This window comes from Oncorhynchus clarkii, chromosome 9, assembly GCF_045791955.1.
Source record: "Oncorhynchus clarkii lewisi isolate Uvic-CL-2024 chromosome 9, UVic_Ocla_1.0, whole genome shotgun sequence".
Taxonomy (NCBI): Eukaryota; Metazoa; Chordata; class Actinopteri; order Salmoniformes; family Salmonidae; genus Oncorhynchus; species Oncorhynchus clarkii.
Window position 1 is genome coordinate 17,037,316 of NC_092155.1, and position 262,686 is coordinate 17,300,001.

At 41.0% G+C, this 262,686-nt stretch overlaps 6 protein-coding genes, 1 long non-coding RNA gene, 17 other non-coding genes and 1 pseudogene across 30 annotated transcripts in view; 19 read left to right on the forward strand and 6 right to left on the reverse strand.

Moving 5' to 3' along the window:
- Window positions 1-7,032: 7,032 nt before the first annotated feature.
- LOC139416004 (adipose-secreted signaling protein-like) lies at window positions 7,033-26,213 on the reverse strand. Of its 3 annotated transcripts, none has more exons than XM_071164231.1 (6): window positions 26,072-26,213; window positions 20,647-20,744; window positions 16,014-16,147; window positions 14,099-14,237; window positions 12,368-12,493; window positions 7,033-9,736 (listed from the first exon to the last, which is right to left on the reverse strand). In XM_071164231.1, exons 2-6 carry the CDS (start codon window positions 20,663-20,665, stop codon window positions 9,636-9,638), a joined length of 519 nt encoding a protein of 172 aa, XP_071020332.1. In that variant the 5' UTR covers window positions 20,666-20,744; window positions 26,072-26,213; the 3' UTR covers window positions 7,033-9,635. The 3 variants fall into 3 exon arrangements, with proteins under 3 accessions (XP_071020332.1, XP_071020331.1, XP_071020334.1); XM_071164230.1 differs by lacking the exon at window positions 26,072-26,213 and adding an exon at window positions 25,940-26,033; XM_071164233.1 differs by lacking the exon at window positions 26,072-26,213 and adding an exon at window positions 25,915-26,033.
- A 2,754-nt stretch (window positions 26,214-28,967) lies between these two features.
- On the forward strand, window positions 28,968-29,040 carry trnav-uac (transfer RNA valine (anticodon UAC)). Its single transcript has one exon. It is a non-coding gene; the product is annotated as a tRNA-Val (tRNA).
- A 9,000-nt stretch (window positions 29,041-38,040) lies between these two features.
- On the forward strand, window positions 38,041-38,113 carry trnav-uac (transfer RNA valine (anticodon UAC)). The gene has a single exon. It is a non-coding gene; the product is annotated as a tRNA-Val (tRNA).
- A 19,025-nt stretch (window positions 38,114-57,138) lies between these two features.
- Window positions 57,139-57,211, forward strand: trnav-uac (transfer RNA valine (anticodon UAC)). Its single transcript has one exon. It is a non-coding gene; the product is annotated as a tRNA-Val (tRNA).
- Window positions 57,212-60,920: 3,709 nt separating this feature from the next.
- Window positions 60,921-60,994, reverse strand: trnan-guu (transfer RNA asparagine (anticodon GUU)). The gene has a single exon. It is a non-coding gene; the product is annotated as a tRNA-Asn (tRNA).
- Window positions 60,995-63,956: 2,962 nt separating this feature from the next.
- Window positions 63,957-64,030, forward strand: trnan-guu (transfer RNA asparagine (anticodon GUU)). Its single transcript has one exon. It is a non-coding gene; the product is annotated as a tRNA-Asn (tRNA).
- A 568-nt stretch (window positions 64,031-64,598) lies between these two features.
- trnak-cuu (transfer RNA lysine (anticodon CUU)) lies at window positions 64,599-64,671 on the forward strand. Its single transcript has one exon. It is a non-coding gene; the product is annotated as a tRNA-Lys (tRNA).
- A 187-nt stretch (window positions 64,672-64,858) lies between these two features.
- trnak-cuu (transfer RNA lysine (anticodon CUU)) lies at window positions 64,859-64,931 on the reverse strand. Its single transcript has one exon. It is a non-coding gene; the product is annotated as a tRNA-Lys (tRNA).
- A 2,850-nt stretch (window positions 64,932-67,781) lies between these two features.
- trnan-guu (transfer RNA asparagine (anticodon GUU)) lies at window positions 67,782-67,855 on the forward strand. Its single transcript has one exon. It is a non-coding gene; the product is annotated as a tRNA-Asn (tRNA).
- A 3,676-nt stretch (window positions 67,856-71,531) lies between these two features.
- Window positions 71,532-71,603, forward strand: trnad-guc (transfer RNA aspartic acid (anticodon GUC)). Its single transcript has one exon. It is a non-coding gene; the product is annotated as a tRNA-Asp (tRNA).
- Window positions 71,604-72,958: 1,355 nt separating this feature from the next.
- trnan-guu (transfer RNA asparagine (anticodon GUU)) lies at window positions 72,959-73,032 on the forward strand. Its single transcript has one exon. It is a non-coding gene; the product is annotated as a tRNA-Asn (tRNA).
- Window positions 73,033-75,807: 2,775 nt separating this feature from the next.
- Window positions 75,808-75,881, forward strand: trnan-guu (transfer RNA asparagine (anticodon GUU)). The gene has a single exon. It is a non-coding gene; the product is annotated as a tRNA-Asn (tRNA).
- Window positions 75,882-78,831: 2,950 nt separating this feature from the next.
- Window positions 78,832-78,905, forward strand: trnan-guu (transfer RNA asparagine (anticodon GUU)). The gene has a single exon. It is a non-coding gene; the product is annotated as a tRNA-Asn (tRNA).
- A 10,142-nt stretch (window positions 78,906-89,047) lies between these two features.
- Window positions 89,048-89,119, forward strand: trnad-guc (transfer RNA aspartic acid (anticodon GUC)). Its single transcript has one exon. It is a non-coding gene; the product is annotated as a tRNA-Asp (tRNA).
- Window positions 89,120-90,474: 1,355 nt separating this feature from the next.
- Window positions 90,475-90,548, forward strand: trnan-guu (transfer RNA asparagine (anticodon GUU)). Its single transcript has one exon. It is a non-coding gene; the product is annotated as a tRNA-Asn (tRNA).
- A 3,712-nt stretch (window positions 90,549-94,260) lies between these two features.
- Window positions 94,261-94,332, forward strand: trnad-guc (transfer RNA aspartic acid (anticodon GUC)). Its single transcript has one exon. It is a non-coding gene; the product is annotated as a tRNA-Asp (tRNA).
- Window positions 94,333-95,687: 1,355 nt separating this feature from the next.
- trnan-guu (transfer RNA asparagine (anticodon GUU)) lies at window positions 95,688-95,761 on the forward strand. Its single transcript has one exon. It is a non-coding gene; the product is annotated as a tRNA-Asn (tRNA).
- Window positions 95,762-99,468: 3,707 nt separating this feature from the next.
- On the forward strand, window positions 99,469-99,540 carry trnad-guc (transfer RNA aspartic acid (anticodon GUC)). Its single transcript has one exon. It is a non-coding gene; the product is annotated as a tRNA-Asp (tRNA).
- A 5,199-nt stretch (window positions 99,541-104,739) lies between these two features.
- LOC139416005 (glucosidase, beta (bile acid) 2) lies at window positions 104,740-140,418 on the reverse strand. Of its 2 annotated transcripts, XM_071164234.1 has the most exons (19): window positions 140,219-140,418; window positions 139,641-140,024; window positions 138,911-139,200; window positions 130,426-130,517; window positions 130,182-130,297; window positions 129,558-129,776; window positions 128,898-129,137; window positions 128,617-128,719; window positions 127,666-127,819; window positions 122,905-123,030; window positions 121,279-121,463; window positions 115,774-115,878; window positions 115,553-115,660; window positions 110,259-110,410; window positions 110,061-110,167; window positions 109,580-109,722; window positions 108,947-109,062; window positions 108,362-108,553; window positions 104,740-105,964 (listed from the first exon to the last, which is right to left on the reverse strand). In XM_071164234.1, the coding sequence occupies exons 3-19, from the start codon at window positions 139,099-139,101 to the stop codon at window positions 105,656-105,658; spliced, it is 2,658 nt and encodes an 885-aa protein (XP_071020335.1). In that variant the 5' UTR covers window positions 139,102-139,200; window positions 139,641-140,024; window positions 140,219-140,418; the 3' UTR covers window positions 104,740-105,655. The 2 variants fall into 2 exon arrangements, with proteins under 2 accessions (XP_071020335.1, XP_071020336.1); XM_071164235.1 differs by lacking the exons at window positions 139,641-140,024; window positions 140,219-140,418 and adding an exon at window positions 139,354-139,435 and having other exon boundaries at window positions 104,745-105,964.
- A 14-nt stretch (window positions 140,419-140,432) lies between these two features.
- Window positions 140,433-155,227, forward strand: LOC139416006 (GP1 homolog, RAB6A GEF complex partner 1). 4 transcript variants are annotated; one of them, XM_071164237.1, is made up of 9 exons: window positions 140,433-140,558; window positions 141,347-141,462; window positions 141,613-141,746; window positions 142,108-142,191; window positions 142,466-142,615; window positions 153,184-153,327; window positions 153,659-153,786; window positions 153,876-154,053; window positions 154,659-155,227. In XM_071164237.1, the coding sequence occupies exons 2-9, from the start codon at window positions 141,347-141,349 to the stop codon at window positions 154,880-154,882; spliced, it is 1,158 nt and encodes a 385-aa protein (XP_071020338.1). In that variant the 5' UTR covers window positions 140,433-140,558; the 3' UTR covers window positions 154,883-155,227. The 4 variants fall into 4 exon arrangements, with proteins under 4 accessions (XP_071020338.1, XP_071020340.1, XP_071020337.1 ...); XM_071164239.1 differs by having other exon boundaries at window positions 140,449-140,558; window positions 141,342-141,462; XM_071164236.1 differs by lacking the exon at window positions 140,433-140,558 and adding an exon at window positions 140,658-140,844.
- A 42-nt stretch (window positions 155,228-155,269) lies between these two features.
- On the reverse strand, window positions 155,270-157,044 carry LOC139416007 (prostate-associated microseminoprotein-like). The gene is made up of 3 exons (XM_071164240.1): window positions 156,637-157,044; window positions 156,235-156,343; window positions 155,270-155,858 (listed from the first exon to the last, which is right to left on the reverse strand). The coding sequence occupies exons 1-3, from the start codon at window positions 156,752-156,754 to the stop codon at window positions 155,681-155,683; spliced, it is 405 nt and encodes a 134-aa protein (XP_071020341.1). The 5' UTR covers window positions 156,755-157,044; the 3' UTR covers window positions 155,270-155,680.
- A 3,898-nt stretch (window positions 157,045-160,942) lies between these two features.
- LOC139417477 (phosphatidylinositol 3-kinase catalytic subunit type 3-like) lies at window positions 160,943-191,846 on the forward strand (annotated as a pseudogene).
- A 49-nt stretch (window positions 191,847-191,895) lies between these two features.
- LOC139416008 (uncharacterized) lies at window positions 191,896-192,884 on the forward strand. The gene is made up of 3 exons (XR_011635044.1): window positions 191,896-191,982; window positions 192,141-192,261; window positions 192,530-192,884. It is a non-coding gene; the product is annotated as an uncharacterized lncRNA (long non-coding RNA).
- A 12,786-nt stretch (window positions 192,885-205,670) lies between these two features.
- LOC139416010 (dual specificity testis-specific protein kinase 2-like) lies at window positions 205,671-231,245 on the reverse strand. Its single transcript, XM_071164241.1, has 10 exons — window positions 231,058-231,245; window positions 229,142-229,865; window positions 217,052-217,173; window positions 216,850-216,898; window positions 216,493-216,639; window positions 216,057-216,139; window positions 213,721-213,895; window positions 212,940-213,026; window positions 208,385-208,520; window positions 205,671-207,646 (listed from the first exon to the last, which is right to left on the reverse strand). Exons 2-10 carry the CDS (start codon window positions 229,325-229,327, stop codon window positions 206,541-206,543), a joined length of 2,091 nt encoding a protein of 696 aa, XP_071020342.1. The 5' UTR covers window positions 229,328-229,865; window positions 231,058-231,245; the 3' UTR covers window positions 205,671-206,540.
- Window positions 231,246-261,512: 30,267 nt separating this feature from the next.
- The window catches only part of LOC139417479 (cytosolic phospholipase A2 gamma-like), a 21,444-nt gene continuing 20,270 nt past the window's right edge, over window positions 261,513-262,686 (forward strand). The window contains exons 1-3 of the mRNA XM_071166758.1: window positions 261,513-261,593; window positions 262,133-262,240; window positions 262,549-262,686. The exon at window positions 262,549-262,686 is cut by the window's right edge and continues 5 nt beyond it. Coding sequence (XP_071022859.1) covers window positions 261,567-261,593; window positions 262,133-262,240; window positions 262,549-262,686 — 273 coding nt within the window. The 5' untranslated portion in view covers window positions 261,513-261,566. The remainder of the gene's footprint in view (window positions 261,594-262,132; window positions 262,241-262,548) is intronic.

The window sequence follows — 262,686 nt, forward strand, 5'->3', positions numbered from 1 at the left end:
TCATATGGTTTTTCTCACTTCAATGCAAATATATTTTGACAACTAAACATCCAATATACAGTACATCACACTGACAATCAAAACAAACCAACGACAACTCATGGGGCCATAATTGTTTCAGTATTTTTATGTGGAATATGGCGTTTGATACTGCCAACTGACTCGCTTTCTTAGTTGCCCCTGAGGTGATAAATACATTTGTATTGAATTCAAATAAAATTGAACTGAATGCTTCAGTCTCTTGCCAGGCATCTAAACAGCCATATATCAATACGTCGTTTCCTCCATATGGTTACACATTTCACACATCTGTTGACGTTTCTACTTATAGCTCAGAGAACACCCCTCTTCACATACCATCCGTATCACTATAGAAAGAAAAGTTGTAGGCCTAAAGCAATACATTTTCCTTACCATGTTTTTCTGACACATAGCATTTAAGGTCCCAATCTTATTTGTCAGACAACACCAACAAATTGTATTTCTTTCACCAAACGGCACATATTTGGATAAATGTTGAATTCATATTGTATGACTACAGAATAGGCTACTGTTTTACAAAGTTTAGGCCTACAATGGATAGGCGTTTACCCCCCAAAAAGTAAGACGGCATACAAAAACGTTACAGGTAATGCGCGTCCATTTGAAATCTATATTTAACCGTTGCATAAATGTCATCTTACAGCCAAATGTGTCTCCGAATTGCAACGTGGTCTGTTTGTGTGTCTGATTCAACCCCTAGTGGATATGGATTTTATAGATCACTCCAGATTACTGTAATCCAACGGGTCAATGTTGGGGTACCAGGCCATGCAGAAATCACAGTCAACAGGCTTTTTACGCAGCCAAATCTACTAAAGAAGTTGTGTAGTTGCGTTGCGTTATAGGCTACCTGAGGCCTCAGCCTGGAGGCTGAAGGTATGTAACAGAGGTTCGCCTGGAACAGTTTAAATCAGAGGTAGACGCACATTAAATATAGCTGCTTCTGTTGCATTCTCAGATACTGGTCCCCTGCCTTGGGTTAAGTGTTTTTGAAACTAAAACATTGTTAACTATTACTTGTTATCTTGGTATTTAAAGTAGTTTCATGATTATCATTATTGTTATCAGTATAGCTGTCAATATATTTGTAAATTATTATCGAAATTAGTTCCTCCAGCATGCATTGTAGGTCATGACATTCGTTTTAGACTACATTTTTGGGGGGTTAAACGATGGGCAGCTATTTATTAGTTGTTTTCATACATCTTAATTGTCTTTAGTAAAATAAAAATGTTCTTAGGAAAAAATAAAGTTAGTTATCATGTACAGGTCCTTCAGAAAGTATATCCCTTGACTTATTCCACATTTTGTTGTGTTACAGCCCGAATTCAAAATGTATTAAATATATTTTCTCACCCATCTACACACAATACCCTATAATGACAAAGTGAAAACATGTTTAGACATAAAAAAAAAAAAAATGAAATAGAGAAATATCTAATTTACATAAGTATTCAACCCCTAAGTCAATACATGTTAGTCTTGGGTAAATCCAAAAGCTTTGCACACCTGGATTGTACAATATATGTTTTAAATTCTTCAAGCTGTCAAGTTGGTTGTTGATCAATGCTAGACAGTCATTTTCATGTCTTGCCATAGATTTTCAAGCCAATTTAAGTTAAAACTGTAACTAGGCCACTAAGGAACATTCAATGTTGTCTTGGTAAGCACCTCCAGAGTATATGTGGCCTTGTGTTTTAGGTTATTGTCCTGCTGAAAGTTGAATTTGTCTCCCAGCGTCTGTTGGAAAGCAGACTGAACCAGGTTTTCCTCTAGAATTTTGCCTGTGCTTAGCTCTATTCTGTTTCTTTTTATCCTAAAAAACTCCTCAGTCCTTGTCGATGACAAGCATACCCATAACATCATGCAGCCACCATGCATGACAATATGAAGACATTGAATATCCCTTTGAGCATTGTGAAGTTATTAATGACACTTAAGATGGTTTCAATACTCCCAGTCACTTCAAGGATACAGGCGTCCTTCCTGTATCCTTGAAGTGTTGTGTTGGATTTGCCCCAAACATTTGTATTCAGAACATAAAGTTAATTTCTTCGCCAAATGTTTTGCAGTTTTACTTTAGTGCCTTATTGCAAACAGGATGCATGTTTTGGAATATTTGTATTTTGTACAAGAGTCCTTATTTTCACTCTGCCAATAAGGTTAGTATTCTGGAGTAACTACAATGTTGTGGATCCATCCTCAGTTTTCTCCTATCACAGCCATCAATCTCTGTAACTGTTTTAATGTCACTATAGGCCTCATGGCGAAATAGTTGAGCGGTTTCCTTCCTCTCCAGCAATTGAGTTAGGAAGAACGCCTGTATCCTTGAAGTGACTGAGTGTATTGATACACCATCCAGTGTTATTAATGCACCATGCTCAAACGAATATTCAATGTCTGTTTTTTCTCAACCATCTACCAATAGGTTCCATTCTTTGCGATGCATTGGAAAACCTCCCAGGTCTTTGTGGTTGAATCTCTGTTTGAAATTCAATGCTCACCTGAGGTACAGAGAGGAGTTAGTCATTCAAAAATAATGTTAAACATTGTTATTGCACACAGAGGGAGTCCATGCAACTTGTGTGACTTAAGCACATTTGTACTCCTGAACTTATTTAGGCTTGTCATAACAAAGGGGTTGAATACTTATTGACTAAAGATATTAAATTTTTTCATAATTTATTAATTTGTAAAACATACTAAAAACAAAATTCAATTTTGACATTATGGGGTATTGTGTGTATGCCACGCAATCACAACGCAATCAATGTTAAATTCAGACTAACACAATAAAAACGTGAAAAAAGTAACGGGGTGTAAATACTTCAGAAGGCACTGTGTGTGTGCATGCCTATTCTCCACAAAACTTTCATGATTCTTGATTGGCATACCATTGATTGTCTCTGCAGTTCTTGTAACGTGTTTGAAACTAAAATGGGTATTTGAACAGAGGCGTTCTTAAGGGGAGGAGGGGGGGGGGGGGGGGGTGCACGGCAATTGGTAACAACAGGTGTTCATCGTCTGTATAGGCAGAGCCATATATACAGTACATGGCGCTGGGCATTGGCCTATGCACCAAGACCCGCAACAACACCAGTGTTCATTAACATATGCAAGCAACAAGTTCATTAACATATACATTGATTGATTTGTTATATTCTTGAGAATAACTGTTATACTGCACATTGCAGATAAAACTTTTTTTTGTAGCCAACCTCAGCTTGACAGTTTAACCAATTTTTTTAACAGATTCAAAGCACCAGATTATAGACGAACAATTCCGAGAGAGAGCGAGTGTGTAACACCCTAGATACAACCATACCGAAATACTAGGCCTTTCTCTCCCGGTGCAGTGAGACAATGCTCACGGGGCATAGTTCTATTCATTTCAGCAATATTAAAATTAATGAGAGAGAGAGACACAAAGGGTGACAGATGAACATAAAACATATCACCCCATGCTGTCAGGTGTCAAACTATTGGTTTGGGTGATTAGGCTTTAATACCGGCTGCATTAGTCCTGTTTCTGGGGGCAGTCTAGTCTGGTGTTCCAACTGCATGAACACCAACAGCGTCTGAATAGTGAAAATAATTGAGCCCAGCTATACCTTATTTAACCAACTGTTGAATTGTATACGCTATGAAAACCTTATTTAACCAACTGTTGAATTGTATACGCTATGAAAGTTTGCCCCATGGAACGGTAAGAACAATAATTTTGAAATTGTAATGAGAAATGAACTGAATATATATATTTTTGTATTAGATAACGGAATGAATTTTGTATTTCCTAAATTATGCTTGGACCTATTTGTTTTTACCTAGGCAACTTTATTTTCAACTCAATAAGGCCTATAGGCCTACACCTGCATGACAAAACTTTAATAAAGTAGAATTTTAAGTTTGGTCTCGACTAAAAAACGGTGAGATGTTGGAGCGGTTTCGTAATGAAAGGGGAAATGTTTGGAAAATGTTGAATACATTTTGTAGCCTATTTGATTTCGAAAGATGTATAGGCTAGGTCTACATAAGATTTATGTAAGGTAAGCCTAGATTTATTTATTTTATATCTGGTTCTGGTCACACATCTCTTAATGTTATATTCTATATAACTTTTACATTTGTAGCACAAGTCGCAACTTAGAAGTGAAAGTGGGCCTACGAATAAATAATTTAATATGCGTAAAATAACCACTATAGGCGTACCCAACTGTTTAAGTCTTGAAACATTTGCTAATTTGAGGCCGGATTTTGTGTGTAAATAATTTCACCAACAACTGCCCAGAAAACTAATGCGATATTTTTTGTTGTTGAGAGCTCTACACCCGTTGGCTTCATGTATCGAAATGGCGGTAGTCTTGTCTTGTGCATTAAAGGCGTATCCCAATAAAGATTACGGACAGAGTAACGCTAGTCAAAAACAACGCACAAGAAAAAGTAGTTATAAATTAGGCTGCATAGGCGCACATAGTAATGCTACCCAAAAAACTTTAATAATATTTAGATTCCAAAATGTAGATGGTTGTTAGTTCAATCTCAAATAGGCCTTTCCTTAAATGACTTTTAAAGACTTTGATTTAGAAACATGTTTTAATACCCAAATGATTCACGTATGTTCCACTCATCCAACGCAGGAGCCTAATCATCTGGTGAATAGGGGTTTATTTTTGACAAGGCGGATTGATACTTATTTAGGCTGTTTATGGCACCTCTCCTGAAAAAATATTTGAACGTCGCTTCAAATGTTAAAATGTCAACGATGAATGAAAACATTGTATGTACTCAATATTTAATCAATATTAATCAAAGCAATTGGCTACATATGTGGGTTTGTAGTCTTGAATGTCAATGTTTGCACTTATAGGTTAGAGCAGTGGATGCATTAAAGAGAGACGTAGGCTACGATCACTAAATCAAAAATCAAATCGTATTTGTCACGAGCCAAATACAACAGGTGTAGACTACTGTGAAATGCTTAGTTACTTTAGAGCTCTTGTCCCAACAATGCAGGGTTAAAAAGAACATGAGCTTATAAAAATAGAAAGACAAATATAACAATAACAAGGCCTATTGAATAGTAATGATAGACTAATCAGATGTAAAGAAGGCAAACGATGATTGGTTGACTGTTAAACAATCAAAAGTCTAATACAAATGTAATATGTTTGTGATAATCCCGATAACATTTCTACAACCTAAACACTTTCATTTACTTGAATGACAAATGCTTTGTTCCTAGGTCCTTCGTTTGATTTGCATATGTTATCACGAGAGTCCAGAGGTGGGTCCAGTTTTATTTCACCTTTATTTAACCAGGTTCTCATTCACAACTGTGACCTGGCCAAGATAAAGCAAAGCAGTGAGACAAAAACAACAGAGTTAACAAACAAACATACACTATGCAGCATATTTTTATTAATTATTTTGTTTTACCTTTATTTAACTAGGCAAGTCAGTTAAGAACACATTCTTATTTTCAATGACGGCCTAGGAACAGTGTGTTAACTGCCTGTTCAGGGGCAGAACGACAGATTTGTACCTTGTCAGCTCGGGGATTTGAACTTGAAACCTTTTGGTTACTAGTCCAACGCTCTAACCACTAGGCTACCCTGCCGCCCCAGGGGTGGGGGGGATAAAGATACCTACCGGAGGCCTATACCTTAGTTCAGCGATGTACTGCTGTTGAAGCAGTGACTCACATGGTTTTTGAAGCATACTGTCCTTTATGATCAGTAACAATGTGATATATCTATAGAGAGAAGGGTGAATGGTTTATAACCTACTATGTGTAATGCTATCATGTCTGTCGAGTGGCTCATTAGTACATTGTCAATCGTTTTGGCCAATTTATCATTTTTTAAAAGCACTCTTTAAAATGTTGAGAGCTAATGAATTGCTCAGTGCCCACTGACAACTAGTGCACACAACAGTGTGAGGGAGAGAAAGGTTCATCCCAATTCTCCACCCTCCTCACAAAGTGTACACCTGCACACTAGCCCTTGTGGATTTAAACACTTTTAAATTGGTGTAAGAATTGTTGAGGTAGTTTCCATCATTGTTAACTTACATCCATGATGGGAGTGTGCAAGTGCGCACTTTGGGAGAAGGGTGAAGAATCAGGACAAAGCTTCTAGAGATCTTTTGGTCCCCCCCCCAATGGGGGAAGTTACGAGTTCCGTCCTGGAATTCCGTCCTGGTTTCCTATCACACTGGTCTGTCTGTTCCACGGCGGCTGGGTGGGGAGATGGAACCGGAACAAGGAACTAGAACCGTTATAAAAAACAAACAGCGCACAGCCATGGGGACACAAACAATGGACTCTCTGTGGCCATGTCAACTAAGGGGACTGACTTAACTGTGTGTGTGTGTGTGCACACGTGCTAAGGGAACAGTAGCCCCATGTCACCTGAAGGTACATAGATCATGTTTTACAATCCCTTGTCCCATATGTTGTCCCATAATGCATTTAAAACATTTACCTCTGACATTGGAAGTCAAGTTGGTCATTCAACCATAACATAAAAGGAGACTGTCATCTCCAGGGGATGGAATCAGTTGCGTCTCGGGTCCAGCTGCTAGTTATGGTTGAGTCGGAAACAGAACATAAGCAGCCATGAAGCACTGGCCAGTCTTTTATAGTAGAGGAACAACGAGTTCTCTCTCTCTCACACACAGGCTTTTCATCTGTGGTTTCCAGCAGCAGTGCAGGTTGTGTTGTGATTAGGACTTAGCCAGGGACACAAGAAGAAACGGAGGTGAAAAAAAGAGATGAAGGGTCTAAGAGAAAGGGGCAGTCGGAATCGACTTAATTGGTTTCTGTTACAATATTACACACTATAGCATACCCACTATAGCCCATGTGAGACACCATAAACCACAGAGCATCGTTGTGTCCTGTAGTTCCATTCAACAGAACACAGCGATGTAACAGCAAGGACTGCCTTCTAGCAGAAAATCACCTGAGTTACGCAATGGTAAAACAAAAAGCACAATTAAACACAAACTTTATTAGTTCAGGTGGGCGTTCACACTTCAGCAGACAAAGGTGCTCAACAACAATAACAACAATTCATGAGAAGCGCTTAAACTTCCAAAAGGACTCATTTGAAGTCGAATGAAGTTGGAGCACTAAACAATTTTATTTTATTTTAAAATCTGACATTGATTTATTGTCAGCTTGACATCCACCTGTTCACATCGAATAGAATGGATTAAAGTGAGCTAAAATAAATACATCCCTGCTTTGTTGTTGTTGAGTGCTCCAACTTCTTTCTACCTCAAATCAGTCCTTTTGGAAGTTTTTCTTGATAAGCACTTAAAACAAAGTTTATGGCATAAGAAAAGAACAGAGACAATAGTAGCAAACACCAATGAAGGAACATGTATTGTATATCGACTGACAAAATGCCCCCCCCCCCCCCCCCCCCCCACCTAGTACCGTAACCCCTCAGTACAATTACCCAACAACCAGAGCTGGGATCAACTCCATTTGAATTCCAGTCAATTCAGAAAGGTCACTGACATTTCAATTCTGACAATTTGGATGTTGGTTTACTTTCTGAATTGACTGGAATTTAAATGGAATTGACCCCAAACCTGCTATGATGCCCATCACAATATGGGCTAAGGATATTATTTTGATAAGTCTGACTGCATGAACAATAGTGCCCTCTCTTTTCTATTCAAAAGGACAAGATCGCCTTGTATCCAAACTGAATCCACACTCGGTCTCACTAGCTTTTGAAGCATGGCAGGGTTCAGGACATTTCCATTCCAGTCAACTCAGAAAGTAAACAGAATTCCAATTCCACATTTTCCTAATGGAAAAGAACTGGAATTTCAAATGTACTTCCTGAATTGAAATGGAATTGACCCCTACCCTGGAGCATGGATTTAGTATGGACACCATAACAACAAGGTATAACTTTAAGACATTAGAGCCTATTATACAAACAAACGATATACAGGTTCTCCTCAATTAAGGCCGAACACAGTTAACACATGAAGATTGTCTGATATAAAACAATTATATTTAAAACAGGGCTTTGTCCGTTTAGCTATGTGAAATTAGGATATGTTTTATGCTAGATACTTGACATTCTTATTTGATTGGAATATACATTTACAATGACTAGCTATTGACAGTAAACAGTGACTACTAAACTATTAGGTTGCAATGAGAGTATGAGTGCTCAGCGAGGATGGTGAGGGCTTTGGGGGTAGATAAAGGGTAAGAGTTACTAGTTGTTGGCCGATTCATGGTGGGCTAACAACCAAAATGTTTGTCTTTTATTTCTTCTTGTTGCCTCAAATATATTAAAAGAGCAAAAAACAACTGGCAATCTAATTTGAGTGTGGATTTACTACCAATGGTACCAATCTTTAATATTTTATAAATATACTTGAAAATGTTTTGTAGATATAAAAATGATCTTGGAAGGCTGAGCTATCGTTGATCCACTAAAGTCCAAAATCTTTTAACTCCTGAAGGGGAGATACTTGATAGATAGGATAGTACTGGACAGAAGGCAGTTGTTGATGGTAAAAGCTGTACAGCACCGTAGGCACTTGCGACTGATTAATAGCGTATCATTCTTTCATTTAAAAAAGTCCTTTTGAATCCCTCTACACCTTTGGATTCAGATGAGAGGGATAATTTTAGTGTTTTTTGTCGCCCCCTATTGGTACAGTTGAATTTAGGCTGGGTGAAATGGTCTGGATTGATTACGTGAACTTTGTTGCCCCCTAAAGGTTTACTCAGAACACATTCTAAACAACATAGGGGCAGGCAGGCAGTGGAATGGCATGGGCAGTTGGATAGCGTGTTATCACAGTACTAACAACAGTACTTCGTACAGATGCATTTCAGATATGTTAACTATACTGAACAAAAATATAAACGCAACATTTAAAGTGCTGGTCCCATGATTCATGAGCTAAAATATAAAGATCCCAGAACTTTTCCAGATGCAAAAAAAGCATCTCTTACATTTTGTGCACAAACTTGTTTACATCCATTGTGAGCATTTCTCCTTTACCAAAATAATCCATCCACCTACAGGTGTGGCATAACAAGAAGCTGATTAAACCGCATGATCATTATCTTTTTATTTAAGGTATCTGTGACCAACATATCTGTATTTCTAGTCGTGAAATCCATAGATTAGGGCCTAATGAATTTATTTGATTTCCTTATATGAACTGTAACTGAAATTGTTAAATGTTACGTTTATATTTGTGTTCAGTATAGTTGAGGGAAGCTCAATAGTGATCGGATCACATTGGACTTGCTTTAAAAAAAAAGAAGGTTTTGATGCTTGTTTGTTTTACTTTTGAAGCAAGGTAAGATTTGATTTGTTTACTTGTATGCGTTGTGTGCTGCAATTCAGCTTTTAGCGGCCAAGTACAGCCTGAATGTAAAATTAAAAACCCAGACTACTACTTAAAATAACTTCTATCCATTTCCTAATTTAATCCTCCTTTAGGACCATAACATCTTGAAATGGTCAGGGATCATTTGAAGTACAGTGGATGTTGAATTTGAACACATGTGGCATGGTCTTTTGTGTGTCTGTGTCACATTGTCTGGTTTAGTCAAATCCTTGCCAGTCACTCTGTTCAGAGTCATACTCCAGCTCCACTCCCACACAACGCACTCCTTCCAACAACATGGGTGTACCATGGTGACGGTCTGGAAAACAGGGAGAGAGAAAGAAAGAGGAAGAGATAGCAACAGAAAATGAAAGAGAGAGCAAGAAAAAAAAAACCATTAGGCTGTCTCTCAGAAATGGTTTAGTCCACAACATCCAACCAGTGCCAGTGCGCTCTATTACAGTGTGGTAAAGTAGAGTGAGAGACTGTAAAGCCTTAGGGATTAAGCTGTAACCCTTTCATACAACTATATCCCCTCCAGTCCTCTGCCTGCCTACACATGTTCAAGTTCGGATCACCACTGTGGTTTTTGTCCCTAGTTGACACGAATGGCCTGTCTATCAGTACTTTTTTTGTTGCACTGTTCTAATTTAAAATACAGAAATGAAGGAAATCAGATAGATAAATATACAATCATTTTCTGTTGAAAGGAAATTAATTACAGGGTTTGTGTTAGGTTCCAAAGTGAATCATCATGACATAATTTATTCAAAGCTTCCAGACAGTGAATGCAGTCGGTGTCCAAGTACAGTGTGTTACAGACAGAAAATGGCTCCAACTCAAGAGCCAGGAAGAAAGAACGGGATGCAGTGATTATAATCAGTCAGCCATGTTCAATACAGTACAAGTATTTTACCAAATCATAAGCTCTCCACTAATGCGCGACTCATTCCGTTTTACTCAGGTGATCACAGCATCGCAGTGATCAGTGATGCTCTTAATTTAAACCATGCTGTTCACACTCACCAGCAGGTGGTAGCAGCACACTACTACATCTGTTCTCAACCAGTCTCCTATGTGCTAGACTGTTTGTTACTCAAGTGAACAACACTACAGCATTGCATTGTTGTGCTTTCAGAAGACAATGACAAGATGGCTACAATCGAACTAAACTGATACTTTAGAAATTCTATTAGAAGAGGCAGTTGGTTTTCAGTACCGTTGTGTATTAATAATGAGGGAACTGCATGTAACTGCCAAAATACCGTTAACACGAGTAAATGAGGGATACAAAGTGTATTGAAAGCAAGTGCTTCCACATAGGTGTGGTTCCTGAGTTAACTAAGCAATTAACATCCCATCATGCTTAGGACCATGTATAAAATGCTGGGCAGGCGATTATTTTGGCCATAACGACAATGGGACGACAATGGGGCACTAGTGGCCACTGAATTGTTTGTTGAGCATGAAAACGATGTAAATCATATGCCATGGCCGTCTCAGTCACCAACTGAACACTTATGGGAGATTCTGGAGCGGTGCCTGAGACAGCGTTTTCACCACCATCAACAAAACACCAAATTCTGGAATTTCTCGTGTAATAATGATGTCGCATCCCTCCAATAGAGTTCCAGACACTTGTAGAATCTATGCCAAGGCACATTGAAGCTGTTCCGTCTCGTGGTTGCCCAACACCCTATTAAGACAGTATGTTCCTGTTTCCTTTATCCTTTACCTCCACAGAGCATATACTGCATGATACCACAACACAATCTGTTTTGATCAGAAATATCAATTTTAGGAACGGTACATTGCATCACACTGGAAAGGAGGTTAAGTGATGCAATGGTTTCATATTGATCAATCTTATTTTTTATTTATTACCCTGTTTACTCCCCAATTTTGTGGTATCCAATTGGTAGTTGCAGTCTTGTCTCATCGCTGCAACTCCCATACGGACTCGGGAGAGGCGAATGTCAAACCGTGCGTCCTCCGAAACACGACCCAAACAAGCCGCACTGCTTCTTGACACAATGCCCATCCTACCAATCCTCGACTTTGGCGATGTCATTTACAAAATAGCCTCCAATACCCTACTCAACAAATTGGATGCAGTCTATCACAGTGCAATCCGTTTTGTCACCAAAGCCCCATATACTACCCACCATTGCGACCTGTACGCTCTCGTTGGCTGGCCCTCGCTTCATACTCGTCGCCAAACCCACTGGCTCCATGTCATCTACAAGACCCTGCTAGGTAAAGTCCCCCCTTATCTCAGCTCGCTGGTCACCATTGCATCTCCCACCTGTAGCACACGCTCCAGCAGGTATATCTCTCTAGTCACCCCCAAAACCAATTCTTTCTTTGGCCGCCTCTCCTTCCAGTTCTCTGCTGCCAATGACTGGAACGAACTACAAAAATCTCTGAAACTGGAAACACTTATCTCCCTCACTAGCTTTAAGCACCAACTGTCAGAGCAGCTCACAGATTACTGCACCTGTACATAGCCCACCTATAATTTAGCCCAAACAACTACCTCTTTCCCTACTGTATTTTATTTATTTATTTTGCTCCTTTGCACCCCATTATTTTTATTTCTACTTTGCACATTCTTCCACTGCAAATCTACCATTCCAGTGTTTTACTTGCTATATTGTATTTACTTTGCCACCATGGCCTTTTTGCCTTTACCTCCCTTATCTCACCTCATTTGCTCACATCGTATATAGACTTGTTTATACTGTATTATTGACTGTATGTTTGTTTTACTCCATGTGTAACTCTGTGTCGTTGTATGTGTCGAACTGCTTTGCTTTATCTTGGCCAGGTCGCAATTGTAAATGAGAACTTGTTCTCAACTTGCCTACCTGGTTAAATAAAGGTGAAATAAATAAAAAAATAAAATCATGCTCTTCCAGCGTTATGATGAGGCTGGCCTCTGTGGTCTTACCCATGACGCGGGCGTGCACCTTGACCCCCACGCAGACGTCCTCCTGGCTCTCACTGACCAGCATCACCTCCTCACACAGCACCCCCTCCTGGTGGGCCATGTACTCACATGTCACTCTCAGACCACCTAAGGAGAGGGAGGGGGGGTAAGAAGGGCAAAAAGGCAGAAGGATAGGGAACACGTATACAGAGAACACACACATACACGGGGGAGCAAAATGTCAACCAGAGTGGAAAAACTCTGGGGTCAAACACATTAACACAACTGGCAAACACTACAAATAACACACACACAGTCCAAGTGGTCACAGAAAAGTCACAGGGATGAAAGTAAAAGGTCATGGTTTTCCAGCAGATGGTGTAATGGAATGGAGCAACTCACTCAGCTCAACGCTAAAACAAACTACTGAAGTGTTGAAGTGAGTGGTAATAACCCTCATTACGAAATCCAGACACTTCCTGAGGGATGTTAGCAAAACGGTTCAACATTTCAACATTTCCTTATTCGGATTCTGTCATGGACCGACACACTTTCAGTCTCTCCTGCACATTTGAGATGTACAGCTACTATAAAACATGACTGACATGAAGGTCTGGCCAACCGGAGACTGGGCAAAGATCAGTGGAACTTAAAAAGGGTTAGGATTACACTACCGTTCAAATGTTTGGGATCACTTAGAAATGTCCTTGTTTTTGAAAAAGTAAAATAACATAACATTTATCAGAAATACAGTGTAGACATTGTTAAATGTTGTAAATTACTATTGTAGTTGGAAACGTCTGATTTGTTATGGAAAATCTACATAGGCCCATTATCAGCAACTATTACTCCTGTGTTCCAATGGAACGTTGTGTTACCTAATCCAAATTTATAGACTAATTGATCATTACAAAAACCTTGTGCAATTATGTTAGCACAGCTGAAAACTGTTGCCCTGATTAAAGAAGCAATAAAACCGGCCTTTGACTAGTTGAGTATCTGGCGCATCAGCATTTGTGGGTTTGATTACAGGCTCATAATGGCTAGAAACATAACTTTCTTGTGAAACTCGTCAGTATATTCTTGATCTGAGAAATTAAGGCTATTCTATGCGAGAGTTGCCAAGAAACTGAAGATCTCGTACAACGCTGTGTACTACTCCCTTCACAGAACAGCGCAAACTGGCTCTAACCAGAATAGAAAGAGGAGGAGTGGGAGGCCCCGGTGCACAACTGAGCAAGAGGACAAGTACATTAGAGTGTCTAGTTTGAGAAAAAAGTTGCCTCACAAGTCCTCAACTGGCAGCTTCATTAAATAGTACCCGCAAAACACCAGTCTCAACGTCAACAGTGAAAGGCGACTCCGGGATGCTGGCCTTCTAGGCAGAGTTGCAAAGAAAAAGCCATATCTTAGACTGGCCAATAAAAATAAAAGATTAAGATGGGCAAAAGAACAGACACTGGACAGAGGAACTCTGCCTAGAAGGCCAGCATCCCAGAGTCGTTATTTTAAATGGACAAAACATTTGCTTTCCTTTCAAAAACAAGGACATTTCTAAGTGACTCCAAACTTTTGAACGGTAGTGTAGGTCTGGGCATAAGGCAAAGGCTGTATCCGAGGACCTAGAACTGGGGCTGATGGCTATGGCAAGGCTGAACCATGGGCTGGGGTGAGGTAGCTGGGACTGAGGTTAGGTCAAAGGATAGGACAGAGAATAGGGCGGAGGCTGAGTTGAGCAAGACTCGGACATACCCTCTGGTACAGGAGTGATATCAGTGATGCGGATATGGGGGTTGGGTACTGGAGCTGGAGACGCGTCCTTCCCCAGTGATGGAAGCTCCGGGAGGGTGAAGACAATCTCATACTTGTGCTGGGTCTTCAGGAAACCAACCTGACAGATATATAAATAAAAGAGGGAGTGAATATGAAAAAGGGCATGATGGGGTGGGGTGGGGAGCAAGTGAAAAAGCTGCAAGAGAAGAGAGAGAGAAAGTAAGAGCGGGAGAGAGAGTGAGCTCAAGAAAAAGATTTAGAGAGAAAACGAGAGAGAGGGAGAGCGAGCGAAAGGGACCAAAGGATAACCCTATGGCCGTGTCAAACAAGCCTCACGTGACCCTCTGGCCGTGTCAAACAAGCCTCACATGACCCTCTGGCCGTGTCAAACAAAAAAACAAGTGAGGGAGAAAAGAGTGAAAGAAACACAAAAACCCAGTGCTTTGATTAAATAGCTCTGCAGCATACCGTCTGTCTCCAGCCATCCCACACACTGACTACATCCCACCACATCTGGTTTAAACAAGCCCGTTGGTTAGGTTACACCCCCTCCCCCCATCCGTTTCCATGGCAACCCAGTGGTTCCAAGGAGGCAGCAGAGAACTTCAGACACACGGCACATTCACCGCTGTCGTCTGTCTGGTGGACCTCACTTCCCACACCGGGGAAGCAGAATCAAAGGGCCGTCTGAACCGCAGCACAGTCACACTACACGCCCACGACTACAGTGCTATGCTGCAAAGAGTTCTCTGATCCACAGTCATCCTCGGTAAACAGGAGGGGAGAGGACTGGCATAGTTGGAACTGAATCTTCAGAACAGATAGAGAAGATTAGCAGAGATGAGAGAGAAACTCGCCTCCTCCCCTTTGTTGTCATACCGGTTTAGGGTTGCAAAATTCAGGAACTTTTAATAAATTCCCTGGTTATCCCGAAATTTGAGGAATAAGGAGAGAATAAGCAGGAAATCCAGAATCTCCTAACAAAGATTTCTGGTAAATCAGGGAATTTATTGAAAGTTGCTGGAATTTTGCAACCCTATAAAAAAGGTTCACCTCATAGTTGAAAATGGCAAGAAAAGAAGGATGGCTGGGAGACCACTGGAGATTGAGGGGAACATTTTTGGAAAATCCTAGCTCTCTGGGTGTGCCGTTTTGATAACTCTTACACGGAACCCAAACTGCGCGCATAAATGTATTTTGTCCCCCCACACCAAACACAATCACGACACGCAGGTTAAAATATCAAAACAAACTCTGAACCAATGACATTCATTTGGGGACAGGTCAAAAAGCATTAAACATTTATGGCAATTTAGCTAGCTAGCTTGAACTTGCTAGCTAATTGGTCCTATTTAGCTAGCCTGCTTGCTGTTGCTAGCTAATTTGTCCTGGGATATAAACATTGAGTTGTTATTTTCCCTGAAATGCACAAGGTCCTCTACTCCGACAATTAATCCACACATAAAACGGTCAACCGAATCGTTTCTAGTCATCTCTCTTCCAGGCCCTTTCTTCTATTGACTTTATATTGCGATTGGCAACTTTCATAAATTAGATGCATTATCGCCACTGAACTTGTTTGTCTATCATTCACCCACATGGGTATAACCAATGAGGAGATGGCACGTGGGTACCTGCTTCTATAAACCAATGAGGAGATGGGAGAGGTGGGACTTGCACCGCGTTCAGCGTCACAAATAGAACTGACTTCTATTTTAGCCCTTGGCAACGCAGACACTCGTTGGCGCGCGCGAGCAGTGTGGGTGCAATAGTTGAATAATATAGATTTCTAATTTTATTTTGCAGCACATGCGACGCAAGCGGTATAGTCAGGGTATTATGATAATTTTCACGTCAGACATGTTAAATGATTTAATCCAAAACCCAAACCCACCTTGACCATAAAGTTCCCGTCAGGCTGAGGGATCACCATGACGACAGAGTCGTGGAGCTTCTCATCAAAGTGGACATGGGACGGCGTGCCGGCGGCTGGCTCTTCTGAGAAACCAACAGCCTTTGCTGCGGAGCCTGAAGAGGGAGAGAGCAACTAACTTAATTGTTACACACACAAATGGTAAAGGACTCTGGTACAACAGTTTCCAATGGGAACAACATTCTTATGCCAGTGACACCCAGCAATGAGTGGCTATAAAAAAAAAAATTATGAGAAAATCACAAAAAATAAGCTGGAAAGAAATAAAAGGGAGAAGAACATGGCATCTTGAACTTTGAGTGTAAATCGACTTCATTTCAGTCGTTTGAATGCCTCTTCAAAATGTCTGTGATCACTCTTAAAAGCAATAGTAACTAAATATATTTGTAATCATGGAATGAAAACACATTATTCAGGAAGAAGATTGAGGATTTGATATGAGGTAAAGAGTAATAAAGAAAATATCTATCCCTTATCTAATACTGTAGAATGCCCTGCAGTCATAAGATAAACAACGTTATTGTCCATTAAACGTTCATAAAATGGACATTTAAAGGAAACCACCTGTCACAGCATTTGGAGAGGGAACAGACAAAATGGTATTATAGAAGATACTGATATAATAGATCTCTACCACTGTCTCTCGTGGCTCTGGTCAAAACTAGTGCACTATAAGGAATATTGTGCCATTTGGGACACAGACCAAGTTTGTTTGAAAGCCTTGTGGAACACATTAGATCACTGATCTTTTGAAATGCTGTACCTTGACGGTCCCTCTGGGATACATTGTCACAGTATCATCATATTCATCAACATTTGTATCTCCTTATTTCATTTCCCTTTAAAAAAAGAGAGTGATGTGTATCTACAGCATTTATTCCCATTGCCTTGCTTGGGTTAATCCTATCTGGGTCAAGAAGATAAGAGTTTAGGAGTTACAGGCACTGTGATTGTATTTCTTTAATAACACTGTGAGTCAGAATTTCATTAGGCAGCGGGTGGCTGTTTAGATTAAAATGATATAAAAAAAATAAAGATAAAGATATGAGGAGGAAATATAAACCTTGAACTTAATCAACTTTACAGTTGCATGGTTTCATACCAGTGCCTTCAGAAAATATTCACACCCCTTTTTTCCCCACACTTTGTTGTGTTACAAAGTGGGATTTAAATAGATTTAATTGCAATTCTGTCAACAATCTACACAAAATACTAATGTCAAAGTGGAAGAAAAATGTGAACTTTTTTAAAAATGGAAATGAAAATACTAATAGATCTTGATTAGATTAGTATTCAAACCCCTCAGTACATGTTAGAATCACTATTCGTAGCGATTACAGCTGTGAGTCTTTCTGGGTAAGTCTAAGTGCTCTGTAAACCGGGAGTGTACAATATTTGCCCATTACTCAAAAAAAAATTGAAGCTTTTTCGAGTTGGTTGTTGATCATTGCTAGACAGCCATTTTCAAGTCTTGCCATAGATTTTCAAGTCAGAATGTCTTCGCATTCTAGAAATCGCCGGAGGGGGAGGCAAATCCAGACTCATCGTGGAGATAAAAATTTGGTTGGCCTGAGCGATATGGATGGCTAGCCAGGCAATATTCTCAGTTTACTCAGACAACTAATGTACAGTATATAAAGTAAATTCATTTTGCCGACCCCACCGACACTGACTTTGAATACCAAAAGATCTGGCTCATATGGCGTCGGTAATATGGGTCAGAGCATTTGACCTGGTTGGTCTAGAAGCAAGCCGTTTTCATTGTAAATGGTGAAACCATGACACTAACACATCTGCACTCGCTTGTTTCACTAGGGCACTCGGAAACAACGGTAGAGCACCTAGGAGATGTTTTTTTTTTTTCATAGCCGCACACCGCTGCCAAAATAAAACTCCTTGTCGCACAGCAAAATATTTTTGTTGATTATGCAATCAATTTACACTTTAAAGCCTTGAGGTGAGTCAGAGTATATCTGTGTCCACTCCAGTCTGAAGACTACCTACTATGCTACACTAGTTGAAAGGATTTGTGGATTCAGACAATGCTGAGAGAGATCCACAGGCTTTCAAACAAGACCAGTCGTTAATCCACATTCTCTGGACACTAGCCCAGACAGTGAACTGGACTGGACACTGTGCTGGCTAGATACCAGGCTTGGGTTCAAATAGTATTGGTTTTCTTTCAAATACTTGGAAGCATTAGATTGAGCCTGTTTTTTTAGAGTCAGGTGGGCAGCGGTTTGTACTTTTGAGACCATTTCATTGATTCCATAGTGCCAGGCAAACTCAGTCAAGTGCGGCTGAAGTGTTTTGAAAAAAAATAAAACATTATACACACTATTTGAACCCAGGTCTCTTAGCTGCTGAACACCCAAGGCCTGTTACATCTACTACAGTGCAGTCTACAGTACAGGAGCTGGCTTCTCTGTCTGGTAGTCATAATATTGCTATCTTTTTCCCCTCACTCTCACTCTACATCTGTTGGTCTGGGTTTGGATCATCGTTTCTCTCCTAGCCTCTGTTGTAGATTAGATGACTGTGTGTCTACCTCGTCCTCTCCAACTTGTCCTTTCACTATCCCCTCCATCTTTGTCTCGTGTCTATTGTCTGCGTCTTATTCTCTGCATGTCCCGTCCCCCCCCAGGCGGGTCAGTGCTCGGCACAACACTTTAAACAAAGATCGATCACTAACTTTGTCTGATAACCATGGTAACAGACTCCATTGGGCTTGTATCTCCAAGTTCAGTTCCCTCTTCCACCCCTTGCTATTTCTTTCTCTCCAAGGACCAAATTACACACACACACACACACACACACACACACACACACACACACGCTTTCGCTCTCTCGCTCCCTGTGAAAGCAGCTACATCCCAGACACATGAAAAATACATTGAAGCGAAAACAAATAAGATGTAAATCTACACTCTCATTCAGCAGCCTAATTAAAGTGAGAACAAAGACCCAGGGAGAGGAGAGTGCTTTGTGTGCAGAAACAAAGCCTCCAATCTCCACTGGGGGGGGAAAGAGACGTATTAATGACAGTGAAAAAAGTGTTGCCACTTTTAGTCCGTCTCCTAGGTGCTGTTCTCTTGCTGTGTTTCTATGAGGCTCCCTGAACACTTCCTGCCTATCTGTCATGTGCAACATATTTGTTCACACTGAGTCACACACACTTCAGACAAGTCCACATTGTGTTTTTCCCCATGTTTCCCCTAAAAATGCATTCTTCCAAAGACTGTAAATTGATGCTTCTAGTTCAGGAGAATAAGCTGTAGTATGTGTGCATTGTAAACAAAGACATTTCATACATAAACATTGCCATGTCGGGGTTGGATTGCCAGGTCTTATTCTCATCTTGCTAGGGGGTTTCCTGTACCCTTCCCACCCATCTCTTCTTTAAATTACACACACTAAGTAAGCATTTGTATACTGTAGTGATGTTAAAACATAGTGAGGAGGGGGAGAAAGGTGGGGAAGAGAGAAAGAAAGAGTGGGGGAGAGAGAAAGGAGGCTTTTTGGAGGCTCCCTGTTTGATAGCGAACTTGAGAAGTGATACAAGTGTGAATTGGAAATTCAATTTTTTGCATATCCCAATCTCCCTGAAACACCCTCAGAGTGGGGTCCCAGCCCAGGGTCTGCCATTATCAACAGCAACCCTGGAGGAATTAGGGTCAAGTGCCTTGGACTTGGACAGATTTGACACCTTTCGGTTACTGGACCAACACTCTAACCGCTAGGCTACCTGCGTGTGAAAGTAGGAGGGAGAGGCTGGAGAGTTCTATGAAGACTGGTGGAAACCTGATCCAGACATCAACAATGTCTGCCAACCCTTGGGAGGCTATGGTACAGGGTTCATCAACTAGATTCAGCCGTGGAACGATTTTTTCTTGAGCGGATGGTCAGGGGGCCGAAACATAATTACAAATAATTTGTAGAATGCAAATGGACCGCAAGAAACCCAAACAGATATAATATTTCACTAAAACAGAATCATTTCAAACTTTGCTTACATTTGTATACCATTACGTGTCTCTCTATTACGCGTGGGAATAAAATCACTTGAAGCTGCTTTCCTGGTGTTAACAGTATTATGTCCAACAATGAAAATAAAATGTAAAAACCATCCACGGGACAAATTCGGGCAGCAGGCTTCCAGTTTGGGACCCTGCTATTGGAGTGGTTTCTGGACAGGGTTCATGTGGAGGAAGAAGAAGCTTAGGTAATAAAGCATGATATACTACAGTACCCATAATTCTCTGTAACCATATGTGTTTTTATCCACCTAAAGACATTGTCAAGAGTAGGCAACTAGATTCAGCAGCGGGACAATTTTTGGTCGGAGCGGATGGTCGGGGGGCCAGAACATAGTTATAAGAATCTGTCAACTGAAAAATTGGCCAGAACTATGCCCAAAAATAAATTGCATTTGAAAATAACTCATTTCATACCTTGAACACATTGAGACATAGAGCTGCACTGTGTTTTGAATTGAAAGACATTTTAGAAATACCCATTATTGCATTTAAAACCACATAACAGGGGAGAAGGGACAAGAGTCTATACAACAATATAATAGAAAAGGGGTACTTACTCTTCCTAGCAGTAGCCATGCCAGGGTTAGTCCACAGACAGAGAGAGAACCCAACCGTCACAGCCTGGTCATCTCTATGGCCCAGCCACAAAATGACCCTGAGACACGAGAGAGGGAGAGAAACAAGAGAGAATAAAGAAGAGGTTTCGATGATAAAGGATTAACAGAAGAAGGGGAGGGCAACTAGGAAAGAGCTTAAAGCTAAAGAAAGGAGAAAGTCACAACTGTAATGAAATCAGGAAATAAATACTTCTGAAAGACGAGCTGGTATTTGTCTTTAATAAATCCTAGCCCCAGGTTACTAACTCTGTTCAAACGACCCAGCTGTGTGTGCCAGACTATCACCAAGGGAGAGGGGAGGCTCACGACTGAGTTAAATTAAAGATAAACAAACATTCAAAAGAGGATTAAATTCAAACCAAGGTGTCAGATGTTTATTTTAAAAATTTTCAGAGAAACTCACAGGTTTCTGTGAAAGAAAGGACGAAATATAACCTTAACAAAAATCAAGGGAGGCATCTTAAAAAGGTTGTTGAAAGATGCAGCACTCCTAGTCAGGTGAGGGTCATACTAAGAAAAATGACAAGTTCCTCTGACTGACTGAAACCACTGGCCTGAAAAGAATGGACTGGTGACCAGTTGCAAGTTGGGTGTTTCACCATATTGCTATTGCCTGTAGTAGCTAAAGAGAGAGGCTGTTGGATTGTACCTTGGACGTTGCCACAATTGGAAGACTACCAAGCCAAGAGATGTGCTTATTTACGATTCACCTTCAAAAAAATACAAAATAACTGTGCCGGGGCCTCCCGAGTGGCGCATCAGTCTAAGGCACTGACTTGGCAACCAGAGTGCTGCTGCACTGTAAAAAAAAATAATCTGTCTGTAAATCACATAATAATAGTATTGTACATAACAGAACTGAATAGCATATTATAACATATAACAAGATAAAAAACACCACTGCATTGTTCTCTTATGTAGCCAAAAGCCAAATATACATAGGCTTTGCTGCAGTTTAATACCATCCACTCTAAAAAATCATTCACTGTTAGGAATGTAAAGATTAACCGATCATATCAGTCCCTGGTTCAAATGTTTAAGATGTGAGTGCATCTTGTGGCAGGAGACCAAACCAATCCAATAGCTTGCATCAGTCAGAAAATGTATTCAAATGTTCCGAAATGCCGGGTTCACAATTTTGTTGTTGCTCATATTCCTTTCTTGTTACCTTGTGAAAATACCTCATCTTTTGTCGAACTAAACATGTAGACCCCGGTCCGATCCCAGGCTGTATCACAACTGGCCGTGATCGGGAGTCCCATAGGGCGGCGCACAATTGGCCCTGCGTTGTCCGCATTAAGGGAGGGTTTGGCCGGGGGGGGCTTTACTTGGCTCATCGCGCTCTAGCAACCTTGTGGTGGGCTGGGGACCTGCAGGCTGTCCTTGCTCATCAGGTGAACGGTGTTTCCTCCGACACATTGTTGCGGCTGGCTTCCGGGATAAGCGGGCGGGTGTTAAGAAGCGTCGCTTGGCGGGTCATGCTTCGGAGGACGCATGACTCAACCTTCACTTCCCACGCTTATTGGGGAGTTGCAGCGATGAGACAAGATCGAAGTTGGGTAGAAGGGGGAAAAAATACATATCTTTTATACCATGCCTTCGGAAAGTATTCAGAACACTTGACTTTTTCCACATTGTTAGGTTCTAAAATTGATTCAATTGCCCCCCCCCCCCCCCCTTTTAAACCCAATACCACATAATGACAAAGCAAAAACAGATTTAGAAATGTTTGCTAATTTATTAAACATAAACTGAAATATCACATTTACATAATTATTCAGACCCTTTACTCAGTACTTTGTTGAAGCACCTTTGGCAACGATTACAGCCTCGAGTGTTCTTGGGGATGATGTTATAAGCTTGGCACACCTGTATTTGGGGAGTTTCTCCCATTCTTCTCGGCAGAACCTCTAAAGCTCTGTCAGGTTGGATGGGGAGCGTTGCTGCACAGCTATTTTCAGGTCTCTCCAGAAAAGTTAGATCGGGTTCAAGTCCGAGCTGTGGCTGGGCCACTCAAGAACATTCAGAAACTTGTCCCGAAGCCACTCCTGCCTTGTCTTGGCTGTGTGCTTCGTTGTCGTGTTGGAAGGTGAACCTTTGCCCCAGTCTGGGTTCCTGAGAGCTGGAGCAGGTTTTCATCAAGGATCTCTGTACTTTGCTCCGTTCATCTTTCCCTCGATCCTAACTAGTCTCCCAGTCTCTGCCCCTGAAAAACATCCCCACAGCGTGATGCTGGCACCACCATGCTTCACCGTAGGGATGGTGCCAGCTTTTGCTTGGCATTCAGGCCAATCTTATCTTGGTTTTATTAGACCAGAGGGGCCTTTTGGCAAACTCCAAGTGGGCTCTTGTGCCTTTTACTGAGGAGTGGCTTCCATCTGGCCACTCTACCATAAAGGCCTGATTGGTGGAGTGCTGCAGAGATGGTTGTCCTTCTGGAAGGTTCTCCCATCTACACAGAGGAACTCCGGAGCTCTGACCATTGGGATCTTGGTCACCTCCCTGACCAAGGCCCTTCTCCCCCGATTGCTCAGTTTGGCCGGGCAGCCAGCTCTAGGAAGGGTATTGGTGGTTCCAAACTTCTTCCATTTAAAAATGGAGGTCACTGTGCTTGGGGACCTTCAATGCTGCAGACATTTATTGGTACCCTTCCCCAGATCTGCGCCTCAACACAATACTGTCTCGGATCTCTACGGACAATTCTTCAACCATATGGCTTGGTTTTTGCTCTGAAATGCACTGTCAACTGTGGGACCTCATATACCACAGGTTAATTTCAAGTTGTAGAAACATCTCAAGGATAATCAATGGAAACAGGATGCACCGGAGCTTAATTGAGTCTCATAGCAAAGGGTCTGAATACTTACGTAAATAAGTATTATCAACATTTTCTAAAAACCTGTTTCTGCTTTGTCATTATGGGGTATTGTGTGTAGATTGCAGAGGACATTTTTACTTAATCCATTTTAGAACAATGCCATAGTGTAACAAAATGTGGAAAAAGTTAAAGGGTATGAATCATTTCTGAAGGCACTGTAAATAAGAATTGAATAATGGTAAGTGATCTACTACAGCAAACATTTTGTTTGCTATAGACAGACAGGCTTTTACCATGTCTTGTAGCCAAGTTATATTACCACAGCAACAGAGGCCTGATACATTCCAAGATGACTTCTGCTCCCTGACACATTTAAACATTTGGAACAGTGAGTAAGAACAACTCCCTCGCAGGAGATCAAGGACCCCTAGAACCGCTTTAGGTTTGAACCCAGTTGTCTATAGGTTCAAAAAGTCTGGGAAAGAAACACTACCTCCTTTTCTACTGCAAAGAAGGAAGAAGCATCCTAGAGGGAGGTGATAAAAAATATGACATGTCCATTAACAGAAACGCTTGCACACATAGATTGCCTTGTATCTTAACTCATGCCTGATTTGCACTATAGGGCTGAACCAAGCTATACTGGGCTGGCCTGGTTACGCATCCACCAAAAGAAGCGTGCAAGGAAAACAGAGCCAGCATGGTGAGGTTCAGGTCAGCTTAATAATTTTTTCTATATATATATATAAAATAAACCCAACATGTAACAAAGATTTTACAGTTCATAAAACGAAATCAGTCAATTGAAATGTATTCATTAGACCCTAATCAATGGATTTCACATGACTGGGTATACAGATACGTATCGGTTGGTCACAGATACCTTAAAACAAAACAAAATGTAGGGGCGTGGATCAGAAAACCAGTCAGTATGTGGTGTGACCAGCATTTTCATCATGCAGCGCAACACATCTTTGCATAGAGTTGATCAGGCTGTTGACTATGGCCAGTGGAATGTAAAGGAATGGGTTCAGATTGTCTGGGATATTGGTGTTGATGTGAGCCATGACCAGCCTTTCAAAGCATTTCATGGCTACAGATGTGCGTGCTATAGTCATTTAGACAGGTTACCTTGGCATTCTTGGGTACAGGGACTATGGTGGTCTGCTTGAAACATGTAGGTATTAGAGACTGAGTCAGGGAGAGGTTGAAAATGTCAGTGAAGACACTTGCCAGCTGGTCAGCTCATACTCTGAGGATGCATCCTGGTAATCTGTCTGGCGAATATTCACCTGTTTAAAGGTCTTACTGAAATCGGCTACGGATAGAGTCATCACACAGTCATCCGGAACATTTGGTGATCTCAGGCATGGTTCAGTGTTGCTTGACTCAAAGCAAGCATAGAAGGTATTTAGCTCGTCTGATAGGCTTGCGTCACTGGACAGCTCGTGAGTTTACAAGCCCCGCCATGTCCGCTGAGCAGCAGAGCCAGTGTAGTAGCATTCGATCTTGGTCCTGTAATGACGCTTTGTCTGTTTGATGGTTCGTCCGAGGGCTTAGCAGGATTTCTTATAAGCGTCCGGATTAGTACCTGCGGCACTCCAGGATGTCTACCTACCCCTGGGCTTGGCTGATGTAAAAGGTTTTGAGGAAAAAACAACACTTACACGGTAGCCTATAGATTTATGTAAAAATGTGAATGCGTTGTAGTTCATCCTATGAACTACTAATACTAATACTGTATTCTATTCAAACAACTATCACAATGAGAGAGATACAGTGCAAGCTGCTCTCAATATCACATTCTGCAGTGGACATAGCATGACGCCAAGAGTGCCATATGCCAACCGAGACAGCTTACTGTAGACCCCCTAGGATCAAGTAGATTTTTGGCCCTAGTACTACACAGCTGATTCAAATAACCAACTCATCATCACCTTGATTATTTGAATCAGCTGTGCAAAGGCAAAACATGCACTTGGAGCATCCCAGAACCGAGTTTGGGGAATCCTGCTCTGGGCTATAAACTGTCTCAGCTGGGGGCAGGAACAAATCACTCATGCTACCAGTGACTCTGCTGTGGATTCTATTAAGACTCTCTCACTTGAAATTAGCTCAGTCTAACGTTACTAGTTACCTTATCCATTTGGTAGATTTACGTTACTAAATTACGTTAAATGTAAATTGAGTTAAGTGCAACAGTAAAAACCTCGCATTTCTGCAAAGTTTAGCCTATAGTCTAATATTTTGAGAATATACGGCTACGTCCTGTAACGAATTTGAACCTGCTTGTCTCGACACTTGCTGCCTCGTTGCCCTCGCAGTACAATAACACAAAGTTAAAACTGTCCTCCGGCAACTGCAGCAAACAGCATGGAAATATTTCTCACCTTATTTCGCTCACCAAGAACTCACCTTTCTTGCAATTGAGGCTAAATGCACACGCTGCAACCAGGTAGTGTCCTATTTTCGGTTGTATCCAAATTAAGGATAGGCAAAGGAATATGGGTCCACAGAAAATGAATAAACAGTAGAATGAACACCCACCGTAGATACGCATCCACTCCCCCTTGGTCGTCACTAGTTAGCACAGCCACAAAGTCGTTACTCGCCTATTTCTAGAATTTATCTTCTTAAAATCAGATTTTGATTATAACCGTAACCTTAATCGCACTGCTAATTGTATGTCTAACTTTAAAATAAGACCAAAAATCGAATTTTTGTAACCAATTTTGAGTTTGTGGCTGAGGAATTCCCTTTGTGGCTGGGTTATTTAGTGGAAACCACTCCCCCTTTCGTTGGATTAATTTCTACCTCCAACTTCCGCATTGGTTACGTGATTTACTATCCAATTCTGGAGATATCTGGATCCAAATTACATCGTTTGGCAATGTTGTTTATGTTCGTGTAAACAATCAAATGTTAAACTCACATAAGGCATATCTACAGTAAGAAATGTCACAGACGGTTGGGTCGAGTACATTTCAGGGGTTTTTCTCCTTCCACTCAACACTAAAATACATTCATGTTATGATGTCGCCACATTGTGGCCACTTTAAGTGTAGCTGAAATGAGGAGGAGAATCAGCTACTTTTGGAGGACAGCGGAAGTTAATAATTATTATTGTTATTATTATAATATATTTTTTAACAACGCGTCTCTGCTCTTGGTCTTTAACAGATGTCAGAGATAGAAAAAAGGTTGAGGCTTTTATATATTTCAAAATGACATCCTATGGGCCCAGGGACCAATCACAATGAATAACCTACAAAATAAAACATGATGTGAATGGTTAAATCAGTTGCAGAAATCTGATCAATATTTGACATCGGCGGATCAGATTTAGGATTACGTGTAGTGTTAACTAATGGGATATGTAAACACAAGCTGTAGCTGCACTTACCTGACAGCCAGGTGTCATTTGGCTAAATAAATGTAACAGAACTTTCAATCATCATGAAAGAAAGCGCATTTAATTTCAAGTAGTAATAGGCTACATTTAGTCGGAAAAGGACAATTGTAATTTTAGGGTATGATAGGTTAAATAATAGTTTTATTGCGGATATTTACATGTAATGAATAGGACTTAATAGCCTAATCAAAATGCTACAATTTCCCACAAACTCATCTAGTAAAGGCTTTATTCGTGATAATTACATTAATACAAGAGCTACCTTATATCATAGAAACTGTGTAAATAAACTATTAGTGGTGTAAAGTACTTAAGTAAATCTACTTTAAACTTCTACTAAGTGTTTTTTGGGGGTATTTGTATTTAACTTTTCTACTTATATTTTTCACAACTTTTAATATTACTTTACTACATTCCTAAAGAAAATGTTGTACTTTTTACTCCATACATTTTCGGTGACACGTAATTACTCCATACATTTTCGGTGACACCCAGGACAGGAAAATTGTCCAATTAACGCCCTTATCAAGATAAGTTGGAGAGAAGTAATTGTTGAAGAGTAGGCCTCAGATCTACATAGAAGGTATGACAATTGGATGAAGTTGGCAAATATGGCAAAAGTAAATAAATAACCCAGACACATTTTGAACAAGAAACATAATTGTATTCGTGTTAACATGTGCTGGTCAAATAATATATATTTTGTGTCTTATGACGAACTTGAAATTTATGAGTAGGCCACAGGCTTTTCCATTCGCCATTTCAAAGTGTGGGCGGTAACATGAAGTTCAGAAGCAATTGTCAAAAATATTTAAATAGCAGACAAAAAAAAATTGAAATAGAAACAGTCAAACCATTGTATAGCATAATTGCATTAGTGTTTTAATGTGCTTTTTGTCACCGAAGTAAAGTTGGTTTTGTACTCACACATTCGGACATTCAAGAGACATTCAACAGACATTCAATCAACAGACAATCGCCAAAAGCCATTTAAAATGGTAAAATCCATAACTAATTCATCGATTGTCACAGAAACATAAAAATAGATATGGTTTATTCTATAAATGTCTAGCATACTTTTACTACCTTTGTTTGGAATAAAAAATCCAGTTTTGATTTGATGGAAATACATAAAATCTATAAGATGCCATTTAAAGAAGTATACATCAATAACTAATTCACCGTTTGTCACAGATTCATCAAACTAGGTATGATTTATTCTATAAATATCTAGTATACTTTTACAACCTTTGAGTAAACATTCCAGTTCTGATTTGATAGAAACGCATAACATCTATAAAATGCCATTTAAAGCTATATAAATCAATAACGTTTTCACTGATTATGACAGAATCATCAAGCTATGTATGATTTATTATATAAATGTCTAGCATACTTTTACAACCTTTTGTTTTGAGTAAACATTCCCGTTTTGATTTGATAGAAATACATCAAATCTATAAGTGGTATAAGTGGTATAAATCAATAACTAATTCACCCTTTGTCACAGAAACATCAAACTAGGTATTCTATAAATGTCTAGCATTTTCAACTTTTGTTTTTAGTAAAAATTCCGTTTTGATTTGATAGAGGGCATGTAGTGCATCTAGAGGGCGTGTGGTCAAAGTTCTAACGAGTCTGTTATACCGAATTCGAACGTCAACAGTGAAGAGGCGATTCCGGGATGCTGGCCGTAAAAACAAATTCAACTACATCTTGATTTACCCAGATAATCAATAGAGATTTACCATTCAAATAAATTATTATCATTATGTTGTTATGTAGTTAGATTGGTAAAACAAAGTCAAATTGAATGTATGTATAATGTGAATGTATAATTGACTCATTAATGCATACATGGCTGTCTTTAAAAAAAAAAAAAATGTAATGATAAGAAGCCCAACGATTGAACAGAGCAGTAGCTGAGTTGATCTGTCTGGATTAAGTGCCATTTTGTGACTTTGGTTAACATGCTTTCCTTTGTATGTGTGATATGATTCGATACTGAGCGTTGTGGTGATGTGTCTATGTGGTTCCATAGTGTAGTGGTTATCACGTCTGCTTTACACGCAGAAGGTCCTGGGTTCGAGCCCCAGTAGAACCATTCTTTTTGCGGCAGGCCGCCTAGCGGTTTGAGAGGTGAGCCAGCAACCGGAGGGTTGCCAGGTCATATCTCTCGTGTCTGACAGGAAAAATCTGTCTGGAAGTGAGCTGGCAACCGGAGTGCTGCTGCACTGTAAAAACAAATTCTGTCTGTAAATCACATAATAATAGTATTGTACATAACAGAACTGAATAGCATATTATAACATATAACAAGATAAAAAACATCACTGCATTGTTCTCTTATGTAGCCAAAAGCCAAATATACATAGGCTTTGCTGCAGTTTAATACCATCCGCTCAAAAAATCATTCACTGTTAGGAATGTAAAGATTAACCGATCATATCAGTCCCTGGTCCAAATGTTTAAGATGTGAGTGCATCTTGTGGCAGGAGACCAAACCAATCCAATAGCTTGCATCAGTCAGAAAATATATTCAAATGTTCCGAATTGCCGGGTTCACAATTTTGTTGTTGCTCATATTACTTTCTTGTTACCTTGTGAAAATACCTAATCTTTTGTCGAACTAAACATGTAACTGTAACAGTCATTGATCAACAAGCCATTTTTCATGCCAAACAACCCTGGCAATATCAGTAGCCTAGTCAAACCACTGCTTTGCGCGCCTGTCCAACAACAGGTAGGCTGCGTGTCACCTTTAGCATTCAAATGTTTGTAAAATAGCTTGCTCAATATCAGGCTTTATTAGTTAGGTTGTTAGGTTATTGTTTTTACTTTGTGGCAGGCTGACTACCTGTTATGCGAGTGCAGCAAGGAGCCAAGGTAAGTTGCTAGCTAGCATTAAACTTATCTTAGAAAAAATAATCAATCTTAACATAATCACTAGTTAACTACACATGGTTGATGATATTACTAGTTTATCTAGCTTGTCCTGCGTTGCATATAATCAATGCGGTGCCTGTTCATTAATTTATCATTGAATCACATCCTACTTTGCCAAACCGGCGATGATTTAACAAGCGCATTCGCGAAAAAAGCACTGTCGTTGCACCAATGTGTAACCATAAACATCAATGCCTTTCTTAAAATCAATACACAAGTATATATTTTTAAACCTGCATATTTAGTTAATATTGCCTGCTAACATGAATTTATTTTAACTAGGGAAATTGTGTCACTTCTCTTGCGTTCTGTGCAAGCAGAGTCAGGGTATATGCAGCAGCACCTGGCTCATTGCGAACTGTGTGAAGACCATTTCTTCCTAACAAAGACCGTAATTAATTTGCCAGAATTGTACATAATTATGACATAACATTGAAGGTTGTGCAATGTAACAGTAATATTTAGACTTAAGGATGCCACCCATTAGATAAAATATGGAACGGTTCCATATTTCACTGAAAGAATAAACTTTTGTTTTCGAATTGATAGTTTCTGGATTTGACCATATTAATGACCTAAGTCTCGTATTTCTGTGTTTATTATATTAAAATTAAGTCTATGATTTGATAGAGCAGTCTGACTGAGCGGTGGTAGGCAGCAGCAGGCTCGTAAGCATTCATTCAAACAGCACTTTCCTGCATTTGCCAGCAGCTCTTCGCTGTGCTTCAGGCATTGTGCTGTTTATGACTTCAAACCTATCAACTCCTGAGATTAGGCTGGCAATACTAAAGTACCTATTAGAACATCCAGTAGTCAAAGGTATATGAAATGCAAATGGTATAGAGAGAAATAGTCCTTTAATAACTACAACCTAAAACTTCTTACCTGGGAATATTGAAAACTCATGTTAAAAGGAACCACCAGCTTTCATATGTTCTGAGCAAGGAACTTAAAGTTAGTTTTTTTTACATTGCACATATTGCACTTTTACTCTCCAACACTTTGTTTTTGCATTATTTAAACCAAATTGAACATGTTTCATTATTTATCTGAGACTAAATTGATTTTATTTATGTATTATATTAAGTTAAAGTAAGTGTTCATTCAGTATTGTTGTAATTGTCATTATTACAAATATATATATACAAATCGGCTGATTAATGGTATCGGCTTTTTTTGGTCCTCCAATAATGGTATCGGCGTTGAAAAATCATAATCGGTCGACCTCTAGTTGTAAATGGTTTCACCAGTATAAAGAAGACTAAGCAACCGCCTGAGACACAACTCTCACGCTTTTTGCCTGCCACTCATCTCTCTCTCTCCCTCTGCTGGCCTGGCTGCTCTGTCTCTTTGCTAATGATTCAAGTGTGTGTTCAGTCTTCGGTCTGTTCAATCAATCAAAGTGATTTATAAAGCCTTTTTACATCAGCTGATGTCGCAAAGTGCTGTACAGAAACCCAGCCTAAAACCCCAAACAGCAAGCAATGCAGATGTAGAAGCGCAGTGGCTAGGAAAAACTCGCTAGAAAGGACTAACATCCATCACTCGGCAACCAGAACTGCCAATAAAATACTATTGAGTTGCTGCTCTGCGCAGCCTGCCTGCCCGTTGCCTGCGCGCATACCAATCTCTTAAAATACTTTAAAGTTTGTTAAAAACCATGACTTACCAAGACATTTAGTATAAATAAAACGCATCTATTTACCATACCATAAAAAAAGCATACAAATTAACACAGCGGCACATCATTCAGCGATTCCGTTTATTGTTGTCAGGGAAAAAGCATAATTCTACTGTCACTTTTTTTAATGGTCTGAAAAGTTACCAATTGTCGCTATTGACATGTTTCGGTAGCTGCGTTTCATGTCTGTAAAGGCTTGCGTAAGATATAATTTAACTGCCCGGCCCTAGCAGTCATACATGCGTAATAGGACAATTATTCTGCATTGTGAATTGATGTGGAATTGTAAGATTTTTTTCTTATCGTATTAATGAAAAAATTATACAAAACATGTCTGTTTATATCCATTTGTCACATCCCTGCTATATAGCCTACCTGCTGATCGTTCATATCGATTGTTCAGATTCCCCAGTAGCAATAATTTATGTAGTTTGCTTTAAACAATCGGTGTATATGCATATTTTTTTATATAGTCAAAGTGGGAGGAAAATAAAAGTTCACTCTGTAAAAACTTCCAAACTGTCTAAACCTTTCGATTTTGAAACAGGGTTGAAATCCAAAGTTGAGTTATATATTCATTGGCTATGTCATAACACATTTTTAAAGATAAATATTTATATATTACTCACTCAAACACTTTGAATTGCCCAAATTACTTAGTGGGTGATGGTGATTTCCGATCCAAAGTGTGCGGACAAAAAGCAAACGTTTCCCCCCTTATCTGATAGGGGGTGGTAGAATCCCAGTTTCCCTTGTGGCTCAGCTCAGGTGCCTACATACACCATAGACATATACACTGAGTATACCAAACATTAGGAACACCTAATAATGAGTTGCAACCCCCCCCCCCCCCCACCCTCCACCCCATTTTGCCTACGGAACAGCCTCAATTATTCAGGGCATGGACTCAACATTTTTAAAAGTGTATTTTTCCATATAGGGAGATACTTGGTCAGTTGTACAACTGAATGCATTCAACTGAAATGTGTCTTCCGCATTTAACCCAACCCCTCTGCATCAGAGAGGTGCAGGGGGCTGCCATAATCAACTTCCACATCGTCAGCACCCAGGGAACAGTGGGTTAACTGTCTTGCTCAGGGGCAGAGCAACAGATTTTTACCTTGTCAGCTCAGGGATTCAATCCATCAACCTTTCGGTTACTGGCCCAACGCTCTAACCACTAGATATAGACACACCCTATGTGTTTTCTTAAAATCATCTATATGCATTGAACTTGTTTGATGTTTAAAGCTTATATTTTGATGAAATAAGACAAATGCCTCAAGAGGGCGCCAGAGATCTAGATAACAGAAGAGAAAAAAAACTTCACCTGACCCAACTCCCGCTTTCGCTGATTCTGCCATTTCTCTCCTGAAATTTCCGGTAATAGGCTACACAAGGATTCGGCAACCTTGTATAGAATGCCAATTTATCTTACAATTTCTACCGCTCTACATACCAGTTATGTTTTTCATATGCACATTTTTGTGAAACCGTTTAATATAATTCATATTTTAAAAAATTGTAATGTGGTTAATCAAAATTCTATGCAAATGAAAATTATACAAACCTAAAAACTAACTTCCATTGCATAACTATGTAAAAATAGATAAAGCCAACAAATCAAAACATTGTGGCCTGAAGGTAGAAAATATCCTTATTAAAAATAAATATCTTACAAATCACATTGGCTGCGCTTGGCCTGTCTGCAAGAAGCTTAACACATTGCATCAACTATTGTAGCACTTGTTACTTGGTCTGGTGCAAAGCTCATGCTAGCAAACTTGCAACGTTGTAGAAAATATTCTGGGCCCTCAGATTCCAGTGCCAGTGAGCGCTGGACAGACAGACTCTGCTTTAGGCTATTTTGCGCAAGGGATAAGAAGTTGACCTGTTTTATGAAGTTTCCACCGGATCAGATTATTGAGTATTTATCCCCTTTCATGCTGATTGACAATCAAAAGGGAGAGAGCTGGAAAGTTTTTCAAATAGGCTATGTTGAGGAACTATTTAATTCTCAACGGATGTAAAAATAGACTTTGTTTACTTGCTGTTTCAGGCGAAGAAAAAAGTACTTTGAGAAGCTCTACAGTGATTGTGAGTTATGACAATCAGAAATCGTATCAGATCCCCAAATGGGCACATTTATAGGCCTATGTTTGCGCACAGACCAGGTAGACTAGTCCTACTTCTATGCGTAATTAGGTGCATGTCCTTACTCAAGATTGACAGGAGCTCTCCAAACAAAAGGCAAGGGTGCCATCCCCACTGCCGCAGCAGTGGATTAGTGTACTCAGACAGGTGTGAATCAGACAGGTGTCTCGTGTGCCATAATTCTTTTTGAAATATATTTGCCACTGCTCCTTTAAAAAAATATTGGTCGACCAATAGCCTATGACCAAACAATCGAACAGTTGACTAAATGTGGTCAGCCCTAAAATATAGACATGTGCAGAACGTGATCCGCACATGCGCAGAAGCTTCAGGATCTTTAGCCCGGTGAACTAAAGATCCCGGAATAGTAGTAACTCAGTGTTAAACATTAAGACATGGCCATGCAAAATCACTAATCAGAACTACTTACACTTTAATTTTTTTCCTAAAGGTGGTTAATAATTTAACTAGAAGGGATCCTACATTTCTATGCTCCCAAGAACAAAATATTTTTTTATGCATGTCAGTTAGGAACAAATTCTTATTTACAATGACAGCCTAGGAGCAGTGGGTTAACTGCTTTGTTCAGGGACAGAATTACAGATTATTAATTTGTCAGGAATTCAATCTGGCCCAACACTCTAACCACTAGGCTACCTGCCGCCCAAATGTTCAAGTAACTTCAGTCGTTATAGTTCAGAATATTTAATGCAATGTGGGGTCAAAAATGTCATAAAACACAAAACCGTTAAAGCTGCAATATGTACCTTTTTGGGCGACTTGACCAAATTCACATAGAAATGGGATTTATAAATCTGTCATTCTCATTGAAAGCAAGTCTAAGAAGCTGTAGATCTGTTTGTGCTCTATTTCTATGCTTCCGTTCTAAGGTTTCTGCGTCTTTTACTTTCGGTTTTGTACACCACCTTAAAACAGCTGAAAATACTATATATTTGTTTGTAATTGATAACATATTTCACATCGGTTTAGATGGTACAATGATTCTCTACACTCTGAGTGCTTATTTTGTCACAAACTGAAATTAGGCGAATTATTCGAATTTTAGCAAACAGGAAATGGAGGAGCGATTTCTGCACATTGGACCTTTAAGTTACACAGAACAAAAATATAAACGGTACATGTTTCATGAGCTGAAATGAAATATTCCAGAAAGTTTCCAGATGCACAAAAAGCTTATTTCTCTCAAAGTTTGTGCACATCTGTTTAGTGAGCATTTCCCCTTTGCCAAGATAATCCTTCCACCTGACAGGTGTGGCTTATCAAGAAGCAGAAAACAGCATGATCATTGCATAGGTGCACGTTGTGCTGGAGACAATAAAAGGCCACGCTAAAATGTGATGTCACAGATGTCTCAAGTTTTGAGGGAGCCCACAATTGGCATGCTGACTGCAGGAATGCCCACCAGAGCTGTTGCCAGAGAATTTAATGTTCATTTCTCTACCATAAGCGGCCTCCAACATCGTTTTAGAGAATTTGGCAGTACTTCCAACCGGCCTCATGATCCTGGTTTCAACTGTACCAGGCACCTGGCAGGGCCTAATATGAACTGTAACTAATTGTTGCATTTTGTGTTTTATTTGTATGGTGTCGTGTAGGCGAGCGGTTTGCTGATGTCATCGTTGTGAACAGAGTGCCCCGTGGTGTTGGGGCACTGCAGACAATGAACACGATTGCATTTTATCGATGGCATCTGTGAACAACAGATGCATATCTGTATTCCCAGGCATGAAATCAATAGATTAGGGCCTAATGAATTCATTTCAATTCACTAATTTCCTTATATGAACTGTAACTAAGAAAAACTGTTGAAATTGTTGCATTTTGTGTTTTATTTGTTCAGTATATTTACAAATAAAACTTGCCTAGGTAAATACCTTTTTTTTAATAACCATATGGGTGGTGATGTCACTTCATTACTGTAGGTATTGAACACAGCAATACTTTGTGCTAGGTTAATTGAATGGGTCTAGGCAACAAGTTTCCACAAAAACATTTTAGTTAGTGTGGTATCAAATCCTAGATTCCATTGCCTGCTTTCTGCACTTGAGCAATGCACTTTACCCCCCACAACAACTGCTCCACTGGCACCCAGTGTGGCAGCCCCCTGCTCCAACCTCGCCAACCTGTGTGTCTTTCAGAGGGGTTGGATTCATGTGGAAGTCAGATTTCGTTGGCCCTTGTGTGAAATTGCAGAACAAAGTAATCTTAATGTTAAAATATAAATACCATTGTAAACAAGCTGCATTGTGCAGGGGTTCTTCCCTGCCTTTTGACATCCATTTTCCAGCAGAACTGTGATTTTCTCTAGAGGGAACACCTCCATATCCAGGGTCTTTCCTGCACATTTAACATAGACATTGAACTTGTCCACATCCTCAATGTTATCATTTACCTTAATGAAAAGGGCATACGTGAATATTTAATACAATTGTGTGGCATTATTTTATATTTATAGTATGAAGAATATGTGGCTATTCTGTGTTGAGCAGTTAACAAATAAATAGTTACTCCTATATACTTAATTTAGAGTTATTAATGTAACTTTAGTTATTTCACAAATGTTGGGCTAGATGTTTAGATTTGTAATACATTGTAAGGCTGCTTGATGTGACTTTTGATAATTTAAAAAAGTAACTTGAAAGGCATGAGCTCTGCTTTGTTATTTGCTCAGGCTGTACACACTCCAATAGTCTCTCATTCACAATTTGACAAGCACTTGATAATGCCTTGAATTCCATGGCAGCATCCCCTTTGTGGCTGTATTGCACCCTAAAAAAATCCTTGCCTTTTGCGGTCTGGAATGCTGTGTTTTGCCCTTCTTCCTGACTGTGCAGCGCAATCCAAAGCGCCTCTCACTCACATGGCTCTCTGTCACATGATCGGGTCTTTCCACAGGCTACAAGTCAGACACATCAGGGACGCAACTACGCTTGTCCATATCCAATTCCGAGGTGCATATTGAAGATATTGAAAGAACTGTCCACAATTACTTTTCGTCAGCCAACAAGATGAGTAGGCCTAACGAACAGCAAAAGCACTAGCCTATATCAATCTACTATCCCCATAGTAATTTGTGAGGTAAGACATATAATTTGCCCTAGGTCATAGATTTTAGCTGATTAATTATGAAGTACGTTTCACAGTTTCGCTGCACAGGTTTTAGTGGACATTGGAAGTCTGAACTAGGCCTACAGCTAGGGAACCATTGTAGGCCCATAAGCCCAACGTTTGACTATAGCCTAGTTTTCAGTTAGAATCTGAATGTTTTTTTTGCTTTTATTTACCTTCCAGCTTTATACGAGTTAGACTAATGATAATCTTGTAGAATAAGTACCCTACAATTGTCCCAAGTCAGCATATATACCCATTTTATTTTTAAAAGCAAATTGACATTCATAAAATGACACAAAATATTACATGAAAAGTTATTTGTGTGTTTGTTACAACTCTGTGGTAATGGCTTGTAGTGTTTAATGTTTTTTTTCAGCACTGAGGCAGTTTTCAGGTCTGCTGAGCGCAAACTTGAATGCTGTGAAAGTTCTGTGCTAACTTCTGGTGTGCATTTACTGTGAACACTGAGGCAGTACCCACTTTATCTTGTTCTTAACAGTGGCTATTTGACCATAATGTAGGCCTACCAGAGTGGCCTACCATCAAAAACAATGGAGAAAATGCATCCATAAAATTTTAACATGGAAAATAGCTGTTCTATCTTTCAGCCTACTGTAGCAGCCAATGTGTGGTGTTTAATGTTGGCCTATGTTTAATGCAGGGCTTGACATTAACCTGTTTATCCATTTGTCCTTCGGACAAGGTCATGGCTGAAAATGTTGTTTAATGCAAAACCAGTTTACCCCTGGTTGGGACCCACTATTATACATCATTGGTTATGATCAAGTAGAAGCTTATATACTGTTAGGTCAGTGATCCCGCTATAAAATAATGATGGTGTCGTGTATCTTATCTCACTTAGTGTTGACATAAAGATAAATATGAATGTTATATATTCTGCTTTCTTCAGCCATGATAGCATATACAGTAACAATAAGTAACGTGTTGACTTATTCTTCACAGGCACGACGAATAAGGTTGACTGAGCTTCCTCTTCGTAGTTTGTAGTGTTGCACTGTTTTGCTCTTATTCAGAATTTCCCCTGCAGACAAGACATCACCAAGTCAACATCAGCATCACACCAAACAACAACAAATTCCATATCACATATTGATAACCGGCGCACTATTTTGAAGCATAAAGGATGTGTAATATGATTCAATACTGTGCGTGGTGGAATTAAATCTATGTGGTTCCATAGTGTAGTGGTTATCACGTCTGCTTTACACGCAGAAGGTCCTGGGTTCGAGCCCCAGTAGAACCATGCTTTTGGCGGCAGTAGCCTAGCAGTTATAGAGGTGAGCCAACAACCTGAGGGTTGCCAGTTTTTATCTGGGATCTGACAGGAAATATCTGTCTAACACCATGCCCAAACCGGACACACGTGTGCGCGGAAGATTTTGTTTGCTAGTTTGCAGTTCCCAGCTAATTTGCCTATTTAGCTAGCCTGCTTGCTGTTGTTAGCTAATTTGTCCAAGGATATAAACGTTGAGTTGTTATTTTACAAGAAATGCACAAGGTCCTCTACTCCGACAATTAATCCACACATAAATGCTCAACCAAATCTTTTCTAGTCATCTCTTCTCCTTCCAGGCCTTTTCATCTTTGGACTTTATATGGCGATTGGCATCTAACTTTCATAATATGGTGTATTACCACAACCGACCGACCTCATTCATCTTTCAATCACCCACGTGGGTATAACCAATGAGGAGCTGGCACGTGGGTTATATGCTTCCAAAGGCCATTGAGAAAATGGGAGAGGCAGGACTTGCAGCGCGTTCTGCACCACAAATAGAAGCAACTTCTATTTTAGGGCTAGGCAATGCAGACGCTCGTTAGCGCACAGTGTGTGTGCAATGGTTGAATAACATGTGTGTACATGTATTTTGCGACGCGAGCAGTGTGGTCAGCATGTAAGTGAGCTGGCAACACTTATTTTGTAAAACATCTGTCTGCAAGATCACATAATAGTAGTATTCTACGTAACAGAAGTGAATATAATGACATAGTATAACTTTACTGTAAGACAAAAACACTGCATTTTTCTCTTATGTGGTCATAACTCAACATTGTGCGCCTCTGGGCAAAATACACAGATGCTGCAGTTTAACACCATTTGCCAAAAAATTCTAAGCAACACAGTAAGCTACTTCTCAACAACACTGTAGGCTACTTCTAAACAACACTGTAGGCTACTTCTAAACAACACTGCAGGCTACTTCTCAACAACACTGTAGGCTACTTCTAAACAACACTAGACAACTTCTAATCAACACTGTAGGCTACTTCTAAACAACACTGTAGGCTACTTCTAAACAACACTGTAGGCTACTTCTAAACAACACTGTAGGCTACTTCTAAACAACACTGTAGGCTACTTCTAAACAACACTATAACTCAAGAAAATCTAAATGCATATCCCCATGAAACTGATTGAGATCAAATAGTTGGTATGCAGATGCTGGATGGGTGTTTCACCGGTAAAACTTGAATTATCATTCACGATGGAATGCAATGCTGTTTTTGTCATAGAGTAAGGTTACACTATGCTATTATACTGAACAAAAATATAAACATGCAACAATTTCCAAGATTTTAGTGAGTTACAGGAATTTAAATAAATAAATTAGGCCATAATCAAATCAAATGTTATTGTTGAATATGTGCCGAATACAACAGACCTTACAGTGAAATTCTTACGTACAAGCCCTTAACCAACAATTCAGATTTAAGAAAAATAAGGGGTAAGATATTTACTAAAATAAAAAATGAAAAATGGATACCTATTTAAAAAAAGGCATCAAAATGGGGCTCAGGATCTCATCACAGTATCTCTGTGCACTCAAATTGCCATCGATAAAATACAATTGCGTTCATTATCCCTAGCTTATGCCTGCCCATATTATAACCCCACTACCACTATAGGGCAATCTGTTCTCAACATTGGCATCAGCAAACCCATCGTCCACACGACGCCATACACGTATGTGGTCTGGGGTTGCGAGGCCTGTTGGACGTACTGCCAAATTCTCTAAAACGACGTTGGAGGCCGCTTAAGTTAGAGAAATGAAGTCAATTATCTGGCAACAGCATGCCAATTGTGCGCTCCCCCAAAACTTGAGACATCTGTGACAATGTGTTGTGTGACAAACTGCACATTTTAGAGTGACTGTTTTCATCAGCTTCTTGATAAGCCACACCTGTCAGGTGAAAGGATTATCTTGGCAAAGGAGAAATGCCCACTGAAAGGGATGTGCACAAAATTTGAGAGAAATAAGCTTTTTCTGCATCTGGAACATTTCTGGGATCTTTTTTATTTCAGCTCATGAAACATGGGACCAACACTACATGTTGCGTTTATATTTTTGTTCAGTGTATATTCTGTTATTTAATGTAGAATACTATCACGATGTGATCTTGCAGACATTGATTTAGCTTTGATGAACGTCATTAAATGAGCACCATTGGCCTGAGTAGCCTGTTCTCTTTGCGTAAAGTGGACCCTAAATTCTGATGTTCCCTAGAACTAAATTCATGTTCAAGTAACTTCAATCGTTATAGTTCAGAATACATAATGCGATTTAGTATCAATTTCATGAAAGACAAAACAGTTAAATATTTACAACTTAATAAGATAACCAAATGGGTGGTGATGTCACCTCATTACTGTAAATATTGAACACATCAATTATTTTGTGTTAGGTTAATTGAATGGGTCTAGGCAATGAGTTTCCACAAAAAACATTTTAGTTAGTGTGGTATCAAATCCTAGATTCCATTGCCTGCTTTCTGCACTTGAGCAATGCACTTTACCCCCCACAACAACTGCTCCACTGGCACCCAGTGTGGCAGCCCCCTGCTCCAACCTCGCCAACCTGTGTGTCTTTCAGAGGGGTTGGATTCATGTGGAAGTCAGATTTCGTTGGCCCTTGTGTGAAATTGCAGAACAAAGTAATCTTAATGTTAAAAGATAAATACCATTGTAAACAAGCTGCATTGTGCAGGGGTTCTTCCCTGCCTTTTGACATCCATTTTCCAGCAGAACTGTGATTTTCTCCAGAGGGAACACCTCCATATCACATATCACATAGCACATTTCACATAGACATTGAACTTGTCCACATCCTCAATGTTATCATGAGCCTAAATGAAAAGGGCATACGTGAATATTTAATAACCAGAATTTGTTTTAGGACTGAATCATTTTTAAAAGGTAAAATGTTAATACAATTTGGGGATAGCCACCCGCTGTTTAGTAATATAAAAATAATAAAACCATAACAACATTTTTTGTACAAATATTTATCCAACCAGCTACTTTGGTCAGGGGGGGGAAACCCCACTCCCATCAACACCATTTCCATGAGTTGGTCTTTGTTTCAGTCAAGTAAAAGTTAGAGGTACTTACACCAAAGGCACTTGGGGATCCCCCCAGGATATTCCCTGTGTTAGTCTTATCACCTCGTGGCCCTGGTGACCTGGGTGGACAGTGTGAGGGAAAAATGATGGATTTGTTGGATATGTAAAAATGATTTACTTAACGAACAGTAAGATATTTCTGTCCTGCTAATGCTGTGTTTTATGGTCTCCACTCTACCACCCTGCAGCTAGTCTGGGTGTTGAGGACATGGGTTCTACTAGAGATAGCTTGAAGCTGACAATTGACTTGTGTTGGTGATAAAAACTTAAAAGCTAGCATTCTATAGACATGATGTGGTGTGTGTGACTCGAGATAGAGAGAGCCTGGAAGAGTTAAGAACAATGCCTCATTGTCTCATCTTCCTGGCGTCTGGGAAACTAAGTAAAATACCACCCTGTGTAGATATCCAAGGTGGCTTATGGGAAGGTTAGAAGTGACTGACTAAGCAATCTTGGTATCAGCTACATAAAAACTGTGCATCGTCTGTAAAGGCTAAACTCTCAGCCTAACAGTCAGTCAAGACTTGTGGGCTGACGGTCTCATTATTGCAATAATTCATCAATATTAAATAAAGATGATTGTTTGAAGAAATGACTAAGACCAAGTCTGTCTCAGTACTGAATTTGCATGCCAACAGAAACTAATGTTGAAAGTGAAAGTAAAAGAGTCTATAAGGCTTAAACCAGAGTATTTCAGTCACACGCAGGTCAAATCTAATCTCATTTTATTGGTCACATACACAACAACTACCTAATACACACTACCTTGTAAAGGGATAAATATATATATAGATAGATGAGCAATGGCATGCGGCATAGGCAAGATGCAGTAGATGGTATAGAACAGTATATACACATGAGATGAGTAATGTAGGATATGTAAACATTATTAAAGAGGCGTTATTTAAAGTGACTAATGATACCTTTATTAAGTCCATTTATTTAAGTGGCCAGAGATGTGAGTCTGTATGTTGGCAGCAGCCTCTCCATGTCAGTGATGGCTGTTTAACAGTCTGATGGCCTTGAGATAGAAGCTGTTTTTCGGTCTCGGATATTAATGATTGCCCTCACCTGTTTGTAACCTGTGTTGCAGACTTTGTGTTTTGATTGGATTGTCCCGCCTCTGTCATGTACTGTCATGTTGTGTCTTGTTTCTGTCCTTTCCCTTCACCCTGTCTCCCTCTGCTGGTCGTTGTTAGGTTACCTTTTCTCCCCCTCTTTTCCCCAGCTGTGCCTTGTCTCCTCCTAACTACCTCGTCACCCCTTTTCCCACCTGTTCCCTTTTTCCCTCTGATTAGTCCTCTATATCTCTCTCTGTTTCTGCTCCTGTCTTTGTCGGATTCTTGTTTGTGTTGTTCATGCCTGAACCAGACTATCGTCATGTTTGCTGCAACCTTGTCCTGTCCTGTCGGAACCTGCCGGTCCATCTGAGCCTACGTTTTGTTTTGTTATTAAAGAAGCTCTGTTTACGTTAATTCGCTTTTGGGTCCTCTCTCACGCACCGTAACAGAAGAATCCGACCAAGAATGGACCCAGCGACTTCGGATCCTCTCCACTCAGCCGTCGAGATCCAGGGAGCGATGCTAGGCAGACACAAGCAGGAATTGTCTGCTGCTCGGCATGCCGTTGAGACCCTGGCCACCCAAGTCTCCAACCTCACAGAACAGGTTCACCATCTCCGCCTCGATCCACCGGCCACTTCCAGGGCTTTCGAATCTCCGGAGCCCAGAATCAATAACCCGCCGTGTTACTCTGGGGAGCCCACTGAATGCCGCTCGTTCCTCACCCAGTGTGATATTGTGTTTTCTCTCCAGCCCAACACTTACTCCAGGAGCACTGCTCGTGTCGCCTACGTCATATCTCTCCTTACTGGACGGGCTCGTGAGTGGGGCACGGCAATCTGGGAGGCAAGGGCTGAGTGTACTAACCAGTATCAGGACTTTAAGGAGGAGATGATACGGGTTTTTGATCGATCTGTTTTTGGGGAGGAGGCTTCCAGGGCCCTGTCTTCCCTATGTCAGGGTAATCGATCCATAACAGACTACTCTATTGAGTTTCGCACTCTTGCTGCCTCCAGTGGCTGGAACGAGCCGGCTTTGCTCGCTCGTTTTCTGGAGGGTCTCCGCGCAGAGGTAAAGGATGAGATCCTCTCCCGGGAGGTTCCTTCCAGCGTGGATTCCTTGATTGAACTCGCTATTCGCATTGAGCGACGGGTTGATCTTCGTCACCGAGCTCGTGGAAAGGAGCTCGCGTTCTCCGTTGCCCCCCTCTCCGCATCACTACCATCTTCCTCTGCCGGCTCGGGTGCTGAGCCTATGCAGCTGGGAGGTATCCGCATCTCGACTAAGGAGAGGGAACGGAGAATCACCAACCGCCTCTGTCTCTATTGCGGTTCTGCTGGTCATTTTGTCACTTCATGTCCAGTAAAAGCCAGAGCTCATCAGTAAGCGGAGGGCTACTGGTGAGCGCTACTACTCCTGTCTCTCCTTCAAGATCCTGCACTACCTTGTCGGTCCATCTACGCTGGACCGGTTCGTCAGCTTCCTGCAGTGCCTTAATAGACTCTGGGGCGGAGGGCTGTTTTATGGACGAGACCTGGGCTCGGGAACATGACATTCCTCTCAGACAGTTAAGGGAGTCCACGGCCTTGTTCGCCCTGGATGGTAGTCCTCTCCCCAGGATTCAGCGTGAGACGCTACCTTTAACCCTCACTGTTTCTGGTAATCATAGCGAAACCATTTCTTTTTTAATTTTTCGTTCACCTTTTACACCTGTTGTTTTGGGCCATCCCTGGCTAGTTTGTCATAATCCTTCCATTAATTGGTCTAGTAATTCTATCCTTTCCTGGAACGTCTCTTGTCATGTGAAATGTTTAATGTCTGCTATCCCTCCTGTTTCCTCTGTCTCTTCTTCACAGGAGGAGCCTGGTGATTTGACAGGGGTGCCGGAGGAATATCACGATCTGCGCACGGTGTTCAGTCGGTCCAGGGCCACCTCTCTTCCTCCACACCGGTCGTATGATTGTAGTATTGATCTCCTTCCGGGAACCACTCCCCCCCGGGGTAGACTATACTCTCTGTCGGCTCCCGAACGTAAGGCTCTCGAAGATTATTTGTCTGTAGCTCTTGCCGCCGGTACCATAGTCCCCTCCTCCTCTCCCGCCGGAGCGGGGTTTTTTTTTGTTAAGAAGAAGGACGGGTCCCTGCGCCCCTGCATAGATTATCGAGGGCTGAATGACATAACAGTGAAGAATCGTTATCCGCTTCCTCTTATGTCTTCAGCCTTCGAGATCCTGCAGGGAGCCAGGTTTTTCACTAAGTTGGACCTTCGTAACGCTTACCATCTCGTGCGCATCAGGGAGGGGGACGAGTGGAAGACGGCGTTTAACACTCCGTTAGGGCACTTTGAATACCGGGTTCTTCCTTTCGGCCTCGCTAACGCTCCAGCTGTCTTTCAGGCATTAGTCAATGATGTCCTGAGAGACATGCTGAACATCTTTGTTTTCGTTTACCTTGACGATATCCTGATTTTTTCACCGTCACTCCAGATTCATGTTCAGCACGTTCGACGTGTCCTCCAGCGCCTTTTAGAGAATTGTCTTTTTGTGAAGGCTGAGAAGTGCTCATTTCATGCCTCCTCCGTCACATTTCTCGGTTCTGTTATTTCCGCTGAAGGCATTAAGATGGATCCCGCTAAGGTCCAAGCTGTCATTGATTGGCCCGTCCCTAAGTCACGCGTCGAGTTGCAGCGCTTTCTCGGCTTCGCGAACTTCTATCGTCGTTTCATCCGTAATTTCGGTCAGGTGGCAGCCCCTCTCACAGCCCTTACTTCTGTCAAGACGTGCTTTAAGTGGTCCGTTTCCGCCCAGGGAGCTTTTGATCTCCTCAAGAATCGTTTTACATCCGCACCTATCCTTGTTACACCTGACGTCTCTAGACAGTTCATTGTCGAGGTTGACGCGTCAGAGGTGGGCGTGGGAGCCATTCTTTCTCAGCGCTCCTTCTCTGACGACAAGGTCCACCCTTGCGCGTATTTTTCTCATCGCCTGTCGCCGTCGGAACGTAACTATGATGTGGGAAACCGCGAACTGCTCGCCATCCGCTTAGCCCTAGGCGAATGGCGACAGTGGTTGGAGGGGGCGACCGTTCCTTTTGTCGTTTGGACTGACCATAGGAACCTTGAGTACATCCGTTCTGCCAAACGACTTAATGCGCGTCAGGCGCGCTGGGCGCTGTTTTTCGCTCGTTTCGAGTTCGTGATTTCTTATCGTCCGGGCTCTAAGAACACCAAGCCTGATGCTTTATCTCGTCTCTTCAGTTCTTCAGTAGCCTCCACTGACCCCGAGGGGATTCTCCCTGAGGGGCGTGTTGTCGGGTTGACTGTCTGGGGAATTGAGAGGCAGGTAAAGCAAGCACTCACTCAAACTCCGTCGCCGCGCGCTTGTCCCAGGAACCTTCTTTTCGTTCCCGTTCCTACTCGTCTGGCCGTTCTTCAGTGGGCTCACTCTGCCAAGTTAGCCGGCCACCCTGGCGTTCGGGGTACGCTTGCTTCCATTCGCCAGCGCTTTTGGTGGCCCACCCGGGAGCATGACACGCGTCGCTTCGTGGCTGCTTGTTCGGTCTGCGCGCAGACTAAGTCCGGTAACTCTCCTCCTGCCGGCCGTCTCAGGCCGCTTCCCATTCCCTCTCGACCGTGGTCTCACATCGCCTTAGATTTTGTCACCGGACTGCCTTCGTCAGCGGGGAAGACTGTTATTCTTACGGTTGTCGACAGGTTCTCTAAGGCGGCTCATTTTATTCCCCTTGCTAAGCTTCCTTCTGCTAAAGAGACGGCACAAATCATCATCGAGAATGTTTTCAGAATTCATGGCCTTCCGTCAGACGTCGTTTCGGACAGAGGTCCGCAATTCACGTCTCAATTTTGGAGGGAGTTTTGCCGTTTGATTGGGGCTTCCGTCAGTCTCTCTTCCGGCTTTCACCCCCAGTCTAACGGTCAAGCAGAACGGGCCAATCAGACTATTGGTCGCATCTTACGCAGTCTTTCTTTTCGCAACCCTGCGTCTTGGTCAGAACAGCTCCCCTGGGCAGAATACGCCCACAACTCGCTTCCTTCGTCTGCGACCGGGCTATCTCCTTTTCAGAGTAGCCTCGGGTACCAGCCTCCGCTGTTCTCATCTCAGTTCGCCGAGTCCAGCGTCCCCTCCGCTCAGGCTTTTGTCCAACGTTGCGAGCGCACCTGGAAGAGGGTCAGGTCTGCACTTTGCCGTTATAGGGCGCAGACTGTGAGGGCTGCTAATAAGCGTAGAACTAAGAGTCCTAGATATTGTCGCGGTCAGAGAGTTTGGCTCTCCACTCAGAACCTTCCCCTTAAGACCACTTCTCGCAAGTTGACCCCGCGGTTCATTGGTCCGTTCCGTATTTCTCAGGTCATTAATCCTGTCGCAGTTCGACTTCTTCTTCCGCGATACCTTCGTCGCGTCCACCCGGTCTTCCATGTCTCCTGTATCAAGCCCGTTCTTCGCGCCCCCGCTCGTCTCCCCCCCCCCCCCCCCCCCCCATCCTTGTCGAGGGCGCACCCATCTACAGGGTCCGTAGGATTTTGGACATGCGTCCTCGGGGCCGTGGTCATCAGTACCTAGTAGATTGGGAGGGGTACGGTCCTGAGGAGAGGAGTTGGGTTCCCTCTCGGGACGTGCTGGACCGTGCGCTGATCGATGATTTCCTCCGTTGCCGCCAGGTTTCCTCCTCGAGTGCGCCAGGAGGCGCTCGGTGAGTGGGGGGGTACTGTCATGTACTGTCATGTTGTGTCTTGTTTCTGTCCTTTCCCTTCACCCTGTCTCCCTCTGCTGGTCGTTGTTAGGTTACCTTTTCTCCCCCTCTTTTCCCCAGCTGTGCCTTGTCTCCTCCTAACTACCTCGTCACCCCTTTTCCCACCTGTTCCCTTTTTCCCTCTGATTAGTCCTCTATATCTCTCTCTGTTTCTGCTCCTGTCTTTGTCGGATTCTTGTTTGTGTTGTTCATGCCTGAACCAGACTATCGTCATGTTTGCTGCAACCTTGTCCTGTCCTGTCGGAACCTGCCGGTCCATCTGAGCCTACGTTTTGTTTTGTTATTAAAGAAGCTCTGTTTACGTTAATTCGCTTTTGGGTCCTCTCTCACGCACCGTAACAGCCTCGCTGTCTGAACTCTCGGATTGAGGTTCAACATCGAAATCACCTGTCTTTGCCTTATCACATTGTTGCCATGGTGACCTGGGTGGGGATAAGGGAAGTTTAATTGTTGTGACAAATAAAGCTAGACAGACAGACAAGGTCGCTTATACTTTGGGGTTTAGGCAAGGAAACCGTATGTACTGTAGAGTCATTTGATTGACTAGAGAGAGAGAGACTAGGCTCACCTGTCCGTAACCAATGTGCCCTGAGTGATCTCACTTTGAGGGACAACTGTGGTTTCCTCTGAATACTGGGACAAAACAGACAATAGTTACTTCACTAATTGGTGACAAGTTAGTCATATTTCCTGATCATGTATCTCTTCATGAAAAGCAACAAATCATTCATTTCAATTTAAATCTTTATGCATTTGCAGATTCAATCCTACAGCCTAGTTAACTCCAGAAATGATCTAAGAGCAGAATAAACAAGGTAAGAATAGTGAAATGTAAATTACTTACTTACCTCTGGGTAGAAATAACTATAGATTGCTCCCATCTTGTAAATGTAAGTTTGTCTGTCTATAGCTTCTTCTGAGTTGAGTGTCGTGTGCTGCCTCTACCTATTATATAGTTGAGCCCTTCCCCTCTTTCAGTTTACAGTATAGTTTACTTTCACTTTGTATCTGGAGATCAAACAAGTGAACTCGGTGGGGGACTCAACTAGGGCTGTGGTGGTCACGAAATTTCATCAGCCGGTGATTGTCAAGCAAATAACTTTTGGTCTCACACTAATTGACCGTAATTAACAAACACATTTAGCATCTCCTGGCTCCCACACACAGCCTACAAGCCATTTTAAAAAGTTGAATAAATAAATCCATGTAATATATCCTACACCTTCACAATAAATCCATGATTTATTCTAGACAGGTCTAAAGAAGCATGAAGTGAAGAAAATGTACTCTTTCAGAAGAAAAGTATAGCATGCTTTTAGGATAGCATTACACGGAACCCAAACCGGCTGCTATCGTGCATATATTTATTTTGCCCCCCCCCCCCCCCCCCCCCCCACCACCACCAAATGCGATCACGACAGGCAGGTTAAAATATCAAAACAAACTCTGAACCAATGACATTAATTTGGGGACAGGTCGAAAAGCATTAAACATGTATGGCAATTTAGCTAGCTAGCTTGCACTTGCTAGTATGCGGATTCTGTGTTATGCACTATAGCCCGTTACCAAATATGTGATTGAATAGTATCTGCTGTTGGCTTGTGTGGATGTATGTATGTGTTATGCAACATAGCTGACTTGAAACATTGTTAACAGTTTCAGGGCCATGTGCCTTTCTCGTGATGGAAAAATACAGAATAACATGAAGACAGGAACTGTGCAATGAGTTGGGGGGGGGGGCACATTCAGAACGTAGTGTTGCGAGAACAAACAGTCTTTTGTTAGATAACAGGAGCCAGGTGCCTGATAACTGTATATTCTACACAGCTACAACGACTGACCACGCCCAGTCTCTACTCTGACAGGCCGGCTCGGAAGCAGGAACTACCTCTGTCAGAGTATATTTATAATATCTTTGTCAGGAACAAGTCAGTTCTCTGTTTGCCCTGCGAGGTGGGATAGAGAGCCCGTATATACGAAAATTGCATTTACCACTTATTGCTTAGCTAATAAAAAATACATAGTACACAATCAGTGACTCATTGTCATATTTATCCTGATACCAGATTCGAATTGACGCAACCCTAACACTAGCTAACGTTAATTTGTCCTATTTAGCTAGCTTGCTGTTGCTAGCTAATTTGTCTGGGGATATAAACATTGAGTTGTCATTTTACCTGAAATGCACAAGGACCTCTACTCCGACAATAAATCCACACATAAAACGGCCAACCGAATCGTTTCTAGTCATCTCTCCTCCTTCCAGGCTTTTTCATCGTTTAATTTATATGGTGATCGCATCTAAACTTTCATTGTATTACCACGACTACCGGCAAAACAGTTCGTCTTTCAATCACCCACATGGGTATAACTAATGAGGAGATGGCACGTGGGTACCTGCTTCTATTAACCAATGAGCAGATGGGAGAGGCAGGACTTGCAGCTTGATCTGCGTCAGAAATAGGAATGAGATCTATTTTAGCCCTTGGCGTCGCAGACGCTCTTTGGCTCGCGTGAGCAGTGTGGGTGCAATAATTGAAAAACATGGATTTCTATATTTAATTTGCGGCGCACGCGGCGTGTCCGGTCTGGTCAGCATGTTAGTTGTCCTTATGTGGCTACGCCAATGGCTTTGGGCCACACTAGTTCATTTAGCTGACAACATTTGCTTATAATTCTGTGGAATTGTTTTATATTTTGTAGTACGAAGAATACAATAGAACAAAGCTGAATAAAATATAATATTTTCTAGAGTTAATAATGTAACTAGTTGTTTTACAAATGTTGGGCTAGATGTTTAGATTTTTAATTGATTGTAAGGCTGCTTGATGCGACTAATGACAATTTGAAAAAAATAACTTGAAAGGCATGAGCTCTGCTTTGTTATTTGCGCAGGCTTTACACACTCCAATAGTCTCTCATTCACAATTTGACAAGCACTTGATAATGCCTTGACTTCCATGGCAGCATCCCCTTTGTGGCTGTATTGCACCCTAAAAAAATCCTTGCCTTTTGCGGCCCGGAATGCTGTGTTTTGCTCTTCTTCCTCACACGCCTCACACTCACATGGCTCTCTGTCACATGATCGGATGGGGCCACAGTGTCTCCTGACCCCTCCTGTCTCAGCCTCCAGTATTTATGCTGCAGTAGTTTATGTGTCGTGGGGCTAGGGTCAGTTTGTTATATCTAGAGTTCTTCTCCTGTCCTATTCGGTGTCCTGTGTGAATTTAAGTGTGCTCGCTCTAATTCTCTCTTTCTCTCTTTCTTTCTCTCTCTCGGAGGACCTGAGCCCTAGGACCATGCCTCAGGACTACCTGACATGATGATTCCTTGCTGTCCCCAGTCCACCTGGCCGTGCTGCTGCTCCAGTTTCAACTGTTCTGCCTTATTATTATTGGACCATGCTGGTCATTTATGAACATTTGAACATCTTGGCCATGTTCTGTTATAATCTCCACCCGGCACAGCCAGAAGAGGACTGACCACCCCACATAGCCTGGTTCCTCTCTAGGTTTCTTCCTAGGTTTTGGCCTTTCTAGGGAGTTTTTCCTAGCCACCGTGCTTCTACACCTGCATTGCTTGCTGTTTGGGGTTTTAGGCTGGGTTTCTGTACAGCACTTTGTGATATCAGCTGATGTACAAAGGGCTATATAAAATGTGATTTGATTTTGATCGGGTCTTTCCACAGGCTACAAGTCAGACATCAGGGACGCAACTGCGCTTGTCCTTATTCAATTCCGATGCCCAAATTCAACTGCCTGCTACTCATCCCCAGAAGATAAGATATGCATATTATTAGTATTATTAGATTTGGATAGAAAACAGTCTGACGTTTCTAAAACTGTTTGAATCATGTCTGTGAGTATAACATAACTTATTTAGCAGGCGAAACCCTGAGGATTTTGTTTTTTGAAGTCACTCTCTTTTCAATGAGATTTCATTGGGAATCCAGATTTCTAAGGGACCTTCTTGCAGTTCCTATCGCTTCCACTGGATGTCAACAGTCTTTAGAAATTGGTCAAGGTTTTTCCTTTGTGTAATGAAGAAGTACGGCAATCTTGAACGAGGGTCACTTGAAGTGTACTGTTAGATAGAGGCGCATAACCAGAAAGCTAGCTACAGTTTGTTTTCCTCCTGTATTGAACACAGATCATCCCGTCTTCAATTTGATCGATTATTTACAACAAAAATAAAAAAAGTTGTATTACAAAAGTAGTTTGAAATGTTTTGGCAAAGTTTACAGGTAACTTTTGAGATATTTTGTAGTCACGTTGAGCAAGTTGGAACCGGTGTTTTTCTGGATCAAACGCGCCAAATAAATGGACATTTAGATATATATCGATGGAATTAATTGAACAATAGGACCATTTGTGATGTTTATGGGACATATTGGAATGCCAACAAAAGAAGCTTGTCAAAGGTAAGGCATGAATTATATTTTTATTTCTGCATTTTGTGTCGCGCCTGCAGGGTTGAAATATGGTTTCTCTCTTTGTTTACGGAGGTGCTATCCTCAAATAATAGCATTGTTTGCTTTCGCCGAAAAGCCTTTTTGAAATCTGACATGTTGGCTGGATTCACAACAAGTGTAGCTTTAATTTGCTATCTTGCATGTGTGATTTAATTAAAGCTTGATTTTTATAGTAATTTATTTGAGTTTGGCGCTCTGCATTTTCCCTGGCTTTTGGCCAGGTGGGACGCTAGCGTCCCAATATCCCAGATAGGTTAAGGAGAAGTTTATCTATAATCGTATGTATAACGCTTGTATCTTAGATTAATGTTTATGATGAGTATTTTTGTAATTTGATATGGCTCTATATCTGTCTTTTGTGACACCTCTCCTTCTTTGGAAAATGTCTGTATGTTTTTCTGTGGCTAGGCGCTGACCTAACATAATCGCAAGGTGTGCTTTCACCGTAAAGCCTTTTTGAAATCAGACAATGTGGCTGGATTAACAAGACATGTATCTTTAAAAAGGTGTATAATACTTGTATGTTTGAGGAATTTTAATTATGAGATTTCTGTTGTTTGAATTTGGTGCTCTGCAATTTCACTGGCTGTTGGCGCTAGCGTCCCACATATCCCAAAGAAGTTAAGGGAAGTGATACTGAGATGGCGCTCATTTCGGACAATAGATCATCCGATCATGGAACGCATTTCACTTCTAAAGTGCTACAAGCAGTATGTAAGGCTTTGGGAGTCTCCCATGCTTTTCATTGTCCATATAGGCCGCAAGCAGCAGGGTTTACGGAGCGTCAAAATCGGTCAATTAAGGAGAAATTCGCCAAGACTTTAGGCACCGAAGGGAAAGACTGGGTTATGAATTTACCCATTGTACTGATGTCAAAGAGGGCATCAACTAACGCCACTACCGGACTCACGCTTACAGGAGGTGGTGACTGGCAGACCGATGAGGGTACCAGGGGCTGTTATTCACATACCACAAATGAGTGATTTGGCAATAATGGAAGAACCTATGTTGTCATATTGTCAGAAAATGACCCATGTGTTGCAGTATGTATATTCCCAGGTGAAAGCAGCACACAAGGAACAGGTGCCAGGAGATAACCGAGGGCACCGGTTGACTCCTGGAGATCGATTGTACAACAAGATCCAACAGGGGGTGTTGGGACAGCGTTGGTCAGTACCACACACCTAACTACTTACAGCACCCGCAGCGATAAAGACCACAGCCTCTCCTCGGTGGGTTCACACTTCTCACATGAAGCGAGATCCCGCAGCATAATGGGTGAGCTAGCCATAAGAGTTGAAGCGGAGCTAAAGAGAGAGAGGAAGAGTAGAGTTCACTGTAGGCAAGCTGTTGGGTTGGGTCTGGGAGCTGTTTTAACCTCCACAGTTTTAGTGTCAGTTGCTTGATGGTTAATGAACCATGTAAAGACGATAGATTGGCTATTAGCTTGGAATACTAGACAGGTCACTAATCACAAAGTTATGGTGATATGGGTGGAGCCACTTGATAACAGGACTAGCACATTGGACATAGGTTGTTCTAAAGAAGGTTTGGTTTTATTACAGACAGGAGTGTGGAAGGAATGTAATAATACTGAGAGTTTACAAAACAAATCTAGATTTCCTCTGTTGCCACAGATAGATGTCATGTGCCAGGGTTCAAGATCAGCTAAAGCTCAGTCCATAACTTTCAGATTAATGTTTCCAGAACTTAAAACATTTCAGGAGGTTGACAGTGTGGACACAACCAGTGTTGACGATAGAGCAGCAAAGGATTTTGTGGGGAAGTGTTATCTCGTAAAAGGAGGTTGTATTCACCAGTAATGCCCTTTAGTACAGCAACTAGGAGAGTGAAGTGGTCAGGGAAAGTTTTGAACACCAGTAGACCACGAACCTGGGGAAAGATAGCTTGTTGGGGAAATCATACTCTGGACAACCTCCTAAGGCGGGGAACATGGGAACCAAACTATTCTTACTGTCAAGTGACAGGGGGAAGAAGATGCATATGGGCAGATGAAGGCATACTTACAGACACATTTAGGGGCTGAACTAGTGACAGAGACAGACATCCATCAATGTAGATGGTATGGTGGAGGGGTCAAAGGTCAGTCCTACGGAGTGTTAGTTGTAGATTCTGGAAAAAAAACGATATCAGTGCATTCTATGCAGTCCCAAAAACCAAGGCGTTAACATTACAAGGAATTGGAAGAGCAGAAGGTAATATAACTGGGGTGGAAGTCTGTGTGGCTAGTAAGCTAAAGAAGTGGGTACTAGAGTCTCCTGGGAACGATACCACTATGTATATTGTTACAGGAAATAGCTCGTAGAAAAGGGAAGACAGCTAGTTGTGTACAATATAACACATGAAAGAATAGCAACTGATCCCTGTAAAGAGGAGGCCACATCACCAGAAAGAAAGTTTGCTGTAATAATAGCATCACATCTCCTGCAGAGTGTGATGATGAAACATGTGACTCAGAGTTTTGTACGGTTGGATACTCTTCCAACTCCACTAATCTCTCCACCATTTCTGACAGCTATTAAACACTTGACATGGGTGGCATGTAGCCTAGGGGTTAGAGCGTTGGACTAGTAACCGAAAGGTTGCAAGATTGAATCCCAGAGCTGACAAGGTAAACATCTGCCTGAACAAGGCAGTTAAACCACTGTTCCTAGGCCGTCATTGAAAATAAGAATTTGTTCTAAACTTGCCTAGTTAAATAAAGGTTACCAAAAAAAACACTTGACATACCTCCCAGAAGATTGGGACTGAGTGTTGGTAAACAGAAAGTGTCAGAATGTGGCTGCTTGTTAACTGTTGAGGCCCAAAGTCTACACCGTAACAAGGGTGTTCACAAACGGGTGGGGGGTAGATTGGCCTTGGGATGAGAGATGTGTACCTAACTTGAGAACAGAAAAGTATTATCCACAGGTACCAACTGTAGCAGAACACAGGAGATGTTGGTGGCTAGGGACCAGGGTATGAACTGGGAAACAGGTAGGGAGTATCTGAAAGGTTCAGTCCTAGACCTATCAGTAAACCACAAAAATAATAGGAGATCAAGAGATGGACTCCAAGCGATAGCTATTCTGACAGCAGTCACTGTAGAGACAGTAACAGCAGTACTGGTAGTGCAGGATGCTATATAGACAGCATGGAACTGGACTACAGTGCAAATTAGGGGTTTTGTAAGATGTGTGTCAGGAGCAGTGTTAGTCATAGCAGGGGTTACTTTGGTATCATGTGCTGAGGGCATTGATGTTAAAACGAATACACAGTTGTTGAGTTACCTCAAGATGAGGTAAAAATGATTAAGGCTACCGCACTTATATATGGGGTGGCTATGGAGGAAGACGATGGGGAGCAAAGTGAGAATGACATGAATGAATGGCTTGAGAACACCTCTTGGATCCTGTAGTCTGAAGGGGAAGACTGGGCGAAAGCATGAGATGAATTTTTAGAGCTTTCATTATTGCCAACCTAAGCAGAAAAGTATCCTGACGACATAGTCAAGCTAAGAGAGAGTGGGAATTGTCATGTTTTCAAACTTTTGGTTGTCATGCATATATAATTGTGCATATCTTCACATATTATTAATGCATAAAAAAACTAATTATGTTTTATGTATTTTTGTTGCTTTCCAAGTCTTGTGCGATCACTCTCTTAGGAACTATCAGGAGAAAGTGGTGGAGAAACAAAAGGCTGCTCTAGCTGACATGGAACAAGACAGCAGAATCAGTTGGAATGTAATTTTGTTGTGTGATCTGAGATGAAAATAAAATTGTGTATGGTGTGATCATAGAACAGAGGCCATATGTTTCTGATTTGGTATATGTTACTAATGGTTTTCTTTGAGACTGTGGTCCCAACTCTCTTCAGGTCATTGACCAGGTCCTGCCGTGTAGTTCTGGGCTGATCCCTCACCTTCCTCATGATCATTGATGCCCCACGAGGTGAGATCTTGCATGGAGCCCCAGACCGAGGGGGATTGACAGTCATCTTGAACTTCTTCCATTTTCTAATAATTGCGCCAACAGTTGTTGCCTTCTCACCATGCTGCTTGCCTATTGTCCTGTAGCCCATCCCAGCTTTGTGCAGGTCTACAATTTTATCCCTGATATCTTTACACAGCTCTCTGGTCTTGGCCATTGTGGAGAGGTTGGAGTCTGTTTGATTGAATGTGTGGACAGGTGTCTTTTATACAGGTAACGAGTTCAAACAGGTGCAGTTAATACAGGTAATGAGTGGAGAACAGGAGGGCTTCTTAAAGAAAAACGAACAGGTCTGTGAAAGCCAGAATTCTTACTGGGTGGTAGGTGATCAAATACTTATGTCATGCAATAAAATGCAAATTTATTACTTAAAAATCATACAATGTGATTTTCTGGATTTTTTTTAGATTCCGTCTCTCACAGTTGTAGTGTACCTATGATAAAAATTACAGACCTCTACTATTTTGCAGGTTATCAAATACTTGTTCTCCCTACTGTATTTGTAATGGTGAGAACATGTTTTTGTCTGATTGCAGCTGGAACGACCCTTCGTGAAGAATGAAACTTGGTTAAGTTTCTCTGGTGTCCGTGAGTTATTTACTCTGAAAAATTAGAACCTAACAAGGCCTACAGCAAGGGGACCATTGTAGACCCATAAGCCCAATGTTTGACTTTAGCCTAGTTTGCAGTTAAAATCGTAATGATTTTTTTTGCATTTATTTACCTTCCAGCTTTATACGAGTTAGACTAATGATAATCTTGTAGAATAAGTACCCTACAATTGTCCCAAGTCAGCATATATACCCGTTTTATTTTTAAAAGCAAATTGACATGCAAAGAGTGGCACAAAATATTGTTTTTGTGTGTTTGTTACAACTCTGTGGTAATGGTATGTAGTGTGTAATGGGTTTTTTCAGCACTGAGCAATTTTCAGGTCTTCTGAGCACAAACTTGAATGCTGTGAAAGTTGAATGCTTGAATGCTGTTCTATCTTTCAGCCTACCGTAGCAGCTAATGTGTGTTGTTCAATGTAGGCCTACGTTCCATGCAGGGCTTGACATTAACCTGTTTATCCATTTGTCCTTCAGGCAAGGTCATGGCTGAAAATGTTGTTTAATGCAAAACCAGTTTACCCCTGGTTGGGACCCACTATTATACATCATTGGTTATGATCAAGTAGAAGCTTATATACTGTTAGGTCAGTGATGCCGCTATAAAATAATGATAGTGTTGTGTATCTTATCTCACTTAGTGTTGACATAAAGATAAATATGAATGTTATATATTCTGCTTTCTTCAGCCATGATAGAATATACAGTAACAATAAGTAACGTGTTGACTTATTCTTCACAGGAACGACGAATAAGGTTGACTGAGCTTCCTCTTCGTAGTTTGTAGTGTTGCACTGTTTTGCTCTTATTCAGAATTTCCCCTGCAAACAAGACATCACCAAGTCAACATCAGCATCACACCAAACAACCACAAAATCCATATCACATATTGATAATTACTGCTTTAAGGCATAAAGGATGTGTAATATGATTCAATACTGAGCATATTGGTAGTGTAACTATGTGGTTCCATAGTGTAGTGGTTATCATGTCTGCTTTACACGCAGAAGGTCCTGGGTTCGTGCCCCAGTAGAACCATTATATTGGTGGCATGTGGCCTAGCGGTTAGAGAGGTGAGCCAGCAACCAGAGGATTGCCAGTTTTTTATCTTGGATCTGACAGGAAATATCTGTCTAACACCATGCCCAAACCGGCCACGCTTGTGTGCAAATAGATTTTGTCCCCCCACATCAAATGTGATCACGACACACAGGTTGAAATATCAAAATAAACTATGAACCAATGATATTAATTTGGGGACCGGTCGAAAAGCATTAAACATGTATGGCAATTTAGCTAGCTAGTTTGTCCTATTTAGCTAGCCTGCTTGCTGTTGCTAGCTAATTTGTCCAAGGATATAAAGGTTGAGTTGTTATTTTACCTGAAATGCACAAGGTCCTCTACTCCGACAATTAATCCACACATAAAATGGTCAACTGAATAGTTTCTAGTCATCTCTCCTCCTTCCAGTCTTTTCCTTCTTTGGTCTTTATATGGCGATTGGCATCAAACATTCATAATAAGGTGTATAACCAAAACCGACCGACCTCAGTTCATCTCAGTTCATCTTTCAATCACCCACATGGGTATAACCAATGAGGAGCTGGCACTTGGGTATATGCTTCCAAAGGCCATTGAGAAAATGGGAGAGGCAGGATTTGCAGCGCGTTCTGCACCACAAATAGCAGCAGCTTCTATTTTAGCATTTGGCAATGCAGAAGCTCATTGGCGCACAGTGTGTGTGCAATGATTGAATAACATGTATGTGTACATATATTTTGCGACGCGAGCAGTGTGGTCAGCATGTAAGTGAGCTGGCAACACTTTTTTTGTAAAACATCTGTCTGCAAGATCACATAATAGTAGTATTCTACGTAACAGAAGTGAATATAATGACATAGTATAACTTTACTGTAAGACAAAAACACTGCATTTTTCTCTTATGTGGTCATAACTCAACATTGTGCGCCGCTGGGCAAAATACACAGAGGCTATGCTGCAGTTTAACACCAAAAATTCTATAGACAACACTGTAGACAACTTCTAAACAACACTAGACAATTTCTAAACAACACTGTAGGCTACTTCTAGGCTACTTCTAAACAACACTGTAGACAACTTCTAAACAACACTAGACAACTTCTAAACAACACTGTAGGCTACTTCTAAATAACACTGTAGGCTACTTCTAAACAACACTGTAGGCTACTTCTAAACAACACTGTAGTCTACTTCTAAACAACACTGTATAACTCAAGAAAATCTAAATGCATATCCCCATGAAACTGATTGAGATCAAATAGTTGGTATGCAGATGCTGGATGGGTGTTTCACCGGTAAAACTTGAAGAATTTTTCATTCACGATGGAATGCAATGCTGTTTTTGTCGTAGAGTAAAGTTATACTATGCTATTATACTGAACAAAAATATAAACATGCAACAATTTCCAAGATTTTACTGAGTGACAGGAATTTAAATAAATTCATTAGGCCATAATCAAATCAAATGTTATTGTTCACATGCGCCAAATACAACAGTGAAATGCTTACTTACAAGCCCAACAATGCAGTTTTAAGAAAAATAAGTGATAAGTATGTTCTAAAATTAAAAATTAAAAAATGGATACCTATATAAAACGATACCAACATGTGTCGACAAACAAGTCCTGCGCACACTTTAAACAACGAGACAAAATATATTCATTTTAATTTTCTCAAAGTTATACATAGTGATATACAGTGATTTATCACAATGGGGTTTCTGAAAATGAAAATAAACTCTAGCAGTAACAAGAGTAGATAATAGATTCTGAATGTATTGTTCCTCAAACCAGATTAATATATACATACATACACATATACAGTACCATTTAAAAGTTGGGACACACCTCCTCATTCAAGGGTTTTTCTACATTTTTTACTATTTTCTACATTGTAGAATAAAAGTGAAGACATCAAAACTATGAAAAAACACATGGAATCTTGTAGTAACCAAAAAAGTCTTAAACAAATCAAAAGATATTTTATATTCTTCAAAGTAGCCACCCTTTGCCTTGATGACAGCTTTGCACACTCTTGGCATTCTCTCCACCAGCTGCACCTGGAATGCTTTCCAACGGTCTTGAAGGAGTTCCCACAAATGCTGAGCACTTGTTGGCTGCTTTTCCTTCCCTCTGCGGTCTAACTCATCCCAAACTCTCTCAATTGAGTTGAGGTTGGGTGATTGTGGAGGCCAGGTCATCTGATGCAGCACTCCCATCACTTTGCTTCTTGGTCAAATAGCCCTTACACAGCCTGGAGGTGTGTGGGTCATTGTCCTGTTGAAAAACAAATGATAGTCCCACTAAGCGCACACCAGATGGGATGGCGTATCGCTGCAGAATGCTGTCGTAGCCATGCTGGTTAAGTGTACCTTGAATTCTAAATAAATCGCCAACAGTGTCACCAGCAAAGCATCCCCACACCATCACACCTTGTCCTTGCTTCACGGTGGGAACCACACACACGCAGAGATCATGCGTTCACCTACTACTCGTCTCACAAAGACAGAGCGGTTGGAACCAAAAATCTCAAATTTGGAGTCAGGCCAAAGGACAGATTTCAACCGGTCTAATGGCCATTGCTTGTGTTTCTTGGCCCAAGCAAGTCTCTTCTTCTTATTGGTGTCCTTTAGTAGTGTTTTTGTTTTTACAGCAGTTTGACATTGAAGGCCTGATTCACATAGTCTCCTCTGAACAGTTGATGTTGAGATGTGTCTGTTACTTGAACTCTGTGAAGCATTTATTTGGGCTGCAATTTCTGAGGCTGGTAATTCTCATGAACTTATCCTCCACAGCAGAGGTAACTCTGGGTCTTCCTTTCCTGTGGCGGTCCTCACTTTGAGCCAGATTTTCCATACAGAACGGTCAAGATATACAGTAATAAAAGCACAGGCCTTTGCTTTCAAATCAAATCAAATCAACGTTTATTTGTCACGTGCGCCAAATACAACAGATCTAGTAGACCTTACAGTGAAATACTTACTTACAGGCTCTTAACCAATAGTGCAAAAAAGGTATTAGGTTAACAATAGGTAAATAAAGAAATAAAACAACAGTAAAAAGACAGGCTAGAAACAATTGTTCAGGAGTCTTATGGCTTGCGGGTAAAAACAAGGCCTTTTTGTCCTAGACTTGGCAATCCAGTACCGCTTGCCATGCGGTAGTAGAGAGAACAGTCTTTGACTGGGGTGGCTGGGGTCTTTGACCATTTGTAGGGTCTTCCTCTGACACTACCTGGTGTAGAGGTCCTGGATGGCAGGCAGCTGAGCCCCAGTGATGTACTGGGCCGTACGCACTACCTACCCTCTGTAGTTATTTATATACCCAATCGGGCCACCGTCTCCCATTTTTACCAGTGGTTTCAATGCAACTGTTCTCATGTTGTATGTTCAAACACATCAATCAAATCTTTAGATTAACAGTCTAAGGCTCAAAGCAATGCGCCACAGACATGGAGTTGGTAGAAAGCTGACCTTTGACCCCTGGCTGTCTGTGATCTCATTCTATATGGAGTTTAGATATATGGTGAAGGCCACTGACACCCATTTTACTAGGATGGAAAATATCATACTCCTCCTCTTTTACATTTAACAGCTCACCAATCACGTCTAAAAACAGAATACAGGACAAGTCAGTCACACACGGAGTCAAATTTACAATAGAGGAAAGTCTTCTGACATCACAGAGCTCAACGAATGGAAAACACTCGTCCCTGGGTGGGCTTGAACCACCAACCTTTAGATTAACAGTCTAACGCGCTAACCAATTGCGCCACAGAGACTAAGCTGCTGGGAAGAGGACACACGTGGAACAAGGATCACGTTCATTTCATAGCAATCACTCCGCCGTTACATGGTTGCAAGAATTCTGTCATCTTATCCAGACAGAGAAATATTCAGCTTTCAGTCATAATTGTATAGCAAAACAGAGGGGTAACATCCAGATCTGAACAGACGTATATACTACATGGTTTAACTTAAAGATATATTTTATCTTTAAATGCTATCAAAACCAAAAAACTCCCCGTGGCAAAACTCCCCAAGGCAGCCTGAAAAGTAGCAGAGTTTTTCGTTAGCCTCTTACCAATACAAGACGCTGGAAGGGTATGAATACTCAGCGTCAAAGTCGCTAAATTGACTCTATACACTAATTCAAAATTTCACAAAGTTATACAGTATACGGCTATCCACTCACTGCTCTAGAATCTAGGGAAAAACATGGCAATTCAAGAGGGGTGCTAAGAAAGCAATGCCAAAACGTTGTTTTCTTTGCCCTATTACATTATAAATCACATATAATGAATGTAGATTGTTCTCTATAATATTATAACCTTAATAGTAATGTGTTGATTAAATAAGAGCGTTAATTTGCTGTGACCATTGCTAGTGCAGACCGCACCACTCTTGGTTGTATCTCATCCATATTCATTTTTTAAATTACACTAGGCAAGTCACTTAAGAACAAATTGTTATTTACAATGAAGGCCTACACGGGCCAAACCCGGACGACGCTGGGCCAATTGTGCGCCACCCTATGGGACTCACAAATCACAGCCAGTTGTGATAGAGCCTGGATTCAAACCAGGGTGTCTGTAGTGACGCCTCTATTTCATTTTGGGCTGGGTAAATACAAGTGAATATATTCATGAAAGTCACCTTGTCTGGGAGAAATTTACACGGTTATAAAAATGTCACGCCGGGGGGGGGGGGGGTATTTTAACAATGAAAACTTTTTTCTAAATTAAATGATCATTGAGACATTATTACATACAGGGATACACCGTGACAATTGAAATTCTTTATTTAATAAAACAACAGTTGAACTGTTGATTTTTAGTTTTGATGACAGTGCATTGAGCTAGCGCATTTAGTCCTCCAGTCAACTCTGACAACCTATTTTCTCCACTTCAAATAGAAATGACTGTCACGTACATAGCCACGGTTCCACAAAACCTGACCCAGAGCAATGCAAAACACTCACCAGAAAAGTAATTTCAAACAGAATTCATCAACCCTGGCGAAAATCAGACTTCTCTTTCACCGTTGCTGTTAGCCAAAAACTACTGGAGAATTGCAGCCTGTCCGTTGTGGTAGCCTGCCTTTGACGTTTGTGTCATTCTGACTTGTCAAGTGTTTTTTTTAACTGCGTTTTTCAATGTCGACTATCCTGATAGCAGAAATAATGTCATATTATCCGAAGAGTGAAATCATTTCAAATGCCCATCCCTAACAAACACGATACCAACATGTGTCGACAAACAAGTCCTGCGCACACTTTAAACAACGAGACAAAATATATTCATTTTAATTTTCTCAAAGTTATACATAGTGATATACAGTGATTTATCACAATGGGGTTTCTGAAAATGAAAATAAACTCTAGCAGTAACAAGAGTAGATAATAGATTCTGAATGTATTGTTCCTCAAACCAGATTAATATATACATACATACACATATACAGTACCATTTAAAAGTTGGGACACACCTCCTCATTCAAGGGTTTTTCTACATTTTTTACTATTTTCTACATTGTAGAATAAAAGTGAAGACATCAAAACTATGAAAAAACACATGGAATCTTGTAGTAACCAAAAAAGTCTTAAACAAATCAAAAGATATTTTATATTCTTCAAAGTAGCCACCCTTTGCCTTGATGACAGCTTTGCACACTCTTGGCATTCTCTCCACCAGCTGCACCTGGAATGCTTTCCAACGGTCTTGAAGGAGTTCCCACAAATGCTGAGCACTTGTTGGCTGCTTTTCCTTCCCTCTGCGGTCTAACTCATCCCAAACTCTCTCAATTGAGTTGAGGTTGGGTGATTGTGGAGGCCAGGTCATCTGATGCAGCACTCCCATCACTTTGCTTCTTGGTCAAATAGCCCTTACACAGCCTGGAGGTGTGTGGGTCATTGTCCTGTTGAAAAACAAATGATAGTCCCACTAAGCGCACACCAGATGGGATGGCGTATCGCTGCAGAATGCTGTCGTAGCCATGCTGGTTAAGTGTACCTTGAATTCCAGCCCTACCCTGTCACAACACAACTGATTGGCTGAAACGCATTACGAAGGAAAGAAATTACACAAATTAACTTTTTACATTTGTGAATATGACATTTTTCCAAAAGAAAAATGAAATTAATAACATAAAAATGTCATGCTCCCCTCACCTGCAACATCTTCAATCATCAAAGAATATAAAACCTTCCTTTTCCCATAGTGTCACACCTTGTCCTTGCTTCACGGTGGGAACCACACACACGCGGAGATCATGCGTTCACCTACTACTCGTCTCACAAAGACAGAGCGGTTGGAACCAAAAATCTCAAAAAAATCCTCACGAGAGACAGTTTCATCATAGCGCTTGATGGTTTTTGCGACTGCGCTTGAAGAAACTTTCAAAGTTGTTGTAATTTTCTGGATTGACTGACCTTTGTGTCTTAAAGTAATGATGTACCGTCGTTTCTCTTTGCTTATTTGAGCTGTTCTTGCCATAATATTGACTTGGTCTTTTACCAAATAGGGCTATCTTCTGTATTCCAGCCCTACCCTGTCACAACACAACTGATTGGCTGAAACGCATTACGAAGGAAAGAAATTACACAAATTAACTTTTTACATTTGTGAATATGACATTTTTCCAAAAGAAAAATGAAATTAATAACATAAAAATGTCATGCTCCCCTCACCTGCAACATCTTCAATCATCAAAGAATATAAAACCTTCCTTTTCCCATAGTGCTGTGTCTCTGTGGCGCAATCGGCTAGCGCGTTAGACTGTTAATCTAAAGGTTGGTGGTTCGAGCCCACCCAGGGACGTGTTTCTTTTTTTTATCAAAAGGGTTTCATTCAACAAGTAAGGAAATGATCCTCAGATGTATTTGTTCATGTATAAGTACTATACTATTGAAGTGTTACCTAGTTTGTGTTAGTAAACCATAAAACCATGTTTTTCCCCCACTGTTGACTGAAAAGAAAAATCGCAGATAAGAACATAGCAGGAGGGGTGGTTGCATCAAGAATAACCAAACATAGAATACTGTCGAAAAATGTGTGATTTTTTTTTGCAATGAAAACATAATTAATCCTACAACATAGAGGAGAATATTACCACAATCTCAGCACAGATTCATTCTGATTTTAATTAGTATTTCTGAGGATAATTTCCTGACTTCAAACAACTGTTTTATGAATACTTACTGAAAATATTGCATCCCTGGGTGGGCCCTAACAGGATAGTCGATTGCGCCGCAGAGACAGAGATGATCGCAGTAGCTAAAATAAAGAATTTTGGTTCTGTGAAAGTGCTCACGTTTCACGAGGAAGCGAGGGCTTGAAGGTGTAGCAGGCATACATACAAAGGAAGGGGCTTAACAGATAATACAGAGCCCGGCTAGCTCAGTCGGTAGAGCATGAGACTCTTAATCTCAGGGTCGTGGGTTCGAGCCCCACGTTGGGCGCTCACTTTTAATTAGAAACTGGCTTCCAACATCCCAGCAATAATCGCAACATTTTGCAGCTATCTTCAATGGAATTGAATTCATATAATTTCATTAAGATATCAAATCAAATACTGAACACAAGGGAGCTACAATCTTGTGTTAACGTCGATGAGCACAGTGAGGTTAGAAACGTTAAAAAAAATAACGCCCAACGTGGGGCTCGAACCCACGACCCTGAGATTAAGAGTCTCATGCTCTACCGACTGAGCTAGCCGGGCAATTTATAGGATAGAAGGAAGAGCCTAAGAAGAGCACGACAACAAATACATCAAAATTTCCAAAATGTTACAGTTTTCATAATGCTTCAGTCACTCAGCATAGCATAAGAACAAGGCATATGCCATGGCAAAATAATTGTAATGTATTCAATATTATTATTCCAGTATTTCCGTTGTCATTGTCGGAGTGGACACAGTTTATAAGACTATCAACTCTCGAGATTAGGCTGGCAATACTAAAGTGCCTATAAGAACATCCAATAGTCAAAGGTATATGAAATACAAATAGTATAGAGAGAAATAGTCAACTCGTCATAATTCCTATAATAACTACAACCTAAAACTTCTTAACTGGGAATATTGAACCACCAGCTTTCATATGTTCTCATGTTCTGAGTAAGGAACTTAAACATTAGCTTATTTAGATGGCAGATATTAAAATATGATTTTTACACTTTTACTTTCTTCTCCAACACTGTGTTTTTGCATTATTTAAACCAAATTGAACAAGTTTCATTATTTATTTGAGATTAAATAGATTTTATTTATGTATTATATTAAGTTAAAATAAAAGTGTTCATTGTTCATTCAGTATTGTTGTAATTGTCATTATATATATAAACATCAGCCGATTAATCGGTATCTGCTTTTTTTGGTCATCCAATAATCGGTATCAGCGTTGAAAAATCATAATTGGTTGACCTATATATTCTACATTAAATAACCGAATATGCTTTGAACAAAAATATAAACGCAACATGTAGTGTTGGTCCCATGTTTCATGAGCTGAAATAAGATCCCAGAAATGTTCTATATGCACGAAAAGCTTACTTTTCTCAAATTTTGTGCAAATCCCTTTCAGTGGGTATTTCTCCTTTGCCAAGATAATCCTTCCACCTGACAGGTGTGGCTTATCAAGAAGCTGATGAAAACAGCATGATCATTACATAGGTGCACGTTGTGCTGGAGACAATAAAATGTCACTCTAAAATGTGCAGTTTTGTCACACAACACAATGTCACAGATGTCTCAAGTTTTAAGGGAGCGCTAAATTGGCATGCTGACTGCAGGAATGCCCACCAGAGCTGTTGCCAGATAATTGACTGTATGTCTCTACCTTAAGTTGCCTCCAACAACGTTTAAAAAATTTGGCAGTATGTCCAACCGGCCGCGCAACCGCAGACCACGTGTATCGTGTCGTGTGGACGATGGGTTTGCTGATGTCAATGTTGTGAACAGATTGCCCTATGGTGGTAGTGGGGTTATAGTATGGGCCAATGAAAGCAATTGTATTTTATCGATGGCAATATGAATGCACAGAAATACTGTGATATCCTGAGGCACATTTTGATTCCCTTGTGTTTGTTAGGGATGGGCATTTGAAATGATTTCACTCTTCGGATAATATGACATTATTTCTGCTATCAGGATAGTCGACATTGAAAAACGCAGTTAAAAAAAACACTTGACAAGTCAGAATGACACAAACGTCAAAGGCAGGCTACCACAACGGACAGGCTGCAATTCTCCAGTAGTTTTTGGCTAACAGCAACGGTGAAAGAGAAGTCTGATTTTCGCCAGGGTTGATGAATTCTGTTTGAAATTACTTTTCTGGTGAGTGTTTTGCATTGCTCTGGGTCAGGTTTTGTGGAACCGTGGCTATGTACGTGACAGTCATTTCTATTTGAAGTGGAGAAAATAGGTTGTCAGAGTTGACTGGAGGACTAAATGCGCTAGCTCAATGCACTGTCATCAAAACTAAAAATCAAACAGTTCAACTGTTGTTTTATTAAATAAAGAATTTCAATTGTCACGGTGTATCCCTGTATGTAATAATGTCTCAATGATCATTTAATTTAGAAAAAAGTTTTCATTGTTAAAATTTTGGTAACACCTCAAATAAAGTGAGTGTTTTGCGTAAGCTTACCCCGGCGTGACATTTTTATAACCGTGTAAATTTCTCCCAGACAAGGTGACTTTCATGAATATATTCACTTGTATTTACCCAGCCCAAAATGAAATAGAGGCGTCACTACAGACACCCTGGTTTGAATCCAGGCTCTATCACAACTGGCTGTGTGTGATTTGTGAGTCCCATAGGGTGGCGCACAATTGGCCCAGCGTCGTCCGGGTTTGGCCCGTGTAGGCCTTCATTGTAAATAACAATTTGTTCTTAAGTGACTTGCCTAGTGTAATTTAAAAAATGAATATGGATGAGATACAACCAAGAGTGGTGCGGTCTGCACTAGCAATGGTCACAGCAAATTAACGCTCTTATTTAATCAACACATTACTATTAAGGTTATAATATTATAGAGAACAATCTACATTAATTATATGTGATTTATAATGTAATAAGGCAAAGAAAACAACGTTTTGGCATTGCTTTCTTAGCACCCCTCTTGAATTGCCATGTTTTTCCCTAGATTCTAGAGCAGTGAGTGGATAGCCGTATACTGTATAACTTTGTGAAATTTTGAATTAGTGTATAGAGTCAATTTAGCGACTTTGACGCTGAGTATTCAGACCCTTCCAGCGTCTTGTATTGGTAAGAGGCTAACGAAAAACTCTGCTACTTTTCAGGCTGGCTTGGGGAGTTTTGCCACGGGGAGTTTTTTGGTTTTGATAGCATTTAAAGATAAAATATATCTTTAAGTTAAACCATGTAGTATATACGTCTGTTCAGATCTGGATGTTACCCCTCTGTTTTGCTATACAATTATGACTGAAAGCTGAATATTTCTCTGTCTGGATAAGATGACAGAATTCTTGCAACCATGTAACGGCGGAGTGATTGCTATGAAATGAACGTGATCCTTGTTCCACGTGTGTCCTCCTCCCAGCAGCTTAGTCTCTGTGGCGCAATTGGTTAGCGCGTTAGACTGTTAATCTAAAGGTTGGTGGTTCAAGCCCACCCAGGGACGAGTGTTTTCCATTCGTTGAGCTCTGTGATGTCAGAAGACTTTCCTCTATTGTAAATTTGACTCCGTGTGTGACTGACTTGTCCTGTATTCTGTTTTTAGACGTGATTGGTGAGCTGTTAAATGTAAAAGAGGAGGAGTATGATATTTTCCATCCTAGTAAAATGGGTGTCAGTGGCCTTCACCATATATCTAAACTCCATATAGAATGAGATCACAGACAGCCAGGGGTCAAAGATCAGCTTTCTACCAACTCCATGTCTGTGGCGCATTGCTTTGAGCCTTAGACTGTTAATCTAAAGATTTGATTGATGTGTTTGAACATACAACATGAGAACAGTTGCATTGAAACCACTGGTAAAAATGGGAGACGGTGGCCCGATTGGGTATATAAATAACTACAGAGGGTAGGTAGTGCGTACGGCCCAGTACATCACTGGGGCTCAGCTGCCTGCCATCCAGGACCTCTACACCAGGTAGTGTCAGAGGAAGACCCTAAAAATGGTCAAAGACCCCAGCCACCCCAGTCAAAGACTGTTCTCTCTACTACCGCATGGCAAGCGGTACTGGAGTGCCAAGTCTAGGACAAAAAGGCTTCTACCTTGTTTTTACCCGCAAGCCATAAGACTCCTGAACAATTGTTTCTAGCCTGTCTTTTTACTGTTGTTTTATTTCTTTATTTACCTATTGTTAACCTAATACCTTTTTTGCACTATTGGTTAAGAGCCTGTAAGTAAGTATTTCACTGTAAGGTCTACTAGATCTGTTGTATTTGGCGCACGTGACAAATAAACGTTGATTTGATTTGATTTGAAAGCAAAGGCCTGTGCTTTTATTACTGTATATCTTGACCGTTCTGTATGGAAAATCTGGCTCAAAGAAACATATTTTTGTATATAGATAAGCATCCTGCTCGAAGGACCATATCATCATTATATATTACCAGTGATGGAAGAAGTACCCAATTGTCATACTTGAGTAAAAGTAAAAATAACAGTGGTAGAAAAAGTACCCAATTTTCATACTTTAAAGTATTTTTACTTAAGTACTTTACACCACTGTATATTAATCTGGCTCGACAGACTATATCATTTAGTTATACATTTAGTTATATACATATATATATATATATATATATATTAATGAATAACTAAATGTATTGTATATATATATATTTATATATATATATATATATATATGGACACACCTCCTCATTCAAGGGTTTTTCTTTATTTTGACAATTTTCATCATTTTAGAATAACAGTGAAGACATAAAAACTATGAAATAACACATATGGAATCATGTAGTAACCAAAAAAGTGTTAAACAAATTAAAATATATTGATGTTTGAGATTCTTCAAAGTAGCCACCCTTTGCCTTGATGACAGCTTTGCACACTCTTTGCATTCTCTCAACCAGCTTCATGAGGCAGTCACCTGGAATGCCTTTCAATTAACAGGTGTGCCTTGTTAAAAGTTAATTTGTGTAATTTCTTTCCTTCGTAATGCGTTTCAGCCAATCAGTTGTGTTGTGACAGGGTAGGGCTGGAATACAGAAGATAGCCCTATTTGGTAAAAGACCAAGTCAATATTATGGCAAGAACAGCTCAAATAAGCAAAGAGAAACGACGGTACATCATTACTTTAAGACACAAAGGTCAGTCAATCCAGAAAATTACAACAACTTTGAAAGTTTCTTCAAGCGCAGTCGCAAAAACCATCAAGCGCTATGATGAAACTGTCTCTCGTGAGGACCGCCACAGGAAAGGAAGACCCAGAGTTACCTCTGCTGTGGAGGATAAGTTCATGAGAATTACCAGCCTCAGAAATTGCAGCCCAAATAAATGCTTCACAGAGTTCAAGTAACAGACACATCTCAACATCAACTGTTCAGAGGAGACTATGTGAATCAGGCCTTCAATGTCAAACTGCTGTAAAAACAAAAACACTACTAAAGGACACCAATAAGAAGAAGAGACTTGCTTGGGCCAAGAAACACAAGCAATGGCCATTAGACCGGTTGAAATCTGTCCTTTGGCCTGACTCCAAATTTGAGATTTTTGGTTCCAACCGCTCTGTCTTTGTGAGACGAGTAGTAGGTGAACGCATGATCTCCGCGTGTGTGTGGTTCCCACCGTGAAGCAAGGACAAGGTGTGATGGTGTGGGGATGCTTTGCTGGTGACACTGTTGGTGGTTTATTTAGAATTCAAGGTACACTTAACCAGCATGGCTACGACAGCATTCTGCAGCGATACGCCATCCCATCTGGTGTGCGCTTAGTGGGACTATCATTTGTTTTTCAACAGGACAATGACCCACACACCTCCAGGCTGTGTAAGGGCTATTTGACCAAGAAGCAAAGTGATGGGAGTGCTGCATCAGATGACCTGGCCTCCACAATCACCCAACCTCAACTCAATTGAGAGAGTTTGGGATGAGTTAGACCGCAGAGGGAAGGAAAAGCAGCCAACAAGTGCTCAGCATTTGTGGGAACTCCTTCAAGACCGTTGGAAAGCATTCCAGGTGCAGCTGGTGGAGAGAATGCCAAGAGTGTGCAAAGCTGTCATCAAGGCAAAGGGTGGCTACTTTGAAGAATATAAAATATCTTTTGATTTGTTTAAGACTTTTTTGGTTACTACAAGATTCCATGTGTTTTTTCATAGTTTTGATGTCTTCACTTTTATTCTACAATGTAGAAAATAGTAAAAAATGTAGAAAAACCCTTGAATGAGGAGGTGTGTCCCAACTTTTAAATGGTACTGTATATGTGTATGTATGTATATATTAATCTGGTTTGAGGAACAATAAATTCAGAATCTATTATCTACTCTTGTTACTGCTAGAGCTTATTTTCATTTTCAGAAACCCCATTGTGATAAATCACTGTATGTATAACTTTGAGAAAATTAAAATGAATATATTTTGTCTCGTTGTTTAAAGTGTGCGCAGGACTTGTTTGTCGACACATGTTGGTATCGTGTTTGTTAGGGATGGGCATTTGAAATGATTTCACTCTTCGGATAATATGACATTATTTCTGCTATCAGGATAGTCGACATTGAAAAACGCAGTTAAAAAAAACACTTGACAAGTCAGAATGACACAAACGTCAAAGGCAGGCTACCACAACGGACAGGCTGCAATTCTCCAGTAGTTTTTGGCTAACAGCAACGGTGAAAGAGAAGTCTGATTTTCGCCAGGGTTGATGAATTCTGTTTGAAATTACTTTTCTGGTGAGTGTTTTGCATTGCTCTGGGTCAGGTTTTGTGGAACCGTGGCTATGTACGTGACAGTCATTTCTATTTGAAGTGGAGAAAATAGGTTGTCAGAGTTGACTGGAGGACTAAATGCGCTAGCTCAATGCACTGTCATCAAAACTAAAAATCAAACAGTTCAACTGTTGTTTTATTAAATAAAGAATTTCAATTGTCACGGTGTATCCCTGTATGTAATAATGTCTCAATGATCATTTAATTTAGAAAAAAGTTTTCATTGTTAAAATACCCCCCCCCCCCCCACAAAAAAAGGTCAAATGAACACGCACACAAGTAAAGGAATACTGAGGTTTGTTAGGATTTTTGAATATTCAAATAACCGTGATCGTCTGTTGTGTGTGTATGAGTGTCTAAATGTGTACTTTTGTTGACAACGATGCTGTTGCTTTAACCATAGACTCAGTCCTCGTTAGTATAGTGGTCAGTATCCCCGCCTGTCACGCGGGAGACCGGGGTTCAATTCCCCGACGGGGAGGTAAGGTTTTTATTTTCGTTTTACGTCTGCCTGTGAGAGAAGCCTCATTGTAAAATGACCTTCAGTACTTGTCTTTACTCCACTATAGCTACTCTACAGCGTCGTTTAACCCACTTGTAAAATGGATGGTGGTGGCAAAGGTCTGTTGTTTTATTACTGTAGATCTTGACCGTTCTGTTTTGAAAATATAAATCTCACTCGAAGGACCATGTCATTGTTATCGATCTGGCTAAGGGACCTTCAATTAAGAATCTATAATCGATTACCACATTACCAAGAATCTATAATCGATTACCACCGTATGAGTCATAATACCCATAAAACATAGCAGTCAAACATGAAAATGGTTACAATTGTTTTTCGACCATACATTTTTCCCAATGGGGATTTTGGTAACACCTCAAATAAAGTGAGTGTTTTGCGTAAGCTTACCCCGGCGTGACATTTTTATAACCGTGTAAATTTCTCCCAGACAAGGTGACTTTCATGAATATATTCACTTGTATTTACCCAGCCCAAAATGAAATAGAGGCGTCACTACAGACACCCTGGTTTGAATCCAGGCTCTATCACAACTGGCTGTGTGTGATTTGTGAGTCCCATAGGGTGGCGCACAATTGGCCCAGCGTCGTCCGGGTTTGGCCCGTGTAGGCCTTCATTGTAAATAACAATTTGTTCTTAAGTGACTTGCCTAGTGTAATTTAAAAAATGAATATGGATGAGATACAACCAAGAGTGGTGCGGTCTGCACTAGCAATGGTCACAGCAAATTAACGCTCTTATTTAATCAACACATTACTATTAAGGTTATAATATTATAGAGAACAATCTACATTCATTATATGTGATTTATAATGTAATAAGGCAAAGAAAACAACGTTTTGGCATTGCTTTCTTAGCACCCCTCTTGAATTGCCATGTTTTTCCCTAGATTCTAGAGCAGTGAGTGGATAGCCGTATACTGTATAACTTTGTGAAATTTTGAATTAGTGTATAGAGTCAATTTAGCGACTTTGACGCTGAGTATTCAGACCCTTCCAGCGTCTTGTATTGGTAAGAGGCTAACGAAAAACTCTGCTACTTTTCAGGCTGGCTTGGGGAGTTTTGCCACGGGGAGTTTTTTGGTTTTGATAGCATTTAAAGATAAAATATATCTTTAAGTTAAACCATGTAGTATATACGTCTGTTCAGATCTGGATGTTACCCCTCTGTTTTGCTATACAATTATGACTGAAAGCTGAATATTTCTCTGTCTGGATAAGATGACAGAATTCTTGCAACCATGTAACGGCGGAGTGATTGCTATGAAATGAACGTGATCCTTGTTCCACGTGTGTCCTCCTCCCAGCAGCTTAGTCTCTGTGGCGCAATTGGTTAGCGCGTTAGACTGTTAATCTAAAGGTTGGTGGTTCAAGCCCACCCAGGGACGAGTGTTTTCCATTCGTTGAGCTCTGTGATGTCAGAAGACTTTCCTCTATTGTAAATTTGACTCCGTGTGTGACTGACTTGTCCTGTATTCTGTTTTTAGACGTGATTGGTGAGCTGTTAAATGTAAAAGAGGAGGAGTATGATATTTTCCATCTGTTAGTGTTCAAATACTGGAGAGTTGAGACCAAATCACGGACGCTGGACAGAGTGGATTTCAGTTGTAACAAAAGACAGTTTTAATGAGTCAGAGATATCTTGTCCCGCAGTTTTACGTGCACGGACCTAGTTCACATAACTCGGCAAGGAGCCAGGTGAAAAAGAGACCTATACAATGGTTACACACATTTTTATACATAGAATAAAGTAGGTGGAGTCTTGTCGTTTCGGTCTTCTTGACTGGTCGGAGGGTTGGAGGCGGGCCTTGCTCTAGCCAGAGCGGGCCCCATTGGTGCACAGCAAAAGTTCTTTGCTCTTGGGACCGGCCAGTTAGAGGGAGATGAGATGTGTGTTTATATAAGGAAGAGGGGGTCAGTCTTCTGGCTGGGTGTATGTGTTCTTACGACGGAATGTCTTTGTTTATATGAGCTATGTGTATGAATATTTATATAACAAATCCCCCTCTTCACGTCTATTAGACGTGAAAACTATAGCAGAAAGGTGGCGGTTGCAATCGTGGGTATACATAAGGTGGTGCTCCTAACCTTGTCTGATTTGCATGGTGGGTCTGTAGGTGTAGTGCTACGTTTGGGACGGGAGTGATTGGAGGGAGTGATATCAGGAAAGGAGTTAGGGACATGTGTAGGGGTTGGTGTATGTGATGTGGCAGGGTGAAATAGTTGTTCAATTAACCATGTGAAAGTCCTAGGGTTACTCCAAATATCAGTATGAATATCACAAATAAGGGACCAGATATCCCCAGCCTCACCCAGAGAGGGAGAAATTTCCCTCTAACTGGGCGAGGTTCCCTTCTCAGGGGAGGCGGAGTTTGATGCCGCATCACCTGAGGAAGGAGTGTCTTCATTTGGAATCGAATTTAGGCCGCTCAAATCAGCTCTGACTTCAGTCAGTGTTCTAGAAGGAATTGGGGCTGGGGTGCAATGTGTAAGGCGGTGTCAAGGTGTGCCTGATTTACCTTTGACCTGGACTGAGTGTGAAGTAACCTCCTTCACTTCGTACGGTCCAGTCCACCTGGGTTCCAGCCACTTTCTCTTGTGGACTGTAACCCTCACCCCGTCACCAACCTTTACCTTCAGTAGTGTCGTGTCCCCCGGCAGCTCCCCCTCCTGGACCTTGTGAACCTGGGTAGAGAGTGCTGCAGAGAGAACCGTCAGTTTTTTCACATAATTAGACATTACAATTTGTTGTACATCAAGGGCGGGCATATGACCTCCCTCCCTTGGTGGACCATGCATGACTCTACCAGTCATTATCCCATGAGGCACATACTTTAGCTATCTTAGCTTTTGCTTTTGGTTTGACGTTCCACCAGATTTTGGGATTGGGGCCTGTACACAGATCCAAATCTGTGGGTTATGCCAAATCTTTCTTCCACCTGTCTCAGGTGTTTGTTAAATGTGAGCCATTTGTCAAATTTGATTTGTCTTGGGATGCCATACCTGGGTATTAGTTTGGTTTGTAGCCACTTAAAAGACTGACCTAGCATCCTCCCCTTTTGTTAGTATTGCCTCTACCCATTTGGAGAACCTATCTACTATGACTAGGAGATAGAGTTTGCCTTTAGATACATTTTTGGGGCCCATGTCGGTGTAGTCTATCCTAATATCCTGAAAACATGCATTAGGTATTACGTATGAGCCCATTGGTGTTTGATATGGTTTCTTTGGGTTGTGTCTGTCACAACCATTGCATTCGTCACAAAATAAATAATCGTCATAAAATAAGTCAGTCATATTTTTTATGTGAGGGTGCCACCAGATGTGCGAGGCCTTTTTGGAGGGTCTTTAGTTTGCCTTCGTGTGTGGGGCCATGTGTTTCTCATAAAAGTTCTGGGTCCATCAGTGTGGCCTGCTTCATGGGCATGGGCTGAGTCTGTATAGATATTCAGTCTTTCCTTTTCCTCTGATGAGGACCTGCGTCAATCCGATGATTTCAGCTAATTTGGCCGATGCTGGTTGAGGGATGATGGCTGATTGAAGGGTGACATCACGAGGTGAGCTGTTTTTTCAATAGCAATTGGCCCAGCGTTTTTTTTTCATTGTAAATAACAATTTGTTCTTAAGTGACTTTTTTTTAAAAAATGAATATGGATGAGATACAACCACCCACTAGCAATGGTCACAGCAAATTGCCATGTTTTTCCATTCATTATATGTGATTTATAATTCTAGAGCAGTGAGATTCTAGAGCAGTGATAGCCGTATACTGTATAACTTTGTGAAATTTTGAATTAGTGTATAGAGTCAATTTAGCGACTTTGACGCTGAGTATTCAGACCCTTCCAGCGTCTTGTATTGGTAAGAGGCTAACGAAAAACTCTGCTACTTTTCAGGCTGGCTTGGGGAGTTTTGCCACGGGGAGTTTTTTGGTTTTGATAGCATTTAAAGATAAAATATATCTTTAAGTTAAACCATGTAGTATATACGTCTGTTCAGATCTGGATGTTACCCCTCTGTTTTGCTATACAATTATGACTGAAAGCTGAATATTTCTCTGTCTGGATAAGATGACAGAATTCTTGCAACCATGTAACGGCGGAGTGATTGCTATGAAATGAACGTGATCCTTGTTCCACGTGTGTCCTCCTCCCAGCAGCTTAGTCTCTGTGGCGCAATTGGTTAGCGCGTTAGACTGTTAATCTAAAGGTTGGTGGTTCAAGCCCACCCAGGGACGAGTGTTTTCCATTCGTTGAGCTCTGTGATGTCAGAAGACTTTCCTCTATTGTAAATTTGACTCCGTGTGTGACTGACTTGTCCTGTATTCTGTTTTTAGACGTGATTGGTGAGCTGTTAAATGTAAAAGAGGAGGAGTATGATATTTTCCATCTGTTAGTGTTCAAATACTGGAGAGTTGAGACCAAATCACGGACGCTGGACAGAGTGGATTTCAGTTGTAACAAAAGACAGTTTTAATGAGTCAGAGATATCTTGTCCCGCAGTTTTACGTGCACGGACCTAGTTCACATAACTCGGCAAGGAGCCAGGTGAAAAAGAGACCTATACAATGGTTACACACATTTTTATACATAGAATAAAGTAGGTGGAGTCTTGTCGTTTCGGTCTTCTTGACTGGTCGGAGGGTTGGAGGCGGGCCTTGCTCTAGCCAGAGCGGGCCCCATTGGTGCACAGCAAAAGTTCTTTGCTCTTGGGACCGGCCAGTTAGAGGGAGATGAGATGTGTGTTTATATAAGGAAGAGGGGGTCAGTCTTCTGGCTGGGTGTATGTGTTCTTACGACGGAATGTCTTTGTTTATATGAGCTATGTGTATGAATATTTATATAACAAATCCCCCTCTTCACGTCTATTAGACGTGAAAACTATAGCAGAAAGGTGGCGGTTGCAATCGTGGGTATACATAAGGTGGTGCTCCTAACCTTGTCTGATTTGCATGGTGGGTCTGTAGGTGTAGTGCTACGTTTGGGACGGGAGTGATTGGAGGGAGTGATATCAGGAAAGGAGTTAGGGACATGTGTAGGGGTTGGTGTATGTGATGTGGCAGGGTGAAATAGTTGTTCAATTAACCATGTGAAAGTCCTAGGGTTACTCCAAATATCAGTATGAATATCACAAATAAGGGACCAGATATCCCCAGCCTCACCCAGAGAGGGAGAAATTTCCCTCTAACTGGGCGAGGTTCCCTTCTCAGGGGAGGCGGAGTTTGATGCCGCATCACCTGAGGAAGGAGTGTCTTCATTTGGAATCGAATTTAGGCCGCTCAAATCAGCTCTGACTTCAGTCAGTGTTCTAGAAGGAATTGGGGCTGGGGTGCAATGTGTAAGGCGGTGTCAAGGTGTGCCTGATTTACCTTTGACCTGGACTGAGTGTGAAGTAACCTCCTTCACTTCGTACGGTCCAGTCCACCTGGGTTCCAGCCACTTTCTCTTGTGGACTGTAACCCTCACCCCGTCACCAACCTTTACCTTCAGTAGTGTCGTGTCCCCCGGCAGCTCCCCCTCCTGGACCTTGTGAACCTGGGTAGAGAGTGCTGCAGAGAGAACCGTCAGTTTTTTCACATAATTAGACATTACAATTTGTTGTACATCAAGGGCGGGCATATGACCTCCCTCCCTTGGTGGACCATGCATGACTCTACCAGTCATTATCCCATGAGGCACATACTTTAGCTATCTTAGCTTTTGCTTTTGGTTTGACGTTCCACCAGATTTTGGGATTGGGGCCTGTACACAGATCCAAATCTGTGGGTTATGCCAAATCTTTCTTCCACCTGTCTCAGGTGTTTGTTAAATGTGAGCCATTTGTCAAATTTGATTTGTCTTGGGATGCCATACCTGGGTATTAGTTTGGTTTGTAGCCACTTAAAAGACTGACCTAGCATCCTCCCCTTTTGTTAGTATTGCCTCTACCCATTTGGAGAACCTATCTACTATGACTAGGAGATAGAGTTTGCCTTTAGATACATTTTTGGGGCCCATGTCGGTGTAGTCTATCCTAATATCCTGAAAACATGCATTAGGTATTACGTATGAGCCCATTGGTGTTTGATATGGTTTCTTTGGGTTGTGTCTGTCACAACCATTGCATTCGTCACAAAATAAATAATCGTCATAAAATAAGTCAGTCATATTTTTTATGTGAGGGTGCCACCAGATGTGCGAGGCCTTTTTGGAGGGTCTTTAGTTTGCCTTCGTGTGTGGGGCCATGTGTTTCTCATAAAAGTTCTGGGTCCATCAGTGTGGCCTGCTTCATGGGCATGGGCTGAGTCTGTATAGATATTCAGTCTTTCCTTTTCCTCTGATGAGGACCCGCGTCAATCCGATGATTTCAGCTAATTTGGCCGATGCTGGTTGAGGGATGATGGCTGATTGAAGGGTGACATCACGAGGTGAGCTGTTTTTTCAATAGCTTTTTCATAGGGTGGCGCACAATTGGCCCAGCGTCGTCCGGGTTTGGCCCGTGTAGGCCTTCATTGTAAATAACAATTTGTTCTTAAGTGACTTGCCTAGTGTAATTTAAAAAATGAATATGGATGAGATACAACCAAGAGTGGTGCGGTCTGCACTAGCAATGGTCACAGCAAATTAACGCTCTTATTTAATCAACACATTACTATTAAGGTTATAATATTATAGAGAACAATCTACATTCATTATATGTGATTTATAATGTAATAAGGCAAAGAAAACAACGTTTTGGCATTGCTTTCTTAGCACCCCTCTTGAATTGCCATGTTTTTCCCTAGATTCTAGAGCAGTGAGTGGATAGCCGTATACTGTATAACTTTGTGAAATTTTGAATTAGTGTATAGAGTCAATTTAGCGACTTTGACGCTGAGTATTCAGACCCTTCCAGCGTCTTGTATTGGTAAGAGGCTAACGAAAAACTCTGCTACTTTTCAGGCTGGCTTGGGGAGTTTTGCCACGGGGAGTTTTTTGGTTTTGATAGCATTTAAAGATAAAATATATCTTTAAGTTAAACCATGTAGTATATACGTCTGTTCAGATCTGGATGTTACCCCTCTGTTTTGCTATACAATTATGACTGAAAGCTGAATATTTCTCTGTCTGGATAAGATGACAGAATTCTTGCAACCATGTAACGGCGGAGTGATTGCTATGAAATGAACGTGATCCTTGTTCCACGTGTGTCCTCCTCCCAGCAGCTTAGTCTCTGTGGCGCAATTGGTTAGCGCGTTAGACTGTTAATCTAAAGGTTGGTGGTTCAAGCCCACCCAGGGACGAGTGTTTTCCATTCGTTGAGCTCTGTGATGTCAGAAGACTTTCCTCTATTGTAAATTTGACTCCGTGTGTGACTGACTTGTCCTGTATTCTGTTTTTAGACGTGATTGGTGAGCTGTTAAATGTAAAAGAGGAGGAGTATGATATTTTCCATCTGTTAGTGTTCAAATACTGGAGAGTTGAGACCAAATCACGGACGCTGGACAGAGTGGATTTCAGTTGTAACAAAAGACAGTTTTAATGAGTCAGAGATATCTTGTCCCGCAGTTTTACGTGCACGGACCTAGTTCACATAACTCGGCAAGGAGCCAGGTGAAAAAGAGACCTATACAATGGTTACACACATTTTTATACATAGAATAAAGTAGGTGGAGTCTTGTCGTTTCGGTCTTCTTGACTGGTCGGAGGGTTGGAGGCGGGCCTTGCTCTAGCCAGAGCGGGCCCCATTGGTGCACAGCAAAAGTTCTTTGCTCTTGGGACCGGCCAGTTAGAGGGAGATGAGATGTGTGTTTATATAAGGAAGAGGGGGTCAGTCTTCTGGCTGGGTGTATGTGTTCTTACGACGGAATGTCTTTGTTTATATGAGCTATGTGTATGAATATTTATATAACAAATCCCCCTCTTCACGTCTATTAGACGTGAAAACTATAGCAGAAAGGTGGCGGTTGCAATCGTGGGTATACATAAGGTGGTGCTCCTAACCTTGTCTGATTTGCATGGTGGGTCTGTAGGTGTAGTGCTACGTTTGGGACGGGAGTGATTGGAGGGAGTGATATCAGGAAAGGAGTTAGGGACATGTGTAGGGGTTGGTGTATGTGATGTGGCAGGGTGAAATAGTTGTTCAATTAACCATGTGAAAGTCCTAGGGTTACTCCAAATATCAGTATGAATATCACAAATAAGGGACCAGATATCCCCAGCCTCACCCAGAGAGGGAGAAATTTCCCTCTAACTGGGCGAGGTTCCCTTCTCAGGGGAGGCGGAGTTTGATGCCGCATCACCTGAGGAAGGAGTGTCTTCATTTGGAATCGAATTTAGGCCGCTCAAATCAGCTCTGACTTCAGTCAGTGTTCTAGAAGGAATTGGGGCTGGGGTGCAATGTGTAAGGCGGTGTCAAGGTGTGCCTGATTTACCTTTGACCTGGACTGAGTGTGAAGTAACCTCCTTCACTTCGTACGGTCCAGTCCACCTGGGTTCCAGCCACTTTCTCTTGTGGACTGTAACCCTCACCCCGTCACCAACCTTTACCTTCAGTAGTGTCGTGTCCCCCGGCAGCTCCCCCTCCTGGACCTTGTGAACCTGGGTAGAGAGTGCTGCAGAGAGAACCGTCAGTTTTTTCACATAATTAGACATTACAATTTGTTGTACATCAAGGGCGGGCATATGACCTCCCTCCCTTGGTGGACCATGCATGACTCTACCAGTCATTATCCCATGAGGCACATACTTTAGCTATCTTAGCTTTTGCTTTTGGTTTGACGTTCCACCAGATTTTGGGATTGGGGCCTGTACACAGATCCAAATCTGTGGGTTATGCCAAATCTTTCTTCCACCTGTCTCAGGTGTTTGTTAAATGTGAGCCATTTGTCAAATTTGATTTGTCTTGGGATGCCATACCTGGGTATTAGTTTGGTTTGTAGCCACTTAAAAGACTGACCTAGCATCCTCCCCTTTTGTTAGTATTGCCTCTACCCATTTGGAGAACCTATCTACTATGACTAGGAGATAGAGTTTGCCTTTAGATAAATTTTTGGGGCCCATGTCGGTGTAGTCTATCCTAATATCCTGAAAACATGCATTAGGTATTACGTATGAGCCCATTGGTGTTTGATATGGTTTCTTTGGGTTGTGTCTGTCACAACCATTGCATTCGTCACAAAATAAATAATCGTCATAAAATAAGTCAGTCATATTTTTTATGTGAGGGTGCCACCAGATGTGCGAGGCCTTTTTGGAGGGTCTTTAGTTTGCCTTCGTGTGTGGGGCCATGTGTTTCTCATAAAAGTTCTGGGTCCATCAGTGTGGCCTGCTTCATGGGCATGGGCTGAGTCTGTATAGATATTCAGTCTTTCCTTTTCCTCTGATGAGGACCTGCGTCAATCCGATGATTTCAGCTAATTTGGCCGATGCTGGTTGAGGGATGATGGCTGATTGAAGGGTGACATCACGAGGTGAGCTGTTTTTTCAATAGCTTTTGCTACTGCAGCAACGTATCTGGAGCATGTTGACTGTCCTACCTCAATGTGGTCAAGTTTGAAGAGTAGTACATCAAGACCCTTCTCTCCCCCTCTTGTTTCTGGAATAGGACGGATGAGGTGAATCCTTCCCTTTCAGAAACATCCAAATGGAACTTGTTCTTGTAGTCAGGTGCAGTCAGAGCTGCTGCCGCTGATAGATCTGTTTTCAGGAATGCTATGGCTGTTGATGCTTCAGCCGTCCAGGCCAGGGGTGCATGGAGGTTCCTTGATCGTAGGATGACCGGTGCTGCCACCCCCTCTGGGCCACACCCAATGGTACAACACCTGATAGGTGGGGTCAGGTGCATCATGTCTTCGTCCCAGTCTGCAGTGTAGAGGCAGTCATCAGTTTCTGTTGCATTGAGTGTGCAATGGATCTCAGCTTGGGGAGTCTTATATGGGTGCAGAGTGTAGATTTGAGCTTTCAGTTGGTTGAACTTAAACTGGATGTGAGGGGTGGCAGGCCCTGTGGGTAGGCATTTTAGCCAGTACACTTCTTGGGCTTCAGACAGTGTGGTCATCGGCAGGAGTGGCATCCTCATCATTCTTACTGGGTGATCAGGTGTTGAAGTGGGAGGGTTGGTTGTAATCTTGCTGCTCCTGCTGCATGTGGCTAGATTCTGGGTGGTTGTATGCTGGCTGTTGCTGATGCATGGGTGTGGGTCCTGGTTGCTGATGTTGCAGAGGTGGGTTTCCCCCACTTCCTCTTGCTCTCCATTGCTGTTGCTGCGGGGAGAGTGGTTTCATGCAATCTCTGGCAAAATGACCGGTAATTCCGCAGTTAAAACACTGGTAATTTCCCCCTCTGTGTTGTCCAGTGTAGGGACCCCGTCGAGCCCATACTGGGTGTTGTTGTTGCAGGATATACTGCTGTGGGTGAGGGTATTGGGGTGGTGGGGCTGCCTGCTGTTGGATCATCTGAGAGACAGTCTGTGCCACGATTTGGGAGATGTCTGTTTTGGTTCCCGGCTCCTTCGTTTCTTCCGCCACCATCTGTTTCTTAGGTTTTTCTCCTTGTTGTGCTTCCTTCAATTGGAGTTTCAGGAGTTGTACCTGGAGGGACTGCACCTGGCTCTCAGCACCCCCTCTTTCCTTGTTGTGCTGGGTCACATGGTGGTGCACATGCGTATTGAATTGGGTCAGAGGAAGTGCAATCAACCCTACCGTTCCTCTGAGTTTGGTTTTAACATCTCCAGGACACCCTTTGACCACCATTTCCTTCCACATGCTGAGTGTGGTATCAGTGTGATCGAATGGTTCTTCGTGGACCGATCTCCATGTGGTCTTAGCCCTGTCCAGGTATGCTGCAGGTTGCTCACCTGGGTTGATTGTAAAGGAGGATAAGGTGGCATGGTTTCTTTCTGTAGGGTATGCTCTCCGTAGAACTTCCCATAATCTGGTACGGAAGTGGTCTATGGGCAGTGTTGGGGCCCGCCATCCAAGGTCAGCTGCTGTCATGAGGGCCTCCATGGTTCCGTGGTCGGTGGCTCTTGCTAGAAGTGCTTTCATGTCTCCTAGGCAGAGTTGCAGGCCTGACGTAAGTGTCTGCAGTTGAAGTAGCCACGCTGAAGCTCCTCCATGTAGGCTAGGCATCTGTCCCATCAGTGTTGTTAAATCAGTCATTTTCCAGGGCTGGTACTCCACAGTGTGTGCATCACCTGGTGTCGGTCGCAGGGGGTACTGTCCTGCCATCTCCTGCTCTCGCTCTCTTCTATCAGCAATTCTGGAGGACCGACGGAGTGTTTCGGACCCCATTGATTCGGTAACTTTGGTTACTGTTCCTCTCATTATGCCTTCCACACGGTAGGCTCCCTCTCTGTTGTTATCTTGGTTAGCTATTAGCTCCCTGAGTTCCTTAGCTCGAGCTATTGATGATTTCAGCAGCTCCTGCATCTTAGTCACGTTTGGAGCTCCCATCGGAGCTGGGGTGAGCACCATGTCAATTTCTTCTTCGTTTTCGATATCCATGTTCTGATGACAGTCCTCCCTATCCGTCTGATAGAAGTGGTTTGAATCTAATCTTGTTTGTAAGTGTCCTCTGGTTTCAGAGGTGAGAGAGTTCACAGAGGAGCATTGCGGCCTCCGTTCCTGGGGGAGGTCTCCTGCTCCTGGAATCCCAGTTTCGAACTGTTCACATACCATATGGCCAGCCGTTATCCCCAGGGTAATTTCCCCTTTTAACTCCCCTTGGTCTATTCTCAGAACTGGAGCCTGTATTGTGGGAGGTGCCCTGGGTAGGAATGGGTTGTGTGACGGGCTCCGGTGATTTTGTCCCTTTGAGTATGGCTGGGGCTGAACTGCCTCCATTGTCAATTGTGGATATAGTGAGGGAGAAACGGCCACAGGGGGAGCCGTGGGCAAGTTCTCAGGCGGAGCTTTAACATCCCCCGACGCCACAATAGCCACGCCCATCATGTCTGGTGTGTTTTTGGGCAGCACCCTCCTACTCTCCTGTATGGCCCATGTACCTATCTTGAGCTCCCCCTCTGCTCTCTCTCTCTCTCTTGTACCTACTTTTTTGAACCTGTGTATGTTGTTTCTCTCCGCCTCACTCGCTTTTGCATGCTCTACTGCGTCCTCTAATTCTGTCTGCATATCTTGGAGTTTCCCCCCTGTAGGTGGTCCTCCGCTAAAATAACCTGCTTGTGTCCATCTTATCCGTAATCCTTTCCACACTTTCCCATACTGTTTTTTACCTCCCGCTCTATCAATCATACTCTGATCTAAATAATCATTGAATTTTAGTTTGGGCGTGGTAGCTGCAGACATTTTATCTAGTTCGTCTGATAATGTGTATAATGCGTTATTTAGGTATATTCAATTCTTACTATGTGGTGTTTATTTCTATCGTTGTATGCTTAGCCTGTCCCTGGTCGAGACAAAGGGGGTTATCAGTATGTGACGCCCGCCACGTGTGTATTTCACCGGTATTTTATTTGAATTTGTTCAGCGATTCGTTTAGGTATTTTCTATAAATGATTCTGCGATTTCCTTTTGGAACAATATATCAGTGAATATATGCGGTTCTATAACAATTTTCAGAGTAATTCTAGCTCTTTAGGAAATATAGATAGAATTTCTAGACAACTAAAAGTTGTTCAGTGAATTATTTAAATACTTTCTGTAAACAATTCAGTAAATTCCTTTATGAACTTATATCAGTAAATTCGAGCGATTCTATAGCAATTGTCAGAATAATTCTATATATTTAGGAAATATGGATAGAATAGAAAAACCCCAAAATCAGTGTGTAGCTTTTAGCGTCTGTAAAACAAAGTCTGTACTAAGCTCGGCGGCTTATTTAAATGCTTTCTAGAAACAATTCAGTAAGTTCCTTTATGAACTTATATCAGTAAATTCCAGCGATTCTATCGCAATTGTCAGAATAATTTTAAACTTTAGGCAATATCAACAGGAATGAAAAAAAAAAAACGAAAATCAGTATTCCAGCCCGGCTGCTGTCAAAGTTGCACGGCCATTCGATACTAAGGTGGCTTTGTCTTTCAGCACGTGTGCCTAATAGCCCAGTTACGTATCCCAACCTACTCCGCGACAAACGTTTCTTTCAATTTAATTTCCCCCATCTCCAAATCATGGAATGTCAACTCTGGTTCATCTTATGTTTATTGTTTGATGTGCAATAGCCACATCATTCCCGATCTCTGTCTAGTGGAAGGCCAAACTTACATATCCTGTATCTACTCGACTACACCTCTTACAAAACCTATTAAATAATACACAGCTTTTTTAATAGGGCATTTTTCATGCAGATTCATTCAATCCAACCACACCTCCACAAGACCTATTCGATGTTATATGTATCAACAGGAGATTTTACTTGCAGATCCGGTTCATCTATCATTCAACTATAACCACACCTCCACAAGACCTTACTTGCAGATTCGGTTCATCTATAACCACACCTCCACAAGACCTTACTTGCAGATTCGGTTCATCTATAACCACACCTCCACAAGACCTTACTTGCAGATTCGGTTCATCTATAACCACACCTCCACAAGACCTAACTTGCAGATTCGGTTCATCTATAATTCATTCATTCGTATGAAATTCTCATTGAATTTCCAACATCCATAATTGTGTCCATTACGTGTTAAAACACAGCCACTATTTAACGTCACCTCTATACACAACCCAATACATATATAATTAGGACAGTTTTCTATGCAGATTTCAGAACAAATAGGGTCCCTGGAGGAATTTAACACATTGGTCAATCACAATTCACACATTCCTATTAAAATAACTGAGTATAGGCCCATTAATAAGAATATATATATATATATATATATTTTTTTTTTTACAAAACAAGATATCTTTAATCAATGTCTTAGGTTCTTATGTAAAAAATTTGGGCACCGATTCATACTCACGCCCAGTACTTTCTGATCAAAATTTGGTTTAGCCTATAATACAATATGCAGATTTCGATATAACGGGCTCTGCTCACCTTTATATAGAGCGCTCCGATCAGATTTCCTGAGGCAAGATGAATGGCTGGGGAAGTCACTCTTCCGTCTGATTTTTTAGCCGTGATCAGTCTCGTCCTCTCACACTAACTTATAATAGATCGAATTCAAGAACAACCAACCTCTGCTACCAATTCTGTTAGTGTTCAAATACTGGAGAGTTGAGACCAAATCACGGACGCTGGACAGAGTGGATTTCAGTTGTAACAAAAGACAGTTTTAATGAGTCAGAGATATCTTGTCCCGCAGTTTTACGTGCACGGACCTAGTTCACATAACTCGGCAAGGAGCCAGGTGAAAAAGAGACCTATACAATGGTTACACACATTTTTATACATAGAATAAAGTAGGTGGAGTCTTGTCGTTTCGGTCTTCTTGACTGGTCGGAGGGTTGGAGGCGGGCCTTGCTCTAGCCAGAGCGGGCCCCATTGGTGCACAGCAAAAGTTCTTTGCTCTTGGGACCGGCCAGTTAGAGGGAGATGAGATGTGTGTTTATATAAGGAAGAGGGGGTCAGTCTTCTGGCTGGGTGTATGTGTTCTTACGACGGAATGTCTTTGTTTATATGAGCTATGTGTATGAATATTTATATAACACAAAATCTGGCTCAAAGAAACATATTTTTGTATATAGATAAGCATCCTGCTCGAAGGACCATATCATCATTATATATTACCAGTGATGGAAGAAGTACCCAATTGTCATACTTGAGTAAAAGTAAAAATAACAGTGGTAGAAAAAGTACCCAATTTTCATACTTTAAAGTATTTTTACTTAAGTACTTTACACCACTGTATATTAATCTGGCTCGACAGACTATATCATTTAGTTATACATTTAGTTATATACATATATATATATATATATATATATATATTAATGAATAACTAAATGTATTGTATATATATATATTTATATATATATATATATATATATATGGACACACCTCCTCATTCAAGGGTTTTTCTTTATTTTGACAATTTTCATCATTTTAGAATAACAGTGAAGACATAAAAACTATGAAATAACACATATGGAATCATGTAGTAACCAAAAAAGTGTTAAACAAATTAAAATATATTGATGTTTGAGATTCTTCAAAGTAGCCACCCTTTGCCTTGATGACAGCTTTGCACACTCTTTGCATTCTCTCAACCAGCTTCATGAGGCAGTCACCTGGAATGCCTTTCAATTAACAGGTGTGCCTTGTTAAAAGTTAATTTGTGTAATTTCTTTCCTTCGTAATGCGTTTCAGCCAATCAGTTGTGTTGTGACAGGGTAGGGCTGGAATACAGAAGATAGCCCTATTTGGTAAAAGACCAAGTCAATATTATGGCAAGAACAGCTCAAATAAGCAAAGAGAAACGACGGTACATCATTACTTTAAGACACAAAGGTCAGTCAATCCAGAAAATTACAACAACTTTGAAAGTTTCTTCAAGCGCAGTCGCAAAAACCATCAAGCGCTATGATGAAACTGTCTCTCGTGAGGACCGCCACAGGAAAGGAAGACCCAGAGTTACCTCTGCTGTGGAGGATAAGTTCATGAGAATTACCAGCCTCAGAAATTGCAGCCCAAATAAATGCTTCACAGAGTTCAAGTAACAGACACATCTCAACATCAACTGTTCAGAGGAGACTATGTGAATCAGGCCTTCAATGTCAAACTGCTGTAAAAACAAAAACACTACTAAAGGACACCAATAAGAAGAAGAGACTTGCTTGGGCCAAGAAACACAAGCAATGGCCATTAGACCGGTTGAAATCTGTCCTTTGGCCTGACTCCAAATTTGAGATTTTTGGTTCCAACCGCTCTGTCTTTGTGAGACGAGTAGTAGGTGAACGCATGATCTCCGCGTGTGTGTGGTTCCCACCGTGAAGCAAGGACAAGGTGTGATGGTGTGGGGATGCTTTGCTGGTGACACTGTTGGTGGTTTATTTAGAATTCAAGGTACACTTAACCAGCATGGCTACGACAGCATTCTGCAGCGATACGCCATCCCATCTGGTGTGCGCTTAGTGGGACTATCATTTGTTTTTCAACAGGACAATGACCCACACACCTCCAGGCTGTGTAAGGGCTATTTGACCAAGAAGCAAAGTGATGGGAGTGCTGCATCAGATGACCTGGCCTCCACAATCACCCAACCTCAACTCAATTGAGAGAGTTTGGGATGAGTTAGACCGCAGAGGGAAGGAAAAGCAGCCAACAAGTGCTCAGCATTTGTGGGAACTCCTTCAAGACCGTTGGAAAGCATTCCAGGTGCAGCTGGTGGAGAGAATGCCAAGAGTGTGCAAAGCTGTCATCAAGGCAAAGGGTGGCTACTTTGAAGAATATAAAATATCTTTTGATTTGTTTAAGACTTTTTTGGTTACTACAAGATTCCATGTGTTTTTTCATAGTTTTGATGTCTTCACTTTTATTCTACAATGTAGAAAATAGTAAAAAATGTAGAAAAACCCTTGAATGAGGAGGTGTGTCCCAACTTTTAAATGGTACTGTATATGTGTATGTATGTATATATTAATCTGGTTTGAGGAACAATAAATTCAGAATCTATTATCTACTCTTGTTACTGCTAGAGCTTATTTTCATTTTCAGAAACCCCATTGTGATAAATCACTGTATGTATAACTTTGAGAAAATTAAAATGAATATATTTTGTCTCGTTGTTTAAAGTGTGCGCAGGACTTGTTTGTCGACACATGTTGGTATCGTGTTTGTTAGGGATGGGCATTTGAAATGATTTCACTCTTCGGATAATATGACATTATTTCTGCTATCAGGATAGTCGACATTGAAAAACGCAGTTAAAAAAAACACTTGACAAGTCAGAATGACACAAACGTCAAAGGCAGGCTACCACAACGGACAGGCTGCAATTCTCCAGTAGTTTTTGGCTAACAGCAACGGTGAAAGAGAAGTCTGATTTTCGCCAGGGTTGATGAATTCTGTTTGAAATTACTTTTCTGGTGAGTGTTTTGCATTGCTCTGGGTCAGGTTTTGTGGAACCGTGGCTATGTACGTGACAGTCATTTCTATTTGAAGTGGAGAAAATAGGTTGTCAGAGTTGACTGGAGGACTAAATGCGCTAGCTCAATGCACTGTCATCAAAACTAAAAATCAAACAGTTCAACTGTTGTTTTATTAAATAAAGAATTTCAATTGTCACGGTGTATCCCTGTATGTAATAATGTCTCAATGATCATTTAATTTAGAAAAAAGTTTTCATTGTTAAAATACCCCCCCCCCCCCCCACAAAAAAAGGTCAAATGAACACGCACACAAGTAAAGGAATACTGAGGTTTGTTAGGATTTTTGAATATTCAAATAACCGTGATCGTCTGTTGTGTGTGTATGAGTGTCTAAATGTGTACTTTTGTTGACAACGATGCTGTTGCTTTAACCATAGACTCAGTCCTCGTTAGTATAGTGGTCAGTATCCCCGCCTGTCACGCGGGAGACCGGGGTTCAATTCCCCGACGGGGAGGTAAGGTTTTTATTTTCGTTTTACGTCTGCCTGTGAGAGAAGCCTCATTGTAAAATGACCTTCAGTACTTGTCTTTACTCCACTATAGCTACTCTACAGCGTCGTTTAACCCACTTGTAAAATGGATGGTGGTGGCAAAGGTCTGTTGTTTTATTACTGTAGATCTTGACCGTTCTGTTTTGAAAATATAAATCTCACTCGAAGGACCATGTCATTGTTATCGATCTGGCTAAGGGACCTTCAATTAAGAATCTATAATCGATTACCACATTACCAAGAATCTATAATCGATTACCACCGTATGAGTCATAATACCCATAAAACATAGCAGTCAAACATGAAAATGGTTACAATTGTTTTTCGACCATACATTTTTCCCAATGGGGATTTTGGTAACACCTCAAATAAAGTGAGTGTTTTGCGTAAGCTTACCCCGGCGTGACATTTTTATAACCGTGTAAATTTCTCCCAGACAAGGTGACTTTCATGAATATATTCACTTGTATTTACCCAGCCCAAAATGAAATAGAGGCGTCACTACAGACACCCTGGTTTGAATCCAGGCTCTATCACAACTGGCTGTGTGTGATTTGTGAGTCCCATAGGGTGGCGCACAATTGGCCCAGCGTCGTCCGGGTTTGGCCCGTGTAGGCCTTCATTGTAAATAACAATTTGTTCTTAAGTGACTTGCCTAGTGTAATTTAAAAAATGAATATGGATGAGATACAACCAAGAGTGGTGCGGTCTGCACTAGCAATGGTCACAGCAAATTAACGCTCTTATTTAATCAACACATTACTATTAAGGTTATAATATTATAGAGAACAATCTACATTCATTATATGTGATTTATAATGTAATAAGGCAAAGAAAACAACGTTTTGGCATTGCTTTCTTAGCACCCCTCTTGAATTGCCATGTTTTTCCCTAGATTCTAGAGCAGTGAGTGGATAGCCGTATACTGTATAACTTTGTGAAATTTTGAATTAGTGTATAGAGTCAATTTAGCGACTTTGACGCTGAGTATTCAGACCCTTCCAGCGTCTTGTATTGGTAAGAGGCTAACGAAAAACTCTGCTACTTTTCAGGCTGGCTTGGGGAGTTTTGCCACGGGGAGTTTTTTGGTTTTGATAGCATTTAAAGATAAAATATATCTTTAAGTTAAACCATGTAGTATATACGTCTGTTCAGATCTGGATGTTACCCCTCTGTTTTGCTATACAATTATGACTGAAAGCTGAATATTTCTCTGTCTGGATAAGATGACAGAATTCTTGCAACCATGTAACGGCGGAGTGATTGCTATGAAATGAACGTGATCCTTGTTCCACGTGTGTCCTCCTCCCAGCAGCTTAGTCTCTGTGGCGCAATTGGTTAGCGCGTTAGACTGTTAATCTAAAGGTTGGTGGTTCAAGCCCACCCAGGGACGAGTGTTTTCCATTCGTTGAGCTCTGTGATGTCAGAAGACTTTCCTCTATTGTAAATTTGACTCCGTGTGTGACTGACTTGTCCTGTATTCTGTTTTTAGACGTGATTGGTGAGCTGTTAAATGTAAAAGAGGAGGAGTATGATATTTTCCATCCTAGTAAAATGGGTGTCAGTGGCCTTCACCATATATCTAAACTCCATATAGAATGAGATCACAGACAGCCAGGGGTCAAAGATCAGCTTTCTACCAACTCCATGTCTGTGGCGCATTGCTTTGAGCCTTAGACTGTTAATCTAAAGATTTGATTGATGTGTTTGAACATACAACATGAGAACAGTTGCATTGAAACCACTGGTAAAAATGGGAGACGGTGGCCCGATTGGGTATATAAATAACTACAGAGGGTAGGTAGTGCGTACGGCCCAGTACATCACTGGGGCTCAGCTGCCTGCCATCCAGGACCTCTACACCAGGTAGTGTCAGAGGAAGACCCTAAAAATGGTCAAAGACCCCAGCCACCCCAGTCAAAGACTGTTCTCTCTACTACCGCATGGCAAGCGGTACTGGAGTGCCAAGTCTAGGACAAAAAGGCTTCTACCTTGTTTTTACCCGCAAGCCATAAGACTCCTGAACAATTGTTTCTAGCCTGTCTTTTTACTGTTGTTTTATTTCTTTATTTACCTATTGTTAACCTAATACCTTTTTTGCACTATTGGTTAAGAGCCTGTAAGTAAGTATTTCACTGTAAGGTCTACTAGATCTGTTGTATTTGGCGCACGTGACAAATAAACGTTGATTTGATTTGATTTGAAAGCAAAGGCCTGTGCTTTTATTACTGTATATCTTGACCGTTCTGTATGGAAAATCTGGCTCAAAGAAACATATTTTTGTATATAGATAAGCATCCTGCTCGAAGGACCATATCATCATTATATATTACCAGTGATGGAAGAAGTACCCAATTGTCATACTTGAGTAAAAGTAAAAATAACAGTGGTAGAAAAAGTACCCAATTTTCATACTTTAAAGTATTTTTACTTAAGTACTTTACACCACTGTATATTAATCTGGCTCGACAGACTATATCATTTAGTTATACATTTAGTTATATACATATATATATATATATATATATATTAATGAATAACTAAATGTATTGTATATATATATATTTATATATATATATATATATATATGGACACACCTCCTCATTCAAGGGTTTTTCTTTATTTTGACAATTTTCATCATTTTAGAATAACAGTGAAGACATAAAAACTATGAAATAACACATATGGAATCATGTAGTAACCAAAAAAGTGTTAAACAAATTAAAATATATTGATGTTTGAGATTCTTCAAAGTAGCCACCCTTTGCCTTGATGACAGCTTTGCACACTCTTTGCATTCTCTCAACCAGCTTCATGAGGCAGTCACCTGGAATGCCTTTCAATTAACAGGTGTGCCTTGTTAAAAGTTAATTTGTGTAATTTCTTTCCTTCGTAATGCGTTTCAGCCAATCAGTTGTGTTGTGACAGGGTAGGGCTGGAATACAGAAGATAGCCCTATTTGGTAAAAGACCAAGTCAATATTATGGCAAGAACAGCTCAAATAAGCAAAGAGAAACGACGGTACATCATTACTTTAAGACACAAAGGTCAGTCAATCCAGAAAATTACAACAACTTTGAAAGTTTCTTCAAGCGCAGTCGCAAAAACCATCAAGCGCTATGATGAAACTGTCTCTCGTGAGGACCGCCACAGGAAAGGAAGACCCAGAGTTACCTCTGCTGTGGAGGATAAGTTCATGAGAATTACCAGCCTCAGAAATTGCAGCCCAAATAAATGCTTCACAGAGTTCAAGTAACAGACACATCTCAACATCAACTGTTCAGAGGAGACTATGTGAATCAGGCCTTCAATGTCAAACTGCTGTAAAAACAAAAACACTACTAAAGGACACCAATAAGAAGAAGAGACTTGCTTGGGCCAAGAAACACAAGCAATGGCCATTAGACCGGTTGAAATCTGTCCTTTGGCCTGACTCCAAATTTGAGATTTTTGGTTCCAACCGCTCTGTCTTTGTGAGACGAGTAGTAGGTGAACGCATGATCTCCGCGTGTGTGTGGTTCCCACCGTGAAGCAAGGACAAGGTGTGATGGTGTGGGGATGCTTTGCTGGTGACACTGTTGGTGGTTTATTTAGAATTCAAGGTACACTTAACCAGCATGGCTACGACAGCATTCTGCAGCGATACGCCATCCCATCTGGTGTGCGCTTAGTGGGACTATCATTTGTTTTTCAACAGGACAATGACCCACACACCTCCAGGCTGTGTAAGGGCTATTTGACCAAGAAGCAAAGTGATGGGAGTGCTGCATCAGATGACCTGGCCTCCACAATCACCCAACCTCAACTCAATTGAGAGAGTTTGGGATGAGTTAGACCGCAGAGGGAAGGAAAAGCAGCCAACAAGTGCTCAGCATTTGTGGGAACTCCTTCAAGACCGTTGGAAAGCATTCCAGGTGCAGCTGGTGGAGAGAATGCCAAGAGTGTGCAAAGCTGTCATCAAGGCAAAGGGTGGCTACTTTGAAGAATATAAAATATCTTTTGATTTGTTTAAGACTTTTTTGGTTACTACAAGATTCCATGTGTTTTTTCATAGTTTTGATGTCTTCACTTTTATTCTACAATGTAGAAAATAGTAAAAAATGTAGAAAAACCCTTGAATGAGGAGGTGTGTCCCAACTTTTAAATGGTACTGTATATGTGTATGTATGTATATATTAATCTGGTTTGAGGAACAATAAATTCAGAATCTATTATCTACTCTTGTTACTGCTAGAGCTTATTTTCATTTTCAGAAACCCCATTGTGATAAATCACTGTATGTATAACTTTGAGAAAATTAAAATGAATATATTTTGTCTCGTTGTTTAAAGTGTGCGCAGGACTTGTTTGTCGACACATGTTGGTATCGTGTTTGTTAGGGATGGGCATTTGAAATGATTTCACTCTTCGGATAATATGACATTATTTCTGCTATCAGGATAGTCGACATTGAAAAACGCAGTTAAAAAAAACACTTGACAAGTCAGAATGACACAAACGTCAAAGGCAGGCTACCACAACGGACAGGCTGCAATTCTCCAGTAGTTTTTGGCTAACAGCAACGGTGAAAGAGAAGTCTGATTTTCGCCAGGGTTGATGAATTCTGTTTGAAATTACTTTTCTGGTGAGTGTTTTGCATTGCTCTGGGTCAGGTTTTGTGGAACCGTGGCTATGTACGTGACAGTCATTTCTATTTGAAGTGGAGAAAATAGGTTGTCAGAGTTGACTGGAGGACTAAATGCGCTAGCTCAATGCACTGTCATCAAAACTAAAAATCAAACAGTTCAACTGTTGTTTTATTAAATAAAGAATTTCAATTGTCACGGTGTATCCCTGTATGTAATAATGTCTCAATGATCATTTAATTTAGAAAAAAGTTTTCATTGTTAAAATACCCCCCCCCCCACACACAAAAAAAGGTCAAATGAACACGCACACAAGTAAAGGAATACTGAGGTTTGTTAGGATTTTTGAATATTCAAATAACCGTGATCGTCTGTTGTGTGTGTATGAGTGTCTAAATGTGTACTTTTGTTGACAACGAAGGGGATGCTGTTGCTTTAACTGAACTGATCTGCATAGGTAGGATTCCACCATAGACTCAGTCCTCGTTAGTATAGTGGTCAGTATCCCCGCCTGTCACGCGGGAGACCGGGGTTCAATTCCCCGACGGGGAGGTAAGGTTTTTATTTTCGTTTTACGTCTGCCTGTGAGAGAAGCCTCATTGTAAAATGACCTTCAGTACTTGTCTTTACTCCACTATAGCTACTCTACAGCGTCGTTTAACCCACTTGTAAAATGGATGGTGGTGGCAAAGGTCTGTTGTTTTATTACTGTAGATCTTGACCGTTCTGTTTTGAAAATATAAATCTCACTCGAAGGACCATGTCATTGTTATCGATCTGGCTAAGGGACCTTCAATTAAGAATCTATAATCGATTACCACATTACCAAGAATCTATAATCGATTACCACCGTATGAGTCATAATACCCATAAAACATAGCAGTCAAACATGAAAATGGTTACAATTGTTTTTCGACCATACATTTTTCCCAATGGGGATTTTGGTAACACCTCAAATAAAGTGAGTGTTTTGCGTAAGCTTACCCCGGCGTGACATTTTTATAACCGTGTAAATTTCTCCCAGACAAGGTGACTTTCATGAATATATTCACTTGTATTTACCCAGCCCAAAATGAAATAGAGGCGTCACTACAGACACCCTGGTTTGAATCCAGGCTCTATCACAACTGGCTGTGTGTGATTTGTGAGTCCCATAGGGTGGCGCACAATTGGCCCAGCGTCGTCCGGGTTTGGCCCGTGTAGGCCTTCATTGTAAATAACAATTTGTTCTTAAGTGACTTGCCTAGTGTAATTTAAAAAATGAATATGGATGAGATACAACCAAGAGTGGTGCGGTCTGCACTAGCAATGGTCACAGCAAATTAACGCTCTTATTTAATCAACACATTACTATTAAGGTTATAATATTATAGAGAACAATCTACATTCATTATATGTGATTTATAATGTAATAAGGCAAAGAAAACAACGTTTTGGCATTGCTTTCTTAGCACCCCTCTTGAATTGCCATGTTTTTCCCTAGATTCTAGAGCAGTGAGTGGATAGCCGTATACTGTATAACTTTGTGAAATTTTGAATTAGTGTATAGAGTCAATTTAGCGACTTTGACGCTGAGTATTCAGACCCTTCCAGCGTCTTGTATTGGTAAGAGGCTAACGAAAAACTCTGCTACTTTTCAGGCTGGCTTGGGGAGTTTTGCCACGGGGAGTTTTTTGGTTTTGATAGCATTTAAAGATAAAATATATCTTTAAGTTAAACCATGTAGTATATACGTCTGTTCAGATCTGGATGTTACCCCTCTGTTTTGCTATACAATTATGACTGAAAGCTGAATATTTCTCTGTCTGGATAAGATGACAGAATTCTTGCAACCATGTAACAGCGGAGTGATTGCTATGAAATGAACGTGATCCTTGTTCCACGTGTGTCCTCCTCCCAGCAGCTTAGTCTCTGTGGCGCAATTGGTTAGCGCGTTAGACTGTTAATCTAAAGGTTGGTGGTTCAAGCCCACCCAGGGACGAGTGTTTTCCATTCGTTGAGCTCTGTGATGTCAGAAGACTTTCCTCTATTGTAAATTTGACTCCGTGTGTGACTGACTTGTCCTGTATTCTGTTTTTAGACGTGATTGGTGAGCTGTTAAATGTAAAAGAGGAGGAGTATGATATTTTCCATCCTAGTAAAATGGGTGTCAGTGGCCTTCACCATATATCTAAACTCCATATAGAATGAGATCACAGACAGCCAGGGGTCAAAGATCAGCTTTCTACCAACTCCATGTCTGTGGCGCATTGCTTTGAGCCTTAGACTGTTAATCTAAAGATTTGATTGATGTGTTTGAACATACAACATGAGAACAGTTGCATTGAAACCACTGGTAAAAATGGGAGACGGTGGCCCGATTGGGTATATAAATAACTACAGAGGGTAGGTAGTGCGTACGGCCCAGTACATCACTGGGGCTCAGCTGCCTGCCATCCAGGACCTCTACACCAGGTAGTGTCAGAGGAAGACCCTAAAAATGGTCAAAGACCCCAGCCACCCCAGTCAAAGACTGTTCTCTCTACTACCGCATGGCAAGCGGTACTGGAGTGCCAAGTCTAGGACAAAAAGGCTTCTACCTTGTTTTTACCCGCAAGCCATAAGACTCCTGAACAATTGTTTCTAGCCTGTCTTTTTACTGTTGTTTTATTTCTTTATTTACCTATTGTTAACCTAATACCTTTTTTGCACTATTGGTTAAGAGCCTGTAAGTAAGTATTTCACTGTAAGGTCTACTAGATCTGTTGTATTTGGCGCACGTGACAAATAAACGTTGATTTGATTTGATTTGAAAGCAAAGGCCTGTGCTTTTATTACTGTATATCTTGACCGTTCTGTATGGAAAATCTGGCTCAAAGAAACATATTTTTGTATATAGATAAGCATCCTGCTCGAAGGACCATATCATCATTATATATTACCAGTGATGGAAGAAGTACCCAATTGTCATACTTGAGTAAAAGTAAAAATAACAGTGGTAGAAAAAGTACCCAATTTTCATACTTTAAAGTATTTTTACTTAAGTACTTTACACCACTGTATATTAATCTGGCTCGACAGACTATATCATTTAGTTATACATTTAGTTATATACATATATATATATATATATATTAATGAATAACTAAATGTATTGTATATATATATATTTATATATATATATATATATATATGGACACACCTCCTCATTCAAGGGTTTTTCTTTATTTTGACAATTTTCATCATTTTAGAATAACAGTGAAGACATAAAAACTATGAAATAACACATATGGAATCATGTAGTAACCAAAAAAGTGTTAAACAAATTAAAATATATTGATGTTTGAGATTCTTCAAAGTAGCCACCCTTTGCCTTGATGACAGCTTTGCACACTCTTTGCATTCTCTCAACCAGCTTCATGAGGCAGTCACCTGGAATGCCTTTCAATTAACAGGTGTGCCTTGTTAAAAGTTAATTTGTGTAATTTCTTTCCTTCGTAATGCGTTTCAGCCAATCAGTTGTGTTGTGACAGGGTAGGGCTGGAATACAGAAGATAGCCCTATTTGGTAAAAGACCAAGTCAATATTATGGCAAGAACAGCTCAAATAAGCAAAGAGAAACGACGGTACATCATTACTTTAAGACACAAAGGTCAGTCAATCCAGAAAATTACAACAACTTTGAAAGTTTCTTCAAGCGCAGTCGCAAAAACCATCAAGCGCTATGATGAAACTGTCTCTCGTGAGGACCGCCACAGGAAAGGAAGACCCAGAGTTACCTCTGCTGTGGAGGATAAGTTCATGAGAATTACCAGCCTCAGAAATTGCAGCCCAAATAAATGCTTCACAGAGTTCAAGTAACAGACACATCTCAACATCAACTGTTCAGAGGAGACTATGTGAATCAGGCCTTCAATGTCAAACTGCTGTAAAAACAAAAACACTACTAAAGGACACCAATAAGAAGAAGAGACTTGCTTGGGCCAAGAAACACAAGCAATGGCCATTAGACCGGTTGAAATCTGTCCTTTGGCCTGACTCCAAATTTGAGATTTTTGGTTCCAACCGCTCTGTCTTTGTGAGACGAGTAGTAGGTGAACGCATGATCTCCGCGTGTGTGTGGTTCCCACCGTGAAGCAAGGACAAGGTGTGATGGTGTGGGGATGCTTTGCTGGTGACACTGTTGGTGGTTTATTTAGAATTCAAGGTACACTTAACCAGCATGGCTACGACAGCATTCTGCAGCGATACGCCATCCCATCTGGTGTGCGCTTAGTGGGACTATCATTTGTTTTTCAACAGGACAATGACCCACACACCTCCAGGCTGTGTAAGGGCTATTTGACCAAGAAGCAAAGTGATGGGAGTGCTGCATCAGATGACCTGGCCTCCACAATCACCCAACCTCAACTCAATTGAGAGAGTTTGGGATGAGTTAGACCGCAGAGGGAAGGAAAAGCAGCCAACAAGTGCTCAGCATTTGTGGGAACTCCTTCAAGACCGTTGGAAAGCATTCCAGGTGCAGCTGGTGGAGAGAATGCCAAGAGTGTGCAAAGCTGTCATCAAGGCAAAGGGTGGCTACTTTGAAGAATATAAAATATCTTTTGATTTGTTTAAGACTTTTTTGGTTACTACAAGATTCCATGTGTTTTTTCATAGTTTTGATGTCTTCACTTTTATTCTACAATGTAGAAAATAGTAAAAAATGTAGAAAAACCCTTGAATGAGGAGGTGTGTCCCAACTTTTAAATGGTACTGTATATGTGTATGTATGTATATATTAATCTGGTTTGAGGAACAATAAATTCAGAATCTATTATCTACTCTTGTTACTGCTAGAGCTTATTTTCATTTTCAGAAACCCCATTGTGATAAATCACTGTATGTATAACTTTGAGAAAATTAAAATGAATATATTTTGTCTCGTTGTTTAAAGTGTGCGCAGGACTTGTTTGTCGACACATGTTGGTATCGTGTTTGTTAGGGATGGGCATTTGAAATGATTTCACTCTTCGGATAATATGACATTATTTCTGCTATCAGGATAGTCGACATTGAAAAACGCAGTTAAAAAAAACACTTGACAAGTCAGAATGACACAAACGTCAAAGGCAGGCTACCACAACGGACAGGCTGCAATTCTCCAGTAGTTTTTGGCTAACAGCAACGGTGAAAGAGAAGTCTGATTTTCGCCAGGGTTGATGAATTCTGTTTGAAATTACTTTTCTGGTGAGTGTTTTGCATTGCTCTGGGTCAGGTTTTGTGGAACCGTGGCTATGTACGTGACAGTCATTTCTATTTGAAGTGGAGAAAATAGGTTGTCAGAGTTGACTGGAGGACTAAATGCGCTAGCTCAATGCACTGTCATCAAAACTAAAAATCAAACAGTTCAACTGTTGTTTTATTAAATAAAGAATTTCAATTGTCACGGTGTATCCCTGTATGTAATAATGTCTCAATGATCATTTAATTTAGAAAAAAGTTTTCATTGTTAAAATACCCCCCCCCCACACACAAAAAAAGGTCAAATGAACACGCACACAAGTAAAGGAATACTGAGGTTTGTTAGGATTTTTGAATATTCAAATAACCGTGATCGTCTGTTGTGTGTGTATGAGTGTCTAAATGTGTACTTTTGTTGACAACGAAGGGGATGCTGTTGCTTTAACTGAACTGATCTGCATAGGTAGGATTCCACCATAGACTCAGTCCTCGTTAGTATAGTGGTCAGTATCCCCGCCTGTCACGCGGGAGACCGGGGTTCAATTCCCCGACGGGGAGGTAAGGTTTTTATTTTCGTTTTACGTCTGCCTGTGAGAGAAGCCTCATTGTAAAATGACCTTCAGTACTTGTCTTTACTCCACTATAGCTACTCTACAGCGTCGTTTAACCCACTTGTAAAATGGATGGTGGTGGCAAAGGTCTGTTGTTTTATTACTGTAGATCTTGACCGTTCTGTTTTGAAAATATAAATCTCACTCGAAGGACCATGTCATTGTTATCGATCTGGCTAAGGGACCTTCAATTAAGAATCTATAATCGATTACCACATTACCAAGAATCTATAATCGATTACCACCGTATGAGTCATAATACCCATAAAACATAGCAGTCAAACATGAAAATGGTTACAATTGTTTTTCGACCATACATTTTTCCCAATGGGGATTTTGGTAACACTTCAAATGAGGTGAGTGTTTTGCGTAAGCTTACCCCGGCGTGACATTTTTATAACCGTGTAAATTTCTCCCAGACAAGGTGACGTTCATGAATATATTAACTTGTATTTACCCATCCCAAAATGAAATAGAGGCGTCACTACAGACACCCTGGTTTGAATCCAGGCTCTATCACAACTGGCTGTGATTTGTGAGTCCCATAGGGTGGCGCACAATTGGCCCAGCGTCGTCCGGGTTTGGCCCGTGTAGGCCTTCATTGTAAATAACAACTTGTTCTTAAGTGACTTGCCTAGTGTAATTTAAAAAATGAATATGGATGAGATACAACCAAGAGTGGTGCGGTCTGCACTAGCAATGGTCACAGCAAATTAACGCTCTTATTTCATCAACACATTACTATTAAGGTTATAATATTATAGAGAACAATCTAGATTCATTATATTTGATTTATAATGTAATAGGGCAAAGAAAACAACGTTTCGGCATTGCTTTCTTAGCACCCCTCTTGAATTGCCATGTTTTTCCCTAGATTCTAGAGCAGTGAGTTGATAGCCGTATACCAGTGATTCTGAACTCCACCAGTTTCATATGCGCATTCACCGACCCCTTCTTTATTGGAAAAATAAAATATGATTTTTTCAAATTCAAAACATAGGTACTGGTGCACAAAATGAACCGTGCATCAACATCACTGTGTTCAAAGAACAAAATCATCAAAACATGATTTTCACACAAAAACAAAAACTTAATCATGAATATTTACTGCAAATCAGTGTGACTTGTGCTGTTGCCTTTCAGAGACCAGTTCACAAATGCGTGACTTCACCTTGGCTTTCTTAGCAATAACAGGGTACGTTACCATTTGATGACACCCAAACGTTGAAAGCGTTGTTGTTCTGAAGAGTTGCTGTTGAACCTGGCTCTGCTGAATTTTAATGATTTCATTGAGGTATTCATCATTGACATCTGTTGTCTCAACACTAAACGTGAACGGCTGTCTCACCCATGCTGGATATGACTCTCTTGTAGGGAAGTATCCGTCGAGAGACTTTGCAAGCTCATCTAAGTGCGTGGCAATTGCTTGCTTCAGTTCCGCGGGTACAGAAATGTCTCCGATTCCAGATACATCTTCGATCTTACTTACACAGTCATCCATCAGGGGAAAGTTTGCGAAGTTATCGTTCTCTATTCGTCGTTTCCACAACGGTAGCTTTTTTTGAAAAGCCTTCAGGTTTTCCTCCGCTTCGATGATGTTGACTCCACCGCCCTGCATCTTTTGATTGAGATGATTGAGAGCTGTGAAGATATCAGCCATGTACGCTAAAATGAGAATGAACTCTGAATTTTTGAAGCAATCTGCATGACAATGTTGGTGCTCTTGCAAAAACAGGGCTAATTCCACACGCACGGCAAAAACATGATTCAGCACCTGTCCCCGGGATAACCACCGAACGTTAGAATGGTACAGAAGTACCTCGAAATCAGAGCCCATTTCTTTACACAGCTCACTGAAGATGCGGTGCCTCAGAGCACTAGTTCGCACATAGTTCACGCATTCCATTACAATTTTGAATACTTCTGCCAGTTTTGGAGGCAAGGTTTTTGTTGCCAACGCATGCCTGTGCAGAATACAATGCGTAACAATGATGTGTGGTGCATCGGCTTTCACTAGCGCACCAAAACCAGACTTTCTTCCCAGCATGACTGGAGCTCCGTCCGAACAAACTGCAGAAACCATATCCCACGAAAGATTGTTGTCTTTGAAGAAGTCTTCCACAAGTTTCTTCACATCGGCTGACTTAGTTGTTGTTGTAAGAGGCTTACAAAATAAAACATCTTCCTTTATCACGCCGTCTTTCACATAGGGCACAAATACAGCAAGCTGGCTTAGATTGGAAACGTCTCGTGGTCTCGTCGAGTTGAAGGCTGAATTTTGCCGGGATTGATTTCAGATCTGCAACTACTTGAGCCAAGATGTCTTTGCTCATGTCCTCTATTCTGTCGCTGATGGTGTCATTTGAAAGAGGAATTTGGGATAACTTAACTTCAGCCTCTTTTCCCAGCATGATATTCGCCATCTTCAACACAGCTGGTTTTATGAGTGTTTCACCAATGGTGTGTGGTTTGCCCTGCTTTGCGATCAGGTAAGCAACTTCGTACGATGCTGTGAGGATCGGTTTGTTGATGGGTACAAAGCCGAGAACAGGCAGAGTAGCCTTTTCATCGAATCTGGCTCTCTTCACCTTGAATTCAGCGAGCGTTGTGTTCTTGTATTTTCCATCTCCATGCAGCTTAAGGACGTGTTCTTAGTTTTGCCAGTGCTAGACTAGAATTGCTCAACTTGGCATTGCAAATCATGCAGTTAGGACGCTGACTCCCATCACGTTCCGTTATACATGTGAATCTATATTGTACATATTCGTCCGACCACTTTCTTTTTTTCCTCGACATAGTAAGTATGAAGGGATTCAAATATTAAGAAAGAAATCACAAGACGTACCATCACGACAGTCACAAGTCGACTACTGAGCGCACCAAATTCCCTGCAGCACAGATAAGCCAAGCGATGTAGCGTGATCACCTGCAGCCAATGATGGCCAAGCGGGGCGTGTCATCACAAATCATATAGTCGGATGTGTGTCTTGACCTCCGCTGAACCCCTGGGGTTCGATCGAACTCAGGTTAAGAACCACTGCCGTATACTGTATAACTTTGTGAAATTTTGAATTAGTGTATAGAGTCAATTTAGCGACTTTGACACTATATTTAGCAAGTATTCAGACCCTTCCAGCGTCTTTTATTGGTATTTTTTTGGTTTTGATAGCATTTAGCAAATTTTTCCACTCAATTATTCCGCAAACAAGATGGGAAGAACCTGTCTGTGCAGTGGAAGTAAGGGCAACGGCGCCAAGGCGGTTGTTATGGGCGAGCCTTCGGGGGACTGGCCCGCACTACCATATCTCCTTGCCCGTCTTATTGAAATATGGATCAGTCATTTGACTGAGACATGCGCCGACAGAAAGACCCATCAATCTCAGATAAAGCATCCAAGTGAGATAAACCGAAACCCTCTCTCTCAATGCTTGTGTAGACCATGTATCTGATGCTGTCTGGACAAAAAGAGTATGACATGTCATACTATTTATTTATGACCAGTCAGCATCAGATACATGGGCTACAAATAGTATGAGAGGGGCGCTGTTTCGCTCTCCTTGCATGCTTTCTCCAGTTGGATAGTTTCAGCAGAAAGGAAGAGGCAAAATGAGAAGTCTCACTCTCCCCAAAATCGGTCCAGGATAAGCCCAATGCGTTTCTATTCAAATAACGAATATTCAAATAACAGTGATCATCCCTAGTGTGTGTATGTGTACTAATATGGACAACCAGTGGAACAAGGGATGCTCTGACATCGTTAACTTATGTGCATGGGTAGAATTCCAGCACACACTCAGTCCTCGTAAGTATTGTTGTCAGTATCCCCGCCTGTCAGCGGGAGACAGGGTTGGGAAGGACATGGAAAATATATATTTTTAAACACCTGTCTTTGAGATAAGCCACGTATTAAACATCTGTTCAGATCTGGATGTTACCCCTCTGTTTTGCTATACAATTATGACTGAAAGCTGAATATTTCTCTGTCTGGATAAGATAGTAGAATTTTTGCAGCCATGTAACGGAGGAGTGATTTCCATCAAATGAACGTGGTCCTTGTTCCACGTGTGTCCGAGCCCTATCAGCTTAGTCTCTGTGGCGCAATTGGTTAGCGCATTAGACTCTTAACACAGGTGCATCCTGTTTAAGTTTCTGCCTGTAGGAAGGGAGGAGCAAAATGGAGTGGTGGTCAGATTTGTAAAAAGGACGGGGGAGGGCCTTGTATGCATTGTGGAAGTTAAAGTAGCGGGGATCCAGAGTTTTGCCAGCACGAGTACTACAGTCAATATTCTGATAGAATTTAGGTAGCCTTGTTCTCAAATTTGCTTTGTAAAAATCCCCAGCTGTAATAAAAGCAGCCTCAGGATATGTGGTTTCCAGTTTGCTTAAAGTCCAGTGAAGTTCTTTGAGGGCCATCGTATATGACGTATATGAATCCGGCTCGAAGGACCAGATCATCAATATGTAATAATCTGGCTTGACGGCCAGAAATAGGCATGGGCAAAAATTTGCTTTGTGGAACAATACATTCAGAACCTATTATCCACTCTTTTGTTATACTGCTAGATTGTTTTCAGCAACCACATTACGATAAATCACTGTATATCACCAACTTTGAGAAAGTTCAAATGAATGTATTTGCCTCATTGGATGTGTGTTTAAAGTGTGCGCTGGACTGGTTTATTGGAAAATGTTGGTATTGTGTGTGTTTGTTAGGGATGGGCATTTTTAATTATTTAACGATTCAGATTACTTTTTTTCCCCTCCTGGTATCCGGCTAGTCGACGTTCAAAAAAACGTAAATAATAAAAATAAAAAACACTTTACCAGTCATCAAAACTAAATTCAAAAGTTTGTTTTATTAAATAATTTCAATTGCCATGGTATATCCCTGTATGTAATGTCTCAATGATAATGTAATTTAGAAAAAAACTTGAATAAACTCAAATACCCATGACAGTCCCTAGTGTGTACTTAAATGGACAACCAGTGGAACAGGATGATGATGTGTGATTAACTGATGCGCATTGGTTGAATTCCAGGACACGCTCAGTCCTCATTAGTAGTGGGCAGTATCCCCTCCTTGAACTGTATGTATTTTCCCCCTATCACTTCAAAACTCAGTAAAAAAAAAAAAGATTCAGACAACTTTAGTTTTTTTCAACAATTTATACAGCATTCAAACATAGAAATAAAGAATAACAATCTTCAAATACCAATTTTTATCAAGTCTTCATTCTAAGTCTTCTAGACTCTGTCTACCATTGGTTAAACCTGCCAGTCGAAGTCTGAAATAATAAACATATTCATTCTCATTCAAATTAAGACTAATTTGATTATAGCTGCTACAGTGATATACAGTGTCATTGTCACACTTTGCATATGAGCTTGTTTTGTTCTGTAGATGTAAGCTTGAGTATTTATGGTTGTGTGTGTGTCTACAGAGACAACCAGTGGAACAGCATGTTGCATTGTAAACTCCATGTAGAATGAGATGACAGACAGCCAGAGGGCAAGGTTCAGTCATTAGATTCTGGAACTTGAAATCTTTAGAGAATCAAATGTTGTTGTACTTCAGTTCGACTGCCTCAGTTCTGGGACAACCCTTTTTTTTGGGTCTCTCCTCATCCACACCAGTCTGGTCCAGGGACGTGTTCAGCAGGGCACAACATTGTGGCATTTTCTGATATAAATATGTTACGTAGAACTAACAGCCCTCTCTGACATAGAATAATTAATCTCGGGTCCATTCATAACAGTTCTATATGCATCTTTCAACAACATTTAGGCTTCTGAACATAGTCCTGGTCCAGACTCTTCTCTCATTGGGAAGATTTCAATTGTAACCTCATGTCCTCTCTCATCCCCTCCTTCTCAAAACCCATTGGGAGAAGGTCAGAGGGAAGGGACCTCTGGCTTTCTCATCCAATGGGTTTTGAGAAAGAGACAATTGTATACTCCTCATGTCCTCTCTCGCCTTGAGATCTTCCTCTAGTATCCCCTCTGTCCCTGTCCCAGCAACTCAGTCTCTGTGGTGCAATCAGATACTTTCGATAACGTTTAGACTACGGAATGTGACCCTGGTCCTGACTCTCCTTCTGTCCGGGTTCTCCCTCCGTCTCAGTTTGTATAGTGGTGGTGGTCTGGGGGGCCTGGTCAGTAGGTGTGGTGGTGGTCTTGGGGGCCTGGTCTCGTGGTTGTGAGGTATCCAGGGCTAGCTGCATGGCCCAGATGCTGAGAGGCCTCATGTAGGCCAGGGAGCGGTAGATGCCCTTCTCACAGTAGGCCTCCGGGGTCTGAAAGGCCATGCCCAGACGCTCCCACACCGTCCGGTAGCAGCCCTCTGCTGTACGTAGACCCTCCTCCAACATACCCTGACACAGAGAGAGGGGTTCAGAGGTGAGATATTGGTTTTCCATGATTGGTAAATTGATAAATCGATTGGATTGACATAGTACATAGAGGTGGGTTTAGAGGTAAGATATTTTGGTTTGAAATGTGGAAGATGGGAGAGGATTGGATGTCATATCTGAAAATGTTAAATTTTGTATTATTTGTTGAATTTACTGATATGACAGACTGAGCGAAAAAAAGTTTGTAGTAACGTGAACTAACTCACTTGTATATCGCGCTGGTCCGTAAAATTGACCTTATTTTAGCACCCACAAAACATAATACTTCCAGATCAACTGTAATTATCAATACCATTGTAAAGCACAATTTCTCCCCTTTCCAACAAAATCAATGACGAGACCTCCATGATGGAGGTCGACCGATTAATCAGAATGGACTGTTAAATAGGGCCGATTTCAAGTTTATTTCAATCGGTAATCTGCATTTTTGGACACCGATTATAGCCGATTACATTGCACTCCACGAGGAGACTGCGTGGCAGGCTGACTACCTGTTATGCGAGTGCAGCAAGGAGCCAAGGTAAGGTGCTAGCTAGCATTAAACGTATCTTATAAAAAACAATCAAAACCATCACTAGTTAAACTAGTAATATCATCAACCATGTGTAGTCATCTAGCTTGTCCTGCGTTGTATATAATCGATGCCTGTTAATTTATCGTTGAATCACTGCTAACATGAATTTCTTTTAACTAGGGAAATTGTGTCACTTCTCTTGCGTTCTGCGCAACAGAGTCAGGGTATATGCAGCAGCACCTGGCTCATTGCGAACTGTGTGAAGACCATTTCTTCCTAACAAAGACCGTAATTAATTTGCCAGAATTGTACATAATTCTGACATAACATTGATGGTTGTGCAATGTAACAGCAATATTTGGACTTAGGGATGCCACCCATTAGATAAAATACGGAACGGTTCCGTATTTCACTGAAAGAATAAACGTTTTGTTTTCGAAATGATAGTTTCTGGATTTGACCATATTAATGATCTATGGCTCGTATTTCTGTGTTATTATATTATAATTAAGTCTATTATTTGGTAGATCAGTCTGACTGAGCGGTGGTAGGCAGCAGCAGGCTCGTAAACATTCATTCAAACAGCACTTTCCTGCATTTGCGAGCAGCTCTTCGCTGTGCTTCAAATACTGCGCTGTTTATGACTTCAAGCCTATCAACTCCCGAGATTAGGCTGGCAATAATAAAGTACCTATTAGAACATCCAATAGTCAAAGGTATATGAAATACAAATGGTATAGAGAGAAATAGTCCTATAATAACAACAACCTAAAACTTCTTACCTGGGAATATTGAAGACTCATGTTAAAAGGAACCACCAGCTTTCATATGTTCTGAGCAAGGAACTTAAACGAGTGGCTTTCTTACATGGCACATATTGCACTTTTACTTTCTTCTCCAACACTTTGTTTTTGCATTATTTAAACCAAATTGAACATGTTTCATTATTTATTTGAGACTAAATTGATTTTATTTATGTATTATATTAAGTTAAAATAAGTGTTCATTGTTCATTCAGTATTGTTGTAATTGTCATTATTACAAATACATATATAAAAATTGGCATCGGCTTTTTTTGGTCCTCCAATAATCGGTATCGGCGTTGAAAAATCATAATCGGTCGACCTCTACTACATGATGCCCGTCACTGCATGATTCAAGAAGGCAATGAGCTCCGTCGGGTCTTTTTAAAAATAGCACGTGGGGAAGTGAAACTAATGCGTGATAGTGAGAAGGAGCGATATCGTGTGGGGAAACGGTTTTTTTCACTCGATCTGTCCAACTTATCACCTCTAAAATGTAAATAAAACATAAGACTTTATAAAGACTACTATAAATATATATTTATAAAGACTACTATAAATATATATTTATAAAGACTACTATATTTGGAGGTTTGAGTCAAATTGGGTTTTTAGGGTGGTGCTAAAGTGATCTTCAGAAGTAAACAGCGGCTTTTGAGAGTCATGACAGCTTGCAGTGATGACGCAAAAAATGACTAGGTATCCCCCCCTTACCCTGTCCCCTTCTTGTTTTTAAATGGTGAGAGAAGTGCTTCACCTGGTGGAGAGAGGCTGTAAGACAGAATTAGTTGCTTTATGCGTTACGCCATGACACGTCACGATGTAACGTACAGCGTCGGAGGGTCCGTTTTTTTCAACTTTTCTCCAATACTATAGCGCCATTACCATGTCAATCAACGCTTAAATAGTTCACACACCAGATTTTGATGTCAACACAGTCCCATTAGTTTTCATTGCAGCCTCGTTACTTAAAAAAGGTTTGTTGAAAAGGTCAGGAGGCTTCCCTCCCCTCTCCCCATACTGACTTTCTCACTCACTCACCTCATGGATCATAATAGCAGCCAGTCCGTACACCACTCCGATCCACACCTCGTCTGACTGGACACTGGAGTGGTCAGGTACCCCCTCCGGCCTCATACCGTTGACCGCACCCATCTGACCCCCAGCGAAACTCATCACGTTCAGGTCAAACACAGACTTCAGTGCACTGCAAATCTTCTCCTTAGGAAAGGCCTGGGGGAGAAGTAGTTCATTGTTTTGTTTGTGTAGTTAGCATTCTGACCACACTGATTGAATCTATGTTGAGTCAGGATGTAATTAACAGTAATAATATTTCAAGTCATTTTAAGCACTTTAAGGCATTGTCACTTTACATAATCAGCCAGATAAAAAAGGAATGCGCGATAATGTAAGCAACAAAGTCACATTCCAATCAGTAAGAGAAATCTGGTAAAAATCCTAGTACAATCATTACTAGACCAATGGAGGTTGAAACATCAGTCTGATCAGGATCAAAATGTTCCTCTGTTTGCCCAGTATGTGGCGCTTGTTTGGTCAATCGTTTTTTATTAGGGTTTTAGTAGTCAACAATAGTATTACTATTTATGTCTTGGCTTTGTGTCTGACCTGAAACTGGCCATCTCCCAATCCAGATGCCCGCAGGAACCACTGGCCAGCACACTGGTCTGACATCACACTGTTGGAGAGATCCTGCCCACTACTGTCGTAGTTGTAGTACTGGCCTGAAGAGACAGAGACATAGTCAGCTTTTAGTCTTAATTATACAGCTAAATTAAAGCCAGGCTCTGAATGGTGTTTTTACTACGAGGCTTATCTCAAATACAGAAACAAAAACGGTTATTGAAGCCCGGTCTCCCTGGCTCCCGCATGACGGGCAGGGATACTGACCACTATACTAAACGAGGACTGAAGTCATTTATTAAGAACACTAACTATAACATATCTGACACAGATCCCAAGCATATAAAACTCTGGTATAATGACCATAAATGTATGGTTGTCTATGATTCAAGTACAATATAATTAATTAGTAAGTTGTATTCCAGAAGTTTAGTTTCTAGTTGTTTACTACAGAATTGTGGCTTAATTTCAAACTCTATAAAAACACATCACAAGAACACACTTCTTAGCAAATGTGTGACATTGCTGAAGAATGTGTAACACAAAACAATAATTGCAGCATTACTCCCTATTCATTACTGAATGTGCGCCCCCTACAGGCAGAAATAAGGTACTGACCATTCCACAGCAGCTTGTCGAAGGCGGCGCTCCCCCGGTCTAGTATGTCTCTGAAGCGCTGGAAGGCTGCCTCATTGTTCACCAGCCTGGCCATCTTACACATCACACACACAGAGGCCAGCCACAGACCCCCACAGTACGCACTGAGAGAGGGAGAGAGCAGATTATAATTCCTATAAACGAACACTAAAAAAGTAACACGTGGAAATCTTTAAATTACAAAGTGTGACCTCGCCTCATACATTAAAACACGCATGCAGTATAATTCCTGGTCGAAAACAGGAAGTTGAATTCTTTGATGTGACCTTAGAACACAGTCTCACCTCCCTGGGGTGGGTCAGGAAAGCAGCTAAAAATACAACTCCGTCAACGGACTTAGTCTTTTCCTGTTCGCCATCAGTGGGAACCTCTAGTACAATGAGTCTTGTTACAAGTTATGTCACGCCATTTACCAGCTCCCTCCCTTTTCCTCAGCTCTCACCTAGGTCCTGTTGCGGTCCATCCGTCGTAGGTCTGGTCAGCGTAGCCCGAGTTCTCTATCAGACCATCTCCATCCGTATCAAACTTCATCTCTGACTCCATCACGGCCTGAAGGGGGATATAATAACATTTATTAAATAACAATCCTTATTATTGTAACTGATCCTATCAGCACTCATCCCGTGAGACTCCTTCCTACCTGGCAGATGGGCCACATGTCCTGGAGGTACTGTGTGTCCTGGGTCAGGTGGAAGTCTCTGTAGACCTGCAGGACAAACTTCAGGTTCAGGTCCTTCCAGTCAGCCGTGTCGTGGATTAGGTAGGCGTTGACACGCTGCCACGGCTCGTCATCTAGATCAAATCAAACTTGATTTATATAGAAGATATGACTAAATAATTGTTTGAATAACCTTATTTACTATTATGTATTGATTTGTACACTCTATGCGATGCTCACTGCACAGAACTAAAAATTATCACAGTGAATTATTGTAATGTTTGTTTATGTGTCAATTAATCCCATAATTGATGGGTTGCCAACTGGCGATTTGACACAAATTCATTCATGCAGTTCAAAGTGCTTCACATACATATACAATAAGTGAGAAAGAAAAACAATATTAGATAAATATAAAATAAAGGTTAGATAATAGACAAGATACATAAATCTCCCTAGAGAACACAACTGATGCGCTCATTCTTATCTGATGGCTACCTCTGTACAGAAGGCAGACATGTTATTTAACGTAAGACAATGCAGATTCACTAAGACACAAATCACAAAAGCCGAAAGGGTCCAATTCTTAAATAACATGAAATCTGAACTCATAACTCACTGTGGTCATAACTCAATGTATGTCTCAAAATCCAAGTTACATGCACATATCTGAATTCAGTGCCAGTATTAAACCCAATGTCTAATTGAACAAACAAATTCAACATGTAAAGTGTTTGTCCCATGTTTCATGAGCTGAAATAAAAGATCCCAGAAATTTCCAAACGCGCAAAAAGCTTATTTCTCTCATGTTTTGCAAACATAATTCGTTACAACCCTGTTAGTGAGCTCCTTTGCCAAGATAATCCATCTACCCGACAGGTGTGGCATATCAAGAAGCTGATTAAACAGCATGATCATTACACAGGTGCACCTCGTGATGGTGAAAATAAAAGGCCACTCTAAAATGTGCAGTTTTGTCACAACACAAAGCCACAGATGTCTCATGTTTTGAGGGGGCGTGCAATTGGCTTGCTGACTGCAGGAATGTCCAAGAGCTGTTGCCAGAGCTGTTCCCAATTGAATGTTAATTTCTCTACCATAAGCTGCCTCCGTTGTTTTAAAGAATTTGGCACTACGTCCAACTAGCCTCACAACCGCAGACCACGTGCATGGCGATGTGTGGGCGAGCGCTTTGATGATGTCAAAGTTGTGAACAGAGTGCCCCATGGTGGTGGGGTTATGGTATGGGCAGGCATAAGCTATGGACAACAAACACAATTGCATTTTATCGATGGCAATTGAATGCACAGATATACAGTGACGAGATCCTGAGGCCCATTGTCGTGCCATTCATCCTCCGCCATAATGTTTCAGCATGAAAGCTGAAAATGTCCCCGTTCTTCCATTGCCTGCAAACTCAGACAAATCACCCATTGAGCATGTGTGGGATGCTCTGGATCGACAGCGTGTTGCAGTTCCCGCCAATATCCAGCCACTTCGCAGTCATTGAAGAGGGACAACATTCCATAGACCATAATCAGCCTGATCGACTCTGAGAAGGAGACGTGAAGCACTGCATGAGGCAAATGGTGGTCACACCAGATACTTTAAGGTACTGATCTACGCAACAATTTTTTTTTAAAGGTATCGCTGACCAACAGATGCAGATCTGTATTCCCAGTCATGTGAAATCCATAGAGTAGGGCCTAATGAATTTATTTTAAAAAATTGACTTATTTCCTTTTAACTCCGTAAAAACTTTGAAATTGTTGTATGTTGCATTTATGTTTTGGATCAGCACACACACACGCCCTTTAAAAAGTTGCAACGTACTGCAGCACAGTTTGTGTGATGCCTCAGAATTCTATGGCACGTTATTTAAGTGCCAACCGCAGGTACTATTAATGCTAGTTTGACCACAAGAGGGCATCTTTGAGCAGCATTTGATAGTCTTCAATAGTGGCTGTACCAGAGAATTTAAAACCTTTTATTGTAAGAACATAATGGGACTGAATAAGACATTTTGCTTAGTTAATTTGATTAATATTATGGTGTTTCTATTCCAAGAAAAACAAAAACCCTCTGGGTTTCCATTAGGATGGAACGGAAAATATGGCGCTGTGCGTGACAATCAGGAGTAAGCTACAGTGCTGTGCTATTTAGCTAAAGAATCCCTGTGTCACGCGGGAGACCGGGGTTAAATTTCCCGACTGGGAGGAAGGAGTAGGCTGTCCTTGTAAATAAGAAATTGTTCTTAACCTCTTGAAACTAGGGGGCACTATTTTCATTTTTGGAAAATAACATCCAAAGTAAACGGGCTATTTTGTCAGGACAAGATGCTAGAATATGCATATAATTGACAGCTTAGGACAGAAAACTCTAAAGTTTCCAAAACTGTTAAAATAGTCTATTGAATATAACAGAACTGATATTGCAGGCGAAACCCTGAGGAAAATCCAATCAGGAAGTGCCTCTTATTTTGAAACCGGTGTGTTCCTATGCACCCCTACTGGCCATTGAAAGGGATATCAACGAGATTCCTTTTTCTACGTATTCCCTAAAGTGTCTACAGCATTTTGACATAGTTTCACGCCTTTATGTTGAAGAATGAGTGTAAACAACTACATTGCGTAAGTGGCCAGCTGAGAGCTCAGAGTGATTCTTGCGTAAAAAACACAAAAGGTAGTAATTTTTCCTCTCGCTCCTACTGAAAAGCCCATTGTCCCGGTTGATATATTATCAAATAGATATTTGAAAAACACCTTGAGGATTGATTATAAAAAACGTTTGCCATGTTTCTGTCGATATTATGGATCTAATTTGGAATATTTTTCGGCGTTGTCGTGACCGCAGTTTCCGGTGGATTTCTCAACCAAACGTGAAGAACAAATGGAGAATTTTGGCTATAAAAAAATAATCTTTATGGAACAAAATGAACATTTGCTGTCTAACTGGGAGTCTCGTGAGTAAAAACATCCGAAGCTAATCAAAGGTAAACAATTTAATTTGATTGATTTGTGACCAAGTTGTCTGCTGCTAGCTGTACATAATGCTATGCTAGGCTATCAATAAACTTACACAAATGCTTGTCTTGCTTTGGCTGTAAAGCATAATTTCAAAATATGAGATGACAGGGTGATTAACAAAAGGCTAAGCTGTGTTTCGCTATATTTTGGCTAAAGAAATAGAGGATACTACAATGATCACCTCAGCAAGGTTTTATCCGTGGTCTTGGAGCAGGGTGGAAGTACATCTAAAACGTAGTTTAAATATCCATCTGCATTGAATGTATTTTTTTATTTATTTTATTAACAAAAGCATAAAGAAATACTATACTACTGTTTTTCGTTAGAAATGTAACACTTCAGCGTACTTAAGCATCGAATACATTACAGGTAGGGGGATGTTCACACCTACAGTAGCCAGGCTATAAAGAGTCGATTGTCCTGATAACCAGGCTACAAGTGTTTGAAAACCTGTTTTCAAAATGTCCCCAGCTGTCCGTCACTACTGTAAATAAAAACAGTATCTTATTTACATTCTTTATTGTAACCACAATGTCACCAATGTGTATCTACCTTTCCAATTACTTTTAGAGAGTTTGGGATTCATTTGATTAATATTATGGTGTTTTTTTCCAAGAAAAATTTAAAACCCTCGGTTTCCGTTAGGATGGAACGGAAAATATGGCGCTGTACAACGTGACGTCAGGAGCAGGCTACACAGTACTGGGCTATTTAGCTAAAGAATCCCTGTGTTGTGGGCGGACACACGGGAGACCGGGGTTCAATTCCTCAACTGGGAGGAAGAAGTTGGCTATGCTTGTGAATAAGAATTTGTTCTTAACTGACTTGCCTAGTTAAATAAAAAGTTACACACTAAGAGGATAACATTTCTACACCATCATTTTAGTCTAACCAATACCCAAACAGAGACTGAGTCAAAATGAAAATCTCATTGATTTATCAAGACCTGTCCCCATGCTTGTCTCAGAGCAGTACGAAACGGTGCCAAAATAGTTGTAGGCTAATGCTTCAAATCCTATTGCTTCGAATTTCAATATGCTCATTAAATAAGACCTACACCACTTAACAGCACATTACTCAACACTAGTGAGACTCATACTGTAGGCGACATATCGAAAAATATGACGTGACTCTCCGCCAATAATTACATAGAGGATTCTAAATTAAAACCCAAAAGCCGCTTCATGAGTGTCCCGGTGGAGGCCGGCACGGGTATCTGTAGCGACGCATTTTGCATTGCGATGCGGTGACTTAGACAGCTGCGCCACTGGGGAGGCCCCATCCACAAAGTATGAAAATACAGAGAGGTGTTGGTAAAGGTATATTGTCCTGCTAACAGCCCATAACGGGCTATTATAATGCTTTACATGGTGTCCAGGTCAGGATAACCAAAACATTTCTTTATTAAAGACTATCAGAAAGAAGGTTGGTACTTATTTATTTTGATGAATGAGTGACTCAGCTTTATGTAGGTGCCAGCTATACGACTGTGCAATCAAATTGATAATATATATATATATATAACGATATTTGGGAGGTTATTTAGTTTTCAAATAAACAAAAAGCGATTGTAATCTGAATAAAGGCCAAAATAATATTTGTAAAGGACAAAACATTTATTTCTGTTTTTATTTCTTTTTAGAGGGAGAGAGGTACCTGCTAGAACAGCGGGAATGTTTCCCTAGTCAGCACCCCTAGTGCAATGCCCCTTAAAGTGTTGCTCTGTAGTACCCAGGGGTGCACCCTGTCACACTGAACCAGCATCTGTAGCAACACAACAATGCAGTGTCTTAGACCGTTGCGCCACTTAGGCGCTGTACAACATGACCGGTCGGGAGTGGGCTACAGTAAGAGCAAAATAAAATAACAAAAACCTTAGTGTAACAGTTTTAGTAAGTAATACTGAAGTCGTGCACAATTATCTGTTTCTTTTTAGGTTTATGTCCCCCATTCATTTTCAGTTAGAGATACAGTAGGACCCAAAAGCATAATCAGTGCTTTAAGTCCCCCTTGTGGTGGTCTGGAGCAATGAAGTGGTGACACGGTACCGTACCAAACCACAAATGACCTCTAAGTACCGCAGCATAATCACAAAACATTTAGTGGAGCAACCACTGTATGGGATAATATAATTTATATGAATCCGTCTCGAAGGATTACAATTTATGAATATGAATCCTGGCTCAAAGGACCATATCTTTATGAATTGTTGGTAAATATTGGTACAGTATGTGTGTGTTTCCTCTATACCTGGGTCTCCTATGTCGTGAGGGACTACGTTCTTAACCTTCACAGGGGAATTTCTGCCACTCATCAGATGGAGTCTTTCAGTCGGGTCACACGAAACAACACTGCCAGCTGAAAAATAATACATAAATAGTGAACACGCACAAGCACATATGCTCCAGGACAGGAGAGAGCTACCACACACACACACACACACAATAACATTCAGACCCTGAATTACTCACCAATGTCATATTGCAGGCTGAGGGCTAGTTTGGGCCATAGCATGATAAGTGCAAAGGAAGCGTAGAAGTGCACGTCGTACGTGTTATACATCCTGTACTCCTGACCTATGAGAAGAAAAGAGAACATTCAAAATGATTGAACTCACACACTTCAGAGAGGAGTAAAGACAAGTGTACTTCACAATGAGTCTAACAGACAAGTGTTTCCTCCCAGTCGGGGAATTGAACCCCAGTCTCCTAGCCCCCGTGTCATAAGCGGGGGATACTGACCACTATACTAACGAGGACAGTGTCATTTTGGAGTCTACCTATTTATAAAGACCCCCCTCCAGCCACCTCGTTGATTACAAAATTTGCCTAAAAAAAAAATAAAAAAAGGTCAAATTTAATAGGCGGTGCAGTCATCTACATTACATGGCACAAGTGTGTGTGTGTGTGTGTGTGTGTTGGGCTATTCTCTATAGTCTACCACAGTATGAGTCATAATACCCATAAAACCTAGCGGTCAAACACAGAAATGGTTCCAATAATTTTTTCACCATACATTTTATCCATTGTGGATTTTAAAAACACTTCAAATAGGAGCTGTGTTACATGTGGGCTCACCCTGGTGTGACATTTTGATAACCGTGTAAAATGTCTCTCGGACAAGGTGACAATTCAATATATCCGACTGCATTTATCCCCCAAAAATGAAATGCTAATTAGCAATAATACAGATCTATAAATGCCTGTCTCTTAAGCTTTACGTCACTCACCAGGGACATGATTATCTGGATGAGACTGCTTAAAAATTGAGGCAAAAGGTAAGAATCTCTGGATGAACTATATTGACTAATTAATAAATTGGCTGAAGTTATTTAAATGAACAATTCAGTGAACAGTCTTGGGAATGTTTAATTGAAAATGCCTGTTGTTATCTAGCAACATTAGCCTGGATAGAGGACTACTTTAGCAGTTTGTCTAGCCATTTAAATACTTGAGAAAATCCTAAAAACTAGTTTACCTTTAATAAACCAACAGTCTAGCTTGCTAGGTAACTAGCTAGCTAACTTATATGGTGAAGCCAGGGCCAAGCGTTCTTGATAGTTTGTTTGCGTCTGTGAGTGAGGTGTGGGTAGCCTACTTCAAGTACTAAACTTGTAGCTACCCTAGCTAACTGTATTATTTTAGTCTGGCTTTTTGAGAGGTCTCAGATGGACTGATTAGCATCCTTGAGTCAACACTGTATTTTATATAGTGATACTATACTGTATAAACGCATGCTCCACTCAAGTTGAAGTTGTTGACTGATTCCATAGAGGCGGCTAAGGAGAGAGTAGCTGCGAACTAAGACTGCAGCCAAGGCAGCACTGGTCCACACCTGCCCATCGGGGTGAGTATTATTGGTTGGTACTGGATGTGCCTTTTAGGTTCCTCTCCGTGTGTAGTCTGTACCACACAGGCCAGTGCAATAGTCTTTCATATGTGTAGTAGTGTGTTGCATCATATTGCTGAGTTTATCATTTGTGTCAACTTTGAATTCAATCTAAGCCACAGATGATTCATTCCTCCATTGTGTACTTGACCTTTATAGATGCAGACTCGAGACTCAAAGACATTCAAGCAGCACTTTGAGTGCAAGCATCCCAAGTCTCCACTGGTCCCAGTACTGGTTGATGTGCAGGTCTAAGTGACCCCACAGACTCAAATGGACCTACAGCCTAGGTAAGATTCTTCTATCATTCACACCCAGTAGACATGGGGTAAACCACCATGTTGTCAACCAAATGCTATCCTCAATACTTAAGTTGTATTGCTCATGGTCAATGTGATCACTCAGTCTTTAATGTTGTGATTCAGACACGATGACCTCGATTTGAATGCTGCAACTGACAAAATGATGTTGGGGGACCCACGCTGAGAACCCAGGGCATGGGCCAGATATGTGACAATTACCAAAAAAAAAAAAAGGGGGTAAATAAGCACACCATTTTATGTTTATTCCATGGCCAACCATCCCTCTAGCTACCGCCTATTCCACATGGTCTTTTATGTCCCCATGGTCCCTCAACTTCGGACACGTCGGACCTCTCCATCTTATCTCGTTTATAAACCCACGTCCCCTTTGCTGCTTCCTTCACTTGTTCTTCTCCTGATTTGATGACATCTAGACTCAGAAACACATTCAAGTGTTTTAGCTACCCTTTTCCCCCACCGGTGTAATGGTGTCCTCCTGCTTATTCTGGGGTTCAAACTGAATGCAGTAGTAAATGTGCTGCTCACAGTTGACAGCAGCAACACGGACCAGAAGGGTGTTGATATAGCTGTGTTTAGGCATGGCTTCCTTGTTCAGTGTGTTTATCATTCTGGTCACCTAGTATTTTTATATAAAACCTACCTTACACAACCATTTTTTTCATTTGTAACTCACCCACCAAAATTACAATATGCCGTTTACATTTTGTTCTATTTCTGCCGGTCTAATTCCTAAAGTGGAAAAGCAGAAGATCTGTGCACTCTCTGATAATAATTGTGAATGTAGTGCTCATCAATGTCCCAGATTTGTGGCATTGATTTAAAAAAATCATTTAAATCTTTACTTCAAAGTCAGATGTTTACATGTTATGTATTAAAAGGTATATGTATGCATTGCTATCTATTTTGACTTCTTCATAACAATGTAATCACTGGAGTTCAGGTGTTGATGGGTGACTAGGTGCATTCTTGTCAAATAAATATGCTTACTCATTCATGATAAATATATTCTGCAATGAATTCATCTGGTCTTTGAATCTGCAACAGAACATGTCAACGAGTTAGTTCTGAATTGCTTTAATACAGCAGTGCATTCAGACATTATGTATTGAAGTAGATTTCACCTTGTTCATATATACTGAACAAAAGTATAAAACGCAATATGTAGTGTTGGTCCCATGTTTCATGAGCTGAAATAAAAAAGATCCCAGAAATGTTCCATATGCACAAAAAGCTTATTTCTCAAAAATGTGCAAAAAAACTCCTACTTTAAAAATAAATCAATTTAGGTATCTGTGACCCAACAAATGCACATATGTATGCCCAGTCATGTGAAATCCATAGTTGTGTCAAATTTATTTATTTCAATTTACTGATTTCCTTATATGAACTGTAACCCAGTAAAATCTTTGAAATTGTTGCATTTATATTTTTGTTCAGTGTAGTTGGCAGAAATAAGGGGTTAAATAGACTTCTACCAGTTGATGGAGAAGATGACCTGCTAAAATAAGTATATGTTGGTAATACCATCTCGCTAGCTAGCTATATGACTTCTTTGCAAAATACTAGCCTAGTATTCATGGCACATTATAAATATCTGATTGCTACTAGGATAGTATTCTGTACATGACAAGACCAAATGCATAAATAAAACAAATTAGTTAAATTTTGGAACAGTAAATATCATTTTTTTCAATATATATTTCGTTTTGGATCAAGGTAGTGTCATGACGTTGGCCTGGGGGTAGGTTTATGACAGTCATAAATACCTCTCCCCCCTTTTTCCTCTCTCTACCCTACTGATGTGACATTTGAAAATCCCTTGGTTAACAGAGATTCTGGGAATATCAGAAGGTGGGGGGGAAATGAACCATATTCTGGTTATCCGACCAGTTGAACATATGCGGTGGTACTTAATGAATATGATGTCAGTTTGGTTGTCATCTGAGACATTCTCATCAATGATAGGATGACAAACTCTACAGTGGAAAGTCTGCACATTGTAGTTATCGGATTCACATAGAATTGTTGTTCAATTTAAATGTTTGAATATAAAGTTATTGGTGAAAAGATTAAATGTAATTTTAGCTTCCAAATGAGATGTGTTTTTATAAGGTTAAGGCTCTGCTTAATCAGTGACCCGCCCCTGTGAAGAGACATGGGCTGTAAACTATGAAAACGCACCACTATTTAAAGCCTTGACGAAAATGTAACCTCCTGTTCCGAGGATGTGAGGACGACGGTCCATACGTTAAAAGGACTAACATGTCAACTGTTCCGGGTACATTAGGATGACGATCCAATGTCAGAATGGTTCAGATGTCAACTACAGAACGAAGCCAACATCAGCGTGAGCTTTGGTTGCGAATGGTATGAACTTTGAACTCTTATTCACTACAGAAGTGATACCTCCTAGCCGTTGAGTTAGCAAGAGCAGCTGCAAACGTGGGCTAGGAAAGAACAGACAGAGTATGCCGTCTACCACACAACAATGTTACTACAACGTATCCAATTTACAAGCAGAGACATCCTTCAAAGGACAAAGGACTCTGTTGGGCAACACGGCCTTCCATCTACCACCAACCTACCGAAGCGCAGCTCTGAGTAAATATTTATTGCATTTTCCTTTTCCAAATGGGTGGTAATTTAGAATGCATAAGATTCTGTATTTACGATAGACACAATTGCTTCTCCCTTCGTTCTTCAGTCTTCTGGCTCTTTCACTCAAAGCCAGCCCCCTTTTCTTTTGTGTAACCAGCTGTCATATCTGTTCCGTCCACTAGGGAAGTTTTCCTTTATGATATAATTTGTAATCAAGGTATGATTAATTCTGTGTACATGTAATTAGTTAGGTATTTAGTAAATAAATAATTAAACCCAATTTTGTATTGCTGATTCAACTTGTTAGCCAGGGTTCGTGAAGATAACCAAGAATTTACACCTTTCAGATGAGACTGAAATAAAGTGACGATTGCTATTGATGTAAAATATTACTAGGTCATTAAGAGTTTATTCGGAAGATAACAGCTCTATAAATATTATTTTGTGGTGCCCCGACTTTCTAGTTAATTGCATTTACATGATTAGCTCACTCAGGTAATATTAATTACATAGAATAGCATGTCATATCACTTAATCCGGCATAGCCCAAGGCACGACAGTAGCTAGTAGCTAGTTGATGGCAGAAGTGTCAGCTAGAGATGTGCAGGAACTTGCAGGGATTTGTAGTCTTTCACTCTGTCTACTTTTATGTTAATTAGGATTTTTAGAATCAGAGTAAATAGAGATAAATATTTTGATAAGTCTCCTTGTCCAAGAGAGATCTACACTGTTATAAAAATGTCACGCCAGGGTAAGCCTACAGGAAACACAGCCCCTATTTCTAAAAATCCACAATTGATAAAATGAATGGTGAAAAAAAAAAAAAACGATTGGAACCATTTCCATGTTTGACCGTTAGGTTTTATGGGTATTATGACGTGTCCACTGTGAGGCTCAATGATTCTCACAAACATGCAGGGGGATGCAGAGTGCCAACTGCTTGAACTTCAAGTTGTCTAAAAAAACACTTTCGCTCAAGCACCTTAAGTGTGTGTGTGTGTGTGTGTACACACAATACTGTATTTATTCCTTTGTATATAATTTCTCAACAGGAAAAGTTAACAGAATAGCTGGAGGGGGACTTTAAAATTTGGCCCAAAACCCACAACTTCACCAACAGTAACACACACACACACTATTACTGTCAGTTAAATTATTACCCCTTACCCTCTAAGTAGGCAAAGCGACCGTACTCCTTGATGATGGCAGGCTGGGCGGGTAGCCCCCCGTCTTCACTCCGCAGCCCCCCACTGACATCGCTGTCCTCAGGCAGCTCCGTCCACACCGTCCCCCCGTCCACCACGAAGTATAGCTCGTTGAACAGAGCCGATTTGTACCAGGGCGGGAGAGAGCTACCACACAGACAGATAGTTGACTACCATTGCAGATGTTGCGACTTTTCACATGTAAAAACACACATTCATTGTTCAAGTTGAACATGTGAAGAAAGCTATATGTTTGTTATTGAACATGTATTACAAGGTCTTCAGAAAATGTACAGTTCCTTCAGAAAGTATTCACACCCTTGACTTATTCCACATTTTCTTGAGTTACAGCCTGAATTCAAATTGGATAAAAAAAAAATTAAAAAAGAATCTCACCATATACACATGAACAAAGTGAAAACATGAAATATTTGCTCATTTACTGCAAATGAAATATAAAAATCTCTAATTTACATAAGTTGTCACACCCCTGAGCCAAAACATGGTAGAATCACCTTTGGTAGTGATTACAGCTGTGAGTCTTCCTGGGTAAGTCTCTAAGTGCTTTGCACACCTGGATTATACAATATTGCACATTATTATTTTTTAAATTCTTCAAGCTCTATCAAGTTGGTTCTTAATCATTGCTAGACAGCCATTTTCAAGACGATTTAAGTCCAAACTGTAACTAGGCCACTCGAACATTCAATGTCGTCTTGGTAAGCAACTCCAATTTATGGTTGACCTTGTGTTTGAGGTTATTGACCTGCTAAAAGGTGAATTTGTCTCCCAGTGAAAGCAGACAACCAGGTTTTCCTCTAGGATTTTGCCTGTGCTTAGCTCTATTTGCCCCCCAAAAACTCCATTGTCCTTGCCGATGACAAGCATAACATGATGCAGCCACCACAATGCTTGAAAATATGACGAGCGGTACTCAGGGATGTGTTGGATTTGCCTCAAACATAATGCTTTGTGTTCAGGACAAAGTTAATTTCTTTGTCAAAAGTTTTGCTGTTTTAATTTAGTGCCTTAGTGCAAACTGAATGCATGTTTTGGAATATTTGTATTCTGTACAGGCTTCCTTCTATTCACTTGTCATTAAGGTTAGTATTGGGGAGTAACTACAATGTTTCTGGTCCATCCTCAGTTTTCTCCTATCACAGCCATTAAACTAACTGTTTTAAAGTCACCATTGGCCGGCCTCATGTTCAAATCCCTGAGCGGTTTCCTTCCTCTCCAGCAACTGAGTTTGGAAGGACGCCTGTAACTTTGAAGTCACTGGGTGTATTAATACACCATCCAAAGTGTAATTAATAACGTCACCATGCTCAAAGAGATATTCAATGTCTGCTTTTTTTTTTTTTTACCCATCTACCAATAGGTGCCCTTCTTTGCAAGGCACTGGAAATCCTCTCTGGTCTTTGTAGTTGAATCTGTTTGAAATTCACTACTCAAACATTTCCTAAACATAATTACTGGGGTACTGTATGTAGGCAGGTGACACAATCTCAATTTAATACATTTTAAATTCAGGCTGTAACAAAATGTGGAAACAGTCAAGAGGTGTGAATACTTTGAAGGTAGGTACCTGTCCTGCAGTATGGGTCTCTGCCACTCCTCGATACTCCTCTCCCACAGTCTGTAGTGTGTCAGCGCGTGGTGGCTGAGAGAGGGAGCCGCGTCCGCCTTGGTACCAAAGAAACGCGTGTACCTCCTAGAACACATACACAAAAGACATTGGCTGTGTGCAAAATGGTACCCTATTCTCTCTACAATAGTGCACTACTTTTAACCAGGACCCATGGGCAGCCATCAAATACATTACATTACTTATCCAGAGCAGACTTAAAATAACAGCATTTAAATAAGGAATGTGAGACAACATTCCATGATCACTCATTTAAAAATAGCTGTTACCAAGTAGCAGGCGAATACAGTAGTCTACAAGGCCCATAATAACACAGTGATGACGCATTGTCATGATTAAGTGCACACAGAAGTAGTCTTCGTAGGGAGTAACATTAAGCGGCAGTGAACATAAGATATGCACGTATCCTCGTGATGTTCTTTTATTCCTTAAAGACCCCAGGTTCAAGTGTACCTAGACTGACGTACACAAGACCCAGTATATACAGTTGAAGTCGGAAGTTTACATACACTTAGGTTGGAGTCATTAAAACTAGTTTTTCAACCACTCCACAAATTTCTTGTTAACAAACTATTGTTCTGGCAAGTCAGACAGGATATCTACTTTGTGCATGACAAGTAACTTTTCCAACAATTGTTTACAGATATTATTTCACTGTATCATAATTCCAGTGGGTCAGAAGTTTACATACACTTAGTTGACTGTGTCTTAAACTCTTGGGAAATTCCAGAAAATGATATCATGGCTTTAGAAGCTTCTGATAAATGATGTCAATTAGAGTGTGTAAATTGGAGGTGTACCTGTGGATGTATTTCAAGGCCTACCTTCAAACTCAGTGCCTATTTGCTTGACATCTTGGGAAAATCAAAAGAAATCAGCCAAGACCTCAGAAAATAAATTGTAGACCTCCACAAGTCTGGTTCATCCTTGGGAGCAATTGCCAAACACCAGAAGGTACCATGTTCATCTGTACAAACAATAGTACGCAAGTATAAACACCATGGGACCACACAGCCGCCATACCGCTCAGGAAGGAGATGCTTTCTGTCTCCTAGAGATGAACGTACTTTGGTGCGAAAAGTGCTAATCAATCCCAGAAAAACAGCAAAGGCCCTTGTGAAGATGCTGGAGGACACCGGTACGAAAGTATCTTTATCCACAGTAAAACAAGTCCTATATCGACATAACCTGAAAGGCCGCTCAGCAACGAAGAAGCCACTGCTCCAAAACCGCCATAAAAAAAGCCAGACTACGTTTGCAACTGCACATGGGGACAAAGATGGTACTTTTTGGAGAAATGTCCTCTGCTCTGATGAAAAAAAATAGAACTGTTTGTCCATAATGACAATCATCATGTTTGGAGGAAAAAGGGGGAGGCTTGCAAGCCGAAGAATATCATCCCAACCGTGAGGCACGGGGGTGGCAGCTTCATGTTGTGGTTGTGCTTTGCTGCAGGAGGGACTGGTGCACTTCACAAAATAGATGGCAGCATGAGGAAGGAAAATGATGTGGATATATTAAAATAACATCTCAAGACATCAGTCAGGAAGTTAAAGCTTGGTCACAAATGGGTCTTCCAAATGGACAATGACCCCAAGCATACTTCCAAAAGGTGAGGCAAAATGGCTTAAGGACAACGAAGTCGAGGTATTGGAGTGGCCATCACAAAGTCCTGACCTCAATCCTACAGAATATTTGTGGACAGAACTGAAAAAGTGTGCGAGCAAGGAGGCATACAAGCCTGAGTCAGTTACACCAGCTCTGTCAGGAGGAATGGGCCAAAATTCACCCAACTTATTGTGGGAAGCTTGTGGAAGGCTATCCAAAACATTTGACCCAAGTTAAACAATTTAAAGGCAATGATACCAAATACTAATTGAGTGTATGTAAACTTCTGACCCACTGGGAATGTGATGAAAAATAAAAGCTGAAATAAATGATTCCCTCTACTATTATTCTGACATTTCACATTCTTAAAATAAAGTAGTGATCCTAACTGACCTAAAACAGGGAATATTCACTAGGATTAAATGTCAGGAATTGTGAAAAACTGAGTTTAAACGTATTTGGCTAAGGTGTATGTAAAATTCTGGCTTCAACTGTAATTATACCCCACAGGAAGAGCTGAAGAGTAGGTAGAACAACTTCCAGTGGACCTCTTCATCCATGAAATATCTTGGTGTAAATCTACTGAAAGACACACCCAGACTTTATGACATGAAATACGTTCCCATCAAAATATGATGACCTGGACAGGTGGAATTCATTTCCTTTGGCTCTTAGTAGAAGTGAAACAAATCAAAATGTATATGCTGCCGAGGTTAATGTATTTGTTCCAATCACTGCCCATATAAATCCCACCTAAACAGTTGGGGGGGGGTTTGGTGCAATTCAGAATACGAATCCAAGTGGAAAGCCATCAAGACTACTTTGACAGAGATGCCTATACAGTCAGTTTTGGGTAATATAAATATACAAAATCAGTAGATACATTTATCTTTTAAGATATGGTTTAGGATAGTAAAGCAACTTCATTTAGACAGAGGTCAAACTGCTGCGTTGGCTCACATAAGACCCCTACAACAGATTTAAACAGTGGACGCAGAGAGGGATCACATCATTTAGGACAATTAAGGAATGGGGATCTAGAGTTTCATTGACCTAAGTAAAAATAAATATATGGCTTGAATATACTAGATCTTTTACACTTTTGCTTTTGTTTTTCTTCCCCAATTTCGTGATATCAAATTATAATCCTGTCTCCTTGCTACAACTCCGACAGGCTCGGGAGAGGGGACGGTCGAGTCATGCGCCCTCTTAACAACATTATGGGGGGTATATTAAGGAAGACATCCTCTTTTGCAAACCACTGGAAACCAGGACAACATGAGGAAACGTTTTAAGTACTGGACAGCTTTGTGACATCAAATGGACTTTGGTGGTCAAGATGTGTTGGCGCAAAAGCCATGACAGGGAGACATAGTGGAGTGGTAATGCGCTTGCAAGCAGTTGCTCCCTACGCCACTTGGGTACACTGCAGCATTCAGCTTGAAAGACATTTGGGAGACTAACAAAGTTAACCATTTTCACTGTAAAGCAAGTCCCCTGAACTCTCGTGTATTTTCTGCACTGTGCAATATCGGCAGCGACCATGTAATGCTTTTACAACATACAGAAGTGCACTGGTTATCAAGGGGAAAAGTATTGACACATTTTTTTTTAAAATTAAGAGACAAGCTTAAAGTTTATTTTACTGACCATCATTTTCACTTGTCTGACCGCTTGCATGATGACGAGTTTCTCACACGACTGGCCTACCTGGGTGATGTTTTTTCTCACCTGAATGATCTGAATCTAGGATTACAGGGACTCTCCGCAACTATATTCAATGTGCGGGACAAAAAAAATGAGGCTAAGAAGTTGTAGCTCTTCTCTGTCTGCATTAACAAGGACACAGGTCTTTCTTCATTGTATGATTTTTTGTGTGTGCAAATGAACTCAAGCTTACGGACAATGACAAATGTGATATAGCGAAGCACCCGAGTGAGTTGGGTACGCAATTATGCATGTCATTTCCTGAAATGGATGACAAACAACTGGATTCGTTATCCCTTTCATGCCCTGCCTACAATCCACTTACTGATATCTGAATAAGACAGCCTCGTCAAAATTGCAACAAGCAGTTCTGTGAAAATTAAAATTTCAAAATCAGAAGCAACTGCCAGATTTCTGGATCGGGCTGCGCTCAGAGTATCCTGCCTTGGAAAATTGTGCTGTTAAGACACTGATGCCCTTGGCAACCACGTACCTATGTGAGAGTGGATTCTCGGCCCTCACTAGCAAGAAAACTAAATACAGGTACAGGCTGTGTGTGGAAAATGATTTAAGACAGACTCTCTCCAATACAACATGGCAGTTATGTGCATCCTTTCAAGCACACCCTTCTCATTAAGCTGTGGTGAGTTATTCACCATTTGCCCAGTGTCGTCCGGGTTAGGGGAGGGTTTGGCCGGCAGGGGTGGCCTTGTCCCGTCGCACACTAGCGACTCCTGGGGCGGGCCGGGTGCAGTGCACACTGACACTGTCGCCAGGTGTACTGTGTTTCCTCCGTCACATTGGTGCGGCTGGCTTCTAGGTTAAGTGGGCACAATGCTAAGAAGTAGTGCGGCTTGGTTGGGTCTCCCGAGTCTGTACGGGAGTTGCAGCGATGAGACAAGACTAACTACCAATTGGATAATACGAAATTGGAGGAAAAAAAAAAAAAAAAAAAAAAAGAGGTAATTAATTTGTATTTTTTAAAGACCTGACTAACTTGAGGTGTAGCATGCAGTGTACATTGTTGAAAATTGAGCTGAGACACAGAGGAAAGTAGAACAGATTGAGAGGAATGGGGGAAAGCAACGGATGAGGAAATAAATTCAGTCCATTAGTCCAATTTACAATAAGGCTCATCTCACTGACATGTCATAAAAACAAGTTGTTCCTCCCCGTCGGTGAATTGAAACCCGGTCTCTGTCGGGACAGCTTTTAGTCATATTGCATAGAAACAGAGAGCGGTAAATTCAAGATCAGAATGGCCTTTTAATATAAAGCTTATTAAATTAAAAAACTAAGTTGTTCCTCCCAGTCTGGAGATACGGACCACTATAACAAACAAGGACAGATTGTCAATTTGAATTCTACCTATTTTTTAAATGTTACCTGACGTGTTCCCTCTCCCTGGAGCCAAATGTGATGTTAGGCATGTCCCACGCCAAGCTAAACTCCAGATCGTTGTGGCCCTGAGCCGGCACTGGACAGCCCACTGCCAGGGCTGCTGCCACCTTCTCTCCCTTCTGGGTGGGAGGACTGGAACCTGGGGGCACGAGGCGGAGGGGTGGGGAAGGAGGAGTAGAGTGAATGTCAAGGCGTTGTTAGGTTCTTCTTTTTCAGAGTAAATAACCCACGGACACTAGAGAAGCTTTAGCCATGTTTCATCCTTCCCAAAGGTTCTGTACAGCTGAAAATCAGACAGCTAAAGATTTCAGACATCACAGTTTAAATACATCCTACTTAAACTGTAAGGAAGAGGAGTGTCTTATGGTTCCACAGGAAAGAAGGTAACCAGATAGCAACCCTGATTACTCCCCTAAGACTCACCCCTCACCTCCTGACCCACAGATATCCACTGGACTTCCCTATATCAACACATCGCTCTCCTCCATTAAACACATTCCAAAGGTTTCTGGCTTTTTATAAACTCTTTCTATTCAAGGCTTTGTCTCTTTGTCTTTATTTAATATCTCAATGTTCAAAGTTTAGCCGATCCCAACAGTGTCAATAAAAGACTTGACTATGACCTGGAAAAGGAATCATGTGGGTGCTGTCATTCAAACCCTACGACCCTTACAGAGGGTTGTCCAACAATTACTAATATATCCCTTCTTTTCCTGTACCCAAGGATGTTACATTATATGACAATCTATAAGAATATTTGAACTGCATAGGTTTAGTAAAAAGTGCCTAATTTCTAGATTTCGCTGACTACAGATCGTTGGTTCAACGCTCGGTCGGCTCCAGCTAGCCGTTTTAACAGAGCTTTAAAAAGATTTGTGGGGGGGGGGAAATAATATACAAAAAAATGTGATGTGATCGCCGGTTGATACCACTGACCAGTGGGGGAGTCCAGCCGTCCATCAGCGATGAGGTCACCCCACAGCACCCCACAGGTTCCCTTTGGGCTGAACGCTGTCTGGTGACTGATCTCCCTGTCAGACTTCTCACACACACATTTCACACAGTTAACAAGGTGATAATGGTTGTGCCATCTTCAAATGGCCAGTGTTTTTTAATTGAAAGGAAAGTGTCAATAGCAATGAAAACAAATGATAAATCATAAACAGAAACATTACCAGTGCACAACTGCAAAAACATAGTGAATTTATGACGTCTACCTGTTCTCGCGCTGCCATGCACAGAGTGTAGGGGTTCACTGTGGTGCAGTGATGAAGCAAAACTCCAGACACGGACTCCCCCGCCTTCTCCAGGTGGAATGGTTCGTTCCAGTGGCCCCCACTCTTGTCGTCCTTGTGGCCTGACCCATTGACCATGGTGAGCATGATTGAGACGTCCAGCGGGTAGTCATTCTTGTTCTCTATGTCCCACACAAACACCGCCACTGGGAGACTGGAATCCTGGAGGACGACAGAGAGAGGAGTCAGAGACCGACACATAAAACTTAGGTTTTCAAATCAAATTGTATTAGTCACATGCGCCGAATACAACCTTACAGTGAAATGCTTACTTATGAGCCCCTAACCAACAAGGCAGTTTCAAAATACAGATAAGAATAAAAGATTGGTTAGGGTTAAAAAAAAAAAAAAGGTACATTTATGACAAGGCTGCATGACAAGCTGGCGTAGGCATCATGTACCCTATTCCCTATATAGTGCACTACTTTTGGCCAGAGCCCTAGTCAAAAGTAGTGCACTACATTGGGAATAGGGTGCCATTTGGGGGGGGACTGTCTCTGCTTCAGCCACATTGGATGAAGTAGAAACGACATGACTGAAACCCAATGCTAAGTCAAGTCATTGGGGGACATTCCCAGCTACCTGGTAGTCGTGGGGGATGACGGGTGACACCTGTCTACAGGTGAGGGTGACGTTCTGCCCAGGGAGGGGGTAGACTGTCCAGGCCCGGGGGTACAAGGCGTGGTAGAAGGCGTACTCTCCGCAGTAGCCCCAGTTCCAGCCCTGCAGCGTGGGGGGGCGCTCCACTGACAACACCTGCTGGTACACCGTCTGACCGCCCCGACGCAGGCACACCGTGAACTAGGAGACAGAGAGGAGGGATATGGGAAGACAAAAGGACTGGAAGAGATCTGAATATATAGTATAATGCATGTGCCACAAAGTGAACTTCATATTCACCATACTCCCACTAGACTAAATAGAGTGGACTTTAAATATGAACTAGGAGCGGTAGAGGTGGAGTCCTCAACAGGTCCTGTCGACACAGTGGATTGGGAAAGAGGTCTGTTATTAACCAACAGTTAAGAACTGGAGCTAAGAGGCTTTAAGCCTATTTGAAAATATTATTTGTTAAAGGCATAACCCGTTTAGAAAACTAAGATAATTAGTAGTCCATGTGTACAGGACTTATAAACTGGACATTCTCACAGTTAATTTCTTCCATAGCGTGTTACTAGGTGCTAGGCAGTCTTTTCCCAAGCATACCTGGTTAGCGATTACAGTTTTGTAGTGGTACATCCCAGGGTTGAGTTGCCACCTGCAGAACTCCCCCCGCCAGCCTCGCGTGATGGTACCTCCTCCAATACCGCCAAGAGGAGCACCTGCAAAGGAGGGTGTTTCAGTACAGCAAATGTGTTTACAAATGTTTCAATACTCATGAGTTTCAGTGATATTCATTAATACAGCTATTGATACTAGTTCATTGGAACATTATGGTGTGCCCACCTACCATAGATCTGTCTCAGGGGAATGGCTCGGAACATATCAATGAAAGGAGCCTTCTTCTCTATTTGAGTCTTCTTATACCACCACTTGAGATACCTACACACACACACACACACACACACACACACACAGTTAATAATAAGCTAACATTGTTTGAGAATCCACATGAAAATGGGGACATTAACATGCACAAGCAGGTAGAGTAGGTGTAATCAGTAAACAAACTTTTATTTTTAAATACCTCATTCCAAAGAATCTTTCACAATCACTGAATAACATCCTGAGAGGGAGGGGGGTGCATAGCAGAAAGAGGACATTGCACGAATGGCATGTTCAACCCCTACAGCAATGAACAGTGAGCAGCTGGCTGTATTGTGTTGTTTTATGGGACTGTTCAGGAAGAGTCCTACAGTTTGTAGCCATGTAGATGGTATGATTAAGAATGATTCTTATTGGTTAGGCCGAGATGAAGCGGGTCACTGTGCAGAGCAAGTGTCACTTCATTAACAAATACACAGCAACAGACTGAGGAAAAATAAAATTTCTCCATCTCGATTTCGCTCCCTCTCTTACTCCCTCACTGTACTTCTCTCCCTCTCTTACTCACTCTCTCCCTCTGTCCATTTCCCTATTGATCTTTGTACATATTCCTCCCTCTGTCTATTTCTCTCGTTCATGACCTGTTTTGAATACAGGCCCAGCTGCTTACAAGCATTCAGCACTCTGAACAAAGGCTGGGTCAAAACAGAACACGCCCCACACACGGAATTGTGGGGGATTGGCCAGATAAATGGAGGAATTGTCTGTCGTGGGCTCAGAGACTGGCAGGACAGAGTGGTGGGGGTCAGATATGTTTGATGTTGGGAGAGGCCGGATGGAAGTGCTCATTTCAGAAGTGGGTTGCTCTTTTGGCTCATACATGGAGCAGGCCTTTGCTCACAAGTTGCTGAAATACCAGCCCTTTGTGTCACACCTGAACAGCCTTGGTTATCAGGGAAAACTTGTAATGCTGGAGTCTCTACCATGTATAGAGGCTGACAGTAGGTGGCCTTCAGTTTGCAGGCCTGCATAGGACAAAGGCAAAGCAGCTAGAAAGGTACTACTCTGTGTCACCTGTCATAGGCAGGCAGCCTTTCTGTATGGTAATTGATTAGACCACATATGTCAGAGTCAAGGCCCGCGGGCCACATCCGGCCCGCAAGAAGGTTTTTTACGGCCCCTGGGATGATCTTGATTTATTATTAGAACCGGCCCGCAGCAAGCCGGCAGCCCGCAGATCTTTTACACGCACCAATACTACATTTCCCACAATGCAAAGGTGACGACCGAGCAGTAGGCTGCTTCATTTCAATATTTATTGGCACAGCAGTCGTCAGCATCACAGTAAAATTAACTTTCATGATACTGAGAACCGGGGGTTTCAAACAAGGTGGGAGTCGGAGTATTTTTTTTTTTTTTATTTCACCTTTATTTAACCAGGTAGGCTAGTTGCAAGTATATGTTCACGAAGGTAGCTGGAAAACCTGTGTGTCTTCTGTGTGGAGAAAGTGTGGCGGTACTGAAAGAGTATAATCTGAGACGACATTATGAAACGAAACACGCGGACACACACGCGGACGCAACTGTCAAGGCCAGTTTTATTTTGGCAGAAGAGATCGCTTTACGGAGGGGGATTTCATCAAAAACTGCATGATTAAAGTTTGTGACGAAGTTTGCCCAGAAAAAAGGCAACTCTTTTTAAATGTGAGTCTGAGCAGAAACACCATTGCCGAGAGAGTAGACCAGTTGTCCATCAATCTAAAAGAGCAGCTTGTGAAAAAGGGAAAAGATTTTATTGCATATTCCTTGGCTGTGGATGAGAGCACCGACATTTCTGACATTGCCCAGTTGTCAATTTTCATCCGCGGAGTGGACTCCAACCTAAGCGTGACAGAGGAGTTTTTGGCTTTACGTCCTATGCATCACAATTACGGGGCATGATTTGTATGAAGAGGTGTCAAGATGTGTAAATGAGATGGAGCTGCCTTGGGAAAAACTTGTGGGTTTGACAACCGACGGAGCACCTGCGATGTGTGGACACAGGAGCGGACTGGTGGCGAAGATACGGGAAAAGATGCAAGAGGAAAACGCGACAGGTGAGCTGACAGCTTATCATTGTATCATACACCAGGAAGCGTTGTGCGGTAAAGCCTTGAAAATGGAGCATGTAATGAGCATCATCACGCGCACAGTTAACTTTATCAGAGCCAAAGGTTTGAATCACCGCCATTTCAAGGCATTTCTGACGGAGTTAGAAACGGAGCATGGTGATTTGCCTTATCACACAGAGGTGCGATGGCTAAGCCAGGGAAAGGTGCTTCAAAGATGTTTCGAGCTTCGTGAGGAGATTTGTCTGTTCTTGGACAGCAAAGGGAAAGACACAACACAACTCCGAGACGAAATGTTTCTGTGTGAAATGGCTTTTCTGTGTGACATTACGAGTCATCTGAATGCAATAAACTTGCAGCTGCAGGGTCGGGATCGTGTCATCTCTGATATGTACAGTACAGTGAAGGCATTTAAAACCAAACTGACTCTGTGGGAGACGCAGATGCGGAAAGAAAATTTGAGCCACTTTCCCAGCTGCCAGACCATGAAAGAGAAGCTCTCTACCAGTGCGTTCCCGAGCACACAGTTGGCTGATAAAATAGGTATGCTTGCCGCTGACTTGACGCCGATTTGCTGACTTTGAAGCACAAAAAAGCAGGTTGGAACTGCTCGGTAACCCATTTGCTGTTGACGTGGAAAGCTCACCACCAAACCTCCAAATGGAGTTGATTGACCTCCAATGCAATGATGCACTGAGGGCAAAATATGCGGCAGTGGGTGCTGCGGAGTTCGCCCGTTTCCTCCCCGGCACAATGCCCCAGCTGCGCATCCAGGCTGCTCAAACGTTGTCTATGTTTGGCAGCACATACCTGTGTGAACAACTGTTTTCTTTGATGAACCTGAACAAAACATCACACAGAAGTCGACTTACTGCTGAACACCTCCACTCAATTCTGAGGATTTCTTCAGCTCAGAGCCTTACCCCGAACATTGATGAACTTGTGGAAAAGATGGGACACCACCAAGTATCACCCTCAACCTCAAACAAGTGAACATTACTGTGCAATCACATATTTAGAGTTTTTACTCAGTTCAAGTTTAAAAGTTAAAATGTAATATTTGTTTTCACTGCATGTTACTTCTGTATTTCAATCCAATTATATTTTAAAAATATTTCAGTTGAGTGGATGATAGAAAATTGCTATTATTGTTTTTTCTTTGAAGTAAATTTAGCCCACTTTTGCTAAAATAGAAAATATAGTCTACTGATGGTGCCTTGAATACCGGTTTCTTTCATTTAATGTTCATGTTATGGGGATATTTATATAAAGGAAATTTGTCTTTTGTGTCTGTTGAAAATTAAAGATTACTGACAGAGCCATAAGAAAATATTGCTTTATTTATCTGATCATATTGTAATATATTTGTTAGGTTTTCAGTAGGTTCAATTAGGTTCACTAGACTATATGCGTCATTTAAAAATTTTTCAATGAACATTCGAACAGTCCGGCCCTCGTCTTGTAGCTGATTTTTTTATTTGGCCCTCCGTCCATTTGACTTTGACACCCCTGGATTAGACGATCGACCTAAGGCCGTTAAAAACCATTGGGCCTTAGGCCTAAACCTGCAATTAACGCTAAAGACGACAGGGTGCACATGCTAGATTAGAACACACAGACTGCCACAAATCAAATACAGAATAGCCGATTAGCTCAACACGGTCTTAAAATCAGGGGTCAAAGAAAATAAGTTGCCACCATAACAGCCAGTTCAGAAATACTGACAACTTTACTGTAGACATTAGACATTAGCATTTGGCCTGCTGAATTTAGTCACAAAATGGATACAAATGGGCAGAGTTACAGGTCTGCTCGACTTCAAATAGGATCTGAATAGGACTTGTTGTAGTTGTGGGAAAATGATGGCCACAGACACAGGTAATCAAAGAGGAGACCCTCTTCAATGGATCCTTGTGAAAAATGTCAGTCAGTCCTGCTTTAACTCTATTGAGCGACAGACAGACCTCTGAATCAGGGCTGGAGACAAATCGAATTGAAGGCAGTCAACTCAGGAAGTGATTTTAATTGTAAAATGTAAAAACTTGTGAAATAACTTCTACGCCTCAGTTTATTGAGAAGTCATTGAAAATAGACGGTGTTTTTTCAAATTTGGAATAGTTACTTCAGTTTACATCCTGAATACCTATCCTTCAACTCGAATTGACCCCAGCTCTGAATATAGGGCAGGTTTAGACTACCTGATAGTAGCCTTCTTACCTGCGAACTGTTCAAAGAATATAGGCTAAACAGTCAATGATTAACTGACGTTGCCACGGTGACCGACTGTGGGGGGAGACAACGTAAAATAGACTGGCAGCCCACACCTTTAAGGATAACACCCTCATTTTACTGTTGTTAGGCCTATAGGCTAAGCCATCTTGTTTTGTTAAGACAGCTCAAGGAAGAGGCAAAGTCCATGAATGTGAGGTTGAGTAGAGTTCGTTTATCATTTCTTTGCTGTTTGCCTAGCTCATTCACTTTAGGCACCAGAAGACTGTTTAATGTGAAAGAGAGCTTAACAGCATTCAAACATACACACCACACCAGTAAATGGCCAGCCTCCACCCAGTACCCTGACCTGAACCTTAGAGACTGCTGCCCTATGTACATTGTCATTAAACACGGGTCACTTTAATAAAATGTTTACATACTGTTTTACCCACTTCATATGTACATACTCTATCCCAGTCAAAGCTCATCCTATATAACTACTGGTGTACAGACCTTTTCTATTCACACGCTGTCCACACACACTGGACACTGACATTTTTCTTGACATTTTGGGGATTTGTGTGTATTGCTAGGTACTGTAAACACAAGCATTTCACTGTACCTGCAGCAACATCTGCAAATACACTACCTTTCAAAGGTTTGGATCACATAGAAATGTCCTTGTTCTTGAAAGAAAAGTACATTTATCATTTTTTATCCATTAAAATGACATTAAATTGATCAGAAATACAGTGTAGACATTGTTAATGTTGTAAACGACTATTGTAGCTAGAAAGTGCTGATTTCCAATGGAATATCTACATAGGCATACAGAGGCCCATTATCAGCAACCATCACTCCTGTGTTGCAATGGTTGCTATTCCAAGTTGATCATTTTAAAAGGCTAATTGATCATTAGAAAACCCTTTTGCAATTATGTTAGCACAGCTGAAAACTGTTGTTCTGGTTAAAGAAGCAATAAAACTGTCCTTCTTTAGACATGTTGAGTATCTGGAGCATCAGCATTTGGGGGTTCGATTAATTAAGGCAACAAAAAAAAAAAAATATATATATATATAATTTTAAAAAATTCACCAGATACAAAGACCTTTCTTCAGAAACGTGTCAGTCTATTCTTGTTCTGGGAAATTAAGTCTATTGCATGCGAGAAATTGCCAAGAAACTGAAGATCTCGTACAACACTGTGTACTACTCCCTTCACAGAACAGCGCAAACTGGCTTTAACCATAATTGAAGGAGTGGGATGCCCCGGTGCATAGCTGAGCAAGAGGACAAGTACATTAGAGTGTCTAGTTTGAGAAAGACGCCTCACAAGTCCTCAACTGGCAGCTTCATTAGATGAGACTGGTGTTTTGCAGGTACTATCTAATGAAGCTGCCAGTTGAGTACTTGTGAGGCGTCCGTTTCTCAAATTAGACACTAATGTACTTGTCCTCTTGCTCAGCTGTGCACCGGGGCCTCCCACTCCTCTTTCAATTATGGTTAAAGCCAGTTTGCGCTGTTCAGGAGGCTGAAGAAATTCGGCTTGTCACCAAAAGCACTCAAACGTCTACAGATGCACAATCGAGAGCATCCTGTTGGGCTGTATCACCGCCTGGTACGGCAACTGCTCGACCCACAACCGTAAGGCTCTCCAGAGAGTAGTGAGGTCTGCACAACGCATCACTGGGGGCAAACTACCTGCACTCCAGGACACCTACACCACCCGATGTCACAGGAAGGCCATAAAGATCAAGGACAACAACCACCCGAACCACTGCCTGTTCACCCCGCTATCATCCAGAAGGAGAGGTCAGAACAGGTGCATCAAAGCAGGGACCGAGAGACTGAAAAACAGCTTCTCTCTCAAGGCCATCAGACTGTTACACAGCCACCACTAACATTGAGTGGCTGCTGCCAACATACTGACTCAGCTCACTTTAATAATGGAAATTGATGGAAACTGATGTAAAAAATGTATCACTAGCCACTTTAAACTACACCACTTATGTTTACATACCCTACATTACTCATCTCATATGTATATACTGTACGCGATACCATCTACTGCATCTTGCCTATGCCGTTCTGTACCATCACTCATTCATATATCTTTATGTACATATTCTTTATCCTTTTACACTTGTGTATAAGGTAGTAGTTGTGGAATTGTTAGGTTAGATTACTCATTGGTTATTACTGCATTGTCAGAACTTGAAGCACAAGCATTTTGCTATACTCGCATTAACATCTGCTAACCATGTGTATGTGATAAATAAAATATGATTTGACATCATGGGAAAAAAATCAAGAAATCAGCCATGACCTCCACAAGCCTGGTTCTTCCTTGGGAGCAATTTCCAAATGTACCACGTTCATCTGTACAAACAATAGTACACAAGTATAAATACCATGGGAACACGCAGCCGTCATACCGCTCAGGAAGGAGACACGCTCTGTCTCCTAGAGATGAGGGTACTTTGGTGCAAAAAGTGCAAATCAATCCCTGAACTACAGCAAAGGACATTGTGAAAATGGAGGAAACAGGTACAAAAGTATCTATATCCATAGAAAAATGAGTCCTATAATCGAAAGGCCGCACAGCAAGGAAGAAGCCACTGCACCAAAACCACCATAAAAAAGCCAGATCACGGTTTGCAACTACACATGGGACAAAGATCATACTTTTTGGAGAAATGCTCTGCTCTGATGAAACAAAAATAGAACTGTTTGGCCATAATGACCATCGTTATGTTTGGAGGAAAAAGGGGGATGCTTGCAAGCCTGACTCAGTTACACCACCTCTGTCAGGAGGAATGTGCCAAAAATTCTCCCATCTTATTGTGGGAAGCTCGTGGAAGGCTACTCAGAACATTTGACCCAAGTTAAACAATTTAAAGGCAACGCTACCAAATACTAATTGAGTGTATGTAAACTTCTGACCCACTGGGAATGTGATGAAAGAAATAAAAGCTGAAATAAATCACTCTACTATTATTCTGACATTTCACATTGTTAAAGTAAAGTGGTGATCCTAACTGACCAAAAACAGGGAATTTTTAATTAAATGTCAGGAATTGTGAAAAACTGAGTTTAAAATGTATTTGGCTAAGGTGTATATAAACTTCCAACTTCAACTGTAGTGCTGTTGGCATATTATTTAATGCATTATTGTATTACTTTGTTATTTAAAGCTAACAGATGTTCATTTTCCAGTTGATCTAGTTGCAGTCGGTCTGCAGTAGTTGTCATGTTAATACACCCACCAGCCAGGTCAAACCAAACAGTGACATCACCTCTCTGTACCACTCTGAGGATATCTTTTCACATGTGATTAATCTAAAACACTATGTGTGTGTGTGTGTGTGTGTTCTCCGCATGATTCCCAACTCCAATAGCACAGCTGAAAACAACCCAGGTCCAACAGGCTGTTTTTATCTTCTGCTGGTAATCCTTACTTTCATTGTTTTGTTACCAGAAGCACTCCAGGCCTACAGTAGATCAATATCAGCTTTGTATCAAGCAAGCCACCCACACCTGATTAGCCTACTCTCAGGAATGCAGGATTCTGGGCTGGCAGCAGTTCAAGGTCTAAGCTGGCATGTCCTGAATGTAATATTATGAGTCTCAAATGGTTTCAGAGGGGGAGCAACAACAACAACCAATCAGTCCACAGATGTTAGAAAACCATGCAGGATAGAATTAGGCCTTGGTGTCAAACACAGACTGAGGCAAGTCATTTCCACAACAAAGCTAGCTTTTGTGTTTCTATGTCAAGTAAGTGAAGGATTGAGGTGTGAGAGACCAGTGTGGAGAAGAAGCTGGGGTTGTGTGTTTCTTTACCCACTACCAGTCACAGCACCTGCCCTTTTGGATAAGCAAAGAAACATGAGACTACACCTGGCACCCTGGCAGGTAGGCTGCTCTGCTGCACCATAGGGACCCATGCCAGAGAAAAGTGATAGGCTACATATCCTTGCACTGAAAAATGCCTCTCCTTGCCACTATGTAGAATAAAGATACATTGTGCTCAACCATAGAACACAAATCTCTCTCCTTTAAGTATAAATACTATGAATAACACCGTTTGGCTGGCTTGACACGATGAGAGGTGGTGTTCAGGGGGCTCACCTGACTCCAAGGCCAATGTGTTCAACGATGTTGGAGAGGGACACATCTTTGGCTTGAAACGGCTTCCTTTTCTCCTTGAACTCATGCGCCAAGCAGATCCGCCAGCCATCCTTCGGTACCCCATAGCCGAGTTCCAAAGACACATACCGACTCATGAGCTCGGCTGTTGAGCTGTTGTCACCCGACTCCATGTTCAGCCGGTAGTCGGATAGAAACGAAAGGGAGCTCTTCTTGCAAACGGGAACCTGCCCGGTGTCTATTCCGCTGAGTTGGAACAACCCCTGTTAAACCTGTTGGAAACAAGATAATTGTCTGGGTTGTGCAAGAAGAATCAATTTGTCAAGTGCCCTAGAGCCATTTGAGTGACAGTAAAACAAATACATTTCTCAACTGAACTTATTTTTATTCACGTGTGAGGATTCCTAAATGACAACTTTAGATACCTGGGCAACAGGTCCATCAGGTGAGGACAGGTATGTAGTTCTCAGATAATTATTCCTCCATCTTCATCAAGTGGGAGGACAACTTTCCATAATAATATTAAATAATAATAAGAGATTCAATTTACCACAAACTATGATCTGTTGAATAATGTATATGCCTTCAAGAGCGATAATTTATCTGAGATGATATAAGGTCTCAAGCCAGCTCTCTAACGAAAAGTGATGTTTGGAAATGTCAAAGATAGTAGAGGCATCAGTAAGGAAGGTAAACTTCAACTTGCTCTCACCGTTGTTGACGCAGGTATCTATCCGAGACCCTGATAGTCCAGTGTGGTAGAACGGACACTGGCACCTATCGAGGCGTGTGCGCGCAGGTGGTTTAGCCAGTGGTGTCTACTGTCGCCAGTTAATGTGTCCAAGTAAACAACAACGAGCTATTGAAATACCTGCATTATGCAGAGCATGCATAGGTAGCTAGCTACGCATGCAATGAAGGACAATGGATACCGGTCGCCCTGTTAGCTAGCTATAGGTTTTCAACGAATATTGAAGCTAACTAACGTTAGCATCTCAATAGACGTGGGTTTGTCGTCAGACAGAGAGCTTCTGCAAATCCGTAGACACCCGGTTTTGATTTCAGTCAGATTCTTGGTCACGTAGGCTGTATCATTCTGTTCAAAATACAGTAGCAATGTCAGATTAACGCTTTCGCACGGCTACTCTCTGGTAGATGTCCAAATGCAATTCTAAACGGACAGCCGACCTGAGTGACAAGTTGAAATAGTGCTAGGAGAGCGCCCAATATGCAAAGTCTTACAGTCGGCTACACTATTGAAGTTCATTTTGTGAGACTGTGCCAACTCACCAGGAAAGGAGGGGGGGGGTTATTTATACCGTTCCTCCAATTTGTGCAAAACGAACTATATTTTTCCTCTATATGCAGTAAGGTTGATTGCATAAAGTATGTGAGTGTCATATTATGGCTGTTATTAAATATATTAGCACTGTTATGTCCAATAAATGTTCCCGAACACACTATAAACCCACACTAGCTACTTACAATATAAATAGCTCCTCCCATATGCCACCGAGCTCCTTTAGATGGCCAACAAAATGTTATTCCTGAAAAATGCACATTTGAGACAATGCTTGTCAAATTGGAATTGAACTGATCATTTGTAAAATTGGAATTGAACTGATCATTTGTAAGTATAACACACATTTATTTATTCATTGGGTTCAATAGTTGTGTCCAATACCGGGAAAATAGTACGTTGAACGCCTTTTCAATTTTACCCCGCGATACGGTATGTTCGTGCAGTTGCGAGATGGAACGCTTTATTAATGCTATGTTGTTGTGTTGCTGAATTTGTCTCAAAGCATTTACAAATTCTTATAGTGGGTATTTAATATCGATTTGACAGTTTGATTTGGCTGACCTGAATTTGAGTCGTAACTCATTGGCTAGCTGGTGCCACATCTGAGGCCAAGGTATGGTTTTCGAAACATTATTCTACTTCAATGGTTAGCTTAACTTGGTAGCTAGCTAATTGACTGCTTTGGAGACAGCAGTCAGTAGATAACCCTAGCTAGTTAACATATTCTTATCTCGCTGCAATTTAATTGAGCAAGGTCTCGCTCAAAATAACCAAACTACCGAGCTAACACAACACGTTTTTTAAAAACATAGCTAGCTGCCGTTCCAAATAACGTGTGTTATAACGTTACTGTTTACATTTTTTTTCTACTGTATTATTGACTGTATGTTTGTTTATGCCATGTGTAACTCTGTTGTTGCATGTGTCGAACTGCTGTGCTTTATCTTGGCCAGGTCGCAGTTGTAAATGAGAACTTGTTCTCAACTAGCCTACCTGGTTAAATAAAGGTGTTATATGTGTGTGTGTGTGTATGTGTGTATGTATATATGTGTATGTATGTATATATGTGTGTGTATGTATATATGTGTGTGTGTGTGTGTGTTCCTCAAGTACAGATGATCGAGGTGGTGGCCTCAATGGCCCGAGGCCCGGTGTTCCTGGCCGGGGAGGTGATGGAGTGTCTCATCACCTTCACCAACCCCATATCCCATCTCTCCACCTCCGCCAGCAGGTCTGTTATCCTTCTCTCACTCACACATCACCCATTCTTCAGTAGTGCTCAATTGTGATTATATGCATGTACATTTTAGTTAGCTATACTGTATGTAAGGTTACATGGGGTAAAAAGTCTCAAAACATGACTAAAAAGTGTGTGTGCCAGTGAGATGCTGGCGTGGGCCAGTGCACAGATCCACTGCCAGTTCCATGCCAGTGAGAGCAGAGTGGCGCTGCCAGCCCAGGGCACCAAGCAGGATGTCCAGGCAGAGAGCGACACTGTCCTCATCCCCAGCAGAGGTGAGTGGCTAAACATAATAAAGAATGCACACTCACATGTTGAGGGAGGTGGAAAGTGTCAAAATGCAACTATAATATCTTTATTTTAGTTACAGTACCAGTCAAAAGGGTCTTACTTTATTTTTACTATTTTCTACATTGTATAATAGTGAAGACATCAAAACTATAAAATAACACATGGAATCATGTAGTAACCAAAAAAGTGTTAAACAAAATATATTTGAGATTCTTCAAAGTAGCCACTCTTTTCCTTGACGACAGCTTTGCACACGCTTGGCATTCAGCTTTACCGGGAGGGGGGGGGGGGGAGAGTCTGATACAAAATGACCTTTTCTTTCCCTCTACCTGCTTTCTTCACCAGGAGAAGGAGGGCAGTGCATGTTGGACACGCCTCCCAAGATACTATTCTGTGACCTGCGCCTAGACCCCGGAGAGAGCAGAACTTGTAAGAGCACCACAATCAGTTCAAAGGGGATTCACTCAATCATCTCCTTTCTCCACACCCCCCCCCCTCAATCTTTTTTTATATGTGTGCTATTTAGCAGACACATTTATCCACAGCAACTTAGTCAAGCAAGAATGCATTTAAAAATTAAAAATACATCTTAAATATGGGTGGTCCCAGGAATGTAAACCCACTTTCCTGGCTTTATAGGAGCCATGCTTTACCGTTTGAGCTACAGTTTCTCTTGCTCTCTCACTACTTTTTCCTCCCTCAGACTCATACAGTGAGGTGGTTCCCAACGACGGGCCTCCTAGTTTTCGAGGCCAGTCAGTGAAGTATGTTTATAAGCTGACCATCGGCTGCCAGAGGGTCAGCTCTCCAATCAAACTACTGAGGGTCCCCTTCAGAGTCCTCGTCCTGCATGGTGAGCTGTCCTCCTGACCCTCTTACTCAGTCTAATCAACAGAAGTACATCTCACATCAGTTGTGTTCAGAAAGGAGAGATATATATATATATCTATATACACACACACACACACACACCGTAGCCAAAGGCATTTAAACTCAGTTTTTCACAATTCCTGACATTTAATCCTAGTAAAAATTCCCTGTCTTAGGTCAGTTAGGATCACCACTTTATTTTAAGAATATGAAATGTCAGAATAATGGTAGATTTATTTGAGCTTTTATTTCTTCCATCACATTCCCAGTGGGTCAGAAGTTTACATACACTCAATTAGTATTTGGTAGCATTGACTTTAAATTGTTTAACTTGGGTCAAATGTTTCGGGTAGCCTTTCACAAGCTTCCCACAATAAGTTGGGTGAATTATGGCCCATTCCTCCTGACCAAGCTGATGTAACTGAGTCAGGTTTGTAGGCCTACTTGCTCACACATGCTTTTTCAGTTCTGCCCACAAATTGTCTATAGGACTGAGGTCAGGGCTTTGTGATGGCCACTCCAATACCTCGACTTTGTTGTCCTTAAGCCATTTTCCCACAACTTTGGAAGTATGCTTGGGGTCATTGTCCATTTGGAAGACCCATTTACGATGTCGTGTCTTTACTATCATTAACTGTAGACTTATAGTTTTTATCAAAAAATTCTCTGTAATTAGTATTACGCGATTAGACTGATTAATTATGTAACCGTAATTACTAGGAAGTCGGGGCACCAAGGAAAAATATTCAGATTACGAAGTTATCATTTCCTAAAATAACTTTTCAGATATTTTATCTGATCAATTAGTCTTTGAATTAATGAATTATTTACTTTACCTCACGTTAGTCTCATTCCAAACGTCGTAAATTGTTGGTAATCTGCACGAACCCAGTCTTCACTGAGTCATCCATACATCAATTGTCTTAAATAATTTATTTATTACTAAGTAATTCACAGGAATGCATAAGCAAACAAGGTAAATGTGGTTAGAAGAAATGATAGGAGAATGTGCCCTAGTGGGCTAAACCGGCATCGCGGCTTGTTAGACAAAAGGGGAAGTTGGGGTTCGACTAAAGTCACTACAGAGTGATAATTCTAACAATTGAAATGCTAATCCTTTACACATGAACGCTCACTCATTCGGGAACAATTGCAATCAATATATATATATATATATATATTTACGCTCAGTGTGTTGTCTTGATTGTTGGTGAAAAGTTTGTTTCTGTTGGAGAGTTTCGTCCTCTCTTTCGTGGTTATAGTGGATAGTTCAGTGTGACATTGTTATAGAATGGATGTTTCGGAGGTTGTTGTTCTTCACGTTCAATGATACCGAATTCCCAGCTGCAGACTAGTAATTAATATCAAAGACTTGTTCGTATTCTGTCGGTATCGATAGTCTGAGAGTTTAACCACGTGGTATGGTTAAAAGATTCAGCAATGGTCTACAACCTTTCTCTCCTCTTAGTGGAGAAAAACATGGTCTGCAACCTTTAGCCGTCTTGTAATTGAGGTAAGGTCGGTCTGGTGATCATTTCTCAAAGTTGGGTTTTATTCGGAATGGCAGAAAAGGCCTGTACCAGGATGTCTGACCCTAACTGTGCTCAGGGGCGGTCCTCTGATTTAGTTCAAATCAAAAGGGAATTGTATTTTTCTTCATTAAACAGTCCCAAATCATATTACACAATTATACAAACAGTATCATACTCACTCATTCATCTTATACAACAATTAGATGTAAACCTCATATCTGAGGCTATTATATAAACAGTGTTATGGTAATGTGGCCACAGTCTCCCATGAGCTTCCCCAAGTTGTGACAAACGGACCAGTTCGTAGCTGGATTCTTCACTGCCCTTTTATACTTTCCCCGGAACATGAAATGTATTTGTACCTCAAGTTCTGTGAGGTAGAAGGAATTGCTTTGTTCTCTATGAAAATGTACTCTCTCTATACTGTGTCCATGAGGAGATCCTCAGGAATTTACGACGTCTCTCTGACCACAGCAACCTAGTTGGAGGCAGGGAGAGGGGGATGGGGCTTGCTATACCCAAAGAGGCCAACGTCATGACAGCGACCAAGCTTTAACTTCCTGACTGATGTCTTGAGATGTTGCTTCAATATATCCACACAAATTTCCCTCCTCATGATGTAATCTATTTTGTGAAGTGCACCAGTCCCTCCTGCAGCAAAGCACCCCCACAACATGATGCTGCCACCCCCGTGCTTCACGGTTGGGATGGTGTTCTTCGGCTTGCAAGCCTCCCCCTTTTTCCTCCAAACATAACGATGGTCATTATGGCCAAACTGTTCTATTTTTGTTTCATTAGACCAGAGGACATTTTTCCAATGAGTATGATCTTTGTCCACATGTGCAGTTGCAAACCATAGTCTGGCTTTTTTATGGCGGTTTTGGAGAGGTTGCTCAGCAGCCTTTCAGGTGATGTCGATATATGTCTTGTTTTACTGTGGATATAGTTACTTTTGTACCTGTTTCCTCCAGCATCTTCACAAGGTCCTTTCCTGCTGTTCTGAGAGATTTTCACTTTTCGCACCAAAGTAGGTTCTGTCTCCTAGAGATGAACGTGTCTCCTTCCTGAGCGGTATGGTGGCTGCATGGTCCCATGGTGTTTATACTTGCGTACTATTGTTTGTACAGCTGAACGTGGTACCTTCAGGCGTTTAGAAATTGCTCCCAAGGATGAACCAGGCTTGTGCAGATCTACACATTTGTTTTCTGAGGTCTTGGCTGATTTTCTTTTGCTTTTCCCATGATGTCAAGCAAAGAGGCACTGCGTTTGAAGGTAGGCCTTGAAATTAGAGGTCGACCGATTATGATTTAATACCCATACTGAATGAACACTTTTTTTTATTTTCACTTAATATAATTCATCAATAAAATCTATTTAGTCTCAAATAAATAATGAAACATGTTCAATTTGGTTTAAATAATGCAAAAACAAAGTGTTGGAGAATAAAGTAAAAGTGTAATATGTGCCATGCAAAAAAGCTAACGTTTAAGTTCCTTGCTCAGAACATGAGAACATATGAAAGCTGGTGGTTCCTTTTAACATGAGTCTTAAATATTCCCAGGTAAGACGTTTTATGTTGTAGTTATTATAGGACTGTTTATATCTATACCATTTGTATTTCATATACCTTTGACTATTGGATGTTCTAATAAGTACTCGAGTATTGCCAGCCTAATCTCAGGAGTTGATAGGCTTGAAGTCATAAACAGCGCAATGCTTGAAACATTGCGAAGAGCTGCTGGTAAACGCAGTAAAGTGCTGTTTGAATTAATGCTTACGAGCCAGCTGCTGACTACCACTGCTCAGTCAGACTGCTCTATCAAACCATAGACTTAATTATAACATAACACACGGAAATACGAGCCTTAGGTCATTAATATGGTCAAATCCAGAAACTATCATTTTGAAAACTGTTTATTCTTTCAGTGAAATACGGAACCGTTCTATTTTATCTAACGGGTGGCATCTCTAAATCTAAATATTGCTGTTACATTGCACAACCTTCAATGTTATGTCATAATAATTAATTACGTAAAATTCTGGCAAAATAGTTCGCAACGAGCCAAGCGGCCCAAACTGTTGCATATACCCTGACTCTGCGTGAAATGAACGCAAGAGAAGTGACACAATTTCCCTACTTTAATATTGCCTGCTAAATGAATTTATTTTATCTAAATATGCAGTTTAAAAATATTTACTTCTGTGTATTGATTTTAAGAAAGGCATTGATGTTTATGGTTAAGTACATTCGTGCAACGATTGTGCTTTTTTCGCAAATGCACTTTTGTTAAATCATCCCCGTTTGGCAAAGTTGGCTGTCTTCGTTAGGAAGAAATGGTCTTCACACAGTTTGCAACGAGCCAGGCGGCCCAAACTGCTGCATATACCCTGACTCTGTTGCACAGAACGCAAGAAGTGACTCAATTTCCCTAGTTAAAAGAAATTCATGTTAGACAGCAATATTAACTAAATATGTAGGTTTAAAAATATTGATTTTAAGAAAGGCGTTGATGTTTATGGTTGGGTACATTGGTGCAACGACAGTGCTTTTTTTCGTGAATGTGTTCGTCAAATCACCCGTTTGGCGAAGTAGGCTGTGATTCAATGCTAAATTAACAGGCACTGCATCGATAATATGCAACGCAGGACAAGCTAGATAAACTAGTAATATCATCAACCATGAGTAGTTATGTTAAGATTGATAGTTTTTTATAAGATACGTTTAATGCTAGCTAGTACCTTGCCTTGGATCCTTGCTGCACTCGCATAACAGGTAGTCAGCCTGCCACGCAGTCTCCTCGTGGAGTGCAATGTCTTCGGCCATGATCGGTGTCCAAAAATGCCGATTACTGATTGTAATGAAAACTTGAAATCGGCCCTAATACATCCAGTTACACCTCCAATTGATTCAAATTATGTCAATTAGCCTTTCAGAAGCTTCTAAAGCCATGACATAATTTTCTGGAATTTTCCAAGCTGTTTAAAGGCATAGTCAACTTAGTGTATGTAAACGTCTGACCCACTGGAATTGTGATACAGTGAAATAAGCGGTCTGTAAACAATTGTTGGAAAAATTACGTGTCAAGCACAAAGTAGATGTCCTAACAGACTTGCCAAAACCATAGTTTGTTAACAAGACATTTGTGGAGTGGTTGAAAAATGAGTTTTAATGACTCCAACCTAAGTGTATGTAAACTTCCGACTTCCAACAGTATGTATATATTTACGGACAGATACTACCTGAATTTGTGAAATAAGAACACTTCCGTTGCAACATGTTTTGGGAACAAACTACAGTGCCTTCAGAAAGTATTCATACCCCTTGGCTTATTCCACATGTTACAGCCTGAATTCAAAATGGATCAAAAAATGTATCACCATCTATGCACAATACCCCATAATTACAAAGTTATTATTATTATTTTTTTTTTTGTGATTTAGTGAAGATGAACTACAGAAACACCTCATTTACATACAGTACCAGTCAAAGGTTTGGACACATTCATTCCAGGGATTTACATTATTTTCTACATTGTAGAATAATAGCGAAGACATCAGCACTATGAAATAGCACACATGGAATCATGTAGTAACCAAAAAAATGTTTTAACAAATTGAAATGTTATTTGAGATTCTTCAAATAGCCACCCTTTGCCTTGGTGACAGCTTTGCACACTCTTGGCATTCTCTCAACCAGCTTCATGAGGCAGTCACCTGGAATGCATTTCAATTAACAGATGTGCCTTAAGTTAATTTGTGGAATTTACTTCATCAATGTGTTTGAGCCAATCAGTTGTGTTGCGACAAGGTAGGGTTGTATACATAAGATGGCCATATTTGGTAAAAGACCAAGTCTATATTATGGCAAGAACAGCTCAAATAAGCAAAGAGAAATGACAGTCCATCATTACTTTAAGACATGAAGGTCAGTCAATCAAGAAAATGTTAAGAACTTTGAAAGTTTCTTCAAGTGCAGTCGCAAAAACCATCAAGCGCTATGATGAGATAGGCTCTCATGAGGACCGGCACAAGAAAGGAAGACCCAGAGTTACCTCTGCTGCAGAGAATACGTTCATTAGAGTTACCAGCATCAGAAATGGCATCCCAAATAAATGCTTCACATTGTTCAAGTAACAGACATATCTCAACATCAACTGTTCAGTGGAGACTGTGTGAATCAGGCCTTCATGGTCAAATTGCTGCAAAGAGACTTGCTTGGGCCAAGAAACACAAGCAATTGACATTAGACAAGTGGGAATCTGTCGTTTGGTCTGATGGGTCCCTATTTTAGGTTTTTGGTTCTAACCTCCGTGTCTTTGTGAGATGCAGATTAGTGAACTGATTATCTCTGTGTTCTCACCGTGAAGCTTGGATGAGGTCTGGGGATGCTTTGCTGGTGATACTGTCTGATTTATTTAGAATTCAAGGCACGCTTAACCAGCATGGCTACCACAGCATTCTGCAGCAATACACCATCCCATCTGGTTTGCGCTTAGTGGGAGCATAATTTGTTTTTCAACAGGACAATGACCCAACACACCTCCAGGCTGTGTAAGGGCTATTTGATCAAGAAGGAGAGTGAATGAGTACTGCATCAGATGACCTGGCCTCGCCAATCACCCGACCTCAACCCAATTTAGATTTTTTGGGGATGAGTTGGACTGCAGAGTGACGGAAAAGCAGCCAACAAGTGCTCAGAACTCCTTCAAGACTAATGGAAAAGCATTTCAGGTGAAGCTGGTTGAGAGAATGCCAAGAGTGAGCAAAGCTGTCAAGGGTAAGGGTGGCTACTTTTGAAGAATCTCAAATATAAAATATATTTTGATTTGTTTAATACTTTTGGTTACAGTCTTAACCATTTTTCTACAATGTAGAAAATAGTTTTAAAAAAAGTGAAGCACTTGAACGAGTAGGTGTCCAAACATTTGACTGGTACTGTAAGTATTCACACCCCGGAGTATCAATATTTGCTCATTTATTCTAAGCTCTGACAAGTTGATAGCCATTTTCAAGTCTTGCCATATATTGTCAAGCTGATTTTTAAATCCAAACTGTAACTAGGTCACTCAGGAACATTCAGTGTCTTCTTGGTGAGCAGCTCCAGTGCATTCGGAAAGCATTCAGACCTCTTGGCTTGTTCCACATTTTGTTACAGCCGTATTCTAAAATGTATTCAATAACTGTTTCCCTCATAACTCTACACACAATACCCCATAATGACAAAGTGGAAACAGTTTTTAGATTTTTTTCCAAAACAGAAATGCCTTATTTACGTAAGTATTCAGACCCTTTGCTATGAACCTCGAAATTGAGTTCCTGTTTCCATTGATCATCCTTGTGATGTTACTACAACTTGATTGGAGTCCACCTATGGTAAATTCAGTTGATTGGACATGATTTGGAAAGGCACACAACTGTCTATTTAAGGTCCCACAGTTGACAGTGCATGTCAGAGCAAAAACCATGCCATGAGGTCAAAGAATTGTCTGTAGAGCTCTGAGACAGGATTGTGTCAATGCACCGATCTGGGCAAGGGTACCAAAACAGTTCTGCAGCATTGAACGTCCCCAAGAACACAGTGGCCTCCATTCTTAAATGGAAGAAGTTTTGAACCACCAAGACACTTCCTGGAGTTGGCCAAACTGAATAATCGGGGGAGAAGGACCTTGGTCAGCGAGTTTGCCAAAAGGCACCTGAAGGACTCTCAGACCATGAGAAACAAGATTCTCTGGTCTGATGAAACCAAGATTGAACTATTTGGCCTGAATGCTAAGCGTCACATCTGAAGGAAACTTGGCACCATTCCTACGGTGAAGCGTGGTGGTGGCAGCATCATGATGTGGGGATATTTTTTAGCGGGAGGGACTGAGACTAGTCAGGATTAAGGTAAAGATGAACGGAGCAAAGTACAGAGATCCTTGATGAACACATGCTCCAGAGCACTCAAGACCTCAGACTGGGGTGACGGTTCACCTTCCAACGGGACAACAACCCTAAGCACACAGCCAAGACCATGCAGCAGTGGCTTCGGGACAAGTCTCTGAATGTCCTCGAGTGGCACAGCCAGAGCCCAGACTTAAACCTGATCGAACATCTCTGGAGAGACCTGAAAATAGCTGTGCAGCAACGCTCTCCATCCAACCTGTCAGAGTTTGAGAGGATCTGCAGAAAAGACTGGAATAAACTCCCCCTATAAAGGTGTGCCAAGCTTGTAGTGTCAAACCCAAGAAGACTCGAGGCTGTAATTGCTGCCAAAGGTGCTTCAACAAAGTACTGAGAAAAGGGTCTGAATACTTATGTAAACGTATTTCAGTTTCTTTTTACATTTGGGGGGGCGATTTTAATCCATTTTAGAATAAGTCTGTAACGTAATGTGGGAAAAGTCAAGGGGTCTGAAGGCTTTCCGAATGCACTGCAGATAAAGGCCTGTCCTGCTGAAAGGTGAATTAGTCTCCCAGTGTCTGTTGGAAAGCAGACTGAACCAGGATTTCCTCTGCCTGTGTTTTATAGCTGTATTCTGTTTTTATATAAAAACAACTCCCTAGTCCTTGCAGATGACATTCAGATCTATAACATGATGCAGCCACCACCATGCATGAAAATATGGAGTCATACTCAGTGATGTTTGGTTTTCCCTAAAAATAACTCTTTGTATTCAGGTCAAAAAGTACATTTCTTTGCCACAATGCATGATTTGTAATTATTTTTATTGTGTACAGTCTTCCTCCTTTTCACTGCCATGTAGGTTAGTTAGTATTGTGGAGTACGGTTTTGAGCAATGCTCAGTTCTCATATCGTAACCATTAAACTCTGTGACCGTTTTAAAATCACCATTGGCCGGGCCTCCCAAGTGGGGCAGTGGTCTAAGGCATTGCTAGAGGCGTCACTATAAACCCGGGTTTGATTCCAGGTTGTGTTGCCGGTCGCAACTGGGAGACCCATAAGGCGGCACACAATTGGCCCAGCGTTGTCCAGGTTAGGGGAGGGTTTGGCTGGCCAGGCTGTCCTTGCCCCATCGCGCTCTTGTGACTCCTTGTGGCGGGCAGGGCGAATGCACACTCACTCATGTTGCCTGTTGTACATTGTTTCCTCTGTCACAGTGGTGCTGCTGGCTTCCGGGTTAAGCAAGCAGTGAGGCTTAGCAGGGTCATATTTTGGAGGATGCATGGCTCTCGACCTTCAACTCTCCCGAGTCCGTACAGGAGTTGCAGCGACGGGGCAAGACTAAGTACCAATTGAATATCTTGAAAAAGGGGTTAAAAAAAAATATATATATATTTTTTGGCCTCATGGTGAAATCCCTGAGCATGTTTCTTCCTTTCCAGCAACTGTTAGGAAGGGCACCTTTTTATCTTTAGTGACTGGGTGTATTGTTACACCATCCAAAGTGTAATTAATAACTTCACCATGTTCAAAGGTAATGTTCCCTCTGCTGAGCACAAACTTGAATGTTGTGAAAATTCTGTGCCACTTCCAGCATGTGCACACCAATGTACCAGCTTAAGTTTCAGAAAGTGGAAAAGTTGGTTACTGTGGATGATCATATTGTGGGCCTACCAGACAGGCCTATCATCAAAAACAATGGCGCAAATGCATCTCAGAACATGGAAATAGCTGTTCTATCATTCAGCCTGCGTTAGCAGCCAATGTGTGGTGTTCAATGTAGGCCTACATTCCATGAGACTTTTGATGAAAACATGCAGGGCTTGACATTAACCTGTTTGTCCACAGTGTTGTTTGATGGAAGACACCACTTTTCAAGATAAAATGCATTATTCCCCATACCATAATGCTACCCTCTGCCTATTGGCTACTGGCTTATTCAAGCCTGTCTCAAAATACAACACTTCCTCTGCACGTGGCTACATGCAGCTCTCGCTTTAATCTCAAAACAAGTGCATCTACTCACAACCACTCATGCTGTGAACACAGTCCAGTTCAAAGTGAATGGCACAGTTGCATTTATGGCATCTATTTACATATAGGCCTACTGCAGCTCTGATTGGTTATGGCGCTCCATTCTGTGTAGAATACAGGCTGTCAATGTAATAGAATCCTACTCCGATGCGTTCTGCCTCTAACAAAATATCTTGCATAGTTAGTTTTGCATACTAAGTCTTCAAATCATACTTTATTTGCTACATGCGCCAAATACAACAAGTGTAGACTTTACCGTGAAATGCTTACTTACAAGCCCTTAACTAACACTGCAGTTCAAGAAGAAAATATTTACCAAGTAGGCTAAAATAATAAAAGTAACACAATAATGAGGCTATATTAAGGGGGCACCGGTACCGAGTCAGTGTGAAGGGGTACAGGCTAGTTGAAGTCTTGCGTAGTTAATTTTTGTTTCGGTATGTTGCATTGAAATGGCTAATATTGTATTTATTCGATCAGAATTCTCACAGTAAAGGGATATGGTGATAACTAAGGGGGATATTCAATCTTGTGCTTCTCTCCGCAGTTTAGAGGGATATTCTCTAAGCTGCGGAGATATTCCATCTTTTTTTTAATTCTTTTTTTTACACCTCTACCAATAGGTGCCCTTCTTTGTGAGGCATTGAAAACCTCCCTGGTCTTTTGGATGAATCTATGCTTGAAATTCACAACTCGATTAAGGGATCTTACAGATAATTGTATTTGTGGGTTACAGAGATGAGGTAGTCATTCAAAAATCATTTTAACCACTATTAATGACATAGTATGGAACTGATAATGTGACTTGTTAATCACATTTTTAGTTCTGAACTGATTTGGCATGCCATAACAAAGGGGTTGAAATACTTATTGACTCAACATTTCAGCTTTACATTTTATTTTTTAAACAAATTCTACTGACATTATGGACTATTGTGTATAGATAGATCAGTGACACAATCTCAATTTAATCCATTTGAAATTCAGACTGCAACATAAATGTAAAAGGGTGCACTGTATGTATGAAATGCCTGTTGTGGACATGTTTTTCTCCTATAAAATGACATTGTTCAAAATGAGTGACATGATGTCCCTGTCGTAGGCATGCCGGAGCCCCCGTTCCCCCAGGATGAGGAGGTGGCCCCCTCTAACCCCTTCCTGGAGGAGGAGGAGGGTGGGCGGAGAGACGATCGCCCCCTGGAGAGAGCCCTGGACATGCTGACGATCACATCACGCCGCTGTCCCCGTCAGTCTCTTATTCTCCTAGGCTAATTCTCCAATGACAACCTATTCCCTTTATAGTGCACTACTTTTGACCAGTGCTATGTGGCAGCTCTTATGAGCCTCCTTTAATGTTATTTGTGTTCCACATCAGCTAGATGATGTACTGAGGGTTTTTTGCAGACTCCAATCCATTGATCTCTAATCTCAGTTTGTTTCTGATTAGATTTATTAGGTTCTCCATGGCGACAGCTAGTCTTACTGGGGTCTGACACAACAAAAGACATTGCAGACATTGTGTGTGTGTTTAGCAGCAATGTGGAATGCGTGTGACCTTTGACCCCTGTCTCCCACAGATCTGTTCAACATCACCAACATGCGGGGGAAGGTGGCCAAGTTCTGCATCTTCAAGACCGTCTACAGACTAGGGGAGGACATCATCGGCACCTTCGACTTCTCAGAAGGGGATATTCCCTGTATACAGGTGTGTGTGTGTGTGTGCGCGCATGTCTGTGTGTCAGGGCCTGTCATATTTTTACTTGAATGAGGATATTAAAAGTGTGTGTTTGTCAGTACTCGGTCAGCCTGCAGAGTGAGGAGGAGATCCAGCAGGGGTACCAGCGGCGTCCTGGTCAGTCGATCAATGTGACGGGTCACGGTCGTCACTTAGAATCCTGCCTCCACACGGCTTCCACCCACTTCTCCCTCCCCGTCCCCCTCAACGTCACCCCCGGCTTCAGCACAGACATCGGTACGTAGCTAAGTCAAATTTCCATCAAATGTATCTCATTAAGCCATTTTTACATCACAAGTGCCACGAAGTGCTATACAGGTACCCAGCCTAAAATCCCATAGAGCTAGCAATGCAGGCAGGAGCACAGTGACCAGGAAACATAGGAGAGGGGAACCTAGAGAGGAACCAGGCTCAGAGGTGGCCAAGGGGCATCAGGAATTCACCACTCATCTCTCTGCCCTATGTTTATTAATAGCAAGTAGCCTGCCCTGCTTGAGTCTGTCTGTTAGTTTTTTGTTTATTATCTGGCTTAGCAGAGCGGGCACTTGACAAGAGAAACCATTGTTCTCAAAGATGACTGAGGATGTTGGTCATGATCCGGGCTAGTCATTGTACCGTCACAATAAAATGGTTTCCCTAGACAGATTATACCAAGTCTTGGAAGCACTTTTGATTGTAAATCTCCATTTGAATTTATTTTTTTATGTAGTCGAAGACTTGTTTTTAATCTATCCGATGACGCGCTTCTCAACCTTTTTGTCTTTGTCTCTAAAGCTTCCCTGTGTATTTAACCCTCTGTCTACTCCTAGACAGCTTCATGACATTCTCAACTCATTCCTCAGTGACCCTGCGATGGCGTCTGCACTTTGAGTTCGTCACGTCCCGAGAGCCTATGGAATCGCACAACGTGTTGCAAAACCAACCAGAAGTCACCGTGTGGACTGGGGCGGAGCATGTTGATGTGGATACCTTCAGTTGGGACCTGCCAATCAAAGTGCTCCCCACCAATCCAGCCCTGACGTCTTACGTCTCCCAGTTTACAGGGACCAACAGCATCAACATTTAACTGTGTGTGAGGAAGGAAGAATGTATTCCAGATATAAAGCAGGCAACTTCTTTTGCCGTTTTTAATATTTTAACATTTTGCAGTGCATCCTATATTTTTCTTTGAATGCTCACCTTCCTGTTTTTCTAGCTGAAACATGATGATGACCAGTGTTTAATGCTACTATCTTTGGGGTCATTCACAGTATTTCATTGTTTACCCCTTTATTCAAAACCCCCATTGCTTTGTCACATGAATAGTGTGTTTTATTTTCAAAGGCTATATGCTGTACAACTGTATTTTTGAAATTGTTAATGAAACACTGTTCAATGTGAATCAGGAATTAAAATGTCAAATTCAAATCCACATCAATCTGAAAGGAGTCCTTTTATCCACACAATCAACAAATGACTTTCACGCAACAATTTTATTTAGAGGATAACTGCAAGACAGGACAGAAGAAATACAACAATAGTTATATATTACTATAAAAGCTTTACAGTAGTGCATTACAGGGTGGTAAATGAGGGATTCCATTATGTGGGCTCACCTCTGCTTTCCAACTGAGTATCATTTACTGCTTAAGGTATTGTAATATTCATGCGGTTTAAATGTTAACTGATCACTGATCTGCAACTGAAATGAGAATGGACCGTTAGGATTACACTGACATGGATGGAGATGGTCGGCGGTGGAGGGAGTTGATCTTCCTGACTCCAGTGGAGGCTGTTGCCACTTTAAATCGGAGTACGGGCTCATTGTAATGGCGACATTCATTCCAATGAGGCCGTCCCTCCACTGTCTGACCGGGGTCCCTGTCTACTCCACCATCTGCAGGTAGTTGTTGTCCCGTGAGCTGTGGCTGGGGCCCAGGTTGTGTCCATTCCCAGGGAGGCAGGGCAGGCGAGGGTCAGCGCTCTGCACCAGGGTCACTTTACAGGCTAGAGCGTCCACCCGAACCTCACACCAAGCTGGGAAGTCTACCGGGCGATGCACCCTGTGCGGAGAGAGGGGTGTAGGTTTTCAAAGTCCATATGTATGTATGCGCTCTGAAAGGGCATGATGCTCCCTGTACAGAGAGAGGGGGAATGTAATTGACAGCCGAGCATGAGCACTGTCATATGTGTTCTGAAAGGACATAATGACTATCCTGACAGAACAATGCTATGTTGAAGTTGCCTGTCCCAATTCTACACATCACAATCGAATCCAGACCCAACCCGGTTTCCCTTACATTACTTGACTCTGGGCACAATGTACATGGCTGTGTTGAATGGCAAGCTCATCCCAACTATGGAAATGACATTCCTATTACTGCTAATGCTAACACATCTACCCAGAAAGGCACATTGATTACAGGTGTGTGGACTCACGTCTCACAGCAGCCGACGCCCATGGGGTGCAGACAGGTACACTGCAGACAGCCGTCCTCCATCCAGGACTCCCCCAGGGAGTAGTGTCTCCCCTCGTACACACACAGGCCTGGGACAGACCACCAGGGGTGTTAACCCAAGTCCCACACATATTATACAAATCAACCTATATTCATCCGCAGGACGTCCACATGAACTTTGTACTCAACTTCAGATGGATTCATCCATCCAAGATATTCAGAATTTTAAAAAAGTCTACTCTGGCCTAAATGTACAATGGATGAGTTTTTGACAGGTCCCCAAAACGTTTCTGCTTTACCAAATACTCTCTGAACAGAATCGGAATCTTCAACCTAAAGAAATTTGTTGAATGAAAAACACCCTTCAGTATGATATTCTCACCTTTAGAGTTGAAGTGACACTGCATGGGAGCAGCTAGGCAGCGGGTGGTCCAGAGCAGAGTCCCAGCCAGGAAGGTCAGTGTCCAGTTTCTCCCAACAATGGAGTCCATCATCTTCATGTTCTTTAGTTCTAGTTGTGTAGTTCTAGATCTGGTTCTTAGAGTTTTCTGAGTCCTCTCCTCCACCTCGCACCTCCATTTATACCCCACAATCTTTACGACAGCAACGGACGGGGGGAGGTGGGGTAAGTTAGCCTCATCAGGAGGACCGGCCGGGGAATGGGGTGTGAGGCGCAGGGGGGGCCTGAGGGGTGTCACAGGGTTGGGGGGGCAAGAGGAAAAAGTCTGTGTCTTGGCACCACCTTGGCACTCTGGAGATCAGCTCCTCTTCGCTCCAGTGGGCATGACCTCTAAAATGATAGAAACATTGACACATCCTATGATGACTAAGACAGGGAGGGAAAGAGAGAGGTGAGAGGAAAGAGGGAGAAGGGGAGAGAGGTGAGAGGGAGGAAAAAGAGTGAGGTGAGAGGGAGGATAGAGAGGGAGAGCAGATGAGAGTGAGAAGGGGAGAGAGGTGAGATAAGAGAGGAGATGAGAGAGGGAGGGAGGGGGGAGATGAGAGAGGGAGGGGAGAGATGAGAGAGGTCAAAGGGGAGAGAGGTGAAAGGGGGGAGAAGGAGAGAAAGAGGTAAGAGGGAGCAGAGAGGGGAGGGAGAGGGAGAAGGGGAGAGAGGTGAAAGGGAGGAGAGAGAGCTGTGGGGTGGCGGAGAGAGAGCTGTGGGGTAGAAGAGAGAGAGAGAGAGAAAGGAGAAATGAATGGCTAACATGATTTAAATGCTGGTTGATCTATTGATTGAAATTTGAACTCTTTCTGTACTCATTCACATATAGTTTCCATATTGGGGATGAAGTAGATATCTCCAATCTTCATTACGGTCTCACTTAGGATTCCACCTGAGAAATAAAGTGACAGTGGCAGTGTCTCCTTTGATTTTTTCCTACCAGATGTGTTACTATGTGGTTACTAAGACGTTCTGACATGCAAACACAGATGCATATTGTATATGAAGTCAGTGGCCTACTGCCTCCACTGACCCCTGTCTGCCTTGTTGGGATGAGCTCATAGTGATGTCATGGCGTGCCTGCCGTGTCTCCAGTCTGTGACCTCATGCGGGCCCTGTCCAGCAGCAGCAGTCAGTTGCCCCCCAGAGGAGACAGAGACAGAGAGGGAGATGGAGAGTGAACTGCTGGATTTTTGGGAAGAGGAAGCTCATAAAGGACAAGATTAGTTTTATGACTTTTATAGTGGCCGCTGCTATGGCTGCTGCATGCAGGTGGCAGGCGTGTGTGTTTTGTGTGTGTGTGGACCATAGAGATGAAAAAAGGTCTCAACTTTGTATCTGTGCAATTATAATGTATTTGATAGCATGGGTGGCACCATTGAAGCTATCTACAAAAATAATATATATATGTATATTATTTTAATGTTTTAAAAAAGTGTAAAGCTAATAGTGGTATTTTACCGCCACCTGCAGTGCTGGAGATATAGCTCAAAGCCATTTACAAACTAGGCAAAACAATTTCAAGAAAAGACAATGATCCCAACCTGTAGGAATCCCCACCCAGTTGACTACTTTAAAATGGTGGAAGCCCTCAATGGCAATGTCCATGCAAAACCGTTTATTACCAAGTAGAGATCGTTATACGTGTGAACCAACAACCTGTTGTGAGAGGTAGGGAGGGACACAGCGTCCCCAGCCTTCAATGACCCACTAACAGAATAGACGTCTCAGATTTACATAATGTCTACCACGAACGAGAGATTGAAACATCATTCAAATGTACTTGCTCAGAGGGCCTCAAAATAACTATTGCCTACTGTATAAAAATGTATCTTAGCACGTATCGCTTTCAGAGTTTGGTGTTTCGTGATATTCTGAATTTCAGAGTGGTAGAATTATCAACATTTCTCACAAATGCATTTGTAGGCTTTTGTACACCCAAAATTCCATTTAGGAAGAAATGTGCAATGAAATGTCAAATGGGAAAAGGAGAGAGACAGTCTCACTGCTCGTCCATGAAGGTAACAATGGGTGTGACACTAATTTGTTTATTTTTAAGTGGGCTATCCTACACAACACCTTGTCAATCAAATAGTGTGAATCCGCCATAAACCATCGTCATCCTATTGTATAGGATCCATAGGTTCTAGGAGGGGAGAATATTAGTGCCAATGACATGGACGTTGATTTAGGCAGACCCCCGCACCTCTCTGATCCAGAGGGGTTGGGTTACATGTGGAAGACACATTTTGGTTCAATGCATTTAGTTGTGCAACTGACTAGGTAAACCCTTTCCCCTTCCTTACTTTTGAGCAGGACCCATATTGCTCTGGTACAAAAGTAATGCACTATATAGGGAATGTGGTGCGTTAGTGGTGACAAGGCCCCAGAGTCAGGATATGTTCCTCCTCAGACTGTGACAAGTTGAGCTGTGGATCTGTAGAGACAGGGGCAACTCTGAGTCACACACACATCCACACGCACACGCACACACACCAATACAGGACCAAGACACGTCAAGGCCCTGTGGTCAGTGGCACCCCTGGCTGGCGAGGGAGAACCTATCAACACCCTCCAGACTTCTGTGGGGGTATGAGGGAACACGGGCGTAAAACACAAATTGTGAGGCCCCCGGGGTGCCTTGTGAAAAACTTGTTCCTCATCGCAGGTTTTTCCTATGATCTCTGTCTGTCTGCAGACTTGATAGAGAAAGTGGAAGGAGATGAGCTAATGTTTTGTTCTGGCTCAGGGAGCGTTACCGCGCTTCCTCGGATAGGACGACTCTACCCGACCAATCACATGTCCCGAACAAACCCTCCTTTTTTAGGCTTGACACTGCGGACACAGAAGGAGCGGTTGAGTTGGGTATGAACTCTCTTTCTGACTCAAACACTTACACACACACACACACACACACACGAACACTGCACTGGGGAGGCAATGGGCCTTGCCTTCTTAAACACCTCTTTAATTATGAGTGGAGCGTGTCGCTGCAGAGCAGAGGACACAGCTACCTCTACTCTGTGTCTCAAAAGGCACCATATTCCCTATAAAGTGCAGTACTTTTGACCAGACCCCTATGGTACCTGGTCAAAAGTAGTGCACCATCAAGGGAATAGGGTTCCATTTGGGACGCAGTCCTGCTGTTGTGGAGACTGACTCATCAGCTTGGGTTATGTAACCAGGGGTGTGTTCATTAGGCTGTGCTGGGCAAGATACTCTGAAAATATAGTTTACCAAGCTACCAATTACTTCACACTGGAAGAAGTTAAGCTACTCTGAAGCTACCCTTAACTGCCGAAAACACTACCAAGATTTGAATTTAGTTCAGCTACCACCAAGCTACAACCAAATGTAATTAAATGATAAGTTAAACTATATTTAATTTTTTTAAATTTAACTAGGCAAGTCAGTTAAGAACAAATTCTTATTTACAATGACGGCCTACCCCGGCCAAACCCTAACGACGCTGGGCCAATTGTGCACCGCCCTATGGGACTCCCAATCACGGCCGGTTGTAATACAGCCTGGAATTGAACCAGGGTCTGTAGTTACACCTCTAGAACTGAGATGCAGTGCCTTAGACTGCTGTGCCACTTGGGAGCCCCACTACTCTCCATCACTGTCATTAGGAACCAAACGGAAGCTAACGGGGTTAACAAGGAGGGACCTACCTGAATGTGTTCAATAGAAACTCTCGTTTTCATTGCAAAATGCTTTCTGTTGTGAAACATTTTGCTACGGTGTACATAATGAATACACTTCTGGTAAGGTGGTTGGAGTTCCTGGACTTCAGTAAAGCAGAGAACATTACACTGAGGAAGCCTGGCCAGTACATTATAATCTGGTTTCTTGATGCCCATAGCTACCAAAACAACAACCATAGTCAAGTCTACCCTACAAAGATGTGCTAGTTCTTAACATATGAACTCTGGCCAATGAACTGTAGCCACCTTGAATTGAAAACACAGTTGAAAGTAAAACATTTAATTTCCACATAGGTATATATAAAAAAGACACTTGTTGCAAATGTTTTTATTGAAATCGAATGCCATATATTTACTTATGTTGGCTATGCCTTTAAGATTATATCAGGTAAACCAGCCCCCAAATTCCCTTTCTTTAGGAAGTAAGTGAACCATCAGACCAGCTAAATCAACCTTAAAAAACAACGATTGACAACACACGGCAGAGGATTAGATATCGATTACTTTTCCCTGACGTCAGTTTTATATGCCTTTGCGGTGCTCACAAAAAAATATTATAATGTCCGAAAAGTCATCTGTCGCTATAATGTCATTCCCGTGAATCGAGACGATTAAAGTTCACATTTCGATTGGACTGCTCGTTTATAAACTGACTGTATTTCAGTAAAAAAATGTGCCAAGTGGAGAGACTGTATTGCTTGAATGCTAACGTTACCCATGGTGTTTTTTCACATAGGCCTTGCAAGCTTCTGTGAGAAGGCTAAAGTTAGTAGCTACAATCCAATTTCCCGCTGTGATTTATGAGTAACGAAGTCGACGAAAGATGGACACAGACAAATTTAACTATGTCTACAGTTGTGACTTGGATATTAATGTTCAACTGAAAATGTTAGTGTTTTATTACTTGGGTTACTACCTGGCCACATTAAAGTAGCAAGTTAACGTATAGCGTAACGAAAATGTTTTACATAATGTTGTCAAGCAAACAGTGGCAGTCAGTTTAGCTACTACTAGCATTCTAACTGCATACGATTGATAACATGGACCTCGAGTCTCCAATGTTGACCAGCTAATGCCACTTTGCATGGATGAAGAATGATTGCACCGCTTGCCCAAAAGTCGCATCATTTCTACCTAGTTGTTTGTCTTCTATTTACCTAAGCGAGCATGGCAACATCATGACTCAACCGATATCACGGCACCATAACGTGCCCGGTGAGGGTTCTTATTTTGGAGCACAATTCGCTTGTTGTTGACATCATGCACATTCCGACGGCTCATCGGTTTAGTGCTCCTCTCGTGACTTCTATTAACGAGCTGGGCTCTGCTGTGGTGGCCCGTAAATAATGTCCATAATTCTCAACAAACCATGTAGTGTAGCGCTTCCAGCTCGGCCGTTATGTACTGGAATAATATTGTGATGCATTTTGTCACAATTTGTCAGGGGATTGTTAACCGTTGTCTCAACACAGCAGCATGCACACATATAATCAGGAGTGACAATGAAAGTAAGTAAGCCAAATGTGAATATTCTTTCAGGCGATCATTCATCGACACCCCCCCCCCCCCCCCCGTGTTAGATCTAACATTGATCTACTACTTTTGTATAGATTCTAGAACCCTGGTAATAATTAACCAGGGACAACTGTGGTGGTGGTGTCAAACTACTCCCCTCCCTCATCAGTCTCTAATCTCACATGATCTCCCTCCCCTTTTCCCTCTCTCCCGTCCCTTTCTCCCTCTTGTCCCTCTCCGCTCCCTCTTTTCCCTCTCTCCCCATCTCTCTTGTCCCTCTCTCCCTATCTCTCCCCTCCCTCTTGTCCCTCTCGCCCCCTCCCTCTTGTCCCTCTCTCTCTCGCCTCCCTCCTGTCCCCTTCTCTCCCTTTCTCCCCTCCACAGAGGCAGCTTGGAGGGCAAGAGGGAGCAGAAGAGCTACAAGGCGCTGCTGCAGGATCCCATGCTCCGGTTCTCTGGCCTTTACCAGGAGAGCTGCTCAGACCTCTATGTTACCTGTCAAGTGTTTGCAGAGGGCAAGCCTCTGGCGCTGCCCGTACGTACCTCCTACAAGGCTTTCAGCACCCGCTGGAAGTGAGTGACACCCGTTTTAGGATATAGTGTCCCAAATTGACATAATCTCTTAAAAGACTGAAGGAGATAGTTGAATGATGCTCTGAGACACTCTTTGACCTGGTCGGGCTTTGTATTTCACATTGTAGTCCAATCTCACTATAATAGATACAAAATAATATAGTCCTTGTGAACTGTTCTGTAATCTTTCTCACTCTCGCACTTACCTTCTCTCCTCCCCCAGCTGGAATGAGTGGTTGAGGCTGCCAGTGAAGTACCCAGACCTGCCCCAGAGTGCCCAGGTGGCCCTAACGGTGTGGGATGTGTACGGGCAGGGCTGAGCCACCCCTGTGGGGGAACCACCGTCACCCTCTTCGGCAAATATGGGTGAGTCCCAAGTCCATCTCAACAAACAGGACAAATACTTTATATTACTGTACTGTGTCGGCAAAATCAAAATGAAAGTTTTGTGTTGTCTGTTTGTAATTTATCTATTCTATTTTTACATTGGATCCTTTGCGTATGAATAGGAAGTTACAGCAAAGCCAGACTGAATACTGCTGACTGTACACTACCGGTCAAATGTTTTAGCACACCTACTCATTCAAGGGTTTTTCTTTATTTTTACTATTTTCTACATTGTAAATTAATAGCGAAGACATCAAAAAAGTGTTAAACAAATGAAAATATATTTGATATTTGAGATTCTTCAAATAGCCACCCTTTGCCTTGATGATAGCTTTGCACACTCTTGTCATTCTCTGAACCAGCTTCATGAGATAGTCACCTAGAATGTATTTTAACTAACAGGTGTGCCTTCTTAAAATAACATTTGTGGAATTTCTTTCCTTGTTAATGCATTTGAGCCAATCAGTTGTGTTGTGCCAAGGTAGGGGTGGTATACAGAAGACAGCCAAATTTGGTAAAAGACCAAGTCCATATTATGTTAAGAACAGCTCAAATAAGCAAAAAGAAACAACAGTCCATCATTACTTTAAGACATGAAGGTCAGTCAATACGAAACATTTCAAGAACTTTGAAAGTTTCTTCAGCGCTATGATGAAACTGGCTCTTATGAGGACCTCCACAGGAATGGAAGACCCAGAGTTACCTCTGCTGCAGAGGATACATTCATTAGAGTTACCAGCATCAGAAATTGCAGCCAAAATTTCATATACCTTTGACTATTGTATCTTCTTATAGGCACTATAGTATTGCTAGCCTAATCTCGGGAGTTGATAGGCTTGAAGTCCTAAACAGCGCTGTGCTTCAAGCATTGCGAAGAGCTGCTGGCAAACGCAGGAAAGTGCTGTTTGAATGAATGCTTACGAGCCTGCTGCTGCCTACCACCGCTCAGTCACTGCTCTATCAAATATCAAATCATAGACTTAATTATAATAAACACACAAGCCTTAGGTCATTAATATGGTCAAATCCGGAAACTATCATTTTGAAAAAGAAACGTTTATTCTTTCAGTGAAATAAGGAACCATTCCGTATTTTATCGAACGGGTGGCAACCATAAGTCTAAATACTGCTGTTACATTGCACAACCATCAATGTTATGTCATAATTATGTAAAATTCTGGCAAATTAATTATGGTTTTTGTCTTCACACAGTTCGCAACGAGCCAGGGGTCCCAAACTGCTGCATATACCCTGACACTGAATGCAAGAGAAGTGACACAATTTCCCTAGTTAATATTGCCTGCTAACATGAATTTCTTTTAACTAAATATGCAGGTTTTAAAAAAATATACATATTTATGTATTTTTTCAAAATGAAATATCTAATTTACATAAGTATTCACAGCCACATGTTAGAATCACCATTGGCAGCCATTACAGTTGTGAGTCGTTCTGGGTAAGTCTCTAAGAGCTTTGCACACCTGGATTGTACAATTTTTGGTATTGTTATTAAAAAAGTATTCAAGCTTTATCCGATTGGTTCTTAATCATTGCTAGACAGACATTTTCAAGCCGATTTAAGTCAAAACTATAACTAAGCCACTCAGGAATATTCAATGTCATCTTGGTATGTAACTCCAGAGTATATTTGGCCTTGTGTTTTAGGCTATTGTCCTGCTGAAAGGTGAATTTGTCTCCCAATGTCTATTGGAAGCAGACTGAACCAGCTTTTCCTCTAGGATTTTGCCTGTGTTTAGCTATATTCCATTTCTATTTAACCTAAAAAATCTCCCTAGACCTTGACGATGACAAGCATACCCATAACATGGATCAGCCACCACCATGCTTGAAAATATGGGTTGTGTTGGATTTTCCCTGAACATAACGCTTTGTGTTCAAGGCTTAAGGTACATTTCTTTGCCTTTTTTTCAGTTTTATTTTAGTGCGTTATTGCAAACAGGAATATTTTCATTCTGTACAGGCTTCCTTCTTTTCACTCTGTCGTTTAGATTAGTATTGTGGAGTAACTACAATGTTGTTGATCCACAGTTTTCTCCTATAACAGCCATTAAACTCTGTCACCATTGGCCTCATGGTGAAATTCCGTGAGCGGTTTCCTTCCTCTCCGGCAACTGAGGAAGGACGCCTGTATTTTTGTAGGGATACACCATCCAAAATGTAATTAATAACTTCACCATGCTCATTTATTGTCTGCTTTTTTATTTTTACTTTACCCATCTACGAATAGGTGCCCTACTTTGTGAGGCATAGGTCCATTTCCGTGGTCTTTGTGGTCGAATTTGTGTTTGAAATTCGCTGCTCGACTGAGGGACCTTACAGATTTGTGTGTTGGGTACAGAAATCATGTTAAATACTATTATTGAACACAGAGTGAGTCCATACAACTTATTGTGTGTGACTTGTTAAGCACATTTTTACTCCTGAACTTATGTAGGCTTGCCATAACAAAAGTGTTAACTTATTGACTGCATACTTTACATTTGTTTAAAAAAATCCACTTTGACATTATAGGGTGTAGTGTGTAGACCGGTGACATTCTCAATTGAATCCATTTTAATTTTAGGCTGTAACACAACAACAAGTCAAGGGGTGTTAATACTTTTGGAAGGCACTGTCGACCCACGAGTGTGTAGACTGATTGTAAATAGTGAAAATAAACTGTACCAAGTTCCGGGTGAGTTCTAACAGCCCTGGTGGATGGTGTTCTTGTGTGCCTCGGACACACACTGACGCTGAGCGGATTGGCTGCTGAGTTTCTGTTCCATACTTCCGTTGCGCTGGATTGGCCGCTGGCACCCAAACTGCGCTCTGATTGGCCCGAGCTAGCTCTCTGCTCATCTCTGCTACACCTCTGTTGCATCCTCTATTCCTAACCTCACTACATCTTTCCTCCACTGCTCCGTCTTTCTTTTCCTCCGTTCCTCTCCCTCTACCTCTCTTCATTCTCTCCTTCTAGCTGACCAAGGCTCACCGGCAGGGTCACATGGTGAAGGTAGACTGGTTGGACCGCCTCACCTTCAGAGAAATAGAGATGATCAATGAGGTGAGTTAGAGGATCTGGGGTCAGTTCTTTCAGTCACTATAAATCATATATTGCGTCATACACTTACAATCAGTTGGGTCAGACCCCATCCATCACAAATGCTTTTGCGTGTGAATATCTAAAGATGTTCATCTCTCCTTTCTCTACACCGTTGTGTTATCTTCCCCTATCAAAAGTCAGTCGTATGTTTGTGTTCCCACAGAGGGAGAAACGCAGTTCCAACTTCATGTACCTAATGGTGGAGTTTCCTCGTGTCAAAACTGGTGAAAAGCCAGAGTACAGTATTGTCTATTATGAGAAGGTAGGTACTGTATACACACAGACACAGACACACACACACACACGGTTGGTATTACGTTTTTGTGGCATTAAAATACTGTGGTAGTTCTAAAAGGGATTATTGATTGGTTGATGGCCATGGTGACGTGGTTGCTGATGGACTTAAACTCCTCCCCTTCCAGGATGGAGATGACACTTCACCTGTGCTCACCAGCGCTGACATCGTCAAAGTCCCCGACCCTCAGATGTGCATGGTGAGAAACACACACACCCAAAGGGAGACGTTCAGTTGTCGACATATTGATCATGTATTGAGTTGAATGCATTGTATTGATTATTTTCCTGCTATAGGAGAACCTTGTGGAGAGCAAGCACCATAAGCTAGCCCGTAGCCTAAGGTGCGGACCGTCAGACCACGACCTAAAGCCTAACGCTGCCACACTAGACCAGCTCAACGTCAGTACCGTCACTCAACAACAACCGCGCGCGCGTGTGTGTTCGCGATGTGAATGTGTCTGATGTTAGCAGTATACTCAACCGTGTGTGTCTGTCTCTGTTTGTCTGTCTACAGGTCATAGTGAATTACCCCCCAACGAAGCAGCTGAGCTCTGAGGACCAGGACCTGGTGTGGAAGTTCCGTTACTACCTCACCACTCAGGAGAAGGTGTATATCCTGCTATGCTTCAGCACCATTTACTGTCCCATGGGCCATTTCTTTGAGTGTAAAGTGTGCGGACACATGGACAGTGTTTGTGTGTTTACAGCAGAATATATTTCTATATATTTCCCTACAAAAATGGAAACAAAGTTGGACAGCATCTAGGGCCCTGAGTTTCCCTGACTAGTTTAAGCATGGTCCCAGTAAAACTAGGGCCCAGAGTTGTTCCTAGTCAAGTCACGTGGTCAGGAAACAATCCTAGTTTAAGCATGGTCCCAGTAAAACTAGGGCCCAGAGTTGTTCCTAGTCAAGTCACGTGGTCAGGAAACAATCCTAGTTTAACCATGGTCCCAGTAAAACTAGGGCCCAGAGTTGTTCCTAGTCAAGTCACGTGGTCAGGAAACAATCCTAGTTTAAGTATGGTCCCAGTAAAACTAGGGCCCAGAGTTGTTCCTAGTCAAGTCACGTGGTCAGGAAACAATCCTAGTTTAAGCATGGTCCCAGTAAAACTAGGGCCCAGAGTTTTTCCTAGTCAAGTCACGTGGTCAGGAAAAACCCAGAGCCCTATTTTCACCACAACACTCAAGGACGTTCCATCTCTGTTAAAGCACTGGTCTAAGAAGCTAATTAGCGAAGCGCTCCTCCCCTCATCTCTCTCCTCTCTCCTGTCCCCCTACAGGCGCTGACTAAGTTCCTGAAGTGTGTGAACTGGACACTGCCCCGGGAGGCTAAGCAGGCCCTTGAGCTGCTGGGGAAATGGAGGCCCATGGACGTAGAGGACTCCCTGGAGCTGCTCTCCTCCCAGTTCACCAACCCCACCGTACGACGCTACGCTGTGACCAGGCTGCAGCAGGCCGACGACGAGGTAGGTGGAGTTGGGGGAGTGTGTTGAGGTGTTTGGAGGTGGGGTGGGGTGTGTGTGTGTTTGTAGAGTGACACAGCAGAGCCATAAATATGCAGTATGTACAAACACTAACACCAACGTCTCTCCCCCTGTGCTCCAGGATCTGCTGATGTACCTTCTCCAGCTCTGAAATACGAGAACTTCACTGACATCCAGGGAGGGCTGGAGCCAGGCAGCAAGAGGGACAGCCAAGGCTTGGGAGAGAGCTCCAACCTGGGGGACCTGGACAGGTGAGAGGGGGGTCTGTAAGGGTGGACGACTGGCTTTGTAGAGTAGACCTTTAGGCACGAAAACAGGAAATATTTTAAAACATGAAACAGAAATGTGTCTGTTCTTTCAAAAAAGGTCAGGTAAACATTCCAGTTCAGAATTTGTTGACCTTCTGCATTTAGATCATTTTTAATATATAGAATTGTTTATCGTTACTGTGTTCTAACAGTGTAATATGAACTGGTTGTGTGTGTCCAGTCCCCAGATCTTGACTGCTCCAGCGGTGCCCTCACCTGTCCAGAAAGGAAAAGAAGGGGCGGCCAGCGAGAACCTCGAGGTAAGAGATGAAAATAATTGAATATAACTAATATGTATATATAACTAATATGTTTAGTAGGGTATATAACTAATATGTTTAGTACAGTATATAACTAATATGTTTAGTAGGGTATATAACTAATATGTTTAGTAGGGTATATAACTAATATGTTTAGTACGGTATATAACTAATATGTTTAGTAGGGTATATAACTAATATGTTTAGTAGGGTATATAACTAATATGTTTAGTACGGTATATAACTAATATGTTTAGTAGGGTATATAACTAATATGTTTAGTACAGTATATATCTAATATGTTTAGTAGGGTATATAACTGATATGTTTAGTACAGTATAAAACTAATATGTTTAGTACAGTATATAACTAATATGTTTAGTAGGGTATATAACTAATATGTTTAGTACAGTATATAACTAATATGTTTAGTAGGGTATATAACTAATATGTTTAGTAGGGTATATAACTAATATGTTTAGTAGGGTATATAACTAATATGTTTAGTAGGGTATATAACTAATATGTTTAGTACAGTATATAACTAATATGTTTAGTAGGGTATATAACTAATATGTTTAGTAGGGTATATAACTAATATGTTTAGTACAGTATATAACTAATATGTTTAGTAGGGTATATAACTAATATGTTTAGTAGGGTATATAACTAATATGTTTAGTACAGTATATAACTAATATGTTTAGTAGGGTATATAACTAATATGTTTAGTACGGTATATAACTAATATGTTTAGTACAGTATATAACTAATATGTTTAGTAGGGTATATATCTAATATGTTTAGTAGGGTATATATCTAATATGTTTAGTAGGGTATATAACTAATATGTTTAGTACAGTATATAACTAATATGTTTAGTAGGGTATATAACTAATATGTTTAGTACAGTATATAACTAATATGTTTAGTAGGGTATATAACTAATATGTTTAGTAGGGTATATAACTAATATGTTTAGTACAGTATATAACTAATATGTTTAGTAGGGTATATAACTAATATGTTTAGTAGGGTATATAACTAATATGTTTAGTAGGTTATACAACTAATATGTTTAGTAGGGTATATAACTAATATGTTTAGTACAGTATATAACTAATATGTTTAGTACAGTATATAACTAATATGTTTAGTAGGGTATATAACTAATATGTTTAGTAGGGTATATAACTAATATGTTTAGTACAGTATATAACTAACATGTTTAGTACAGTATATAACTAATATGTTTAGTAGGGTATATAACTAATATGTTTAGTAGGGTATATAACTAATATGTTTAGTAGGGTATATAACTAATATGTTTAGTAGGGTATATAACTAATATGTTTAGTAGGGTATATAACTAATATGTTTAGTAGGGTATATAACTAATATGTTTAGTAGGGTATATAACTAATATGTTTAGTACGGTATATCACTAATATGTTTAGTAGGGTATATAACTAATATGTTTAGTAGGGTATATAACTAATATGTTTAGTACAGTATATAACTAATATGTTTAGTACAGTATATAACTAATATGTTTAGTAGGGTATATAACTAATATGTTTAGTACAGTATATAACTAATATGTTTAGTACAGTATATAACTAATATGTTTAGTACAGTATATAACTAATATGTTTAGTAGGGTATATAACTAATATGTTTAGTAGGGTATATAACTAATATGTTTAGTAGGGTATATAACTGATATGTTTAGTACGGTATATAACTAATATGTTTAGTACAGTATATAACTAAAATGTTTAGTACAGTATATAACTAATATGTTTAGTAGGGTATATAACTAATATGTTTAGTAGGGTATATATCTAATATGTTTAGTACAGTATATAACTAATATGTTTAGTACAGTATATAACTAATATGTTTAGTACAGTATATAACTAATATGTTTAGTACAGTATATAACTAATATGTTTAGTAGGGTATATAACTAATATGTTTAGTACAGTATATAACTAATATGTTTAGTACAGTATATAACTAATATGTTTAGTACAGTATATAACTAATATGTTTAGTACAGTATATAACTAATATGTTTAGTAGGGTATATAACTAATATGTTTAGTAGGGTATATAACTAATATGTTTAGTAGGGTATACAACTAATATGTTTAGTAGGGTATATAACTAATATGTTTAGTACAGTATATAACTAATATGTTTAGTACAGTATATAACTAATATGTTTAGTAGGGTATATAACTAATATGTTTAGTAGGGTATATAACTAATATGTTTAGTACAGTATATAACTAACATGTTTAGTACAGTATATAACTAATATGTTTAGTAGGGTATATAACTAATATGTTTAGTAGGGTATATAACTAATATGTTTAGTACAGTATATAACTAATATGTTTAGTAGGGTATATAACTAATATGTTTAGTACGGTATATAACTAATATGTTTAGTAGGGTATATAACTAATATGTTTAGTAGGGTATATATCTAATATGTTTAGTAGGGTATATAACTAATATGTTTAGTACGGTATATAACTAATATGTTTAGTACAGTATATAACTAATATGTTTAGTAGGGTATATAACTAATATGTTTAGTACAGTATATAACTAACATGTTTAGTACAGTATATAACTAATATGTTTAGTAGGGTATATAACTAATATGTTTAGTAGGGTATATAACTAATATGTTTAGTAGGGTATATAACTAATATGTTTAGTAGGGTATATAACTAATATGTTTAGTAGGGTATATAACTAATATGTTTAGTAGGGTATATAACTAATATGTTTAGTAGGGTATATAACTAATATGTTTAGTACGGTATATCACTAATATGTTTAGTAGGGTATATAACTAATATGTTTAGTAGGGTATATAACTAATATGTTTAGTACAGTATATAACTAATATGTTTAGTACAGTATATAACTAATATGTTTAGTAGGGTATATAACTAATATGTTTAGTACAGTATATAACTAATATGTTTAGTAGGGTATATAACTAATATGTTTAGTACAGTATATAACTAATATGTTTAGTAGGGTATATAACTAATATGTTTAGTAGGGTATATAACTAATATGTTTAGTAGGGTATATAACTAATATGTTTAGTAGGGTATACAACTAATATGTTTAGTAGGGTATATAACTAATATGTTTAGTACAGTATATAACTAATATGTTTAGTACAGTATATAACTAATATGTTTAGTAGGGTATATAACTAATATGTTTAGTAGGGTATATAACTAATATGTTTAGTACAGTATATAACTAACATGTTTAGTACAGTATATAACTAATATGTTTAGTAGGGTATATAACTAATATGTTTAGTAGGGTATATAACTAATATGTTTAGTACAGTATATAACTAATATGTTTAGTAGGGTATATAACTAATATGTTTAGTACGGTATATAACTAATATGTTTAGTAGGGTATATAACTAATATGTTTAGTAGGGTATATATCTAATATGTTTAGTAGGGTATATAACTAATATGTTTAGTACGGTATATAACTAATATGTTTAGTACAGTATATAACTAATATGTTTAGTAGGGTATATATCTAATATGTTTAGTAGGGTATATATCTAATATGTTTAGTAGGGTATATAACTAATATGTTTAGTACAGTATATAACTAATATGTTTAGTACAGTATATAACTAATATGTTTAGTAGGGTATATAACTAATATGTTTAGTAGGGTATATACCTAATATGTTTAGTAGGGTATATAACTAATATGTTTAGTACAGTATATAACTAATATGTTTAGTAGGGTATATAACTAATATGTTTAGTAGGGTATATAACTAATATGTTTAGTAGGGTATATAACTAATATGTTTAGTAGGGTATATAACTAATATGTTTAGTAGGGTATATAACTAATATGTTTAGTAGGGTATATAACTAATATGTTTAGTAGGGTATATAACTAATATGTTTAGTACGGTATATCACTAATATGTTTAGTAGGGTATATAACTAATATGTTTAGTAGGGTATATAACTAATATGTTTAGTACAGTATATAACTAATATGTTTAGTACAGTATATAACTAATATGTTTAGTAGGGTATATAACTAATATGTTTAGTACAGTATATAACTAATATGTTTAGTAGGGTATATAACTAATATGTTTAGTAGGGTATATAACTAATATGTTTAGTAGGGTATATAACTGATATGTTTAGTACGGTATATAACTAATATGTTTAGTACAGTATATAACTAAAATGTTTAGTACAGTATATAACTAATATGTTTAGTAGGGTATATAACTAATATGTTTAGTAGGGTATATATCTAATATGTTTAGTACAGTATATAACTAATATGTTTAGTACAGTATATAACTAATATGTTTAGTACAGTATATAACTAATATGTTTAGTACAGTATATAACTAATATGTTTAGTAGGGTATATAACTAATATGTTTAGTACAGTATATAACTAATATGTTTAGTACAGTATATAACTAATATGTTTAGTACAGTATATAACTAATATGTTTAGTACAGTATATAACTAATATGTTTAGTAGGGTATATAACTAATATGTTTAGTAGGGTATATAACTAATATGTTTAGTAGGGTATACAACTAATATGTTTAGTAGGGTATATAACTAATATGTTTAGTACAGTATATAACTAATATGTTTAGTACAGTATATAACTAATATGTTTAGTAGGGTATATAACTAATATGTTTAGTAGGGTATATAACTAATATGTTTAGTACAGTATATAACTAACATGTTTAGTACAGTATATAACTAATATGTTTAGTAGGGTATATAACTAATATGTTTAGTAGGGTATATAACTAATATGTTTAGTACAGTATATAACTAATATGTTTAGTACAGTATATAACTAATATGTTTAGTAGGGTATATAACTAATATGTTTAGTACAGTATATAACTAATATGTTTAGTAGGGTATATAACTAATATGTTTAGTAGGGTATATAACTAATATGTTTAGTAGGGTATATAACTGATATGTTTAGTACGGTATATAACTAATATGTTTAGTACAGTATATAACTAAAATGTTTAGTACAGTATATAACTAATATGTTTAGTAGGGTATATAACTAATATGTTTAGTAGGGTATATATCTAATATGTTTAGTACAGTATATAACTAATATGTTTAGTACAGTATATAACTAATATGTTTAGTACAGTATATAACTAATATGTTTAGTACAGTATATAACTAATATGTTTAGTAGGGTATATAACTAATATGTTTAGTACAGTATATAACTAATATGTTTAGTACAGTATATAACTAATATGTTTAGTACAGTATATAACTAATATGTTTAGTACAGTATATAACTAATATGTTTAGTAGGGTATATAACTAATATGTTTAGTAGGGTATATAACTAATATGTTTAGTAGGGTATACAACTAATATGTTTAGTAGGGTATATAACTAATATGTTTAGTACAGTATATAACTAATATGTTTAGTACAGTATATAACTAATATGTTTAGTAGGGTATATAACTAATATGTTTAGTAGGGTATATAACTAATATGTTTAGTACAGTATATAACTAACATGTTTAGTACAGTATATAACTAATATGTTTAGTAGGGTATATAACTAATATGTTTAGTAGGGTATATAACTAATATGTTTAGTACAGTATATAACTAATATGTTTAGTAGGGTATATAACTAATATGTTTAGTACGGTATATAACTAATATGTTTAGTAGGGTATATAACTAATATGTTTAGTACAGTATATAACTAATATGTTTAGTAGGGTATATAACTAATATGTTTAGTACGGTATATAACTAATATGTTTAGTAGGGTATATAACTAATATGTTTAGTAGGGTATATATCTAATATGTTTAGTAGGGTATATAACTAATATGTTTAGTACGGTATATAACTAATATGTTTAGTACAGTATATAACTAATATGTTTAGTAGGGTATATAACTAATATGTTTAGTACAGTATATAACTAACATGTTTAGTACAGTATATAACTAATATGTTTAGTAGGGTATATAACTAATATGTTTAGTAGGGTATATAACTAATATGTTTAGTAGGGTATATAACTAATATGTTTAGTAGGGTATATAACTAATATGTTTAGTAGGGTATATAACTAATATGTTTAGTAGGGTATATAACTAATATGTTTAGTAGGGTATATAACTAATATGTTTAGTACGGTATATCACTAATATGTTTAGTAGGGTATATAACTAATATGTTTAGTAGGGTATATAACTAATATGTTTAGTACAGTATATAACTAATATGTTTAGTACAGTATATAACTAATATGTTTAGTAGGGTATATAACTAATATGTTTAGTACAGTATATAACTAATATGTTTAGTAGGGTATATAACTAATATGTTTAGTACAGTATATAACTAATATGTTTAGTAGGGTATATAACTAATATGTTTAGTAGGGTATATAACTAATATGTTTAGTAGGGTATATAACTAATATGTTTAGTAGGGTATACAACTAATATGTTTAGTAGGGTATATAACTAATATGTTTAGTACAGTATATAACTAATATGTTTAGTACAGTATATAACTAATATGTTTAGTAGGGTATATAACTAATATGTTTAGTAGGGTATATAACTAATATGTTTAGTACAGTATATAACTAACATGTTTAGTACAGTATATAACTAATATGTTTAGTAGGGTATATAACTAATATGTTTAGTAGGGTATATAACTAATATGTTTAGTACAGTATATAACTAATATGTTTAGTAGGGTATATAACTAATATGTTTAGTAGGGTATATATCTAATATGTTTAGTAGGGTATATAACTAATATGTTTAGTACGGTATATAACTAATATGTTTAGTACAGTATATAACTAATATGTTTAGTAGGGTATATATCTAATATGTTTAGTAGGGTATATATCTAATATGTTTAGTAGGGTATATAACTAATATGTTTAGTACAGTATATAACTAATATGTTTAGTACAGTATATAACTAATATGTTTAGTAGGGTATATAACTAATATGTTTAGTAGGGTATATACCTAATATGTTTAGTAGGGTATATAACTAATATGTTTAGTACAGTATATAACTAATATGTTTAGTAGGGTATATAACTAATATGTTTAGTAGGGTATATAACTAATATGTTTAGTACAGTATATAACTAAAATGTTTAGTACAGTATATAACTAATATGTTTAGTAGGGTATATAACTAATATGTTTAGTAGGGTATATAACTAATATGTTTAGTACAGTATATAACTAATATGTTTAGTAGGGTATATAACTAATATGTTTAGTACAGTATATAACTAATATGTTTAGTAGGGTATATAACTAATATGTTTAGTAGGGTATATAACTAATATGTTTAGTAGGGTATATAACTAATATGTTTAGTAGGGTATATAACTAATATGTTTAGTAGGGTATATAACTAATATGTTTAGTACAGTATATAACTAATATGTTTAGTACAGTATATAACTAATATGTTTAGTAGGGTATATAACTAATATGTTTAGTAGGGTATATAACTAATATGTTTAGTACAGTATATAACTAATATGTTTAGTAGGGTATATAACTAATATGTTTAGTACAGTATATAACTAATATGTTTAGTAGGGTATATAACTAATATGTTTAGTACGGTATATAACTAATATGTTTAGTAGGGTATATAACTAATATGTTTAGTACAGTATATAACTAATATGTTTAGTAGGGTATATAACTAATATGTTTAGTACGGTATATAACTAATATGTTTAGTAGGGTATATAACTAATATGTTTAGTAGGGTATATATCTAATATGTTTAGTAGGGTATATAACTAATATGTTTAGTACGGTATATAACTAATATGTTTAGTACAGTATATAACTAATATGTTTAGTAGGGTATATAACTAATATGTTTAGTACAGTATATAACTAACATGTTTAGTACAGTATATAACTAATATGTTTAGTAGGGTATATAACTAATATGTTTAGTAGGGTATATAACTAATATGTTTAGTAGGGTATATAACTAATATGTTTAGTAGGGTATATAACTAATATGTTTAGTAGGGTATATAACTAATATGTTTAGTAGGGTATATAACTAATATGTTTAGTAGGGTATATAACTAATATGTTTAGTACGGTATATCACTAATATGTTTAGTAGGGTATATAACTAATATGTTTAGTAGGGTATATAACTAATATGTTTAGTACAGTATATAACTAATATGTTTAGTACAGTATATAACTAATATGTTTAGTAGGGTATATAACTAATATGTTTAGTACAGTATATAACTAATATGTTTAGTAGGGTATATAACTAATATGTTTAGTACAGTATATAACTAATATGTTTAGTAGGGTATATAACTAATATGTTTAGTAGGGTATATAACTAATATGTTTAGTAGGGTATATAACTAATATGTTTAGTAGGGTATACAACTAATATGTTTAGTAGGGTATATAACTAATATGTTTAGTACAGTATATAACTAATATGTTTAGTACAGTATATAACTAATATGTTTAGTAGGGTATATAACTAATATGTTTAGTAGGGTATATAACTAATATGTTTAGTACAGTATATAACTAACATGTTTAGTACAGTATATAACTAATATGTTTAGTAGGGTATATAACTAATATGTTTAGTAGGGTATATAACTAATATGTTTAGTACAGTATATAACTAATATGTTTAGTAGGGTATATAACTAATATGTTTAGTAGGGTATATAACTAATATGTTTAGTAGGGTATATAACTAATATGTTTAGTAGGGTATATATCTAATATGTTTAGTAGGGTATATAACTAATATGTTTAGTAGGGTATATAACTAATATGTTTAGTACAGTATATAACTAATATGTTTAGTAGGGTATATAACTAATATGTTTAGTAGGGTATATAACTAATATGTTTAGTAGGGTATATAACTAATATGTTTAGTACAGTATATAACTAATATGTATATAACTAATATGTTTAGTACAGTATATAACTAATATGTTTAGTAGGGTATATAACTAATATGTTTAGTAGGGTAGTATATAACTAATATGTTTAGTAGGGTATATAACTAATATGTTTAGTACAGTATATAACTAATATGTTTAGTAGGGTATATAACTAATATGTTTAGTAGGGTATATAACTAATATGTTTAGTACAGTATATAACTAAAATGTTTAGTACAGTATATAACTAATATGTTTAGTAGGGTATATAACTAATATGTTTAGTAGGGTATATAACTAATATGTTTAGTACAGTATATAACTAATATGTTTAGTAGGGTATATAACTAATATGTTTAGTACAGTATATAACTAATATGTTTAGTAGGGTATATAACTAATATGTTTAGTAGGGTATATAACTAATATGTTTAGTACAGTATATAACTAATATGTTTAGTAGGGTATATAACTAATATGTTTAGTACAGTATATAACTAATATGTTTAGTAGGGTATATAACTAATATGTTTAGTACGGTATATAACTAATATGTTTAGTAGGGTATATAACTAATATGTTTAGTAGGGTATATAACTAATATGTTTAGTAGGGTATATAACTAATATGTTTAGTACGGTATATAACTAATATGTTTAGTAGGGTATATAACTAATATGTTTAGTAGGGTATATAACTAATATGTTTAGTAGGGTATATAACTAATATGTTTAGTAGGGTATATAACTAATATGTTTAGTAGGGTATATAACTAATATGTTTAGTAGGGTATATAACTAATATGTTTAGTAGGGTATATAACTAATATGTTTAGTAGGGTATATACTAATATGTTTAGTAGGGTATATAACTAATATGTTTAGTACAGTATATAACTAATATGTTTAGTAGGGTATATAACTAATATGTTTAGTAGGGTATATAACTAATATGTTTAGTAGGGTATATAACTAATATGTTTAGTAGGGTATATAACTAATATGTTTAGTAGGGTATATAACTAATATGTTTAGTAGGGTATATAACTAATATGTTTAGTACAGTATATAACTAATATGTTTAGTACAGTATATAACTAATATGTTTAGTAGGGTATATAACTAATATGTTTAGTAGGGTATATAACTAATATGTTTAGTACAGTATATAACTAATATGTTTAGTAGGGTATATAACTAATATGTTTAGTAGGGTATATAACTAATATGTTTAGTAGGGTATATAACTAATATGTTTAGTAGGGTATATAACTAATATGTTTAGTAGGGTATATAACTAATATGTTTAGTAGGGTATATAACTAATATGTTTAGTAGGGTATATAACTAATATGTTTAGTACAGTATATAACTAAATATGTTTAGTACAGTATATAACTAATATGTTTAGTAGGGTATATAACTAATATGTTTAGTAGGGTATATAACTAATATGTTTAGTACAGTATATAACTAATATGTTTAGTAGGGTATATAACTAATATGTTTAGTACAGTATATAACTAATATGTTTAGTAGGGTATATAACTAATATGTTTAGTAGGGTATATAACTAATATGTTTAGTAGGGTATATAACTAATATGTTTAGTAGGGTATATAACTAATATGTTTAGTAGGGTATATAACTAATATAACTAAATATGTTTAGTACAGTATATAACTAATATGTTTAGTAGGGTATATAACTAATATGTTTAGTAGGGTATATAACTAATATGTTTAGTAGTATATAACTAATATGTTTATACAGTATATAACTAATATGTTTAGTAGGGTATATAACTAATATGTTTAGTACTAATATGTATATAACTAATATGTTTAGTACAGTATATAACTAATATGTTTAGTAGGGTATATAACTAATATGTTTAGTAGGGTATATAACTAATATGTTTAGTACAGTATATAACTAATATGTTTAGTAGGGTATATAACTAATATGTTTAGTAGGGTATATAACTAATATGTTTAGTAGGGTATATAACTAATATGTTTAGTAGGGTATATAACTAATATGTTTAGTAGGGTATATAACTAATATGTTTAGTAGGGTATATAACTAATATGTTTAGTAGGGTATATAACTAATATGTTTAGTAGGGTATATAACTAATATGTTTAGTACGGTATATCACTAATATGTTTAGTAGGGTATATAACTAATATGTTTAGTAGGGTATATAACTAATATGTTTAGTAGGGTATATAACTAATATGTTTAGTACAGTATATAACTAATATGTTTAGTAGGGTATATAACTAATATGTTTAGTACAGTATATAACTAATATGTTTAGTACAGTATATAACTAATATGTTTAGTACAGTATATAACTAATATGTTTAGTAGGGTATATAACTAATATGTTTAGTAGGGTATATAACTAATATGTTTAGTAGGGTATATAACTAATATGTTTAGTACGGTATATAACTAATATGTTTAGTACAGTATATAACTAATATGTTTAGTAGGGTATATAACTAATATGTTTAGTAGGGTATATAACTAATATGTTTAGTAGGGTATATAACTAATATGTTTAGTACAGTATATAACTAATATGTTTAGTACAGTATATAACTAATATGTTTAGTACAGTATATAACTAATATGTTTAGTACTAATATGTTTAGTAGGGTATATAACTAATATGTTTAGTAGGGTATATAACTAATATGTTTAGTACAGTATATAACTAATATGTTTAGTACAGTATATAACTAATATGTTTAGTACAGTATATAACTAATATGTTTAGTACAGTATATAACTAATATGTTTAGTAGGGTATATAACTAATATGTTTAGTAGGGTATATAACTAATATGTTTAGTAGGGTATATAACTAATATGTTTAGTAGGGTATATAACTAATATGTTTAGTACAGTATATAACTAATATGTTTAGTACAGTATATAACTAATATGTTTAGTAGGGTATATAACTAATATGTTTAGTAGGGTATATAACTAATATGTTTAGTACAGTATATAACTAATATGTTTAGTACAGTATATAACTAATATGTTTAGTAGGGTATATAACTAATATGTTTAGTAGGGTATATAACTAATATGTTTAGTACAGTATATAACTAATATGTTTAGTAGGGTATATAACTAATATGTTTAGTAGGGTATATAACTAATATGTTTAGTAGGGTATATAACTAATATGTTTAGTAGGGTATATAACTAATATGTTTAGTAGGGTATATAACTAATATGTTTAGGGTATATAACTAATATGTTTAGTAGGGTATATAACTAATATGTTTAGTAGGGTATATAACTAATATGTTTAGTAGGGTATATAACTAATATGTTTAGTACAGTATATAACTAATATGTTTAGTACAGTATATAACTAATATGTTTAGTAGGGTATATAACTAATATGTTTAGTAACAGGGTATATAACTAATATGTTTAGTAGGGTATATAACTAATATGTTTAGTAGGGTATATAACTAATATGTTTAGTAGGGTATATAACTAATATGTTTAGTAGGGTATATAACTAATATGTTTAGTAGGGTATATAACTAATATGTTTAGTATGGGTATATATAACTAATATGTTTAGTAGGGTATATAACTAATATGTTTAGTACAGTATATAACTAATATGTTTAGTACAGTATATAACTAATATGTTTAGTAGGGTATATAACTAATATGTTTAGTACAGTATATAACTAATATGTTTAGTACAGTATATAACTAATATGTTTAGTACAGTATATAACTAATATGTTTAGTAGGGTATATAACTAATATGTTTAGTAGGGTATATAACTAATATGTTTAGTACAGTATATAACTAATATGTTTAGTACAGTATATAACTAATATGTTTAGTACAGTATATAACTAATATGTTTAGTAGGGTATATAACTAATATGTTTAGTACAGTATATAACTAATATGTTTAGTACAGTATATAACTAATATGTTTAGTACAGTATATAACTAATATGTTTAGTACAGTATATAACTAATATGTTTAGTAGGGTATATAACTAATATGTTTAGTAGGGTATATAACTAATATGTTTAGTAGGGTATATAACTAATATGTTTAGTACAGTATATAACTAATATGTTTAGTACTAATATGTTTAGTAACTAATATGTTTAGTAGTATATAACTAATATGTTTAGTACAGTATATAACTAATATGTTTAGTACAGTATATAACTAATATGTTTAGTAGGGTATATAACTAATATGTTTAGTAGGGTATATAACTAATATGTTTAGTAGGGTATATAACTAATATGTTTAGTAGGGTATATAACTAATATGTTTAGTACAGTATATAACTAATATGTTTAGTAGGGTATATAACTAATATGTTTAGTAGGGTATATAACTAATATGTTTAGTAGGGTATATAACTAATATGTTTAGTACAGTATATAACTAATATGTTTAGTACAGTATATAACTAATATGTTTAGTAGGGTATATAACTAATATGTTTAGTAGGGTATATAACTAATATGTTTAGTACAGTATATAACTAATATGTTTAGTACAGTATATAACTAATATGTTTAGTACAGTATATATATAACTAATATGTTTAGTAGGGTATATAACTAATATGTTTAGTACAGTATATAACTAATATGTTTAGTACAGTATATAACTAATATGTTTAGTACAGTATATAACTAATATGTTTAGTACAGTATATAACTAATATGTTTAGTAGGGTATATAACTAATATGTTTAGTAGGGTATATAACTAATATGTTTAGTAGGGTATATAACTAATATGTTTAGTACAGTATATAACTAATATGTTTAGTACAGTATATAACTAATATGTTTAGTACAGTATATAACTAATATGTTTAGTACAGTATATAACTAATATGTTTAGTAGGGTATATAACTAATATGTTTAGTAGGGTATATAACTAATATGTTTAGTAGGGTATATAACTAATATGTTTAGTAGGGTATATAACTAATATGTTTAGTACAGTATATAACTAATATGTTTAGTACAGTATATAACTAATATGTTTAGTAGGGTATATAACTAATATGTTTAGTAGGGTATATAACTAATATGTTTAGTACAGTATATAACTAATATGTTTAGTACAGTATATAACTAATATGTTTAGTAGGGTATATAACTAATATGTTTAGTAGGGTATATAACTAATATGTTTAGTACAGTATATAACTAATATGTTTAGTAGGGTATATAACTAATATGTTTAGTAGGGTATATAACTAATATGTTTAGTAGGGTATATAACTAATATGTTTAGTAGGGTATATAACTAATATGTTTAGTAGGGTATATAACTAATATGTTTAGTACGGTATATAACTAATATGTTTAGTACAGTATATAACTAATATGTTTAGTAGGGTATATAACTAATATGTTTAGTAGGGTATATATAACTAATATGTTTAGTAGGGTATATAACTAATATGTTTAGTACAGTATATAACTAATATGTTTAGTACAGTATATAACTAATATGTTTAGTACAGTATATAACTAATATGTTTAGTAGGGTATATAACTAATATGTTTAGTAGGGTATATAACTAATATGTTTAGTACAGTATATAACTAATATGTTTAGTAGGGTATATAACTAATATGTTTAGTAGGTATATAACTAATATGTTTAGTAGGGTATATAACTAATATGTTTAGTACAGTATATAACTAATATGTTTAGTACAGTATATAACTAATATGTTTAGTAGGGTATATAACTAATATGTTTAGTAGGGTATATAACTAATATGTTTAGTAGGGTATATAACTAATATGTTTAGTAGGGTATATAACTAATATGTTTAGTACAGTATATAACTAATATGTTTAGTAGGGTATATAACTAATATGTTTAGTAGTATATAACTAATATGTTTAGTATATAACTAATATGTTTAGTAGGGTATATAACTAATATGTTTAGTATATAACTAATATGTTTAGGTATATAACTAATATGTTTAGTACAGTATATAACTAATATGTTTAGTAGGGTATATAACTAATATGTTTAGTACAGTATATAACTAATATGTTTAGTAGGGTAGGGTATAACTAATATGTTTAGTATGGTACAGTATATAACTAATATGTTTAGTACAGTATATAACTAATATGTTTAGTAGGGTATATAACTAATATGTTTAGTAGGGTATATAACTAATATGTTTAGTACTAATATGTTTAGTACTAATATGTTTAGTAGGTTATATAACTAATATGTTTAGTAGGGTATATAACTAATATGTTTAGTACAGTATATAACTAATATGTTTAGTACAGTATATAACTAATATGTTTAGTAGGGTATATAACTAATATGTTTAGTAGTATATAACTAATATGTTTAGTAGGGTATATAACTAATATGTTTAGTAGGGTATATAACTAATATGTTTAGTACAGTATATAACTAATATGTTTAGTAGGGTATATAACTAATATGTTTAGTACAGTATATAACTAATATGTTTAGTAGGGTATATAACTAATATGTTTAGTAGGGTATATAACTAATATGTTTAGTAGGGTATATAACTAATATGTTTAGTAGGGTATATAACTAATATGTTTAGTAGGGTATATAACTAATATGTTTAGTAGGGTATATAACTAATATGTTTAGTAGGGTATATAACTAATATGTTTAGTACGGTATATAACTAATATGTTTAGTAGGGTATATAACTAATATGTTTAGTAGGGTATATAACTAATATGTTTAGTAGGGTATATAACTAATATGTTTAGTACAGTATATAACTAAAATGTTTAGTACAGTATATAACTAATATGTTTAGTAGGGTATATAACTAATATGTTTAGTAGGGTATATAACTAATATGTTTAGTAGGGTATATAACTAATATGTTTAGTAGGGTATATAACTAATATGTTTAGTAGGGTATATAACTAATATGTTTAGTAGGGTATATAACTAATATGTTTAGTAGGGTATATAACTAATATGTTTAGTAGGGTATATAACTAATATGTTTAGTAGGGTATATAACTAATATGTTTAGTACGGTATATAACTAATATGTTTAGTACAGTATATAACTAAAATTTTTAGTACAGTATATAACTAATATGTTTAGTAGGGTATATAACTAATATGTTTAGTAGGGTATATAACTAATATGTTTAGTAGGGTATATAACTAATATGTTTAGTAGGGTATATAACTTAAATGTTTAGTAGGGTATATAACTAATATGTTTAGTAGGGTATATAACTAATATGTTTAGTAGGGTATATAACTAATATGTTTAGTAGTATATAACTAATATGTTTAGTAGGGTATATAACTAATATGTTTAGTACAGTATATAACTAATATGTTTAGTACAGTATATAACTAATATGTTTAGTACAGTATATAACTAATATGTTTAGTACAGTATATAACTAATATGTTTAGTAGGGTATATAACTAATATGTTTAGTAGGGTATATAACTAATATGTTTAGTAGGGTATACTAATATGTTTAGTAGGGTATATAACTAATATGTTTAGTAGGGTATATAACTAATATGTTTAGTACAGTATATAACTAATATGTTTAGTACAGTATATAACTAATATGTTTAGTAGGGTATATAACTAATATGTTTAGTAGGGTATATAACTAATATGTTTAGTACAGTATATAACTAACATGTTTAGTACAGTATATAACTAATATGTTTAGTAGGGTATATAACTAATATGTTTAGTAGGGTATATAACTAATATTTTTAGTAGGGTATATAACTAATATGTTTAGTAGGGTATATAACTAATATGTTTAGTAGGGTATATAACTAATATGTTTAGTAGGGTATATAACTAATATGTTTAGTAGGGTATATAACTAATATGTTTTAGTAGGGTATATAACTAATATGTTTAGTAGGGTATATAACTAATATGTTTAGTAGGGTATATAACTAATATGTTTAGTAGGGTATATAACTAATATGTTTAGTAGGGTATATAACTAATATGTTTAGTAGGGTATATAACTAATATGTTTAGTAGGGTATATAACTAATATGTTTAGTAGGGTATATAACTAATATGTTTAGTAGGGTATATAACTAATATGTTTAGTAGGGTATATAACTAATATGTTTAGTAGGGTATATAACTAATATGTTTAGTAGGGTATATAACTAATATGTTTAGTACAGTATATAACTAATATGTTTAGTAGGGTATATAACTAATATGTTTAGTAGGGTATATAACTAATATGTTTAGTAGGTTATACAACTAATATGTTTAGTAGGGTATATAACTAATATGTTTAGTACAGTATATAACTAATATGTTTAGTACAGTATATAACTAATATGTTTAGTAGGGTATATAACTAATATGTTTAGTAGGGTATATAACTAATATGTTTAGTACAGTATATAACTAATATGTTTAGTACAGTATATAACTAATATGTTTAGTACAGGGTATATAACTAATATGTTTAGTAGGGTATATAACTAATATGTTTAGTAGGGTATATAACTAATATGTTTAGTAGGGTATATAACTAATATGTTTAGTAGGGTATATAACTAATATGTTTAGTAGGGTATATAACTAATATGTTTAGTAGGGTATATAACTAATATGTTTAGTAGGGGTATACGGTATATCACTAATATGTTTAGTAGGGTATATAACTAATATGTTTAGTAGGGTATATAACTAATATGTTTAGTACGGTATATAACTAATATGTTTAGTACAGTATATAACTAATATGTTTAGTAGGGTATATAACTAATATGTTTAGTACAGTATATAACTAATATGTTTAGTACAGTATATAACTAATATGTTTAGTACAGTATATAACTAATATGTTTAGTAGGGTATATAACTAATATGTTTAGTAGGGTATATAACTAATATGTTTAGTAGGGTATATAACTGATATGTTTAGTACGGTATATAACTAATATGTTTAGTACAGTATATAACTAAAATGTTTAGTACAGTATATAACTAATATGTTTAGTAGGGTATATAACTAATATGTTTAGTAGGGTATATAACTAATATGTTTAGTAGGGTATATAACTCATATGTTTAGTAGGGTATATAACTAATATGTTTAGTAGGGTATATAACTAATATGTTTAGTACAGTATATAACTAATATGTTTAGTACAGTATATAACTAATATGTTTAGTAGGGTATATAACTAATATGTTTAGTACAGTATATAACTAATATGTTTAGTACAGTATATAACTAATATGTTTAGTACAGTATATAACTAATATGTTTAGTACAGTATATAACTAATATGTTTAGTAGGGTATATAACTAATATGTTTAGTAGGGTATATAACTAATATGTTTAGTAGGGTATACAACTAATATGTTTAGTAGGGTATATAACTAATATGTTTAGTACAGTATATAACTAATATGTTTAGTACAGTATATAACTAATATGTTTAGTAGGGTATATAACTAATATGTTTAGTACAGTATATAACTAACATGTTTAGTACAGTATATAACTAATATGTTTAGTAGGGTATATAACTAATATGTTTAGTAGGGTATATAACTAATATTTTTAGTAGGGTATATAACTAATATGTTTAGTAGGGTATATAACTTAAATGTTTAGTAGGGTATATAACTAATATGTTTAGTAGGGTATATAACTAATATGTTTAGTAGGGTATATAACTAATATGTTTAGTAGGGTATATAACTAATATGTTTAGTAGGGTATATAACTAATATGTTTAGTAGGGTATATAACTAATATGTTTAGTAGGGTATATAACTAATATGTTTAGTAGGGTATATAACTAATATGTTTAGTAGGGTATATAACTAATATGTTTAGTACAGTATATAACTAATATGTTTAGTACAGTATATAACTAATATGTTTAGTAGGGTATATAACTAATATGTTTAGTACGGTATATAACTAATATGTTTAGTAGGGTATATAACTAATATGTTTAGTAGGGTATATAACTAATATGTTTTGTACGGTATATAACTAATATGTTTAGTAGGGTATATAACTAATATGTTTAGTACAGTATATATCTAATATGTTTAGTAGGGTATATAACTAATATGTTTAGTACAGTATATAACTAATATGTTTAGTAGGGTATATAACTAATATGTTTAGTACAGTATATAACTAATATGTTTAGTAGGGTATATAACTAATATGTTTAGTAGGGTATATATCTAATATGTTTAGTAGGGTATATAACTAATATGTTTAGTACAGTATATAACTAATATGTTTAGTACAGTATATAACTAATATGTTTAGTAGGGTATATAACTAATATGTTTAGTAGGGTATATATCTAATATGTTTAGTAGGGTATATAACTAATATGTTTAGTACAGTATATAACTAATATGTTTAGTACAGTATATAACTAATATGTTTAGTAGGGTATATAACTAATATGTTTAGTAGGGTATATAACTAATATGTTTAGTACAGTATATAACTAAAATGTTTAGTACAGTATATAACTAATATGTTTAGTAGGGTATATAACTAATATGTTTAGTAGGGTATATAACTAATATGTTTAGTACAGTATATAACTAATATGTTTAGTAGGGTATATAACTAATATGTTTAGTACAGTATATAACTAATATGTTTAGTAGGGTATATAACTAATATGTTTAGTAGGGTATATAACTAATATGTTTAGTAGGGTATATAACTAATATGCAGAGAGACCTGAAGACCCACAATATGTACCTCAACGTCATCGGGAGGTTCAGCCAAGCACTGCTCAAGGTCTGTCTTTCACAACTCCTATCTTACCTCATCTTGCAGTTTGTAATGTGAAAGTTCAGCACTATGAATTTGCATGTGCAGTAAGTGATACAGCACAGCATGTTGAAGAAACACTGGTTGGTTACCATGAGTATAACTCATTTCCTCCTCTCTTTCATTTGACCCCTTCCCCCTCTCTCTCCAGGGTGATAAGAGTGTGAGGGTGATGCGGTCTCTCCTGGCGTCCCAGCAGACGTTTGTGGACAGACTGGTACAGCTGATGAAGGCCGTGCAGAGAGAGAGCGGCAACCGCAAGAAGAAGGTATGGGAGATTACACACATTTTCTTCCTCTTCCTTTCTTGCTCTTCTCCTTTTCTCCTCCCTCTCAGCCTCTTCTTTCTCCTCCCTCTCATCTTTTATTCCTGCTCCACCTCTACCTCTCCCCTGGATTAGTGTGTAGTAGCAGTGTTTGGGCCATACATAGACAATGCTTGCTGTGTGATAGTGTAAATGGGTACGTGGTAATGTACCGTTATGTGTTTGTGTAATCTCGTCACTGTATCTCTGTGTATTATAGAGTGCTCTGATGCCAGCCAAGCTGATCTTCAAGGCTGAGGAAGGGAATGTGTATCCTGTCATCTTTAAACACGGAGACGACCTGAGACAAGACCAGCTCATCCTACAGATCATCTCTCTCATGGACAAGGTCAGAAAGTCAGGTATTATTACCATATCAACCTATTATTACAATATCATCAACATATTATTATCATATCATATAAACATAATACTGTATTATTATGGACAAGGTCAGAAACAAACATTACTGCCAAACAGACTGCTGTTTATTTTATCCTGACTCAGAAGGTTAAGTGGCTGTGTATTGTTAATGGAAATCTGATGGACATTCTCTCAGCTGCTGAGGAAAGAGAATCAAGACCTGAAGTTGACGCCTTACAAAGTGCTGGCCACAAGCACCAAGCATGGTGAGCACCAATGATGTAAGATCGAATACTGTCTCAGGAAGTGATTTCTGACCTTTAACCTCTGATCTGGGTGCTGTTGTTCCTTTAGGGTTCATGCAGTTTGTCCAGTCGGTGCCTGTGGCTGAAGTCCTGGTCACTGAAGGAAACATCCAGGTAGGAGATCAAGATATTTCTGTCTAAGAGCCTATTTACCATTGTATTGTATACTAGATGTTTGTCTACCATCTTCACTCTGTGCACGTCTGTGTCTGTAGACCTGTCTTAATATGTCATGTCTATCGGTAGGCCTGTCTTAATATGTCATGTCTATCGGTAGACCTGTCTTAATATGTCATGTCTATCGGTAGGCCTGTCTTAATATGTCATGTCTATTGGTAGGCCTGTCTTGTGATATCATGTCTGTGTCTATAGACCTGTCTTAATATGTTATGTCTATCGGTAGTCCTGTCTTAATATGTCATGTCTATCGGTAGGCCTGTCTTGTGATATCATGTCTGTGTCGGTAGGCCTGTCTTGTGACATCATGTCTGTGTCGGTAGGCCTGTCTTGTGATATCATGTCTGTGTCGGTAGGCCTGTCTTGTGATATCATGTCTGTGTCTGTAGACCTGTCTTAATATGTTATGTCTATCGGTAGGCCTGTCTTAATATGTCATGTCTATCGGTAGGCCTGTCTTGTGATATCATGTCTGTGTCGGTAGGCCTGTCTTAATATGTCATGTCTATCGGTAGGCCTGTCTTGTGATATCATGTCTGTGTCGGTAGGCCTGTCTTGTGATATCATGTCTGTGTCTGTAGGCCTGTCTTAATATGTCATGTCTATCGGTAGGCTTGTCTTAATATGTCATGTCTATCGGTAGGCCTGTCTTAATATGTTATGTCTATCGGTAGGCCTGTCTTAATATGTCATGTCTATCGGTAGGCTTGTCTTGTGATATCATGTCTGTGTCTGTAGGCCTGTCTTGTGATATCATGTCTGTGTCGGTAGGCCTGTCTTGTGATATCATGTCTGTGTCTGTAGACCTGTCTTAATATGTCATGTCTATCGGTAGGCCTGTCTTAATATGTCATATCTATCGGTAGGCCTGTCTTGTGATATCATGTCTGTGTCAGTAGGCCTGTCTTGTGATATCATGTCTGTGTCAGTAGACCTGTCTTGTGATATCATGTCTGTGTCGGTAGGCCTGTCTTGTGATATCATGTCTGTGTCGGTAGGCCTGTCTTGTGATATCATGTCTATGTCGGTAGGCCTGTCTTGTGATATTATGTCTGTGTCGGTAGGCCTGTCTTAATATGTCATGTCTGTGTCGGTAGGCCTGTCTTGTGATATCATGTCTGTGTCGGTAGCCCTGTCTTGTGATATCATGTCTGTGTCGGTAGGCCTGTCTTGTGATATCATGTCTGTGTCGGTAGGCCTGTCTTGTGATATCATGTCTGTGTGATGTGATGGACACCTACGTCAAGAGCTGTGGTGAGAATACTGCTACTAACACCCTCCCACCTCACTGTCTCGGACCAATCCCAGGCCTTGGTGTGGGTGACATTAAAGACGCACTCCAGCAATTGTTTTTACTTTTCCTGTTGAAAAACAATATCCCACGTTTAAATGCAGTAATGTACACACACTCAAAGATACAGTATGCAGAAATCGCTCCACCATTTCCTGGTTGCAAAAATGTGAATGTTTAGCTTAATTTCAGTTGGTGTCAAAACAAGCATAGTGTCGAGAATCATTGTACCATCTAAACCTCTGTGAAATATATTTTCAATAACCCAACATTTTTGCAGCTTTTTGAAGCTGGTGTACAAAGCCAACAGAAAAACAAAAATTAAGAGAAGCATAGAAATAGTTCACATAGAACGGATGGATATTCCGCTTCTGACTTGCTGTCAATGAGAATGACAGATTAAGAACTCACATTTCTATGTGAATTTGGTGGGTTGCACAAAAAGCTGCCTACTGCGCCTTTAAGGGTAAAAAAAAATTATTTCCAAAATAGAACTTCAAGAACTAGGCCATTCAATGAGTTGGCATGGTGCCCTCTGTTTTCATCATCCTAATGTGTGTTTTTGGATGACTACAGAGATGTCGTTTTCTCGTTCTTTTTCCAGCTGGTTACTGTGTCATCACATACATCCTGGGAGTGGGAGACACTTGGACAACCTGCTCCTCACAAAGACTGGTGAGTCTATAGGAATTATGTGCCGTGTACCTCCAGCACGCGGTGGTTGGATTTGTAACATACATTGTCTGATCACTAGTTCTTTCCTTCAAAAGATACTCTACTCTGTTCTGCATGACTGAATATACACGTGATAACTGCTGTTGTAAAAAAGGATTTATGAATACATTTCATTGATAGAATACTTTCCCATCTTCTTATTTCAGGAAAGTTATTCCACATAGACTTTGGCTACATCCTGGGTCGTGACCCCAAGCCTCTGCCTCCCCCCATGAAGCTGAGTAAGGAGATGGTGGAGGGGATGGGCGGCATGCAGAGTGAACAGTACCAGGAGTTACCTCAGGAGGTAGGACACACACGGTATACACACACACAGTATACACACACACAGTATACACACACACAGTATACACACACACAATTATATCAGCTGTGATGACCCTTTTTCATTTCTCTCCCTCTTTCTTCTCTCTCTCTCCAGGTACTCTAACCTCATCCTAAATTTGTTCTCTCTCATGGTGGATGCCAACATTCCTGACATCGCCCTGGAGCCTGACAAGACTGTTAAGAAGGTGGGTGGGAAATACGGTCTGTTTTTCACTCTGCAGACATACTGTAATGTACAGTTGTGTGTGGATTTTACGTGTCTCCACATGAAAGAACAAACCCAATGAATGTATTTAACCAGGATTTATCTCTCCCCTGAACATTCTGTCTCCTCCCCCTCCAGGTGCAGGACAAGTTCCGATTGGACCTGTCGGACGAGGAGGCCGTTCACTACATGCAGAGTCTGATTGATGAGAGCGTCTCTGTTTGCTGCCGTGGTAGAGCAGATACACAAGTTTGCCCAGGTGTGTTTGTGTGTGTCACAACCAAAGTTCATTGTGTATCAAAACTGGGACAAATATACTGACCTTTCCTGTAGCAGTGTTTTATAGCCTTTAAGAACAAATTCTGTTTTTACAACAATGACTACCTGGTTTGAGGTACTTTTACAAGTTTAGGTGTTATGGGTTGGTAAATATATATTTGTGTTTACATGTGTTAAGCGTCTATCGTGACTCGTGTGTCGGTGTGAGGGTCGGCTAACGGTGTTGTCTGTCTCCCATCTCTCCTCAGTACTGGCGCAGATGAGAAGGACGGAAAGATCATCTGACTTGGACAGTGGATGGATGGATGGACAGAGGGAGGGGGGAGCTGTTGCCATAGTAACACCAGGTCCCCCGACCCTCCCCTGCAGGTGGTGTGTGTGTGTGTGTGTGTGTGTGTGTGTGTGTGTGTGTGTGTGTGTGTGTGTGTGTGTGTGTGTGTGTGTGTGTGTGTGTGTGTGTGTGTGTGTGAGAGTGAGAGAGATTGACAGGATCCATCCATGACACACTGAACAGAGGCCAATGATGCACTGCCAACCTCTGCTCACTGCAAGAATGGAGAAAACTAAACCCGGACTGTGCGTTAGCATTTTGTATATATTCTGTATATTGATTGATTCAACATATGAGATGTATGACCAAATAAAACCCTGTTGCTACGGTATTACCCTGGTGTTGCCTTGTCTCTGTGTATAATACCAGGCTGTGTGTGAGGCTTGCGTGTTTCGGGGCGTTTACACCTGGCATCCATAAGTATCCTATGATTGTGTCCATATATTGATTCTGCAGACAGGTGTAGATGGTTAAAAGACGCAGCGCTGCGATCTAATGATGATCAGATCCACCGACACAGTTGATGGTAAGCGACTCATTTTAATACCAGTTGTAAGTAAGCGTTTCATGGGTAAAGTCTACTACACACGTTTGTATTCGGTGACAAATACAATTTGATGTGACGGGAGTGTCTTAGTCAGTGATGCCGTACACTAAATACAATCTTTATTACCTTTATGTCTGGCGTGATGAATATTTATATGACTGGCAATGGCCATTGAGCATCACCACACATCAGGGGACGGTTATGTCTATGCTGGGGGTTAAGCCTGTGTGTCAGTGAGCGAGTGACTCAGGGTTTCCTGCACGGGAGAGAGCGTGATGGACCACAACTTCCTCTCCTTCATATAGGGCACATGTAGTTCTGAATATGGCCTTTTTCTTAGTCAAATGCATTTTCTGAAATGAATTAAGGCATTTTAAAGTATCTATTATTCCTAGTGAGGACCATAAAGGCGTTACTTTTAAAACTCCACCATTAAAAGCTATGTTTTATCTTTAGAAATGTAAGGTAAATGTATTTTTGAAAGATTTATCATGCATTTAAAAAAAAAAAATTGTATGTATCATCTATTGTGGACATAAGATCACATTTTGTAAGTAAGTAGAGCATGCAACTTGCTTTATGAATTAAAGGGTACACGTGTTTGATTTCATTCTCACACTATAGAGTCGTAACTTTAACCGCTCGTCATCTGAATTGGTCGGTGTGGTCATGCCTGTGTGCTTCTGTCACTTGAGCTATGTCTCAAATTGTACCTTGTTCCCTTTATAGGGTGTATACTTCCTGGTCAAAGGTTGTGCACTATAAAATGACAACACCGCCATTTGGGATGTAAACTGGGTCCGTGTGTCAGCTCAAACACGAGAAACACAACGTCAACTGGTTTGAAGGAAATTGTAAAGCCGATCATAGGTGCAACTGTAACATTTGTAAATGGCTTTTTAGTTGAGATTCTTTTTGATATTTTTTGTATGAAGTACAAGAAAGGACACTACTACACATTGCATTTACACTTCTGTATTTTTTGAAGGTACCAGGACTTTGACTTGACCCTCACAGTTGTTATTGTAACCTTTAAGTTGCTTTTTATTTATGCACAAATGAACAGCAGTACCCACTTCTTTCATTATTCAACCAGTTAGGAAAACAAAAACAGAAAGCAAGATAAATATGTAACAAGTTTGTTAAAATACTGTATCACACACAAAAGCACTTCAAATTACTCTGAAATATTTATCTAATTTTACACTAACTCATGGTGTTAGAAAGTGAATTATACAGAAAAAGAATCCATCAATTACACTTATCTAGCACTGTGCAAACAGTTTCATAAGCCGATCTGAAAGATGTGCCCTCATCTGCACTGAATGTTACCTCATTTCAAGCTGTTTTTATGAGGCTTGTGAGTTGTGTTTTTTTCGTCAAGCTCCGCTGTACTCTCGCATATGCATTTGTCTCTTTTTCCCCCTCTCCTCTTTGGTTAATTTACATTTACATATGAGTAAACTTGACATTCAAAGACCGGTATGCACTGAATGGAAAGTAAAAATGCAAAATATATTTCATTTCAGATACTCTAGCAGAGACGGCTTCAGCTGACACATAAATTAGACCTTTTCGAGAAAGGTCACCATGTTGAACACCACATAAATCACTAATCCAACTTCACCTCAGTGGCAGAGCAAGCCAGCATACACCAGTGGGGAGCCGAGCTACAAGGCGTCCATCTTGGATCAAGTTTCTACTCAATTGACTGCAAATATAGCAGGACCCATAAAAAGCTCATCCAAAAGCCTCAGTTCAAGGTTAGATGTGAATTCTCAGTTGGACGCCTGTGGAATAACGTTACAGCTATGTGATTGGCAGGCAGACACACACTGCTTAGTTTGGATTCACTGACGGTCCAACATTAACCTAACATCAATCAAAATCCCCGACACAGTTCTATGAATATGAGTGTTCCAGAACTGAGGAGGATTTGAATGGGGCCACTGTTTTCACTCCACCATCTTCCATGCCTCTCCTCCGTCTCCTCTCACTCTCTCTTTCTCCCACCCCCCTGGGTTTCCTAATGTACCAGAAAAAGTGCACCACCAGCAAAAGTGATGTGTAACCCCCCCCCCACCTCCCCCCCAGGAATGAGGTGTCAGACACGGGTAAAAGACAGCGGGTCAGGCCAGAGGTAGGATGGGGCAACAGTGAGTCAGAAGCAAGGCAGAGAGAGAGCCAGAGAGGGGGGGGGAAACAAACTCCTGTTATCACATAGAGAAAACAGGAGAAACACGGAGGTAGAGGCTTGATAAGGAAATGTGTTTTAATAAATGATTAGAATGTTACAGTCCTGAAACCATAGGTCTGATACCATGTGATTGTATGAAATTAATTTGAATCAATAGATTATTATAATACATGTGTGTAAGTGTTAGACTCATTCGATGATTATATTATAATATGGTGTGTGGTTTTAGTCAGAATCAACATTTTGGGAACAATGTGTTTAGTGTTTTGAGAACAGACTATCTGTCTGTGCCAGATCAGGGGAGACCTTGGCTGGGACACTTCCCAGTCCCAGGTCTCTCCCTATCTTAGGGGAGGGTAGGAAGACACTATTCTCACGTTCTCCCCTAGGCTCTAATGGCGGGCGGATTTGATGTTTGGTGTGGAAGTATGTGTGTCGCTATAAATTGAAGGTCCTGTACTGTACACGTCAGAACGTTCCCGTGAATAAACATTTAACGTTGGTAGACTGGGCCTCTCTCCGTTTCCTTTTCTATCAGTATCTTACAAATCCTGATATAACAGACGAAGGGTAACTTAATTGAATTGGTAAATGAACAGGAGTATAGAATTCTCCTGACAAGACTTCACACAGTACAGTAGGTAGAGGAAATAAAGGTGTGGTCAGAATAATAAACCCCCCTTGGTATATGTTTATGATAGTCCAGTTTTGTCCATACGTAGTGGAGCCCAACATTTTTAGCAAAAATAAATAAATATTTTGCATGTTATTTTGGCATTAAGATGTCACATATCAGTTTGAAAACACTGTAAAATAATTTATCATTTAGTTAATAAAGCCCCATACAACCATGGTCTCTTTTTTGTTTTCTTGAGTAAGGCAGCTCCATAATGCAGGTGTTTCAGCCTAGCTCAGTGCTTTCTGTGGTGGTGGGGCTGCCAGCAGAAAATACTCAAGCCCCTTGGGTGCTGCCATAGAGTTACATTAGAAGTGCCCATCCAAGAAGGCTCAAGGTAATTGGCCACAGAAATGACGTCAAATCACATATCTACAGTAGCTTTGCTTGGACTGATCATGTCAACATCATACTTTCAAAATCTTAGCTAGCAGACATCGTGAATGAAGTTGACAATCTACTGGCAAATCCTTTTTAATCCTTATCATATGAAGAGAAATAATGAAGATAAATTATAGATAAAACGTATTGGTGCTCATCGGCCATTGAACATAAACATTACACAACAAGTTGGAAATTGCAAATTCAACAATGAGTGGTTTAGAAGGAATCAGTGGCTAACTGCAAGCGTTGCAAAGCAATCATTAGCCTGCTATTCAGTGGAGTGGCTGTGTGGTCCCAAGTCTAAGATTAAGGGTGTCTTTTCCTAGTTTAAAATGATAAACATTCAACATTGGCCATGCTGTCAATGAAGCATGATTTGTGTTGCACTCAAAACAACTTAACTCGGAACTGCAAATTCAAGACAACTGGGACCTCGGGAAAAACAAGCTACGACTGGGAAAATACATTTTGAACTTTCATCCAATTTGGAATTGTAAATTTGAGACAAAATTTGCCCACGAAGGACCACCTTCCTGTTTAAGTGAACACAGCACAACAAGGGGAGACCAAAAATGTATTGTATGCTGCTACATAAATGATGTAATATGCCAGGGAGATATGTATACTGTAGCTAAGAAAGTAATACTAAGTGCATGTTGTGTAGTAAGCAGTTAGTAGCCCATGTGCCTCACCCTAATAATTTGGTCTATTTTCACCTTTAAATTGTTTTAGGTGGTGCACATGTACATAACCTGTTTTTGAGAAATGTAATCATTGAATATTGTAAGAGCTTTCATTGTATACTTATATGCCCCCTTTATTTATCCTATGGTTCTGACTTGGTGTACAGGAAGAACACTAAGAATGGCTCATATTCTGAATTCTGTTGCTGTACATTTCAAAAGTGCTGAACAAATAGTTGCATTGACTATGTCTGTCCTAGCTTGCTCATTAATGTCTTAATCAAAATTACAGATGGCCTCTTATCCTCTTGTTGTTCCCTTATGCCATAGGTCATACATCTCAATTCAGCCATATCAGCTATGTTTTCTTTTAAAGGCAGTAAATGAGGCTGAATGAACTGTTTCTCTGCCAGACAAGGCTCTACTGATAGCCAGGTGTAGCAGTGGTAAGATGCTGTTGTGACTGGTGTTGGGACAGGTTGATGTCGGCCCTAACAGTTTGTGGGCACCGTTTGTCACCATTATAGTGCAATTAAGGTATTGTTTAGTGTTGTGTTGTGGCTTTGCTGTCCACATTTTTTTTGTCCACACCAAAATGTACATGCTAAAATCGCCATTATCCATATCACAGTCCAGTGAAAGGTGGGGGGAGGGGATCTCATGAAACAAATATTGCTCTCCATAGTCCTCTGAAAGAACCCCCCCCCCCCCCCCCCCCCCCGGCTGTAACTGAAAATGTATGCCCGTAAGCCAAAGATAAATTCCCATTTTAAACAAACATGGACAATAACGTTTTTGAACTTGACACACTACTCTCAGCACCCCTCAAGCAAACCCTCCCAAAGACCCAGCTGTACCTGTGAATCAGAGGCTCTGCTCGCTCCAACAGGGGCCCTCTGCAGATGACAGAAGTGGTCCATATTGTGAACCCTACTAAACAAACGGCGTAAAACAAAGCTGTGGTTGTCAGTGTTGTTGTTCAAACTGAGCTTGGCGCTTCAGTTCCCAGCCATGTCTCCTTCGACAGCTATATACGGCAGAACCAGGTTCCCAATGACACTCAGCAGACGTTCAACTTGTATCCATAGCGACCTACACTACAGTGAGTGCATACATTTTTAGTATGTGATTCTGGTGAGAATCTAATCCACAACCCTGCCGGTTGATAGTGCCATTGCTTTTTAACAGCGGAGCTACATAGGACCACCATTACTCTTCATTGGTCCAGTTCTGTCCCATCTCAACTCCTCCAAAATCAACTGCACTGTGGAGTTCATCAGAATATGTTGTACAGAGCATTATGGGTACTGCAGTTCAACATGCTACCGGTTACACCACTGTAGTCCCTCCAGGTTCTCACCCCCTTCACTCGCCCCCCCCAAACCTCACTGAGCACAGCGGGACCCCCTGGCCCTCCCCAGCCTCTGACAGAGAAAGAGAATCAAGGTAGGGTAGTGTTGGCACCGTGGGCCCTGGATGTGGTCGTAGAGGTGAATCGAAGTTGCACTGGGTCATATGTAGCCCTATAGGCACAGTGGAGCATGGCAGGGACAGGGTGCTGCCAGAGTTCAGGCCCAGCTCAGTGTCTCCCCCAGTGTGCCAGTCCATGTTGCATGACCTGTAGTCACCGGGGAAGGGTTTGCTGCTGTACCCGTCACCCAAGCTTGGGGCCTGGGCGTTGGTGAAGACACAGCCGGACAAGGAAGACATGATGGAGAGGTGGTCGTCCACAACCTCCACATGGATGTCACTGGGGTCAACAGGGTCTGAAGAGGACTCTGGGGGGTGCTGGAGGGATGCCTGGAGAGTTGCCTGCGTGAAAACACAGAAACACTGCATTGTATTCCCAATTACATACCCAAGGACTATGGACTATATGTACTGTAATATATAGAACTATACACTTGGTTGAAATCAAATATAGACACTGCATACTGTGAGTGAGTGTGTGTGTGCCTGTCAAGAGAACAAGGACAGTTTACTAGAGTCTTGGGGAGTCTGTTAATGCGAGGTGCATCTCGTTTCTGTTTCAGCCGATACAGAGCCAGAGCAAGGAGAGCAGAGAAGAGCACAGCACACACTCCTATCCCCAACAACACTGGCTGCAACCCTGGTGAACACAGACACACATTTAATTGTGAAATCACAGTTGTATACATTAGCTCAAACCCTAGCTTAACGTCCACAACCTGGATCAACCCTAACCCTAGCTTAATGTCCACACCCTGGATCAACCCTAACCCTAGCTTAACATCCACACCCTGGATCAACCCTAACCCTAGCTTAACGTCCACACCTTGGATCAACCCTAACCCTAGCTTAATGTCCACACCTTGAATCAAACCTAACCCTAGCTTAATGTCCACACCTTGAATCAACCCTAACCCTAGCTTAATGTCCACACCTTGGATCAACCCTAACCCTAGCTTAACATCCACACCCTGGATCAACCCTAACCCTAGCTTAACGTCCACACCTTGGATCAACCCTAACCCTAGCTTAATGTCCACACCTTGAATCAAGCCTAACCCTAGCTTAATGTCCACACCTTGAATCAACCCTAACCCTAGCTTAACATCCACACCCTGGATCAACCCTAACCCTAGCTTAACGTCCACACCTTGGATCAACCCTAACCCTAGCTTAATGTCCACACCTTGAATCAACCCTAGCCCTAGCTTAATGTCCACACCTTGAATCAACCCTAACCCTAGCTTAATGTCCACACCTTGGATCAACCCTAACCCTAGCTTAATGTCCACACCCTGGATCAACCCTAACCCTAGCTTAATGTCCACACCCTGGATCAACCCTAACCCTAGCTTAATGTCCACACCCTGGATCAACTCTAACCCTAGCTTAATATCCACAACCTGGATCAACCCTAACCCTAGCTTAATGTCCACACCTTGGATCAACCCTAACCATGACCTCTCACCTGGTCCTGGGGCAGCCTGGTGGACACAGTGTGGATGGGAGGGGGGAGAGGAGGCCAGGGGGAAGGTGGGGGGTCCAAAGGAGAAGTTAGCCAAGGCACAGTAGTCCTGTCCTGGGACCAGGTCTGAGAACTCAGCCCTGAACACCACCTCCTGGGCCCAACCAGTACGCCTCTGAAACAGGATCAGGGAATTGGGAAGGAACATGTGAACATGAGAGAGAGAGAGAGCGCTTGTGGAGCTTGTACTAACCGGATGCACACAAACAACACACAGCAGACCATAGACTGGACACCATGACCGTATATGGTTGGAGCACTTTAAGAAGTGTACTCCACAGATTCACTTACATAGCAGCAGGGGAAAGGGAGGGACCATGAGTGTGAGAGAGAGACAGAGACAGAAAGAAAGAGAGAAGATGGAGGGTGAACAAAAGGTGGTATTGCAGATGGCACAAGCAGGGGGATACCTTGTAGTCAGAGTGGTTATGTTGGTTAAATACGGTCACTGTGACCCAGGGGTCAATCAGTTCTGACAGTGGACAGCAGCTCTGCAGAGGAAAGCACCCTCTGTTGGTAGAACAGGGGAAGTGCACCTCCACTACCAGCCTCTCTCTAGACAGAGACACAGAGATGGAGGGGCTGTTGAAGGCTGAGGAGAGGAGAGGGGAAGGGAAGAAGCCACTTTGTCATTTCAATCACACCAACCTACTCATGTCAGCAGCTTTAGCCACATCCATTTGAATTCTGCAGTGTAATGAGATTTTTAAATGCTCTCTACGTGACATTTGATTTGATTGGAACAACAAACCAGCATTTTAGATATGTGATTGGTCTTGAGAGCAGAGAGGTAGGTTACTGACTGAAATCACTTGGGTCAAACTTGCGTGGTTTTGTCCAGACTGGGCTCCCAGGGCCCTGGTGGAGGCCCAGGCGGATCATGTTGTAGAGTTCAAAGTCAGAGAAGGCCTGGGACACGTCACAGTGCTGGGCGGAGATCCGCACACACCCCTCCACGTCCTGCCACGGATCTCTGTAACACACACACACACACACACACACACACTACAATCTATTCATGGGTTTCACCTTAGTCACTCACTCGAAATGTATGTGGACATTTCGGAAAATACCCATACAAAATAACACACATCCCCCTGGTTGTTATGACTGAAACCAGTTGAGAGGAGAGGAGCAGGCAGAGAGTGCGACGGGCTTGGTTTCACAGCTGTGGTACAAAACAGTAGTGCCCCTCTATCAGTTCCTATCTACTTTTAAGGCCAATAAACCATAGACTGGAGTGACTGATTCATCTCTCTGATTAAAACCCTTCTGAGGTTTCTCTGCCAAAACCACACATGATCAATTCTCACACTACCTCCCTCTACCTCTTTCCTGCTCTTCTCCCCTTCATCAGAGCCAGTTGTTCTATCAACAATCATGTACTTTCCCTTTCCATTCTAGGCTAGCTTTCCCTTAAGCTCCAAACCGTTTCGCAATTCATATTAACTTTCATTGTTCAGTAAATGAGTATCAGGATCCCGGTGCTTGTTAGAACCCTCAACCAAGCAATGACTTGACTTAAACTATGATATTTAAATGACTAGATACTAATTACACACAGAGGAAACATTACACTGAAAAATAAAAACGTCATACATTAACGTATGGATTTTTTCCCAGTAAAATAATGAGTTACTAATTCTAGAGAGTAGGGCCACAGTAATATAGCATTCCACAGAGCTAGATACTGGTCGATTAGATCAGTCAGTATAGTGAGCACAGACAGAGACAGACAGACCCACCCCTGAGTCTTAGTTTGGACGGTGTAGGTGGTGGTGTTAGCGTTGGCCTGAGGACAATCCCACCGCAGGAGGCATCCTAAATCCAGGGAAGCCACACTGGTGGTACAGAAGGTCCCAGATGATCCTGAGAGTTCACACGAAACAGTTCACAGTCAACACACACACACAGGAATAGATCACACACACTTCCGACATAGGCTACACTTTCATATTCACGAGCTCACAGTAACAACGATGGCTATGCCTAAAGACGCAACTCATACATACTTAACATAATTGACTTAACTGTTCCTGAATGGATTACTACAGTTCAACACACTTTATACTATTTGAACCTTTAGTTGGCCATTTAAGCCATTGAGATCAAACCCTATATATAGAGAATCCCTGTGGTGAGCCCCCCATAGACAGTGTGAGAGGACAGTGAATTGGATCAGTTACTGCACCCAAAATGGATGGACAGAGAGCAAGTCAGACTCACCTGTGATGAGAAGAGCGACACACAATCCTGTTAACACAAGGGTCGCCGGTACATCTGGCACCGTCACCATGGTGACACAGGGAAGCTAGTAAACTGGACCACCGGGTGAGAAGGACAAAAGGACAGACTGAGGAGGACTCAGACAAAATATTTTTCCAAAACAAAATCCCCTTTGGGGAGGGATACCACATCCATGCAAGTCCACTGATGCACACAATGTAGCGGTCTATAAAATGCTTGACAAATCATTTGTAAAAGTTGAAAAGGAGAGCGGTAGAGTAAGCTGTCACTTACCTACATCCAGAGACAGTAGTGAGAGAGAGAGAGAGAGAGATGATAGAAAGAGAGAGAGAGCGAGGGTGGAGGAATCAGGACGTGATACAGTACTTGTGTGTTCAAGAGGAAGTGACATAATCTGAAGCTTAAAAGGTCCAATGCAGCAGCTTTTATCTCAATATTATACCATTTCATTTAAGTACCTTACTGTGATTGTTTTCAATTCAAATGGGAAAAAATGAGCAAAAATAGCTTCTTAGCAAAGAGCAATTTCTCAAGCAAGAATTTTGCTAGGACTGTCTGAGAGTGGTCTGAGTGGGGAGGGGAAAACTGACTGTCTGAGAGTGGTCTGAGTGGGGAGGGGAAAACTGACTGTCTGGGAGTGGTCTGAGTGGGGAGGGGAAATCTGAAAACTAGCTGTTAACAGCTGAGAGGTTTGGAACTCTCTTATTGCTCTAGTAAAGACATGCTGTGGAACTTTGGCAACTACTAAGTATTTATTTTTAAATACCCCCGCTTTGGGCTGGATGTGTCAATGTGTAGTTCATACATTTAAAAAAATATATATATTTTTTACCTTTATTTAACTAGGCAAGTCAGTTAAGAACAAATTCTTATTTTCAATGACGGCCTCGGAACAGTGGGTTAACTGCCTGTTCAGGGGCAGAACGACAGATTTGTACCTTATCAGCTCAGGGGTTTGAACTTGCAACCTTCCGGTTACTAGTCCAACACTAACCATTAGGCTACCCTGTCTCCCCATACATGCATAATCGATGAGCAGAATTATTATTTTACCTCGATTAGCCACAAAGTCCCTAGTTTGAAAGCGACCGTATTTCTGGAAGCTGTGCTACGACATTTCCCTCATGTGTGCCAGTCCCCCCAGCAATTCCAGTTCAACCAATGAGCTTCAGCCCTTCGCCATATGCGTGAAAGTTAAGAGGCACATCATGCATCCACAGCAGAGTGAGAGAGAGAGAAATGACAATGACGTGGTGCACGTACGACGTAGTATGCAATTTTCGGGGACAACTTTTAGCTCGTGAATACTACTTTCAGAACTACTGGCTAAAAAGTATACAAAAAGCACCAGAGAATCTCGAACTGATTTACTGCCTGGTGATGTCACCAGGCAAACCAAAACTGCGTCCCACCAAACAGGTTGAAATTTCTAAAAAGGCATTATTTGCACAGTATTATTCTAACCTCAGTGTGGAAATATACTGTATACAGCACCTTCAGAAAGTATTCACAGCCCTACACTGCTTCCACATTTTGTTGTCTCACAAAGTGGGATTCAAATGTTGTCAATGATCTACACAAAATACACTGTCAAAATGGAAGTAAAATTCTAACTTAAATTTTTTTTATGTAAAAATAAAAACGACTATATTTTGATTGGACAAGTATTCAACCTTGTGAGTCAATATGTTAGAATCAACTTTGGCAGCAATTACAACTGTGAGTCTTTCTGGGTAAGTCTTTAGGAGTTTTGCAAACCTGGATTGTACAATATTTCCCATTATTCAAAAAAATAATAATTAAAGCTCTTTCAAGTTGGTTGTTGATCATTGCTAGACAGCCATGTTCATGTCCTGCCATAGATTTTCAAACCCATTTAAGTCAAAACTGTAACTAGGCCACTCAGGAACATACAATGTCTTGGTATGTAACTGGTGTATAATTGCACTTGCGTTTTAAGTTATTGCCCAGCTGAAAGCTGGATTTCTTTGCCATATTTATGGTATCGCTTTAGTGCCTTTTTACAAACAGGATGCATGTTTGAAATTGTATTATTCTGTACAGATTCCCTTTTCACTGCCAATTAGGTTAGTATTGTGGAGTAACTCAAATCTGGAAGTTGTCTCATATCATAGCAATTTAACTCAAACTGGTTTAAAGTCACCATTGACCTCATGGTGAAAACTGAGCATTTCCCTTCCTCTCTGTTGACCCGAGTTAGGACGCCTGTATCTTCGTAGAGACTGGGTGTATTGTTACACCATCCAAAGTGTAATTGCTAAGGTCACCATGTTCAAAGGGGTATTCAAAGTCTGCTTCTATATTTTGACACATCTACCAATAGGTGCCCTTCTTTGCGAGGCATTGGAAAACCTCTAGTGTTTGTTGGTGAATCTGTCCTTGAAATTCATTGCTTGGCTGAGGGACCTTACAGATAATTGTATGTGTGGGGTACAGAGATGAGGTAGTCATTCAAAAATCATGTTTAACACCATTATTGCACACAGAGTTAGTCCATGCAACATAGCATGACTTGTTAAGCAAAGTTTTACTCTAAGTTCAGGCTTGCCATAAAAGGGCTTGAATACTAATTTACAAGACATTTCAGCTTTAACATTTTAGTAATTTGAACGAATGTCTAAAACATTTGGGGGTATTGTGTGACAAATCCTAATTGAATCCATTTTAAATTCAGGCTGTAACAAAACGTGGAAAAAGTCAAGGGTTTGAACACCACAGTGCGTGAGACAGGAGAGAAGACTGAAGGTATAGAGATGAGTAGCAAGACCGACAGAAAAAGACCACTACACTTGCAATAACATCTGCTAACCCCGCGTATAAAACTTGATTTAAACCACCTTGCAAGCTTTGTGTAAGAATAAATGTTTGTTTTCTGTACAAGTGCCTAGTTGAGTCACTATTTTCTTAGTAATGTCGGTACAGTACAATGTTGGATCTTAATTTGAGTCTCTGCTCCAGCAGGAAAATAATCACACAGCAACAGCATATTATAATTTAGACATGTGTAGGGTTTGATATCACTTTTCATCACAGAAAATCAAGTCAAATTTCAGAAAGGGGGAAATTAAACTTCAAAAGCCTTTTTAAACCTCAAATACACAACTTTTAAAAGTCCTGCATTGCAGGAAAGCTCCCCTGCAACAGGGGGATCAAATGAAGATCCTACATTTGTAACCAGACCCACTACTACAAAATAAATAAACATGAATACATAATGCTTCTTAGATATTCATGACCATGTGGGCCAGCAGAGTTGGCGAGAAATCCTGCAACCCAGCTAAAGAAAAATAAATCACACGGACAGTCTGTCCATTCTCTAGTTTTATTCAATGCCTTTTAAATAATATTCATCTATACTTTGTTGAAGTGGGTCTTTGACCATTCATTCTCAAATAATAACAAGTCACGATACAATACAAGTGCCGTTCGAGGATGAGGAACATAAGACATCATACAGCGTCAGTCACATACTGTATCAGTCAACAGAACAGTGTATGGCTCACTGGTGCACACACACACACACACACACTGCCCTGCTCATGGCCTCTCCAGGGTGCACCATACAGCTGTCTGAACACAAAGGCAAACTGCTGAGCCGAAACCCATTGAGACAGTATCAAAACATACAAATCATAACACTTCAACATAAGTCAAAAATATGGTTTTTACAACTGACTGTCAGGGAAGGAGCCATGGACCCCCACGATAGGAGGATATCAGAACACACATAACCCAGGGGATTGGTCCAATACCAAAGCCGTGTATACATTTAAATATGGCTCTGACCAATACGTGTTGCCATGCTGAGGGAAAGTATTGCCGTTGCTTCTTTATGAATCAGTCAGTCTACAAGCCTGCATCTGCTATAGGAAACAGTGGGATCGCCGCTCACTCCTTTACAGTCAGTACAGCATTATTAGGTTATAGGTGTTGACTATATTATTACGATCATTACCGCCTCAGTCCAGCAGAGGGCGCCATACCATCACTTATAGGCAACCAGCACAGCAGTGCATCCACACCAGCAGCTTTACCTCCCATGTCACCGTCTGAGTAAGAATGGAATGAAGTAGCCCCTTAGGCACTGATCTAAGGTCAGTTTAGAGTCTCTCTCCTAAGAAAAACAGTTGGGATTTGGTGTATCTGATCCTAGATCTGTGGTTAGGGGCATTCTGTATCTATGTTTGCGCCCCAGGCAAGGCTAGGCCAGGCTCTGGGTTGGTAGGCGAGGACGGTCGCCCCTTAGGACCTTTATAGAGCAGCCCTCGGTTGGCTCCCGTACTGTCCCTGTTCAGGTTCTTATAGGGGTTCCTGTGAGGGGGTGCGCGGAAACACAGCGAGGGGAACCGGAGCCCCGCCAGGCAACAACCAGAACACGAGATAACCTCCTCCTGCTCCAGAGAGGGAGCGGAACCGTTACCGGTGCCGTTACCGGAGCTGAACGGCGAGCCCCCTATGGGCCCCCCAGGAGTGGAGTGGTACCCGTTGGTGCCCCCCCATCCTAGGTGGGGCAAGGGTGGGGGGGGCAAGCAGGGAGGGTCATTAGATATGGGGGGAACATTACCCCAGCCATTGGTGAATGTAGGGGGGGTGGGTGTGGAGGGTTTGGAATAAGGCAGGAGTGTAGGTTGAGTGCCATCTAGAGTGTCGGGGGAGCTGGTGCAGTCCATGGGTTCTTCCTCCAGGCTGCTTGTGTCCACTTCCTCCTCATCACATAGCTGGTCTAATGACAGCAGCTCTGGGTCGAGAGGAAGCCCGGAGTCATCGGCAGTGAGGCCCTCGCTGCTCTTCCTCCTCTCCACATCCTCTTCGACCACGAACTCAGACTCAAAGGTAAACCTCTCTCCTACGATTTCCCTCTCCTTCTCTCCATTCCTCTCATTACTATCAGTACCTAGGTCTGTTTTCTCTGCACTTTTGTCTTTGGTGGTGGGGGGCAGGAGATCTGGAGGAGGGGTGCAGGGTAGGGACAGGCAGCGTCTATGGAGCCTTCCTCGGGGCATACCCCCACCCCCCGCTCTGTCAGAGGGGGTGGTACAGGGGTCCAGAGGTTGGGGTAAGGTGAACGTTAAAGAGATGACTGACTTGCTGGGCGTGTCAAACAGTTTGATCTTGCCTCCGTTAAGGTCTTCTCGCAGGGAGAAGGGGTTGACACGGGTGGGAGGGGCCAGAGTGGGGAGCGTGACTGGAGAGAGCATGTCTGATTTGCTGCGGCAGAGGCGGGGGTCACCAGGGAGACAGAGGGACCGTCTTCGCAGCAGGCTGAGATCTGGAGAAAGAGATGCTGAAAGAGAGATTCAAGAAAAAATATATATAATCACACATGGCTAGTAATGCACCGTAGAAATGGCATATATAAAATTGAATAAATGTGTCCTACACCTATCTATTGCACTAAATGTAAAAGTCTTTCTATACTCAACAAAAATATACATGCAACAACTTCAATATTTTACTGAGTCACAGTGCAGTCAATTAAATAAATTCATTAGGCCCTAATTTATTAATTTAATGCGACAGGGCAGGGGTGCAGGCAAGGGTAGCCTCAGAGGGCATAGGCCCAGCCACTGGGGAGCCGGGCCCAGCCACTGGGGAGCCGGGCCCAGCCACTGGGGAGCCGGGCCCAGCCACTGGGGAGCCGGGCCCAGCCACTGGGGAGCCGGGCCCAGCCAATCAATGTTTTCCCCCCAAAAAGTGCTTTATTACAGCCTGAAATAGTTCTGTTTTATCAGATGCCTGGGTGGCTGGTCTCATAAAATCCCTCTGGTAAAGAAGTTTTGTTCAGTATATAGAACATTCCTAGACGTCCCTGTGCTAGTCCCCATCCCACCGTGCTGAATTGAAAAAAGTACCACTTTCTTATTCATTTTCATCATGACTGATGATAAATATTGAGAGCAGCATTTCTTCTTAGACACCAGAAAAACAGACCCCCCCCCCCCCCCAGCTCATAACCAACAGCTGGGTCTTAATGACTCCTGTCTGAACACAGTTGTGTTTTGGAAAACCCTTTCAGACTGACCTCCCTGTGCTCCATACCCTCCAGGACAGACACACACACCCGTTGGTGCAGCTTCATCTTTCTGAGTCCTCTCCGTTGCTCTTCCCTCCAGCTCTTTTACGATCGCTGAGAACGATGGACGACGCTTTGGATCCATCTGAGAGCGAGAGATGGACAGACAGAGCGAGATGAGCAAAATATATATATATATATCGGCTGAATGTCAACTCTCTCGCGCTCTCCCTCTCCCCCGGCTGAATGTCAACTCTCTCTCGCGCTCTCCCTCTCCCCCGGCTGAATGTCAACTCTCTCTCGCGCTCTCCCTCTCCCCCGGCTGAATGTCAACTCTCTCGCGCTCTCCCTCTCCCCCGGCTGAATGTCAACTCTCTCTCGCGCTCTCCCTCTCCCCCAGCTGAATGTCAACGCTCTCAACTCAAGAGTCATAGTACGAAGGAGAAGGAAAAAGGGGTAACAATAAAATGAGAGAAAAGGTAGAAGATTTGCGTGTGTGTGTGTGAGAGCGAGTGTCTTGGTGCGCGCGTGTGTGAGAGAGAGCGAGTGTCTTGGTGCGCGCGTGTGTGAGAGAGAGCGAGTGTCTTGGTGCGCGCGTGTGTGTGAGAGAGAGAGCGAGTGTCTTTGTGCGCGCGTGTGTGAGAGAGAGCGAGTGTCTTTGTGCGCGCGCGTGTGAGAGAGAGCGAGTGTCTTTGTGCTCGCGTGTGAGAGAGAGCGAGTGTCTTTGTGCGCGCGTGTGTGAGAGAGAGCGAGTGTCTTTGTGCGCGCGTGTGTGAGAGAGAGCGAGTGTCTTTGTGCGAGCGTGTGAGAGAGAGCGAGTGTCTTGGTGCGCGCGTGTGAGAGAGAGAGCGAGTGTCTTGGTGCGCGCGTGTGAGAGAGAGCGAGTGTCTTGGTGCGCGCGTGTGAGAGAGAGCGAGTGTCTTGGTGCGCGCGTGTGTGAGAGAGCGAGTGTCTTGGTGCGCGCGTGTGTGAGAGAGCGAGTGTCTTGGTGCGCGCGTGTGTGAGAGACAGCGAGTGTCTTGGTGCGCGCGTGTGTGAGAGACAGCGAGTGTCTTGGTGCGCGCGTGTGTGAGAGAGAGCGAGTGTCTTGGTGCGCGCGTGTGTGAGAGAGAGCGAGTGTCTTGGTGCGCGCGTGTGTGAGAGAGAGCGAGTGTCTTGGTGCGCGCGTGTGTGAGAGAGAGCGAGTGTCTTGGTGCGCGCGTGTGTGAGAGAGAGCGAGTGTCTTGGTGCGCGCGTGTGTGAGAGAGAGCGAGTGTCTTGGTGCGCGCGTGTGTGAGAGAGAGCGAGTGTCTTGGTGCGCGCGTGTGTGAGAGAGAGCGAGTGTCTTGGTGCGCGCGTGTGTGAGAGAGAGCGAGTGTCTTGGTGCGCGCGTGTGTGAGAGAGAGCGAGTGTCTTGGTGCGCGCGTGTGTGAGAGAGAGCGAGTGTCTTGGTGCGCGCGTGTGTGAGAGAGAGCGAGTGTCTTGGTGCGCGCGTGTGTGAGAGAGAGCGAGTGTCTTGGTGCGCGCGTGTGTGAGAGAAAGCGAGTGTCTTGGTGCGCGCGTGTGTGAGAGAAAGCGAGTGTCTTGGTGCGCGCGTGTGTGAGAGAAAGCGAGTGTCTTGGTGCGCGCGTGTGTGAGAGAAAGCGAGTGTCTTGGTGCGCGCGTGTGTGAGAGCGAGTGTCTTGGTGCGCGCGTGTGTGAGAGCGAGTGTCTTGGTGCGCGCGTGTGTGAGAGCGAGTGTCTTGGTGCGCGCGTGTGTGTGAGAGCGAGTGTCTTGGTGCGCGCGTGTGTGTGAGAGCGAGTGTCTTGGTGCGCGCGTGTGTGTGAGAGCGAGTGTCTTGGTGCGCGCGTGTGTGTGAGAGCGAGTGTCTTGGTGCGCGCGTGTGTGTGAGAGCGAGTGTCTTGGTGCGCGCGTGTGTGTGAGAGCGAGTGTCTTGGTGCGCGCGTGTGTGTGAGAGCGAGTGTCTTGGTGCGCGCGTGTGTGTGAGAGCGAGTGTCTTGGTGCGCGCGTGTGTGTGTGAGAGCGAGTGTCTTGGTGCGCGCGTGTGTGTGTGAGAGCGAGTGTCTTGGTGCGCGCGTGTGTGTGAGAGCGAGTGTCTTGGTGCGCGCGTGTGTGTGAGAGCGAGTGTCTTGGTGCGCGCGTGTGTGTGAGAGCGAGTGTCTTGGTGCGCGCGTGTGTGTGAGAGCGAGTGTCTTGGTGCGCGCGTGTGTGTGTGAGAGCGAGTGTCTTGGGTGCGCGCGTGTGTGTGTGAGAGCGAGTGTCTTGGTGTGTGAGAGCGAGTGTCTTGGTGCGCGCGCGTGTGTGTGTGTGAGAGCGAGTGTCTTGGTGCGCGCGTGTGTGTGTGAGAGCGAGTGTCTTGGTGCGCACGTGTGTGAGAGCGAGTGTCTTGGTGCGCGCGCGTGTGTGTGTGAGAGCGAGTGTCTTGGTGCGCGCGCGTGTGTGTGTGAGAGCGAGTGTCTTGGTGCGCGCGCGTGTGTGTGTGAGAGCGAGTGTCTTGGTGCGCGCGCGTGTGTGAGAGCGAGTGTCTTGGTGCGCGCGTGTGTGTGAGAGCGAGTGTCTTGGTGCGCGCGTGTGTGTGTGAGAGCGAGTGTCTTGGTGCGCGCGTGTGTGTGAGAGCGAGTGTCTTGGTGCGCGCGTGTGTGTGTGAGAGCGAGTGTCTTGGTGCGCGCGTGTGTGTGTGAGAGCGAGTGTCTTGGTGCGCACGTGTGTGAGAGCGAGTGTCTTGGTGCGCGCGTGTGTGTGTGTGAGAGCGAGTGTCTTGGTGCGCGCGCGTGTGTGTGTGAGAGCGAGTGTCTTGGTGCGCGCGCGTGTGTGTGAGAGCGAGTGTCTTGGTGCGCGCGCGTGTGTGTGTGAGAGCGAGTGTTTTGGTGCGCGCGCGTGTGTGTGAGAGCGAGTGTCTTGGTGCGCGCGTGTGTGTGTGAGAGCGAGTGTCTTGGTGCGCACGTGTGTGTGAGAGCGAGTGTCTTGGTGCGCACGTGTGTGTGAGAGCGAGTGTCTTGGTGCGCGTGTGTGTGAGAGCGAGTGTCTTGGTGCGCACGTGTGTGTGAGAGCGAGTGTCTTGGTGCGCGCGTGTGTGTGTGAGAGCGAGTGTCTTGGTGCGCACGTGTGTGTGAGAGCGAGTGTCTTGGTGCGCACGTGTGTGTGAGAGCGAGTGTCTTGGTGCGCGTGTGTGTGAGAGCGAGTGTCTTGGTGCGCGCGTGTGTGTGAGAGCGAGTGTCTTGGTGCGCGCGTGTGTGTGAGAGCGAGTGTCTTGGTGCGCGCGTGTGTGTGAGAGCGAGTGTCTTGGTGCGCGCGTGTGTGTGTGAGAGCGAGTGTCTTGGTGCGCGCGTGTGTGTGAGAGCGAGTGTCTTGGTGCGCGCGTGTGTGTGAGAGCGAGTGTCTTGGTGCGCGCGTGTGTGTGAGAGCGAGTGTCTTGGTGCGCGCGTGTGTGTGAGAGCGAGTGTCTTGGTGCGCGCGTGTGTGTGTGAGAGCGAGTGTCTTGGTGCGCGCGTGTGTGTGTGAGAGCGAGTGTCTTGGTGCGCACGTGTGTGAGAGCGAGTGTCTTGGTGCGCGCGCGTGTGTGTGTGAGAGCGAGTGTCTTGGTGCGCGCGCGTGTGTGTGTGAGAGCGAGTGTCTTGGTGCGCGCGCGTGTGTGTGAGAGCGAGTGTCTTGGTGCGCGCGCGTGTGTGTGTGAGAGCGAGTGTCTTGGTGCGCGCGTGTGTGTGAGAGCGAGTGTCTTGGTGCGCGCGTGTGTGTGAGAGCGAGTGTCTTGGTGCGCGCGTGTGTGTGAGAGCGAGTGTCTTGGTGCGCGCGTGTGTGTGAGAGCGAGTGTCTTGGTGCGCGCGTGTGTGTGAGAGCGAGTGTCTTGGTGCGCGCGTGTGTGTGTGAGAGCGAGTGTCTTGGTGCGCGCGTGTGTGTGAGAGCGAGTGTCTTGGTGCGCACGTGTGTGAGAGCGAGTGTCTTGGTGCGCGCGTGTGTGTGTGTGAGAGCGAGTGTCTTGGTGCGCGCGCGTGTGTGTGTGAGAGCGAGTGTCTTGGTGCGCGCGCGTGTGTGTGAGAGCGAGTGTCTTGGTGCGCGCGCGTGTGTGTGAGAGCGAGTGTTTTGGTGCGCGCGCGTGTGTGTGAGAGCGAGTGTCTTGGTGCGCGCGTGTGTGTGTGAGAGCGAGTGTCTTGGTGCGCACGTGTGTGTGAGAGCGAGTGTCTTGGTGCGCACGTGTGTGTGAGAGCGAGTGTCTTGGTGCGCGTGTGTGTGAGAGCGAGTGTCTTGGTGCGCACGTGTGTGTGAGAGCGAGTGTCTTGGTGCGCGCGTGTGTGTGTGAGAGCGAGTGTCTTGGTGCGCACGTGTGTGTGAGAGCGAGTGTCTTGGTGCGCGTGTGTGTGAGAGCGAGTGTCTTGGTGCGCACGTGTGTGTGAGAGCGAGTGTCTTGGTGCGCACGTGTGTGTGAGAGCGAGTGTCTTGGTGCGCACGTGTGTGTGAGAGCGAGTGTCTTGGTGCGCACGTGTGTGTGAGAGCGAGTGTCTTGGTGCGCACGTGTGTGAGAGCGAGTGTCTTGGTGCGCACGCGTGTGTGAGAGCGAGTGTCTTGGTGCGCGTGTGTGTGTCTTACGTGGCAGCAGGTGACCGCCAGGTTCAGGAAGTCAGGGGGACAGTCTCCCACCATGTGCTGAAACGTCTCTATGTCCAGACCAAAGTCCTACACAGGGGAAAGAGCGTCACACACTGATCAGCGACATCACTCAGTGAAAGAGCCCTAGAGAGACTCCAACAGGAGCTCTGATTTGCTGTACTCCCTTCAGTCCCTAATTTACACAATAGAACAGAAGAGGACCCCGTCTGCGACTTCAATGAAAGGACTGACTTACTGCCTGGTTGGAGCTGTTAAACTGCAGCTTCATACAATGAAAGGACTGTGACTTACTGCCTGGTTGGAGCTGTTAAACTGCAGCTTCATACAATGAAAGGACTGACTTACTGCCTGATGGGAGCTGTTAAACTGCAGCTTCATACAATGAAAGGACTGTGACTTACTGCCTGGTTGGAGCTGTTAAACTGCAGCTTCATACAATGAAAGGACTGTGACTTACTGCCTGGTTGGAGCTGTTAAACTGCAGCTTCATACAATGAAAGGACTGTGACTTACTGCCTGGTTGGAGCTGTTAAACTGCAGCTTCATACAATGAAAGGACTGTGACTTACTGCCTGATGGGAGCTGTTAAACTGCAGCTTCATACAATGAAAGGACTGTGACTTACTGCCTGATGGGAGCTGTTAAACTGCAGTTTCATACAATGGCCAGGAGGAGACGTTCAGTCTACGTCACATCATACCATATTGTGAACCCTGATTGTGTGCTAGTGTGTTGGGGTGTGTGCGCGTTGTGTTCAAACCTCTGTGCGGGGGAGGACGTCAGGGTCGGCCTGTATCCTAGCGATGACCTCACACAGGATGATCCCATACGCAAAGACATCCACTTTCTCGTTGTAGACCTCTCCTCGCAGTACTTCCGGTGCCATCCAGTAGGGGGAGCCCACCACAGCCAGAGGCTCCTGGTCGGACTCTTCACTGTGGACAGAGAGAGGAAGACAGGCCTGGACATTATTACAGGCGGTGAAGTTGCCTTTAGATGCTGGTCTAGGGTCGGCTTTGCATTTTCCCCACTAATGGGACTGGAGGGGGGGGGGGGGGGGGATCTGATCCTAGACCTGAACATAGGGGGAAACCCCAGAGCCATTATTTACAGCTCCAGCTCACAGACTTCAGCTCGCTTCATCGCGCTCTAGTTCAGTTACAACCATCCCAAAAGGAAAGTTTACATGGGGTAAATCTATTGTGTGTAAAGGCATAAAGGGGCAGACAAACACAAGTGACTGCAAGGCGCATGCTCTGAACACCACCCCCCGGCAGTCACTTCCTCTCTGTGCTATTTCCATCTCACTAAACCATGATATTGCATAAGTAGTGAGGGAAGTGATGGGAGCTGAGAAAGAGGAGAGCTCCCAGTGTAAACCCTATTTGGGGAAGTGGAGGGAGAAAGGGAGGGAGAGCGCGAGAGAGAGTTGACATTCAGCCGGGGAGAGGGGGAGCGAGGAGAGAGAGTTGACATTCAGCCGGGGAGAGGGAGAGCGCGAGAGAGAGTTGACATTCAGCCAGGGAGAGGGGGAGCGAGGAGAGAGAGTTGACATTCAGCCGGGGAGAGGGAGAGCGCGAGAGAGAGTTGACATTCAGCCGGGGAGAGGGGGAGCGAGGAGAGAGAGTTGACATTCAGCCGGGGAGAGGGAGAGCACGAGAGAGAGAGATGACATTCAGCCGGGGAGAGGGGGAGCGAGGAGAGAGAGTTGACATTCAGCCGGGGAGAGGGAGAGCGCGAGAGAGAGTTGACATTCAGCCGGGGAGAGTTGACATTCAGCCAGGGAGAGGGGGAGCGAGGAGAGAGTTGACATTCAGCCGGGGAGAGGGGGAGCGAGGAGAGAGAGTTGACATTCAGCCGGGGAGAGGGAGAGCGCGAGAGAGAGTTGACATTCAGCCGGGGAGAGGGAGAGCGCGAGAGAGAGTTGACATTCAGCCGGGGAGAGGGGGAGCACGAGAGAGAGAGATGACATTCAGCCGGGGAGAGGGGGAGCGAGGAGAGACTAAGTGTGCTTGAATAGTTTGACCATATTTGGAAAGCTTTCCTAAACTCCATCTCTGTTTCTCTCCCACTCTCTGACAAACAGAGCTAGAGTGCACATACACACGTTGACAAATTCAGAATTAGAGGAAGGTCATCAACATACAGCAGACATTGCATTCTCTGGTTCGTAATTTTACTGTTTTGTCAAGTCAGTTTCCTTCGACCTAAAAGCACCGTAAATAAACAAAAACATGTTGTGACGCATCAACGTGGCTGTACAAAAACAAATACACAAGGTAAACACTGGGGTGACTGTAGACAAACGACAGGAAGTGGTGCGCGCACACACACACACACGGGTTAACGCGACAGCTGCTTCCTCTCAGACAGTGTTTACAAAAAGGATACAGACCCATTTACCAGGCCAGGGGGGGGTATGTGTGTGTCCAGCTGATATTTAATCTGTGCCCACTATGGGCAACTTCTAAATAATTAGCAGGACACCAACTTGTCAACAGGAAGAAGCCGAGAGGATTAAAACAGGCTGGAGCGATGAATACAACACATGAGGTGTCAATGTTAGAATTATAAACCAGTTATATCTGGAGTTGGTGTATGTGTGCCTCTCGCTCTCAATCCGGCCAGATTAAATATTGACACCATCGCAGTAAGTCAACGAACGATGTACCCCCCCCCCCCCCCCCCTGAAACAGGGGCTTAAATCACACATAGTTCCACATAGCTGGCAAACCACAACTTCTTCAGGGGGAAAGTGTGTCTCACATTCTTTGGAAAATGGGACTCTGCTTTAGTGTGATGAATGATTCATTTTTTAGACCCAAGACAGTGATAAGGTCAGTTTGTGTTTTTTTTAATGTACACATTATAGTGAGGAATGGGGAAAAGGAAGCTGAGCATAGAGCCTACAGGCAACTTCTACCTGGGGTTTCAGTGACTGACTGAAAGATTGATGGGCAGAGCCAAAGAGAGCGAGCGAGCGTGAGCTATCAAGATAGAGAGCGTGAGAAAGAAAGAGGAAGGTAGAGCAACCATTCAGGTGTGTTATCTAATCAGTTTGTGTTGATAGACGGATGATGAATGAACTCCACTGACCTGTACTCTGGTATTTTCTCTGCCAGGCCAAAGTCCCCCACCACGGCCGTACACTGGCCACTGGCCCAACGCACCAGGCAGTTCTACAGGACAGAACCAGAAAGACGGCGGTCAGGACCCGTATTCACAAAGAGTCTCAGAGTAAGAGTGCTGATCTTAGATCAGGTCACTCCTGTCCATGTAGTCTTATTCATTATGATCCAGAAGGTAAAAATGATCCTAGATAAGCACTCCTACTCCGACAAGCTTTATGAATACGGGCCCTGATAAATCCATTTATAGTTAACTGTGTACTTGAGTACGCACTATTTAGTGTTAAGGAGTGTATGTATGTGTAGCGTGCCACCTGTGTGCCTGCCAAAGTATGTACAATTACCGACAGGTGTGTATCCGTATAAGTGAGTGTACCTTCGCGTGCGTGCGTGTGTGTGTGTACCTTGGATGTGAGGTCTCTATGGAAGATGCCTCTGCTGTGGAGGTACTGCAGGCCCCTAGCGATGTCTAGAGACAGGCCCATCCTGACTGACCACGACAGGTACTGGTCACTGTCCAGCAGCTGCTCAAGGTTACCCCCGTTGATGTACTGGAAGTAACCATGACAACCACAGACAAGCGTCAATCAAAAAGAGGCGACTGTGCTGTAACCATGACAAACGACAGGTTTCCCTAACCTTTACCACAGGTGACTCTCCATTGAGATAAAATAGATATTTTTTGCAAGACAGGTACAGGTCACTGTGCGTCAACCTAGACGACATCGAATCAAACCCTTGTTTAAAAGAGGAGATCTTACCTCTGTTAATGCATGGAGCTGTCCCTCATTAACACATACCCCTACAAACCTGGGACAGGAGACAGGAAGATGATTAGGTAAACATAATAGGTGGGGGGGGGGGGGGGGGGTTTAAAATGTGTATACTGAGGAATTTCCCCTGCAGACCAAAGCATTGATGATATGGACAGAGTGTGTGTTTTCATAAAAGCAGAACACAAACCTGAGTATGTTGGGGTGAGACAGGCGGTTCATCAGTTGGACCTCCCTCAGCATGTTAGCTCTGTTACTGGCCATGGTGTTCATCTTCAGAGCCATCACCCGCCCACTGATACGGTGCTGCACCTGCACAGAGAGAGACCGGAGGAGAGAGAACCATCACTAAGGTCAGACACCGGCCTGTTACGGACTTGACAACCAGCGTTAGAGAAAGGAAACCATTGGACAAGCAGTGAACATCAACTGTACTGTATGTGTCTAGCCCCCCCCAACCCCCCCGAGGGTCCTAGACTGGCATGTCTAGCTAAGCTGGGTGCTTTGGTGGAGAGTGTCTGGTGGTCACCATGGTGACGTGGCGTCTCATCCCCTATATCCTTGAGTGTGTTCGGAGGGGCTTGGACTCCTGCCCATCTCCCTCTAACTAAGACCATATAGATACCCACTAAGTAGTCCAACAGTCCAATTAGTACTGGGAGGGTGTACATGTCATGTTTGTAGGTATGAGAGAGTGAGTGTGACACATCTAGTGGTGGTGTGTGAAGAGAACAGAGAGCGTGGTTACATCAGTGCGACAGTGGCCTAGTAGATATGAGTTGGCCAGCAGATCAGTGGAGTGATGGGAAATCTAGAGTTTATTAATGGATCTATTAAAACAGACAGTCTGGCCTCGATCTTAAATCAAGGCTACAGCATACAGTCAACCAGTGACCATTAGGTCCATCCTACTCTGAACTGCAGTCCGAGATGGGGCGTGGGTACACACACACATACACAGAGTGGCCGCTGCTGTATTGAGGCAATCAGTGCCCACATTTATGACCACACTTCCAGTAAGAGCTAGTGCCGTCTAACGATTAGCTCTATGGTTCGTTCCCCAATCTAATTTATTAGATCTGGCTATAGGATTTAACTACATTAGTATTGCTGTACTACAGGCCAGGCCGCCCCTCTACCAGGTAGAAGCTGTGCCGCCGCCCCTCTACCAGGTAGAGGCTGTGCCGCCGCCCCTCTACCAGGTAGAGGCTGTGCCGCCGCCCCTCTACCAGGTAGAGGCTGTGCCGCCGCCCCTCTACCAGGTAGAGGCTGTGCCGCCGCCCCTCTAGGTTTAGGCCAGGGATGGGCAACTCCAGATCTCGAGGGCCTGATTGGTGTCACAGTTTTGCCCCTGCTAACAAACCAGAGTCCAATAAATCACCAAATCCCGATCTTCAGTTTAGAATCCAGTTTGATTAACTTATGGCTGCAGGGGCAGTATTGAGTAGCTTGGATGAAAGGTGCCCAGAGTAAACGATCTGCTCCTCAGTCCCAGTTGCTAATATAATGCATATTATTATTAGTATTGGCTAGAAAACACTCTGGAGTTTTTAAAACTGTTTGAATGATGTCTGAGTATAACAGAACTCATATGGCAGGCAAAAACCTGAGAAGAAATCCAAACAGGAAGTGGGAAATCTGAGGTTGGTCGATTTTCAACCCAACCCCTACTGAATACAGAGTGGGATATGGATAAAGTTGCACTTCCTAGGGCTTCCACTAGATGTCAACTGTCTTTAGAAACTTGAATGAGGCTTCTACTGTGTTGTGGAGCCAGATGGGAGCACTTTGAGTCAGTGGTCTGGCAGAGAGCCAGGTCACGCACATTTCACATGATAGTGACCTGCGTTCCATGGCTTCTCTAAAGACATAGAAATTCTCCGGTTGGAACTTTATTGAATATTTATGATAACATCCTAAAGATTGATTCTATACTTAGTTTGACAAGTTTCTTCGATCTGTAATACAACTTTTTGAAGTTTTCGTCTGACGTTCGGATGGACCTGCACGAGCGTTTGGATTTGTGTACTAAACGCGCTAACAAAAGTAGCTACTTGGACATAAATAAATGGACATTATCAAACAAATCAAGCATTTATTGTGGAACTAGGATTCCTGGGAGTGCATTCTGATGAAGATCGTCAAAGGTAAGGGAATATTTATAATGTGATTTCTGTTGATTCCAACATGGCGGGTAATTTTATTTATTTTATGAGCGCCATCTCAGATTGCATGGTTTGCTTTTTCCTGAAAGTTTTTTCTAAATCTGACACAGCAGTTGCATTAAGGAGAGGTATATCTATATTTCCATGTCTAACAATTGTATTTATCGACATTTATAATGAGTATTTCTGTATGATGTGGCTCTCTGCAATATCACCAGATGTTTTTGGAACTAGTGAACGTTCCAATGTATACTGAGATTTTTTAAATATAAATATGAACTTTATCAAACAAAACACACATGTATTTTGTAACATGAAGTCCTATGAGTGTCATCTGTTGAAGATCAAAGGTTAGTGATTAATTGTATCTCTATTTGTGCATTTTGTGACCCCTCTCTTTGGCTGGAAAAATGGCTGAATTCTGTGACTCGGCGGTGACCTAACAATCATTTGTGGTGCTTTCGCTGTAAAGCCTATTTGAAATCGGACACTGATGGGATTAACAACAAGATTATCTTTAAAACGGTATAAAATGCATGTATGTTTGAGGAATTTTAATTATGAGATTTGTTTTGAATTTGGCGCCCTGCACTTTCACTGGCTGTTGTCATATCGATCCCATTAACGGGATTGTAGCCCTAAGAAGTTTAATCAGCTGTGGTTACTAGGGATGGAGAAAAAGTGAGACACAATCAAGCCCTCGAGGACTGGAGTTTCCCACCCCTTGTCTAGGCCATCTGCTTTGTCCCGTCCACATGCAGAATTTCAGCTCAAATAAACAAGTGCACAGTAATCATGGATACAGGCCGTTGCCCAGTGGCCACAAGCAAAAATAGTCCTGCCATGGCAATGTGGTGTGAGAGTCCTACCTACCTACCTGAGGTAGTAGGTAGGGGTGTGTGTGGTGTCAGTGCTCCAGTCACAGCTAAACAGTGAGTAGCTGTGGTATCAGCATTCTAGTGACAGGAACATGGAGATGCCCAATAAATCTTACTCCGAGATCTATTTGGCTAAAATCAACATTTTCTTGGTGACCTGGAGATAAGACCAGGGGATTCATGTGGGGCTGGTTGCTGAACAAAGTCCGCAATAAACAGGCAGGGAGGACCTGTCTGTCTTCCTGTGTCGTCTTTAACTTGTTGAGTGTAGGGGGCAGTATTTTCATTTTTGGTTAAAAAACGTACCCATTTGAAACTGCCTATTTCTCAGCCCCAGAAACTAGGATATGCATACAATTGTCAGATTAGGATAGAAAACACTCAAAAGTTTCCAAAACTGTAAAAATATTGTCTGAGTATAACATAACTAATATTGCAGGCGAAAGAAAGCCTGAGGAAAATCCAATCAGGAAGTGCCTCTTATTTTGAAACCTCTGTGTTCCTATGCATGCCTATCCTCCATTTAAAGGGATATCCACTAGATTCCTTTTTCTATAGCTTCCCTAAGGTGTCACCAGACTTTAGACATAGTTTCAGGCTTTTATGTTGACAAATGAGCGTGAAGGATCACATTGCGTAAGTGGATAGGTGGGGGCTCCCAGAGTGAGCTTTGCGCAACTGAGTAAAGCGGCCATTGTTTCTCCCGCTGTTATTGAAAAACCTACACACTCGGTTGATATATTATCGAATATATATTTTAAAAACAACTTGAGGATTGATTATAAAAAACGTTTGACATGTTTCTGTGGACATTATGGATATTATTTGGAATATACTGCGTCTGCGTTGTTGTGACCGCTCTTTCCTGTGGATTTCTGAACATAATGCGACAAACAAACGTAGGTATTTTGGGTATAAAAATAATCTTCATGGAACAAAAGGAACATTTGTTGTGTAACTGGGAGTCTCGTGAGTGAAAACATCCGAAGAACAAAGGTCAACGATTTTTTTGATTGCTTTTCGTGACCTAGCTACTTAATGCTTAGTGTACATAATGTTATGTTATGCTATTGATAAACTTAAACGCTTGGATTGCTTTCGCTGTAAAGCATAATTTCAAAATCTGAGACGACAGGTGGATTAACAAAAGGCTAAGCTGTGTTTTGCAATATTGCACTTGTGATTTAATGAATATTTTTTGTAATATTATTTGACTGTGGCGCTATGCTATTCAGCGGTTGCTGATGACAATTATCCCAGTACCGGGATGGGTAGCATCATGAAGTTAAATAGAACACGATCCACTGTCTAAACCAGGAGCTGACTGTCTTCCTGGGTAGTCTTTAAATAGAACATGATCCACTGTCTAAACCAGGACCTGACTGTCTTCCTGGGTAGTCTTTAAATAGAACACGACCCACTGTCTAAACCAGGAGCTGACTGTCTTCCTGGGTAGTCTTTAAATAGAACACAATCCACTGTCTAAACCAGGACCTGACTGTCTTCCTGGGTAGTCTTTAAATAGAACACAATCCACTGTCTAAACCAGGAGCTGACTGTCTTCCCGGGTAGTCTTTAAATAGGACACAATCCACTGTCTAAACCAGGAGCTGACTGTCTTCCTGGGTAGTCTTTAAATAGAACATGATCCACTGTCTAAACTCTAGACCAGGACCTGATACACTCCGCACCATTTAGTGTTTTGCACAACATCGGTAGTGAGTGCCTCACACACACCGCAACTCCAGTATCTAATGCTATGACAGCCCTTCCCCACTCTTGCGGTGTGTGTGTGGTAAGCCTAGCAGGAGCAAGTAAGAGCATGCAGATTCAGGACATCAAAAGAAGCCCCCTCTCTCTTCTGCTCCCCAGTAGAAACATTTCCCTCTATGCCTTTCCTCCTCCCCCTCTCTGGGCTGACTCACTGGACCTTCAGTCACACCTCCACAACCACCTGGATCGTGTTCATTAGGGCGCACCATAGCAAAATGTTTTGGAACAGAAGATTTGTCCAGGTAGTCACTCACTCCCTGTTGAAGTCAGTTGTGTCCCAGTTTGGTGCGAAATGAACACATCCCTAGTCCGTTTATTTACCTACTGTAATGCTGAGGGTGGGGCCAGGGTGCTGGGGCGTAGCAGGGACAACAGAACGTGGAGACACAGAGCACAGGGAAATGGAAAGAACAGTCAAATATGTGTGAGTGCATTTAAATACCAAGTAGGTGTGCATGCATTTAAATACCAAGCAGGTGCGCATGCATTTAAATACCAAGTAGGTGCGCATGCATTTAAATACCAAGTAGGTGCGCATGCATTTAAGTACCAAGCAGGTGCGCATGCATTTAAATACCAAGCAGGTGCGCATGCATTTAAATACCAAGTAGGTGCGCATGCATTTAAGTACCAAGCAGGTGCGCATGCATTTAAATACCAAGCAGGTGTGCATGCATTTAAGTACCAAGCAGGTGCGCATGCATTTAAATACCAAGCAGGTGCGCATGCATTTAAATACCAAGCAGGTGCGCATGCATTTAAATACCAAGCAGGTGCGCATGCATTTAAATACCAAGCAGGTGCGCATGCATTTAAATACCAAGCAGGTGCGCATGCATTTAAATACCAAGCAGGTGCGCATGCATTTAAATACCAAGCAGGTGCGCATGCATTTAAATACCAAGCAGGTGCGCATGCATTTAAATACCAAGCAGGTGCATGTGAGCTCATGTGGAACATAAACAAAGGAACACACACACATCTTGATTGACAGGAACACAAGCTTTGACTGGAGGGGAGAAATAATAGAAGCAGGGAAAAGTGCTAGCTAAGTCACACCTCCTCCTCCAAACCCCAGCCAATGAACAGCCTGACTGACTCATGTCACTCATTGTAACAGATCACAAACACATGGGTGACAGTCGATGATGGATAGGTGTGTGATGCTAGGTCTGTCTGGGTAAAATAAATCACTGCTGAGTTTGCACAGAGGAGATTACCGACTCAGACAGAGGAGGGTGTGAGTGAGTGTGGGTATGTGCATGTCACATAGAATGTGTTTATGTGAGCGAGTATATATATATATATATATATATATATATATATATATATATATATATATATATATATATATATATATATATATATATATATATATATAGTAGTTTCTCAGGACGGCTGTTTTGGAAAAGGGCAGACTTTCCACAACTGAACTCTCCTCTGATAAAACTCTGTTCAGTTTTGACAACAGGACCCTGGAGGAGAGCACTTAATCCAGCCTGTCAATCAAACACACAGATTTCCTCACATGAGCGAACAGACGCACGTTCACTCAAACGCTGTCCGAGTGAGTCATCTCCTCTGTGCAAATGCAGTAGTGATTTTGCCCCGACAGTTCTAGCATCATCAGTGACCTCAGGGGTTGAAAGAAGGCGAGTGAGAGAAATTTATCAAGAATGAAGATATACAACACAGAATGTACCACAGAAGGCTTGCAAAGAGAATGTGAAGCAAGAAAATAAATAGGCCAAAAAATTCAAGAGATAAGAATGAACTGTTGTTGCAGATCAATCTGTGGCAGTAAATGGAGAGCAGATATATACATATATATATAGATATATATATAATATTACCAATATGATCATGTTGACATTTGAAGCATTTAGCTAAGAAAACGTCTGCATGTTCTGGCAATGAAAAGCAGGTGAGTGGGAATGGGGCGGCAGGTAGTCTAGAGGTTAAGGGGGTTGGGCCAGTAACCGAAAGGTCGCTGGTTCGAATCATATGCCACACCTGTCAGGTGGATGGATTCCCCTGGCAAAGGAGAAATGCTCACTAACAGGGATGTAAACTAATTTGTGCAAAACAAATTGAGAGAAATAAGTTTGTGCGTATGGAACATTTCTGGGATCTTTTTTTCATGAAACATGTGACCAACATGTTGCATTTATATTTTTGTTCTAGTTATTCTATACTGAATGGAACATTCTAAGTGTGTTCACCGCACTTCATTAAAACAGTAATGTAATTACTATTAATTGTATTATATTTCCGTGGCCAAAACAATGATCTGAACAAGGAAGTACCAGGACTCCTGCCTGCCTGTACAGGAAGTAACAGTTACAGTACGGCAGGCAGGTCGGTCTAGGGAGCTCTCGAAAAGATAAAAAGCAGAACCTGAAGGATTCGTCTTGACACGCGCACCCCTCCTCATATTGCACAATGGCAGCGTTGAGGTATGAATACCTGCCTGACGGCTGTGAGGAAAGCATCCATTGATCCAGAGTGTGTGTGTGTGTGTGACAAAGAAGGTGCTGAATAACACTAGAGATGGCAGGATGCCAAGAGTTTTGTGCAGCTCTGTTTATAATCCAGCATCAAGACTCAACGCTTCAGAGGGTGTGTGAACAGAGTGGCGAGGATCATTTATGGCTCTATTACCACACAGTCTGTCATGTCATCTGAACATTATAACAGTTAGATTGGAACTCCATGTAATTGCTGCGGTAAAAAGAATTTGCATTCATATGCAGTTATCAAAGGGCAGGTTGCTCAATCAAGAGGCATCTTTACAGCTGGCACTTTTAAACCCCAAGTCATTTGCATGCTCACTGCCCAGTCAAAAGGGCAACATGGCTGGGAGGAGTGATCACAGTGTGTGATACAGTAGGACCATGACTCAACCTCCTAGTCTAATGAAAGGTCTAGGATAACATTTTCCTTAACTTAACTATATGGTTAACTGTGCTAACAAGGTCCCAGAACAGGGGCCCGAGTGTGAGATTCCAGACCTCGTTACCTTAACCATGATTGTTATGGTCATGGTTAACTGGACTCAGTTGTTGACAGTATACCTAGGGCCCAGAGTTTTTCCTGACCAGGAAATACTACAGGAACCTAGTTTATATGCTATAATGTACACTGGGAGTTTTCCCAAGTCAGGACACGTTTAAGAAAAACTCCTGGCCCAATGTTATGAACATTACAATGCTCTGTGAAACAGGAGCAGGACTAGATGAAGTTGACACTATTGCTTGTTGCCCATAGAGCTCTGAGCTATGTAGGGAATGGGGCAGTGGTTCCCAAACTTGGGGTTGGGACCCCATGTGCGGTCCCCTCAAATTGAAATGGGGTTACCTAAGAAACTGTGTAATCTTATCAAACAAAATGTTTCCCTTCAAATGGGTACGGCATACAACCTTTAAGTATCAACTAATGACCCCTTACACTAGTAGAATGGGGTCTAACCCCATGAAGTTCTGGAAAACGGTTAAAGACCTGGAGAATAAACCCTCCTCACAGCTGCCCATGGCCCTTAATGGTGATGTGGTTGTTACTGACAAGAAGCACATGGCTGAGCTCTTTAAATCACCACATTAAGTCAGGATTCCCATTTGACTCAGCCATGCCTCCTTGCCCGTCCTACATTTCCTCATCTCCCACCCCTTCTAATGCGACTATTCTTGATGCTTCTCCCTCTTTTTCCCCTGCCCTTCAACACAGTTTCTCCCTGCAGGCAGTCACTGAGTCAGAGGTGCTAAAGGAGCTCCTGAAACTTGACCACCAAAAAACATCTGGGTCAGATGGTTTAGACCCTTTCTTCTTTAAGGTTGCTGTCCCCATCATCGCAAAGCCTGTCTGTCCTTTCTGGGGAGATTCCCATTGCTTGGAAGGCAGCCACAGTTTGTCCTTTATTTAAAAAGGGGGAGATCAAGCTGAACCGAATTGTTACAGGCCAATTTCTATTTTGCCCTGTTTATCAAAAGTGTTGGAAAAACTTGTCAATAATCAACTGACTGGCTTTCTTGATGTCTATAGTATTCTCTCAGGTATGCAATCTGGTTTCCGCTCAGGTTATGGATGTGTCACTGCAACCTTAAAAAGGTCCTCAATGTCACCATTGCCCTTGACTCTAAGCAATGTTGTGCTGCTATTTGTATTGCCTTGGCCAAAGCTTTAGATACAGTCTGGTTTGCTAACAACGTCTCTCAAAGAGTGCAGTGTATAAAGTCAGAAAATCTGCTGTCTCAGCCACTGCCTGTCACCAAGGGAGTACCCCAAGGCTCAATCCTAGGCCCCACGCTCTTCCCAATTTACGTCAACATAGCTCAGGCAGTAGGAAGCTCTCATCCATTTATATGCAGATACAGTCTTATACTCAGCTGGCCCCTCCACAGATTTTGTGTTAAATACTCTACAACAAAGCTTTGTCCAACAAGCTTTCTCTACCTGGAACCTTGTTCTGAACACCTCCAAAACAAAGGTCATGTGGTTTGGTACGAAGAATGCCCCTCTCCCCACAGGTGTTATTACTACCTCTGAGGGTTTAGAGCTTGAGGTAGTCATCTCATACAAGTACTTGGGAGTATGGCTAGACAGTACACTGTCCTCTCAGCACATATCAAAGCTGCAGGCTAAAGTTAAATCTAGACTTGGTTTCCTCTATCATAATCACTCCTCTTTCACCCCAGCTGCCAAACTAACCCTGATTCAGATGGCCATCCTACCCATGCTAGATTACAGAGACGTCATTTATAGATCGGCAGGTAAGGGCGCTCTCGTACGGCTAGATGTTCTTTCCCATTTGGCCATCAGATTTGCCACCAATGCTCCTTATAGGACAAATCACTGCACTCTATACTCATCTGTAAACTGGTCATCTCTGTATACCTGTCAAAAGACCCACTGGTTGATGCTTATTTATAAAACCCTCATAGGTCTCACTCCCCCCTATCTGAGATATCTACTGCAGCCCTCATTCTCCACATACAACACCTGTTCTGCCAGTCACATTCTGTTAAAGGTCCCCAAAGCACACACATCACTGGGTCGCTCCTCTTTTCAGTTCGCTGCAGCTAGTGACTGGAACGAGCTGCAACAAACACTCAAACTGGACAGTTTTATCTTAATTTTTTCATTTAAAGACTCAATCATGGACACTTACAGACACTTGTGGCTGCTTTGTATGATGTGTTGTCTGTGATGTATTGTTAACAGCCCTGTGTGCTGTTGTCTGTGCCCAATAATGTTTGTACCATGTTTTTGTGCTGCTACCATGTTGTGTTGTCATGTGTTGCTGCCTTGCTATGTTGTCGTCTTAGGTCTCTATTTAGTGTCGTCTCTTCTTGTGATGTGTTTTGTCCTATATTTATATTGTATTTATTTTTTTAATCCCAGGCCCCCCGTCCCCACAGGAGGCCTTTTGCCTTCTGGTAGGCCATCATCGTAAATAAGAATGTTCTTAACTGACTGGCCTAGTTAAATAAAATAGAATGCGGGTTCATGTCATTGTGTCTGGACAGCCGGCGGGACCTAAAATTGAGTGAATATGAGCACAGCAACCAGGGGATATAATTTCTCCAAGTTATGTCCCCTGCATATTCTAGTGTCAATTTAGGGTTGTGTAAAGTAAAAGATTGGGAACCCCTGGAACAGGGTGTCATTTGGGGACACAGACCAGGCTGAACCCCCTGGACTTTCTCCTCATGCAGTTCAGGGGCAATTTCACATTAACGGAATGAGGCGGAGACTCAGATTTTGCACTTAGAAAATAGGTCAAACAAGAAATTGCAAAGTTAAAAACCATACAACTACGCAAAAGGACGACTTCATTTTCTCATTTAGTTTTAAATAAAACACATTTACTTCTACAGTGCAGATTCAAAGTTTAGGAACTGAATGATTGCAAACAGCAAAGCAGTCAATCCGTTAACAAACTTTGCATATGCTCAAGTAATGGAGAATTGCTCAGTGGAAATGGTTAAATTAGCAGTCCCTCCTGGATTTGACAGGGATGTGATATTTTTAGGCTTAAATGCTTGATTTTGCTGCAGCAATTCCGTACTTTTTTTTTATGGCAATATGCAATGACTGTCACATTTTTTACGTGGGTTGATTTAACCATATTACGCAGCTAATGTGCAAGTGATAGGTTGAAAATGCGAGCCCTCTTTGTAACGCAGTGATGGATCAGTTTTAAGCAATAATATTGCGTTGATTTGACCGTTTAATGCAGAAACCGTGTGGTGATTGGTCAAATTTGTAAACCAGCCTTCGCATAACATGTAGGGAATGGATGTGAAGTAGTCCTTGTGCATAGAGTCATAACGTTTGTTTTAAAGTCATTGGCTTTTGTTTGACAGATTTTGAAGTGCAAAATCAGCATCCTTCTGTTCTCGTGAAATTGCCCTTTGAGTAGGGCTAACATCTATCTCTGCCTACAGACCGACAGGCCAGGAACCGGTATCACTTTCACACCAAAACACTGTCCCTTCCCTGTAATGTGGGCTATAGGGTTGGGGTCAATTCAATTTTAATGCAAGTGAATTCACAAAAAAAAACAAATTCCTTTTCCGAATTGTCCTCCTTGAAAAGCATTGGATCTTCAGTGTAATTCCTGAATTGACTGGAATGGAAATGAACCCAAACCTGGTGAGCCACAGACACAGTTCTGGTGCGGGTCAAGGTGGTGTTGTGGTCACCAGCAGCAAAATCATCATCAAGCCCATCACCATGTAAGCGTAAGCCTACATTATCTAACTCCTTGAGTGTCAGGTATTTAGAAGCTTCTTGTTTTCTACATAAGATTATTTTATTTAAAAAATATATTTAAAAAAAACGTTTCTGGAAAATGTCCTTCCAAAGAAGGTCCCTAAACTTAAGCCACCTCCACACACACACACACACACACACAGTAAAGGCCAACTAGCCACTAGTTTACAAGACCTAGATTATGTCCCAAATGGCACCCCATTCCTTATTTAGTAAACTACTTCTGACCAAAGCCTTATGGGGGCCCTGGTCAAAGGTAGTACACTAAATAGGATGCCATTTGGTACCAAGATATTGTTACCCGATGCATCAGGTAAGAATGCATGGTCATCATGTTTCATGCTTGGTGCCAATGATGACCTTAACAGGGATGCTCAGATGCCCAAACGGAGTTAGGTTGGCCATCTCATCCCACACTGTTTTGCATAAAACCTAGACTTGCTAAAACAAGTCAATATGCCGAGTTAGTCTGGACACGTATTTAAAGTGTCTCACAGTAGGAGTGCTGATCTATGATTTAAAGTGTCTCACAGTAGGAGTGCTGATCTAGGATCAGGACCTTTTCTCCATATTAATTACGATCAAGTAAAAACGGATCCTTAATCAGCACTCTTACTCTAAGACGCTTTATGAATAGGCTACAGGACAGGCCCTGAGTTCCAAACTCTTACATGTAATTTATAGGTAATTTACCTTGAACACTTCTGAGAAGAAGCCCGAGCCAATCTTCTCGCAGATGAAGTCATCTATCCGGGCCAGGCTGGACACAGCGCTGCGCAGTGCCCGGTAGGACGAGGGCCTGATCCGGTTCGGCCCGTGTACCGCGTGGATGGGTGGCTCCGCCGCCTCCTGACACCGGTCCGGCTCGACTCGCTCCATCTCGGTTATCCCGGGACTGCGACCTGCACGCAGTTTAAAATCCAACGTTTCTGTTTACATTTCTCATGTCCTCCGCAGCAGCGCGACGGTCCCGTGAAACGGATGAGCTTCACACTGGATGCTGAATTTCAGAACGAGGGTGAAAGACCGATTAATATCGCTGCCGAAATCCCATCGAACTCTAACGCAAAACACTGCCGTCTGTGTCCTCAAGTTCGGGCATTTCTTCCTCAGACTTTAGTTTCTACACAGCTTCCTTCCATCATGCCGCATCCGGCAGAGGTTGTGCGCGGTGTGTTTGATTATGTGACTGTAAAGATTTAGGCAGGCTATCCCCTCGTTCTCTCCCTCTACCCAATGCTGTAACTGCGCACTCAGGCTGCAGCAGTCAAAATCAGCTTCCTCTGGTCTGCATACGTATGCAGCGAAAAGGGCTCCTATTCTGCACCAATTGAAACCGGGTTTCCAGTGCGTATTTGTTGACAGAACGCGAAGCAGACAGACTCGCCGTTCGATGAGGAAATGAGAACAGAATTCCCTGTAAAATAGAAAACGAGGGTGTTAACTGTGGCTAACCGGTTATATGTGTAGTATAGGCCTACTTATCGGTGACTGGTCTGTCCTGATACAGGTCATGGAAGCAGTTAGCCCTTGACCATGACTCGGTTTCATTACACTACACATAAGGGTCGTTGGACAAAGGAGTATTCTGTACGGGGAGGTCTGTTATGAGCCCCGACCCTTGGTCTGAACATTAACACGCATCGCTTGCGGTAAGGTTTTTGGAAACATAAGGACCATGTGTCATATTAGTGAGAAATAATTTGGAAAAAACAAAAGTGTAGATTGATATACACCTTTATAGGGATAGGGTAAGGGTTCCCACACGGCCACATTTCCATGTTACAGCGCTTGTTTACGGATAACTGACAGAAGACAGAGTGGACAACCTGTGCCAATTTGCCATCTGCGCCGCTGAACACCTGTGTGTCAAGGGAAGACAGATGCCAAACTGTTGACAGGGAAAAATACTGTCAGCTGCAACTGTTAAAACAGTGTACAGTAAAAGTGTGTATTTTGCATTTATGGAATTATTTGTGTTATGTGAAAGAGGGCTGTGTGTTTCTAAAACCATACCGCAATTGAGACTCAATTCACGTTTATATTGAGTATTTGTCTGTTTTGTCTTTCAGAGCCAATTCGCCTTTAAACAAAAAATTTAAGGTCCTTGGACTATATGAAGTAACATTAGGCTACTTTAGTCCATTATTGGGATAGAAAGTAGTGCGATATCGCATCATCATTGTAGACACTTTACATAGACTACAGAACTGATCTAGGCCTAACCTGAGCCAATCGCGCAGGCGATTAAAGGCTAGGAGCCTATTCAAATGTACAGTATTTTGATTAATCACTCAATAGAAACGAGACTGACAGGCTGTACAAACACAAGCAAATATTCAGGTTGAAAACAAACAACCGATAGACGGGGCGGCGGGAGCTTGATGCTGTCGGTAAACAGTGAGCGAGCATATTCGTGAGAGACCTTCGGCCACCGTCAGTTTGACTGCGAGTCGTAAATTATAAATGCTGGGCTGAGTTGTGGGGGTTTGCCAGTCTCCCACACAATTCGTTATACACTAAATATAAGCCTACACTATTTCAAAATTGAAAATAATGACAAAAACACTATCATGCGCAACTTCGCAAAAATCATGGACGCGACTTACCTGCAATTGATCAAATCTACAGGTAGCCTAGCCTACTGTAACCTCAGCCTCAAGTGCCCTTAACCGACCGAGGTGTTTGGTTACCGGGCCTCTTATTTGACTAATTAATCAGCCTTGTCTACCGTCCCGCTGCAGCACGGTTCTCGTTTTACGTCCCCTTGCCTCCATTTGTCTTGGCTCTGCAGTGCACCGAGGAAAAAAAGTGCGACTTTTAGTGTGGATTCTTATTGGAGGAGAAGATACTGGGCGGGGCCCTACGTCATCACCTTCAGAAACTTCACTTGCCGGGGCTTTCAAATTCCAAAAAAAAAAAAAATTCAGCAAGTCAAAGTAAACACACTTTGCCTGTCATAGTGCGCAGTATATCCTACAGTAGTCTATGCAATCAAATTAAATAAAACAAATGTATTTCATTAAGACCATGTTACATCTGCAGTTGTCACAGAGTGGTTTACAGATAGCCAACCTACCCAGCCAAAAATCCCAAAGAACAAGCAATGCAGAGGCAGAAGCACAGTGGCCAGGGAAAAACTCCACAGAAGACAGAAACTTAGGAAAGAGACCTAGAGAGGAACCAGGCTCAGAGGGGTGGCCAGTCCTCTGTAGGCCTGTCTGGTTCAGTGACACTCCACATAGCCTAACCAGACAACTGACTCTGAACATCGAGGAACAGAGCTCAGCATTCGACCTAAGTGCCACCCTGTGATAAATCGCTTCATACTGTAGACCCATCTCACACCACATGCCGACATAGTTCACATTATAACATGCTGTGGCCACATTTGGCCCTTGGCAACACGTTGTGCCATTCAGTACCCATTGTGCCATTCAGTCCCCACTGCAACATCAGAATAGGCTGTAGGCTCCACAATGCATCATTTATCAATTTGTTTATTGGTTCTTTTAATCCACACATACTCTCCAGTGACTATGCCTGAAACACAATACTCAAGTCACACCATTGTTGTAGATAATGACATATTCCATGTATTATTCAGGACTGCTGTTCACTTATTTATTGAGCCTAAAATGTTATTTATTTTGACAACAGGACAGTCTCACAATAGAACTGACTGTGCTTTTCTCCTAAATGGCACCCCGTTTCCTACATCATGATTTCCCAAACTCTGTCCTGGGTCAACATCCTAATGGTGGAACCAGCTTCCCCCTAGAAGATATGACAGCAGAGTCCCTGCCCATCTTCCGAAAACATCTGAAACCCAACCTCTTCAAACAGTATCTTAAATAATCCAGCTCCTCACCTTGACCCCCCCCCCCCCCCCATTATAAAAAACGAATAATAATTAACCAGCATTTGCACTTGACCCACTCCCCTTCTGCTCTGAATCTACTGATAGCTACATTAATGAGGAAAAATGTACTTTCTATGCCTGTAATATGTGGTTGTCCCACCTAGTTATCTTAAGATGAATGCACTAACTGTAAGTCGCTTTGGAAAAGAACATCAGCTAAATGAATAAAATGTACATGTAAAATGTAAATAACCAAGTCATCATTTAAATGTGATTATTTGAATCAGCTGTGTAGTGCTAGGGCAAGAAACTAAACATGTACCCAGGGGAGGGTCCCAGGACCTAGTTTGGGAAACCTTGCCCTACATAATGCACTAGCCTACTTTAGACCAGAGCCCTATAGGGATAGGCTACTACAAAAATGGTGTCATTTGGGACAGCTTGTGTGATATGGACAGGCGGTGATTGTGTTGACCTCACACAGTAGTGAGCCACGGTTCTTTATCCAAACAAATACGCATGGGAGATCATTTGGCTACTACAGTATGTCTAGGTCATTGATTCTGTTGGCTATATCAGGGCTCTCCAACCCTGTTCCTGGAGAGCTACCATCCTGTAGGTTTTCACTCCAGCGCTGGTCCTGGAAAGCTACCCCCCTGTAGGTATTCATTCCAACCCTGTTCCTGGAGAGCTACCATCCTGTAGGTTTTCACTCCAACCCTGTTCCTGGAGAGCTACCCCCCTGTAGGTATTCACTCCAACCCTGTTCCTGGAGAGCTACCATCCTGTAGGTTTTCACTCCAACTCTGTTCCTGGAGAGCTACCCCCCTGTAGGTATTCACTCCAACCCTGTTCCTGGAGAGCTACCGTCCTGTAAGTTTTCACTCCAACCCAGTTACTGGAGAACTACCCTCCTGTAGGTTTTCGATCCGACCCTAATGTAGCTCACCTGATTCTAATTAGCTAGTTGATAAGCTGAATCATTTTGGTTACAACTGGGTTTGGAGCTCTTCAGGAACAGCGTCGGACAGCCCTGGTCTATATGCTTCGGACACATAAACCAGGGGAATTCAACTCTGACCCTACGAGGTCTGGAGGTCTGATAATTTATTGCACCCAGCTGGTGTCTCAGGTCTCAATCAGTTCCTGATTAGAGGGAACAATGAAAAAATGCAGTGACACTGGCTTCGAGGTCCAGAGTTGAGTTTGAGGGTCATAGACTAATGACTTGTTGACCTTTTAGACTGCGTATGCATAACTAAATGTGAATATGCATGTATGGGCCTGCATATGTATAGGCCTGTACTGGTAGGGCTACATATAGGTGGATAGGCCTACTACATACACTGCATACTGCACATTGGAGTATAGCCTGCATCTCACGTCTCATTTCCTCCACCAGTGCAGCAGCATACTGTGGACACACACACACCTCATTACGGACCTCCTGCAGGTACTAATGATCACACTCACTTCCCCTTGTTTCTATTTGGCTGTATGGGTCTGTGAGGTAGGGGGCTCCAATTGTTTTTGGAACTCACCAGCTGTTTCACGACCCCCCCCCCCCCCCAGAGGAAGAGGATTGGAAGGGGTATCCCACCTGTGGAGATACTGGGCAACAGGGCCAGTCACTAGAGGGGACACAGTGGTTAGTGGTATATCCTGGAGGAGAGACAGGGCACTAGGGTCAGTCACTAGAGGGGACACGGTGATTAGTGGAACCCCCTGGAGGAGAGACAGGGCACTAGGGTCAGTCACTAGAGGTGACACGGTGGTTAGTGGAACCCCCTGGAGGAGAGACAGGGCACTAGGGTCAGTCACTAGAGGGGACACAGTGATTAGTGGAACCCCCTGGAGGAGAGACAGGGCACTAGGGTCAGTCACTAGAGGTGACACGGTGGTTAGTGGAACCCCCTGGAGGAGAGACAGGGCACTAGGGTCAGTCACTAGAGGGGACACAGTGGTTAGTGGAACCCCCTGGAGGAGAGACAGGGCACTAGGGTCAGACATTATGGAACAATAAATTGGCAGGAAAGCAGATCATAATGAAGTATGTGTGCTCTCATCCTCTCACCCAATGGAAGTTGAAGATAATGAATAAAATTGCTAAATTACTGTGAACATTATACATAAAGTATAGGGTCATAATACTGTAATAATACCATATAAGGCAGTCTATTCAGTGGGGTGTATTTAGAAATGTGTTTGATATTGAAGTACAATGAAAAGACTCCTCAATATAATGAGATGGGATGAGTTGCCCTCCATCCATTATAGTCTAAATGGCTTAAAGATAAAAAAGAGAAATCAATTGAATGGGCCCCTTGAGGATTATTATTCTATTGTGTATGTATGTCCGTGCATGTGTCGGGGTGTGTATGTGTGTATGTGCGTGTGCGTGTGCGTGCATGTGTCGGGGTGTGTATGTGTGTATGTGCGTGTGCGTGCGTGTGTCCGGGTGTGTATGTGAGAGCGAGCGAGCGAGTGACCAATATCATAGTACCCTGAGTGCTCATGTCAGCAAAGATGTATGAAACACACATCAAACATGACACTGTGGTAGAGCCCAACTGCACTCTATGGATCTCAAACTCTACGTCTGTAATGAGACAACTACAGTGTTCTATTTACAGAATCAGAATGAGTAGAACAGGCATCCCCTTCTACAGCTTCTATTTATATTGTTATCCTGCATGTGGGCTGTAGATAATAAGGGACATTGGATTGTAGAGACTTGAGAGACACAAACACAGTCAATTAGCAGTTTTAAGATGTCCCACCCACTGCTCTCACTCTTTCCTGTCTCTACATGCCCCAAAAGGTTACTTCTCTACCGACCCTACAACAGAGAGTGTGGGGGTGTGTGGTTCTCACTTTACAGGAGAGATAGAGACCCACTCTCTACTCAGGTTTCTATTATTGTGAATGTTTGTATTAAATCCTATTGATATTGTAATTATTGGGTTGATCATTTGCTCCATAAATCCTCATAAGCCTGTGTGTGGGGGCTTGTTGTGATGCTAAATTGTTGTATTTCCTATAAATTAGACAGGTCTAAGAATAGCTTTGGTTCTTGTTGAATTTAATTAGTCAATAAAAGGCTATGTATCACTTTGTTGGCTAATTATGCTGCATGACAGTAGGTTTTACAGGGATGACTGATTGTCCATAAATAATATATGCAGAGGACTACAGTAAAATAATCTGCATTATTGAAAATACAGCAACTTGCATCGCCCCTTTAAACAGGCTAGATGAGATATTGATTTGGCCTATTTTCACGGGAATGAAAACATCGTTTTCCATAGCTTAAAAGATTTGTGGCCTATGCAATTTAGCCAAATGTAGCCCATAAGAAAATGTCCAGCAAAATGTCCCCGGGGGGACACTGTCCTTTTGGGAAACCCTTTCCTAACCCACTGACTTGCAGTGCAGATGGTGTTTCCCCCACACCTCTGAATATCCCCCTGTTTGTTTGACAGACGAGTTGTTTGAACAGTTTTTATGCATAGCAATACTGCCACCCTGTGGCGCAAGGTAGGGATGACATCGTGGATCGCATTCAGGAGAGGATTATAGTAAATACAGGGATTTGTGTGGATTTGTGAGCGTGCGATGTGTCACTATAATGATTGGTTGACTACTACGCTGTACATCTATTTGTTTTTGTGGTTTACTTGATAGACGTATGTACATTACATATTACATTACAAGGTGCTCCAACACCCCCTGTTGGTGAGATGGTGAAACTGAAAGAATTTGTGTTGCAATAAAAAACAATGAAAAACTATTTTGGCTGCATTATTGATATAAATATATACATGTTTTGCTCATGATATGCTCTTATCTACTCAGTTGTGGGGGTTTGGAGTTGGGCATGCTCTGCTGTATATGATGGACCTCTCGCTCTTCCTCTCTGTACCTCCCCCCTCTCTTCTCGGCCCCTTGTAGTGGATATCATGTGATCTGGAGTGGTGCTCGCAATAGTTTTCCACTATTTCCTATTTGTTTACTAAACTCTAAACTTGTCGAAAGGGGAATAAGAACTATATCAAATAATAAGGAACATGGCATTCTGAACAGCTAAGCGCTCAGTCAACCTCCATTTGGCAATTCTGATTCCCGATTCCTTCTTACAGCAAAAATGAAATCAGGAAGCACCAGTGACTCGATCTATAAAAAAGTGGTCAGATAAAGCAGATGCTAAACTACAGGACTGTTTTACTAGCACAGACTGGAACATGTTCCAGGATTCTTCCGATGGCATTTAGGAGTCAGTCACTGTGCATCGAGGACGTTGTCCCCACAGTGACTGTACGTACATACCCCAACCAGAAGCCATGGATTACAGGCAACATTCACACTGAGCTAAAGGGTAGAGCTGGAAGATCATAAGAAATCCCGCTATGCCCTCCGACGAACCATCAAACAGGCAAAGCGTCAATAGGATTTAGATTGAATCATACTATAAAGGGAAGCACATCAACACCATTATCCCAGAAACTCTAGACCCACTCCAATTTGCATTCCTCCCCAACAGATCCACAGATGATGCCATCTCTATCGCACTTCACACTGCCCTTTCCTTTCCCACCTGGACAAAAGGAACACCTATGTGAGAATGCTATTCATTGACTACAGCTTAGCGTTCAACACTATAGTGCCCTCAAAGCTCATCACTAAGCTAAGGACCCTTGGACTAAACACCTCCCTCTGGAACTGCATCCTGGACTTCCTGACGGGCCGCCCCCAGGTGGTAAGGGTAAGTAACAACACATCCACCATGCTGATCCTCAACACGGGGGCCCATTAGGGGTGCGTGCTCAGCCCCCTTCGGTACTCCCTGTTCACTCATGACTGCACGGCCAGGCATGACTCCAACACCATCATTAAGTTTGCTGATGACACAACAGTGGTAGGCCTGATCACCGACAATGATGAGACAGCCTATAGGGAGGAGGTCAGAGACCTGACCGTGTTGTGCCAGGACAACAACCTCTCCCTCAACGTGATCAAGACAAAGGAGATGATTGTGGACCACAGGAAAAGGAGGACCGAGCACGCCCCCATTCTCATCGACGGGGGCTGTAGTGGAGCAGGTTGAGAGCTTCAAGTTCCTTGGCGTCCACATCACTAATAAACTAACATGGTCCAAGCACACCAAGACAGTCAGGAAGAGGGCATGACAAAACCTATTCCCCCTCAGGAGACTGAAAAGACTTGGCATGGGCCCTCAGATCTTCAAAAGGTTTTACAGCTGCACCATCGAGAGCATCCTGACGGGTTGCATCACTGCCTGGTATAGCACCTGCTCGGCCTCCGATCTCAAGGCACTACAGAGGGTAGTGTGTACGGCCCAGTCAAATGGCTACCCAGACTATTTGCATCCCCCCCACGCTGCTGCTACACTCTGTTATTATCTATGCATAGCCACTTTAATAACTATACCTACATGTACATAATTACCTCAATTACCTTGACACCGGTGCCCCCCGCACATTGACACATTGACTCTGTACCAGTACCCGCTGTATATAACCCCACTATTGTTATTTACTGCTGCTCTTACATTCTTTGTTATCCTTATCTCTTACTTTTTTAGGGATTTTTTAAAACTGCATCGTTGGTTAAAGGGCATGTGACAAATAAAATTGACTTTGATTTCATTCTCTCGTCTTCCTCTCGCAGGCCTGCTCCTTTCCATGTTTAACAGGTATGTGTAGGCCCAGCAGCCCAGCAGCCCTAGTCTAGAAAGCAACACAGTGAGTGGTGCTTTCCACCTGCTGGTGCTGGTTTGAGGTGAATGCTTTTCTAAACGATGAACCGCACAGATGTCCATTTGTGCTCAGTTTTAATAGGCACAATCTTAGTGACAACACCCCTCTCATTATCTCTCTCTCACTGTCACGACTTCTGCCGAAGTCGGTCCCTCTTTTTGTTCAGGTGGCGTTTGGCGGTCGACGTCATCGGCCTTCTAGCCATCGCCGATTCACTTTTCATTTTCCATTTGTTTTGTCTTTGTTTTACACACCTGGTTTAAATCCCCCAATTACATGTTCATTGTTTTCCCCATGGTTTTTGTGCGTGATTGTTTTATTGTAAGTTCGGTCCAATGTTTGTGGGCTCGGTATTACTTCATGTATTTGGACATTTTGAGTAAAGTTCCTTGTGTTACTCATCTCTGCTGTCCTGCGCCTGACTCCTCTGCACCAACTACACCCAGATCCTTACACTCACATACACCTCCTTTGTAGTTACACAGTATAAAGAAATGTGAGCTCTGTTCACATCTGTGCTCCTTGGCAGTGTGTGAGTTTCAAGTTTGGGGAAGCTTACAATTTATCCTACCATGTCTACCGATCTCTTTGCCAGTTATTATTTTCATTTGCAAATTTTCGTGAAACAGTTTAATTACAATAACAACGTTTTAGTTTCCAAAAATCATTGTCAAGTGGTTAATAATTACATCGGAAATAAAATGATACGAATCCTAGAGTTAAAATTCCACTGATGGGAGAGCACCAGCCTCTGCCATATGGACACGTTGATTGACATTGAGCCGTTGGCAGCTAAAGAAATGAGCGCATGGAACTAAGAGATAGCCTAGGCCAATGTAGCAATAGGCCTAAAATTGTCTACTAAGTAAAAATAGCCTGCAGTAAACCAACAAATAAACAGACAATATCCAGATGAAAATGCATATAGTAGACTGCATTAATCTCTCTACTCTGCCTGTCTGCCTCCCTTTATATCTGTCTTGACTTGAGCTATTTCTATCTGTCTTGACTTGAGCTATTTCTGTCTGTCTTGACTTGAGCTCTTTCTATCAGTCTTGACTTGAGCTATTTATATCTGTCTTGACTTGAGTTAACACTAGTGAAGTACAACATTGTATCAACTAGCCTATTCAGGGCCCTCAGAGTTTCCTTGCCAGTGAGCTAGAGACAGAGACAGCTGATTTTGCAAAGGGAAATGTGTTCAGGTGTTTTATGACATTTCCACTGGATACTGTATATGGGATCATCAGAGCATGACATTTTGGTCTGGTGATTATCAAGGGGGAGTGTTGGAAAGATTTGTCAAATACTGCGAGGAACTATTACCACTTACAATATATTTAAAAAACTGACTGTAGTTGACTTACTGTGTGAGGTGAAGAAAATACTTACTGAGAAGCTCAGTTGATTTGTGATGTGAATTAAGACAATAAGAAATCAGACATCCATCCCCAAATGGGCACTTTCCTACATTTGCACGCAGCAGGCCTGTTAGTCTACTTCTATATGTGTTCAGCCTACTTCTATACGTGTTCAGCCTACTTCTATATGTGTTCAGTCTACTTCTATACGTGTTCAGCCTACTTCTATACGTGCTCAGTCTACTTCTATAGGTGCTCAGCCTACTTCTATATGTGTTCAGTCTACTTCTATACATGCTCATTCTACTTCTGTACGTGTTCATGCTTCGTCAACATTAAGAGGACAGAGCAACCAGACATATGCTCATTGCTCACATGGATCGCTCCAAACAAAGTACAATGTAAAAATTGACAAAACTCTTAAATGATTGTATGAAATAAAACAAAACTTGTTTCTCACAAGTGTTGCAGGTTGTGAACTCTGCAAGCAATGTTTCCACTCCTAGAATGAGAACAGTAAATGACTGTAGGCCTAAAATAAATTAATATAACCAAATGATGGGGATTCATTGTAAATGTATTACTGGTGACATTTGCGATGGGGAATTTATAAAAATAAACAATCAAAGGGCAAACAATTAACCCAATTAAACAACGAATGCACAAGAATTGGCGGTAGACAGCTCAGCGCATCAATAGCCTATTAGGCATATAGAACAACATGCTTGTGATTTGAAACAATCCACAGCTTTAAAAGATGCCAATGATCCTCTGTGTCTGAGTCTTACTCTCTGGTGATGTTTTTTTAGGATTGTATTTATTTCTGTATAGAAAGGAGTTGGCTAATGTATTTATATTTACTTTAGGCTGCAGTGACTAAGCTACTCTTACCGAATCTTATCTTATTCTTACTCATAGTCAATACCGTAGCGAGCCTGGTTTATAAGTGAGGATATTGACTCTTCTACTTGAGCATGCCTTTGTGGCACAGTCTATTTCCGCGGGGCTACGGGCCAGAAGGTTGAGGGTTCAAGACTGTCATTACAACCCAGTGCTTTTAATTCTCATAGGACACGAGGACAAATCTATGGTTCATATAAAATAACATCTAGGCTATTTATTTTTATGAGAAGCAATGCTTGTGGACAGCAAAGGATAACCATGAACCTTTTATAATGATTGTTCACACACTTGGCCACTTCATATATGGGTTAGCTGAAAACGTCACGATACCGATGCGCACTCTCTTCAAAATGTTGTGATTCTGATTGGCCAGATAGCTACCAACAATGACAAGAAACTGTCATATTGGGAATCGTAAGTGACTCGTTTCAGCTAGTTTCTGCCTTCACATACTAGTCGGAACTAGGAAATTCTGACATTCTGACTTGCTGATTCATTGAACGTGGCACATGTAGAACTCCATCCAGTCAGCAAGTCGAACTTGACTAGCACATGAATTTAGCAATTATCTTGTTCTTGATACCATGTCTTGTTTTGAGGTGTTTTGACTGATTTCATGTCAATGCTACTATGCATAGCCGCGGGAAGTAGAGGTGCAGCACCTGAAAAATCAGAATTTAAAAAAGTATTAATAAAAAATACAAATTCTAGATTTTTTTTTCTTTCCCCAAAAGTAGTGCACTGTGTCTTTACTACACCTGTATTAGCGGCATCCCCACCCCAACAAGCATCTGAGCCATATTGGTATAGCTGGCTAACCAATAACTAAGATGTACAGTATTTGAGACAAATGCTCATTGTGCAAATGTATTTATGTTTTCAATAAACATTGGAGACAAAATATAGTTTACATATTATCAACAATCTAAGCCAACCCTGTCTGTTTTGCCTCATGCAACTATATCGGTTTTGCTAAACAACTATATCGGTTTAAAGTTTAGCCATGGCTGACATGATTGCGAGGTCGAGGATGGTTTTGAATTCCACTGCGACTAGTGATGGGTCGTTCGCAAATGAGTCGGCTCTTGTAGGTGAACGTTGGGAGCCGGCTTGCATATCAGAAGAGCCAAATCTATTTATTAAAAAAATACAAAAATAAAAATATGAATAATCAAAATATTTAAATGAATAGAATTAACTAATTCAAAGAACGAAAAATAAATAAAATAATATAGGCCTAAATGCTCAAGCGCACACACATTCGTTCTGACTGTCTGCTCAGACTAACAGCCTCACCTGTTGTTCCTGTCAATCAGACACGCAGTGTCAACCAATGAACCAGAGATGCGTGTGGGAGGGCCGAGCCAACTCACTCACAGTCACACACTTAGCAGCCGAGGAGAGAGAGGAAGGACAGCTGTGAAAACAACAGCTGGAAAATGAGTCGGAAGCACAGTAGCATTTGGATGCATTTTAATAATGTGGACAATGTTAGAGCACAGTGTAGAATTTGCCAAAACAAAATCTGATATAAACCTGGTTCTACGCACAACCTACACCGGCATATGGGAACTGTGCACCCAACTGTGAAGCTAGCTGTAGTGAAGCTTTGAGAAACTAGTGGGCCTGCTAGTGATAATGGTGGAGTCAGCACCTCCACACGTGGAGATGTATCCACTCAGTCAAGTAGGCCTACTCCGCGACCCACAGCAACGCAGTCTTCTATAGACCAGTTTATGCCAAAGTCTATGTCTGTAGCAAAACAAGGCCAAATTGATATTGCATTGGCTAAAATGATTGCCACCGATTTCCAGCCATTTTCGATCATGGAGGACAGAGGTTTTAGAAATTATAGCAATAGTCTAAATCCAATGTACACAATTCCAAGCAGGAAAACCCTTTCAAAATCACTTAATCCACAACTGTATGAGAGCACACAGGCTTCAGCGCGGGAAAGAAGCTACTGCAGTTTGCCTTACCACTGACTGCTGGACATCAAGGGTAACCAATTCTTACATGTCGGTTACATGTCACTTCATTGAAGATTTTTTATGTCTAGCTGTCTTCTGGACTGCTTTGAGTTCAGCAACAGACACACCTCAGAGAACTTGGCAGAGGAACTGTTGAGAGGGGCCAGAAAATGGCAAGTAGATGGAAAAGTGGTCTGTTGTGTTAGCGACAATGCAGCTAACATAATCAAAGCCATGAACATTTTAAAATGGACCCATCATCCATGTCTTGCCAACACAATCAACCTGATTGTAAGAGATGCTCTGAAGGTGATGAGGCCCACTATGGACTAAGTGAAAGCAGCTGTGGAATACATCCACAGGAGCACAGTAGGTGCTGAATAACTAAAGTCTACACAACGCCAGATGGGGATGCCTGAGCTGAGGCCTAAACAAGACTGCACTACAAGGTGGAATTCAGCATTTTATATGTGGAAGCGGTTTCTTGAGTCAAAGGATGCCATCATCTCTACCCTGGCCATTGTCAATGCACCTGTTGATGCTCTGACCCAAGAGGAATGGGAGGTGGTAGAGGAGGTGTGCAGAGTCCTGGAACCCTTTGAGTAGGTCACTGTGGAGATCAGTGGAGAGAGGTACAGTAAGCAGTTATTACTACATCATTATTTAATCCAGTATTATATATGTACAGTGGGGCAAAAAAGTATTTAGTCAGCCACCAATTGTGCAAGTTCTCCCACTTAAAAAGATGAGAGAGGCCTGTAATTTTCATCATAGGTACACTTCAACTATGACAGGCAAAATGAGGAAAAACCCCAAGAAAATCACATTGTAGGATTTTTTATGAATTTATTTGCAAATTATGGTGGAAAATAAGTATTTGGTCAATAACAAAAGTTTATCTCAATACTTTGTTATATACCCTTTGTTGGCAATGACAGAGGACAAACATTTTCTGTAAGTCTTCACAAGGTTTTCACACACTGTTGCTGGTATTTTGGCCCATTCCTCCATGCAGATCTCCTCTAGAGCAGTGATGTTTTGGGGCTGTTGCTGGGCAACACAGACTTTGAACTCCCTCCAAAGATTTTCTATGTGTTTGAGATCTGGAGACTGGCTGGGCCACTCCAGGACCTTGAAATGCTTGTGTTTGGGATCATTGTCATGCTGAAAGACCCAGCCACGTTTCATATTCAATGCCCTTGCTGATGGAAGGAGGTTTTCACTCAAAATCTCACGATACATGGCCCCATTCATTCTTTCCTTTACACCACATATGTCAGAGTCAAGGCCCGCGGGCCACATCCGGCCCGCAAGAAGGTTTTTTACGGCCCCTGGGATGATCTTGATTTATTATTAGAACCGGCCCGCAGCAAGCCGGCAGCCCGCAGATCTTTTACACGCACCAATACTACATTTCCCACAATGCAAAGGTGACGCACCGAGCAGTAGGCTGCTTCATTTCAATATTTATTGGCACAGCAGTCGTCAGCATCACAGTAAAATTAACTTTCAGATACCCATCAAAAATGGCAAAACGGAAGGTGGATACTGAGAACCGGGGGTTTCAAACAAGGTGGGAGTCGGAGTATATGTTCACGAAGGTAGCTGGAAAACCTGTGTGTCTTCTGTGTGGAGAAAGTGTGGCGGTACTGAAAGAGTATAATCTGAGACGACATTATGAAACGAAACACGCGGACACACACGCGGACGCAACTGTCAAGGCCAGTTTTATTTTGGCAGAAGAGATCGCTAAATCAGCCCGGCCATTTACGGAGGGGGATTTCATCAAAAACTGCATGATTAAAGTTTGTGACGAAGTTTGCCCAGAAAAAAGGCAACTCTTTTTAAATGTGAGTCTGAGCAGAAACACCATTGCCGAGAGAGTAGACCAGTTGTCCATCAATCTAAAAGAGCAGCTTGTGAAAAAGGGAAAAGATTTTATTGCATATTCCTTGGCTGTGGATGAGAGCACCGACATTTCTGACATTGCCCAGTTGTCAATTTTCATCCGCGGAGTGGACTCCAACCTAAGCGTGACAGAGGAGTTTTTGGCTTTACGTCCTATGCATGGCACAACTACGGGGCATGATTTGTATGAAGAGGTGTCAAGATGTGTAAATGAGATGGAGCTGCCTTGGGAAAAACTCGTGGGTTTGACAACCGACGGAGCACCTGCGATGTGTGGACACAGGAGCGGACTGGTGGCGAAGATACGGGAAAAGATGCAAGAGGAAAACGCGACAGGTGAGCTGACAGCTTATCATTGTATCATACACCAGGAAGCGTTGTGCGGTAAAGCCTTGAAAATGGAGCATGTAATGAGCATCATCACGCGCACAGTTAACTTTATCAGAGCCAAAGGTTTGAATCACCGCCAGTTCAAGGCATTTCTGACGGAGTTAGAAACGGAGCATGGTGATTTGCCTTATCACACAGAGGTGCGATGGCTAAGCCAGGGAAAGGTGCTTCAAAGATGTTTCGAGCTTCGTGAGGAGATTTGTCTGTTCTTGGACAGCAAAGGGAAAGACACAACACAACTCCGAGACGAAATGTTTCTGTGTGAAATGGCTTTTCTGTGTGACATTACGAGTCATCTGAATGCAATAAACTTGCAGCTGCAGGGTCGGGATCGTGTCATCTCTGATATGTACAGTACAGTGAAGGCATTTAAAACCAAACTGACTCTGTGGGAGACGCAGATGCGGAAAGAAAATTTGAGCCACTTTCCCAGCTGCCAGACCATGAAAGAGAAGCTCTCTACCAGTGCGTTCCCGAGCACACAGTTGGCTGATAAAATAGGTATGCTTGCCGCTGACTTTCGACGCCGATTTGCTGACTTTGAAGCACAAAAAAGCAGGTTGGAACTGCTCGGTAACCCATTTGCTGTTGACGTGGAAAGCTCACCACCAAACCTCCAAATGGAGTTGATTGACCTCCAATGCAATGATGCACTGAGGGCAAAATATGCGGCAGTGGGTGCTGCGGAGTTCGCCCGTTTCCTCCCCGGCACAATGCCCCAGCTGCGCATCCAGGCTGCTCAAACGTTGTCTATGTTTGGCAGCACATACCTGTGTGAACAACTGTTTTCTTTGATGAACCTGAACAAAACATCACACAGAAGTCGACTTACTGCTGAACACCTCCACTCAATTCTGAGGATTTCTTCAGCTCAGAGCCTTACCCCGAACATTGATGAACTTGTGGAAAAGATGGGACACCACCAAGTATCACCCTCAACCTCAAACAAGTGAACATTACTGTGCAATCACATATTTAGAGTTTTTACTCAGTTCAAGTTTAAAAGTTAAAATTTAATATTTGTTTTCACTGCATGTTACTTCTCCTTAAACAAAGTGTTGTTTTTGATTAATAGATTTTTGCACTTTATTTTTTTGTATTTCAATCCAATTATATTTTAAAAATATTTCAGTTGAGTGGATGATAGAAAATTGCTATTATTGTTTTTTCTTTGAAGTAAATTTAGCCCACTTTTGCTAAAATAGAAAATATAGTCTACTGATGGTGCCTTGAATACCGGTTTCTTTCATTTAATGTTCATGTTATGGGGATATTTATATAAAGGAAATTTGTCTTTTGTGTCTGTTGAAAATTAAAGATTACTGACAGAGCCATAAGAAAATATTGCTTTATTTATCTGATCATATTGTAATATATTTGTTAGGTTTTCAGTAGGTTCAATTAGGTTCACTAGACTATATGCGTCATTTAAAAATTTTTCAATGAACATTCGAACAGTCCGGCCCTCGTCTTGTAGCTGATTTTTTTATTTGGCCCTCCGTCCATTTGACTTTGACACCCCTGCTTTACACGGATCAGTCGTCCTGGTCCCTTTGCAGAAAAACAGCCCCAAAGCATGATGTTTCCACCCCCATGCTTCACAGTAGGTATGGTGTTCTTTGGATGCAACTCAGCCTTCTTTGTCCTCCAAACACGACGAGTTGAGTTTTTACCAAAAAGTTATATTTTGTTTTCATCTGACCATATGACATTCTCTCAATCTTCTTCTGGATCATCCAAATGCTCTCTAGCAAACTTCAGACGGGCCTGGACATGTACTGGCTTAAGCAGGGGGACACGTCTGGCACTGCAGGATTTGAGTCCCTGGCGGCGTAGTGTGTTACTGATGGTAGGCTTTGTTACTTTGGTCCCAGCTCTCTGCAGGTCATTCACTAGGTCCCCCTGTGTGGTTCTGAGATTTTTTCTCACCGCTCTTGTGATCATTTTGAACCCCCGGGGTGAGATCTTGCGTGGAGCCCCAGATCGAGGGAGATTATCAGTGGTCTTGTATGTCTTCCATTTCCTAATAATTGCCCCCACAGTTGATTTCTTCAAACCAAGCTGCTTACCTATTGCAGATTCAGTCTTCCCAGCCTGGTGCAGGTCTACAATTTTGTTTCTGGTGTCCTTGGACAGCTCTTTAGTCTTGGCAAAAGTGGAGTTTGGAGTGTGACTGTTTGAGGTTGTGGACAGGTGTCTTTTATACTGATAACAAGTTCAAACAGGTGCCATTAATACAGGTAACGAGTGGAGGACAGAGGAGCCTCTTAAAGAAGAAGTGAGAGCCAGAAATCTTGCTTGTTTGTAGGTGACCAAATACTTATTTTCCACCATAATTTGCAAATAAATTCATAAAAAATCCTACAATGTGATTTTCTGGATTTTTTTTCTGATTTTGTCTGTCATAGTTGAAGTGTACCTATGATGAAAATTACAGGCCTCTCTCATCTTTTTAAGTGGGAGAACTTGCACAATTGGTGGCTGACTAAATACTTTTTCCCCCATTGTATATGAACAGTAGATGAGAATGAAGTATCAGTAGACCAAACATGAACCTGAAATGATAAGTTACTGTTCTCTCTTCAGCTATGTGACAGCCTCAAAAATTATACTCCTGTGTAAGGGTTTGCAGCGAATCACAGCCAGCCGCCAGTGGAAGCAAATGTAACCACAGGACATGTGACAGAGTTGATGGACACCCTATGTTCATCAATGGACAGAAAGTTCCACAGAATGGCTATCAGAAACCACTGCACTTGACCCCAGGTTTAAGAAGTTAGCCTTCAGTGATGCCAGAGCGATTGATGAGGCTCTTCAAAGAATAACCTCAGCAGCAGGGAGGGACATCCCCAGCAGTCAGCTGGCTCAGGCACCAGGGCAACAGGAAGAAGAGGGATCAGATGGAGCAGAAGCACCAGCAGTAGTGCCACAAACGTCTGCTGTTTAGATGCTGTTTGACGAGAGAGCAACTGGGGATGCAGCACGAAGGAATCCCTCTGCAGATGCCATAATGGAGGTCCGATCCTACTTGGACAAGGAGAGAGGACCCGAGGAGAGTGTGTTGCTGCATGATAGGCTACTGCGTTGCTCTCTGGGAGCAGTAGTTTAGACCAAGGTTTCCCAAACTCGATCCTGCCCCCCCCCCCCCCCCCCCCCCTGGGTGCATGTTTAGATTTTTACCCTGATTCAAATAACCAACTCATTATCAAGTTTTGATTATTTGAATCACTGTGTAGTGCTAGGGCAAAAACCAAAACGTGCGCAGGGGACCCTGGTTTAGACTGGCTGAACCTGTCCATTACATACTGAGCCTGTTCTGTGCTCTCCTAGTGAAACTGCCTGCTTGACTTTTTATAGTGAGTAAAACGTCCATAGTCTGCCAGTCTAGGCCTAATAGCCTACTGAGAACCATAGCAGTTATTAGATAGACACCAAACTTTGTATCAGTAGCCTACAACACACAGGAGGTTGGCAGCATCTTAATTGGGGAGGACAGGCTCATGGTAATGGCTGGAGCGGAGTTGGTAGAATGGTTTCAAACACATCAAATATACAGAAACCACCTTTCACTCTATTCCATTAATTCCATTCCAGCCATATAGCTCCTCCCACTAACTCCTTCTTCTACAGCACCAGTGCTCCCCACCAAAATGTATTTCATTCACAATTCATAGACATTGCAAGGTAATCCTGATTGCTGCAAGTGACCGCACCTGAGGGGCATGTGGTTTTAAGCAATTAGTCTGGTCTTCTGTAAGGATGTAAACAAGGGAGAAAGCACAGGAGGTTTGTGCCACCATGGTTTCCATGGTTTCCATGTGCTTGACATGATTCAATTCACTCCATTCTAGCCAATATTGTGAGCCGTCCTCCCCTCAGTAGCCTCCACTGGGAGAAAGTGAAAAATCTGGGAGAAAGTTTGACCCCTGTGGGGACCAGGAAGTGACAACGCAGTGCGACCCCGGGCTGACCCCTGCGGAACAGAACTCCAACCGGAGTGACGAGGAGAAGCCCGTCTAACATTGGGAGTAGCTGGTTGCTGTGTGACCCAGAGACGGACCTGCCCGCTCTCCGTGGCAACGCCTAGCTGTTAGGTGGGCAGGGACTTCAGGTGGACAATCGACAGTTTAGATGGATCATTCATTGATCATACATTGATTGATTGATTAACAGTTGATATTAAATAGTAGCTAGGTTTCCATCAAATTGCCAATATTTAAAAATCTGCATAAACAAAATATGCGCATTTTCCCACAGCTGGTGTTTCCACCGAACTGACATGTTGAGGATAAACAAAACTGAGTGATGACGTAGGACACATAAAACATTTTTTTCTGTCTTTCATGTACCGAATAACAATCTGAATTTCAATGTGTTTCCAACGCATTTTCAACTCTACCAATAGTTTTTGGTCACAAAAAACTGTTGCGTTAAATAACAAAATGTGCCTTCTCAGACATTTCACAATGTTGTTGTGGCCCTGAACTAGCACACCTGATTTAAGTAGTCAGGGGATTTATGATTAGTTGACAAGTTGAATCAGGTATGCAAATTCTGAAAAAGTTTAAATACATGGCTGGGTGTCCCTGTTCCACACTGTGTACCCTGTATACGTGTACCCTGTAGATGTGTACCCTGTATATGTGTGCCCTGTATATCTGTACCCTGTAGATGTGTACCCTGTAGATGTGTACCCTGTATATGTGTGCCCTGTATATGTGTACCCTGTAGATGTGTACCCTGTAGATGTGTTCCCTGTGTATGTGTACCCTGTAGATGTGTACCCTGTAGATGTGTTTCCTGTATATGTGTACCCTGTAGATGTGTTCCCTGTATATGTGTACCATGTGTATGTGTACCCTGTATATGTGTACCCTGTGTATGTGTACCATGTAGATGTGGTCCCTGTGTATGTGTACCCTGTAGATGTGTACCCTGTAGATGTGTACCTTGTAGATGTGTTCCCTGTAGATGTGTACCCTGTGTATGTGTACCCTGTATATGTGTACCCTGTGTATGTGCACCCTGTAGATGTGTACCCTGTATATGTGTTCCCGGTATATGTGTACCCTGTAGATGTGCTCCCTGTATATGTGTACCCTGTATATGTGTACCCTGTGTATGTGTACCCTGTATATGTGTGCCCTGTGTATGTGCACCCTGTAGATGTGTACCCTGTATATGTGTTCCCTGTATATGTGTACCCTGTAGATGTGTATCCTGTAGATGTGCTCCCTGTATATGTGTACCCTGTATATGTGTACCCTGTGTATGTGTACCCTGTGTATGTGCACCCTGTAGATGTGTACCCTGTTTATGTGTACCCTGTAGATGTGTACCCTGTGTATGTGCACCCTTTAGATGTGTACCCTGTTTATGTGTACCCTGTAGGTGTGTTCCCTGTGTATGTGTACCATATAGATGTGTACCCTGTAGATGTGTTCCGTGTATATGTGTACCCTATAAATCAAATCAAATCAAATCAAATGTATTTATATAGTCCTTCGTACATCAGCTGATATCTCAAAGTGCTGTACAGAAACCCAGCCTAAAACCCCAAACAGCAAGCAATGCAGGTGTAGATGCACGGTGGCTAGGAAAAACTCCCTAGAAAGGCCAAAACCTAGGAAGAAACCTAGAGAGGAACCAGGCTATGTGGGGTGGCCAGTCCTCTTCTGGCTGTGCCGGGTGGAGATTATAACAGAACATGGCCAAGATGTTAAAATGTTCATAAATGACCAGCATGGTCGAATAATAATAAGGCAGAACAGTTAAAACTGGAGTAGCAGCACGGTCAGGTGGACTGGGGACAGCAAGGAGTCATCATGTCAGGTAGTCCTGGGGCATGGTCTTAGGGCTCAGGTCCTCCGAGAGAGAGAAAGAAAGAGAGAAGGAGAGAATTAGAGAACGCACACTTAGATTCACACAGGACACCGAATAGCACAGGAGAAGTACTCCAGATGTGTACCATGTAGATGTGTACCCTGTACATGTGTACCCTGTATATGTATACCCTGTATATATGTACCCTGTATATGTGTACCCTGTAGATGTGTACCCTGTAGATGTACACCCTGTATATGTGTACCCTGTATATGTGTACCATGTACATGTATACCCTGTACATGTGTACAACATGAATGAATAAATTCATGAATACAACACATCCCAAAGATCCTTTCCATCTCCTTCCTTCCTGCCTTCCTTCCCTCCCGCCCTGGTGTCTGGGAAGCACCAGGACCGCCTGTCCCTGGCCAGAGGCTTCTACCTGGAGAAGATCTTCGGAGGCTGGAGAGACCCTGGAGCCGCCTGACCCAGGCCCATATCCATAAAGCAACTCAATAGTAGAAGTGCTGATCTAGGATCAGGTCACCCCTGAGCATGACTTCTTATTAATTATGATCTAAAAGGTAAAAAGGATCCTAGATCAGCTCTACTCTGAGATGCTACGAGGCCTGACCTGAGGAAGCCGCTGGCTCTGAGGGAAGGAGGAGGTAGAGGTTGCCCTTTGCCATTTTTAATGGTGAAGGGTAGAATTGTAGATAGGATAATCTGATCCAAGATCTGTGGCTAAAGGCAGGGAGTAGGAAGAATGTGTCACTAATTGTTGATACAGGGATGTGTGTTAAGGTCAAATTCTATCTCAAGCCGTGCGCTCAGAATCTCACTCTCTCTCACACACAATTCAGATCTTATCCCAATGGAAATGTATGGTTCAAACACCTCTCACTGAATTTAAATGTATGGTTCAAAAACCTTTCACTGAATAATGAATGTCTGTTGTTTCTCTGCCATGCTCGTATGTAGGTTACTGCACTGAAAGCTAATGTTGTTTTGAATCACTTGGCCTAAATGTTGTTGGGATAAAGAATGTCTAGTCAGCCATGATAGACTGTTGCACTATGAAAGTATTTCTTACTCTTTGTGTATTTCTCTGCTTCCATAAATACATACCTTTTACTAAACAGATCATCTGATGATTCATTATTTGCTTGGATACTTGAACAAATAATAATAACTGATAATACATTAGACTTACTTATACGTGACGTTTTACGTAAAAAGTATTTGACCAGCATGGTCAAATAATAATAAGGCAGAGGCAGAGGGAGGAGGCAATACAACAGGTCTTAACCATAAAATAACACCTTTACCCTAGTCATCATTGTGTTGTGTGGTGAAAAGATAAGGCAGGACAACCCACTAGTTCACAGGAGATTTTTCAGCCACTTAATCAGTCTTCCAATCCACGTATTTTCTCTCTTCATCATTGAAGTAGTGAGACAGACGCACAGTCTGACAGAATGAAGAAAGAGACAGAAAAAAACAGTGTACAGTATATTATTTCATAAATATTACATTTAATGAACTAAAGTGTTGATAGCTAAGGAAAAAGGAGGGAGGAGGCAATACAACAGGGAAAGTGTCTGATGATAAGGTAAACATTTGGGATAGTAACAGTAAGTAACCATAACCGAATCCCGAGCCGGCAAGGTGGAAAAATCTGCCGTTCTGCTATTGAGCAAGGCAGATACCCCCAACAATATCTGCACCGAGGACATTGAATTTGGCAGTCCCCCGCACCTCCCTGATTCAAAGGGGTTGGGTTAAATGCAGAAGACACATTTCAGGTTGAATGCATTCAGTTGTACAACTGACTAGTTATGCCCTTTGCCTTTTAGAAGAGTTCTCTGGAAGAGGGAGGAGGAGGAGGAGGGAGGAAGAAATGAAACAGAGGTGTGTGCTGATAAGGTAGAAGGGTTCTCTGGAAAAGGGAGGAGGAGGAGGAGGAGATACAACAGTTAGAGGTGTTATGTGTCTGTTAATGTGTATTCATATCTAAAAAAAAGTTTTACCTAGAGCCAAAATGCAAGTCCCTTCAAGCCGAGTACAGATACAACAGCCAAGACAAGACGCAATGATTTTTGATGGTTTTAAAATGTGTTTTATCTACCCAGTTTTAGAACGTCTCCTGTCGGCTGTTGGCGTCTCTAAGATTTAATGTGTAAAACCTTAGCTTTTAGTCTTAAGCAATTCTGTTCAGTGTGAAAGACCCATCCACGTTTCATCTTCAATGCCCTTGCTGATGGAAGGAGGTTTTCACTGAAAATCTCACGATACATGGCCCCATTCATTCTTTATTTTACACGGACCAGTCGTCCTGGTCCCTTTGCAGAAAAACAGCCCCAAAGCATGATGTTTCCACCCCCATGCTTCACAGTAGGTATGGTGTTCTTTGGATGCAACTCAGCATTATTTGTCCTCCAAACACAACAAGTGGAGTTTTTACCAAAAAGTTTTATTTTGGTTTCATCTGACCATATGACATTCTCTCAATCTTCTTCTGGATCATCCAAATGCTCTCTAGCAAGCTTCAGATGGGCCTGGACATGTACTGGCTTAAGCAGAGGGACAAGTCTGGCACTGCAGGATTTGAGTCCCTGGCGGCGTAGTGTGTTACTGATGGTAGGCTTTGTTACTTTGGTCCCAGCTCTCTGCAGGTCATTCACTAGGTCCCCCCGTGTGATTCTGGGATTTTTGCTCACCGTTCTTGTGTTAATTTTGACCCCACGGGGTGAGATCTTGCGTGGAGCCCCAGATCGAGGGAGATTATCAGTGGTCTTGTATGTCTTCCATTTCCTAATAATTGCTCCCACAGTTGATTTCTTCCAACCAAGCTGCTTACCTATTGCAGATTCAGTCTTCCCAGCCTGGTGCAGGTCTACAATTTTGTTTCTGGTGTCCTTTGACAGCTCTTTGGTCTTGGCCATAGTGGAGATTGGAGTGTGACTGTTTGAGGTTGTGGACAGGTGTCTTTTATACTGATAACAAGTTCAAACAGGTGCCATTAATACAGGTAACGAGTGGAGGACAGAGGAGCCTCTTAAAGAAGTTACAGGTCTGTGAGAGCCAGAAATCTTGCTTATTTGTAGGTGACCAAATACTTATTTTCCACCATAATTTGCAGATCTGGAGACTGGCTAGGCCACTCCAGGACCTTGAAATGCTTCTTACGAGCCAATGCCCGCTCTCCGTGGCAACGCCTAGCTGTTAGGTGGGCAGGGACTTCAGGTGGACAATCGACAGTTTAGATGGATCATTCATTGATCATACATTGATTGATTGATTAACAGTTGATATTAAATAGTAGCTAGGTTTCCATCAAATTGCCAATATTTAAAAATCTGCATAAACAAAATATGCGCATTTTCCCACAGCTGGTGTTTCCACCGAACTGACATGTTGAGGATAAACAAAACTGAGTGATGACGTAGGACACATAAAACATTTTTTTCTGTCTTTCATGTACCGAATAACAATCTGAATTTCAATGTGTTTCCAACGCATTTTCAACTCTACCAATAGTTTTTGGTCACAAAAAACTGTTGCGTTAAATAACAAAATGTGCCTTCTCAGACATTTCACAATGTTGTTGTGGCCCTGAACTAGCACACCTGATTTAAGTAGTCAGGGGATTTATGATTAGTTGACAAGTTGAATCAGGTATGCAAATTCTGAAAAAGTTTAAATACATGGCTGGGTGTCCCTGTTCCACACTGTGTACCCTGTATACGTGTACCCTGTAGATGTGTACCCTGTATATGTGTACCCTGTATATGTGTACCCTGTAGATGTGTACCCTGTATACGTGTACCCTGTAGATGTGTACCCTGTATACGTGTACCCTGTAGATGTGTACCCTGTAGATGTGTTTCCTGTATATGTGTACCCTGTAGATGTGTTCCCTGTAGATGTGTACCCTGTGTATGTGTACCCTGTATATGTGTACCCTGTGTATGTGTACCCTGTAGATGTGTTCCCTGTGTATGTGTACCCTGTAGATGTGTACCCTGTAGATGTGTACCCTGTAGATGTGTCCCCTGTATATGTGTACCCTGTGTATGTGTACCTTGTATATGTGTACCCTGTGTATGTGCACCCTGTAGATGTGTACCCTGCATATGTGTTCCCGGTATATGTGTACCCTGAAGATGTGATCCCTGTATATGTGTACCCTGTATATGTGTACCCTGAGTATGTGTACCCTGTATATGTGTACCCTGTGTATGTGCACCCTGTAGATGTGTACCCTGTATATGTGTTCCCTGTATATGTTTACCCTGTAGATGTGTACCCTGTAGATGTGTTCCCTGTATATGTGTACCCTATAAATCAAATCAAATCAAATTGATTTATATAGCCATTCGTACATCAGCTGATATCTCAAAGTGCTGTACAGAAACCCAGCCTAAAACCCCAAACAGCAAGCAATGCAGGTGTAGAAGCACGGTGGCTAGGAAAAACTCCCTAGAAAGGCCAAAACCTAGGAAGAAACCTAGAGAGGAACCAGGCTATGTGGGGTGGCCAGTCCTCTTCTGGCTGTGCCGGGTGGAGATTATAACAGAACATGGCCAAGATGTTAAAATGTTCATAAATGACCAGCATGGTCAAATAATAATAAGGCAGAACAGTTAAAACTGGAGTAGCAGCACGGTCAGGTGGACTGGGGACAGCAAGGAGTCATCATGTCAGGTAGTCCTGGGGCATGGTCCTAGGGCTCAGGTCAGTTGAAACTGGAGCAGCAGCACGGCCAGGTGGACTGGGGACAGCAAGGAGTCATCCTGTCAGGTAGTCCTGGGGCATGGTGCTAGGGCTCAGGTCCTCAGAGAGAGAGAGAAAGAAAGAGAGAAGGAGAGAATTAGAGAACACACACTTAGATTCACACAGGACACCGAATAGCACAGGAGAAGTACTCCAGATGTGTACCATGTAGATGTGTACCCTGTACATATGTACCCTGTATATGTATACCCTGTATATATGTACCCTGTATATGTGTACCCTGTAGATATGTACCCTGTAGATGTGCACCCTGTAGATGTGTACCCTGTATATGTGTACAACATGAATGAATAAATTCATGAATACAACACATCCCAAAGATCCTTTCCATCTCCTTCCTTCCTGCCTTCCTTCCCTCCCGCCCTGGTGTCTGGGAAGCACCAGGACCGCCTGTCCCTGGCCAGAGGCTTCTACCTGGAGAAGATCTTCGGAGGCTGGAGAGACCCTGGAGCCGCCTGACCCAGGCCCATATCCATAAAGCAACTCAATAGTAGAAGTGCTGATCTAGGATCAGGTCACCCCTGAGCATGACTTCTTATTAATTATGATCTAAAAGGTAAAAAGGATCCTAGATCAGCTCTACTCTGAGATGCTACGAGGCCTGACCTGAGGAAGCCGCTGGCTCTGAGGGAAGGAGGAGGTAGAGGTTGCCCTTTGCCATTTTTATTGGTGAAGGGTAGAATTGTAGATAGGATAATCTGATCCAAGATCTGTGGCTAAAGGCAGGGAGTAGGAAGAATGTGTCACTAATTGTTGATACAGGGATGTGTGTTAAGGTCAAATTCTACCTCAAGCCGTGCGCTCAGAATCTCACTCTCTCTCACACACAATTCAGATCTTATCCCAATGGAAATGTATGGTTCAAACACCTCTCACTGAATTGAAATGTATGGTTCAAACACCTCTCACTGAATTTAAATGTATGGTTCAAACACCTCTCACTAAATTTAAATGTATGGTTCAAACACCTCTCACTGAATTTAAATGTATGGTTCAAACACCTCTCACTGAATTTAAATGTATGGTTCAAACACCTCTCACTGAATTTAAATGTATGGTTTAAAAACCTTTCACTGAATGGAAATGTATGGTTCAAACACCTTTCACTGAATAATGAATGTCTGTTGTTTCTCTGCCATGCTCGTATGTAGGTTACTGCACTGAAAGCTAATGTTGTTTTGAATCACTTGGCCTAAATGTTGTTGGGATAAAGAATGTCTAGTCAGCCATGATAGACTGTTGCACTATGAAAGTATTTCTTACTCTTTGTGTATTTCTCTGCTTCCATAAATACATACCTTTTACTAAACAGATCATCTGATGATTCATTATTTGCTTGGATACTTGAACAAATAATAATAACTGATAATACATTAGACTTACTTATACGTGACGTTTTACGTAAAAAGTATTTGACCAGCATGGTCGAATAATAATAAGGCAGAGGCAGAGGGAGGAGGCAATACAACAGGTCTTAACCATAAAATAACACCTTTACCCTAGTCATCATTGTGTTGTGTGGTGAAAAGATAAGGCAGGACAACCCACTAGTTCACAGGAGATTTTTCAGCCACTTAATCAGTCTTCCAATCCACGTATTTTCTCTCTTCATCATTGAAGTAGTGAGACAGACGCACAGTCTGACAGAATGAAGAAAGAGACAGAAAAAAACAGTGTACAGTATATTATTTCATAAATATTACATTTAATGAACTAAAGTGTTGATAGCTAAGGAAAAAGGAGGGAGGAGGCAATACAACAGGGAAAGTGTCTGATGATAAGGTAAACATTTGGGATAGTAACAGTAAGTAACCATAACCGAATCCCGAGCCGGCAAGGTGGAAAAATCTGCCGTTCTGCTATTGAGCAAGGCAGATACCCCCAACAATATCTGCACCTGATTCAAAGGGGTTGGGTTAAATGCAGAAGACACATTTCAGGTTGAATGCATTCAGTTGTACAACTGACTAGTTATGCCCTTTGCCTTTTAGAAGAGTTCTCTGGAAGAGGGAGGAGGAGGAGGAGGAGGAAGAAATGAAACAGAGGTGTCTGCTGATAAGGTGGATTAGTTATCTGTAAAAGGGAGGAGGAGGAGGAGGGAGGAAGAAATTAAACAGAGGTTTCTGCTGATAAGGTAGAAGGATTCTCTGGAAAAGGGAGGAGGAGGAGATACAACAGTTAGAGGTGTTATGTGTCTGTTAATGTGTATTCATATCTAAAAAAAAGTTTTACCTGGAGCCAAAATGCAAGTCCCTTCAAGCCAAGTACAGATACAACAGCCAAGACAAGACGCAATGATTTTTGACGGTTTTAAAATGTGTTTTATCTACCCAGTTTTAGAACGTCTCCTGTCGGCGTCTCTAAGATTTAATGTGTAAAACCTTAGCTTTTAGTCTTAAGCAATTCTGTTCGGTGTTGAAACTACAATCCCACTCCGCCCTTAGACAAATTCAACTGAGTATTAGTGTATCCCAAGAACAGTTGATCATTACTTGTATCAGTTCAAGGGGGCCTGAAAAAGGCAGATCAACCTTATCGAATAGGCTAAACACAGCTAGGTGATGTTATCTAAGCCCAAGCAATAAGGATTGACAGTTTAGCGGGAATCCTCAGAGTCAAGGCCGCAACGTTCACTGGGGACGGGGGCGACATGTACCCCACCACATTCTGAAATTGCATTTTTGTCCCCCCCAGCTTTATCATTGGAATGTGATATAAAAAGAGGCAGCGGTGTGCTTTAAGACCATGCGGACGCCTCCGATCGGTCAGGCAGCCTGTTAGGAGTGTTTATCTGACTGGATAAGATAATAAATAATAATAATAATATTCATGTCCCCCCCCACTTCTAAAACCAAAGTTGCGCCCCTGCTCAGAGTCAAGGTATGGTGGCTTAGTCTATCTCAACCTAACAAGCTTCCTGCTGTCCGTGTCAGCGCTTCCACCATAGACAGTTTAATGATAATCTCTCCTGGATTAAATCCTTTCCCCGCTCCTACTAATGCAATAGTACAATAGGCTGGGTCTAGGTTACTTTAATGCAGAAACACCGATTTTATTCAGTTTAGACAGAGTTTAATTCGGTTAAATTACCAAATTCCAGCATGGGTGGAATGTTAATAATATTGTTCATAATTTCATAATAAACAATTTTTAAAAAAACCTTGAAGATCTGGTATTTCGGTTTTGTTATATTTCAGTCTTCTGTGATGTATATAAAAGTGTAATATTGGGATGCAAACTGAAAATGTAATACATTTCAACTCTATACCTGACATGATACAGGTGTTTTCTCATTTTTAAAGCCCATAACCATGTGTGTGAGGTGTTTACTTTTGTTTCAAAGTAGTTACCAAGAAGCTCTCTGTGTGGCCCCTGATTCAGCCACCTGCAGTAAAAAAAACTAGATGCTAAAAATCCTCAATCAATGAACCTAATTAAGGACCTTCAGTAAAACAACACTGATGAAAAGAGTCTGTAAAAACAAAACTGAGTTTAATAGAAATTCCCAAACGGCCATAAAAGTCAGGATTTTACCGCAAAAATCACACAAGCATGATACATGATGATACAGTGCCTTCAGAAACATTCAGACACCTTGACCTTTTACACATTTTGTCACGTTACAGCCTTATTTTAAAATGTATTAAATAAATACAAATCCTCAGCAATCTACATACAATACCCAATAATGACAAAGCAAAAACAGGTTTTTAGAAATGTTTGCAAATGTATTAAAAATAAATAACAGAAATACCATATTAACATAAGTATTCAGACCCTTTGCTATAAGACTCATAATTGAGCTCAGGTGCATCCTGTTTCCATCGATTATCCTTGAGACAGAGTCCACCTGTGGTCAATTCAATTGATTGGACATGATTTGGAAAGGCACACCCCTGCCTATATAAGGTCCCACAGATGACAGTGCATGTCAGAGCAAAAACAAAGCCATGAGATCGAAGGAATTGTCTATAGAGCTCCGAGACAGGATTGTGTTGAGACACAGATCTGGGGAAGGGCACCAAAACGTCTCTGCAGCATTGAAGGTCCCCAAGAACACAGTGGCCTCCATCATTCTTAAATGGAAGACGTTTAGAATACTCTTCCAAGAGCTTTCCGCCCGGCCAAACTGAGCAATCAGGGGAGAAGGGCCTTGGTCAGAGGAAGATCCAGGACTCCAGCCACCCTATTCATAGACTGTTCTCTCTGCTACCGCATGGCAAGTGGTACCAGAATGCCAAGTATAGGTTCAAGAGTCTTCTAAACAGCTTCTACCCCCAAGCCATAAGACTCCTGAACATCTAATCAAATGGCTACCAAGACTATTTGCATTGCCCCCCCCCCCCTTATTTACACAGCTGCTACTCTCTGTTTTTATTATCTATGCATAGTAACTTTAATAATTCTACCTACATGTACATTTTACCTCAACTAACCGGTGCCCCCGCACATTGACTCTGTACCGGTACTGCCCTGGATATGGTCTCCACATTGACTCTGTACCGGTACTGCCCTGGATATGGTCTCCACATTGACTCTGTACCGGTACTGGATATGGTCTCCACATTGACCTGTACCGGTACTGCCCTGGTAATGGTCTCCACATTGACTCTGTACCGTACCGGTACTGCCCTGGATATGGTCTCCACATTGACTCTGTACCGGTACTGCCCTGGTAATGGTCTCCACATTGACTCTGTACCGGTACTGCCCTGGATATGGTCTCCACATTGACTCTGTACCGGTACTGCCCTGGATATGGTCTCCACATTGACTCTGTACCGGTACTGCCCTGGATATGGTCTCCACATTGACTCTGTACCGGTACTGCCCTGGATATGGTCTCCACATTGACTCTGTACCGGTACTGCCCTGGATATGGTCTCCACATTGACTCTGTACCGGTACTGCCCTGGATATGGTCTCCACATTGGACTCTGTACCGGTACTGCCCTGGATATGGTCTCCACATTGACTCTGTACCGGTACTGTCCTGGATATGGTCTCCACATTGACTCTGTACCGGTACTGCCCTGGATATGGTCTCCACATTGACTCTGTACCGGTACTGCCCTGGATATGGTCTCCACATTGACTCTGTACCGGTACTGCCCTGGATATGGTCTCCACATTGACTCTGTCTGTACCGGTACTGCCCTGGATATGGTCTCCACATTGACTCTGTACCGGTACTGCCCTGGATATGGTCTCCACATTGACTCTGTACCGGTACTGCCCTGGATATGGTCTCCACATTGACTCTGTACCGGTACTGCCCTGGATATGGTCTCCACATTGACTCTGTACCGGTACTGCCCTGGATATGGTCTCCACATTGACTCTGTACCGGTACTGCCCTGGATATGGTCTCCACATTGTTATTTTACCGCTGCTCTTTAATGACTATTTACTTTTATTTCTTAATCTTATCCATATATTTCTTTTTTAAACTGCCATGTTGGTTTGGGGCTTGTAAGTAAGCCTTGCACTGTAAGGTGCAAGGTGTAAGGTGCACTGTAAGACTGTTATATTCCTCACGTGTAACTAATACAATTTGATTTGATAATAAAGAAATACTCACCACCATAGAAAAGGGGCAAGTTAAGTGTTTCCTGCATTTTTCTCCGTAACTGTCAATCTTAAGTGTGTGTGTGTGTGTGTGTGTGTGTGTGTGTGTGTGTGTGTGTGTGTGTGTGTGTGTGTGTGTGTGTGTGTGTGTGTGTGTGTGTGTGTGTGTGTGTGTTTGTAACAGGGCCTATATAAGATGACAGAGGACGGGACTAGAGTGTGGAGATCAATAGGAGATCAACTGGAGGTGAAGATTAAGGTTGGACTAGTCTGCTGTACTGTACATCTCTGGTAAGACTTCTCTGTCTAAACACTGCATGTAGACTTTGTGTGTTTTATTGTTTATATATATTAAATTGTTCATGTTGTAAATCCATTTGTGACAATCTGTCTTTGTAAAAAGTGCTGTATCAATAAATATGGTTGATTGTTGTGTAATAGAATGATGCAGGTGACCTTTATTCAAATCAGTCTAAAGTCTTTGGCATCTAGTTTTGCAGTCAGATTGATAGACGTGTTTAGGACATAAAAAATATATATTAGAATGTCTTTGGGTTTCAACTGAGTACTATAAGTCCTTGGACACAAATGTGATAATTTAGAGTAATTGAATTTCACAGTACTGTTATTAGTATTATAATATTTCTTTAACCCAAATAACATCTTATTGAGAGTTTTCTGACCCTATGACATGCAGAAAAACCAAGGGATTGGTTTGTGTTTAAAGGATCTGTTTTAGTGGACTCAGAGAGAACAATGTTGAATCAAACAGATACTCCTGAGGTAAGAAACTCATCATCACAATATAGTAGGACATTTGTCTGAAATAAACCACACAATATTATGTTTGGTTCTCGTCAAATACTATGCTACTGCATAGCTGATATCGCTTAAATATACACAATATACACAACCCTTCTCTGTTGCTGTCAATACTAAACTCACCAAATTAAATCATATTGAAAGGAAACTTACTTCATTATGTTGATGTTTACACAATATAAGGATGACATTTGTCTGTAACATACCAAACTGTACTGTAATACATAGCTATGAATATGCATCCAGAATTAAGGAATAATACATACTTTTCTGACAAAGAGTATAAGCTGTCAGAATTATGTTTTATTTATCTTAAAACAGCTTTTTATGAAATGCCATGTTATGTAAGGTATGAACATTAGAAGTGTTATGGCTCAATTAAAGACATTGAATAAAATATTTTTTCTTAGCTTTCAACACGTCAGTTCACCAAACTAGATCATTATGAAATAATATCCTGAACACATACATTTTTCTGTCTCTTTCATTCATTCTGTCAGACTGTGCGTCTGTCTGACTCCATCAATGATGAAGAGATAAAGTATGTGAAGGAGAGGAAGACTCTGATTAAGAAGTGGCTGAAAGGTCAGGGTATCGACTGTGAACTGGTGGGTAGTCCTGTCTTCTCTATCGATCACTATCTCTGGTACTCATGCTCTTTCTCTAACTCCTCCCTCTCTCCACAGCCAACTACATACGGAGCCCCCTCCCCACTCCTTTGTCTCCAGCTGCCTGTTGTTAGCCCAACCCCCCTTCGTTCTTATTTAAAATATGATGGGACACTGATGAGAAATTCTGTAGATTTGATCCCTTTTTTAATTCTATCTTTCTTTTTTTGTCTCTATCTCTCTCTGTCACTGTCTGTTTCTCTCTGTCTCTGTCTGTTTCTCTCTGTCTCTCTCTCCCCATCTCTCAGGAGGATGTTCCTAACATAGCGTTGCTGGGGTCAGGTGGAGGAGAGAGGGCAGCAGTGGGCATGCTGGGATCTCTGCATCAGCTGGAACAGGACAACCTGCTGGGCAGCCTCCTCTACATGTGTGGGGTGTCAGGCACC

Coding starts and splice junctions, on each gene's coding strand:
- LOC139416007 (XM_071164240.1), bottom strand. CDS start 156,754: ATGAAGATGATGGACTCCATTGTTGGGAGAAACTGGACACTGACCTTC. Junction 156,344..156,636: donor GTGTCACTTCAACTCTAAAG/GTGAGAATATCA, acceptor GGTCTGTCCCAG/GCCTGTGTGTGTACGAGGGG. Junction 155,859..156,234: donor GGCGTCGGCTGCTGTGAGAC/GTGAGTCCACAC, acceptor CTCTCCGCACAG/GGTGCATCGCCCGGTAGACT.
- LOC139416006 (XM_071164237.1), top strand. CDS start 141,347: ATGATCGAGGTGGTGGCCTCAATGGCCCGAGGCCCGGTGTTCCTGGCC. Junction 141,747..142,107: donor TGTCCTCATCCCCAGCAGAG/GTGAGTGGCTAA, acceptor TTTCTTCACCAG/GAGAAGGAGGGCAGTGCATG. Junction 153,328..153,658: donor CACATCACGCCGCTGTCCCC/GTCAGTCTCTTA, acceptor TGTCTCCCACAG/ATCTGTTCAACATCACCAAC.
- LOC139416010 (XM_071164241.1), bottom strand. CDS start 229,327: ATGGAGCGAGTCGAGCCGGACCGGTGTCAGGAGGCGGCGGAGCCACCC. Junction 217,174..229,141: donor TCTTCTCAGAAGTGTTCAAG/GTAAATTACCTA, acceptor CTCTCTGTGCAG/GTGCAGCACCGTATCAGTGG. Junction 216,640..216,849: donor AGCTCCATGCATTAACAGAG/GTAAGATCTCCT, acceptor GGTTACTTCCAG/TACATCAACGGGGGTAACCT.
- LOC139416005 (XM_071164234.1), bottom strand. CDS start 139,101: ATGGAGTCGGGTGACAACAGCTCAACAGCCGAGCTCATGAGTCGGTAT. Junction 115,661..115,773: donor CAGCCTGCAATATGACATTG/GTGAGTAATTCA, acceptor ATTATTTTTCAG/CTGGCAGTGTTGTTTCGTGT. Junction 105,965..108,361: donor CTGCTATTATGATCCATGAG/GTGAGTGAGTGA, acceptor TCTCTGTGTCAG/GGTATGTTGGAGGAGGGTCT.
- LOC139416004 (XM_071164231.1), bottom strand. Junction 14,238..16,013: donor ACGGGAACTTTATGGTCAAG/GTGGGTTTGGGT, acceptor TATATCTGTCAG/GTTGGTTTCCTGAAGACCCA. Junction 12,494..14,098: donor TATCACTCCTGTACCAGAGG/GTATGTCCGAGT, acceptor CCCTCTCCTTAG/GTGGTCTGAGAGTGACATGT.